This window comes from Amblyomma mixtum, chromosome 6 (assembly GCF_055824585.1).
Source record: "Amblyomma mixtum isolate Tamu chromosome 6, ASM5582458v1, whole genome shotgun sequence".
NCBI lineage: Eukaryota > Metazoa > Arthropoda > Arachnida > Ixodida > Ixodidae > Amblyomma > Amblyomma mixtum.
The window spans coordinates 44511066-44799423 of NC_143017.1; the positions used below are offsets into that span (position 1 = coordinate 44511066).

The 288358-nt window shown below is 49.3% G+C and overlaps 5 protein-coding genes and 2 pseudogenes across 7 annotated transcripts in view; 4 read left to right on the forward strand and 3 right to left on the reverse strand.

The window, feature by feature from the left end:
* Positions 1-17110: 17110 nt before the first annotated feature.
* Positions 17111-97215, reverse strand: LOC149338922 (uncharacterized). Of its 2 annotated transcripts, none has more exons than XM_089547819.1 (17): positions 97015-97215; positions 84076-84155; positions 82078-82148; positions 80616-80876; positions 78385-78521; positions 70985-71090; positions 67351-67450; positions 64553-64658; positions 60425-60760; positions 42708-45242; positions 37453-37625; positions 37224-37362; positions 35960-36155; positions 32233-32266; positions 26122-26180; positions 23679-23986; positions 17111-17930 (listed from the first exon to the last, which is right to left on the reverse strand). In XM_089547819.1, the coding sequence occupies exons 1-17, from the start codon at positions 97051-97053 to the stop codon at positions 17823-17825; spliced, it is 4788 nt and encodes a 1595-aa protein (XP_089403945.1). In that variant the 5' UTR covers positions 97054-97215; the 3' UTR covers positions 17111-17822. The 2 variants fall into 2 exon arrangements, with proteins under 2 accessions (XP_089403945.1, XP_089403944.1); XM_089547818.1 differs by having other exon boundaries at positions 70985-71105.
* Positions 97216-99901: 2686 nt separating this feature from the next.
* LOC149338923 (transmembrane protein 161B-like) lies at positions 99902-131343 on the forward strand (annotated as a pseudogene). The gene is made up of 11 exons (XR_016283463.1): positions 99902-100109; positions 100314-100418; positions 100673-100771; positions 102807-103076; positions 108674-108828; positions 111876-111936; positions 113359-113502; positions 115601-115714; positions 116887-117061; positions 123696-123792; positions 127408-131343. The product of XR_016283463.1 is annotated as a transmembrane protein 161B-like (transcript).
* A 60903-nt stretch (positions 131344-192246) lies between these two features.
* Positions 192247-193315, reverse strand: LOC149338924 (uncharacterized; annotated as a pseudogene).
* An 8454-nt stretch (positions 193316-201769) lies between these two features.
* LOC149338925 (uncharacterized) lies at positions 201770-202229 on the forward strand. Its single transcript, XM_089550830.1, has 2 exons — positions 201770-201796; positions 201939-202229. Exons 1-2 carry the CDS (start codon positions 201770-201772, stop codon positions 202227-202229), a joined length of 318 nt encoding a protein of 105 aa, XP_089406956.1.
* Positions 202230-223761: 21532 nt separating this feature from the next.
* On the forward strand, positions 223762-241788 carry LOC149338926 (uncharacterized). The gene is made up of 2 exons (XM_089550379.1): positions 223762-223953; positions 241498-241788. The coding sequence occupies exons 1-2, from the start codon at positions 223762-223764 to the stop codon at positions 241786-241788; spliced, it is 483 nt and encodes a 160-aa protein (XP_089406505.1).
* Positions 241789-275215: 33427 nt separating this feature from the next.
* LOC149338927 (uncharacterized) overlaps positions 275216-288358 on the forward strand; it is a 24011-nt gene continuing 10868 nt past the window's right edge. The window contains exon 1 of the mRNA XM_089547817.1: positions 275216-275407. Within this exon, the coding sequence (XP_089403943.1) occupies positions 275216-275407 (192 nt within the window). The remainder of the gene's footprint in view (positions 275408-288358) is intronic.
* Positions 285818-287151, reverse strand: LOC149338928 (uncharacterized). Its single transcript, XM_089547816.1, has one exon. The coding sequence runs from the start codon at positions 286866-286868 to the stop codon at positions 285843-285845; it is 1026 nt and encodes a 341-aa protein (XP_089403942.1). The 5' UTR covers positions 286869-287151; the 3' UTR covers positions 285818-285842.

Here is a 288358-nt window from a genome sequence, read left to right on the forward strand (position 1 = left end):
AGTAATTAAATTACATTTTTTGCGCCCGAACATAGATGCTGCATAGCCTTTTCAGGAAAAGAGGGTGACATGGTGTATACAAAATGATCGACGCAAAGCAATGCATCAGTCTGACTCATCCCTGCTTGCTCGAAAAATGCTTGCTTAGGCGCCTTTTAGCACGTTGAGGCTCATGTGCGTGTAAAAATTTGCTGGGGCTTAGCTTTGGTTAAACCTGGTTGGTTTCATAAGCACCCATAGCGTTCCATTCGGGATCATCACCGGATGTAGACGATTCGGTTTCGAGAGAGAGAGAGAGAAAACTTTATTACAACAGGAATTCGGGGCACGCCCCAGGGTCCCCGCACGACCCCACTCCACTCAAGTGTTTGTTCCTGAGGTCCATAACACTGACAGCCAAGGGCGTCCGCAGAATTTTTTGCAGGGGGGGGCCCCGTTGGTGCCCCGGGGGGGGGGGGGGGGGGGGGGTATGTTCGTAGCAGAAAGGCGCTATTTGCGGAGTAAATTTATTTATTTATATATAAATAAAAATTAAACGGTACTCACCTATGGGGCAGAAACGTGGAGGCTAACAAAGAGGGTTCAGCTTAAGTTAAGAACAACGCAGCGAGCTATGGAAAGGAAAATGATAGGTGTAACGTTAAGAGATCGGAAGAGGGCGGAATGGGTGAGGGAACAAACGCGGGTTAATGACATCTTAGTTGAAATCAAGAAGAAGAAATGGGCTTGGGCAGGGCATGTAATGCGAAGGCAAGATAACCGCTGGTCCTTAAGGGTAACGGAGTGGATTCCAAGAGAAAGCAAACGTAGCAGGGGACGGCAGAAAGTTAGGTGGGCGGATGAGATTAAGAAGTTTGCGGGGATACAGTGGCGGCAACTGACAAAGGACAGGGTTAATTGGAGAGACATGGGAGAGGCCTTTGCCCTGCAGTGGGTGTAGTCAGGCTGATGATGATGATGATGAAAAATTAAACAAAATGCACACATGAAAGAAAAATTACAAACAGCAAATTAAAGCGCGGCTAGGAGAGGTACATTGGAGTTTATCAACGAAGAAACAACTAAAATTAATAAAAATGCAAAAAGATGCTATATCACTTCGTGGAGAAGAGTGCTCAGTCTTGCTGCATACGGGTTCTCGACTCACCCGGATTGATGACCAGCACACAGCACAATATGTTCACAAACACGCAACTACAGTCACTCAGTCAGTCTTCCTTGAACAGCAACTGTAGGCGCCTCGGATTTTTCTGGGCGAATTGCGTAATTACACGTGTGATAAATTCACTTCTGTGCTTCATTACACGCTCTCGGTGCACACTCATCATACACATTGATTGGAAAAACTGTTGAACGCGTACGTTGAAAACAAAAGATGACTATATATACAACGAAAACTTATTTACAAGATAAATGCACGCTCGCAGCTTCATACACCTCGCTCCATCTTGCTTGCGCATCCGCACAGTCGAGCAACCGCACACACACTGCTCTCCGCTCGTCGTTTTCTCGTCCGCTGTCTTGGTTGTTCTCAGCTTCGCTGACAACCGGCCACTAAAAACACCCAAGCACAAACACAGAGGCGCGCACACGTGCAAGGGCTTACTTGCCGCAGTATCCCCGAATGCGCACTTTGGGGGTGAAAGGAACGCCGCGCAACTTCCGAGGGGAAGGGACACTCGCCACTCCAGTCGGAAAATTTGTTTTTGTGTTTTTATGGGGTTCAGAGCCCCAAAACGACTCAGGCTATGAGGGATGGAGTAGTACAGAGTTCCGGGTAATGTCGACCACCTGGGTCTCTTTACCATGCACTGACACGCACAGTACATGGGCGCTGTTGTGATTTGAGGCCCAGCCAGAGGTGACAGGCGAGCCAGGCAGGCGCCATCGGGCTGCGTTGACCAAAGGCGCTGGTTTTCGCAGAAGACGCAAAGAACGCTGGTGTGGGGGCGCCTCGGGAGACTGCGTCGCCGTGAACAAAAGCAGCTAATCCCCTTTGCCGGAGATTCTGAAAGCGGTGCTTCTACCGAACTGCGCTACCCGTGGATCGGAGGAGACAGCGAGCGGCGGCGGCGCCAACTCATCGCCCGCTTGCCCCTGAGCAGCCCGACAAAGCGGGGGTGGACACGGCTGATTTTACCTTCCCTCCTTAAGAATTCATCGGTGACCGGCGTAACGATAGGCGAAAACAAGATGCCCCGTGCACTGTCTGCCTCCGTGTCGCTATCTCTCTAGAGATCAAAGAAACACACCCATCTCAAGGCGGCTCGAAACACATGCTCGCCGGTGCCGCTGTATGTCTGGAACAGGTCGCCCTTCAGTAGAGCTAACGATGGCGTGGTTTGAAAACGGCGGAACGACGCACGCCCGGACGCGGCATTTCGCAGATGTGACCATGCGGGGCTGCTTTTATCCTTTTGACTGAGCGCACCACCGCCCCTGGCGTGCGGCCATCACTCACGGTTCGAGTGAGTGATTTTCCAGGGGGGTGCAGCCGCCCCCCCTTGCCCCCCCCTCCGGACGCCCATGCTGACAGCCCGGCCGGTGGCGATGGTCTGCACGGCCGGGTCCTCCGAGCGCAGCAGGGTCTCCCAGTCCTCCCAGGTCTTGAGGTTCTCTAGGTCCCGCGGGGGAGGGTCCGCCGGGCAGAGGGAAAGGATGTGGAGGGAAGAAGCGAAGGGTTCTGGGCATAGGGCGCATGCCGGAGTAGGGAAGGAGGGATGATAGTGGTCTAGGGTAAGGGGCGAGGGGAGAGTGTGTGTCTGTAATCTGCGCCAGAGTGTTGCGTGTCTGTTATCTAGGGAGGGGTGGGGCGTAGGGTAGAGCTGGCGTGAGGCTCTGTATACCTGGGTCAGCTCACTGAATGAGTGCATGCGCTCCTTCGTGAATCCCGCATCCGAGGCCACCTGAGCCCGGTTTAAAGAACCTCGGGCTAAAAGGTTGGCGGCCTCGTTTCCGGGATTCCCGGAGTGCGCAGGCACCCATATCAGCTCCACTCGATAGAGGCGCGGTGCGCCCGTCTAGCGGCGTCTTGAGCGCGCCGCTTAGCAAGGCGCTGTTCGCGTTCTTCATCAGTTGTCGTTTCCTCTTTCGTCATGCCCCGTTTCTGTTTATCAGGCGGCATAACGACGGAGCCGGCAAGCGAGCGAACGCATTTTATGACCCCCCCCCCCCCCCCCACACACACACACACACAAACACACGCATAAAAAAGGCAGGTGGCATGTTACGCTGCTAGCCAGCCTTCGGTATCTTCCCGTGACAGCTACCTTCCAAGTGGCGTTTCGCTCTGCTACTAGGACATCCGGTTACCAGACTATGGCGCAGGAACGAGAGCTGAACTCTAAAAGCTACTCACTAATTCCTCCCAAGTTTTGAAAAGCCACTCATTCTGAACAGGTCACTGCATTCTTTAACAGTTTATTTATTTATTTATTTATTTCAAATACCCTCATGGCCCTGAGGGCATTATTGAGGGGAGTGGAACAAGCACAGATAACAAAAAATTAATACAATCACGGGTTACAGGACCACATATTGTTCACTGCAGTGAGTTATTACAAATTTCAACAATTCATGGAAGCCTAGACGAAGAAGGAAAAAAAACGATAAAAGAGAACAAAACCCAACAAAAACAAAACTACAAATCAAGAACACAGAGTTCATGTCGCACTACTAACCTAAGGGCACACATGTCATGAGCAAGAAAAGCAGGCACTCAACTTTTTCTTAAAATGCTCGAGATCGTCGGTGAGTGCCACATCTGCTGGCAAGTGATTCCACTCGGATGATGTAGTTGGAATGAAAGAATTTTGGCGAGCAGTAGTGTGACAAGGTGGAACGCCCACTTTGCGTGGATGGTCAATGCGCGATGAAACATACGTGGGTGGAATGAGCAAAGCGTTTTTCAAAATATGATTGAAATTGTAGATCTTAAAAAAAAGACAGAGTCGTGAAATTTTTCGGCGCAGTGAAAGTAATGGTAGTGACAATGTGCTTTTCATTTGTGTGACACTTGATGTACGGCCATAGTCGTGAAGAATAAAACGAGCGGCACGGTTCTGAACAGCTTCCAAACCAGATATAAGTGACTTAGTATGAGGATCCCATATCGACGCGGCGTATTCATGCTTCGAACGAACCAGTGTTTTATACAGGAGTTTGACTGAAGTGGGTGCATTAGAAAAGTTTCTTTTTATGTAACCAAGCATGCGGTTAGCATTTCCAGTAATGTAGGTGATATGCTGGTTCCAGGATAAGTTTGATGTCAGATGTACACCGAGGTATTTATACGAGGTAACCGGGGCTAACGAAGCACTGTTGATACTGTAAGAGGCTGGTGGCGAGACGCCTTGACGTGAAAAGCGCATGGTTTTGCATTTTGATGTGTTTAAAACCATTTTCCATTTAATGCACCAGTCTGTAATACAGTTTAGATCAGCTTGCAATAAGTTGACATCATTAGTGTTTTTAATTTGACGGTACAGTATGCAATCATCTGCAAAAAGTTTGATCGAGGATTTTATATTGTTAGGCAGATCATTAATGTACACAAGGAATAAAGGGTCCGAGTACCGATCCTTGTGGTACCCCAGACGTAACCGGCATAGAAGAGGATTGAAGAACGTTAACGTAGACAAACTGCGAGCGATTAGTTAAAAAACAACGAATCCATGCTAGAACATTTGGGTCGATATGAAGATGAGCAAGCTTATACAACAGAAGACTATGGGACACTTTATCGAAAGCCCTGCAAAAATCTAAAAAAATGACGTCGGTGAATAATACAGGTCTTTGTGTCGACCGAGAACGAGAGAGAGAGAGAGAGAACTTTTATTTACAGAGGAATTCGGGGCACGCCCCATGGTCCCCGCACGACCCCACTGTTTATGTTCCTGAGGTCCATAGCACTGACAGCCCGGCCGGTGGCGATGGTCTGCACGGCCGGGTCCTCCGAGCGCAGCATGGTCTCCCAGTCCTCCCAGGTCTTGAGGTTCTCTAGGTCCCGCGGGGGACGGTCCGCCGGGCAGAGGGAAAGGATGTGGAGGGAAGAAGCGAAGTGTTCTGGGCATATAGAGTGCATGCCGGAGTGGGGAAGGAGGGATGATAATGGGCTAGGTTAAGGGGTGAGGGGAGTGTGTGTGTCTGTAGTCTGCGCCAGAGTGTTGCGTGTTTGCTATCTATAGGGAGGGGTGGGGCGGGGGGTAGAGCTGGCGTAAGGCTCTGTGCGCCTGGGTCAGCTCACTGAATGAGTGCATGAGCTCCTTCGTGAATCCCCGATCAGAGGCCACCTGAGCCCGGTTTAAAGAACCTCGGGCTAAAAGGTTGGCGGCTTCGTTTCCGGGATTCCCGGAGTGCGCGGGCACCCATATCAGCTCCACTTGGCGGGGCGTGGGGGCATCGGGCGAGTCCAGTATGCCAAAAGCAGGGACATGGACTCGGCCTCGAGCAAAATTTAGAATCGCAGTTTTAGAATCGCTTAAAATGTACCGGGCTTCCGTGCGGGTGATAGCAAGTGCACAGACTGCAGAAAATCGAGAGCCCGACTAGAATTTCACTAAAAACGAGTCGTCCATATTAAGCAGATTGAGCTTACTTTGCAAATATAGTGACAACTGTCTTTTCCACGTGCCTTGTTCCGAAATAGTAGTTCCAAAAGGCTTCTCAAGTATGTGGGTTTTCGGGCTGAAGAATGCAATAAGGAAGACTTTTTAGTCAGAAAAGCTCCTCGAGAGCCCACACTCCGAACAGAGAGGAGTAAACAAAGGGAGTAAGCTGTCCTCTCGCGTACTGCCATTTCATAAATGGGAGTGCACTAGAGGACAGCTTACTCCCTTTTTACTCCCATAGAGGTGTATTCTTGTTTATAGCGTGCACTGAAGCTAAGCTACCCGCATAATTTTTATGCGTAGCATATTGCAATCACTCAGTGCAGCCCTTGGGCGCGGCCGGGCAGCCACCAAACCACGTGACGTGACGTCACGACAGCCGGAGGAAAAACCGTAGGTAAATATGATGGCGATTCTTGGTGAGAATTGCAAACACAGTAAACAGCAAAAAAAGAAAAAAAAAAGAACGGCTGAGCATGGTGGTGGTTGCCACCGCCCCGTTTCAATGGGGGCGCTCCTATCCATCCATCCATACGTCACGGAGGAAAAGCTGGTGAGAAAATCGAGTGCCGCCAAGCAATACCTCGCGCAAAAAGACCGCGCAATATGCAACGCATTCTTGGCTTAACCAAGCTAAGCCAGGGCATCTTTTTTTTGCTACACACTTAACTTTACCTACCCTATAGTGCCTTCCTGGCAAGCGAACAGAGAAGAGACAGAGATCAAATTTAGCACTGTACAGTTCTGATGACAAAATAACAAAACCACCTTTACCTGCGGAAGGCACCACGAGATCATGCTTGAAAGTCTGGAGGGGTCTTGGTCAACTCACCTTTCTCAATTCATTAAAGCTTCAAAAATTAGAGTGCACTTAAGAATACTTGTGTGCTGTGAATGCGAAAGCAAATGTGTGTCATCATAGAGCTACTAATTAAAGGGGCCATGACATGGTTGTTCTTCGTATTGCAGTTATGTATTTCAGTAAATAATAGAAGAGACTGATCCAATTTTCTAAAATTAGCTGCCCTGGACGCGCTGTATAGTCCAAAAAACGTGATCGAAATTGAGACTAGGAAACTCCTCCCACCAGCAGCGACCACAATATTGAATGCTTCGGCGACGTCACAAGGGCATGCACGGAGCAGCGTCGTCTGCTACCATAACAGCAATGCGCGCAACAAGCAGGGTGTCGAACCGGAACCGAACCCGAACCCTAAACCGGAACCGAACCCGAATTTTCGCCCGGAACCGGAACCGAACCGAACCCATAATTTTTTAGCCATCTTGGAACTGAACCCGAACCGGAACGATTCAAAGGAACCGTTCCGAACCGGTTCGGTACCCGGTTCAGCCCCATTTTTTTTGCATCTCGGCATACTTCTTGTTTCCGGACAAAATGAGATGATCTGGCGCATAGATTTAACCACCCGTAGCTGTCTGCGCTGGGAAGTGCGATAATGGTACCCATTATATGCGACAGCAAACTTACAGGAAGTCTGGGGCCTGGGAAGATGCCTAATTGACGCTTTTGTAATGTACTACCGCCAATTCTTTGTACTTCAGGTTTATGTGAAATCTTGAGCTATTATTCCTCCCCTTTTACATATTTGCGTAAATCTTTAATCAAATTGTTAGCACTGCTCTAACTCAATATATAGACACCAAATTTTTGCTTGCGTGCTTTCTTCTTTCAAACGATGCGTTAGACATTGGTGTACACGGAGCACCGCGTGGTATTTCACCAACACATAATAATTTATATTTGAATTTCTTCATGATCCTGTTTCGGTTTCACCAACATAACGATGGCTGTGACGTGTAGAGGAAATTAGGTCGCGTGAGGTGCAATAAAATGGCAATACAACTGCTGATACGTCGTTCGTTGTGATTATAGGTCTTGAAGCCAGCTGATTGAAGTGATAGAGTGAGTCAAAACAACGCATCAGTGTTTGTATTAGTTTTCTCGTGTCTCACGTGACCTAATGTTGATTTATTTATTTATTTATTTATTTATTTATTTATTTATTTATTTATTTCAGAATACTGCAGGCCACTGCTTGGCCCAAGCAGGAGTGAACTTACATTGTTACATAACCAAAAGAATAAAATTATTCAATAATAGCAGCACACGGATACCAAAAGAATAAAACCAAAAGAATAAACTTATACAATGTTAGCAGCGCACGGATATCAAAAGAATAAAACCAAAAGAATAAACTTATACAATATTAGCAGCACACGGATACAAAACATACATATAAGCAATATTAGCAGGGAAGTGGACGATTTAACGCATCAGAAAAATTTTCCGAGGAAAAAACAGCTTCCGGTACCGAATTCCAATCTTGCACTGTTCTAGGGAAAAAACTGTATTTAAAACTGAGTTTTGGCGAAAAGGGGAATAAGTGAGTGTTCATGAACGTTTCGAGTCCTTCTCACTAGAGGACGCTTAATGCACTCCGGAAGCTTCAGTTTATTTTTACCTGTTAAACTATTAAACAAGAATACCAATCTATTAATATTTCGGCGGATTTGTAGTGTAGGAATGTTATTTGACATCATTAACTGCGAGGGAGAGTCTTCCCTTTTGTTTTTTCCGTATATAAACCTAACCGCGCTTTCCTATTGACTTTTTCAAGGACCATTATGTCCTTTTTCGTGTACGGGTCCCACACGACTGAAGCATATTCAAGTAAAGACCGCACACAAGTTTCGTAAGCCAATTTTTTCATGTGTGCTGGGGCAGTTTTTAGCCTTCTTCGTATCACAGCCTTTCTCAGCTTTATTCACAACACAGCCATCATTCGGTTGATGAAACCGGGCAGCATAGAAGAAAAAATTAGTTTCTAAATTATTTAGTGGCAGTAGGCGAATACCACACGGTGATCCATGTTTTCTAATATCTATGGCGTCATTTGAAAGGAGAAACACGCAATAAAACTGGGTGTATCCCGAGGCCCGCTAAGGGTCTCAGTAAATCAGAGGAATGTCACCTTCGCAGGCTACAAACTTTGTCTTTCAATATTCCAGCTACGCTTCACGCCATTGAGCCCGAGTCCTTTTTGGCACAGCGCAAATTTTGTGGCCAGAAGGCAAACTTGTACCACATGGTATGGGCTTGTCAGAAAAATGACAGCATTGACATCATAAATCAGCCAACGCGGGAGGGCTGGGAGGCGGCCCTGTCCAGCTCGGACCTCGAGGAACAACGAGCCCTCGCCGCCAGAGCACGGACAGCGGCTTTCACCAACGGCGTCCCGGACTAGGGACCAGATCAGCCTTCCCTTTAACTAAGGCATTGTGCTTTAATAAACGTTTTCATCACCATCATAGTCATTTAAGCACCGATTGAGAATGCCTTCCTTTTATTTGCGTCATTTCTCACAAATAGATGAAATATTAGCGCGAGGATCCAACAACGTTGTGATGGTGGTTTTTGAGGAAAGTAAATGGCGCAGTACCTGTCTCACTTCTTGGTGGACACCTCAACCGTGCCGTAAGAGAGGGAGGAAGGTGGGAGTGAAAGAAGAAAGAGAAACAGGTGCAGTAGGGGAGGCCTCCGGAATAATTTCTACCAGCTGGGGATCCTTAATAAAGAGCAACTGCATAGGTTTTAGAAATCGACGAGCTAAAAAGGGTCGAATGTGTGAAATTTCCAGGTGAAGTATGCGAAGTCCTTTTGGCCTAGCATTTGAAACGCTGACGTAATCACCAATTAAAATTGGGACGTCCTTCAAGCTTCTCCGCAGCGTACAACGCTAAGTGGGGGACATATGATGACGTCATCGAAGGTATCGGTACATTTCCAACTCATAAACGCCTGCTTTGAAGGAAAAAAACCAATGCCACCGAAGGCAAAACCCGCCGAACGTTGTTTGGCCGCGTCCAACCAGGCGCTGCAGGGCGTGGCTGACGGCAGCGGTAATTCGAAATCATACCTTCCATGACGTCACACTAAACTTCCCCGCGCTCCTCCATTGTTTTGAAAAGTGCAAAATTTAATCGTCGATTACGTCACTATTTTAAATGGTAGTGCAAAAAAACAGCATGTTTTACCTACAGGCTATATAGATTTGAATCCTTGAGTATCTCGATATTCTCAAAAAGTGGCGCAGTTGCCTTTAACGTGCACTTCCCGCGAACATAAACTGTGAAGACCATAATGGCCGGCGCCTGGCGCGGGCGGAAGCCCTGGCCCGCCACTGTGGATCTAAACCCGGCGTATTTTACGTGGATGCCTCCGGCCCCCACCATGGGGGATGGTACACGGCCGCAGTCGTCCACCAATCCAAAACAGTGAACGGCCTTACTTTCCGAGCCCGTGACATAACACATGCGGAGGAGGTCGCCATTGCGTTGACTGCATCTGATTCTAATTCAAAAACAATTGTTTCCGACTCGCGAGGGGCATGTCGGAACGTCGAGCAGGGCTGGGTGCCATATCTAGCCTACCGCATTCTCCAAAACAGCGTCTACACCGGGGACCCCGCGCACCGGCGTATCGTTTGGGCTCCTGCTCACATGGTCGAATTCTCTATTCGACTCCTTATCTCCACCTACGGAAACAAGAGGAGGACGCCCTTGAGGTCAGCCTTCGCAAAATTGTTAAACGTGCCCTTGACCTCCCCATCACTACTTCAAACAGCCGGCTTATGGCTCTTGGGGTGGTGAATACTTTCCGGGAGCTCCGGGAGGCGCACCTTACAAACCAGTACACGCGCTTGTCGCTAACGGAGTCGGGTCGCCGCCTTCTTGCTCGACTCCATGTCCAACACACCCCTCCAATAGAAGACAGGTTTCGCATCCCGGAACTGTGGAGACGTGCCCTCCACGTGCGGCCTCTTCCAGCAAACATGTCACATGAAGACCATAATGGTCGGCGCCTGGCACGAGCGGAAGCGCTAGCCCGATATTATGGCAACAAAACAGGTGTATACTACGTGGACGCCTCCGGCCCTCACCACGGGGGATGGTACACGGCCGCGGTAGTTCACAACAGCAACACAGTTAACGGCCTAACTTTCAGAGCCCGCAGTGCAACACAAGCAGAAGAGGTCGCGATTGCTCTCGCAGTCTCACATTCCAATTCAAAATACATAATCACCGACTCGCGAGGGGCCTGTCGGAATGTCGAACAAGGCTGCACTCCCTTCGTAGCCTATCGAATATACCAAAATTGCATTCGGGATACGGACCCCGCACACCGTTACCTCATATGGGCCCCTGCTCATCAGGGGTTGGCAGGAAACGAGGCAGCAGACGCAGCCGCCCGCGCGCTCTCTCACCGGGCTGTTTTCTCCTTCCCATCCGATCAGGAACCCAATTTTAATCCGGTCTATACATTCAAAGATATTACAACATATTATCAAAATTGTCATCGCCTTTACCCTAGCCCATGTAAAGGCCTGAAGAAGGCGGATGAGCGGCTCCTTCTCCGCCTTCTCACCAATACATTGCTGTGCCCGGCAGCGCTAAAACATTTTGACCCCTCCTTTAGCGGCAGCTGCCCACACTGTAGTGCAGTGTCTTCTGACACTTACCACATGGTGTGGGCCTGCCCCTCCAACCCCGCTATTCCCCCCATCCCCAACCCAACCCGGGTGGACTGGGAGGCGACCCTGCTCGGCTGCCACGACTTACAGGCCCAACAAGCCTTAGGCGCGCCCGGGCGGCGGCAACCGCCACTGGTGTCCCATACTAGGGACCTCCACCTAGTGTTTGTAAGGATCGGTCCCTTACGGGCTGATCCAAACATACCTCCTGCTCGTTCGTAATAAATGTTTTCACCACCACCACCATGGGCCTTGAGGGAAATGAGGCAGCTGACGCCGCCGCCCGCGCGCTCTCTCACCGGGCATTCCCATCCGACCCCGACGATCAGGAACTCGAATTCACTCCCTCTTACTCCTTTAAAGACATTGTTTTACTTTATCAATCTGGCCACGGTCTTTATCCCCGCCCGTGTAAAGGTCTCTCAAAGGCGGAGAAGCGGCTTCTACTTCGCCTGTATACCAATACTTTGCTGTGCCAGGCAGCTCTCAAACACTTCGACCCTTCTTTCTCGGGCAGCTGTCCGCACTGTGCGGAGAAGTCTTCGGACATTTACCACATGGTGTGGGCCTGCCCCTCCAACCCTGCTATCCCCCCTCACCCCAACCCAACTCGGGAGGACTGGGAGGCGACTCTGCTCGGCTGCTCTGACCTGCAGGCCCAACGGGCCTTGGTCGCGCGAGCCCGGGCGGCGGCCGACGCCACTGGGGTCCCGAACTAGGGACCTCCACCTAGTACTTGTAAGGGCTTGCCCCCTCTGGGTCAGCTCATGCAATACCTCCAGTAATGCATGTGTAAATAAATTTTTTCCACCACCATCGCCTCCGTCGAAACGTGTCCCCCGGGGCCGGGTTCGAACCCGGATACACCGAATAAGTAACCGAGCGCCGTAACCACTGAGCCACCGCAGTGGGTAGTGCAACATATACTTTTGTAGGCGCTCATTGTCTCAGACAGCAGGTTCTAAATAAAACCCCTCACGATGCAGGGCAACAAAGAAAAAAAATGGCTCAGTGGTACTGTGGAGCTTGGCTGCTGATTCTAAAAATACAAAAACCAGCGTGCTCTGTCTCACGCCGAAAATCCCCAGTTGATCTTCGTTAATTTGGAGCCCTGCACTACACCGTCTATCCTAAAGCCTCAATGTCTACTCAACACGTTAAACCTGCGATTATTACCAAAAGGAGGATGTATAAATTGGTGCAGCTTTTTTTTTTCTGGAATCCGCATATTCTTGTTTGCAGCGACGGAAATAAGCAACGAAAGGCGGGTTCTTGGCAACGGTGGAGATGCACTAATAAGAAAAAAAAATTAAATACCGGATAATCAAAAGGGCAATGCGGAAATATATGCGCTCGCTGGCATGCGTTAGTGATCACGCCCAGAAAGCATAGCTGCCAGAAAGGGGTTGTTTGTAGTTTTGAAAATAAATGCGTGAAACAAATTGGTGGACAAATGGTGCACGACAGATTAACCACTCTTTATCACTCTATCAAGGGCGCAAAAAATTCTGTTGACGCAAAGGTTCCCTTTGATAGCGCCCCAGGAAAAGTCTCAAACATTCAATGTAGTGCAAGTATATCTCCTTCCTCGCACAATGCTGCACTTGCAAGAATGTTGCAGCTCAAAGTCGCAACAAACATGTTGCCAATTTATTTGGTTTGGTTTGGTTTATTGGATTTTAACATCCAAAAGCGACTCAGGCTATGAGGGACGCCGTAGTGAAGGGCTGCGGGAATTTCGACCACCTGGGGTCCTTTAACGTGCACTGACATCGCACAGTACACAAGCCTCTAGAATTTCGCCTTCATCGAAATTCGTCCGCCGTGGCCGGGATCGAACCGTCTTTCGGGTCAGGAGCCGAGTGCCGTAACCACTGAGCCACCGCTGCGGGGCTGCTGACATTTTGTGTCCGTGCAAAAACGAAGCGTTCTCAACCCATCCAAGCATGCGTTTTTATGATACTGTTTTTATCAGAAGAGAGGAGGTTGACGTCATCATAATAAGTCAATGTCGTAATTTCTTATTGCATTATAGTGAGAAGCCACGATTAGCTGTGTTTTTGAAGATACTGAGCTATATGGGTTCGGGATATATAACGTGAGTCACAAAGGTGGTGTCGAATAGGTGATTTAAATAAAATATGTTTGGTAAGTTCTGCAAGTTAGGGAGAGCCTGTGCTCTCACGAGGCTCTCGTTGGGCGGCAGATGGGCGGTGGAGGGATTCTCGCACATTTTCTTACCATTTAGTAAAGGAGGGGTGACTGGCAAGTCGGTTTCGGGGCGACGGAAAGGTGTCCGTCTGTATGTAGGTACCGATACATGGCAGTTTCTGTTCTTAGTAGTGCGCGGGAACGTAGAGGGCGCGTGCGTCGGCAATCTTGGGGCCCCGTAATTACACTGCGTACAAGAAAGTCCCAACTGACTCAAGCTTCAAAAGAGACCTATTACTCGCGCAACTGGGTCTCCCAAATTGCTCACGCAGGAGGGTCTTGTAGATTGAAAATCCACCGGCTTTTCGCCTTACACCTCATAAGGTGGATTATAGCGTATACATAGCCGATTTTCACAATTTCGAGTTCATTTCATTTTGCGGCTCTTGCCGTAAATTCGTATTTGCTGCGGACAATAAGTAAAATGGGTAAAGTGAGAATATCTCGCATTAAACAATTTTTCATGCTTAATTAACGCAGTAAACACGACAAAAGAAAGACTGGAGACGACACGAGTGCTGACTAACAGCTGGTTATTTTATTCTGGGAAAAGTACATAAAGGCGCAGGACTCAAGGAACAACCCTAAAAACAGAACAAAGGTTAAAACTTAAAAACCATACTGCGCATGCACACCACAGTTGAGTAATGACGTTTTTTTCAACGAAATTCTAAGACTATCTTCCATATTAGACAGCAATCCGCTATCTCCTGGACCTCACACAGTTGACAAGAAAGCCTTACTCCTTATCTACCAAAGTGATAGATGGTGAGGCAACACACTCATCAGCTTCCTTCCTGGTCATATAGGCCTCGACCAACTCGCTACTTATGCAAACAGGGTTATTAACACGAAACTTGTCTTACCTACGGGGTAAGCAATCGTTGCACTCGCTGCAATGCAAAGCCAAGTTGTACGACACCGTTACTTTTTCACCCATCTGTGATGTTCGAACAAATTCTCATTGCTTACCCATTCAGAAAGACAAGTCTCCTGCTTATTCACCCAGATCGAATTTGTAGGGACATGGTGGAGGCCTTTATGATTAGTAAGGAAGCAGATGGGCGTGTTGCTTCACTATCCGTCAATTTGTATACAGGAGTCAGGCTTTCTTCCCAACTGTATGAGGTCCAGAATATAGGGAATTGCTGTCTACTATGGAATATAGTCTTCGTATTTCGTTGAAAAAGATGTCATGACTCGACTATGCTGGGCATGTGCAGTATGTTTTTTTTAGTTTTAATCTTTGTTGTTCTGTTTTTTGCATGGTTCACTGTGTCCTGCGCCTTCATGCACTTTTCCTAGAATGTAACAACAAGTTGTTAGTCAGCGTCTGTGTCGTCTCCAGTCTTCCTTTGTCTTGTTTATTGCGCTCTTACCAGCATGAACTCTCACCAGCTAGCCCAGTTTTATGTTCTTGTAAACAAATATTTGCATTTTTTATTATGTATACCGATGTGCCGGAAAAATGAAAACGCATAGCAGGGTTGACAAACTCATCTGCGTTAAATTTTTTTTTTGTCCTGAACCCGTTTGAACCGGTTCGAACCGGTTCGGGATGGTCCGAACCGGTTCGAACCGGAACGAAATGGCCCTCTGGAGCCGAACCCGGAACTGAACCCGAAAGGCGTGAACCCGAACCCGAACCGAACCCGAAAAAATGCCGGTTCGACACCCTGGCAACAAGGTCTCTTGTCCCCTGTACTTTCAAGGGCGATCGAAGTAGCAGTTGTCCCTCATATGTGAAGGACTAGTGCCACAAAAGTGATAACAGTAACGCAGGTTTTCTTCAGGTCACACTCGCTGCAGACTACTGATGCCACACCATCAACTACACGCAAAGGATTCAGAACTGCCTGCCCTCCCGTGACCCTAGTGCCTACTACTTCAGCCATGTCCGGGGAAGAAAATGCTGTTCAAGATAGTTCCACCATTTTTACAACTTCAGTAATGACACAAACTTAGGCAGTGAAAAAGAATTGAACACTTGAACACCTGCTTTCTGGCACACACTTCTGTTGATCTTGCCTCAAATTCTCTTCACCGAGCTAAGCACACTAGCTTGAAATGAAGCTCTTGTCTACCGAGAGGGAGTACCCGGGATTAAACCGACCGCGGCGGCAGAATTTCGATGTTAGCGGAACGCAAAAGGTGCCCATGTGCTGTGCGATGTCAGCGCACGTTAAAGATCCCCAGGTGGTCAAAATCGTTTCAGAGATCTACACTACAGAACCTCTTTTTCCCTTCATGCCCTCTTTTATCCCTTTATTACCCTAGTATTCTACATGTGAAAATATGGTATGCAGTTGCATTGCTTTGTTTGCCGGCAACTGCCGGCAAACAAAGCTAACGACTGTTCATCTTCTCACATTTCTGTAACATTGGGCATACCGCAGGGATCGGTACTGGGACCTCTTCTCTTCCTTATCTACATTAACGACCTACCTAAATGCATTTCCCATTCATCTATCAGGCTTTTCGCAGATGATTGCGTCATTTATCGCACAATAACTCACCACACTGACTCTATTAAGCTTCAAGAAGACCTTACAAGCATATCTAACTGGTGCAATAAATGGCTCATGCAACTAAATGCTAGCAAATGTAAAACAATGCATGTATCGCGTCGCACTAACATCACTGACAACACGCGCACTTACTTTCTTCGTGGCACTTCCCTTGAATCCGTCAAGTCATACAAATACCTAGGTGTTCATATTTCACGTAACCTATCATGGCATATGCACGTTGAGCATGTCACTAATAACGCTAACCGGGTTCTTGGATATTTACGTCGAAATTTCTCTGCTGCGCCTCTACCAATAAAACTAACACTTTACAAAACATTAGTGCGGCCGAAGCTAGAATATGCTTGCGCAGTATGGGATCCCAGTCAAATCACATTAATCAACACACTTGAATCCATTCAAAATCGCGCAGCACGTTTCATCTTATCTAACTATTCCCGTCACGCCAGCATTACTTCCATGAAAAACACCCTTACCCTGCCAGACCTTTCCTCACGCCGTAAATGTTTTCGACTCTGTCTTTTCCATAGAATGTATCATAACCCTGTATTAAAGGATCATCTTTTTGCTCGACCATCATACATATCGTCCCGTTCTGACCACATGTTTAAAGTTGCTGTTCCATTTTCCAGAACAAAAATGTGTCATAATTCATTCATTCCCAAAACGAGCGCAGACTGGAACGACCTTCCTCCCTCCATCGCTGCCATTTCTGACATCTGCAATTTCAAGACAACTGTATTTTCTGCCGTTTTGTAAATAATATTGTTTAACATGCACTGTTTTTTTATGTATCTTACCACTCCTTTCTGTAATGCCTTCGGGCCTGGAAAGTATCCGAAATAAATAAATAAATAAATAAATAAACTGAAGCAAGTGGGAAATGGGACACATGTATCGTGCTGCAGCACAAAGGGTTAAACTTAGGCCCAGTTATAACCAATGTGCATGCATTTTAAACTAGATTATTTGACAAGCAGCAGCTGCTGAATGTCCTGGAGGCTTGTGCCGAGGCAGCACAAAATTGGGAAGGTAATGCAGTTCCCATGCTACACTTGATACACATACTTAGCTCATTCACTTGATACACGTATGCAACTGAGTTCAGTGCACATTTCTCAAATGTAGTACCTGTAAAATATTTCTTGCCCAATTTAGAACAAATGCACAAACAGGAGTGATCACTTTTCAGGGTTTAAAACATTTATTAAAAAGTGTATAAAAAGGAGGACAACGTCTTTGTACAAGCAGCCCACTGAAATGAGCTGCACCTGCATAAAACATCACAGCTGATTGTTCCAGGTCAAATATGAGTATGCCACTAGTTGTCAAGTGGCTCGAATAATTAAAAGGTAATGCATTTGGAACCAATACAGCTAATAAATAAAACTGGGCATCTCACAGAATAGCACACGCGACCCAAGTGATAAGCCCATGCAAAGCAGCATTTTTCATGCCATGTCTGAAGAATTGTCTATATTCCATTTAGATAGAAATCATCATATTTAACCGTTCGGAGTGCCCACCAGCATATTTTTATCTCGTGCCCAATTTCATAATTACGCTAGATGCTAAACATCAAAAAGAAAAAAAAACAAGCATGGCACTGCAAAACTTTGCAGACTATACTGGTTGCGACATTCTCACAAAAAGTGTTGAGAAATCCTTTCATATTACTCACTCGGCATCACCTTCGTTAAAAATTTATACATACCATATGCACTCTTGTAAGGACGGCATTTTTAATATTACTTTTTTTTTACAAATTACTCTAAAACAGGGGGTGAGGCCCATACAGTGATGCAGTCCTTACACGAGGTTATACGGTATATTAAAAAGTTGTCGCCGAGTTACATTTTAAAAGTAAAGAGTTAAAATTTACATGCTGTGACACGATTTCAAAGAAATTCGTCTGGTGCCGTTCACTGCCTCCTGAATGTTGTTTTTAAAAACTTTTTCACACTTGACGGAGTGCGCGAACTCTTGTGCCCTTTCTTTGGCTTCGAGGGAGTCGTGCTGCCCGGTGTTCCCTGCAAGTGAAAGAAGCGAGGGCGTGGATTCAGTTGGGGCACAAGGACATATATGGCAGGTGCCAAAGTGGAGTGTGGGGAATCCCCTTTCCACTTCCAGAGGAGAGGGTGACGGGACAGGTTGTGGGTGGAAAAGTAGAGAGGGGAACCCACTTTCCTTTTCATGTGCTAGCACTACGCCGGTCACCACTGAAAATACCAGTTAGTTATGCGCCCTGGTGAAGGAGTAAAACCGACTTCATGCCAGCTGCCGCTTACACTGTCTAAAACTGTCATAACTGCTAAATGTAACCAAACTTTAAAAAGACTAAGTGTCCTAGTCCAGTGAAACCAACTCAGGGTTGTTCACAGTCGCATGGCCTAGTCTTGAGTATATTTTTCGCTCTTCAAAGTTGATTAATTAGTTAAGTTTAATTAGCTAACTTTTTAATTATTAACTTTAGGAAGAAAGTGTCAATGCAAAAGTTTATCAGCTCGAAAAACCGCAAGTAGTGCTGTTTCCGTCAAGTTACGATTCACGTAGCTTCATTTATTGGCCTTAAAAGAAAGTTGTCACGTGACCAGCTGCTCGCTCACTTCTCTGCCCCAATGTGCACCCAAAGTCTCATCAAGGAGAGGACTTCAGGAAAAACGGATTTTATTCTTTAAGGCGCGTCCTGGGACCTCGAAGTGGCACAGTTGTGATCTGGAAGCTTTTTCTTCTTGTGCGGGTTATGGTTAAAGGCCGGTTAAAAAGCTACTTTACGTAAATATTACTTTGCTGCAAATGTCTCAGTAAGCTGTTTCTCAAAGCGATCTACAACTAATTAGTGAACCTTGAAGAACGAAAAAAATACTGCAGACTAGGTCACGCGAATCTAAACAAACCTCATTTGGTTTGAGACGGCTAGGACACCCCGCGTTTTTTGAAAGCTTGGTTACATTTAGCTGGGACACCTGGTATAGTTGAACAAAGTAAAGAATCAGAGTTTAGACCCATTTGAAAGGCCACTGTTGGTTTAGTTGGTTCAAATAGACAGGTGGTATACAGGCTTATTTACTGCTTACCACATTTACACTCGCTTTATTGCTTACCACATTCACACTTGTTTCACCTTTATATACGGTGCCATGGTTTGGTTTCGATTGTAAGTCGACCCCCATTTCGGATTTTCACATTTAAAAAAACAGGTCGACCTAGAATGGTGTAAACACAGCACATGGGGGCATACAGGCTATGACCAGTTTCCTTCTGCTTTGTAATAGCGACCATGCTGTCAACACCTCGCCATGTAAACAAGGGTGATTGGTTGTAGGACAAGTTCCGACCAGAGCTTGGCTTGAGTTCAAGCTGCAGTAAAGAGGCTGCCAAGCTAACCTAAGTGAATTTTGTTACAATTGTTACAACGTTACAATTCAAACCATATTCTTCATATTCTTACACCCTGGACCAAGGTGTTTTGGTCAGTTGAACGCCTAGTCACCGAATGTCCATTCAACACATAACTGCGAGATTCCCAGGGTCACCATCACTACCGTTACCGTACAAGGGGTATTCAATATATATTTGCCTCCTCATCTGTAACTTAATAACTGATGAAAATGAAAAGAAAGTCTGAGGTTTCAGCTTTTGATGGATGTTTTCATTTTGCATGTGGCACCACTGATGCTAAAGCAGTCGCAAGCAAAATGTCTGCCTGTATGGACGTACGGTTAGAACAGTGCCGTAAACAAATTTGACGGTGGATTGTGTTTCCCCTGTTGGTACCCACCGTCGAATGAGTGCTGTGTATGGGAACGTGTGTAATTTTTGGAGTTGGGAGGTGGGCATGGACTGTACGCACAGAAGATCGAGCCACATCGAGTGTGAAAGACTAGAAGCGCAGTGGATGCTTGCTGTCTGCATTCCACTTGTGAGCTCGCCGCGCTTGTATGAACAGGTCTTGTGATGATCGTCGCACTCGACAGACTCATTGTGGGCAGTTTTGAATCAGCTGAAGACACTGCAGAACTTGCGTGCGCTTCTGCATAAATTTCGTCCGAAAAAAATTCGGTCATTCAACGTGACAACGTTCGGTCACACACAAGTCGGGGGACAACCACCACATTGAAGAAGCTGCAGTTCCGGAATGTTCGGCCTCACTCACCCTACAGACCTGACGTAGCACCAAGCGGCTTCTGGGCATTCCTGAAGCTGAAGGGACATTTGAAGGGCACGCGTTTTGCATCCGACGAAGAGGCTGCCAATGCTGTGCCTAGTTGGTAGTCGGCCTCACTGTTCCCTGACAGCAAGCAAACAGCAGTGCATCGATAGCAGAAGTGCACCAATGTTGGTGGGGACCATACCAAAAAATGAACTATGTTTGCGAAAGAAAAGACTTCTAGCTGTATTTTCACGGCAGCATCTCATTTTCATCAGTCAATAAATATCTTACAGACGAAGAGGCAAAACATATATTAAACACCCCTCATATTTACTCGAATGTAACACGAGTTTTCTTCAAGATTTGTCACTTAAAGTCTACCCTCATGTTATATTAGAATACCACGATTTGACTGCCCTAAAGCAATGCCATGGTGCAACCATTTTGAACCAGCCGTAACTCTGTCTCGGTTTCCGCAGTTTTGCGATGTTATGTTGGAAACACGAGTACCATGAAAGCCAAGTGCCAACCCATCCAAAGTTAGAACATTGTTCTTTGTATTCGCTGCGATCCCGTGCCTGTTGCATCACAGTATGCTCAGTATGGGGGTCGCTTTAAGGAAAGGAGCGGCAACAGCCGAAGGTGCCTTTTTAAATGCGAGACTGAACGCAACTGCATGGGCCTCATCCTGTCCGTCAAGTCAAACTGGAGGAAAAGGTAACAGACTTCGACTGATCTCGATGGCATTGAGGATGACATCATCTGGAAGGTTGACAGCAGTAAGGAGGACTATTTCTGAGAACACGGTAACCGCAAATATTTTCGACAAGAGGACAAGTGTCAAGATATCCGTTAAAGGTAGGTACTTATCTTGCATCTGGTGCTCCCCTGTTACATTCGCGGTGTTTTTTCCCCCCGCAAGGCAGCATGTAAAGTCACCCCTTGCGTTATACTAGTGTCGTGTTACATTCGAGTAAATACAGTAGCAATGTCCATTTATCCTGAATGAAAAATGTGTAGCAAAGCCTTATTAAAGTGGAACAACAACAGCAATCACTACACTTTTCTGCCAATTACCAAAGAAAATATTTAGCATGAAGGAAAACAGGAAATACTTACTTGGATCACATCTGAGGGTGACAAAAACATTGCATTTGTGTGAGAAAAATGATTAAGAAAGTGTAGTTTTTTGCAATGAATTCAATGACCCTAAAGCAACTATGACACAAGGCAACCTTCCAACAACAGTTGCAAGCATTGCATAAGCACTGCTCCTAGATGGCGATGTATAACACCCCAGTCAAAAGTTTACAGAACATAATTTCACTGCAACTTTTTGCATGCAGCCCGACACTTCTACACCTCGAGCAACGCATCTGCGCGGTCACACTGCACAGATGTCAAATCCAGGCACCCTCTCAAAAGCACCTGTTCCCTAAAGAGACCCCATCTGTCAATGCAGTTTACTAATGCGACCTTCCTGATTATTATGAAGTGCGGTCGACAGTGCATAATTGGCCTTGGCTGCACAATTACGGTCTCGTTATTGGTCCCTAATTGGTAAAATCGTGCTGCCATGAACAGAGACCACCGACTCAAGTGACTGAAAGGTAGTGGGCACAACGGCGCAATCTTAAAAGGAGTACAGGCACCAAACTTTTGTTTCGAGTTTTTGCTTTGAATGATGGACAAGACATCAGTAAACACGAATCATCACATGTAATCCACCCATTCCAGGTAAATAATTTATAATCAAACATCACCTCTTGTGCAGTGTCTTGTGATGTGGTAGCACTGCCATTATTGCAGCACATTCAGCTTTGGGAAGATACTACCAGAAGGTAACATTTAAAAAAAATTAACTTTTTTCTTTTATGCACAGAATCTTTTCACGTACAATTACCGGGCATTGTGAAAGATGATGTGCGGTGGTGCATACTTTTTCGCTGTCTTAAGTCACACCTTCGTATAAGATGCACTGACGAAAAATAAAAACCAAGACTCATACAATGGAAAATGTGGTAAGCTTTCGACGCTTATTCGAAACAGTGCCTTGTGCTGAATTTATGCTTTGCCATAAAAAAATTGCACCCACAAAATGCAGTTACTGACTGAGCTAGCCGAGCACAAACATGACAGACTGCTGTAGAATCAAAGTAGAGTATGACTGCATTATGATTACAACATGAAAGCAAGAAAAAATACCCTGCGTATGAACATACAGGTTTGACAGGCAACTGGGAAATGTCTTGCAAGACCTTAATGTAGTGAGACAGTGAATTAACTTTTGAATAGATGAAACGCTAGATGCAAGAAAGAAGCTGTACAGTTGGCCCTCAGAGTTCATTTTTTGACCTGCTTAAGCATGAAACTACACTTCACCACCCAATCTGCCAATTCCTTTGAGGCACGACTGCTTCGTTACAAAACTCAGTGCATTCTGTTTGCTTTCTGTGATGCTAGTCACATGCACGTGCAGGGGATGTTTACCTGCATTACAGCCACATCTGACACTGCATGCATTATGCTGCATATCTGACATATGTCATAAAACACTAAATGCATCAGTTCTGCACATTAAGTGACACTGAAAGTTGGAGACAATTTCCTGAGCTCCCATAAAGTCTCCTTTTCGAGAATTGTGCAGCCCTCCAAGGTGGTTGCTTCGTCTACACATCAGCTCCCCTAATCTCAGCAGCCAAATATTTGCCTCACGGTTGACTGTGACAGAGTTGACAATTTTGATTTGAAAAAGTACTCTGCTGCTTCTGTATTCAGCTAAACACGTTGTCATAAGACCCTGGATGTCTCTCAAGACATGGGGAGCAGCCTGACCCGACAGATATACAGTGTGTTCCACAAATAAACGCCCACCGTAGAATGCGCCTCACAGCTAAACCAGCGAATTGCTGGAGCTCACATTTCGCACAGAAATGGCATTTGGTCGGCAGAATCATTTTATACCGCATTCGTTCGGGGGTACTTGCCTGAATCAATAAGAAAAAGTCAGACATTCGCATCGTCTGCGGCGAAGACAAAACGAAACAAGCTGCCCTCTCAGCATTTGCACCAGTGGTGCCATCTCGTTGGTTGACCGTGGAGATTAGGCAGAAGAGGCGGGGGAGTGTTTTGCAGGAGGTATGACGATGCTGTACCACAAAAGTCTTCAAACTTAGTGCAGTTTCGACCAAGTTAAGCTTTTTGCCTTCCCTTCGCCTAATCTCCACCGTCGACCAACGAGATGGCACCACCGGTGCAAACACAGAGAGCGGATTGTTTTGTTTGTCGCTGCAGACAATGCGAATATCAGACTTTGTATTGATTCAGGCAAGAACCCCAAAAAAAAGTGGTATAAAACAACTCTGCCCACCAAATGCCATTTCTGTGCGAAATCTGAGCTCAAACAATTTATAGGTTTAGCTGTGAGACGCATTCTATGGCATGCACTTAATTGCGGAACAGTCTGTTTGACCGGCGCTGACAACTTTTGTGCAGGTCAGGTCCGAAGAGGACAAGCAAAACGCCGGCAATGCTCTGCCTGCCAAGTAGTCCCCGTTCTTGAACAATAATAGGAAGCATTCCCTTGACGACTCAAGTGTACAATAGGTTCAGTGGATATGCTCACCCAGATCGGCTTGGATGCACCTTCGTCACTGCTGCTGGACTGCGTCGGCCGCTTTCGCTTCGACGAGTCTTCGTCCTGGCCTAGTACCGGAGGGTAGACGAACTTGCCGTCCCCCTTGAGTGGAGTCGCCGGTATGGTACTTTGTTGCGTCTCGACCGGGTAGCAAGACTTCAGGTGCGAGGGCACCATGGAGTTTCGCCGGTACAGCTCGCTGTACCGGCCCATCGGGTCTTCTTCCCGGGACGTCAGGTCGGCCAGGGTGGTCTCCGAGAACAGGTCCTGCTCCTCGTCGCAAGAAAAGCGGCTCTCTGCAAGCAGAGATTTAGGTTGGCACATCGTAAGTTTCCCCTGAATGAGATCTCCCACGCTATTCACCACACACATTAACGCAATAGAGTTAAGGTTCCTGTTCAGCAGAGTCCGGCGGCATGCAAGAGAATGCGGCTTGGTCAAAAAGGTAGTGATGTCAGCCAAGGACTCAAGCGTCATTATGACATGCAAGAATGTAAAGTAAATTTCTGGCAGAGAAAAACTGGGGTGAGATGGCACTTGAATCTATGCCCCTCGGGTCGCGGATCAGACACTGTACCCCTAGGCCACCGAGGAACGTTCGTTTGACTTGACACACAAGGTCTCCCTTTAACAGTTCTGCGAAGTGAGATGCAAAGAGGACCCCAGGCCACTTAAGGGACCCATTAAGGCTATGGCTTTGGTTTGGTTTATTGAGGTTTAACGTCCCGAAGCAACTCAGGCTTTGAGAGACGCCGTAGTGGAGGGCTCCGGAAATTTCGACCACCTGGGGTTCTTTAACGTGCACTGACATCGCACAGCACACGGGCCTCTAGAATTTCTCCTCCAAAGAAATTCAGCCGCCGCGGCCGGGATCGAACCCGCGTCTTTCGGTTCAGCAGCCGAGCACCGTAACCACTGAGCTACCGCGGCGGGGCCATTAAGGCTATGGCATCACACCCTTAAGGCAGTGTCCGTCTATTCTCTGCACAACACATGTGTAGACTTGTTTAACCCTTTCACTGCCAGGTTTTTTTGCTCACAGCTGCACACACCCTGCCAGGTTTTTTTTGCAGTTATAGTTTCCTGAAAGTTTTTTGCTAGTAACGCGCTAAAATGCTCTGCAGGACATGTAGACAAGTTTATTGAGGATAATCTTATAGATATTAGTTGTACTGAATCAAATCTTGCAGCACCAATCGTGCCTGTCGGATTGCCTCTTACGCAGATTTTTGGTGGCAGGGGGACATCATCGCTGTCATCACTTGACAAGGCACTTAGGTGGGCTCCTTCCTCGTTCTTATTATCATTGGACTCCCAATTCACAAGCAGTTTTGAATTTATTTGTCCGTCAAAGCGCGGACGAGTGTGGCACATTTTCTGACATGGCAGCTGTGCGAAAACGAAAACGAAGCTACTCTGATGTGGAAACATGCGTGCCATCTGTGGTGTAAAATTCACCCTACAAGATTTATGAGTTTATAGCGTCTCTCTATAGATGGCACTGCATGTTTGCATCGTTTTTTTTTACACGAGTATTATCGGGAGCGGCAGGGGGTGAGTTAAAAAGCCAAAATGAGCAAACTCGGGAGAGGCAGGGGGTGTGCTTATGTGGTAGCCCGAGTTATCTCGGGAGTGGCAGGGAAAGGGTTAAGCATAATCTTTGCATTGTGTACATCACTCTCTTGCTCACTCAGAACAGCGAGCGCTAATAAAGAAATGTGCATTTCTACACTTCGCAACAAAATATTCAAGCTGCTGTCTGTCGAATTCAAAAATGAAATTCTAGTCCATTACACCATGCACCTGACGAGAATGACTCCTTTTAATTCTTTGTATCCCAGCATTCACATGTGGCCAAAAAGTAGCACTACTTTCCAAATCTTTTATGTGACACGACGCCCCTGAACCACAATAAAATATTTGCATCACATGGGTGTTTCATAAAAGCCTCTCTACATAGGAGCAGGTGCGGCGACAACAGCACCCGCAGAGAGTTGTCATGCGAGGTAAGTGTCTGCCTTTTTTTTTAGTGGATGTTTCCCTAATCTGCCATTCATTTGTTCATTTTTTTCTCTACTCTAGCAACAGCAATAGATGCTCTTGCTTATGCTCGAATTTCTGGACTTTTCGTCATGTGAATCTTCAAAACTCAAAATGATTCTACAGTCCGTATGGCATTGATTTCATGATCCTTCTGGATTAATATCACAGCTTGCAACTATTACTTTGGCACTTAGAAAATTTCGTATTATGTGCATGAAACAAATTAATTTTAAGTGCTTTTTGTTCATAAGCTACCAAATTGACATTCCTGAGCTATGGACAAGCTATTTAGGCAGACAGGTATTTGTTTTGAATGAAATGTTGAATGGTGCCTGAGGGGGTTATCCAGACCCAGCCCAATATCTAGTCAGTTGACGAAGGTACTTGCCAGAAAAGATGCTCGAGTCGAGAGCTGCGGCCTGCGCAAGTTGCCCGGACCTTGACTCCCTGAAACAGAGAATCCCACGGAAAGAGTGAGAAATGCAACTCAATTCAAGAGGAATGGCAAAGAGTGCAATCAACAGCAATCAATTACAATTAGGGGCAGCAGTACAAGAAATTACAACGCAGCAGGCTTTCAGTGTGCCATTAACTCCGCAGTTTTTTCAGAGACAGCACGACAAAATACATGCTCCTAGGCACACCTCTGTTCACCCTCAGCCCTCAACCGCCAGAGGCTGTGAAGCAATTGACCAAGGCGGCGGTCACACCTGTCATGCATGAGGGGGTGCCAAGAATCTCTGGCTCCGGACAAGCTGCTATTTGAAACTGAACGTGGCAGCATTTAACACAAACTCTACAGAGAGGCTAGCCTAGCAGTGGTTATTGAGAAACTAGCAGGTATTAAATGGGATGTCGGAGGGCTTAGTGAGGTTAGGAGGACAGATGAGGCGTATACAGTATTAAAGGGCAGGCACGTACTATGTTATCGTGAATTAGCAGACAAGACGAGATTTAGGAGCATGATCTGTAAGAATAGAGCTGGAATTCTACAGCATTAAAGGGACAGTGAAGAGAACTCCATTAATATTTTTTATAGCAAAATCTGATAGTTCGGCATTTCATGGCTTTGTTGCCACTTGGCCGGCAGCGAAAGATGACATAATGCAGACTCCATGATTTCTGGCTCGTAGCGGTGCAGCCTAGCAGCAGCCGAAATGAAAGCTACTGCTGGCCGCACGTTGAAGGCATCTATTGGCTATTGCGGCCGTCGCTACCGTCGCTTCGTTTATGTTTGCACCAGTGTTTTTTGCCAGCGTTACGATGGATCCCGTTCTTGAAGTAGTCAACGAAGTTCTCTCAGACACCTTTAGCATACCGTGTACCTTGTTACCGTTAGTGGAGTACTGGGAGCCCGCCTACCGCCGGTGAGCAGGCGGTGATTGGTCCCAATGCTACAGGCGCGCGCCTACCTGCTGGTTACGTGGCGCCATCTGGCGACGTCAAGGAGATTTGTGCATGCATTGGCTGCACGCGAGCTCCCACAACTCAGGTACCGGTAACGGGAACACGTTATGCGAAACGTGTCTAATAACGTCAGCCTGCACTTCAGCGACCTCAGCCCCGCAGAGCGTCAAGTAGTTAGAATTTGATTGGCACAACCGGAACGTTTCACCGGACAAGCATACGAAGAATCAAGGTGCTCTTTACACTGCAAACTGCCTTGTACGATTACCGAAAATCGTGCCATCATAGTTTTTCATCGACCGTGGCAATCATCTGACCAACCTTAACAGGCTCCTTCAAAAGTTAACTAGCATTTGGAGCGGCCCTTGGAGTTCCTCTGCTGTTCCGTGCTTGTAAATTGAGGCTAGTCAAAAATGAAACCACACGGGCATGCAGAGAAACTCATCTGGCCGCCTGTGGCGCCGCTAAGTACTGATTTTCTTCGCTTACAACATTCAGGTTGTCTTTTGTCGGTCTTCTGTAATAAAAGCGCACTATTGGTTTCAAAACAAAACTTACTTCAGTATTCAACCACGCACCCTTCGTTTGTCAGCCTCAGTGATTCATGCTTCTCGGTTCCTGGTGTTGCTAGAACCATTCGTTCTAGCAACACTGTTTTGTTATATGACGTCATGACGCTTGTACTTGAGAGTTTGGCCTGTGGCGGCGATACCTGTATTTTGGTTCTTGCTCTTTTCTACGTTACAAGAGCTTTGTTGTCAGTATGAGTGGCGTTTTTGTAATCAGGAGCTGGTATTCTGTCGATACAAGCCAACTTCAATTTCTCTTCAGTGTCCCTTTAAAGAGAGGATGGCAGCTATCCTAATTAAGCCTAATAACAGGTACACGTAAAAGACCTACGGGTCTATTCACGTACATCCAGTCATGATGATAATAGTCAAAAGGTTTCTTGAAGACGTCAAACCTGAAGTAAGTAGAGTATGCTGTACTGATGGCAACCTCAATGCCAAGGCAGGCAGACAAGAAAGCAGTGGGAATCTATGCCGCAGGCACCAGGAATAACAAAATGAGAGAGAGGACTGTGACTACGAAAGAACAACGTAAGAAATCACGATTTTCTTCAAAAAGGAACACTAGAAATGAAGGAGCCTTTGCAACAACTGCCCACCTTCTTCTAGTGCACAATGCAGACAATGTTGGGAGAGGCAAGGTGTAGCAATCAGTACAACAAGAATGTCATGTCTGCAATGGCCTAGCTATGGCATTGGCATTGACTATGGCATTGCTATGGCATTGACAAGAGAGCTGCACTGCTGTATGGAATACAAAGCAGGATTGCCAAATCTGAAATAAGCCTAGATTTAAAAAATAAATGAAGGAAAACAGCAGCAATGAGGCACATAAACGAGAGAGTGACAAGAGGGAAAGAAGACGAGGTGATGAACTCAGTAAGGTCAAAACATGGGCTCACTGGTAAATGTGTGTCAGTCTTGTCCACTGCCCATCTAGTTCACTGTCTTGTCTGTTGATGCGCCACAGCTCCAGATTCATGAACTCGCTTTAGAACAAAAACTGTGCTTTAAAGGGTCAGTCTACTGAATTTTATCGACCATATTTTCTTTGCGGCAACCGATAGCTCTTTACTCAAATTACCGTTTAGCCAGCTGTGGTGCCAAGGAGTGCGGTAAACATTTTAAAATAGAATTTATTAATGTGAGAACACATCTGTGTGAGATGGTAGTCTCATCTGGCAACCATCTGGATTTCCGCCGCGCGGCGACAAACATGGCGGCGCCCGTCGAAGCCGGACCTCTCGCTTCGGACTGAATTCTCGTTGTTGCTGCCTTTTTCAGTGCGTTCACTGGCCATAAATGGGGCGCCTGTCTTTCGCTTCGTCTCATCTCGCCTATAAGAAAGCATATAAGAGATAAATTTGCTTTATTTTAATAATTAGAGTGACGATTCTGCCGCTCCTAGGCTTAAATGGAGAGTCGGTTTGTTTACAGCAATGGTTCCCGTCCTGACGACCAGATGGCGCCACTATAGGCTGAGTTTATTTTTGCGTCTCTGCTAGCATACGCTGAACTAAAAGTGGGAATGTGCCTGCGTTTTGCGTACGTGTAACTATAAATATTCATGTGATTTACAGAAAAAGCGAGCGGTACGCCTTCTACAGTTTACTAGAACAAAACGTGCGTTTCTCTGACATTGGGGCATACAAATGGTACGTAGTATATTCACTTATGCTTCTACAAAAAAAGACTACCACTTTCTTGAACAAAATGAACGTTTGGGGTCGCCACCGTGCTTTTTACGCGACTTTTAACGCCAAAATAAAATATAAATTCCTGCCTAAACCGGGCGCAGATCCCTCGTTATTGATGTTATAGGGGGCCAACTACCAGAATATGCCATTTTTTATACACTCATCTCGGTGAGTAGACTGACCCTTTAAACGAGGAAGATGACCTTGGCACACAGGCAATAAATCAACTTGCCAAAATTAGGCGGCGAGGAATAAAAGCAGTAAATAGTATACACAGGGTTGCATTGGGAACAGCTAGACAAGGAGTTAATGGGGAACACCTCAGCAACCTGTGATTCGCTGAGGATATCACCCTGATAAGTAAGCCAGACGGGGCTGTTTGGGACATCACACAGCCTCTATGTACAAAGTATAAGGGTGGGGCTAAGAACTGATAGGGAGCAAATTGAAGGAATAGAGATCAGTGTGGAAAGGAAAGCAGTTTACAATACATGGCAAGGTGTGGTGGAGTTAGTAAGGGTTGTACAGGCAAGGCCAGAATAATATGGAGCATGCTTCAGCATACAAATTTTAAACACATTCTGCAAAAAAATACCAAGTTTTGTTGGGTTTACACATGAGCACACAGCGACACAGAGGCCACACACTCTCACAGGAGCTCCAAGGTGCTGCCCAAGGATGGCGCCCGAGGCCGCGCCTCATCATCATCATCGTCAACTTTTTCTCCTGCTGCAAGCTCCGCTATCCATATTGGCATCAGTATCGCCAGCACCAGCTTTCTGTGGCTGCCTAAGGCACGGGAGTTGTGGTAGCGTGTTAGTTCGCCGCAGTTGCACCTTTTGTGTGCTGCCATCGAGCGTTGCAATTTTAGAATGATGGGCAAGAACCTTAACAGCTACATGGCTGGGAGTTAGCTCTCGAACACGGCAAGCGTGCAGCGGGCAGGAAATTCGACGTGGCCAAGAAGTGCGTCCGATGATGATGCAACCAAAAAAGAATCAAGCTGAAAAAAGTGCGCTTTCCAAGGCAGGCCGTGCAAGTTTTCCGAACAGGAAGAAGACCTACTCTGCTGTGTGATGGAAGTGCGGAACAACGGCTACGCGTTGACAGCGGACATGCTGCGCGACTTCTTTTGGGATGAGCATGCATCAGAGCACAGCACCAGCTCAGAGTCTGAAGACTCCGCAAGTGACGACTGAACGTAGACTAAATGCTGCTCATTCATCGACTAGTGTGTTTTTACTCAAAAAAATTTTTGCACATTGCGTGTATGGGCCACACCCCGAAAATTGGCCCTCGAATCTGAAAAAAAAAAGTGCGACCCTTACATGCGTTTATACAGTATATACGCACAAGGAAAAAGCCCGATACTGCCATGTCACAAGCATTTGACTCATACTGCCCTGTCTAATTTTGCACAGAAAAAAATGAGTTCAAATTACCAAGACCCCCTAGCCTGTCTTTCTATTCTAACAAGGCTGAAATTTACTTCAGCGTAATGTAGAGGGCTATGAAAAGGGCACCAGGAATTGAAGAAAACAAATGCCACTGAAAGTACATTGGTTAAAGGGGCCCCCGGTGATTTCCTCAGTACCAGTTAATATCATTAAATAGATTTGTCATGCTTTCCAGAGACCAGAGCAAAAAGAATTATCGAAATCGGAGCATGCAAACGAAAGTTATTCCACTCTGAAAATTCGAAATGAAAAGCTCAGACTAAAACGCACTTCACTCGCCCATTTCACTCACCCAGTGCAGAGATTGGGCGCTACCAATCAGAACCGCACCTAGCACACACGCAGCGGAAGCGTGCATGCAGTTGTTTTGTCGGGGCTGTAGACAGCCGCGCATTTTGACGGCGTGTTCCCCCTGTGTACGCGACGCCGTAGTCAGGGCAGGGGTGACTAATGACAAAGGAAGCTCCCCGAAGTTTCTTTTTTAGTCGGACTGGAAGGCTGTGGGCAGTAGCCCCCCTCCCTCCCAAACTCGACTCCCGTCTCCTGTCCGGCCTTTCTCTTCCCAATTCTGGGCAAGGTGTGTCGACTGGCTTTTTTTTTTCGCTGCCATCTTGGTATGGTCACGGCCAGTCTCGATGCGCGCGCTTTCTGATCTGAGCCTCGTTTTTTGAACAGCGCTGGCCGCCACGAAGGTTTGAAGCGGAATGGAAAGTGTCACCCCTAGCTGTATTCTTGTTAGTTTTCGTTCGCTTTCCCTGCTTCTTTCCAGTTTTTGTGGCATGCGAAAAGCTTTCAGTGCTCAGAGACATAATATTTTGGATTCATTTCGCAAGTATAAAGGAACAATATGCAAACTGGACGCCCAACCAATGAGAAATGCAGCGCCCTATCTGGATGCCACCTCATTTCCGCTGCTTCAAATGGCCGCCGCGTTGCGACACCATCGGCTCGAAACAAGCATTTCTAGCGAAGATTAAAATATCAAATATTATGATTTCGGTGATCTCATTGCGCGTTCGGGACTCACAATGTCCCTTACTCTGCATACAAAGAATAAAGACCCCATGCTTTATCTACGTCGCAGGGTACCTTTAAGAGGAGAAAATCGATATGTGCAGGTTGCACGATGTAAAAAAAAAAAGGTAACCCATGCGTCTCAAGATAGATTGCAACCCAAAAAAAATTACACACTAGGTTAGAGTGCAAGCAAGCCAGGTAAGAGTGGGGAATTTGCTGAGACAGGATGGCTGTTACTGGAACAGCCCAGGGCTAACCGGGAGAGGCCTTCGCTTTGCAGGGGACACAATCGGGCAGGTGGGGATGCCAAGCATAGAAATATCCAAGAGCAGTCTTGCAATGCTAGACTCACCGACGAGGGTTTCCTCTCCAAGACGCCGTTGGCACTGGAAGACAAAAAAAGCAATGGCGCACATCAGAATATTGACAAAAGCAATGCAAAACGACACTCTGACCTAAACACTACAGGAGAAAAAAAGGACAAAGTACTGAAGAAAAAGATATGGGGCACCTAAGCAATTCTTATGATGGGTAAATGCGAGAGCAAGTGTAACTGGCTCAGTGGCCCGCAATCACGCTTAAGTAGGCGGTGGCGTCCACCTACAAATCGAGTCAGTTATGAACCTCTTCGTTGAATGAGGAAAGGAAAGGTGCATAAATGGCCCCCTGGGTCAGTGGGCACCTCAGTCTTGCATTGAGGTATGCGGGGGTGGGTATGCCGGAGCCCTATTGCTCAAGGAGGAGGATTGATGACATCATTTGCACGGAGAGTGGTGGCCACGGCTTGCCGATGACAGCGGGATTTTTGCACGATGAACCAAGTAATACTCTCACAATAAAATGGTTGAATAAATCATCCCACAGTGTAAATAAATGACTAGGCAATTCATGACAACCCTTTGTACATTTTTACACCACAGCCCAAGCAGCAGTACCAAGGGACAATCTCCAGCGGCTCCACTACAGAACTCTTCACGACCTCTGGAGCAACCGGTTTTCTGGGAGAAGCGTGGGAGAGCTTAATCCTCATTTGGTTTGGTTTGGTTCTTGCAGTTTGGCGTCCCAAAGCAATTCAGGCTACGAGAGACGTCTCAGTGAGGGGCTCAGGATACATTCAGCCAAGTGGGAGTTCTTCAGCATTGCACAGTATATTGGCCTCTAGCATTCTGCCACCATCAAAACGCTGCTGCTGCGGCCGGGATCAAACCCTCATCTTTCATATCAACGGCCAAGCTGAATCCTCACCTATTTAATGTTTTACAAGCACAGAGCCCTACGGCCAATAAGGCAGCACCCTTCAAACTCTTTTTAAAAGGTCTGTAGAACAGGGCTTCACAAACTGTGTTCCGTAGAAACCTATTCCTAATCATATTAAGACTGCTCGAAGCAAACTGCACTGCTTTAGAGACAGTATTAAATTTGTCCGTTTTTTTTTTACGTGGTGGTGCAGAGAGTCCGCTTCATCCTTTCTGCATGCATTTAAGGCATGAAAGAATAGAAAGAAGTCCACACACGTAGAGTTCCATGACACTTTGTGACAATGATGCCCTCTAAACAGAGAGAATTGAAGAGGGAGTAGGCTGTTCTCTAGCACACCTCCTTTTATAAAATGGCGTGCACAAGAGGATAGCTTACTCCCGTTTTACTACTGCGTAGGTTGTATTTGTGTTTAGAAGGTGGACAGCCCCTGCCATAGAAGCCATGGCACAAAGCAATCATTTCCAAGCGCCCTGCTCTCATGTGCTCATCAGCCAGTGAGACATCCCCACTATATGCTTATGCCCTTAGCTTCTACTGCACAGTGAAAGAAAGTTGTCCCCAGGTAGTACTGTGCTGGGCCCAGCAGGAACAAGTGCAGAGTAAGACAGTGTTCAGTGCACCACGAACAAGACATTTTGAGTGCAATAAAGTAGCAGAACTTGAAGATGGAACTTGCTCGAAATGCCTGTAAATGTTCCCACTGATCGGGCAAAAATGAATTCTCAAGAAATAGTTTGCTACTAATTCCAGGCCATCAGGCATTGGATTCCACACCAGAGGGTCGCGTAAACTACATGCGTAGCCTCCACAACATTGCGCATGAAGTGGACTATGGTGCTTGTGCTTCAAAAGAAAAAGCTCGCAACTGGAAACCAGTGTGACCGTCAGTACAGCCGACCAACTCTAAGCCATCTCCAATATACTTTTCAGCTGAAAATGTACTGAGCATAGGCAGAAACCCACAGCTGAGGACACTGGTCTTCGATGCAGTGAAAAGAGTGGGCTCTGCAGTGAGCCCTTTCCAGCAGGTATGCCTGCTGCCTGCACACCATTTCTTCTGTCTGAACACACCACCATTAAAACAACGCATTGCTGAACACACTGCATCTACTTTGCAAGCTGCTGGTCTCAAACCCCAACTCGTTTCAGAATGGCTTCAATGGCCCGGTACAGTCAAAAAGGACACATTTCAAGTTCTGCCAGGCTGTTTGGTTTGGTTTCATTGGCTTTGCTCCCAGAGATTGGCAGAGTGCCATCAGCAAGCACTGAATGCTTGAATACTTTCTCGGACTGCAGCGCTTACCAGGAATGGCTTCATTTGTAACAGATCGAGCGTGGCTTAAGAGTCTTTTACACACTGAAGGGCTCAATAGGAAACAACTTTTTTTGACAACCTAAGGAGATTCAAGGGTTAAAAATGTATCAAGGCTGTTGGGAAAGCATGCAAGTCTGCATATTTTTTTTGTGGTAACACTTGAGATAGCAGTGGGGCCACGAAATAAAGACACAGCAGCATTCAGACTACTCCACACAGCACTATGCCAGGTGGGAATGACGTTATCAGCTGGCGTGGCACACTTCCAGTGGAGGAAAGCTTCCTCGAATGAAGAAAAATGCCATCCACTGTAAAACCCAAGCTACACTGCCTGCTGAGGGGCAGCGGAAATAATCAAACTGCTGCAGGCGATGTCGTCACTCAGCTTCTCGGTAAGGCACTGCGCCATGTGAAGAAGTCTGAACACTGCTTCAATCGGCAATTACTACGTCCCCGTTTGAAATAGTAAACAGTTTACTTGCAAATGACATCCAGTGCATTTCTCAAAACTCATCTCAAAGTCTGAAAACTGTCAATCAGCTGCGCCTTTAAAGGACGCTGAGTACAAAGTGCAGTTGGCCCATATCTGTATGTGAAGTTGGCATTCTAACAACAGAGACCGGTCTCACTGAAAATTTAGTTTTTATAAGCAATATGAAAGGACGAAAACAATACAGGTGTCGCCATCACCGGCGAATTTCGGAAATAAAATATACGCGCTTCGACAACTGAACTTTTGGCGCAGTTCACAGAAGCTATGCTACACTGCCATTCATTTGAAAACTGTTGCAGCCAGGCACGAGTTTATAAATTTAATATTTTTTCCACCATTCGGTTCAGTTTCCCCAGCTATAAATGCGTATTCTGCTGCCGAACGAACCTTTCCAAGTGTACGCAGAAAAAGAAGCTAAATAATCAGTTTTTACTGAAAACAATAATTCGATGCAGTTATCCTCAGCTGCCCTTTAATACTTTGTAGATCAGCGGACTACATGTGTCCCTCTCATTTCAAGTGCCAACAAACTGAAAACTGTGGACCTACATATTATATATTTGCATACTGAATACTACCAAATTATCAAACAAAGCATTCAGCCTATTTTTACCTTTCGTTAAGAGGCTTTCTTCGTGTTATGCGTGTTTATACAAGCGTGGATGTACAGTTAGACGAGGCCCAGTTTGGCGAGAAAAAAAAAATGTTAAAAACTTATGCTCTTTAGTACCACTCAACTGCCTCATAACACTTCACGACGAAATTCTAATGCAAGTTGTCTCATACACCCAAAAGGCTGGATATGAATATGTACCACATTCGACGTCTTTTTACGAAGTCATTGGTACAACTGTACCCCCTTTTTCTACAAAACCAGTGGATGAAACTGCTTGGAAGTGATGTCATTTCATTCCTAGAGTCACTTTAACTGCAAATTCACCATTTGCATGCTTGTCTCACGTGCATACAGCTTGTGCCTTATAGTAAAGGGCTAAGAGTGCCAGGCCGCACCTTTGAACTGGTCCACGCTCGAGAGGGAGCTCCGCGACTGCCTGGTGGAGGGAGGCTGCCGCTGGGACCATAGGCTCTCGAGGCTTGGAGTCGAGTACATGGACTCGTTGGAAGCCCGGTCCGTCTTGGCCGAAGCCTTTGAGCGCTCACGCAGCTTGGCGTCGCAGAAGCTGACCTGGGCCTGGAGGGAGCGGTTCTGCGCAGAGGAGGTGCAACCGCACAATGGCATACAGAGGCGGCCAAGCTTCGGAAAAAATCCTAACTGCTAAGCGGTTTTCACTCAAAAGTGTCAATTAAAACTCTTATCTGGGCGAGTTGGTTCATAGCTTGAAAGGAGTACGTACTTGCGCGAAAGACGGGACGGAAACAACACAAACGACATGTACAAAGTGCATACATGTCGTTTTGTACATGTCGTTTGTGTTCCCTTGTTTCCACCCCGTCTTTTGCGCAAGTACGTACTCCTTTCAAACTCAAAAGCCGACTACCATTGTCCATCTTTTTTCATCAATTAAATTTGCTGCTGTACGACCACCATTTTATATCACATTTGTTTACAACAACGATTGCAGAGAAAAAAAAAAGGTCCCGAAGTACTATTTGTGCACTGAGATATATGGATAAAGCAAACCACATTTAAGTCTTGGATCATACTAAGGTGCACTTCTGACAACTCAAATTTCTCATAATTCGAAAAAAAATTGGTGGTGCCTCGAAGTTTAAGTTAATGAGAGTCTACTGTGACCATAAACAGTCATAGAATCAATTTTTACAGCGAACAAAAGCTGAATGGAGTGTGTCCTGGTTTGGTTTGGTTTATGGAGTTTAATGTCCCAAAGCGACTCAGGCTATGAGGGACGCCGTAGTGGAGGGCTCCGGAAATTTAGACCACCTGGGGTTCTTTAACGTGCACCATTGACATCGCAGAGTACACAGGCCTCTAGAATTTCGCCTCCATCGAAATTCTAGCCGCCGCGGCCGGGAGAGAGAAAAAACTATTATAAGAGGAATTCGGGGCACGCCCCAGGGTCCCCGCACGACCCCACTGCACTCAAGTGTTTATGTTCCTAAGGTCCATAACACTGGCAGCCCGGCCGGTGGTGATGGTCTGCACAGCCGGGTCCTCCGAGCGTGGCCGGGATCGAACCCGCGTCTTTCGGGTCAGCAGCCGAGCACCATAACCACTGAGCCACCGTGGCTGCGGAGTGTGTCCTCAGTGCCCCGTTAATTACCAGTGTGGATTAGCGAATTAGTTTCCACGCACCTCTGCGGCCAGCTTGTTCCGCTCCTGCTTCATGGTGGCCAACTGCTCACTCTGCTCGGTCAGCTGGGCCTTGAGCGCCGCTATGTCCCTGCTGGAGTGCTCAATGCCCTCCTTCATCTCACCGATGTGCCGCGTCAGGCTGGACAAAAGGAGGAAAGACTGTTTCAACTGCCTCTCCCCTCACGCTGCTACCGCCCGTGATGGAGTTGCTGTAAAGACCGGTACTTACGTCGCCTCGCGCCTCTCGCGCAGAGCCCGCTCGTGGTGGTACTTCTCCTTCCAGGCGGCAACCTCGTCCCTAAGCGCGGCCTCAGTCTTCCTAAGCTCGGCGATCTTCTCCTGGTCCGCGTTTGCAGCGACCACGGCAGCCTGGAGTCTCTTACTGTACCGTTCCGTGGTCGACTGTGAGAGGAGCGAAATGAAAGGAGTGAGCCTGAACATCGTACCACTTCCTCGCCAGCACGCCTTCGCCTACTTAAAAGAAAAAGAGGTTTCTCCTTTTACTGCGTATGATTACTGTCGGTAGTTACGGCATGTCGTGCAGCAACAAAGAATGCAGAACAAGAGGAACGTACGGTCGTCCACAAACTTGTCTAGAGCACTAAAACAGTGCACTCAGTTGTGGATTAACGACAACCGCCACCGCCTAAAGGGCCTGGTGCAGCTTTTGAAGACATCGAACTCAATGGAGATTGGCCAGTGCTACACAGCACTTTTCAGTGAACATCTCGATGGACATAGACCTAAAAGAGGTTCGAAATAGCCATTGGAATCTCAAGGGTGATTGAGAAAAGCCTTGCATTCACCATAGGTTGAAAAAACAACATATAAGAATTCGAAATACAAATACTTGTTTAATGCCAAAATATGAGACAACATTAGCCTGAAAGTTCCCGTCAATGTTTATTCGGTAGTCAAAATGAGAGTTCGCAGAACCTCTGGCAGTCAGATGTAAACAAATAGACGTTATTCTTGTTAGGTGTCGAAGCATTCCACTTCATTTCCATTTTTTTTGCCTCTTAGTGTGCTTTGCGACAACAGAGACCAAAAAATGCCCCACAAATGCTGTAAAGATAGTGGCTATGAACACAACAAAGACAGCCACTGATATGTGCGTGCTTCGCCGAATAAAAATAAAGGCTTCTGAAATGCAGCGTGCATCACTGCCTATCGTTGTAGCCCTGCCATCGCTATCTCTAGGTGGTGCCTAACTGAAGTATTTGAACAGCTTTTTCTGCAAAGGGTTTTAATTAAAATAGCACTTACTCCAACATTTGACTCGTTTTACTCAGCTTCACTTTGTGTTTTTTTTTTCATTGTTGCTACCCCTAGCACCATCTGTCGAATCACATGCTCACTACTCACTCAGTCCTCACTGAAATTTGCTATGTGGCAGTGGTGCATCTGGACGGCCCTCAAAAACTGTAATGGCTATTGACTCAACGGGCACTGAGATTGCCTGTGTAACAGGTGTATTAAATAGCCCATGAGAATGTGAATGCACAATCAGGTCTTGTTTCGAGCGTTCATTCGCTCGTATATGACGCAAGTGTACTGCCCAGTGCACTGTTCGAGTGCTCTAGGCACATGTGTGGACAACTACACAAACCACGCAGTCTGGTTGGTTTGGTTTGGTTTATTGGGGTTTAACGTCCCGAAGCGACTCAGGCCATCAGGGACGCCGTAGTGAAGGGCTCCGGAAATTTCGACCACCTGGGGTTAACGTGCACTGACATCGCACAGTACATGGGCCTCTAGAATTTCGCCTTCATCGAAATTCGGCCGCCGTGGCCGGGATCAAACCCGCGTCTTTCGAGTCAGCAGCCGAGTGCCGTAACCATTGAGCCACCGCGGCGGGTCGCAATCTGGTTGGACTGACTGTGGTAACCAGTCCTTGGTATAGGAGTCATGAGTTTAAATTCCAAGTTTTTTCCACCATTCGGTTCAATTTCCTCAGCTATAAATGCGGATTCTGCTGCTGAACAAACGTTTCCATGCGTACGCCGAAAAAGATAGCTAAATAATCAGTTTGTACTGAGCTGCATGTTACTGCTATACGCAGTAACATGCAGCTGGAGTGGTCTCACAATGTCTGAAATCCGTAATACAACACTCTCCATGCGTTCTATTACGCAGATTAAACGACTTTCAGGAAACTGTGGAACTGTCATATCTCCGTGTGTTACAAAATCTAAAATCTCGCTCAAGTGACGCATTCACTTAATAAAATTCACTTTCAAAAACTAAAGTTAGTTTCCCTGCGAGTTATAAAAACGTCTGTTTTCATTCTGCGAGAGTTAGTTCTGAGACCGTGCGCAGCCAGGCTTTTCGGCATTGAAGAGGCAGTTTTAGACTAGGCACACGAGCGGTCCTGTCCCTGCACGTTAAGTAGACGTCACATGTGCCTCGAAAACGATTCGCACCATAAAGAAAAAAAAAAATGATGTTCGCCTGCGACGCAAATGTGCTGGTGGCACGCTTTCTGCAGCGATGTGTGATCCGCTGGGTGACAACGCGCCGCTCGCTTCCGACTCGCTCGGTGTCACTAGGTCTAGCGTGCTCTGTACAGAAACCGCAGCGGAAAGCACTTTCAAACTAGCTGCCAATTATCTTAGAAATGTCTAACCTTGTTATGGCATCTACATAACTTCATGCTCGTAAGAAAGTACAGCTGATTTCCCCAATGCCTTGGTCAGCGAAGCACTCTGAAGAACAGGCCAGGCAAGCCGCCTTGCACCGACGGCCGCGGGTCGCACGCGCGAAGTAAGAGTCCCAGCCGTAGGTAGAACAGTCATTACAAGTCGTCGTGCTCTCGATCCCATCATTGCGCACATCTCCATCTTAATTCCGATCTGGAACCAGCTTGGTTGACGCACTTTATTGACAGACGTGACTTCGCCAGTCTCTCCCATTCTAGACGGTTCCCGCCAGCCGTAGCACGAAGCGGGGTGTACATATTTTTTCATCATAATCGAGGCTTGTAATGCATTATCCCTGTGGGAGATTCACCAGACCAGTGCCAATTCGTCACAAAATGTTTATCGTCGCTTAACGGGGGACGCATCATCGGGTTCCACTGCAGTCATTGTTAATCATTAGAGCATGAATAATGGAATTGAGTGGGCGAGTTGGTTTTCCATCTTGACTTTGCTGACATCTTGACTAAGCGCTTTGTATGTCTTTCCTTTTCTGTCGTCCTTGTCTTTTTGAGCGCTTTCACTGTCAACATTAGAGCATGAGCAGACTGGAACTTTCGCACCTAGAGAACAATGACAGGAAAGGCGCAACATGGTATGTGATGTTCTGCTTTGGGGGGTTAACCACCATAATAGAGGGCTCTTCTACTATTACTACTTCTACTACTACTAGCTGGTTGATTAGAGACCCTCTGCTCAACAAGCACAGTACAATCAGTAACATCACACATTCAGTGAAATACTGCCTTCTGCACATGCAAGAGAAAAACGTCTTACAAGCAATCTTCAAGGTAAACTGGAAAATGGTCAGTGTCAAACCGTATCAGCTGCATGCATGCTCATGTTATTGGATCTGCAAGTGATGTCCAGATAGTAACAATTTAGATGCTGATTGCAGTCAGGTTTAAAGGGGCACCTGTCAGAAATTTTGAATAGTGGTCTGTCTTGTTTTTTACAGACTTGCCCCTTCGAGGCATGTCCGATCAATATTTGTGGGTTTTATGGTTATGTTTACAATCTCCGGACTCTTATTTAGATATACATGTTTTCCTCGGAAAATGGGAGGGCGGCTTGCTAGAATGCAGTGACAATAGCACTTGTGAATTCTTTGAACAGAACTGCATGGAAGCACTATTTCAGCATGCGGTCTAGCCAAACCATTCCAAAGTACAGTAAAAGCTTCTTAATTCGAATTCCATGGGGACGGCGACGCAGTTTGAATAACAAGTTCGAACTAATGGAAGTGAACAGAATATGCAGTACACTGCAATCAGTAAGCAATCGGGTAACAAGATTACGCTGTTTTGTTCTAAAATGTTCAGTCATCACTTAGTTTTTTTCCGGAATGCAACGGCGAACACCTTAATTCTGTTCACCCATATTTATTATAAGACTTGCTGATGTAACGAATGGCAGAGTGGCAGCAGCAACAGCGCGAATGTTTTCTCCTGCGCGAGCCCAACGCTTCATCGTCCTAGTGCGAAGTTAGGTGGTGGTGCTACAGCCCGAGCTTATCAAAAGGACTCTTCTTCGCCTTCCAAGGTGAAGAGGCAGGCAGCATTTAGCGCATCCCAAATTTCGCATCAGAGTTGCAAATGGCGTGCGACCATCCCACGACTGCCCCTTTTCGGACGAAACGATAGCACAACCTCTGTGGCTTGCAGAATGTAAGGTCGGCGTCGCACGTACGTAGCCCGATTTTCCAGCTTTCCAATCACGAGTCAGACACTACCAAACCAATAAGCGTGCTTTTTGCTGATATCCTGTCTTGATAATGAACCAGCGTCGACCTCACGCATGGTTTCAACCTTCTCTCAAGGTGTTTTGGTGTGATAATTACCACACACGAAGGACATGTCTAAATCGCTACACTGCGTAGTTTAACTGCTACGGCTGCAAATAGTCACATGGAATGTGATGCAAGGGGCGTCAGAGAACCGAGCCAAAGACTCAAATATCACCGAAAGCCCCACTTCATTTCGCGCACGTCAAGTGGGTTTGGATTCAGAGTGCCAGAGACTGAAACATGCCTGATTTTATGCATCTCGCCGCAGGTTGTGCTATGCATCGCTCTACAACTAAAGCTATCACAGCAAGCTACTGCAGCCTTCAATATCAGCGCATATAAAGCACAACGCAAATTTCAGGTGAATAAAGATCTCCGAGGTCATGGAGGTAGTTTCAGATTAAATTGAGAAGCTGCAACGCACCTGTTTTTCTGTGTCTCGCCGCTGGTCGCGTCATTCACCACTCAACAACGAAAGCTATCAGAGCAAGCTAGCCTACTGAAGAGTTTCAAGATGAGCATTTACAAGCAACAGCCAGGTACAAATCTCCGAAATCATGCATAGTTGCTGCCACTAACCCAGAGAGCCTGTAGTCCTTGTTTATCCAGCCTCGTACCAATTTTACCCACTCCACATCTCCAAACAAGCAGCATAGCCTCGCGGGAGCTTTGCCACAAGCACAGGCCACCCCGATGCAGTGGCAAGTAGTTCAAATTATTGGTGGCGCAGCCGACTCATTTTTGAATCGACGGCTATATTTTACACAGATTCCAAGGGAATGTGGACAGACCAAGTTGTACAGTTCAAGTTATCCAGAAATTCGAATTAATAGGGTTTGAAGTAACGAGCTTTCACTGCACAGGCTCCAAACTGCTTCAAACTGCACTACAGACTGCAACCTGCTCAGAGAAAATGTGCCTGGACATCAATGACATAAAACGAATTGAGCAGTAAAAAATTAAAAAAAAAGGCAGTACATGCAAAGAAGCAGAGAGTCCTACCTTCAGTTCGTACTTTAGGCCTTCGTTCTTGTTCTCGAGTATCTTGCAAGTCATGTGCAGTTCGTTGGTCTTGTTCTCGAGCATCTTGCACTTTGTGCGCAGATCGTCGTTCTTGGCAGTGGCTTTCCGAACCTCATTGGTCTGGTTTGAGAGGACTGCCTCGAGCCGTTCTTTATCTGCTCCAAGTTGAGCGACTTCGGCAGCAGACTCTGCAGCTGCAATCGCGCTGGTGTCGTGCGCCTGTTTCAACTCATCCAATTCCTGTTGCAGCCGCGCATTCTCCGCGACCTCGGCGGTGAGCTCGTCGATCTGCTGCTTCAGCGACTCCTTGTTTGCGTCGCGCTCCTTGACGCACTCGTAGTAGTCATCCTCGGCTTTCTTCTGGAGCTGCAGCTGGCAGTTCAGCTTCACCTCGAGGTCGCCGATGCGGTCCTCCAGCGCCTGATTCTGGTGCTTGAGCACACCCTGTTTTTCCTCCAGTTCCCTGGCCATTGCCGCCAGCACCTCCATCTCAGCACGGGTGGACACAACCTCGCGTTCCCTGAGCGTCAGTTTTTCGCTCGTGTCGGAGAGCACGCTCTTCAAGCTGGCGCATTCCTGCTGCAGCTGCTCAACGACACCCGTCAGGTGGCTCCGGTCTTTCTCGCAGTGCTCCAATCTTTGCTTGAAATCATCCGCGGCACGCGTGGTGGCAATGCAGGCCTCGTTGAGGGACCTCGATGCGTTCTCCGCTGTGCCGAGTGATGAGTGCAAGAACTCTTTTTCGAGGTTGAGCCTCGTGATTGCCTGTTGAAGAACGGAGACCTCATGCCTCAAAGACTCCACTTGTGCGGCAGCCTTGCTGAGTTGAGCCTGCCCAGCTTGCAGCTGGTCCTTGCATGCAGCTGCGAAAGAGTCCAGGCTGGCATTGCTGGTCCTGAGAAGCTGTTCCCGCTCCTCAGAAGCAGCAAGTTTAGCACTGACAGCAGAAACCTCGTCCTGAAGGGCAGTAAAAGCAGCGGTCTTCTCCGACAACTCCAGCTCAGCTGCTCGCTTTTCTGCAACTGCAGCATCGAAGTTGCCCTTGGTCTCTTCAAGACGGCTGCGAAGCTCAGAGTTGCCACGAGTGATTTCCTGGATGTCTGTTTCGAGGCATCTTGTTTTGTTACTGGACTCCTGCAAAGCATCGTTCAGTGTCATATTTTTGGAAGAAAGCTCTTCAATAAAGGAAGCTTGCTCGGCACACTTCTCTTCAAGCTCACGTGCTGCTTTCTGTTCTTGTTCCAAGTGAGCCTCAAGTGCTTTCTTTTCTGCAGAGTGATTTTGAATGCACTGTTGAAGCCGGCCCGATTCCTCCGCCATCTTCTCACATTGTTCGTCCTTCGCACACAGTTCACTGTTCAGCTCTCTGTGAGACTGAGTGAGAGCAGTCAACTGGCTTCCAAGTTGATCATTTTCTTCGCTAAGGTTCAAGACACTGGCATGAAGCTGCTTCAGCTCGGACTCAAGAACAACGATCTTGTCAGCCAGAGCCTGCTTCTCTTCGCACAGCCTGCCAGCAGTGTTTTTGTGCTCCTCAGCCTGGTGCTGCAGAGAAGCTGTCATCGCCGTGTACTCCTGGCGCGCCAGATCGAACTTTGCGATAAGAGCTGAATGCGCTGCCTGCATATTTTCCGTGATCTTCACAGCTGCGTCCTTCCCTTCCATAGCTGCTTTCAGCTGGGCCTCCCGTTCGCTCAGCTGAAGGCGAAGCTGACAGCAGAGTTCTTCCAGGTGGCGCTGGGACGCCTCCAGCTCTTGCACGCGTGCCTGAAGTTCCTCCACAGTGAAGCTAGCATGCTCGAGTTTGTCCCGCGCTTCCGCGAGCTGTATCAGCTGGTCAGCTTTTTCGTGCTCTACTCTGCTCAACATTTCTTGCAACTCTGCGCAACGAGAAACACTCTCCGCCAGCTTCGAGCGTGTGGCTGCGGTGAGCTCTTCCAGCTTTGCATTCTCCTCTTGACTGGCCGCCAGCTGAGACTGAAGGGACTGCCCTTTCTGAACTTCTTCGCACAGCTTCGCTGTAAGCTGCTTCGCCGCCTCTTCCAAAGATTGCACCATTGCAAGCTCCTCGGACAGTGCTTTCTCGTGCCTCTCATTTTCGCCCGCCATCTTGTGCAGCCGGCTCAGGTGGTCCGCCTTCTCCGCCTCCGACGAGAGCAAGGCTGCGTTCAGCTGCTCGTTGGACTTGAGCAACTCTTTGTTCGCGGCCTCGTAGCTGGTGGACTTAGCATCGATTATGGTGATCTGTTGGTCTTTACCAGCAAGCTCCAGCCTCAGATCTTCCATATGGTTAACTTGGATGGAAAGCTCAGACTCTAGCTTTGCAGCTGCTGTCTTTGATGCCTGCAGCTCTGCCTCTAGACCGGCAACGTGACCGTCTAGTTGGGAGCAGTGCTGGCAGAGTTGAGACACCTCTGCGGTGAGGTTGACTTTCATCTGCTCCAGCTGCAAGATGGTGGTCTTCAGAGCATTGGTGTCTGTCTGGAACTTTGCGGTCACTGCTTGAAGCTCATTCTGTGAAATGTGAGCATATTCGAAAAACAACAGTATTGGTATTGGCATGAGGGGTGTAACATCCCAAAGCACAACAAGTCTGGAGGAGGTGCACCGTAGTGGAGGGCTCCGGATTAATTTAGACCACCTGGGGATCTTTAACGTGCATCGGCATCCCAGTGCTTGTGTTTGCCTCCATCAAAATGTGTCTGCCACAGCCTAAATTTACAGAGTGGGTGTGTTAAAAAAAAATTATCAGAAGGTGTACAGACCAATGTGCAGTCAAATATAAAACAGCCCCCACACAACTGCTCATCAGAGTTCTAAGAGACTTGTGCTTACACTTCACAAACCTTTCTTTTACCCTTCAAGTTATAGAAAGAAAGGAAAGCACATGCAAGAGCAGCCAAGCAATAAAACACACATTGAATAAAAAAAAGTTAAACCAGAAAATATAGCAGTGCGAACACTCAAACTCCAATGGGGACCAGTTTTTCATCACAAGAGAGCTGTGTTCCAAGAGCAAAAACATTGGCACAAGCTATTAAAGATGTAATAGAGAATTTTGAGTTCAACTTTTTATCATGGGAACTCGATCTACACGCTTTGAGCATTCTTACAAACTTCGAATTAATATCCTGTGTAGCCGATTTCCCTTAAAGGGGCCACGACAGGGTTTTTCTTCATATTGCAATTTTGCACTTCAGCCATTAATACAAGAGCCTCCGATTCAATTTCCGAAATTTGGGTGCCCAGGGCGCACTGTATATTCGAAACAATGCGATTGAAACTGAGACCAGGAAGTTCCTCCCACCGGCAGCGACCGCGATACTGAAGGCTCTCGTGACGTCACTAGGGAATACACGGAGCAACGTCGTCTGCTGTCGATGCAATGAGGCAGCGAGGTCTCTTTGTCCCATGTACTTTCACGGGCGATCGCAGTAGCAGCCGTCCCTCAAAAATGAGTGACCAGGGCCGCAAAAGCGATAACAGTAACAGTTTTCCGGGTAGGGTCGGTCACACTAGGCCGATGCGATGTCGATCGACGGTCGGTGGCTTGGTCTGTATGCAGATGCCGTCGCTGACGCACCGGTACATCACGCTGGAACCGACGACGACGCCAGCACGGCCAACGACCACGTATCGTAGTAGTGTAAACAGCGAGCTTCGGTGAACTTTTGCCAGATTCTTGAACTTCAGTGGACAAAAGACCGCCGGCCTTGCCCCTTTTGTGACGAGGCCTAGTGAGTCCGCAGGATTCGTATGTGTGATTTCGGTGATTGCAGAGCCTGAATTGACAGCTCTTAGCGCGTACTAATAGCCTTTGAGCGTAGTTTTGGCTACAGTGACTTCAAAGCGACGACTGCCTACATCGCAGGGCGCCCGTACAGTAAGGGAGAAGTGCCGATGTGACCCGGTCTGCAGAGCATGTGAGTTGAAGGTCGGCAGCCGGCGGCAGTGGTCGGTGTCGACTGTGGACAATTAATTTGGCTGTTTTCATTGATGCAAATGGTGTCCAAATGTAATTTCAGGTAAAGTGATTTAAAACTAGGTATTGGTGACATCGGAGGAAGCAGATACAATCAGCAATAAGCGCCGTACGTAGGCGAGGCGTTTCCCAAGCAGGCGATAGCAGCATCGGCTCTTGTTGCAGCGTTATCGTAGTGTGTAAATGAGTTAAACTACATTTTCTAAGCAAGAGTACATAATATTTAAGATATGGAGAGCCCACCTTGCATCATGCCAAGCAAACGATCACTACTCCATGCACAGCTATGTAAACAACCTCAGTGCGGGGCTGCAGTAATGGCAATCGTCGCATTCCTGGTGGACTTGGCGCAGGCAGGGTAAATGCTAAATGATGCACTATTATCTTGAAGCACTCATTTAGGAGCCGGCGACTATTCCTCGGTGCGGGCAGTGAAACATTTGAGTCACGTTGGCTTCTGTTAGCGGCTTGGTTCTGCAAAAGGGTTCTACGAGCCGAAAGAAATGCATATACGACTTGCACACATGCACACACACGTGCAGCGGGGAGGTAGTCGCATTTGGCACTTTTCTCTGCTCCTTTCGTGCTGCAAGCTTACTCTGGTGCCACCGTCTGATAATTTGAGTTTATTGAGCCAACGAATAGCGGGCAAGAACAGCCAGCGACAGATCGCCACGCCGCTCGCTGCACACATCGGCGAAAGCATGCATGTAACGTGCCGTTTTTCCCATACGGGAGCACTTCACTGCTTCCAAGTGTAAATAATAAAGCAGGAGTGGACCGATTTCTCTTTCCGCAATAATTAGAAAACAAGAACCACGAGCAAGTCCGTGTACCTAAGAGTCACTAAGCTTGCGCACTAAGCTGAAGGTTTCCGAAAAGAAAATGCGAAAAATGAATTTTATTTTGCTAAGCTAAAAGAAAAAAAACTTTTCGAGCAACTGCCATCCACGGTGTGCATGCAAAGCACCTTAACGCAGCGAACAGTGCGCAGCAGACGACGCGGGGCGAGATGCCCTTGTGACGTCGGCGACCAGAGGTTGCCAGACTAGCAAGTGCAAGTGTCTAGCATGACAAACTGAAAAAAAATTCGCTTTAAAAATATTGATGCGGGTAGCCGACGACAAAGAGCGATGGCACGAGTGCGAAGAGTAGAAGACGACAACGAAGTTCGGACTGTGTTCTCAGTGCCGCTCGCAGCTGTTCTTGTCTATTTGTAAATATCTGTAAATATATTCTTTTCCGCAACATATTTGGTGGAGGTGCGGATTTCCCCTACGTCTACCGACGACGGAGCTCCGCAGCGGCCGCCAGTTGCCTTCACTCATCATGACCCACGACGCCGCCCAGCAAACCTCAGCCCCGGCCATGACATCACTCATTCTTTCTCCCCCTCGTGACCCTGGGACATTTTCTGGTACCGACAACACTGACGTCGACGACTGGATCAACATGTACGAGCGAGTGAGTACCTACAACCGCTGGGATCCGACCCTTATGCTCGCAAATGTAATATTCTATCTAAAAGACACCGCCCGGGTATGGTATGAGACACACGAAGACCATCTGACCAGCTGGGACGTGTGCAAAGAGAAACTCCGCGAATTGTTTGGACGGCCGCTCGGCCGAACGCTTGCCGCTAAGAAGGACCTCGCCTCCCGAGCTCAAACATCTACGGAGTCTTATGTGTCGTACATTCAAGATGTGCTGGCCCTCTGTCACAAAGTTGACGCCAACATGCCCGAGTCTGACAAAGTCGGCCACGTGTTGAAGGGAATCGCCGACGATGCCTTCAACTTGCTCGTATACAAGAGCTGCACTACAGTCGACGGAATTATTAAGGAATGTCGACGCTTCGAGGAAGCCAAAAGCAGGCGTATTAGCCAGCCGTACACACGCCTCCCCAACACGGCTGCGACTTCTTCATGTGAAGACCTGCGACACCGGGCAACTCCAGCGCCCCCAGAAAATGTGACCAGCATCATCCGACGCGAGCTCGAAGCTATGTCCCCTGCCCCCCAGCATCTACGTGATGGCGACACCCACTTACCTACCATCTCTCTGGTACAAGCTGTCGTCCGCCAAGAGCTTGCCAACCTTGGTTTCCAGCCCGTCAGCCCTGTACGGTCTTCACCACCACCCGAAATCACTGCGATTGCTCCTGGACGACCATCGTACTTCACTCCACGTCGCCGAAACCCTAACGACTGGCGGACAACCGACGACAGGCCCATTTGTTTCCATTGCCACCGCATTGGCCACATCTCCCGCCACTGTCGAAATTATTGGTCCCGTCGCAGCACATACCGTCCTCTCAGCTCCCACCGCGACGACGAACAGCCCAGCCACTACACGCCCCCTCCAGCCCAGCACAGTGCTTCAGTCGACGGCCAGATTCCCCGCTCCAGCCGCTCCCCGTTCCCCCTGCGTCGCCAGTCTCGTTCGCCCCAACGCCGTCGCTCCTCTCCTGGCCCCTACGGACGCTCGCAAGCGGAAAACTAGACGCTGCAGTGTCTGGAGGTGATGCTGCAGTACAGCCCCAGTCCCAAAATCCTCGATTAGCCCTTCGCGCACACCATAATTTGCTCGCTATTCATGTCGATGGAGTGCCTGTGAGAGCCCTGATCGATACAGGCGCGCACGTATCCGTCATGAGTTCAGCCCTACGACGCCGCCTCCGAAAAGTACTGACCCCTGCACCCAAAGCCGTTCTCCGCGTTGCCGACGGCGGAACTGCTCATGTTGTTGGACTATGCACAGCCCGTGTGACCATATCCGGCCGCCATACATCCGTTCTGTTCTCTGTTCTGGACCAGTGCCCTCATGAAGTCATTCTTGGCCTCGACTTCCTGTCTGAGCATTCAGCCCTCATTGACTGCGCCACTAATGTTGTTCAGCTTGACCTTCCTCTTTCTGCTGAGTCGCCGTCCCCAGTTATACACCGTCTTTGTGCTGTCGACTTTGTCCGTCTATCGCCTCAAGCCGCAACTTACATTTCTTTCTCATCTGTTCCCCCTGTACCTGATGGTCACTACGTAGTCACTCCGGAACTTGACGTCGCCCTGACGCGCAGCATTGCGCTTCCACACATTGTATTTACAATGTCGGCCAACCGAGCGTGCCTTCCGGTCCTGAACTTCGGTTCATCCATCCAACCGCTCCCGCAAGGCATCTCACTCGCCACGCTGTGCCCTGCTGCCGAATGTGTGATATCAGTGGTGGACAGCTGCTTACCTTCCACTCAGCAATGCCGGTTGCCTGCGGCCCCATCAACAGCGAACCCAACGGACGACTACGCCGACATGATCGCTTCTGACCTACCGCCGATGCAAGCTCGCGATCTTAGGTGCCTCTTATCTTTCCGCGACATCTTCGACTTTGATAGCCGTGTTTTGGCTCGGACCTCTGTGGTGACGCATCACATAAACACCGGTGATTCCGCTCCTCTCCGCAGACGTCCGTACCGAGTGTCCAGCGCCGAACGCACCGTCATAAATCAAGAGGTGGACAAGATGCTCGCAAAAGACATCATCGAGCCCTCGTCAAGTCCTTGGGCTTCACCAGTTGTCCTGGTGAAAAAGAAGGATGGCAGCTGGCGCTTCTGCGTTGATTATCGGCACCTCAACCGCATCACAAAAAAAGACGTATATCCACTCCCAAGGATCGATGATGCCTTAGATTGCCTCCACGGCGCCAAATATTTCTCTTCAATTGATCTTCGATCGGGGTACTGGCAAATTGCCGTTGATGAAAAGGACCGCGAGAAGACCGCCTTCGTGACGCCTGATGGCTTATACCAGTTTAAAGTCATGCCGTTCGGCCTCTGTAACGCCCCGGCTACCTTCGAACGAATGATGGACTCCCTTCTTCGTGGCTTTAAATGGTCCACCTGCCTCTGTTACCTAGACGATGTTGTGGTTTTCTCGCCTACTTTTGCCACGCACCTCGAGCGCCTCTCTAATATTCTGACAGTGTTTCGTAACGCCGGACTTCAGCTGAACTCATCGAAATGCAAGTTCGGTCGTCGCCAACTCACTATTCTCGGACACCTCGTTGACGCTTCTGGTGTACGCCCAGATCCCATCAAAATTCAAGCTGTGAAGGACTTTCCTCTTCCAAGGTTGTCGAAAGATGTGCGCAGCTTTGTCTGCTTGTGCTCATATTTTCGCCGTTTTATCAAAGATTTCGCCGGCATCGCTCGTCCCCTCACCGATCTTCTGAAGAACGACACCCCCTTTACCTGGGGCCCTGCTCAAGAGAACTCATTTTCATCTCTCGTCCATTTGCTGACCACTCCGCCCATCTTAGCACATTTTGACCCGTCGTCTCCCACAGAGGTTCGCACCGACGCCTCCGGATATGGCATCGGCGCCGTCCTAGCCCAACGTCAACAGGGTCAAGATCGAGTCATCGCTTATGCCAGCCGCCTACTTTCAGCCGCAGAGCAAAATTACACCATTACTGAGCGCGAGTGTCTTGCCCTTGTCTGGGCAGTAGCTAAATTCAGACCCTACCTGTTCGGCCGTTCATTCGCTGTTGTCACTGATCACCACGCTCTCTGTTGGTTGTCTTCACTAAAAGATCCCACCGGTCGCCTTGGTCGCTGGGCATTGCGCCTCCAAGAATACTCATACTCCGTCGTGTACAAGTCAGGGCGCCATCACCAGGACGCTGACTGCTTATCCCGATACCCTGTGGAACCACCTGACCTAGAGGACGCTGAGACCCTCCCCTGCCTCTTAGCTATCTCCGATCTTGCTGATATTGCCAACGAACAGCGTCACGACTCATCTTTACGACCTATCTTTGATGGCATCCGTTCTGCAAACCGATCTCCGTCTCTGAACCTTTATGTGCTCCAGAACGGCATTTTGTATCGCCGAAACCTACGCTCCGATGGCCCTCCGCTCCTGCTCGTGATACCCAAACGTCTACGCTCTTCTGTCCTTGCAGAACTGCACGATCTGCCGACAGCCGGTCACCTTGGCGTGTCCCGCACGTACGCTCGGGTGCGGCATCGCTTCTTTTGGCCTGGTCTTTATCGTTCCGTCAAGCGTTACGTGGCCGCTTGCGACCTGTGTCAACGTCGGAAAAGGCCCTCCACTCTGCCTGCCGGTCTTCTGCAACCCATCGACATACCTCCTGAACCTTTTCACCGTGTTGGCCTCGACCTTCTTGGCCCTTTTCCGACGTCCCTCTCCGGCAACAAGTGGATCGCTGTCGCAACTGATTATACGACTCGGTACGCCATCACGCGTGCTTTGCCGTCCAGCTGCGCTACCGATGTTGCCAATTTTCTTCTGCAAGACGTCATCCTTCACCACGGCGCCCCTCGTCAACTGCTCACCGACCGCGGTCGTTATTTTCTATCCAGAGTAGTTCACGACATTCTTCGTTCGTGTGACACGCAGCACCAGCTCGCGACAGCTTACCACCCACAAACCAACGGGCTTACGGAAAGGTTCAACCGCACGCTCACCGACATGTTAGCCATGGAAACTTCGGGGATTGTAGTTTAACGTGTTGGGAATTATATGCAATCAGCAGGGTATGTGCGAAAATAGGTTGTCGTGGCCGCTTTAAAACGGATTAAACGTCCCAGCTCCAGCCTTTTATTTTTTTTAACCTCACTGCAGAGTGTAGCAGGGGTCAACCAACATTGTTGTCAAGGCAAAAAGCATGTTCAACAAATATGTAGAAATTTTAGCAATTATTGCTTACATTGCAGACAAAAAAAGTAATACAAATTACTTTGGGCGCTTTCATGGATTACATTATTTTCATTGGCAATCGCAGTTCATGCATAGTTTTATTTCAGAGGCCTTAATTTGCGGCTATGTTGTCTACGACGAGCTATTTATTCACAAAACTGCAAAAACCAATTTAAAAAAACTGCCGGTAGTTTAGCATTGGTAACCAAGAAATATTGCGTGGTTAAGTTTGAAAGTTCGTTTCTTTTCGTGAATTGCACACAGATGGAAGCTGATGAAGGCAACGACATGCACTACACAGCTCAAGAGTCCAGCAGTTTAACACGAGGCATGAACGGCTGTGGTGATACCTTAGTGCTTTCGTGCACTGGCCAGCATTGTGTGGTTAGGATTGAAAGTGCATTTCTTTTCGTGACTTGCACACAGATGGAAGCTGATGAAGGCAACGACATGCACTACACAGCTCAAGAGTGCAGCAGTTTAACACGAGGCATGAACGGCTGTGGTGATACCTTAGTGCTTTCGTGCACTGGCCAGCATTGTGTGGTTAGGATTGAAAGTTCGTTTCTTTTCGTGACTTGCACACAGATGGAAGCTGATGAAGGCAACGACATGCACTACACAGCGCAAGAGTGCAGCAGTTTAACACGAGGCATGAACGGCTGTGGTGATACCTTAGTGCTTTCGTGCACTGGCCAGCGTTGTGTGGTTAGGATTGAAAGTGCATTTCCTTTCGTGACTTGCACACAGATGGAAGCTGATGAAGGCAACGACATGCCCTACACAGCTCAAGAGTGCAGCAGTTTAACACGAGGCATGAACGGCTGTGGTGATACCTTAGTGCTTTCGTGCACTGGCCAGCGTTGTGTGGTTAGGATTGAAAGTGCATTTCCTTTCGTGACTTGCACACAGATGGAAGCTGATGAAGGCAATGACATGCCCTACACAGCTCAAGAGTGTGGTAGTTTAACACAAGGCGTGAAAGGCTGTGGTGATACCTTAGTGCTTTCGTGCACTGGCCAGCGTTGTGTGGTTAGGATTGAAAGTGCATTTCCTTTCGTGACTTGCACACAGATGGAAGCTGATGAAGGCAATGACATGCCCTACACAGCTCAAGAGTGCAGCAGTTTAACACGAGGCATGAATGGCTGCGGTGATACCTTAGTGCTTTCGTGCACTGGCCAGCATTGTGTGGTTAGGATTGAAAGTGCATTTCCTTTCGTGACTTGCACACAGATGGAAGCTGATGAAGGCAATGACATGCCCTACACAGCTCAAGAGTGCAGCAGTTTAACACGAGGCATGAACGGCTGTGGTGATACCTTAGTGCTTTCGTGCACTGGCCAGCATTGTGTGGTTAGGATTGAAAGTGCATTTCCTTTCGAGACTTGCACACAGATAGAAGCTGATGAAGGCAATGACATGCCCTACACAGCTCAAGACTGCAGCAGTTTAACACTAGGCATGAACGGCTGTGGTGATACCTTAGTGCTTTCGTACACTGGCCAGCATTGTGTGGTTAGGATTGAAAGTTCGTTTCCTTTCGTGACTTGCACACAGATGGAAGCTGATGAAGGCAATGACATGCCCTACACAGCTCAAGAGTGCAGCAGTTTAACACGAGGCATGAACGGCTGTGGTGATACCTTAGTGCTTTCGTGCACTGGCCAGCATTGTGTGGTTAGGATTGAAAGTGCATTTCCTTTTGTGACTTGCGCACAGATGGAAGCTGATGAAGGCAACAACATGCACTACACAGCGCAAGAGTGCAGCAGTTTAACCCGAGGCATGAACGGCTGTGGTGATACCTTAGTGCTTTCGTGCACTGGCCAGCATTGTGTGGTTAGGATTGAAAGTTCGTTTCCTTTCGTGACTTGCGCACAGATGGAAGCTGATGAAGGCAATGACATGCCCTACACAGCTCAAGAGTGCAGCAGTTTAACACGAGGCATGAACGGCTGTGGTGATACCTTAGTGCTTTCGTGCACTGGCCAGCATTGTGTGGTTAGGATTGAAAGTGCATTTCCTTTCGTGACTTGCGCACAGATGGAAGCTGATGAAGGCAACGATATGCACTACACAGCGCAAGAGTGCAGCAGTTTAACCCGAGGCATGAACGGCTGTGGTGATACCTTAGTGCTTTCGTGCACTGGCCAGCATTGTGTGGTTAGGATTGAAAGTTCGTTTCCTTTCGTGACTTGCGCACAGATGGAAGCTGATGAAGGCAACGACATGCACTACACAGCGCAAGAGTGCAGCAGTTTAACACGAGGCATGAATGGCTGTGGTGATACCTTAGTGCTTTCGTGCACTGGCCAGCATTGTGTGGTTAGGATTGAAAGTTCGTTTCCTTTCGTGACTTGCGCACAGATGGAAGCTGATGAAGGCAATGACATGCCCTACACAGCTCAAGAGTGCAGCAGTTTAACACGAGGCATGAACGGCTGTGGTGATACCTTAGTGCTTTCGTGCACTGCCCAGCGTTGTGTGGTTAGGATTGAAAGTTCGTTTCCTTTCGTGACTTGCGCACAGATGGAAGCTGATGAAGGCAATGACATGCCCTACACAGCTTAAGAGTGCAGCAGTTTAACACGAGGCATGAACGGCTGTGGTGATACCTTAGTGCTTTCGTGCACTGGCCAGCGTTGTGTGGTTAGGATTGAAAGTGCATTTCCTTTCGTGACTTGCACACAGATGGAAGCTGATGAAGGCAATGACATGCCCTACACAGCTCAAGAGTGTAGCAGTTTAACACGAGGCATGAACGGCTGTGGTGATACCTTAGTGCTTTCGTGCACTGGCCAGCGTTGTGTGGTTAGGATTGAAAGTGCATTTCCTTTCGTGACTTGCACACAGATGGAAGCTGATGAAGGCAATGACATGCCCTACACAGCTCAAGAGTGTAGCAGTTTAACACGAGGCATGAACGGCTGTGGTGATACCTTAGTGCTTTCGTGCACTGGCCAGCGTTGTGTGGTTAGGATTGAAAGTGCATTTCCTTTCGTGACTTGCACACAGATGGAAGCTGATGAATTAATGACATGCCCTACATAGCTCAAGAGTGCAGCAGTTTAACACGAGGCATGAATGGCTGTGGTGATACCTTAGTGCTTTCGTGCACTGGCCAGCATTGTGTGGTTAGGATTGAAAGTGCATTTCCTTTCGTGACTTGCACACAGATGGAAGCTGATGAAGGCAATGACATGCCCTACACAGCGCAAGAGTGCAGCAGTTTAACACGAGGCATGAACGGCTGTGGTGATACCTTAGTGCTTTCGTGCACTGGCCAGCATTGTGTGGTTAGGATTGAAAGTTCGTTTCCTTTTGTGACTTGCGCACAGATGGAAGCTGATGAAGGCAATGAGACGCCCTACACAGCGCAAGAGTGCAGCAGTTTAACACGAGGCATGAACGGCTGTGGTGATACCTTAGTGCTTTCGTGCACTGGCCAGCGTTGTGTGGTTAGGATTGAAAGTGCATTTCCTTTCGTGACTTGCACACAGATGGAAGCTGATGAAGGCAATGACATGCCCTACACAGCTCAAGAGTGTAGCAGTTTAACACGAGGCATGAACGGCTGTGGTGATACCTTAGTGCTTTCGTGCACTGGCCAGCGTTGTGTGGTTAGGATTGAAAGTGCATTTCCTTTCGTGACTTGCACACAGATGGAAGCTGATGAAGGCAATGACATGCCCTACACAGCTCAAGAGTGTAGCAGTTTAACACGAGGCATGAACGGCTGTGGTGATACCTTAGTGCTTTCGTGCACTGGCCAGCGTTGTGTGGTTAGGATTGAAAGTGCATTTCCTTTCGTGACTTGCACACAGATGGAAGCTGATGAATTAATGACATGCCCTACATAGCTCAAGAGTGCAGCAGTTTAACACGAGGCATGAATGGCTGTGGTGATACCTTAGTGCTTTCGTGCACTGGCCAGCATTGTGTGGTTAGGATTGAAAGTGCATTTCCTTTCGTGACTTGCGCACAGATGGAAGCTGATGAAGGCAACGACATGCACTACACAGCGCAAGAGTGCAGCAGTTTAACCCGAGGCATGAACGGCTGTGGTGATACCTTAGTGCTTTCGTGCACTGGCCAGCATTGTGTGGTTAGGATTGAAAGTTCGTTTCCTTTCGTGACTTGCGCACAGATGGAAGCTGATGAAGGCAACGACATGCACTACACAGCGCAAGAGTGCAGCAGTTTAACACGAGGCATGAATGGCTGTGGTGATACCTTAGTGCTTTCGTGCACTGGCCAGCATTGTGTGGTTAGGATTGAAAGTTCGTTTCCTTTCGTGACTTGCGCACAGATGGAAGCTGATGAAGGCAATGACATGCCCTACACAGCTCAAGAGTGCAGCAGTTTAACACGAGGCATGAACGGCTGTGGTGATACCTTAGTGCTTTCGTGCACTGCCCAGCGTTGTGTGGTTAGGATTGAAAGTTCGTTTCCTTTCGTGACTTGCGCACAGATGGAAGCTGATGAAGGCAATGACATGCCCTACACAGCTTAAGAGTGCAGCAGTTTAACACGAGGCATGAACGGCTGTGGTGATACCTTAGTGCTTTCGTGCACTGGCCAGCATTGTGTGGTTAGGATTGAAAGTTCGTTTCCTTTTGTGACTTGCGCACAGATGGAAGCTGATGAAGGCAATGAGACGCCCTACACAGCGCAAGAGTGCAGCAGTTTAACACGAGGCATGAATGGCTGTGGTGATACCTTAGTGCTTTCGTGCACTGGCCAGCATTGTGTGGTTAGGATTGAAAGTTCGTTTCCTTTCGTGACTTGCGCACAGATGGAAGCTGATGAAGGCAATGACATGCCCTACACAGCTCAAGAGTGCAGCAGTTTAACACGAGGCATGAACGGCTGTGGTGATACCTTAGTGCTTTCGTGCACTGCCCAGCGTTGTGTGGTTAGGATTGAAAGTTCGTTTCCTTTCGTGACTTGCGCACAGATGGAAGCTGATGAAGGCAATGACATGCCCTACACAGCTTAAGAGTGCAGCAGTTTAACACGAGGCATGAACGGCTGTGGTGATACCTTAGTGCTTTCGTGCACTGGCCAGCGTTGTGTGGTTAGGATTGAAAGTGCATTTCCTTTCGTGACTTGCACACAGATGGAAGCTGATGAAGGCAATGACATGCCCTACACAGCTCAAGAGTGTAGCAGTTTAACACGAGGCATGAACGGCTGTGGTGATACCTTAGTGCTTTCGTGCACTGGCCAGCGTTGTGTGGTTAGGATTGAAAGTGCATTTCCTTTCGTGACTTGCACACAGATGGAAGCTGATGAAGGCAATGACATGCCCTACACAGCTCAAGAGTGTAGCAGTTTAACACGAGGCATGAACGGCTGTGGTGATACCTTAGTGCTTTCGTGCACTGGCCAGCGTTGTGTGGTTAGGATTGAAAGTGCATTTCCTTTCGTGACTTGCACACAGATGGAAGCTGATGAATTAATGACATGCCCTACACAGCTTAAGAGTGCAGCAGTTTAACACGAGGCATGAACGGCTGTGGTGATACCTTAGTGCTTTCGTGCACTGGCCAGCGTTGTGTGGTTAGGATTGAAAGTGCATTTCCTTTCGTGACTTGCACACAGATGGAAGCTGATGAAGGCAATGACATGCCCTACACAGCTCAAGAGTGTAGCAGTTTAACACGAGGCATGAACGGCTGTGGTGATACCTTAGTGCTTTCGTGCACTGGCCAGCGTTGTGTGGTTAGGATTGAAAGTGCATTTCCTTTCGTGACTTGCGCACAGATGGAAGCTGATGAAGGCAATGACATGCCCTACACAGCTTAAGAGTGCAGCAGTTTAACACGAGGCATGAACGGCTGTGGTGATACCTTAGTGCTTTCGTGCACTGGCCAGCGTTGTGTGGTTAGGATTGAAAGTGCATTTCCTTTCGTGACTTGCACACAGATGGAAGCTGATGAAGGCAATGACATGCCCTACACAGCTCAAGAGTGTAGCAGTTTAACACGAGGCATGAACGGCTGTGGTGATACCTTAGTGCTTTCGTGCACTGGCCAGCGTTGTGTGGTTAGGATTGAAAGTGCATTTCCTTTCGTGACTTGCACACAGATGGAAGCTGATGAATTAATGACATGCCCTACATAGCTCAAGAGTGCAGCAGTTTAACACGAGGCATGAATGGCTGTGGTGATACCTTAGTGCTTTCGTGCACTGCCCAGCGTTGTGTGGTTAGGATTGAAAGTTCGTTTCCTTTCGTGACTTGCGCACAGATGGAAGCTGATGAAGGCAATGACATGCCCTACACAGCTTAAGAGTGCAGCAGTTTAACACGAGGCATGAACGGCTGTGGTGATACCTTAGTGCTTTCGTGCACTGGCCAGCGTTGTGTGGTTAGGATTGAAAGTGCATTTCCTTTCGTGACTTGCACACAGATGGAAGCTGATGAAGGCAATGACATGCCCTACACAGCTCAAGAGTGTAGCAGTTTAACACGAGGCATGAACGGCTGTGGTGATACCTTAGTGCTTTCGTGCACTGGCCAGCGTTGTGTGGTTAGGATTGAAAGTGCATTTCCTTTCGTGACTTGCACACAGATGGAAGCTGATGAAGGCAATGACATGCCCTACACAGCTCAAGAGTGTAGCAGTTTAACACGAGGCATGAACGGCTGTGGTGATACCTTAGTGCTTTCGTGCACTGGCCAGCGTTGTGTGGTTAGGATTGAAAGTGCATTTCCTTTCGTGACTTGCACACAGATGGAAGCTGATGAATTAATGACATGCCCTACATAGCTCAAGAGTGCAGCAGTTTAACCCGAGGCATGAACGGCTGTGGTGATACCTTAGTGCTTTCGTGCACTGGCCAGCATTGTGTGGTTAGGATTGAAAGTGCATTTCCTTTCGTGACTTGCGCACAGATGGAAGCTGATGAAGGCAACGACATGCACTACACAGCTCAAGAGTGCAGCAGTTTAACACGAGGCATGAACGGCTGTGGTGATACCTTAGTGCTTTCGTGCACTGGCCAGCATTGTGTGGTTAGGATTGAAAGTTCGTTTCCTTTTGTGACTTGCGCACAGATGGAAGCTGATGAAGGCAACGACATGCACTACACAGCTCAAGAGTGCAGCAGTTTAACACGAGGCATGAACGGCTGTGGTGATACCTTAGTGCTCTTGTGCACTGGCCAGCGAACTGAAAAGTTGATGCTGCTCCAGTCATGGCAGTATTTTATTTCTCCAAGTTGCCCAAGGTCACTCTTATTAGAAGCATCATTTATTTCGCGCCATTTCCTGCATCCCGTGACTAACCTCAAAGGCTTCACCACACACTGGAATTTTCCAGGTTAAGAGGCCAATACGTAGTGCTTTTGCACCAAAAACTAATTTTTCCAGAAACTTTTTTTAATGGCTCTTTCACAACGAATTTAAATGATCCACTACACCACTTCAGAGTAGACAAGCAAGGAGACATTCACCTTTGAAGAAGTGTGAAACAAGACCAAGGAAGGAACATGAAGCATGATGACAGGTCTATAAACTCCTGTACACTTCAAGTAAAGGTTCAGCTGAAAAAAACTCCGTGTTTTGCTGCTCGTCGTCCCAAGTTGTTATGTTTCGCGCTTCTTTCAAGATAAATAAAACTGATGCAGTAAAAACGCTCCTCAGCACACCAACAGGCACTTACAATCGTGCGGTTACCAGACAACCCAACAGCAACAATTTATGACTGGATTTTTATGGCACAGGAGCACCTCCAGCCAAACAGCACCAGACATGGTTACTGGTGAACTTAGGTCCATGACATATGCTGTGCGTTGCGTTTTCCAAGGGAGTTAATAAAGCCAACAGAGGTGCACAGGAAGTAAAAGTTGAGAGTACGATTCATGGCATAGAATGACTATGGTAAGCCTCACGAAATTATTAAAAGGACAATGTGTGCGGGGCTTAATTAACAGTAGCCAAGTCAAGCAACCTTCAGTAACAATCCAAACTAACGCGCACACGCAAGTACACATACCTTAAGCTCAGCCACTTCTTCCCGGAGCTTGGCGTTGGTGTCCTGCAGCTCGACCAAGAGGAGCTCCTGGTAGCAGCTAAGGCGGGGGGTCTCTGGCGACTTGAAGGAGGGAGTTCCGGGGCTGGCAAAGAATGATGGCTCTCTCCCTTGCATGGAGTACAAATTCACGGTTGCCTCCAACTCCCGCGTTTTTTCGGCCAGCTCTGCTGAGAGTTTTGCGTTCCTCTCCTCCTCCGCGGCCACCCTGGAGGCCAGCTGAGACATTTCCGCCGTGTTTGAAGCCAGGCTTTCTTTCAGGGCCTGGCACTCTTGCTGCAGGCTGGACAGCTGCTCATTCTGCAGCGACAGATCAGTCCAGTGGTGGATGAGAAAACGCTGATATTGCAGGGATGTCTCACCGAGGCATGAGCGATAATAATGCAACAGCACTGTCTCACAAAAGATTTCCCGCTTTTACATAATGACCGGCCCCGATTGGTTGAGAGGGTCGTGACGCCATTAACACCACGCGAGTGCCAGCGGACAAATTGTATGGCACTGCAAAATCGGAAAATCTGAGCACAGTCTTTGTTAATCTGTTTTGTTTGTTTCATGAGGTTTAATGTCTCGAAGCGACTCAGGCTATGAGGGATCCTGTAGTGAAGGGCTCTGGAAATTTCGACCACCTGGGGTTCTTTAACGTGCACTGACACCGCACAGCACACGGGCCTCCAGAATTTCGCCTCCATCGAAATGCAACCGCCATGGCTTGGATCGAACTCTCGTCTTTCGGGTCAGCAACCGAGCACCATAACCACTGAGACACCACAGTGGCTTCGACAGTCTTTCTGGCCAGTGGTGTCTCCTATACCAACACTGAATGGTAACTCAACTATTGAAAAAGAGGACATTGGAAAGGCTTTCTCGCCAGGAATGGCGTCGGGATATTCGTAGTGCAGTGGTGCAGAGGATTCCGTACAGAGTGGCACAAAGGAGAGAGCAACTTTTTGCCAGCGTGATGGCTTAGAGAGGAATTGCTCCTCGTAAAAAAATCATAGAAGGCTTCATATATCTGCTTGCTAGCCACAATTAAATACAGGCACTCGGATGTTTAGGGCACTTTTTTGCAAATATAACAGTCCTGTCATGAACTGAAAGAAGCGCCTTGCAAATTGCTGTAGTGGCACCCATCATCCACCATCTCCTTCCCTTGGCACCATTACCGGAGCATCAACGATTGCCCTTGCCCATTGCAACCTTCAGCCAGATGCCTGGACCTCAAGAGAATTCCCTATTTTAACCCCATCTCCAAGCAAAAATGCATCACCAGTGGCTCACCAAAGTTACTTTCAACTACAACTACTGTATAAACTTGTGTAAAGGCCGCACTTTTTTGGAATTAAAAAATTTGAGACAAATTTAAAAAGAATGTAACCATTTTCTTCTTTCTCAATCATCTAGTCCAAACCAGGGGGTGCGGCTCATACATGAGATTACACTAACTATCAAAAACCTGCCAGCTTCACATAAGCCTGACTGACAGAATAAAGCAGCTCACAGACAGTTCAGACATGCAGATCATATAACTTCAGACTCAGTGAGCAGACCATGATTCTGCACAAGATAGCAAAGTTAACGAGATAACAAGCCATGCAGAAAACTTCAGCCTCATCTCATAATTGCATTGCTTGGCCATGAGCTGATCTTAATTGTGCCATGCAGTCTGCCCCCTTAGTAAGAACAGCCTTACTCAAGGACAGGACTCCCACAAAGGGCAAAAAATTTCAGCGCAATAAAAAGGGTAGAACTGAAGTTGAGGGCAGCAACGCGGGCTACGGAAAGAAAAATTCCACGTGTAATCACAGGAGGAGAGCAGAGTGGATCAGGGAACTAATGAGAGTTGACATCAGAGCCGAAACAAAGACAAAGGAGTGGGCATGGAGAAGGCATTCAAGCAAGGCAAGCAAGGTTTGGTTTGGTTTATTGGGGTTCAACGTCCCAAAGCGACTCAGGCTATGAGGGACGCCATAGTGCAGGGCTCTGGAAAGGGCAAGACAATCGATGGTCGTGAAGGTTAAAGGACTGGATTCCAAGGGAATGCAAGCAAAGCAGGAGACGGCAGAGAGTCAGGTGGGTGGATGAGATTAGGACGGGATACGGTGGCCGCAGCTGCCAAAGGACAGGGTGGTTAATTGGAGAGACATGGGAGAGGCCTTTGCCCTGCAGTGGGCGTAGTCAGGCTGATGACTGTGATGATCGCAAGCCTTGTCTTGTGTTTGCAGCAGCTGAAAATCTGGCGTTTACAGCTTGTAAAGAGCTCATTCGGGAACCGCGAAAAAGCAACTACTACAGGAAATATCAGATTACTTCCAGTATACCATGGCAGTGGTAAATGAAGTTTGATAGTTGTTTGGCAGTTGAAAAATCGGTCAAGCACTTTTCCTACCAATGCCAGTGTTTTTTTTTTGCCAGACAACTGATATATTTGACAATTAAAAAAGCCAAACTTTTTAGCTGTTCCCCTCGAAATAAGTACTGCACTAAAGCAGTAAACTGCATGAGACAATTTTCTTTGTGACGCAATGCACGATAGTCGCAGACATCTCCTACCCCTGTCATTGGTATCTGGTGAAAAAGCAGTCCCGTTTCCAGTGTAGGTTGGTTGCTGTCTTGCTTCAACGTTGTCACCTCATGTTAGCGGGGAGGTACAACTCTGCTAGCACCCACTTTTAGAGCACAACTCTTTAAGATCCCATTCTCGGGTTGAGCGGCATCCCTTGCCATCTGCGTAACTGCGCATCACAGAAGGACCCAGATTGGAGAAACAACCCATTTACCCAGGAAGAGCGTGTGACCTTGAGTGTTGTGTGATGCCCTCCACAGTTCACGCGCGTGCGTAGTGCCAAGTTGTAGAAAAGAAACTGAAAACCTCTGGGAAAACCTCTGGGAAAACCTCTGGGAAAACCTCTGGGAAAACCTCTGGGAAAACCTCTGGGAAAACCTCTGGGAAAACCTCTGGGAAAACCTCTGGGAAAACCTCTGGGAAAACCTCTGGGAAAACCTCTGGGAAAACCTCTGGGAAAACCTCTGGAAAAACCTCTGGAAAAACCTCTGGAAAAACCTCTGGAAAAACCTCTGGAAAAACCTCTGGAAAAACCTCTGGAAAAACCTCTGGAAAAACCTCTGGAAAAACCTCTGGAAAAACCTCTGGAAAAACCTCTGGAAAAACCTCTGGAAAAACCTCTGGAAAAACCTCTGGAAAAACCTCTGGAAAAACCTCTGGAAGAACCTCTGGAAGACCTCTGGAAGACCTCTGGAAGACCTCTGGAAGACCTCTGGTCTTCTCTGGAAGACCTCTGGAAGACCTCACTCCTTGCCTGACCAATGGCAGCACAAGCCACAGCGGCAGGGTGAGAGAGATTGTATTGTGGACGCTATGTGGGTGCATGCGAGCCTGCTTTGGCGCGAAGTGACCAACAGACGCGGCGCGCCCTGTATATATGAAGGACGTTGACCACAGTAGGTCAGCCCACGCCGCAGTTCTAGCTTCAAAGAAGAGTGCACAAAATGAAAACACCTAAAGAGCTGCACTCTAATTTTGCAATAGAAAATACCGTAATCGTCAGTGAATTGTTGACACTAAGTGGCTCTAAGTACAACAGAAACAATGAAAATCTTCGGTGGACACTGCATTTCTAAAGGACACAGTGCAGAGCCGCTAAACTATATTTTGTGGTGTTTGAGAAGCGACACACATGCTACGTCATTTCTCGTAGCACTACTTCTACCAGGCTTTCATTTAACAGCTTTGAATCATGGCTCATGACAATGTCTCCTCTAGTCTGCTCTTGGAGAAGCTAGTGTCAGCAGCATGGACACTGTTGGCAACTTGTTTGCTGAAACCGCGCTAAAAACAACCTCACTCGAAAAACAGACATACTGAAAAGCCTTCTACAATTGGCTAGACTCACGAGCTACTTCCGAGTGATGGGCGAAATTTTCTGCAAATCCAGAACTCGAGAGAAACACTGAGCGACAGTGGTTTGTCAGCTGCCAGCCCACAGTGGAAAGGCTTCACATGTCAGCGTGTTGCTGCGAATTATTGCCTCTTGCGGTCAGCGCGTAATAAACTGCTTTAAAAAAGCTTGCCTCGCTCTGGAGCGAGATGTTCTGACGAATCACAGCGTCGTAGTCGTCCTGGACTCTCTCCAGGGAGGTGGCTTTGTCCTCCAGGAACTTGTTTTGAGCCTGTAGTCTACGGGAAAAAAAAAGTAAAAGGAACTTGTTTAACAAAAAGGAAGCTTGAGACCCCCCCCACTACTGCATCCAGAAGCAAGGCAGAGTATGCAAGCTGAACTCATGCATTGCATTTTTGTTTCAGACTACAGCTCGCCTGACCTGGTGCCTCCGATGCCAAAGCTACCCTGGCTGCTACCACCAAAGGCATCACTACTCTGCTATTTCCTACAAGTGCCATAGCCAAAAAAAGGTTATAAATAGGCAGCTTTGCCTTCACTGCCTGCTCAAGCACAGAAGGATTCAGGTATTGTACTCTACGACTGAGCAAAGTAACGCAACTGCTTTGCAGCGGACTTTTTTTTTTTCAAACAGTCAACAAAAATTTATTCACGAACAGCAATTTCAACAGTGTTTCTTAAAAAAACTGGCACATGTTTATGCCTTTGTAACAGCAGACATCCAAAAAATATCTGGTTGATTACCCTGCAATGCTCTGTTCTTAAGCAGACGACTCGCTTCACACACAGTTTTGCTCGGGAACCAGCGTCCACATTAAAGGTGCACTGAAGAGGAATCTGAACTTGTCTTTTTGCCGCGGGAACTCGATCTACACGTTCCGAGCTTTCTTGGAAACTGCTATTTACTGCCCTGTGTGGCCGATTTGCCCAATTAAATCGAATTAACGTCCGGCTCCCACCTTTTTTTTTTAAATTCTGCCTCGTACGATGGGCGGAGTCGACCAACGCGTGGAGATCCTTTCACCCAGTCCCGTGGCGGCTTACCGCTTTGCCATCGGCGGAGTAATACGTAGTAGTCCGTAGTAACAAATAGTCCGCGCGTATTTATTTCTTCGGGCTTATTTTGCGGCTATATTATCTGCGAATGAAACTATTTATTCATGGAAACCTAAAAAACAAACTAAAGCGAAAGCAAGGCCTCCACGGGACTGAGTGAAAGGCGCTCCACGCGTTGGTCGACTCCGCCCACCGTACAAGGCAGAATTAAAAAAAAAAGGCGGGAGCCGGACGTTAATTCGTTTTAATTGGGGAAATCGGCCACACAGGGCAATAAGTCATTGTTTCTAAGAATGCTAGGAACGTGTGGATCGAGTTCCTGCGGCAAAAAGACATGTTCAGAATCCTCTTCAGTGCACCTTTAAGGCATGACTGCACCGGGAAATGCCTAAGAATTGGGGGGTGTGTGAATACTCGAAAGTTTGGATATGAATATGTTTATGGGGTGTGACGTCCCAAAGCGACTCAGGCTATGAGGGACGCCGTAGTGGAGGGCTCCGGAAGTTTCCACCACCTGGGATTCTTTAACGTGCACTGATATTGCACAGTACATGGGCCACTGGAATTTCGCCTCCATCGAAATTCGACCACCGCAGCCGGGATCAAACCTGCGTCTTTTCGGTTAGCAGCCATAACCACTGAACCACCGTGGTGTAGTTGTGGTTTCTATGCTTTGCCACCAGCCCGCTGCAGCGGTGGCTGTCTGCCATGCATTTCTTCCTCAGACATTTCTTCTGGCCCCTTCAAATATGAATTAATGAGGTTTCATTACCAATAATGGTACTTTTAGTTGGCAGTCATGTGCCAATTTATCGATTTCATTTTGTTCCTACTTTTGCACGACCACACTACAGGTTTCATACTGTTCTAATCATAGTGTAATCACTAATCGAGGAGTGTACATTTCCGTGCTCATGTTTTCTTTTCACATATCGTGCCAAGTCAGTCTAGTTTCATTTATTTCAGTTGCAAAGACCATACAATATGAAAAAAATAATTAAAAATAGGGCAACAACGTCTGCCTCTATCTTAAGGGGGGACACTGGTCTTAGACCTCTTTTCCTTACTTTTAGTCGAATCCTAATGAAACTGTACCACCTTGCTCAGTTTTTTGTGCTGATTTCAACAATGAAAGTACCTTTATAAATTAGTCGGTTCCCAAGATAATAATTGCAATTAGTCATTCATTAGTACCTCTGTGCAAAAAAAGCTGCTCAATAAAAAATCACGTTTAATCCATGGCTACATAGTATGGTGAGTAAAGAGTGCAATAATCGAAACTATTTTTCCATTTTACCCTCATTAGTAATTTTACAGCACTTGGAATATCAATGTTCAAGGTGTGAATGTAACGCATCGATAAACTTTGCGAAGGTATAAAATTTTGAAGTGCGATTGAACAAGTCTGCTTCGATAATTGCAGACACTGTGCCTTCAGCTTCCCTTAGCAAACAATATGACGTCCCTATCTGTCCTCGATGTTGAGGTATCGACATACTAAGATAGCCAGAGGTCCCAGATTTTCATGCCATTAAATTGTCAGCTCCTGCACAAAGTCAACCCACACAATGACCTGAATCTAATATTATGGTCGAAATGATGATTTCTTGAAGGAACAATAGGTAAAGTTGGAAGATAATAGCTATAAATTTCATTAGTCATTTTTGAAAATCGATTTTTTGGTCATATTTTGGTCTCAAAGACCCTCGTCCCCGCTTAAGTGAAATGTTTCATACTGAACAGATATTAGCTATCTGAAAGACTTTTCCGCTTCGTATCCGGAGATTTCAATAGTCGCACACCCCTTACAAAGAATGAACTCATAACTCACTCATAAATGAAAAGGAAGTAAAAATAATTCATTGCACAAAAAGAATGCCCAGAAAGAAAGCCTGAAGCCAAAAAAATCCATACTGTGCAAGGCTGTCCTGCAGGGTGGCGATGGTGATGTTCTGCTGCGAGTTCTCTGCCTGAAGGCCTTGGATTCGCTCATTCAGGCTTTTGATCTGCTTGTCTACAACACATGGAAACAAAAGCACAAAGCGAGGACTTATTTTATTGATCCTTAGTTTCAATACCTTCTAGAAGGCACCATGGCGTTATAAGAGGAGCGCGAAAAAAAACAGGCAAACAAAAGTGGCAAAACTGGTTTGGTTTATGGGGTTTAACGTCCCAAAGCGACTAAGGCTATGAGGGACGCCGTAGTGGAGGGCTCCGGAAATTTCGACCACCTGGGGTTCTTTAACGTGCACTGACATCGCACAGTACACGGGCCTCTAGAATTTCGCCTCCAAAGAAATTCAACCGCCGCGGCCGGGATCGAACCCGCGTCTTTCGGGTCAGCAGCTGAGCACCATAACCACTGAGCCACCGCGGCGGCTCAAAAAGTGGCAAAACTACGCAGTCGAAAGTATACCACTTCAAATTAAAGCAAACCATCTCGTTCGAGTTTCATCTCAAAGGGTCATTTCACTTTTTTTTGACAACTGTCCTTCCAGAAGGGGCAACGTAATTCCGTTCTCTCAACGGTACATCGTGCAAAGGTAGTTAACCCTTTCAGGCGGCATTTTTTGTTTTCACTGAAATCAATTTTTGTTTTCACCTAAGCAGTCTATTCAGGCCTCAAAAAAGGGGAATTTGTATGTTTTCGAACGTGAAAGACCAGCAGGTCAGTTCTTACAACGATGTGGAGAATTCCGTACAAAGTGTCAGATTTGTTAGAAATAATAACATCGAAATGTTCTCGTGTGTAAGGTAAACACCCTAGGGATCGTGGAATCGCTTTGTGTTTCGAAGATGCACGTTACGCTTGAAATTTTGCAGAAACAATCGATGTTTACACTCGCGGCAAGATCTGTCTGCACAAAAACGGTGGACAAAGTGCTACCTAGCTCACTGTTGTGTGAAATATTATTTACTGCATTCGCTACATGCTACAAAAACGCAACTTCTTTGCAACAAGAAGGGTGCTCAATTTGACTGAAATAGTGAAATCACTGTTAAGTGCTCCAGTTTCTCAGAAAAAGCTGTAAGTTTGCCGCTTACACAATTGTGTACAAGGCGCCTGAAAGGGTTAAGCATCCCAGCTCGTCTGGATAGTTTCTTAAACTGAGATTTTCGATGAAAACAGGGTGTCCAACAAGTTGACGCTTCCAAATTCCCCGAGTTTTCTCAGGTTTTCCTAGAACATTTTTGTAAAATTTTTGTGACAGACACATTTTATGTCAAGACTGGCTGACACAATGCCACCTCATGCTGCCACTCACACTTAAGGATGTTAAAAAATGAAAATGACTTTCGTGCTAGAACGGCAGAACCAGTGAGAAAAATAGGCAGCAGAAACAAGGAAACCACTAACTATATAAGCCACCAAAAAAAATTGATAATGTTCTTCAATTCATACAGCACGAGATGCCAAAAGAGTGCATTAATCTCTTCCACATTAATCAGTTTGGGCATTAATGAAGAGTGAAAAATAATTTCACAGAGCAATCTGTCTCAGGGTGATGACTACGATTACAATTGCGAGGTGCAGATCTGCCGCAATTTCATTCACTTTCAATTGCGCATTTACTTTGAGGCATTGTTTATATAGGCATAAAGATTAATTCATGGCTCAACCAGTCAAAACATAAAATACCCACGTCACAATTGATACTGCCACCTTGAAGAACAACTATGCCTATCTGATGCTGCATTTTACAGTTCCTTACCATGTTACAGTAGAACCCCGCTGTTACGTTCCTCACTGCTGCGTTTTCCCGGCTGTTAAGTCGTTTTCATCGGGTCCCGGCATAGCTTCCATAGGATCCAATGTATTGGGAACCCCGCTGTTACGTCGTAGCCGAGGAAACGATCCCGCATGATACGTCGCAACCGGGCTCCCCGAACCCGCCCGGGCAATGCGCGCCAACCGGCATTTTGATTTTTGACAAGTCTTGGCCAGGCTTGGCTACGGAACTGGCTGCAAGAAGCCGCACGCGAGTTGGAGAGGCCGCCACTAGATGGCTATCTGCCTCGTGAACGCCGAATGCCGCGATCTTTATCGTGGGAGGTGGTGACAAGGAGGCGCGGGGCTCAGGTCGCTTATCTGTTTTTCTCAGCCAGCGTCCGCCGACGCGCGTCTTTTCTTTTCTTTTTCTCTTTCCTCTTATCTTCCACACCTCCTCTATCTGCAAGTGACAGCGGTGGTGGCTCGGCTGGAGCCAGTAGGCAGGCCCATGCAATTTCCTTTTCATCCTTCTCTCAGTCGCAACATCTTTATCGTGTTTTGATGGCGTGATAGCCTTGCGTAAGCGGAAGGCTCCTTGAGGAAAAGCTGGACGTACTAAACACAGTCGACAGGCAGTCAGGGCGGCCTACGCGGAGCAGCGCGGCGAGCAGCCTACGAACATTTCAGTGCTTGACGCTGAGCACAACGTCGCTTCAGCGTGGACTGCAGTGAGCGCGTGAACTGCACAGCACTGCTGCGTGCGGTGTGGCCGCACCGCAAAGCGACGCTGACAGCAATGTGGCCTTTGCTATTGAGAAACGCGTTCTTTCCAGCGAGCGAAAGAAACTGCAATCCACCGTTCTCGATTTTTTAAAGTCCAATTTGCGGAAATAAATTGTTTCAAGTCAAAGCTGCACTGTTTTCATTAATTTTCGGTGCTTTCCTCACTGCTGCGTTTTCCCGGCTGTTACGTTTTTTTTTCCTGGTCCGGTGAAAAACGTATGAACGGGGTTCTACTGTACAAGCACCAAATATACAGAAAAGGTAATGAATTGTGAAGCGGTAAAGCCACACCACACTGCATCGAGTCTTAACTGTCCTGACCGCCCGGCAATTGTTGACATGCACCAAAACCTCAGTCTGTGTTCCTCCATTAGGCTTGGAAAAAAAGAAAAAATTGATGGGCGATAGTGCAATGTGATTTAACAAATCTGCGACCGAGTATCCTCTGCTTGTGCATCAGATTTTCTATGCATTGCTTCATCCCTGAAGAATCTAGGATCTAGTCGATAACTCACTGCATACAAACCATGCTATTTCTCACAAAACACCGGTAGAAAAAAACTACTGTTGCGAGATAGTCCGATCACCCACTGCTACATTCTTCCTTGTGAGCCGAGCAAATCTGAGTAGGCTACGTCTTCCCCCTTAGGAGAGATGCACTCAACCATTATTCAGTCGAGCAAATAACTGCAACTTGGTGACATCGAAGAAAAAAAGGAAGCCCACAGTTCTGACTGCTTTCTGTACAATCGTTGCCCAGAGTACAAAGTAGTTTGGGTATACAGTGTACTGATGCCATTCCAAGCCAATTTGTTTGTCCCAACTGCCGCTGGCTCAAGGCTATTACAGGCCTATTTATCACTATCTTAGCAAACCCAGGCGCAGAATCGCCACCCGACCCAATGAAAAAAAAAAAAAGCGAATGAAATTCAAATGGAATTGTCATACACTTGCCTCTATACAAGCGAGCCAGTTTATGCCACATGACTTTTTGGTAATCCCACTTTTCTAGAACAAAAACAAAAAATAGAAAGAGGCAGAAGGGGGCCTTACCCTTGTTCTTGACCATTTTCTTGAGCTGCGACGCCTCTTGATGGAGCTCGGAGTTAGTCAGTTCCTCGTCACGCACATGCTCGCGAAGCATCTTGAGTTCTTGCATCTGATGGTGCGCAGGCTGCAATGATGGGGACAGAAGCCCACAAAGCCCGCCTCAGAACAAAAAAACACCAGAAGTGCACACCATGAACAGATCACCGGACACCTTCGCCGAATGCGGTGAGCGTTACTTTTTCAGCTACGTTACATATATTACGCGCTCATTTGGTTTTACGAGGTTTAACGCCCCGAAGTGGCTAAGAGGACTGTAATCGAAGGCTCTGGAAAACTTTGATCACCTGGGGTTTGTTAATCGCACTGCACACTGGCCTCCGGCATTTAGCCTCCACATGTGTGATCATGTAATGTAATGCAATATGCATTGTACAGGTGCCCACACAAATTTATGGAACATCACAAGTACAAAGAGTTGAATCTTCTGGCCGTCTAGACGCACAGCCAAGCATTGAAGGGTGCGCAGGGGAGACTGCACAGCGAAGTCCTAAGCACCCTTCTTTTCTTGGCATCCAGACCTGCACCTGGGAATCACCACCTAAAAGCAACACCCTCTCGCAATGATTCAATCGCAATTAAGACCAGCAATCGGAGGTCATACAGACGCAGGTTGGCTCTGCACCTAGTTTGACTTCCGCTATTTCAAATGGCCATTTTAGTAAAAGGTCGACATGCCTTCACTGAGTGCGATGAAGCTTCAATGCAATCTCTTATTTCAAGTAATGTAATGGCCATGTAATGACCTAAAATGGTTTCGGAATGGAACAAGCTGCCTGAGGAAGTAGTGTCCATATTATCAAATGATTCATTTTCTTCCATGCTGTGACATTTTCTGTGTATAATAATTCCGTGTTCTTTCTATCTCATTGTTATCTTTTTTTTGTAACCACCTGCATGAGGTAGCATTTGTGTACTTTTTGTTCAACCCCCCCACTGTAATGCCAGACAATGGCGCTGTGGGTATGATGACAAATAAATAAATAAAAAATAAATAGTGCGCTACAAAAATGTGCAATTCTGAAAATGCACGTGGTGCTGTTCTGAACCTCCCCTTTGTTTTTGTTAGCCAGAAGTACTCAAAAAAATACCTTCAGAATTACTGCAAGAAAATTACCATCCACTCCGAATTCACTTCAGAAAAAAAAAAGCGCTATTCGCACAAGCCTAATAATAATTATGCAGTTCTTGTCTCGTCCTAACAAGTCCACATCTCAACCCAATACAGATTTCAAGGCCTCGCATTTATTCTCCGATTCCTGCCACATGAAGTCATTACATAAAGGGATGAGCACACATCTTTTTGTCCATCTTCAATCGATCACGTTTGCATAAGGAACACATGAAATCACATGCTCACTGTAGCCACACCAGAGCTACCCATTTTAAAAATCATTTCCTACATTCACTTTGCAAGCGAGTCTGATGCGTTGGGACACATGAATTTCCACATATCAGAACATTTTACTGCATCCACTTCTGAGAACATTATGCAGTGTGCACGGGATATTTGATAGCGTTTACGTCACGTGCACAAATGCGGACACACAACATGAAATGCATCGTTTGAATCAGCTGCAGTTCTGCAAAATGCAACAAAATTGCCGGCACAATGACACTGTTGGATTGCACCTCTATCAAAACATAGCAGCTGTGGCTAGGAATCTATTACACGGACTCACACTGAGTAGCAGAATGCCACAGCCACTAAACCACCGCAGCGGCCCTTCGGGGTTCTCTTGAAATCATTCACCCCTATTTGGACACCGTAGTTATAAAGCACAGCAAATAGGCTTACAAAAATTCAGTTTGAAGACTAATCTCTTCAGGCTTTGCTGATCTTTAGGGCTTACAACGAGTAACGCCCGTCTTAAAATGTTGGTGAAAAAAACTGTATATTGTAAGGTGTTCGCAGCCGCTGCAAATAGTGAACAAGGCCAGGGGTAGAGGGTTGGCCTGGGATTTGAAGATGTTACAGAGCTGACACCACAGCCTAAAAAGGCACTATTTAAGGGGAGAGCCTGGTCTTAAAAAAAAATTCTATTCATGGAGTCACAGTAAAGGAATCTTCAGGGAATATGTATTTTTGTATGCCGATTCTAAATATGTCATTTAATTTCATGTAAAATAATTCCTTGAGCACTTATGTAATTTTTATGCATGTATTTTGGGAAGAGCTTTGAAAAATATTTATTGCACAAAACTTGCTGAAATGTATGCCATTGGGTTCTCTTGACACCAAGGAATGCAATAAGGGTAAAATTGTCTTCCTACCTATCATAGAACTTAAGTTATAGGGTTTTGAAGTTGTCGCTTCAGAAATGAGAAGAAAAATTTGTATTCTTGTTTCTGAAGTGGCAGATTCAGTACCCTATAACTCATGTTCTATGATAGCCAGGATGATAATTTTACCCTTATTGCATTCCTTGGTGTCAAGAGAACCCAATGGCATACATTTCAGCAAGTTTCGTGCAATAAATTTTTTCAAAGCTCTTCCCAAAATACATGCATAAAAATTACATAAGTGCTCAAGGAATTGTTTTACATGAAATTAAATGACATATTTAGAATCAGCACACAAAAATACATATTGCCTGAAGATTTCTTGACTGTGACTCCATTAATAAAATTTTCTTTTCAAGACCAGGCTCCCCCCTTAATGGGGGGGGGGGGGGGGGGAGACGCAGTTTTAAAATCCCGAGAAATGTAAAAAAAAAATTTTGAAAATTGTATCTGCTTGTATGCTTTGTTTTTCATGTCGTCCTGACCTGATGTTTCATTCCTGAAATTGACCAGAAAGTGCTCTAAAAAAAAATTGTGAACTGTGGCGGCCGTGCATTGTGGGGAAACGCTCAAACAATGGAAAATTTTTCTCAGTTACGATTTTCTGTCCATACAATCATCTTGCAGAGCAGATTTCTTAGACTGTTGTATCTATCTTGACCCCGTTTGTATTGCTACACTCCTGAAACCTGTTTATCAAATTTCTGAATTTTAAATTTAGTATGAATTTTTCATCTCTCTCTATAGACACTGTATTGCAAAACATTCAAAACTAAAATTTGTGGTTTGTGAAAGATTATTCCAAGAATGTCTTCTCGACCTGCAGCACACCAGTGGGAACGCCATGAATGTTCAACCAGTCTCAACTCTGCATCATTTTCAGAGAAAAAACATAAAAGCAATTTTACGGAGATACAACAGTGAAATTTTGTGAGTAGGCATAAAATTCTCTCCTAAAGCCACTCACAGCACAACTGCTTTTGGTTGGTTTGGTTTATGGGGTTTAACGTCCCAAAGCGACTAAGGCTATGAGAGACGCCGTAGTGGAGGGCTCCGGAAATTACGACCACCTGGGGTTCTTTAACGTGCACTGACATCGCACAGTACCCGGGCCTCGGGAATTTCTCCTCCAAAGAAATTGAACCGTCGCGGCCGGGATCGAACCCGCGTCTTTTGGGTCAGCAGCCGAGCACCATGACCACTGAGCCACCGCGGCGGCTAACTGCTTTTAGAGCAGAACCGGTTACAATACAGGTTTTCCTGGCCACCGGTAATCCAGTCGTAGGACTGGATGTACAGGCAGACCGCTTAATACGCAGGCGCGAACCAGAACACCGCATTTTCAAGGATGAATGACTCGACCATGAAATCCGTGCACGGAGCACAGCTTCGCTCCCCATTTTTCAGAAAGTACCGTAAAAACCCGCGTATAATACGAGGTTTTTTTCCCATAATTAGCGTCCTAAATTTCCAACTCGTACTATTTGCGGATCTGAACAAAATTTTCGAAGTTGCTCAAAGTGTTGGTTCCGTTTTCGCGGCCTGGCTACGGCTTGGCTTTGTTACTCTCGACAAACGACGTCACGGCGTCGTTGCTGTGTTGATCCGTTGGGTGCGCCGGGGGGTCGCGGTGTGCCGTGCGCCTGTTGACAACGCACGTGCTCGCATGTAAGGCACGCTTCGTGAAGTGGATATTGTTTTGGGGAGCACAATGTCAGGGTCTCGAAAACAGTACGCAGCTGCTTTCAAGCGAAAAGTGATTTTAGCTGCGGAGAACATCGGCAACGGTGCGGTCGGGAGGCAGTTTGGTGTCGTCAAAGGAAGCATTCGTGGATGGCCACGACAGAAAGAAGCCCCTTTCGCGTGCAGTGGAACGCGACAAAGCTTTTGCAGCCGCTTGATGGTTGTGTAAATAAACCGTTCAAGGACGCAGTCAAGTGGTGCTACGCAGAGTGAATGCGCTCAGGTGAGCCTGCAGTGACGCCAACCGGCGGCCGAAGCGGGCTTAAGAAGCGCTCATCTCGAACGCCCTCGATGGCACGGAAGATGAGTACATTTGGGATGATTTGTCGGACAAAGAAATGTCCGAAGAAAGTGCTACTGAAGAAGAAAGTGATCAAAGTGGAGTGCGGAATGCGATTTGAATAAATGTCTTCTATGAGCTTGCATCACTCGTATTATACGCGGGTAAAACTTTTTTTTCCCACTTCGCGTCTCTAAAACTTCACCTCGTATTATATTCGGGTTCGTATTATACGCGAGTTTTTACAGTGCGTATATACACGAAGGAGCAGACTGAGGAGGACGCGCACGCGTGACGAAAAGACCGGGAGCAACCATCAAACGGTAGTGCAGCAGTTTTTATTATTTTTTTTCCAGCAGTCACTTTAGTGTGTTTAGTGTGTATATGTTGTGCCATCCGGAGTCACATCAGGAGTGTGTGTGCGTGCATTAAATGTGCAATAAATTTTGTTTGAAAGGTGGGCTGGCCGTGTGGCATGCGTTAAGAGGCTAAAAATGCAGTTTTGGTTATAATGTGGTACGCACTGCTTATAGCGCAGATTTTTGCAACTCTTGTGAGTTACGGTACAAGCACTCTACAGTGCACGCTCAAAAAGTTTCATGTAAATATACGTCAGAAAGAAAAAAAAAATTTGCCGAAACCAATGTCTCCCTCAAAGCCATAGAGCAAGTCTGTCTTGTGGAGTCTCATATCGCCAGTTTTTTCTAGCTGTTTTTACAATGAAGCGAGCCTTGCATGAACAGGTACTAGAACATTGGTTGCATAGCAGACCGTTTCATGTACGAAGGTAAACAGGAGACAACCAGGAGTGCAGTTTCGTCTTATAGCCCACTTATAGCAATATTCAAGTGCCATGGAAATACCATTGTTATAACCAATAATTGTTCTAACAGGGTTGTGCCGAAAAAAAGAAGAGATGACAAACTTCAGAGCATTTATTGACAGTAAATACCCGGAGAGGTTCGATTGTTCTAATGCCTGTAAAAGCAGGTTAATTCGAACTTCAGGGAACCGGAACAATGTTCACCGATTACCGATGACCAAAGCACCGCCATCACTGTGCCACCGGGAGCTTCGCGCACCTCCGCGTCACAGGAATCAAGCCGGCTTTCCGGAAGTGATTCTTATGGGAAATTCAAGAAGCATGCAGAACTAAGTGTGCGGTGACAGCTGACAAGAGAAAAACCGCGCTGGCTGCATGCACGCACACTGCACTGACTGATTGGGGGTACACATGGCGCACATAGCCAATGCAGCAGCTCTCCTGACGCGATGATGCCTGCCTCTTTTGCTTTCGTGGCATTGCTGCGCCATCTTAGTCCATTCGTCGGCCCCACACGTGTGCGCTTTTGTGTTGTAAGCATGGTTTTGCTGGTGTGGTTGTATCATTTCCTTGGTTTTTTTTCTATTACGGTTGACACTCAATGAAAAGGTTTGATTGTTATAACCAATAATGTGCCTTGACAGCATAGCTATAAGCAGTTTATTTTACCATAGAACACATGGCAAAGCTGACGGTGCCATGGCTGACCATTGTTATATCCGATATATTGTTATAACCAGTTTTGTTATAAGGTTTGGTTTGGTTTGGTTTATGGGGTTTAACGTCCCAAAGTGACTAAGGCCATGAGAGACGCCTAGTGGAGGGCTCCGGAAATTTCGACCACCTGGGGTTCTTTAACGTGCACTGACATCGCACAGTACACGGGCCTCTAGAATTTCTCCTCCAAAGAAATTCCAGCCACCGCGGCCGGGATCGAACCCGCGTCTTTCGGGCCAGCAGCTGAGCACCGTAACCGCTGAGCCACCGCGGCGGCGCAGTTTTGTTATAAGTGGGCTTGACTGTATATATTGTTGTATACATTGACCGATATATTGTTATAACCAGTTTTGTTATAAGTGGGCTTGACTGTATATACCGGCTTACAAGCTGTCAAAAAACAGCAAGCATAGATGAACAAAATGGAATACTGGGAAAACTCCACAATGTTTTTAGGCACACAAGATGCTAACAGGACAAGTTGTAGTAAGGCAGTGTATTGAGACAGCTAGGATGCGAAATAGGTCGGTATAGATCGCTTTTCTTGACGCTAGGTGCAGTTTAACGTCCCAAAGGGGTCTTTATACGCTGACATCGCACAGCGCACTGGAGTTTTTGTACTACAGTTGAACCTCGTTATAATGAAGTTGAAGGGGCCAAGTCATTACTTCGTTATAGCTGTACAGCTTCATTATACTAGCCAGTGTTGATCGAGCTTCCAAGCGGCACTCATTTGTTTGCTATATCCATGATGTTTTTATAAATTGTTTCATTATAACGAGGTTCAACTGTAATGCGATATCATTTAGGCTGTCACTCCAAACTTTTCGGGCTTCTGTGCAATCAAGTTCCCCGATCAATCGAGGGGTCGTCATGAGCACCACCAAATTTGATAATCTGAGGACTAGAATGTTATAGTACCTTCCATTTCATTATCATATGGGAATACACTAACCAGACCCATTAATCCGCAATGATCCCCATTAATCCACCTTAGTCCATTTTCTGGGGTAAGACTACTTCCAAAATTCCAAACTGTTGCATTTTCTTAAAGACTGGTTAAGAATGCTCTCATGTTTTTTTTCCTGCCCTGAAATACTGATGCCAGCGCTCGTGCAGACGAAGGCGCCAATCAAGAAGAGGAGGAAGTGTGTGTTGTGGGAGTGTTCTGGAAGCGCACGTCCTGGGCTACGCTGGCTGTCGACCCTCGGTCGCTTATTACCAACGTGACAATACAACCACCGCATGGTTCGCTGGTACCCGAAACAAAAAGGAACACTTGTCGATCGTTCCAGAAACAGGCCTCCCAGTGGGCATTAAAACTCCCCTGGACATACTGCGGACGTTCGGGACATCCGCAAGACGTCCGAAGAAGTTCCAGTTCCCATTTCGGGGGGGATACCACTGTCTGCAAGGCCTGAGATGAGTACGACATGACTGGGCGACTCCACTGGCTTTCCAAAAAGGGGTGGGATGCCAGCACAGTGAGACAGGCCTCACCGGACGGAGGCGTTGCTGTGGGGATGGGCTCAGCCGCTTGAGCGGAGATCGCGCGCTCGGGGACAGCGTGAAGCTGGTGCTCTTGCGGCGCTTCACCCGCTGAGACGCGCTGGGGGGGCTCTCTTCCTCGTGGCCCGCTGCACCAGGTAGGGTCAAGAACAGTGTGAATTCAAGCAGCACAGGAAAACAGGGTAACAGTAGAACTGCACGATGCAATGAACAAAGTCGCTATGTTGAAACCCAGGGAATGCATTTGTGCAAATCTATTCACGACAATTGGAACTCATGTACAACACAAAGAACAAGAGAGCAAGGAGTCATTGGGTGCTTACCGACATTTCAACAAGAGGAACTGACTTCAAAGAGATGAAGACGAGTCCTCTTGTCGAAACGTCGCCAAAAACACTAAAGCTCCCCACTCCCTTGTTCACTCTGTAGTCAAGAAACCCAGCTACCTATTCTCTCTCTACCAGGTATAGATTTACGTTATTTTCACACTTAATCGCTGATGTGTGACAATGCTGTAAAATAGAGTTAACGCACACCTATGATAATTTGTTGGTTCAAGCCTCCCGCTGTTAGGAGCAATTTGCTGCATGCTCGTGGCCTCGCAGTATGGCGCTTCCAAGCACCTTTTGTTGTTGTCAGCAAAGTCGGCACATGTTCAAATTTCAGCTTGCATGTGCAAGTACCATCATGCTATTTTTGGATTGACTAGCGCACGGATGGAAGTTGCCCCTTGTGGCCATGTGCCGTGCCTGAATAGGCAAACAACAGCAGCGAGAGAGACTGGCAGTCCACAGAGGATGGTTGACTGCGGTGATGGCGCAGTAGTCTAATGCAGAGGCCAGTGAAGATGATCTGTTCACGCCACTACAGGTCCAAAATCCGCTTGTGGCCAGTTCTGTTTTGCTCCACACCTGGACTGAGAGTCACAAGCTCCTAGTGCTATTGCATAAAGTGAAACGGCAGACAACAGTGTACATTTCTTTCACATGTACCTCCTGGCTACTTCGTTTCCCGCCTGGTAAGTTTTCCAGCGACAGCCGTTACGTGCCTGTTCCTGGGTTTCGGCAGCTGTGCTTCGTCAAGCCTCAATTACTCTGCTGGTACCCATCATCCCCTTTTCTCCTTAGAAGCGGAAACTAAGTCCGATTTGATTTAATCGGCGTAACCTGAGAGTGGCTGCCACGGGAACCATCTGGAGGGTGGTTGCTGCGGAAGGAGAGAAAGTATGGCTAGAGCGGAGGAATGCAGCACGGTCCATCTGCGGCGGCTGCTGCTGCAAAACAAGCTTCCCAAGGAGAGGGTCATCGGTGGCACTGCCCGCTTAGAGCGACGGACTGGAGTAGAGGGCTAGTGGAAAAACGGGTATGTGTGGAATGCCCTGAAGCTATAGAGATATGAAGCTGCTCTCATATTCTATACCTCTACTTACCATAAAATATAAATACCTTAACAGATGTCACTGAACCTCCTGTACACAGTGGTAACCGTCCTGTCAGTTTTTTTTTCTGCAGTCTCTTGAAAAATCTTACAGCTCACTTCTACTGTATAAATACCCAATGGGCACTGAAACTCCCTTAGATGTCCTGTGGACATCTGTGGGACATCCAAGAGAGTTTCAGTACCCATTGGGTAAAAAAAATGGCTGAGGCTTAGCTAAGGTTAAGCCTAGTCAGATGCGAACCATATTGATGGCTAGGCTTGGTAATACATGGCTTTCCTTTTGTAGAACGTTGTCACCGAGCCGCATATTGAGCACGCCGCTTAGCCAGACATTCATCCCGCTCTTCATCGTCTCTGTGGCACGCTGAAGCTTTCGCTTCTCGTTCAAATCAGCCCTGCTTCTAGGCGGCATCCCAACACCTGGCCGCCTCGTAAGTGCCCGGAGAGCGAGGCAAGCTCAGCTTTATACCGCTGCTGTAGCGTCACGTGGTCAGCTGCAGCGCCTCTGATGTGGAGCCTCCACCGCCGAAGCCGACCGCGCGAGCCGGCAGCCCATCTCTCCTCTGCTGTGACGTCATGTTGTCACGTGGTCACGCTAAAGGTCAATGGTAGCTCCCCTGCTGCGCTCGACGGGCTGTAGTGTAGCTCTAGTAATATGCTTCGCATAAAATACAGAGCCTCGTGGCACCTGCGGCGACGCCATTTCAAAGGAGACTCTCCCGACATCCATCCATCCTGTGTGACTGTAGAGAGAATGACAACATGCCAGGAACAATGCATACCTTCCAGGTATCCCTGAAGGGCATCGAGCACGTCCTCCCCGCCGTCCACGATCTCAATCAGCTCCTTTATGTGGCACTGGTCGGCAGGGTCCAGCTGGAGCAGTGGTGCCACCTCGCTCGTGGGGCTGCAGCTAGCAACACGCAGGGCCAGGGCCGAAAGGGCCAGCACGGCGGCCACTGCCAGGGTGGCGTCACTGCTGCGCCCACCCTTGGCGCCATCTCCGTGCGTTAGAAAACGTGCCGGCAGGAACCCGTGCAGGTCTGAAGAGAACAGGGAAACCACTTTCAGTCTACACACCGGGAGCAGCTTAACCCTGTAACAACCCAACGCAGCGCAGAAGTGCAAACAACAGACGCGGGTTCGATCCCGGCCACGGCGGCGGAATTTCTTTGGAGGAGAAATTCTAGAGGCCCGTGTACTGTGCGATGTCAGCGCACGTTAAAGAACCCCAGGTGGCCGAAATTATTCCGGAGCCCTTCACTGCGGCTTCCCTCATAGCCTGAGCCGCTTTGGGACGTTGAACCCCACTAAACCAAACCAACCAAACAACTCGTGTTTTATTCTTGCAGAACTACATGAATTGTGAATGACTGCTTCTGCAAAAATGTTGACAATATATTTAGTAAATAAAAGTCAAAGCTGATGATGATGATGATGATGTGTTTTAATGGCGCGAGGGCACCTCAGGCCAAAGAGCGCCCAGTACAAGGCAAATGGTCAACTCAGGTAATTAAGATGTTAAGAAATACAGGAGGCTTGCTAAAAGATAAATTTATGCAAAAGCTGAGCATAACGATAAAACAGCCTCGAATTTCTGCAGTCATAATGCTGCTTCGGGAAGTGCAGTTTTGAATTTTAAACTCACTTTACCATGTGCTCCTAAGTATTCATCCACAGTTTTACCATCCTCTCAGATAGAGATCATAAAAGTTAGCTCTAATATCCAATCTGTTACTTAATGAACCTCAGATTCTTTGCACTTTTACAATAGAGGAACCATAAGTGATGAAATCCTGGAAGCTCACAACTTCTCACTGACGGTTTGAATGCCTGGACATCCCAACAGGATTTAAGCAGGATGAGAGGGCAATCATGGGAGATGATCATGGGTGATTGTGCCAGTAGCCACCAATCAATCAGCCAGTGATGTTATCGGTTACCTGAACTGAAAAACATAGCACCACAATATTCCGCACAACACCACAAGTAGAATTCTGGGATGACCTCCTACGCAAGTTAAGCATGAAAAACAACAAGACACTGCACGAACAGAAATAAAAGCTTGAGATGACACTTCAGCTCTGCCTGAAGGCTATGGTGAGAGTTAGAAATGAGCTTTGTGAAAACCAATGATCAGGCAAGTCTTCCAAACACGCGTGAGCGCTACCCAAGGCAGCCAGTGAAGCATTCCACAAAAGTGTTTTGGAGCATGCTGCAGCCAATGAACCATGCAGGACTTACCACAGAGGGTCTTCTCAATAACGTTGAACGTCTGGTTTGGGTCCACGTTCTCAGAATTGACCGACGGGTCCCTGAATGGCAACAGGAGAGAGGCTCGAGTAAGCAACCCTCCAGGCTGAACAGCCACTCAATGGCCTCACCTAGAACCTCTTCAGTCAGCAGCAATGAGTTTCCGCACCCATCTCCACAATGTGGAGAATGTCATTTGCCAAAACACCATACACACTCCAAAGCTTCCAAGAACTTAATATGTTAAGTGGCAGCAAACTTTGTGGGCTAGCTGGTATGCTTTCTCCCAACTACAAGTTCCGACAGCCCAAAGAATACCACCACAAAAGAGAATTGGCTTTTTTTGTTGCTTATGGGTTTAAAATGGTTTCTTCAGCGTTTGCACGTCCACAGCAAACGAGCATCGAAATGGCAAACGCAACCATAAAACAGCAGCACAAACCAGTGGGGCAGGCACATCGAGAGGCACCAGAATGGAGAGTTGTCACTAGCACACCATGTAATTATTAACTCAAGAGAAGAAACCCGAAGTGCCACAAAGAGGCAAACAAGTACCACTGAATGAGTTCACAAAGAAGTATGTAGCCGTGGCCTCATACAGAAAGCCCTTCCAGAAGGGGTGTGAGATTATTCAAAAGTTTCGAATAGTTGGTGAAATAGTGATGCCGTTTTTAATACTCGATTCAATCTGGATGTTTGGTATTCATCCCGAGCAAACAATATCTCTGAAATGTTTGCTTCGTGTGGGGTCAGTTCCCTTGACTTCCATGGGAGGACTCTAGAGCTGACTGCAGCTGGCATAGCTGGCCCCATGTGGCATTCGCTAATAAAGCATGACAGTAAGCATGAAGGGGAGCTAGCATGACACACATGGAGATGGGTGTCCCTTTCCAACACCTGAAGCAGGATGGTGTCTGGAGAGCGGTGTATATACGCCTAGCATGGTGTCCATGGAGTCACCATCAAAAAGCAACAGCTGCGCAACAATGCAACTGCAATTAAGAGCAGCAGTTGGAGGTCCCATAGAGTTTCTTACTATTACCTGGAGGGAAAGCTGGCAACCCGTCTATGGGAGTTCGCATGGAGGCCCCTCGAGACCACTTCAGCCACCATGGGCGCTCAAAGCATCATGGGGCGGTGAGCTACCGACTGCAGAACTACAACTTTTGGCCAAAAAATAATAGAAAAATAAAGCTGTTCAATAACTACAAATGTCCCTAACAATCAATATCCTGTCTGTAAATTGCAACAAGCAAGCAGAAAAGCATATAAATAGAAAGTTTGCCCAAAATAAGAGATGGCTAGCTTTCCTATTGGCCAAGTAATGAACACTACAAAAACTAATACTTCGTGATTAACAGGCACATTTTCAAAAGTAGATATGTATTTAAAAAAATGTTGCTTAGATACTTTAAGAGGTTTTTAATGGCACTGCGAAAAAGTGAAACGTTTTATTGGCGTCGTGTGTTGTTGCATTTTCACTACTATGGCTTTTGCAGACTGCGTTCACGCTAAAGTCGTCTGCGCACACACAAACGGCGTTTTCAGAATGAAATGTCTTAGTAGTGCCACTCCATGTTCCCGAAAAAACACGACTGTGCCGCAACAAGTAGCTCACCGCCCCATGATGCTTTGAGTGTCCACGGTGGCTGAAGTGCAGTGCCGCCAGCTTTCCCTCTAGGTAATAGCAAGAAACTCTATGGGAGGTCGCACAGATACGTCTCACCCCACAAATACACCGGCACCGAATGCAGGTCGACTACCCCAATTTACAATGGCCATTTTTGCACAGAACTTCCCAACCTCATCTGCCTACCACCTAAATTTCAGGCACTGCTGGGCTAGTCTGTTCATGCCATTCAAGGGCAAATAAGGTGAAGGAATGAACTGAATTACTACCCTTGAATGACATCAGCCGACTAGCCCAGGAAACCTTGTTTTTACCGAGGCTCATTAGGCAACAGTCAGGGCTAGTTGAGCACTACTCACAGGGACGAAAGCAGGCGGAGGAGCTGCAGGCCATCCTGCAAGTCTGAGACTGCCTGCACCTTGATCCGGTAGCAGGCCAGCTGCGGGGTGAAGAGGGAACAGGAAGGCTTCTTCAGGCACCAAAGATCAACAAGCACTCGAAAAAATTTTGGACAGTCAGGCGGGCTTAGAGAGAGAACTTTTCAACCACTTGCATAATTGCACTGAAACTGGAGGGGCTAGTTTATACTATCACTTCACTGCTGGGACCATCTCTTGCAAAATTGGTCAAAGCATAGCTAACCGCAAAAACGAGAGTACATGTGAGGAAAATCCTTCCTTGTCACTGTAACCGAGTGATTTCCAGATGTGCATCTCATGTTCTTGACAGCTGTGACCTTGTATCGCATGTAGCAATTCGGAGGAGGGGGCTTTCTTCATCTTTTTCTCTTCTTTTTCACGCTCTAAATTCATACGTTCCCACGCTAAAGCTCTCAGTTGACTGTAGTAGAGCATGTCATCCTTGCAATATTAACTTGCAAGTAATATTTCACAGAGATGTGGTCACGTGGTGGGTTACACTGAAAATGGCAAGGTTTCGCCATAAGATGTCGCATCAGCTTGTTTTACGAGATTTTCAATGCCCTGTTAAAATGATGGATATTTGTTCCTTCGATACTGCGGTGCTCAAATGATTCTTACAATACAAGACAATCTTTTCATTTCCACCACAATCTTAGGACTAACTCTAGTCAGTCCCTTTAACTCTTTCCCTACCGTGCCCATTGAGCATCGTGAGCCGCTAACAATCATTTCATACCCCGATTTCAGGACCGTCTGTGTTGCTAATAACCACGCTGCAGATATAGTTTGTAGGCAAGGAACCAAAGTTGTGTTTACGATGTAGTTTTCTTTCGTCCCGCGAGGGGGCACTTTCTAACGAGCTGCGAAGAAATTAAGACGCGGACCTGGCTCATTGCCTGCCATGTTGCCCGCAGATGACGCCTTTGCCACTCGACTTCGGAGCCTTCCGCGTTGCTTACAGGCACGGTGCGCATCTGGCTTGTAGTCCGAGAACTGAAGTTTTGTTTCAGATATATTTTTTTTTGTCCCTACAAAACGGCACTTTTTGAATGCGCTCCGAAGATGCGGTACCATCAAAGTCTCTTGGCAGCCTCCACATGCGTGCCATGCGCTCTAAAACAGCAAATCTCAGGACTGTTTCGTCTGCGAGTGATTTAATTGACGACTTGTGCAACAATGAGCCTTAAAATGTTGCAAGGCGCTGAAGATTCAGTTTTCACTTCGGTGATGATGGAAACCAGCCTGAAACACAGGCGGCCGCGCTCCAATGCACAACTATAGGGTTTCCAGTTATTGTTTTGCAGCAAGAATACTATTACAGATAGAAATGATTTTTTGTTGCAGATAGTGGTCAATACAGTAACAAACATTTTGCATATTTCAGAAAATTTTTAGCTTTTTTTCTTTTTAAATAAAAGCTTGTCTTTGCAAGTTTAGTTTAATTTCCTCCTAAAATCTCATTTTTAGCAAATTAAATTTTTGTTGCAACACGCAATTTGTTGTTTAAACTTATATGAATAGAAAGCACCCTTATTCAGCTCTGTTTTTGGGTGTTGCAATATCGCACGTATCCGCACGCACGTATCCGTCATGAGTTCAGCCCTACGACGCCGCCTCCGAAAAGTACTGACCCCTGCACCCAAAGCCGTTCTCCGCGTTGCCGACGGCGGAACGCCTCATGTTGTTGGACTATGCACAGCCCGTGTGACCATATCCGGCCGCCATACATCCGTTCTGTTCTCTGTTCTGGACCAGTGCCCTCATGAAGTCATTCTTGGCCTCGACTTCCTGTCTGAGCATTCAGCCCTCATTGACTGCGCCACTAATGTTGTTCAGCTTGACCTTCCTCTTTCTGCTGAGTCGCCGTCCCCAGTTATACACCGTCTTTGTGCTGTCGACTTTGTCCGTCTACCGCCTCAAGCCGCAACTTACATTTCTTTCTCATCTGTTCCCCCTGTACCTGATGGTCACTACGTAGTCACTCCGGAACTTGACGTCGCCCTGACGCGCAGCATTGCGCTTCCACACATTGTATTTACAATGTCGGCCAACCGAGCGTACCTTCCGGTCCTGAACTTTGGTTCATCCATCCAACCGCTCCCGCAAGGCATCTCACTCGCCACGCTGCGCCCTGCTGCCGAATGTGTGATATCAGTGGTGGACAGCTGCTCACCTTCCACTCAGCAATGCCGGCTGCCTGCGGCCCCCATCAACAGTGAACCCAACGGACGACTACGCCGCCATGATCGCTTCTGACCTACCGCCGCTGCAAGCTCGCGATCTTAGGTGCCTCTCATCATCTTTCCGCGACATCTTCGACTTTGATGGCAGTGTTTTGGCTCGGACCTCTGTGGTGACGCATCACATAAACACCGGTGATTCCGCTCCTCTCCGCAGACGTCTGTACCGAGTGTCCAGCGCCGAACGCACCGTCATAAATCAAGAGGTGGACAAGATGCTCACAAAAGACATCATCGAGCCCTCGTCAAGTCCTTGGGCTTCACCAGTCGTCCTGGTGAAAAAGAAGGACGGCAGCTGGCGCTTCTGCGTTGATTATCGGCACCTCAACCGCATCACAAAAAAAGACGTATATCCACTCCCAAGGATCGATGATGCATTAGACTGCCTCCACGGCGCCAAATATTTCTCTTCAATTGATCTTCGATCGGGGTACTGGCAAATTGCCGTTGATGAAAAGGACCGCGAGAAGACCGCCTTCGTGATGCCTGATGACTTATACCAGTTTAAAGTCATGCCGTTCGGCCTCTGTAATGCCCCGGCTACCTTCGAACGAATGATGGACTCCCTTCTTCTTGGCTTTAATTGGTCCACTTGCCTCTGTTACCTAGACGATGTTGTGGTTTTCTCGCCTACTTTTGCCACGCACCTCGAGCGCCTCTCCAATATTCTGACAGTGTTTCGTAACGCCGGCCTTCAGCTGAACTCATCGAAATGCAAGTTCGGTCGTCGCCAACTCACTATTCTCGGACACCTCGTTGACGCTTCTGGTGTACGCCCAGATCCCATCAAAATTCAAGCTGTGAAGGAGTTTCCTCTTCCAAGGTCGTCGAAAGATGTGCGCAGCTTTGTCGGCTTGTGCTCGTATTTTCGCCGTTTTATCAAAGATTTCGCCGGCATCGCTCGTCCCCTCACCGATCTTCTGAAGAACGACACCCCCTTTACCTGGGGCCCTGCTCAAGAGAACTCATTTTCATCCCTCGTCCATTTGCTGACCACTCCGCCCATCTTAGCACATTTTGACCCGTCGTCTCCCACAGAGGTTCGCACGGACGCCTCCGGATATGGCATCGGCGCCGTACTTGCCCAACGTCAACAGGGTCAAGATCGAGTCATCGCTTATGCCAGCCGCCTACTTTCAGCCGCAGAGCAAAATTACACCATTACTGAGCGCGAGTGTCTTGCCCTTGTCTGGGCAGTGGCTAAATTCAGACCCTACCTGTTCGGCCGTTCATTCGCTGTTGTCACGGATCACCACGCTCTCTGTTGGCTGTCTTCACTAAAAGATCCCACCGGTCGCCTTGGTCGCTGGGCATTGCGCCTCCAAGAATACTCATACTCCGTCGTGTACAAGTCAGGGCGCCATCACCAGGACGCTGACTGTTTATCCCGATACCCTGTGGAACCACCTGACCTAGAGGACTCTGAGACCCTGCCCTGCCTCTTAGCTATCTCCGATCTTGCCGATATTGCCAACGAACAGCGCCACGACTCATCTTTACGTCCTATCTTTGATGGCATCCGTTCTGCAAACCGATCTCCGTCTCTGAACCTTTATGTGCTCCAGAACGGCATTTTGTATCGCCGAAACCTACGCTCCGATGGCCCTCCGCTCCTGCTCGTGATACCCCAACATCTACGCTCTTCTGTCCTTGAAGAACTGCACGACCTGCCGACAGCCGGTCACCTTGGCGTGTCCCGCACGTACGCTCGGGTGCGGCATCGCTTCTTTTGGCCTGGTCTCTATCGTTCCGTCAAGCGTTACGTGGCCGCTTGCGACCTGTGTCAACATCGGAAAAGGCCCTCCACTTTGCCTGCCGGTCTTCTGCAACCCATCGACATACCTCCGGAACCTTTTCACCGTGTTGGCCTCGACCTTCTTGGCCCTTTTCCGACGTCCCTCTCCGGCAACAAGTGGATCGCTGTTGCAACTGATTATACGACTCGGTACGCCATCACGCGTGCTTTGCCGTCCAGCTGCGCTACCGATGTTGCCGATTTTCTTCTGCAAGACGTCATCCTTCACCACGGCGCCCCTCGTCAACTGCTCACCGACCGCGGTCGTTATTTTCTATCCAGAGTAGTTCACGACATTCTTCGTTCGTGTGACACGCAGCACCAGCTCGCGACAGCTTACCACCCACAAACCAATGGGCGTACGGAAAGGTTCAACCGCACGCTCACCGACATGTTAGCCATGTACGTATCGCCAGACCACCGAGATTGGGACGCAGCCTTGCCTTATGTGACATTTGCATAAACTCTTCCCTTCATGACAGAACAGGCTATTCTCCTTTCTACCTTTTGTTTGGTAGGCATCCCACCTTGCCTTTGGACACACTCTTGCCGCCTTCTTCAGCCCCCACCACTGCTTACGCTCGGGACGCCATCTCCCAGGCCACGCTGGCGCGCCAAGTAGCACGTAGTAGGCTCCAAGCCTCTCAAGTTTCCCAGAAGTCAGCCTACGACCGCCGTCACCAGGCCGTCGAATTTACCCCGGGATCACTCGTCCTTCTCTGGACGCCCTCTCGCAGCGTCGGTCTCTCCGAGAAGCTCCTTTCGCACTACCGTGGCCCTTACCGTGTCGTGCGCCGTGTTACCGACGTGAACTATGAGATTGCTCCCCTTGAAACCTCGCCATCGTCCTCTGGCGCCACCACCGACATCGTCCACGTCTGTCGCCTTAAACCTTATCACGACGCCCATACGTCGCCGCCCTAACGCCGAGACGGCGTTTCAGCAGCCGGGGGTCCTGATGCGGGTAGACGACGACGACAAAGAGCGATGGCACGAGTGGGAAGAGTAGAAGAGGACAACGAAGTTCGGACTGTGTTCTCGGTGCCGCTCGCAGCTGTTCTTGTCTCTTTGTAAATATCTGTAAATATATTCTTTCCCGCAACAATATTGAATGCAATAGTTCTTACAGAAAAAAAAATGTACTGAAACCTTCAGAAAATAGTCATTTTCCCCATGGTACGAAAAGAGTTAACCTTTTCACAGCCTGCAGGCACGCTAGGACAAGGATCACAGTTAAAAGCATTAAGATGGTTTTAACTACAATCTTCCGATGGCTTGCCACCCTAGCTGGAGGCTTACAGTACAAGAAAGACTTAGTTTAAATACTACAAAATGTTTAACTTCCATCAGATTGCGCTCAGTAAACTAGGTGAAATGAGATGTAGTGACGTTCAATCCCAGTTGATACACAGCATCTCAAAAGACTAAAAACCCAGTGCAAACAGCTGAATAAACATATGGCATGCAAACATGACAAAAAATTCTCTTTGTAACCTTGTCTTGCGGAACAGGAACAGTGTTAAGTGCTATGTATCAGCGTCAAATGAAACGTAAACACCACAACTAAACCTTGAACGCTAAAATAAGATCTCAACTGAGGGAGGCTGAATACTAGAGTGGATGATTTTTAGTTTTATGACTGCTGTTTTAAATTTATACCTTGCCTGTATTTCCTCTCCAGCCACTATTTTTTTGTTTGCGGTTCAATCTTATTGTACATACGACCAGCGCAAGTTTATGTAGTACACAAGCTGACTTGCAGAAACAAGGACAGTCTCATGCATCGCCAATGATAGCACGTCTCCATTATCAAGCCAATTCGCCAACGTCCCAAGTTCGTCAAAGCTAAGCATTCCAGGAACTAAACCAAGAGCTTCATAGAAACGGGCAGCAGCATTTGTACCCAAATTAAGACGCAAGACAAGTACAGGAGACAGCGGTCTTTTATGCTTCATCAGGCTAGCAGCACTGAGCAATGTGTATGCCATTCCTTACATTCTGTCAAGCACATGACTGGGCTTAGTGCTGAGAGTATGATTAGACGACCGTCACAAAATTGGTATGCCTGCAAGCCACATCAAAGGAATTTGCGGACTGCACTGAGCAGTTACACTTGACAGAGGCGGATGAAGCACAGCAACACACAGCCACAGTGGCAAGGCTCTCTCATATCCACCTACAACAAAAATTCAGCCAACTGCCATGTCAGTCTATGAATAGAATTGTTAGTCAACTATCCATGAGCATCCCATTAAAACACTTATTTAAATGTGAAGCAAGAATGCAGTGGAAAGAAAAAGGCACTGTTCAGGTTTGCATGCTGTGCTACTAAGCACTGAACCAGCCAATAAAATTTAGCTCTCTGATAAATATTTTCCAGTAGCCAACCTGCAACGATGCACGTAAAAGTAGACAAACGACCAGGATAGCTAATTTTGTGGAAAGCTCACCCCTTAAAAAAAAAAAGCAATCCTCCGCCCAGTGTGCAAGCGGGTACTACTGGAAAAATTGTATTTGGAAAAATTTAACATTTCAGATGCGATCCAACGTTACACAGGTGCTTGAGAAGCGTATCAATCAGTCAAAAAAAGAAAAAAACTGATACTGAGAGTGATTTTCAGCGAGCATGGATGAAATCTACAAATAAAAGAAAATCTAAGCTCATTTTTAACAGCTGCGAAAATGTACGCAGTCTCCCAGGTAGAAAGCTCAGAGAACAGCTTCATGGTGGCCAGGCAGCTTCTTTCTGAGCTGGTGGCAAACAACAGCATGAAAAATATGGTGGATAAAGAAGATAGGCAAGGAATGCTACAAAGAGAAGTGCCTATAACTACACGGTTTTTAGTAGAACACATCAGTTAAAAACAGGCCAGAGAATACCTATTGACTGACCACGTCCCAACCACCGGACTCAACGTACAGCCGCTTCTAGCATGCATTGTATGTCACGACTCTTCCTGGCACCTCTGTGCCATCTCTCTGTGGAGACGTTTGCCTGCCACCATCGCCCGGTCCTTCCCATACTGTGAAGGCTGCACAACGGCTATAAAAATCTTTCATCTCCCTCTCACTCCCCTGTACTACATCTTGGGCCCCAGGTCACGGTTAGCAAGCCTTTGTGGTATGGCCGGTATTGTTTTTTGCCATCTGTGCATGCTTAGGCCTTCTGCCAAGAATGCAAGATTTCGGGTTGGAGTTAGTTTCGTATATGGGGGTTTAACGTCCCAAACCGACTCAGGCTATGAGGGACGCCGTAGTGAAGGGCTCCGGAAATTTCGACCGCCTGGGGTTCTTTAACGTGCACTGGCATCGCACAGTACACGGGCCTCTAGAATTTCGCCTCCAGCGAAATTCGACCGCTGCAGCTGAGATCGAAGTCGCGTCTTTTGGGTCAGCAGCAGAGTGCCATAACCACTGAAGCCTCGTTTACACGAACCTGACAATCGCAGGTCGAGTTTAACAAGGCCAGCCCAACTCGACGGCTGCGTGTTTACAAGAATTGGATTTTAGAGAGTTGAGACTGGTTCAACTGAAGCAACACGAAATGTCGAGCAGCGCAGCAGGAAAGGGCAGTGGCAGCCTCCAAGATTGCGACACTGCACCGCTGTCTCGCAGGCGTGACAGCGCGAGCGAAAAACTGGTTCTCAATTATCACCTCCCCTCTGCAGGAGAGTTAACTACTGGCTCTGCGGCTTATTTTACTCGATCTGACAGAGTTTACACGAACCTGACAACTAGTTTTTCTACCCGACCAGCAAACTCGACTATCAAGTTTATGTAAACAGGCACAGAGCCATCACGGCAGTGGGGTGGAGTTAGTGTAGCTTGTTTAAAATCATGGGACCATTTTACAGAACCCCACTGTGGCACAGGCAGGGGCTTATTTTTCTATCTTTTTAGGTTGCCCCAACCGAATGTACGTTTATCGTTACGAAACTTCAGAGGAAATCTTGATAATGGAGCTTTGAGAAATTTAGCTGGCATCCGAAGACTGCAGTTAATGCTCTTTTCACTATGAATAAATCTGTTGGAAGTAACATCTGTTAATCTCGTCCTTTCAGTCCGGTCCCTGTTCCAAAAACAATTCTGCCGCCAGCAGCAAGCTTTACTGAAACATCTCTTGCGTATCACGTTGTTAGCAATCTACAAGTGACGAACCCATGCATCGTGCCAGGATCGGCAAAGTAACCCTACATGATGCGCCTCGATGTACACCGACCACACGTTGGTCAACGAAATACTCATTCGGAATCTGCCATTGCGGTGGGCGTCCAGGCTGGCTGTAGCGATTAACAGACTTCAAGGAAATATTTTTTTTTTATTGGTGTTGAAAGTCCCAAAGCGACTCAGGCTATGAGGGACACCGTAGTGAAGGGCTGCGGAAATTTCGGCCACCTGGGGTTCTTTAACATGAGCTGGCATTGCAGAGTACAGCCGGCCAAATCTTTAGCTGGCATGCGTGATGGCCGCTTTTTCTGTGCTCCTGTGCTTTGGGACGAAGCAAACTTGCGGAAAGCTCAGTATTAAGCCCGGACTTAGTCAGCCTGTGCTTAAATTGGATATTTTCGCAAGTTTGCTCCGTCATAAGCTACAGGAGCACTGAAAACGCTGCCGTCACGCACGCCAGCTAATGTTTTGGCCGGCTGTACATGGAACTTTAGAATTTCACCTCCATCAAAATTCGACCACCGCGGCCGGAACCGAACCCGCGTCTTTCGGGCCAGCAGTCGAGCGCCATAACCACTGAGCCACCGCGGCGGCTTTCAAGAAAATTTAGCTAACACGCGGTATAGACCTCCTCCATGTTTGCAAACAAGCGAGGTGGCGCTGCAGTCGCGAACGGGCTCGCGGTAGGCAAGAGGCCAGGGAGTGGCGTCGAGTTGAGGTGGTGCAGCGCCGGTTTTCAAGGCTTGTATGCGCGTTTTGAGTTTCTGAGAATCATAACAATGGTTGATGCTTTCAACTTAGTATTCCTCGAAGTACACGGGCTCACGTTGGCCATGTACGGCGTATTTCGACACGGTGTGTATTGTATTATGGCTAGAATGCGCTGCAGTTGGTTTCTACCCCAGGCATTCAATAAATTGATTACTTTTTGACACTGAACTAGCAAGAATGATTTTACCTCGGGACAGTGATGAGGGAAGCACTGGCGTTTTTTCGGCAGAGCCGACGTGCGCTCACCGTCTGTTGACACACGTGTCGCACAGTGTGAAAAGTGGGGACAGCGTCGATCGTGTCCCGATCTCATATGTCTCACGTAGCCGCTCTTTTTAGCCGTCAGATCAGGCACCACCAGGCTGACTTCTCCCCTTCTTAAACTGGTCGATTTGGTGAAAAGTTTGGATGCCTGAAATTATATTTCTTCCAGCCCTGGGTCTTCTGTTTGGTTACTAAAAATTATAGCAAAATATTCAGTAGAAATTCATAAAATTACGGTTTTTAGATCTGTGGTCGTCAAAAATTGTGAGGTAATGGCGTTTCTGATGGTCCTGGCACGTCGCGAATCCTGCGGGTTTCCGACGACGGAGCACCACAATGGTAGTATCACTACGCAGAAGAGGGATCAGAGGTTTCGTTGATTTCAGTGCGGCATTTCTTTGACCAAAGCGAAAGCGAAGAGGCCATAAACAAGGGAAAAAACTTAAAGGTTTGTTTTGTGATCTACCACATTTTCTGATTGGCATCACTCACCCCTTCGTAAATTTGTAACGAATGGAAATAGAATGATTCTATTTGTCGCGAACGATTCCAGAGACATTGAGGAGTGCAATAAATCTCTCGACTTTTTTTTTGCTACAGGATCAGTAGTATGGTAGTCATTTTTGATAAGAAAGGTACTGCGAATCTAAAAAAAAAAAGAAGTAATACCGCCATCATAGAGAATAGGGCGTTGGCAACGTGCTGGCATAAAAAAATTCCGCATTTTCTACTTAATTATTCAAGACCCGTGGTGACTTGACGAGGGTGTTAATTATAATTATCCAAGAACTTTACCAGGTATAGCTGAAAATAAAACGCATTGCCGAAATTAGCAGAGCAATTTCATATTTGCACCAAATTTGGTTACATATCTCAAGCATCAATAAAGAAAACACTTTTCATTGCCTCATCCCTTGTCAATCTCGCTACGTGCCTCTGTTGGTAGCCCGCCTGCGGTTGCTTCTTTCCAAACAGCCTTCGCGATCATGTACTACTTCATGAAGAAGCTTATGATGCAATGAAAGTGCGCTGTTCGAAGCATGCCAACGCGACCGCGCAAGATTGTCACAACTTATCAGACTTTTCTACTACAATCAAATAATTATGTCGGTTATGTTAAGAAATATTTTGAAGCATATATTAAATGCCCTAAAATGCGTCATTACATGTTCGTATAACTTCTACACACGTTAAAACATGCTGTGCTATCAACAAAATAACGCACTCCCCGGTGGAGAGTGACCCTGCCGGCGCCCGTGCACACCAGCTCAGGGTGATATATTCGCAGCTACATACATGCTTTTTTTTTCCTTGCGCAATTTTAAGCGTACCATGCGGTTGTTCAGGTGAATGAGCGCGGCAATTTCCGTGCAATGAAGTACGTTGACAGGCAGCGCCGGTCTACACTCAGAATTAGCGATTTTACTACCGCGGCTCATTTCCTAATGCGGCATTTATTTCCGAGAAACCTATTAAAGCTAATCTAATTTTCCGTTTTATGATGCTACGCGGATCCAACAGCGACGCAGCTGGTCAGTACATGCTGCTTCTGCAGTGCGCAGCCACGATATGCAGCCGCCGGTAGCTGCAGCAACTGCGGTACGCACGGCCAGGCGGAACCTGTTTTGCCTACCACGCGAAAGTCGCTACTGACATCAGCGCCACCGCATCTCCGTGACGTCGCGGGGTGAAGGAGGTCTATAGTGCATGGACATCAGGTATACGAGGGGCGTTCAATAAAGATTTCCCCTGACTCACTTCTGTTTGTTGCAGGATGCTAAAACTGCGCATGTGCAATGACTTAAGTCACTATAGCTCACGTGCCAATGTGCAACTCCGAACTAATAACGGTCTTTCTTTTACAGGTGCTGAAGAGGTGTCAGGTGTGATAATGGATGCAGTGGAATACAGAGCAGTCATCAAGTTCTTGTACTTGAAAGGCCACACTCCAATGGAGACGTTCGATGAGATAAGAGGTTTATGGGGAGGATTCCCCATCATATGACGTAGTGAAGAACTGACATCGTCAATTCAAATGCAGTCGGACATCAGTGGAAATGGCTCCCATTGCAGGGCGACCCCACTCCGCTATCGGTGAACACACAGTCCAGCAAGTGGAGGCCACCATTTCAGAAAATCGCCGCGTAACCGTTCGAGACCTAGCCCAAAATGTCAGGATTAGTGTTGGGTTCATGGAAAATATCATTCAGAACCATCTTCAAACGCGTAAGGTATCCGCTTGCTGGGTTCTCCGGCTGCTCACACCTTTCCAAAAGCAAGAACGAGTCGAATGCTCCCAGGATCTTTTGACCATGTGCCATGGAAACCAGGAGGACTTTTTCAACAGACTGATTACACAGGACAAAAGCTGGGTCTATCACTATGATCCGGAGACTAATGTCCAGTCGATGCAATGGAAGCACTTGGACTCACCACCTCCAAAGAAGGCAGACGCCCAGCCCTCGGCGGGCAAGGCCATTCTCACACTCTTTTGGGATTAGCACGGAGTAGTCTTGATGTTTTTCCTAGCATCCTAGCAAAGGGTGCCACGATTATTGGGGCATACTAAGCTTCATTGCTGCAGAAATTGCGGGAGGCCATCAAAAGCAAGAGACATGGCATGCCCACCAAAGGTGCCCGCCTTCTGCAAGAAAATGCTCCAGTTCACAATTCGCACATTGCCCAGATGGAAGCACGCTGCTGCGGCTTTGAAATTCTACCGCATCAACCTTATTCACCCGACCTCGCACCATCAGACTTCCACCTCTTTCCAACAATGAAGCCATATTTGAAGGGCAAGCATTTTCTAGATGACGAGACTGATTTCTGAAGTGACAACATGGTTTTTGGAGCAACCTGTCGACTTCGACAACCAAGTTGTTTACAGTTGCATAAAAAGATGGGAGAAGTGTGTGTCCCTGGGTGGCACCTATGTAGAGAAGGACTAATAAATCTGCAAAGTTTCGTTGCTCTCCGTCCACAGGAAGTGCGTCAGGGGAAATCTTTATTGAACACCCCTCGTATGTGATTGCGGAAGGAAGAGCCAGACCACTGCGCTGTCGACAGCGGGGTCAGTTTAGGATAGAAATGTCCCGAGGTTTCGCACTGCACAGCCCCGAAATGATTCCGGCAATGGCAGTGTCTTCCACACGCACTGAAACTCCGGAACACGAGCACTCTATGTGCGCCCTGTCTTCACAAAGTGTAGCCGGTGGGGGGCGGAACCTCGAGTTCGCAAGCAGGGCACCAAGCTTACAGAATCAGAGCGGGGAGCGGTACAACTCGTCGTTACAATATGCGACTGTCATTGCAAAAGCTTTCAGGAGAAGCCGTTATGCTCAACCTGCCATTAGTTTTGTTTTGCCTTTGGTTTTGCGGAGCCGCGAGGCTAGACACGGCACTGGAAAAAAAGCGAGCGGCCAGCATGAGCATGGCACGAGCTAATCTTTCTCTTTCCTCAGAGTCTAAACAGTGCCCGCGCTTACGTCCGAGTGTGCGGCCGTCGGTCATGCGGCGGATTATCTATGCATAAAACGAGCTAGGCCGTGAAATATGGACACATTCAAAAACGGCACGGCATCTCCGAACAAGGCAAGAAACATTGGTACGAGAAAAACGGTTGGCAAAGAAAGCACGCACCCATTGCACGATGGCTGCCTCCCTCTCTCGGTTGAGCATGGTGTGGTCAGCCGCCTCCGTCACGCTGACGAACCGCACCGACCCTCAACGTACCAGAACATTTGCAAGAACGGCAAGGTCAGGACGTCGGTTCGCAGCAGCCGTTCGCCGTTTTTTAAACACGCGCAGCACGCGCAGCGCGAGCACGAGGAGGGGGGGAGGGGGAGGGGAAGGCGCGTGAAGCACCTGATTGGTTGGATATAGTTGCTATCAATGGCGATGGGAATTTCTTAATTCTGCTGAGCAAGCCGAGTGCTTTAGTGGTGTTTCGGTTTCGGAAGTGTGTGTTATCCTCCTGAGACCCGAAGTGAATTTGAGAGCACAAAAACTTTGTAGGGTTTCAGAATAAGCTGGTAGGAGTACAAAGGTAAAAAGTGAGAGATATTTTCTCAATAGTACTAATAGTTTCAGCTCAGCACGATGTCCAATATATTGGACACTAGGACTCTAGCCGTATTTTCTCACCCAGTGGGCGTGCCAATAAATACTTCAGATAAAGCTGTGAAAGTTGTGCGAAAAAAATACTTTATTATGACAAAAGACAAAGTAGCAAAATATACGTCAACTGAATAAAAAAGTTTCGCTGTGCTCATTTGCTGTGTGCCTTTTCGAAGCATCTTCTGTCTTGTTATGCTGAACTGCTGACATTTTGTGCAAAAAAACTTTGTTTTCATGGTGAACCCCTCAAACCTGCAGCGCGCAGCGTTAGCTGCGTCAGACAGCTTTGGGAAATGGTGGGCACTTTTGTTGGTCTCTCCTCGTCGAGCTTGCTTTGATGGTGGGCTCCACTCAACTTCACTGTCACTCTCTGTTTCTTGCTGTTTTTTTTCTTTGCAGTTTCTTGGGTTTCTTGCTGTTTTTGGATCGACAATAGTGTCGTCGTCACTGCCCGATAGGTCAATGTCTGATGTGTTGGAGGCCACCGCGGTGGCTCAGTGGTTAAGGTGCTCGGCTGCTGACCCAAAAGACGCGGGTTCGATCCCGGCCGGGGCGGCTGGAATTTCTTTGGAGGAGAAATTCTAGAGGCCCATGTACTGTGCGATGTCAGTGCACGTTAAAGAACCCCAGGTGGTCGACATTTCCGGAGCCCTTCACTACGGCGTCTCTCATAGCCTTAGTTGCTTTGGGACGTTAAACCCCATAAACCAACTAAACCAACCAACTGATGTGTTGGCTTGTCCAATTCTTTGTAAAACTGCTTCGGCCGTCTCATCAGGAACGCGAGGCCTGTCTCTTACAACAAAAAAGACGTTATTTCGTCCCCAGCCGTTAAATACTAGCAATATTCGTTTACATTTATTGCGAAAGCCATCTCAAAAGCGCGGTCAAAACAACCGGGCTGAGTCCCAGCGTCCAACGTATTGGACACGTGAAATCAGATTGAAAGCACAGAAAAGTTAGCTCACGCAGAGATACAATTATAATATCTACATGTTTTCTGTTCTATTCTTGTTGATATCCAACAAAATTTACTAGTTCAAAGTCGGTAAAATCGCAGAAACAACACTTACTTCTCTGGCAGGTGCCATAGAACGCCGCGCCGCTGAACGCCGCCGTTTTCAAAGTGTTTTGGCGGGAAAGTGAGCAGTTTAATTTCAAAAAAGGTGCACAGATGGCGCCACCAGTTGTCCAATGTATTGGACAAGCGGGTTTTATGAAGATGAATCTTTCGGCGCGCGAGTACTGGCTTAAAAGCTAATGTCCAATATATTGGACAAATTGCCATACACGGGTCTCAGGAGGTTATACACACGAGAAAGAGAAAGACTGCGAGAAATAGCCACAAAAGTATAATGAACACGTGCCGTTTTATTAGGCAAATGAAAACAGTCCTTATAAACATTCAGTTGAACAAAAGAACTACGACACGATTAAAACCGCGGTGTTTAAGTCATGGTTAGGTAAGCTATCTAATGAGCTGCGGTTACCTCTGCATTTGTAGACAACGAGATCACGAACATACAATTATTTCGCTATCTGACGGCACATATCGTGGCCAGTATGGCAACGCTGCTGGCAAATACCAACGTACTGCGCATCCAGCAGCAGAGGACGTCCTCAAGTCAACGCTGACTCTTCGTTTCGTTGGTATTACAAGTGGCGTTGTCCTGCAGGTGATGCGGCTTCAGCTGCACCTCGTAGTTCCCTTTTTCATTCCTAACGGCCCTAATCACATCCGTCTGAAGGACTTTCTCGACATCTTTGGCCGTTTTCAGGAGCTCCTGGATTTTGCTTGAGTCCGTTTCCTTTAGGTTCTTGACGTACTCTTCTTTCACCCTGCTCCTCGCTGCCCGTATGGTGTCTGGGTCGCCTTGAAAGACTTGCAGGATGACGCGGTGGAGGCTTTTGTAGGAGTTAAGAACCAGCGACCTCGCGGAGCTGGTACTCATGTTGGATTGACGAAGATCGCAGGAGTGGTAGTTGTAAACGATTCCTCTGACCGTACAAGCAAACGTAGACACAGCGTTCGCGCTTCGATGTACGCTTATGTGTCCAGCTACATGACAGAGGATAAACAAACAGCGAAGATGTTACGTCCACAACACCACGATTTTGGTGCGCCGTATCCGCGTGCGTCGGCTGCTAAATACTTGGCTATTTACTTGGCTACGTTGGGCTGGTGCGGTGTCGTCTCTGTGCCATAATGCTCTGTGTAGCTAAAATGCAGCAATATTGAATTATATTTCATTTTTAAATTTGCTTTAAATGTGAAGCTCATTAATATAGACTGCAAATATTTATACATAGTTTTGTAAAAAAAAATGTGTTTTCAATAGTCGGACCTCAAAAGCCGCAGTTGCGAACCGCTCTGAAGCGGTCTGCTGCTAAAAGGAGGTTGTAGGTGCGTTCTCAACTTTCACACTTATTATTCGCCTTTTAATGCGTTTGCTGAAAGGTCCTTTTGAAGCAGCGCAAATTTTAATCGCGTAAAGAGAGTGGTATAACATCCACAGCCCACTGTTTCTCGCAGTTGAGCTGAGGATCCCCGTCGCAGCAAATGATCGGATAAAACGTGCGGTCAGCAGCGGCTTACCCAGGCTGCCAGGAGCACCATGGTAAGCGGTTGAATTGTTTCCAAACTGTGACTGCGTGCAGTTTTTACGAGGCAAAAGCATGTCTGCATGCCCAAGTGCAATGGTGGAGATGCTTGACATCTTGAAAGTAGACGGCTGTTCTATCGCAATATATGCCCATCTAATGCGTGCTTGGTACTAAAGCGGAATGCGACGCACTACTAAAAAAAAAAAAATTGTTTCCAGGCGCTTTTCGGCGTCCAGATTGTCATTACCATGATAATGGCCAGCGTTCTTCAGAAGCTGTCTCCGCAGTATTCAATATCCATGCAGGTGGATAATCTGCAGAAGGTAAGCGGCGTGTGTTTTTGCAGCCAGTTTCACTCGATCGAGAGGTCGAGCGGTGAATTTTCGTGTTCTTTCTTTAATTTTGTGTGCAGTCCCTAGCATGCTGTCAGTCTGAGATTAGGTTGAAACTAATCTCAATCTTCACTAATTATAATTTAATTCTCATTCACCTACCAATTGCCTCTTTTACGAGGTCAGAGTGTAAACGTAGCTGTTAAGAGCCGGTCATTCTTCATGCGTTAATTATTCTCCTTCAGATTGATACGATATCTCCATCCGTCTGATGAAGAACTCAAGTCTCTTGCTGGAATCACGGGAAAGTCTTTCAAAGGAAAAGGCAAAAGGGAGAAGTGGAGGTAAGCTCTCTTTCTCTGCTTTCAATGTGCGACAGCGTAAGGCTGGGCATGCAAGCGGGGTTAATGACCTCTAAAAGACAATACCTTAATTTGCTGTCAGTGTTTTAAGAAAAAAGACTTGTTTATATAGAGTCAAGTGAAGGCATAAAAGAAGGGCTCGTTATGACGTACAGTTGAAGGAAACCAACAGTCACCGAAGCCAAGAAAAGCAGGGAATGTTTCTATTTCTCTTTTAATTTGTGGTGTTGACAAATGGGAAATTAATAGTGTTGTTGTCTAATGGCTTAAAGATAATTTATTAGGAAAATTATAAGATAAAATTATAGAAACATTTCCCTGTGCTTTCCGTGGTTTCGTTGGTGACTGTTGGCTTCTTTCAGTTGTATTATGTGGCATGCATATGTCAGACAGGAATTACATGTTAATGGCCGTGCAATTCTGTTCATCAGAGCCTTTGTGTTCTTGGCTCTGAAACTGTCAGTCTTTTCTCAACATTGTTGAAGAGGCCAGCCGTGTTGACTGCAGTACTTCCACTGCTCAGCTAGTAATGTCATTGTGCTGTAACCTTTTGTGTCATAATTTCCGGCGACATGGTTGCGAAAGTGTCTTCTTTTCTTATCTTGTGTGAGGAGGCTATGCCGCGAAAGCATTTCGTCCAGGGTAGTTAGCCAAGAGTGGCCGTCTGTGTAGCAGGATGCAAAGAGTACAGTGAAGACTTGAGAAAAACTAGAAAAGATGGTAAGAGTGCCCTTTTAACGCTCTTCCATGCATGCGAAATCCAAGGAACAGCGACACTGTTTCGGGGAAGTCATCCAGTAGTGCAAGTGATTTGAAAGCACCCAGAACTAGCCTGGTGAAAATGGAGACTCAGCAGACTTTCAGCAGGGATACCCATTTTTGCTGAAAAAGCACTTTTCCAGGTGAAAATCCAACTGGGATGACATTTTCCAACTGGAAATGGAAGAGAATCCATCTGAAGCTATTCACAGTAATCTGCACCTCGGAGTCCCTCTAGTGTACACATCTTCGTACCACTCACATCCTGTGCCGTGTAATCAGAGTGCTGGTACTGTAGATTAAAGTGCCGTGCTGTCGGCATGGAGGTCACGAGTGAGATGCCTCAGAACTGCGGGAATGCCTGCACAGTGCACTTTGAGAGCATGTTAGTGTACGGCAGGCAACATGGTTTTACTGTTCTCACTGCACACTAGACATACTTCTTTTCATGACTGGCGATGGACAAGGATCGAGCACCTTTACTGTTATAGCAGTGTAGTGTCCTCCGGGAGCACTGTCCGATGGTTTCGTTTGGTTTGGTTTGTGGGGATTTAACTTTCTAAAGCATCTCAGACTATGAGAGACGCCACAGTGAAGGGCTGCGGAAATTTCGGCAGTTCTTTAACGTGCACTGACATCACTTAGTATATGGGCCTCCGGAATTTCGCCTCCGATGGGTGCACCTCAGGACATCCACTGGAAGAAATGCATCTCCAAACTACCTGCGCAGCACAGGAACCAAAAAGTGATGGCGAAATCAGATTCAAAACGGCATTGAAAAGGCAGTCAGTATAAGAGTGAAATGTACAGCCAGATTTGTCACATCACATCATATGATTGCCTGCGCATTTTGCTAACCCATGCACAAATATCATGGTCAGTACCGCCGCGGTGACTCAGTGGTTATGGTGCTCGGCTGCTGACCCGAAAGACGCGGGTTCGATCCCTGCCGCGGCGGTGAGAATTTCCATGGAGGCGAAATTCTAGAGGCCCGTGTGCTGTGCGATGTCAGTGCACGTTAAAGAACCCCAGGTGGTCGAAATTTCCGGAGCCCTCCACTATGGCGTCTCTCATAGCCTTAGTCGCTTTGGGATGTTAAACCCCATAAAACCAAACCAACCAGATATCATGGCAAGCACTGCGCTTCGTTGTTTACGTTGTGTTTTCTTTTTTTTTTGTTATCATTGTTTATGCGCTGGTTACCTTCCGCGGCGTTTGATAAGCAGCCGCCTTTATCTGTGTTCGGGAACCTCTGTAGGCATCGGAACGGTACCCTGGACCGTGACGGCAGAGACCATGAGGAGTTCCTGGTGCCCAAGAGCGTACCGGTGGTGTTGGAACCGGCGCCCATCACGGCGGGGGAGGCCCTGCAGCTGCGCTTCTACGCCGACTACCAGTGGCTGTTGGACTTTGCGGTTCATGCGGTCGCCGTGTACACCCTCACCGAGGTTTACACCCACTTCTTCCCAGGGCGCGAGGAGGTCAACCTCAGCCTCGTCTGGTGCCTCCTGGTGCTGGGCTTTGCCACGTATCCTTTGTCATGGCTCTGGTGAATGTCTTCATATGCACCACCGGCCAAACTGGAGAGGTGCTGGGAGGGTAACCCTGTAACTTTTTTGCACAATCACCACTGTAGAGCAAATGCACTGAAGCTCGATTGTATGGCAGTTCAGTACGTAGAAAGCATTACATATTAGGTTATACCCCTGTCAAGCGGGCAAGTTAAGTGCATTTATGGAGAGTGTCACTTGCTGTAAGCACACTTTGCCACATCTAAACAACGCAAGTGGAGTGTCACTCGCGGAAGAGTGCACTCCGCTAGGAGTGCGTTCACGGACCACACTTTGCTGGCTGAGTGTGCGTAGCCTCGCCAGCAGCGACTTCAAAGGCACAATATGTACAGTGCATAAAAAGTACTTACAGCTTTATTTTACATGCTGTAACACTGTTCTTGGAAAAAAATTTGTTCCTTATAGCTACAAGTGAAGCAACAGAACAAAGGGAACGAGATCAGATGCAACATCGCTGCCCGCCGCCATCTTGTTTTTTCCCGAAATTCTGGATGGTCTTGGTTGGTCTTGGCTTTTCTTCTATTTCTATTTTATTTTATTGTTAAAAACTGTTGAACCTCGTTTTATTTGCGCTATCACGTTCAGCAATCAAATATTATGAGTCCTTTTTCTTTTCCATTGTCCTCTTCAGAAATTCCGCTCATTTTCTGACGCCATTCTTTTTTACTACGAATCCACTTTGCTTTCCCGTTTAGCACCGCGTAACCCAAAGTGTCACTCAGGATGCCGAAGCGCACTCGCCGTAAGTGCACTTAACTTGTGCGCTTGACAGGGGTATTAGAGTGCATAACTGGGCAGAGTAAAGGAGTATGGACACCAAATTTACAATGGTGTATTTTCTTTGAACTGTGAACAGTCAAGGTAACAGACAACGGACGATTTCGCTCGAGGTTGGTACCCGTCGGATTAGTACTTACGCACTAAAAGTGCTCGGAAGCACATGGCAAAGCAGGGCCTATAATGAGACGTTCCCAGAAACCAGAAGAGATGTGTAGTTTTTGCTTGCAAACCCATGACATCATCACAATTGGTGGAAGACCTTGGTTGGAGGGTCTCCTTTGAGGGTAGCTGCCCTGTTTTTATACATACAAAATGAGCACACGCGGGTGGCATGGATAGCACCCATATTTTCTGCTCCGTAGATTGCAGTTTTTATTATTTTTAAAAATAAACTAGTCTAAGAAACTCTGTTCTGAAAGAGTAGGAACTCGGCGATGGCAAAATTTGCATTCAAGGTTACCATGCATTGCAACAGGACACACTCAGTGCTTTTGAAAACCACACATCTCACCCTTTTATTCAATTTTGATTTGTTTCGTTATGAAATTATAAGCAGTGAAGGAGAGATGAAAGAAGTACTTTGATTTGGGCTAGTTGGTTCATATCTTGAAAGTAGTTCGAACAGCGCGAAAACAGCAAAGACAAAGGAGACACGAACACAACAGGACGGGCGCCAACTTGCAACTGAAGTTTATTGCACCAGACCCCTACATTTTATGCATCACCCGAGCCATATCTCGCAAGCCTATCACACAACAAAACGAAATTGTCATCAAAAAGTCTGAACACCGGAAGTAGGCGCTACTATTACAGACAGATATGCGTTCTGCACTATACACATGATAACATTTTCCTTATTTTATAAGTCTCAAGATTATTAGAGCGCGCAACCCACATGAAAGCAATTCATTCTCAAAAGAAATACACACGCTTGAACAAGGCAACCAGAGCGCAAACTCAACAATCCTGATTTAACACAAATTGTGATAATGAAAGAATGACCAACAACAAACGCGGAAAATTTTTGGTGGACAAGAAAACTTAAACCTTCGAGGAAACCTCCCAGCGTCAATGAACTATTTCTGGCGTCAAAATTTACAACCATTGAGAAAACCTCCCAGCGTCAAAGATAAAATCTAAAGACAGCCTTCAAGAAAAGCCACCTCAGCGTCACTAATTGAAATTGAAGGCCTACTCACGCATGCGCTTCCCGCTTTCTTAATAAAAAATGCCTCCACTACTTCCCGCTCAAATCTGTCTTTACCGCTCTTCAAAAAAACTGTTTTGCTCAATTCCAGACTACACCCTTTGCAAGTCTTGCAGTGGTCTGCAAGGAAACTTCCATGTTGTTGGTGCACATTCCGCATGTGTTCACTGGCACGTTCATTAAAACACCGACCGGTTTGCCCTGTGTACACAAGACTGCAGCTTAGAGGAATCTGATATACCACTTGTGATCTGCATTTCGTGAACTGTTTTTGATGTTTAATAGGGCAAACCGGTCGTTTCTTCTCCGGTTTTGACATAGTGCAAATCTTTGACAACTTTGATGGGGCCGAGAACACAACCTGCACCTGATGTTTGCTTGCGACTTTTTTAATGCCATGGGAAACCTTATGCATGTAGGGAATCACAGGGAAACGTGCCAGTGAACACATGCGGAATGTGCGCCAACAACATGGAAGTTTCCTTGCAGACCACTGCAAGACTTGCAAAGGGTGTAGTCCGGAATTGAGCAAAACAGTTTTTTTGAAGAGCGGTAAAGACAGATTTGAGCGGGAAGTAGTGGAGGCATTTTTTATTAAGAAAGCGGGAAGCGCATGCGTGAGTAGGCCTTCAATTTCAATTAGTGACGCTGAGGTGGCTTTTCTCGAAGGCTGTCTTTAGATTTTATCTTTTACGCTGGGAGGTTTTCTCAATGGTTGTAAATTTTGACGCCAGAAATAGTTCATTGACGCTGGGAGGTTTCCTCGAAGGTTTAAGTTTTCTTGTCCACCAAAAATTTTCCGCGTTTGTTGTTGGTCATTCTTTCATTATCACAATTTGTGTTAAATCAGGATTGTTGAGTTTGCGCTCTGGTTGCCTTGTTCAAGCGTGTGTATTTCTTTTGAGAATGAATTGCTTTCATGTGGGTTGCGCGCTCTAATAATCTTGAGACTTATAAAATAAGGAAAATGTTATCATGTGTATAGTGCAGAACGCATATCTGTCTGTAATAGTTGCGCCTACTTCCGGTGTTAGGACTTTTGATGACAATTTCGTTTTGTTGTTTGATAGGCTTGCGAGATATGGCTCGGGTGATGCATAAGATGTAGGGGTCTGGTGCAATAAACTTCAGTTGCAAGTTGGCGCCCGTCCTGTTGTGTTCGTGTCTCCTTTGTCTTTGCTGTTTTCGCGCTGTTCGAACTACTTTCAAGAGAGATGAAAGGAAGCATGTCTGCTGCAGTTTATTTAAATATTGTCACGAGGTGCTGACAGTGCCATGAAAAAACAGACAAGCAGATTAGCATGGCACCGCATTGAAACTAACTCTTTATTGGGCTGACTTGCACCCATGAAGAAACCGAACAGCTCGGCAGCTGCAGTAGCAGCAAACGTGCTCGACTGTCATAGAAGAAGAACCTCTGAGATAAGGTGCTAAAGCAACTACGACAATCCAGAAGATGGTCGTAGTTGCTTTAGAACCTTATCTCGAAGGTTCTCCTGAGTAGTGGCACATGGCTGCAGTCATTTGTGATAACGCTGGTCGCATCTCGCCTAGCAAACTCGCATGCAGACAGTTTTGAACAGGAACAAGTGATACAAAAATTCCTTGGCATTACTCCCCTCTCTCAAAAAAGCATCAGCCGCATGTTTTGCCAAAAAGTAAGGTCAACAAGAACATGGGCAATGCAAAATAAACAGCAAGCGCCAACACATAGCGCCCATTAGCATGCATGATGGGGGTTCAGGCGCACTTCATAATAGCGACTTATATAACAACTTCATAGTTAAGTTCCCCAATTCTGCAAACAGTTTTCTACGGGCCCAAGTAGCCGTGCAAAAGTTTTTCACTGAGTACACGGGTTTGAATCTATGTCCACATTCATACACGGTCACCTGGCTTATATTCCACGTGTCGATGGCAGAATACGTGTCAGGTGCATCAACCTCAAGTGAGAAAACGCAGTTAGTTCATCATGATTTATGACATGAAGTGCCATGGGGAAGGTGTTCCCAAGGTGTGTCAAAAGATGGCTCACACGTGTCTGCTCTGGCTAGGCGAGGCCAGCACTGCTCTTAAGCACTGTGTGCAACGTAACCCCACCCTGCCATTATAAAGGGATTTTCGCAGAAGAGATGCCAGGGAGCTTAGGCGACCCAAACCGGAAATCTTACACTTCGCCTGGCATCAGGCCGAATGGTGCGCTACTGGAAAAAGGTTCATTCTCTGACCCCCCCGCCCCTTCTTTGCTTAATGGCTTGAGAGGGGTTGATTCTTTTGAAGTTCAGTCTCCCAGCTTTAACCGCATGTCCACAGAAAGTTCTCTGCTGTACTTTTTGTACACGGAAAAACTAATACTTTCGTGTCGCGTCGCAGTTTGCATGCCTTGGGGGGGGAATTGTACTTAAGTGCTGCCATCTGTTGATGTAAAAAGTTCAAATCTGAGTTGCCTTGGAGCTGGTGAGCCCTGTTAACTGTTGGCACTGCGTGGCCCTTGACAGGGTTGTTTGATCTCACTTCTGAAGTAGAATTTTTCTGCATGACAGGGGAGGGGGGGAAGAAGGGAAGAGGAGGGAGGAGAGGAGGAGGAAGGAAAGAGGGAGAGATTTTCATTTTTACGTGCTCCGAGTTGCTCTGAGAGTGCTGTCGGTTGTCATAGTTGGGGGAAAGAAGAAGCCACACTGTCCAGAAAGATTACAAATTCAGCCGCAGTTACTGAGCTGAGTGCTGCAATGATCGGCTCATCATCATCAGCCTGACTATGCCCACTGCAGGGCAAAGGCCTCTCCCATGTCTCTCCAATTAACCCTGTCCTTTGCCAGTTGCAGCTACTGTATCCCCGCAAATTTCTTAATCTCATCCGTCCACCTAACTTTCTGCTGCCCCCTGCTACGCTTGCCTTCTCTTCGAATCCACTCCGTTACCCTTAAGGACCAGCAGTTATCTTGCCTTCGCATTACATGCCCTGCTCAAGCCCACTTTTTCTTCTTGATTTCGACTAGGATGTCATTAACCTGCGTTTGTTCCCTCACCCACTCCGCCCACTTCCGAACACTTAACATTACACCTATCATTTTCCTTTTCATAGCTCGCTGCGTTGTCCTTAACTTAAGCTGAACCCTCTTTGTTATCCTCCACGTTTCCGCCCCATAGGTGAGTACCGGTAGAATACAGCTGTTGTACACTTTTCTCTTGAGGGATATTGGTAAACTGCTATTCATGATCTGAGAGAACCTGCCATATGTGCTCCATCCCATTCTTATTCTTCTAGTCATTTCCCTCTCGTGATCGGGATCAGCTGTGACTACCTGCCCTAAATAGACATATTCTTGTACTACTTATACCGCGCCATCAATAGTCTGGCTGTTGCTTATTCCTGCCATTGCATAATCCAGTGAGAGGGTAGGTGTGGCGAGTTTGGAAAAACAGTCTCTGATCCACTACAAATGTGCCATGCATAGAAGGAACCCAGTTGATGACAGCTCGGTGGATTATTAGGGCTGTCTTCAGGTTTGGGTCTGCGCGGAACAAAGCATGCTCAGAGTGCTAGAGTCCTTGACATGCGCCCAGCAAGGTGCTCTTCTCGCTTACCGCCCTCTACTTCCGCGGTGAAGAGCCGGTCGGAGAGCGCTCGCTCTGCCTTGTCTCGGGCTTCACCTTCTTTGTCTTCGCCATGGTGGTGCTCATCGCCGACGAGGAATTCCTCGAGTTTGGTCTCCGCGAGGGTGAGTGAGCGGTGCAAGCCCCTTTTCAACTCCCCGGGGAAAGCTTCTGCTCACAGAGCGAACTGGCTGCCTTGGGGAGCGAATGTGTCAACACCAGAGCAAATTGTGCTGCCAGACTTAGCAGAAATCTGGAGTGGCGGCATTAAGATGGCGGCTTGCAGAATGAATGCTCAGTGAGTTAGGCACAACCTGGCATGTAGTTATGTCAAGACGGTGTAGAACCTCACTGTTACAGTAGATAACCGGCTGTTATGGTTTTCATGGGACCGCAGAGAAAAAAATAAATATAGCAGCCCGGAAACACATGTAAAAAAAATGCAGATCTTTTCTTTTTCTATACTTCTAGCAAAAGCAACATGTTTCTCTGGAATTTGAAAGGGGTTCTCACAATTATCCCGCATGTGCGTAACATCCAAAATGCAGAGCTGCCATGTAGGAGGGAAGGCGCGCAGAGCAGGCGAAAATTGAGGCAGGCTACACTATCCTTGTCTAACGGAACCTAGAAATTGCGACTAGAAAAACGTAGATTACAGTGGCATGCCGTTACGCACACACGCTCTACACCTGGGCTGTCGAAACACTGGCACAGGTGAAAAACTATTGTGAGGTGAATATTTACAATGCACCATGCGGAAACTCTTTATCACATTGTGATGTAACAGTCGAGTTTATATTACGTGGTTTTCTGTGAGAGCTAGGGTGAGACTGGCTCGCGAAAGCGCAGCGCACCCAGGAACGTAACATTGGAATTGTACTGTATAATGCAGGTGTTTCTTTGCATACTTCTAAATGCAATCAACTCCCGGTGGTTTGAGCTTGAAGGAAACTGATATTTGTTTGAATTATGTGTAGATTGATTTAAAGGTAGCCCTGTCAATACACTGGATGTTGGTGAGGCATTTGAATAAACCGGCAGTTCAAGTTAAGTGGGTTCGAATTAACAAGAGTCTACTGTAACTGTAGGCTGCTCAGTGAGAAGCTATTCATATCTGTGTACCTTTTTGTAGTGACAATCTAGAGTGCAGACAGCACAATAATGACGGGGACATAGGAATAACACAAAGACAAGCGCTGCCTTGTTGAAAGTCAGCGCTCGTCTTTGTGTTATTCCTACGTCCCCATCTTTTTTGCATTCACTCCTCTCGTGGATTACCAACTTGCCCAAGCGGCTGTTTTAGACAATCTAGAGCAGCATTTCTACCCAATTTGAGTGTTTTTCTGCTGCGAAACTCATAAAGCTCATTCTGTAAGCTGGTGGCACAAAATTTTTGTCACCCAGTAATGTGGTTCCAGGCAGTACTGTGCCTTGCCATTGAGTCTCCCCACTTTTCAGGAAAGGATGGTAGCATGTAGCACTGGACTTAGTGTTCTTCCCTATCTTTCATTTATTTTTTATTTTGCTTTAGTCGCAGCTTGTAACGCTGGAATGAAAGCAAAATTTCATGCATGTGGGCATGTGTACGATATTGGAGTACATTGAGTTCTGGACCAGTGAAAAGCCGCAGCTTAATTTTTCTTCGCACACCCTGAAACAGTTGGAAGCCTTGCGATTACATCCACTGGTGCACATTTTATGTAGCTGAATAAAAAAATAATCTTTATTGTTTGAAGGGGCAGGTGCTGAAATACCAGAGCTGGTTGGGCATTACTTTTCTATTTCACTTTTTGCTCTTTCACTTATTTCTCTCATCTAGTAGAGTTCCATTACAGTTACAAACGCCTCACAGATTGATATTGTTCTAACCTAATTTCTAGTTTGGCCCGCTTAAGCTAGCTTGTGTAAGGGAACTGGCCCTATTGTTTTAAAGCCTGAGAACAAACTTCTTGCATCTCGGCCTAAGACAGATAATAAGTCGACCTGTTTAAAGGTAGCACATTGATAAGGGAAGCATATTTCATGTGCAACTTTCATATCATTTCATTTGTTTCACCTCTCAGGGCCAAAGGCATTTACAGAAGGGGAATGGGAAAAAAAAAAAAGAGGTGCACATCGAAAACATAGGAAACTAATTTCACTCTACAAAATATACATTAGAAATGACCTGAATATACAATGTTAGCTAAAGCAATGCGAAAAAGTTGGCTATCATTAATATTCACGAGTTCTGCAGGAAGCTGGTTCCATTCCCACACAGTACAGGGCATGAATGATTGAGCAAAAACTTCGGTTCTTGATGATTCAATCTCAACTTTATGAGGATGGTTGATACAGTTTGATATGCATGGAGAGTAATCTATAAAATTATAATGTTATGGTGAAGTGTGGTATGATAGTAAAATTTCTGAAAAAAGCTGAGCCGGAAAATTTTTTGATGCAATGATAAGCAATGATGCAATGATATCTAGTCCAGATTTCATGTTAGTTCTACTAGCTGCCCTGTCATATTTTGATAGAATAAAACGAACAGAATTATTTATAATAAGTTGAAGTGAATTGATCTGTTTCTAGTGATAGGGATCCCCAAGCAGCGCGTTTCGATCGAATTAGTGTCTTGTAAAGTAGTAGTTTCAGTAAGGGTGGGGCCTTGGAAAAGCTATGGCATAAATAACCTAACATGAGGTTAGCGTTGTTTATTATGTTTTGAATGTGAAGCGACCATGTCAGGTTAGTGGTGATATGTAACCCAAGATGTATGAATTTACTGATTTAAGGGGGCAGTTAGTCAAGTAATAGAAGTATGTGTATTAAATATCCTTAAGACTCACATAATTTTGCATTCTGTGAGTGTCTGTACTTTCTTCTATGAGTGACTGTACTTAAGTTTGCAGTCGACGTTTGTTGGCTTTCAACTCACTCGTATGGAAGTGGGCGTGTTATTACGGTTGCTTCACAAAATGAGCCTACTGCTGCATTTCCTATGAAAACAGTATAGTATAGGCTTTGGTAGTTTAAAAACAAAGATAATGGAAACTCACTGAGTCTTCATAGCTTAGCTGCAGTTTGGAAAATCTGTACGTGGCACCCACTTGCTATGCAAATTGTTTTGCGAGAACAGAAGCAGTCTGTTTCAGACCTCGAAGCTGGATGTTATTTTTTCTCTCGACAGCATACCAAAGCTTCAATGAGAGTTCACATCAGTTTCTACAAACACAAGGGCTGAGTTCAAGGTGAGGCTTTTTTTTTTTTCAGAGCTAAACTAGACATTGTGAATTTGTTGTCTTGTTTGTAGAACTTGATAGCCACTAATTCTTGTGAGCACTTTATTTTCATTGAGCTATTGGTCATCTTATGGTTTGAGTACATCATTGTTGTTAGTAGTATAGTAGTTATTATTATTGTTATCTGGCATACAGTACATGACAATTCTCCCGTCATGCCAAGCAGACTCTTGTGGCACTATGGTGACCTGTCTCTTCAATAGAAGCTGACAATGGTATGATTCCTGAGTGCTTAGATGTGTGCTTTTTGTTGCCTTGAGCTTAATACATGCTTCTTTATTAAAGGTCATCTTCTTAATCTGGGGCCAATTTTATGCATTGAATGACCTAACAGCTAATTGAGGACACTATATGCCTGTTTTCGGATGGTCCTTTGAGGGAAAGTAGTTGGAAAAAAAAAAAAGAGGCCAGTTATTGCGATATTCTAAAAACTTGTGTTCGTATGGAAAAAATTACAGACGATTATGGTACTCTCTAACATAAAATTTGGTTCATATTGATTTTGCGATATACTGAGGCTGAAAACTTGGATGAAGCTTAAGCTACCCTTAAGAGCTCAAGGGCTTGTGCTTTGTCACACAAGCCCTCTGAACTATTGCACTGAACAATCGCTCCTCAGTGGTGCACAGCGGTGCATGGCCCACATTCAGGGTAGCGTATGCCCGTTCCCATGATAATGGTGTATCCCATGATAAATTGTGTGCTGATTGACAGCTTGACTGCCAATTTGTGGCTGGCTCAAGTTGCGACTAGCAGTTTTGTGGTAGACCTTACGCTGATTCGAACATAATCAGCCATGCACCTGTGTGACAATTAAGGGGCCCCCAATCTTTGCACAAGGAAGAGGGGGTACCCGCCTGCTACTCCGTCCACTACACTCGCCTGTGCAGTGGTTGTTGTGGCGCACGTTTTTAGCATGAGAGCTATCTGCAAATGTGTTTAGGAAGTCACTACACAACGGCTGGTGCAAACTGAGCGCAATCCCTCCCACCTGCTCCTGCCACACCCTCATCCTCCACTTTCCACCTTACACTTCTGCCTTTCTCTCTTCCACCGCTACCCCTTGCTCTGCTCTTTCATTCTCACCCTCCCTTCATTATTGCCCTATTTACTCGCTGCTTTCAGTTCATTTCAAGGAGTTTTGCTTTAACCCCCCCCTCTTTCTGGGTGTCTCAGTTATTGGTCGGAAGGTAATGACATAATAGTGGACTAGTGGCACGTACTCTGCCCCTGCTTGTAATACTTATACTACTCCTACTACAAGTACCACTGTGATAATAGTGCTGTAGCCCTGCGGAACATACTTGAAGACGCAGCTGTCATTTTTTTTTTAAATGAATTGTCTTCCTTCATACTATATGCGTTTCCCAGTGGGCCCGCATCACAGCTGATGTTCAAGTTCTGCCTGGCCGTCTGGTGCGGACTGGTGGGGGCCTTCTTCACGTTCCCCGGCCTCCGCTATGCCCGCATGCACTGGGACTCCTTCAAGTACTGCGAGGGGCAGCACCTTCTCAGGTGCGTGCGTAGCTCCGTCCCCGGGGTCACTTCAGTTGAGCTTGGAGTGGACTCTGACTTCACAGAGTCACTTTCTAGGCCTGTCGTCGTCTGCGCATGCCAGTTCATGAAACTGCAGTCGGATCTCCATAATTTAAACTGGAAGGATACCACAAATTTGTTCCAGTTAGAGGGAGTTCGAAGTAAAGGTAGTCCATTTGAAACAGGGTGCTATGCATAGTGTTACATGGGTAACAGCATCAGATTTGCCAGTGTGCACGAGTAAAAAAAAAAAAAAGGCCGCCCTCGTCCGGAAGACGAAGTAACGAGCGTTAGCTGGCTGGTGGTTGTTTCTACAATGCTGTTTTAGATGGTACTACAAGTCTCAGTGCAAAGTGGTGTTTTCTAGTTTCTGCCACAGATGGCGCTGTGATCTCAGGGTGGTAGCAGACCCCATGAAATCTCGAAACGTGATGAGTTAGAGCTCACACTCTTAAAAAAAACCCTCAAGACGGTTTGACAGGGCTCAGATGATATCTGTGATGTCAGACAAGGGGAACGCATATGTTCTGGACGATAAAAACAAAACGTAATGAAGGCCCAGCAGGGTCATCGGGCGTCTCTTTCTTATCTCACTCATTCTGCAGCATATAACTGTTACCTACTCCACAAGCAAGCACACCATGTGTCTTTCTGTCCGCCGTGAGTAATGTGCACGGTGGTGATACCTGGCCATCTGAATGCCACGATTGCACACTGCAGTGCTGCCTCAGTTGAAAATGCTGCCCAGCAGTTTTTAAGCCCTAAGTCAACAAGCAGATGCACTTTGCACATAAGCTTTTAGTCCATGGGAGGCAATGTGCAGCAGGTGAGGCTCACACGATGTCGAGATCTGGTCATGTTAGATCTTTGCATCGACATTGGCGCAAAGATGCCTTGCTTTTTCTGTACCACCAAGAAAGCTTCCCCCCAAGAAAAAGAAAATGTGATTCCGCAAGACAGCTACTCCGCAGAGTCCGTCTTGTCCGTCTTAAAGGGAGTCTTCTGTTTTTGATTCATATTCAAAGCTTCAAGCAGTCACAAACCTCTAGAACCTCTAGTCACACACCTCTTTTTGGCTTGATAGCCAAAAAAAAAAAGGATGTTGACTAAAGTGGTGGCTGGAGTCTTCAATTAAGGACCCCAGTAGCCTTGGCCGACGAGTGCACCAGTTGGATGTGTTCTCATTGGCTCTCCTAGGTGACGCTGGTCAGTCCTCCCCACTGCTCAGGCGACATGTCTGGTGTCTGTAAATGTTGCGCTTTAGTGTGGCACCCTCATGATAATTGAAATATTATCGGACTAGTGCTGCACCAAGGGCAAGTGCTTTGGTATTGGGTGGTTTGGATCTTATGGTATCTTGAAAGGTTTGGAAAAGGTTTGGAAAAGCCAAGCGTAGGCTTCCTCTGAGGTGAGGCACCTGTGTGGTGATGGATAAATCCAGTGGTCGAGCTGCTGGGTCTCAAGGCACTCGTTCTGAATAGGAGGGAGGGGGGGGGGGGGGGGATGGATAGGCTCGGTTGCTAAGATGGTGAGCTAGAGCACTAACCCTCTCATTCCTCTGAAGCCCGAAGCGTTTATTTATGCGTCTAGCTTGTCTGTAGAACACGTCCTTGCTGGCCAAGTGTGTCAGTGCAGTAGCATTTAGGTTGTTGTCATGCAGTTTCCGGCTTCTCCGTAGCGAAATTCCCTGATTGGTCGAGAGAGGTCATGTGACCTTGTGACATCATCACAACCTGCCCTGGTGGGCCTTCCCGATTGGTGTAGAGAGATGTCACGTGACTTTGTGACGTCATGAAAACCTGCTCACCATGGCATATGGCAACCTGCCACCGGATTGTGGGCAGCATGCCCACCGTGGCAGGTAGACCCCCAAAATTTAGAAGTTGGCCCACCCCAAAAAATTCCAAATGATGCTGGAAATTTTGCAAGTAGGCTCACTGGAGAAAATGGACTAAGCACTCATTGTCGACACCATGGCAGGCAACCTAGGCTGTTAAGGATGGGGCTAAGAAGGCCCCGAATTTTTGCTGTGTATGCAAGTGTGTCTCCAAGTGTGTGTTGCTCCTTATTGTTGCAGGCTGCTGCTGCACCTGAGCTTTGTGTCGCCCCTGTTCGTGGTTTTGCTGTGGGTGAAGCCCCTGGCTCGCGAGTACTTCACCCAGAGGTCCTTCCCGGGCATGAGGGGAAACCTGTGAGTGCCTGCCACACGGTACTACTACACCTCTGCTGTGGTTCGCCATGCCCTTCGGAGCCCATTTGTCAAACACACAGTTCATTAGGTACCGGAGCAAAAGGATTGCACAGTTGTTGTGGTTATGAAAAGTACTGGCAACTTGTGTTAGTTCTCGCGATGCTTTTATTGCACATAAACTTGTCTCTTTTGCGGGCGAGCACTCTGCATTAGTTGTGATGGCTCCCAAAGTCGGACTTTTCTGCATGCTGTGCATGTGTGCGTATGTCTTGTGCACATCATCAATTGGCACCATCACCCCAACCCTCAGTGGTCACATCCCGAGTTGTCACACATGCTGTCCATCTCTGAGGAAACACTCCTCTCTACGATGCATAGCAAGGGGGGACAAAGGGGGGGGGGGGGTGTATTCCAGCATCTATTTAGGTAAGGATCCTGCTTCTTTGCTGTGAAAGAGAAATCTGCCATTCTTGCGTGTCTGATCTGATGGAGAAAGTTATCGGCAGGAGGCAGGGCAAGGACAGGTTGATCAGCTCAGAGTGGAGACAATAAGCAGAGCAACTCTGTTCACTGCTTGAAAAGATGAATCCGAGCGCATCCATCGAGAAGCACATGAGGACTTTGTAATTTTAGAAGGCTCCCCCGAAGGATAGCTTTTGTTTATAGTTTAAAGATGGTGCTTTAAGTTATGCCAGTGCGTGTGGATGTCACAACAGTTGTCAACCGCCTCTCGGACCTCCTTAGGAAAGCAGAAACAGTCAGTTCTCTATTGCAAACCAGGTTATGGAATGCACTCACGAAACAGATAGCGGGATTAGGGTTAAGTGGGTGGATTAGAGCATTTGCTAATTTTAGTAGAGCATGCAGAATGCAGTGATTAAAAAGGAAAAAAAATGGCAGTGGTTTAGCTGTGGTTAGATATGGTTGTGTTGTGAAAGGAACGGCTGCCTAGCTACGCTTAGGATTCGCTTGTGGTTAGGCATTTAGGCGTTTTGGCTGAGCTCTAGCGAAGTGCAGCGGCAGTAGCTGCTGCGGTTGCTAGGCGACGGCTCAAGGTCATTCGTAGAGTCACCGCCACGGCGAAAGTGCGGCCACGCTGAAGAGGCGAAGCGGTGGGTGTAGTGTTGCTTTCGCAACAAAAAGTTCGCTCTCTTCGCCCTGGGTGGTCGCAGGATGAGCGGAGAGGCGTTTGAGACGAGCCGCATTGTGCTGGTGCTGGCCGTGGTGGTGGTGCGGCTGTGCCTGATGCCCCGCTACCTGCAGTCCTACCTCAACCTGGCCCCCGAGAGGATGGCCGACATGCGCAGGGAGGCCGGGAACATCAGCAACGTTGATCTGCAGCGGAGGGTGAGGAATAGTTAGCTGTGTTCTTACTCTTCGAGTCTGCATAGTGGCAGCTCGGCATAGGGCTCACTTCCCGACTTATACCTGGTGCACCCTGTCAGCCACTTTCCTAGACCAAACAGCTGAAGTGTGTATACTGTATATTGATGTGTATTAGTATTAACATGCAGAAAACGAAAGTAATATTCAACAGTCCAGCTAGAGAACAGCAGTTCGCAGTTGATGGCGAGGTGCTGGAAGTAGTAAGAGAATGTGTCTACTTAGGGCAGGTAGTGACAGCTGATCCGGATCATGAGAGGGAAATAACTAGAAGAATAAGAATGGGGTGTAGCGCATGTGGCAGGTTCTCTCAGGTCATGAATGGCAGTTTACCAATATCCCTCAAGAGAAAAGTGTACAACGACTGTATCTTGCCGGTACTCACCTATGGGGCAGAAACGGGGAGGCTAACAAAGAGGGTTCAGCTTAATTCAAGGACAACGCAGCGAGCTATGAAAAGGAGAATGATAGGTGTAACATTAATTCAAGGACAACGCAGCGAGCTATGAAAAGGAGAATGATAGGTGTAACATTAAGAGATCGGAAGCGGGCGGAGTGGGTGAGGGAACAAAGGTGGGTTAATGACATCCTAGTCGAAATCAAGAGAAAGAGATGCGCTTGGGCAGGGCATGTAATGCGAAGGCACGATAACCGCTGGTCCTCAAGGGTAACGTAGTGGATTCCAAGAGAAGGCAAGCGTAGCAGGGGGTGGCAGAAAGTTAGGTGGGTGGATGAGATTAAGCAATTTGCAGGAATACGGTGTCGCAACTGGCAAATGACAGGGTTAATTGGAGAGACATGGGAGAGGCCTTTGCCCTGCAGTGGGTGTAGTCAGGCTGTTGATGATGATGATGAGTATACTGTGTATTGCTGTATATGAGGTGAGTGATTTTCCACAAAATTGACCATCTGAAATTGGACGGACCGATCTATATACGCAGAGCCGGCCTATTTGCGGGGTCTAGGGTAGTTTCGGCCTACCGCGAGAAGTGCACTCATCCTGTCAGTACATGTTCTCAGGATAAATATAATTGGTAATTCGTAGGCAAATGAGTTTCAGTGACAAAAACTTGAATTGTGTGCCGTTTACCTGGCTTGCTTGTGCTGGCAGTCATTTGCCCGGGCGAACAGTAGACACTGCAAAAGCAAACTTCTTGTGATCTCCAGGACATGCATCTTACAGAAATCTGAAATTACTGGACCATTTGGAATGTTGGGAAGTATACTATGCAATGGTGGAGAACGGTACCTTTCAGTGATGAAATCTCAGGATGGCACGAAAGGGTGCTGCATGTGTGTAAGAAGAGTACCATGAGTGCAGAGTATACACGTTGGCCAGCCGCCTCCGTCGCCGCTATTTCTGTGGAACCTCATCATGACGCAGTATTTGGCGTGGTTAGTGAAGTGGATAATTTGTAAATCTTGCTGCTTTAGCGATCATAAGTTTCACTTAATGCATTTGGCCATGCTGGCTCACACTTAATGGTCGTAGTTCTCTAGAGCAGTGATTGGTGCTCACGAAAGAACGAGTGCGCACTGGAAGACCACTATGGGAAGCGTAGTAAGTAGGGGTGTGCGAATATTCGAAATTTTCTAATATATTTCGAATATTATATTTTTAGTATTCGAATTCGATTCGAAATCCAAGTATTCGTGTTGTTTCGAATATTCGACCCGACGCGAATATTCGTATCTAGCCGAATATTCATTGTGAGCACCGGCCTGCATTTCGGTCCGCAAGCCCTATCAACAGATATATAACAACATGGCGGCGCCTACACGGTAGGAAAATTCTTTCTTCCTCCAAGGGCCATGCCGTAGCTGACTGCGCTGGTGAGCTTCTTTGTGGCTATACCTGAGAAAGCTGGTATAGTCAGAGCTGTGCACGAAGTACCTCGCAATATGTGCCAGGTCAGTGCCAAGTGAGAGGGCATCTTCTGTGGCTGGAGGAGTCGTTTCAGTTAGAAGGGAACTACTTCTGTCTGACCATGTGGTGCAGCTGGTTTTCCTTCGCGACAAACTTTTACGTCATCCCAGCAACGCGCTTTTGTGCTGATGGCAAGCTAGCCTTAATCAATGCTGTGTACTAGCCATCTTCTCTGATATTTCCACTCTTCTAAGAATAATGTTCGAGACTTTGATACTTTTTGTGCAGCCACACACACCTTTTGTGTTCATTTAATCATTGATAGTTGAACTGTGATGTTCTTGGGTGCCCAAATAAATGTTTAGTAGTGATTAAATGCGTCTGTCCTTGATTATTCGATATTCGATTCGATATTCAGAACTAAGTATTCGTATTTGATTCGTATTCGAAAAGTTTGATATTCGCGCACCCCTAGTAGTAATATATCAAATGAGGGTGAGCTGCCGGGCAATAGGATGCAATATTCTGAGCACGTTGTAGAAATCTGATTTCTCATATTTTAATGTATACTATCATTGTAATAATCACCCAGTTAGGTCTTCAGAATATCCTGTTTTGCAGACAGGGAACTGTGCTAGATGTGTTTGCGTAATTTATATTCTTTGCATGCATGCTGACAGAGCTATGCAGAGAGCATGTGAAGGAAGGAACTAAACCGAGGTTGTAGGACATTTTTTGATAAAGGTGATAATTTGGCGCATGTCAAATTGTGTTTAAACATACAGTGAAACCCCGTTAATACGTAGTTGGCAGGGACGTAGGAAAAGTATGCACTATCCAGTAGTACAGCTTAACCAACTGGTACAAATTTGCCGCTATTTATGATCTGAAGGAAAAATTCAGGCACAGTAAATTTCCCACAAGCACATGTACGTACGTGCACTATATTTGTTTGCTGTCGACCAGAAGTCGTCATTTTCAGTTGCCGTCGCGGCGGCCATGTGGTGACAACAGCAGTCTCAAAATCAGTGAGACTGGGGACAAGCTTTTCCATGAGGCCCATCTTGGCGAACGCCGTCATAACCTCCAATTTTTGAGGAGCTTCCACCGTAGGAGGGCTGAAATCTTATGTTGCTAAATCGTCGCCGCTGGCCTCATTCTCAGTGCACTCTTTGCCTTGGGTTGGCGCAACAGTGGCAAGAATCTCGCTGTTCACCTCACAGAACATTTCAAAGTCGACAGCGTCCGCACCGCCCTGTCGCTCCCAACACCTCTGTTAGTAGGGCGTCAGTCATCGGCGGGTTCGCTTGCGCGCTATCAGAATTCAGTTGTCAGTAGCGCGTCGTCCCGTCCTTCTGTCTCTTTTTTGTGTTGTGCTAACTTTCATCATATCCTGTCAGACTAGCAAATTTAATGTCATTCTCATCAAGTGACATTGGCTCCTAATGTCATTAGGTTTGAATGTCATTCGCCATCGAATGATTTTGGGGAAGTCATTCGCATTCGATCTCGAACCAATTGCTTACTCTGGACAGCAGATATGCAGCAGAAACAAGCGACACGAAAAAATAATGACCGCACTGCCAAAGTTATAAATTGTATTTATTTAGTTCTGCTACAGAAATGTTAATTTTGGTGTGAACCTGTTCACACTAGAGGATCTGGTGGATAGCTGTTACTCTCGGTCTCAGCAGCAGCCAACGCAAGCGGCGAGCGTGAAGCGGGGCCTTTCCCGCGACCGTCCATTATTTTGGGTTGCGTGTTTCTTGCCGGTTGGCGTTCCATGTTCGTGTAGATCGGAAGTACTTAAAGATGTAGCTGAGCAGTTCACCTTTTGGAAGTCATTTCCACACTCCACGCTCCTGTGCGCGTCGCTGTGTCAGCCATTTTGTTTGTTTACATTCATGGAACATGTGGTTGACTTTGTACTTGATGGCCGGAGTGCAGCAGAATGGCCGGAAATAATATTTTAAGCTTATAATATTGCACAGAAATGTTCTCACCCACTCTTGAAACACTACAAAACAATTTCAAAGATCTTCATGCATGCTAATGTCTTTCAATTGTACTATTATTTTTTCACTGATCGCCACTGCCATCATTTTCGAATGACATTATTTTTACCGTGTAGCACCGAAAGAGACTGAATGACATTCGACAGTTCGAATGCCATTCGGTTCGAATGACACTAAATCTGCTAGTCTGACAGGGGTATTATTTGTATTTTGCTGATCTTATTTCGTTAGCCAATTTTTCCTTTCATCGCTCGGCGTTCTTAACTGATGTCTTATCGGCTGCTTTTCTCGCTGCCCTAGCTCTGCTCAGTTTTCACCTCGATATTTCTCTTCATCCAGCACCTTGAGCGTAGGAGGCTTGAAATCGAACACACATTCGATCTTGGGCTGGCATATCCAAATGGCAGCTTGCTCTCGCATTTGGACTGTATCATGCACAGATGGAAGCTAATGAAGGCGACGATTTCCAAAGTACAGCATAAGAGTAGAGCACCGCACAGCAAAGCACAGCAGTTTAACATGCGGGAAGAAAGGGTGCAGCGATGGCAGAGTCTAACAGCAAACACCATCCTTGCACTTTCCAGACTTGGCCATCGCTGATGCCTTTCTCCCAGCATGTTAAATTCCAGTTTCTTGTGCCATGCTTTGGAAATCGGCATCTTCATACACTTCCATTCGTGCGCGATACAGTCTAAATGCAAGAGCACGATGCCGCTTGGACGTGCAAGCGCATGATCTGTAATGGGGGAGTAATTACTCATTGACGTCCACCCGAGCGCAGCCATACAGCTACAAAGGAAAGCTATACAGCTTTCTCAGAAACTTCGCAGTTAGTTAAATGTACTCCACCTTGGGGGATTCCCCTAAACATTCGACCAACACAGTTCCCACTTTGAGTTATTGATCAATTCGCTCTCGCCCTACCATAAGCTTGCCGTCCCGGTTAGCTCAGTTGGTAGAGCAACTGCTCCGGTGAAGCGGTGGTCCCGGGTTCGAACCCCGGACAAGGACGATTTTTTTTTTTTTCAATGAGTCGATGAGTAATTCCTCCCTCATTACAAATCTACTCCATCTTGGGGGATTCCCCTAAACATTCGACCAAGCCCATGATTAAGCACGTGTTCGGCTTGAAGCCTATGCTTGATATCACTTGATCAAATGCTTGATCAAACTTGGCATCTCATTTGAACAAATTGGACAGTATGGTTTGGTTTATGGGGGTTTAACGCGCCAAAGCAACTTAGGCTATGAGGGTCGCCATAGTGAAGGGTCTGGAAATTTCAACCTCCTGGGGTTCTTTAACGTGCACTGACATCAGACAGTACACGGTGTCCAGAATTTCGCCTCCATCAAAATTCGACCGCAGCGGCCGGGATCGAACCCAAGTCTTTCTGGTCAGCAGCCGAGCGCCATAACTACTGAGCCACTGCGGCGGCAAATTGGAGAATATCCCAGATGATTTCAAAGAATTCGAGAACGTGACAAGCAGCCTTCCTCCGTTGATGTTCAACTGCCAGGCCTCTTCCGCACTGTGGCAGTAGTGTGCACGGCTACGCACAGAGGGCGCCACAGACCTTTGGCACACGCGCTAGTTTACGTGGCTGTTCAAAGAGGGCGCCATGAGTCAGTACACTCACGAAACTGGAGTGGACTTCCTACCTCATTCCTCTCAGAATCGACTGCATTGATCGTCCGTGAATTTTTCAATCGCCCATGGATCAGCTGGAATAGTTTAAACTATCAGAGAAACTGATAGTAGTTGGGTGCTTTGTCTTGGACATTAAAGGGACGGTGAGGAGAGCTCTATTAATATTTTTTTAAAAGAAAAATCCGATAGTTCGGCATTTCATGGCTTTGTTGCCACTTGGCCAGCAGCGAAAGATGCATTTATTTCTAAGAAATTTGGATTCGAAGTTGAAAAAGTTTTTCCTGCCGCTCTGATTCAAACTTGGGATTCTCTTATGACGACACAGGACTAAGTGACGTGAAACATGACATGCACAGGACGTAACGCAGACTCCGTGATTTCTGGTGGCCAGCAGAGCGGCCTAGCAGCAGCCAAAAAGTAAGCTACCGCCGGCCGCACGTTGAAGGCATCTATCGGCTATTGCGGCCCTCACTACCATCGCTTCCTTTACGTTTGCACCGGCGTTTTGCCAGTGTTGTGATGGATCCCATTCTCAAAGTCGTCAATGAAGTTCTCGCAAATAGACACCTTTAGCATACTGTGTACTTTGTTACCGTTAGCGGAATACCGGGAGCCCGCCTACCGCCGGTGAGCAGACGCTGATTGATCCCAATGCTGCAGGCGCGCGTAGCTGCCGGGGACGTGGCGCCATCTGGCGACGTCAAGGAGATTTGCGCATGCATTGCCTGCACCTCAGTGATTCGTTGCTTCTCGTGTCCTAGTGTTGCTAGAACCATTGGTTCTAACAACACTGTTTTGTCCTATGACGTCATCACGCTTGTACTTGCGAGTTTGGCCTGTGGCGGCGATACCTGTATTTTGGTTCTTGCTCTTTTCTACATTGCAAGAGCGTTGTTGTCAGTATGAGTGGCGTTTTTGTAATCAGGAGCTGGTATTCTGTCGATAGAAGCCAACTTCAATTTCTCCTCAGTGTCCCTTTAAGGGAATGAGGCTAAAGTGCGAAGATTTAAAGTCTGCTTTTTTGTGTGCTGAGCTTTGTTTTTTTATCACCCCTGTGGCCTGTCTCAGGTGGTTCGGGTCTTCTACTACCTGTGTGTGGTGGCCCTGCAGTACATCACGCCCCTGCTTGCCTGCGCATTCACAGCTCTGCTGCTGAAAACGCTCGGTGAGTGAGGCAGTTGCGTGAATTGCTTCCAGTGTGCTCCAAGTGGAGCTAAAATTGCTACATTGTCACATCGTCACTGTCAGTCATTGCAAGCCTGCATGTAAAATAAGCCACTTTGTTATAGTTTTACTGCTAGGCCTCAGGGTTTCTTTTTTTTTTCCCCCTCTGCATATCCCTTTCAGGCGCCATTTTTTGTTTCCACTGAAATCAATTATTTTTTCACCTAAGTAGTATATTCTGGCCTCAAGAAAGGGAATTTGTTAGTTTTCGAACGTGAAAGACCAGCAGGTCAGTTCTTACAACGATGTGGAGAATTCCGCACAAAATGTCAGATTTGTTAGAAATAATAACATCAAAATGTTCTCGTGTGTCAGGTAAACACCCTAGGGATCGTGGAATCGCTTTGTGTTTGGAAGAGTCACGTTACGCTCGAAATTGAGCAAAAACAATCGATGTTTTCACTCGTGGCAAGATCTGTCTGCACGAAAACGGCGGACAAAGCGCTACCTAGCTCACTCTTATGTGAAATATTATTTACTGCATTCGCTAAATGGTACAAAAAAAGCAGCTTATTTGCAACAAGAAGGGTACTCAATTTCACTGAAATAATGAAATCACTGCTAACTGCTCCAGTTTCTCAGAAAAAGCTGTAAGTTTGCCGCTTGCACAATTGTGTACAAAGCGCCTGAAAGGGATAATATAAACATGAGCGCATAAATTTCACCTTGTTCATATCCCATTTTGCTAATTCCAGATCACCCTGTGAGGCAGCATCTACGTACTGCACTCACCCAAACGTAACGTGAGGGCCAAGTTTGCGGCTGCGAAGCATTAGAAAATAAAGCACTTGAAAATGTAACACGAAGGTCGCTCTTGTGGAAGCGAAGCAGGATTAAAGAAGAAAAAGCCCATGAGTGTAACATAACAAGTTCGTGAAGTAAATTACGTGCTTGAAAAATGATTTTCATGTGCTGCTCATCACTAGAATGCAAGGCTGCCATCAAAACACATCAGTTGCGATTACCTTTATGACTTGAAGGTTTTACGTGCCTCTTCTTTTTTTCACGAGAGCCGTGCAAAAGGTCCTTAGATAAGCCTGATTAAAAGTTATTCACCCGCTATGTCGGCATTGTGTCAGCCATGTGCTTTAGAGGCTGATAGATACTGGTATTGAGAAAGCAGCAAGAGCACGTTTTGACGCACAGTAGCGATGCTAAGCTGCCCATGTACTCAATGTGGATTGCTACCGTTAACCTGCAACATTGGTAGCAGTGCGGACTTTGAGGGCACATGTGAACTTGAATGAAACGAAATAAAGGCCTTTATGTCCTGCATGTTCTGTAATGCTTTCCTTAAAGGTGCACTGAAGAGGATTCTGAACATGTCTTTTTGCCGCGGGAACTCAATCTGCACGTTCCTAGCATTCTTAGAAACAGTGACTTCTTGCCCTGTGTGGCCGATTTCCCCAATTAAATCGAATTAACGTCCGGCTCCCGCCCTTTTTTTTTTAATTCTGCCTCGTACGGTGGGCGGAGTCGACCAACGCGTGGAGCGCCTTTCACCCAGTCCCGTGGAGGCTTTGCTTTCGCTTTATTTTGTTTTTTAGGTTTCCATGAATAAATAGTTTCATTCGCAGATAATATAGCCGCAAAATAAGCCCAAAGAAATAAAAATACGCGCAGACTATTTGCTACTACGGACTACTACGTATTACTCCGCCGATGGCAGAGCGGCAAGCCTCCACGGGACTGGGTGAAAGGCGCTCCACGCGTTGGTCGACTCCGCCCATCGTACGAGGCAGAATTCATAAAAAAAGGCGGGAGCCGGACGTTAATTCGATTTAATTAGGGAAATCGGCCACACAGGGCAGTAAATCGCCGTCTCTAAGAATGCTCGGAACGTGTAGATCGAGTTCCCGCGGCAAAAAGACAAGTTCAGATTCCTCTTCAGTGCACCTTTAAGGTGAAGTGTTGGATTTGTGATTGACGTGCAGATGCGCTGTCTTTGGTGATGAGTTTGGCACTGTATGAGCCGCTGCTTTGATATAATGTGCCATTCCAGTCACCTTGGTTAAATGTTAGCTACTCGGAATTTCTGTTGGTCGACCTATACTACATTTCAACTTTTTTTTTTACCCATTTGCCCCAGTTGGGGGCTGACCTGTACGATGCTTGAGCCAGTACAACTAAGTATTGTATAGTGTACATTTGTCTCTGTGTAGTATTAAGTTGTAACACAAGTGTTGACTTTTTACTTCCACTTTCGATAAAAAAACTTGCATTGCGTACGAGTTAACATGGTAGTTTTAAGTTGGTGCTCTTTGTGTCGTATTTGTGAACTTTGTGGTGTCTGTGGCTTTCACACCACACATCACTTTATTCGATAGCATCAAAGCCTTCGGTGATGAGTTCAGGAGGTTCACTATGCTCTGTCATACTGTGATTAATCTAGCTTGTTCACTTCATCTCTCACAGTGCAAGTGAAACACTGAGTCCTTTGCTCTTCAGCGGTACATTGCTATGTTTTGTTCAGGAGGGGAGCATGGAGTCTGAGGCTCCGGAGCTAAAATTCTGTCCATTGGCTTATGAGCTTTTTATTGGGCGATCAGCTAGCTGAACGTTACAGTAGACTGTCTAATGAACTTGAAGGGACCAGAAAACCTGTCTTGTCTTGTTTGTCTTGTCAGAAGTGTGAAGTGGCCCTAAAGAAGATACGTGAGCGTGACAGCTGTGTCTATAGTATGCACTACATTAAAACTTGTCTTGCATTAAAACATCTTCTCACTTCGGAAAATTACTGTTTACTAACTTATTCACATTGCCTTATTACCCCGCCGCGGTGGCTCAGTGGTTACGGCGCTCGGCTGCTGGCCCGAACGACGCGGCTTCGATCCCGGCCGCGGCGGCCGAATTTCGATGGAGGCGAAATTCCAGAGGCCCGTGTACTGTGCGATGTCAGTGCACGTTAAAGAACCCCAGGTGGTCGAAATTTCCAGAGCCCTTCACTACAGTGTCCCGCATAGCCTGAGTTGCTTCGGGACGTTGAACCCCAATAAACCAATGAACCTAAACCATCATTGCCTTATTAATTTGCAGTGCTTCACAATTATCCACAATGTTGTGAATTCCTTATTTTTATAAAAAATGTAAAGATACATTCCTCCTTATCCTTTCTTGGGTTTCACAGACTCTTTTTATTTATTTTATTTATTTATTCAAATACCTCACGGGCTCCGACTGGAGTATTATGTGAGGGGGGTTACATAACTGGGGTAGGAAAAAGAAGCAAGTAGAACATGGTTATTTGAACATCATTATATAAATAACAAGCAACCAACCAGAAAATGGAACTAAATTGAAAAACTAAATTGAAAAACTAAGTTGAAAAACACACTTCAGAGCAAAATGCTACTTATTTTTTCTTTGAAAATAACATAATCTGAGATGTGAACAATGTTGTCAGGAAGACTATTCCAATAAATGATTGCATGGGGCAGGGCTGATGAGTCGAATGCATGTTGGCTTCCTTTTTATGTGTTACTTGCAGCCCTGCCTGTTGCACCTTTGTTTCTGATTCTGCGTCATTGTGCTCTCCTTTTGACTGTCTCCCGTGTAGGCGGCCATAGCTGGGCTGCCTACCTGTGGTCCCCATCCGGCCCCAGCACGACGCCCATCCCACAGAGTGTTCCGACGAAGGGGAGTCCACCCTCCCCCGAGTCCATCCTGGCAACCAGCCAGCAGTTGTCGCTCACCCTCGCCGGACTGCGGGCCGTCTTCACCCCCGTGTTGTTCCGCGGCCTCCTCAGCTTCATGACCTGGTGGCTGTGTGCCACCTCCTTCGCCACCAGTGTTGTCGGACTGGTCTACCACTCCTATACCTCCACCTCCTAGGCGCAGAGGCCCAGTAGAGTAGTAATCCCAGTGTTGTGATACGACCGTTAGTGGGACCGAGACATTCTCTGGAAGCCGGCCTTGTGGACGTTCACAGCAGTCCCTCGTTTGACGACTGACTCGCTGCACGCGACTCGGGTCGGACAGTTTGTTGGTGTGGTAGTTTCTTGCCTCGGTGATTGTGGTACACTGCCCAGTCTTGAAATGCATGGCACTGAAGGCATTGAAGGCATTATAGGCTTGGCATTGCCTTCCAAGAGAAGGCAAACGTAGCAGGGGACGGCAGAAAGTTAGGTGGGCAGATGAGATTAAGAAGTTTGCAGGGATACGATGGCTGCAACTGGCAAAGGACAGGGTTAATTGGAGAGACATGGTAGAGGCCTTTGCCCTGCAGTGGGTGTAGTCAGGTTGATGATGATGATAATGAAGAAGGCGGCAGATGACCAGTGCTGCTGTGGCTGTTGATAGGAAGAAGGGAAAGTAAGTGCCCAAAACGGACGATCACGAGAGAAGAGACAGGACGGGATGAATGCAATCCCATCCTGTCTCTTCTCTCGTGATTGTCCGTTTTGGGCACTTACCTTCCCTTCGTCATGAACTAGCTCGCCCAACAACGTATCCTTCTGTTGATAAGAAAAGAGATTGGCTGGTTGGGTTTTGGAGAGCGAAACGTCGCATTGCTTAGCTTTTACGTTCACAGTGGATTGTGGGTAAACACAAATCACTGTCACGTCCTGTGTAGTCACGTGCCCTCAAGTAGGACTCGCAGAGAGAGAGAGGATATTGAACAGAGAGCACAACTTGCAAGCTTTTAAAATTTGTGTCGGAGTCTGTTAAATTGCCACTCCTCACACCATTTATGTCCTGTCATTGATGAACACTTTTCTGTGCGCGGCAGGTCACTGCAATAGCTATGTGAGGGAGCTTCTCCGGGTTTGGCAATGCTGTCCTGTGGCATAGACTGGCACTATCGGTAGTCCCTGAATTGGTAGTTTTTTAGAATCTGCAATTTCGTGCTCGGCAATTCACATGGGCATTGCTCTTGCGAGCCTGGAACGTGGGAAACGAGGAGAAAGTGGAAGTAGAACGTTCTTATGGGCTAGTTGGTTCATTGCAGAAAAGATTAATACTGCACGAATGGGACAGGACAGGGAAACGAGGAACACAGATGACAACACAGGCGCAGACTTCCAACTGTTTATTCGAGACCGAAAGGCAAACGCTATATAGGGGATGAACCTATGCGCATAACCATCACTGTCATTCACACGAGGCCTGATTAAAATCTAGACCACGTTATCAAAATTTGCGTTGCAGAAAGGCCGATAAACCAGAGAGCATTCAGTCAGGATGTCCCCAGAAACTCCTTGTCAAGAAAACGATTAGAAACTAGTAAGGAACCTAACAATCAGCCAGAGTGAAGAGCATGAGAAATACTCGAAGTGACATTGCAGTTGTCCCTTCAGACAACAAGAGTAAAAAAAAAGTATGAAAATGCGATAAAAAAAATTTACCGACGATTACGTTACTTCCTAATGCGAAATTTGAGCGCAGCAAATAAGCTGTTTCACATTTTCGATAGATTGAGGCAAAGAAATCGAGCAACACATGTATGCGCTATCACAGAATTTTTTATTTTTATTTTTCACACGTATTCCTTTAACAAAGACTCCACTAACAGTTCTTGACAGTCATGAAGGAAGCTTTGTGGTCGGAGAAATAGACTGATATATGTTCGACTTGGTACACCAATGCTTGATTCTCAAAGAAGAGATCTATACAAGTGCCTCGCGAGGTTGTCACAGCCGTGAGACGCGTTACGAGCAAGAGGAACGGGATGTTCTCCCGCATAAGTGTTAGGAAATTGCTGTTTGTCTTTATGTCAACATTAAAGTCCCCCACTACTAACATCGGTGTGGATCGATGGACGGTTAATGCGAGTTGCAGGAAGTGCACGACGTCTTTCGTGAGTGCGGTAGGGGCGAAGTAGGCAGCTACTACCAGCAAGCCGTTGGGCAACTTTGCGGCGCACAGTTCGCCAACTTCATGTGACGTGCCAAACATTTCGACTGGTATTGCAGAGAGACCTGTGCGCAAGTAGATAGCGACTCCCGCCGCTCTGTTGTGGTCTCTGCGAGCACCACAGCAGTATAGGAAATCTATGATTTCGAGAGGCTCTTCGGGATCCATCCAGGTTTCAGCAAAGCAAAGTACAGAGGAGTGGCGCAAAATGTGATCGTGGTGTACGTCCTTGGCATGTGCGGCAAGGGAGCGTACGTTAAGAATGTGGTTGTGAATGATGAATCAAGTGCTGCCAGCGAATGACGCGTCCATTGGCTGTCTGCGTGTGTTACTGATGTGTGGCTAACATGTTAAGCTTCACCTGTAAGAGTGGAATGCGACAGCGTCTTGCAACGCTGCCAGGGAGTCCACAGAACGCCATCGCCAATTCGGCTGTACGCCTTGCTGGACGGTAAATTTATTTTTTGAGGAAAGGAAATGTATCTCTCTCGCATATCTGGGTGGACACCTGCACCTCGCCGTAAGGGAAAGGGGGAAGATGGGAGTGAACGAAGACGCTGTATTAGCTAGACGCGCCTTTGTTCATTCCAAACCATTTAGCTGGCATTACGGAGTGGCTAGCGTGCTCGTATCGCACTCCGGAGACCCTGGTTCGATTCCCCAACTTGACCAATTTCGTTCTCGGTTTTATTGATTTATGCGGTCTAACTAGAAAGGTTAATTAGGCTATTTCATATTTATATTCTTGTCTTTCTATCCATCGTGTTCTGTCATTAACCTGTCAATTGTTGGAACTGTCTAGAATGTTCGACACAACGTATATGAAACGAGCAACGTCTTACTGAGTGGGGAAGTGCGTGGTGGTGGAGGGAACGTGGCTTCGTACTTATCTGTTTTTTTTTCAGCAGCGTCTCCTTCCGCGGACGCTGTTGTCGCTGCGGCGCGCGTCTTTCTTTTCTTTTCTTCTCTTCTGACCTCTTCATTCTCCTCTATATTAATTAGGCTAATTGATTAATTAAGCAATTAACTAAACTCAGTCCAACTTAGTTGCAGCATCACTATACGATCCCTTTGATTGGTTGCATGGTTACTAGCCAAAGTACAATTGGCCCCATTTGAAATTCGCGCACTGTGACGTCACGAGCATTTCGACCAATTGAAAAGCGTGACATTGGGGGCGGAGCTGGTTACGAGGCCGACGCCGACGCCGACGCGAAACCCAGGAACGGACGCCAAAGAGCTGCGCTCTAAAACATGGTGTGACATGTGGAAAAACCGGCATGAGAGCATGGAAACAACAAGAGTAAAGGTGAAAATTAAAACCAGGTAAAAGAATGGGGTATGGAAAAACAACCATGACATGGAAGGCTATGAAGAACAAGTGTCAAGGTGAACATGAAACCAGATAAAACAACATTTCTGGCCTTGAAGTACATCTTAGGGACACAAGTGAAACAATTATAGTAGGTGGCCTTCTGAAAATGTGATTCCGCTCAGTGAAAGTGAAATAGACAGAGTGCTGACACATTTTTCACCATTTTTTACAATGTGAAAAGCTTCGACGACCTCCCTTTCTGTCATGTCTCTTGACATAAACAAGCGTTTCCTTTTCGGTCTCGAATAAACAGTTGGAAGTGTGTGCCTGTGTTCCTCGTTCTCTTGTCCTGTCTCATTCATGCAGTACTAATCCTTTCCAGAAAGTGGAAGTGTGGCAGTGGAGTGATGGGAATGCATTTCAGCTGGCATAGTATTGGGCTACAGCCGTGAAACTTTTTTGTTGTTGCTTTAGTTTAGTTGGATCTTGTGTCTTCACTCTTTTGGATCTCTTGTTCAGGTTAAGTGTCACACTCACTCTTTCTGACTGGGGGTGAAAAGCTGCAGCCCCCCCCCCCCCCCACCTTCCATTGTGCTCTGTGTTCAGTTTCATATAGTTAGATATTCACCCAATTCTTCCATTAGGTCTCAATGCCATCATGTGTGTAGTCATAAACGTGAAACAATGGCTGCATATCGTCGCAGCGATGTGGATCTAACTGTGCTTAGGTGAGCAGTCATGGGCCACTAGTCCTCCCTCCTGCAGTGTTTTGTAGGGGATCTCGTAGTGGAACCCTGGAAGCGTTTTAAGCGTAAACTGTTTCCCGGACAAGTTTGCAGTGCTGGATTTTTTAAATTGTTCTCCGTACTTTGTAAACCGTGCTTTCCAAATGCTCGGACCAGGTGAACATTCGACTCTGCATCATGCAGTGGATGCTTCCTCCTCTGAAGTTCTGTGCCACATGTGTCGCAGCATTCTTTCTTACTACATATTGTGAAGCGTGTACTATAGTTCATTCTTAAGGTGGAATTTTCGAAATGGCGGATGTATTCTGGTGCTCTCGAAGTACAAACCTTTGTTTGTGCTGGGTAGCTCATGCAACGAGCTGTCAATTAGTGAAAGAAGCAAACATACAAATGCACTGTGACCTTTTGTAGGATGTTCGAAAATGCACTGTTCTTACATAAAGCGGATTTATCGCCAATGATTATTTGAAATGTGTCTGTTCTGCTAAATTGCATCACAAACTGTGTGTTTAAGCACGAATGCACTTGGAAACACTGATTACTCACACATGCAGTGTTGTAACATTGCATAGTCACTTGCAAGAACCATGAACACTGTAAGCTTGTCAGAAGTGAACACAGCAATGAGCTAAAGTGTTGTGTGTTCTGGTCCATTTCATTCCATTTGCGTGATATAATGCATCCTAGTGTGACAGGCAGTACTTGGTCAACATTCAGGAGCCTTGTTTTTTGTTACTTTCATGCGCACAATAAAAGAGTACTGCAAAAAACTACTTAGCAGCCATTGAAAGGTGATGGTTGAATGCACACCCATGCTGCAAGTGTTACTAATTAAATACCAAAGTTGTTCTCCTCCTATAAGACTGGACCACTTTCTTGTATGAAAACACTATTTTAATGCCACTGATTTGATACTGCTATCGCTTTCCTTCCAGAGGTATAATTTGGTCAAGGCTGTTTTAGGGTGTGTACCGCCATTGTCGTGCTGCTGGAAAATGTAAACTATGCAATGAGACCGTCGGTGTAGCATTTGCATGTTTGGTGTGTTGCTGACTGCATACCTTTCTATCCGCGATGGTGCCAATCACACACACACAATCATACACCAGAGCTGTTGCCTGTTTCTTGCTGACTTTGTTACTGTGAAATGTGCCTTGAAGAATCTAACGAGCATAGACAGAGTGCTGCATAACGAGATTGTAATGGCTGTAACTTGCAAATGTACCATTGCCCCCAGATAAACGAATCTGCCACGTCCAGGTTCCTTCTTCTCTGAGAACACCGCGATGTCAGTGCACATTAAAGAACCCCAGGTGGTCGAAATTTCCGGAGCCCTCCACTGCGGCGTCCCTCATAGCCCGAGTTGCTTCGGGACGTTAAACCCCAATAAACCAAACCTTATTGAAGGAGGGTTTGGGGTCGCGGCTCCACAGAACCGCGGTGAAGACGACGCCCGTTCCCACCAACAGGACAGGAGTGCCGCGGAGCGAAGGAGTTCATTGGTGGCGATGAAGACTGAGCTTATTGACATTTTTACAAGCGTGAAGATCAAAAGTGGGCGATTCGACATCGTTCATTGTCGTGTTTTTAGCGCACGTCCTTCCCTAAATTCCCTAGGTTGAGGATGCCCTTGCCGGGGTGGGAGTGGTCTGAAACTTTCAGTCGTGCGCACAAACTCATACCCCTGGACTTATGGACATGCGCCCATCACGTGTTGAGCCTGGAGGAGAGAAGGATGCCGTCGAGGTACCGTCGACTGCGGTAGGCGAAGTTCTCTGGCCAGCTGACGATTCCCACGTGCTGCTGACACCCGACACACAAGGTTAAAACGCGAGGTCGGGAAAAGCGCAGAAAGTGCTCCTTTCTCCTTAGAAATGTTCGCAATAGTTGGGGAAGATGCCCGCCAGCCAACCACGGTGCTCGGCACGATGAAGAGCCACCGGAAACAAGGCCCTTTGTCCCTCGCCGTGGTTGCAGCGATTGGGGAAGATTGCATCCGCTTGCTTGATGTCTCTGCACGTGAGCTGACACCGGAGGTTGGGCGCTGTTGTTTCCAAACTTCAGCCCGTCGTTCTTTTGGGTTCCTCACTAAGATGCAGCAAAGTGCATTGCACTCTCCTGGTGGTCTATTACGGCAGGCCTCGAAGCAATCGTCGTCGAGTGGACAGGAGGTGCTTCTAAGCGAGACCAGCTCACGGCGTTCTTAACAAACTACACCAATGTTGAAAGCCCGCTGTGCGAGCTCCTCGATAAGACTTGAACATTAGACAGTGCCCTTTGCAAGTATAGATGTTTGGTATGGGATGCTATTAAACTGAATGTGAAGACCATTTTTTAGGAAGCAAGTGCAAGTATGTTGATCATAGCTTTGAAGCAAATAAATTCAGGGGCACTTTGGCTGTCTAAAGTGCGTCTAGGTGAAAGCGTTTTCCGCACCACTTTGCCTATGGGACACCGGTGACGTTACTTACTACTGGATGACGTGACACGTAATTGATGACGAAATAATGACAAATTACTAATTAGTGACTAATTACTGATTAATGACTATATACTAATTAATGGCGCTTAAGCTTCGCCTTTAGGAGTGGAACGCGACAGCGTGTTGTAGCGCTGCCAGGCAGCCCACGGAACACCACCACCCGTTCGGCGCGATGCCTTGCCCACGGCCGCTCGATCGAGCGGCCGTGCCTTGCCCTTTGAACGCGACGCTTTTTGAGGAAAGGAAATTACGCAGTAATTCTCTGTCATCTCGATGTACCGAACCGTACAGAAAGGGAGGAACGCCACCACGCGTTCGGCGCGATGCCTTGCCCTTGAAAGGAAATGGCACAGTAATTCTCTGTCATCTCGGTGGACACCCGAACCGCACTGTACAGGAAGGGAGGAGCGCCACCACCCGTTCGGCGCGATGCCTTGCCCTTTGAACGCAACGCTTTTTGAGGAAAGGAAATTCTCTGTCATCTCGGTGGACACCCGAACCGCACCGTACAGGAAGGGGGAAGTGGGAGGAAAGAAGAAAGAGAAAGAGGGGCCGAAATGAAACTAAACTGCCTCGAATATCTCGGTGGACACCCGTGAAAATTCAGGGGCACTTTGGCTCTCTAAAGCGCTGCAAGGGGAAAGCGTTTCCTGGGGCACTGTTTGTTTTTATTCACTTCTTTATTTTCATAATTTGTTTTTTTTTTAACTTTTGCTCCTTTCCTTATTTTTATCGTTTTATTTTTATTTTCAAATCTTAATTTTATTTTGTTGTTATTTTTGTTTATTTCCTTATTTTTATTTTCCTTTTCCTGATTTTATTCCTTTTATTTTATTTATGAAAGCCATGCATTCACTAGACGCGCCTTTATACATGCTCGAACCTAGAGCCTTCGTGGCGGAGTGGTAGCGTCTCCGCTTCAAATGCCAAAGCCCTGGTGCGAGCCCTCGGCGCAGTTTTTTTTAAAGGGTCAGTCTACTCACCGAGATGAGTGTATAAATAATGGCATATTCTGGTAGTTGGCACACTATAACATCAATAACGAGGGGTCTGCGCCCGGTTTAAGCAGGAATTTATATTTTATTTCGGCGTTAAAAGTCGCGTAAAAAAGCATGGTGGCGACTCCAAACGTTCATTTTGTTCAAGAAAGTGGTAGTCTTTTTTTGTAGAAGCATAAGTGAATATACTACGTACCATTTGTGTGCCCCAATGTCAGAGAAACGCACGTTTTGTTCTAGTAAACTGTAGAAGGCGTACCGCTCGCTTTTTTTTAAATCACATGAATATTTATAGTTACACGTACGCAAAACGCAGGCACATTCCCACTTTTTAGTTCAGCGTATGCTAGCAGAGACGCAAAAATAAACTCAGCCTATAGTGGCGCCATCTGGTCGTCAGGACGGGAACCATTGCTGTAAACAAACCGACTCTCCACTTAAGCCTAGGAGCGGCAGAATCGTCACTCTAATTATTAAAATAAAGCAAATTTATCTCTTATATGTTTTCTTATAGGCGAGATGAGACGAAGCGAAAGACAGGCGCCCTATTTATGGCCAGTGAACGCACTGAAAAAGGCAGCAACAACGAGAATTCAGTCCGAAGCGAGAGGTCCGGCTTCGACGGGCGCCGCCATGTTTGTCGCCGCGCGGCGGAAATCCAGATGGTTGCCAGATGAGACTACCATTTCATACTGCTGTGTTCCCACATCAATAAATTCTATTTTAAAATGTTCTACCGCACTCCTTGGCACCACAGCTGGCTAAACGGTAATTTGAGTAAAGAGCTATCGGTTGCCGCAAAGAAAATATGGTCGATAAAATTCAGTAGACTGACCCTTTAAGCAGTGACGCCGAAAGGCGGACAAATCTGCGGACACGGCTGCCGACGCGTCTGCTAACGACAGTATGAGGCATTAAAGGCTTTCGCCTTAAGAGACCGAGACCGTTACCCTACGCTCTAAGGGTGTCTGGGAGTGCACATATAAGTGCGCGAAAAGTTGACGTCCGCGACCGCGACAGGACGTTTGGTGCTTTGTAAGTTAGAACGGAGAAAGAGTCGGAAGGAGTTTACGAAGCGGTCGTAAATGAATGTGTAACAGCAGAGCAATATTATGAGGTGACGCACTGAAGCGGTTACAGTGAGGTTCATCGAGTGAAGGTATACTTTGCCTTGAAGAGTTCGGTCTCTAAATATGAGCTTGAAGGAAGTGGTTGAGATTGGAATCAAGATGGGGATGTCAGGAAGTTATCAAGTTCGGCGCGCGATCAAGTTCGGCGCGCGCGCCTTTACTACGGTGACGTAATATAGTATGAACCTGACAGCATGATTTTGGAATGCTTCTAAATCGTGAATCACGTATGCTTGATGCGGGTCCTAAATCTCTGATGCGTACTCGGTTTCAGGCCGCATTAAGGTACTAGTTTTATGAAATGCGAAGAAGCTAGGTTGTTTAGGGCTACCATTTAAAAGACCAATGACCGGTTAGGAGCAGCCAAAATTCCGTTAATGCTGTAATTCTTTGTTAAATTAGACAAGATGAAGTCCGATATATTTGTAGGTAGTAGAATGTTCAACCGCGCTATTAAGGAGAGTGTCAGCTGTCGGGATGCAGTATGACTTGCGACTGAGACTAGTTTCATTACATTAAGAGTCAATAACCAAGCTGAACACCAGTGTTAATCGAATTCAGATCAGCTTGAAAAGTTGATTGATCTTTGAAATCAGACAAAGTTCAGGTGAAGTAATCGTAATATTAATCTGTTGCTTGTAGTCTGTAATGTGAGTTATAAAATTATACCTCGGGTAAGGACGACGAAGATCCGTGAGGTTGCTCGCGCACCTCGTTCGAGCTGAGCGGACGTCGCCCAAGCAGCGCTCGGCCCCTTGTCCTGCACCCCAGCTGCCCCGGACCCTGCGAACCCCGACCGGCAGAGACGATGGCCGCTCTAGACCCCGCGGCCGCGGCATGGCTCCCTCGGTGGCGGCGGCGGCGGCGGTCGTGCCCCCCGGCGCTATGAGACTAATGGTGTCTTCGACTGGTCGTTTCAGATCGCTCTAGAGCGCTCTGAGATGCAGCCGCACGTTCGGCTGGTCGAAATCAAGCGCTCTGACTACATTCGGCTGGTTCTTTCAGAGCGCCCGCCTCCAGCTCAGAGCGCTCTGAGGCGCTCCAAGAAAAAAGTCGGAGCGGCCCCGAGATGTGTTCACGTGACAGAGCCACTTCCGCCGTTTCGCGGAGACGGATGCGAAGCCAGGGTAGCCACGGCACACCACGACCGGTCTGGCGAGGCATTCTTACGCATCCGTAGAAGCAAGTTTTGGCGCTTTAAACGTCCCTGCTGTGTGGCTCTGTGAGGGTAAATGTCGGAAAGCAGACGAATCATTAAGCTGGGTACGCCGTCTGTGTTGCTGTCACATCTGGGGGCTGCCGCGGCATATCCAGAGTGGTACAACGGGACACTAATTTTTTTTTCGACGCGAGCCGGAGACGAAGAACTGCTGGGGCAGCGATACAGGTTCAGCGGCGACGGCGGCGTGGGCTTTGCAGACTGTGTGATTGCTGTCGTTGACACCAGCCGCAGCGGCAGCGCCACTGCGGTGTGGCGATTCCGGAAGTTAGGTCCTTTCCCTCCTTCTTGCGCTTTCGCTCTGAAAACTTGCTGACCATTCGGCTTGACCGGTCTCGCTGTGCGCTCGGAGCTAGAGCGGCTCTCACGTTGCCAAATCCGAACCGGATCGTGGGAGCGACCAGTCGAAGACACCATAAGGCTATGAGAGACGCCGTAGTGGAGGGCTCCGGAAATTTCGACCACCTGGGGTTCTTTAACGTGCACCGACATCGCACAGTACACGGGCCTCTAGAATTTCTCCTCCAAAAAAATTCAACCGCCGCGGCCGGGATCAAACCCGCGTCTTTCGGGTCAGCAGCCGAGCACCATAACCACTGAGCCACCGTGGCGGCAGACTTGTAGAGTTACGGCGTAAGCCTTACATGCCTCATGAAAACGCGTCTGCGTGTGTGTCAGACTTGTAGAGTTACGGTGTAAGCCTTACTTGCCTCATGAAAACGCATGTGTGCGTGTGTGTGTGTACGAGCGTGCGGGCGTGCGCGAACGTTAACGCTCAATGGTACCCATAAAAGATGGCATCATCATGCAACCTGGCAGATGGTGGTTAAATTAATGATTGGTCGCGAAAAGTTGCACGGGACAACCTGGATCGCACAAACCGCACGTCCGATGGCAGAACCTGCCATCCCAGGAGAGTGGCTCAGCGCTTAACCACTACACCACTGTACACCACTGTGCCGGCTGCGTTTCATCGGGTTACATCACGGGTGCAAGGCGACTGTGTTCACAAAGAGCGGGCGGGCGCATTCTCTCACGCAAGCAGTCTTACGTGTATGGCCAACTTTTTTAGAGGCTTTATTGCCATGTTATAGATATTGCCCTTCGTGTGTTCATAGTCTGAAGAACGTCTATAGATAAAAGGCCGCTAAAAGTGTGGCGTAAATCTATAGATTGTCTACAAACTTTCTATATGAATTGTGGTGCCTATACGCTAGTCTATGGGATTTTAAGGCGAACGCCTTTAATGCCTCGTCGTTGTGGACAGAAGGTTTTCAACAGAGGTGGCACGCTTTTCGGTTGGTCGAAATGGTTAAGACATCAGAGTGCGCGGATTCGAAGTAATGACGTCACCTACGGATGCCTACGCCCCCTTTTGAAGCACACGACAACTAATAAAACAGTTGTCTTCCGCTCCGACAGCGGGCGTAAGGCGTGCGTGGGTGACCACATTACATACATCATTACTGCGAACAGTCATGGATCCAACCGAACTCATCGAAGCAGAGAGAGAGTCGTGCTAAAGAAGCAGCCAAAGTCGGCAGTCTAAGTGAGTAGTTGTGATGTGTTGTCAAAGTGTGTAGTAAAATAAATCACTAGTACAGCACAGTCTCGCAGTCAATGCCAAACAGTGCGCCAGGAAAGGCCGTACTTGCAGCACTTTAGACAGCCAAAGTGCCCCATGAATTTTTTTATGCATATTTTACAGACTTTATTGACAAATTTCAGAGTCTATAAACTGTGTAAAGAAATTTTTGTAAGCGTGCGTATGTGGCTGGGCGCAGAAGTAACACAGCTTTAAGAAAGCGAGAGCTGGCAGCGTGCTGCGGGCCGGCTCTGGAAACATTTCCTCTATCTTGGTGCTACAGTTGCACTCTTGAAGCCCGAAGAAGATTGCTCTTTCCTCGCTGGCTGATGTAGACCGAAAATCGGGGCTCTAAATTTGAATATACTTCTCGGAGCCAGACTCGATAGCAGTGATGTTCCACAGTATACACAAAGAGATTAGAGTGCGCCAAGTATGCTAGTGTCAGAGACATTCGCCTAAGTGGACTCCAGGAGAACTTGGCAACGAAAATGATGTAGAAGAGAATGAAAGAGAAGAAATTCACTGCAATACACGTCGTCTGTTCTTCGTACTTTACCCTGAACGGTTTCTTTATATCGCCGTGAGAAGACTCAATACGCGATGCGAAAGGGAGGGAGCTGAAGCGCGTTGTGCACACGTCATTATAGAATAGTTGCGAGTGACAGCCCCTTCTAATGGAAGCTGCGGTTGTCTGCAGACAGCGGGGCGCACTCTCGTGACATTAAACTTGGTCGAGGCCAGAGCGACTATTTCCTGTTGATTTGCTCAGCACAGCGATGTAAAAGGAACGGAGTGAATTTTTTGCTCGATTTCAAAAGGAAGTATCGGCCCTGCATAGTAATGATTCTAGCAGAGTCCCTTTATATGAGGTATTTGTTTCAGCCAAAGCGGTTCATGATGACAGAAATATAAATTTAATGTCTGCACCGTATTTCTGAATAAATATTCATTAGGTTTTCAAGCTGCCTCCCTAAAGTGACACGCAACTCAGCTCGCAGAAACAGGTGTTTTGTGGTGTTTCGTAAGAAATCTCTAGTATTTTATGCGAAGCATACTAAAATAGCCCAACCCAGCTCCTCGAGCGCGGCGGTGTCGTTACCATTGACCTTTCGTGACCTCCATGTCATACCACGTGATGCGTGACGTCACAGCAGATGAAAAAAATTGCTGAGGCTCAGCTTGGCTAAGCCTGGGGAATGCGAAGCGTATTAGTGGCTAGGCTTGGTAATACATGGCTTTCCTTGGTTGAATACTTGGTCATTTTAATACAACCACTAGAAGCCTTCGTCGTGGGGGAAGACAACGGCATGGCTACAGCGGAACGCCGACTAACCCCGAGACGCGCGTTGGGTGAGCGCCTGGATTGCCACGGAAGCCGCGTCTGCCTGCCCGGTGGAGCGAGCGTTTCACCTACACCGAGTGTGAACGCGCGTTCGAAATGCGCGGGAATGCGCGGGTGTGACGGCTAGGGGTCCCACGGCGACGGCGCGAGGTGGAGGCCGGCTCTCTCATCCGATGTCACGTGGTGTGACGTCACGGTGTCACATGGCGTGACGGCTAGGGGTCCCACGGCGACGGCGCGAGGTGGAGGCCGGCTCTCTCATCCGATGTCACGGTGTCACGTGGTGTCACGGCTAGGGGTCCCACGGCGACGGCGTGAGTGGTAGCTCTAGCAATATGCTTCGCATAAAACGGGGGCCCAACTCGCGCCGGCGCGCGAGGCGTCGTGACCAAGGATGACCACGTGGTGCGTGACGTCACAGCAGATGAGAAACGGGGGCCCAGCTCGCGCCGTCGCGCGAGGCGTCGCGACCAAGGAGGACCACGTGATGCGTGACGTAACGACATAGGAGAAACGGGGCCCCAGCTCGCGCCGTCGCGCGAGGCGTCGCGACCAATGTGTTTCCTGCTTCTGCCGCTAGGTGCGCTGTAGTGAACACGTGATGCTGGAGCGGCGGTATAAAAGGGGGTGCGCCTGCCTCTGCTAGGCGTACACGGGATAGAGATGCCTCCTGGAGACAGGGCTGCTCGTTGGAATTAGAAGCAAAAGTTGCGGCGTGCTACAGAGACTGATGAAGAGCGTGAAGAACGTCTAGCCAAGCGGCGTGCTCGATATGCAACTCGGCGACAATATGCTTCGCATCTGACTAGGCTTAACCTAAGCTAAGCCTCAGCCATTTTTTTGAAGGCTAGCTCGATCACTTGTAATATCACCATTTGTACTCGCGTGTTTTCGAGTGAGACATTTACTTTTTATTTTAAACTTCACCGACGCCCTTGGCCTGGCTCTTTTACATACCAAAATAGGCCGAAATCACAAATGCAATTAGAGGGCAAAACGTGTTAAATGTTCTTAATCCGACACGCGCTATGCTTCGCTGCATGAGCTAGGATAAGGACGCCAGAGATCAAGCCAGTAGTCGGTGCACACGCGCTCATGATCCAAATGAGACAGGAAAGTGTTTATTTCGTTAGGTTTAACGCGCCGCGGTGGCTCAGTGGTTAAGCGCTCGTCTACCGAGCCGGAATGCCCGGGGCCCGGTTTGGAAAACGTACGACCGCGGCGGCCGCGTTTCAACGGAGGCGGAACGCAAAAGGCGCCCGTATGCTGTGCGATGTCAGTGCACGTTAAACATCCCCAGGTGGTCGAAATTATTCCGGAGGTTCAGGAGTCCACCGATATATGTGAGACAGATAGTGCACCATTTCCTTTCCTCAAAAACCAATTTACTAAAAACAATTTTAATTACGTAAAGGTGGTGAAAAATTAGGAGGACGCTTAAGCTTCGCCTTAAGAGTGGACGCGATAGCCCCTTCTCCTCCCTTTTCCCCTTCTCGTTCCTTTTCTTTCGCACTTCTCACCTAAACTCAATTCGTAGTTCGTCGTCACATCGTTCTCGACAAACCCGATGCCACGAACGCCAGCATAGCTTCCGCGCCGAACGAACGAACAGCAAGCCGCAAGCTTCCTGGTGAACGCGCCTTGGATGTGCGCTGAGTTGTTCGCCGCTCATCGCCTGATTCCTGCGTCCCCGCACGGCCCCACTGCGCCTGAACGAGACAAGCGGTAGGCGCTGCCGTCGCGCGCTGTTTGTGAGGAGCGTGGTGTACATTGCGAAGAGGAAATTTTAGTGGGATGATGATGATGAAAAGCCTTTATTTAATAAAAGAGGTGAGGCTTTCTTAAAGAGCCCCGCAATGGGTGGAGTCCCTATTCCGGGACCTCATTGGTCGAAGCCGCCAGCTTAGCCCTCTTGACCAAAGCCTTTTGGGCCTGAAGGTCCGAGCAGCCAAGCAGGGCCGCCTCCCATTCTTCTCTGGTAGGGTTGGGGTGGGGGGAGAGAGCTGAGTTGCGCTGGCAAGCCCAAACCATGTGGTAGGTGTCAGCCATCTCGCCACAGTGTTTGCACCTGCCAGTGAACGCGGGATCGAAGTGTTTTAATACTGCCGGGCACAGCATTGTATTAGTGAATAGTCTAAGTAGAACGCGTTCGTTTGCCTTCCCCAGTCCCTTTGCAGGGGCTGGGTACACGCGGTGCCTATCCTTATAATAAGATTTTATATCTTTGAACGAGAGTAAAGAGCCACCTTCAGGTTTCAGGTGCTCAGGAGCCAGTGGGAACGCCCGGTGAATGAGTGCTCGGGCCGCCGCGTCTGCAGCTTCGTTTCCTGCTAGGCCCTGATGGCCCGGAGTCCAAACTATGCAGCGGGGAGTAGGATCGGTGTCTCGGCTGCAGTTCCTTAGTATTCGTTCAGCTAGTGGAGTTATCCAGCCAGCCTCATTATTTTTACACGCCGAACGCGAATCTGTTATGATGTGTTTCGATTTGGTATCAGAAGCAGCTAGGGCGATAGCAACCTCTTCAGCTTGTGTTGTGCCTGGGGCTCGAAAGGAGAGCCCATCCACCTGTATTTCTTGGATGTATGACCGCGGCCGTGTACCACCCCCCGTGGGTCGGCCCGGCTACATCTACGTAGTAGACACCTTGCTTGTTGCTATAGTGGCGCTCTAAGGCTTCCGCCCTAGCCTGGCGACGACCACTATGGTCTTCCTTATCCATCTTAGTGGGGAGGGGTCGAACTCTGACGGCGCGTCTCCAGAGTTCGGGCACTCGGACCCGCTCCTGAATGTGGAAATCGTGTTGGATGTGAAGCCGGGCTAGCAAGTCCCGGCCCGACTTCGTTTGGGCTAGCTAGCCTCGTGTATTGATTTGTGAGATGGGCTTCCTTGAGCTCCTGAAAGGTGTTCACCACTCCCAATGCAAGAAGTCTCGCATTGGAGCTGGAGACAGCAAGGTCAAGTGCCCTCTTCATCATTTTACGGAGTATTACCTCAACTTTGTCTTCGTCGTGCTTCCGCAAGTGTAGATAGGGGACCGAATAGAGAATTCGGCTGATTACGAAAGCATGGGCCAGCCGAACTGCATCCTTGCTTCGCAAACCCCCTCTCTTATTGGAGACGCGACGGACCATACGGCCCACCTGGTCTCCAATTTTGCGGAGCTTGTGCAATGTTGTGTCTACTCTTCTTTGGTTATTGATGAAGAGTCCGAGTATTCGAATTTCTTTGGCCTCATGTATGGGGCCACTTGTTAAGGAGAGATGTATTTTGTTATTGTCCTTAGGTGATGCCCTAAGGTGTACAAATTCAGATTTGCTGGGTGCGCATTGGAGACCACAGTGCCCTGCGTAGCGATCCACTACGTGAGCGGCTGTTTGCAGGCATTCCTCCATGCGCCCTAAGTTTCCCTCTGTGGCCCAGATCGTGATATCAACGGCATACAGCGCATGCCGTATGCCTTCAATACCCTGCAACTGGTCCGGGAGATGGAGCATCGCCAAATTAAAGAGTAGGGGGGATAGCACCGCGCCTTGTGGTGTCCCCCGCGTACCCATTTGATACGGTCCGTATTCTGCCTCTTGGATTTTGATTAATGCTGTTCGATGGGTGAGAAAGTCTTTGATATAGTTGAAAGTGTTGCGGCCACAGTGGGTCTCACTGAGGTGTGTCAGTATGACGCTGTGTTTGCTATTGTCGAAGGCTCCTTTCAAGTCTAAGGCAAGGACGACCTTGTCATTATGTGGATGTTCAACTGGTTGTATTATGTCTCTGTTGAGTTGGAGGAGTATGTCCTGTGCCGACTTATGTGGGTGAAAGCCGAACATAGTGTCTGGAAACGTATTCCGTTGTTCCAAGTATTCGGAGGGCCTATCCCGCACCATTGTCTCCATTAGCTTGCCCACACACGAGTTGAGCGAGATAGGCCTCAAGTTGTCTGTGTTGATTTCCTTTCCCGCCTTGGGGATGAAGGTTACTAGAGATGTTTTCCAGTCTAGAGGGAGCGGGGTTTCGCCCTTCCATATAGTGTTGATGTATTCCAGAAGGGCCTCATACGCCTGGTCAGGGAGATTGGCCAGAAGCTTGACTGTGACCTTGTCCCGTGCAAGCGCAGTGCCCCTTCTCATTTTAGCCAGGGCTGCCTTGAGATGAAAGAGTTGGAACGGTTCGTCTAACTCAGGATTATCTTTGCCTGCGTAAAGATACTCCTGACCACAAGGGTCCTGTTTGCAGCAGAGATACTTGTCCCTGAGTGTGTCTGCGAGTTGTGTTGTGCTGCCCTTGAAATTATGAAGTGCTCGTTGTAAGTGGCGCTGTGTTTCGCCCCGGGTCTGCGCGGGGTCTATAAGGCTGCGGAAAAGGCTCCAAGTGTTCTTCCCGGACATCTGCCTGGCAGCCGTGTTACAGAGATCTATCCAGTTGGCGTCAGCAAGTTTTGAGGCATATTGAGCTGCTTTGTGAGTGAGATCTAGGATGCGCTTCTTGAGTGTTCTGTTATGTTTCTGTCTTTTCCAACGTTTCGTGAGACTGCGGCGGGCTTCCCAGATGTGGAGTAGATGGTTGTCCACCGCTGGACAGTCCTCCGTGGTTTGTATCTGTGTTTCGTGTTTCTTGAGTGTTGTCATAAGTGTTTGGGCCCACTGCTCGTATCCATCTTTAACCAGGCTGGTTGTGGGCAGGGACTTTCTGAAAGCCTGCCAGTCTGGGAGTCGAGCCTGTGTGAGCGGTCTTTTGAGAGGCCGCGTGTGAATTAGTGTGTTAATGATGCAGTGGTCACTGCCTAGTGGGCCTTCAAAACACGACCGGGGAACTGGTGGAGGCCCACCGACGGGCGCAATACATCAGGCTCACACAAGCCAACACATGCCGGTATATCCTGGACTCCCTCGGAAGTAGAATACCGGCCAACGACGCAACTCTCCTCGCCATCCCACGACCCCTTCACCGGGAGCTCCACGTCAAGCCGCTCCCGAGGAATATGCAGCCGTCCCACTATGAGCAACGCCGCAGAACCCGTGCGAAGGCACTCCATCCAGCGTACGGCTCCGCTACCCGGCCCCTTGTAAGGGTCTGGATCGCGCTGACGAGCGCCTCCTCATCAAAATTCTTACTAACACTGTACTGTGCCCGGCGGTGCTTAAACATTTCAATACATCCTTTGACGGCGCGTGCCAGTTCTGTGGGGAGGTGGCTGACAACTTCCACATGGTTTGGGCGTGTCAGTCAAACCCATCTATCCCCCCCAACCCCAACCCCACCAGAGAGGACTGGGAGGCGGCCCTGCTCGGCTGTCAGGACCTAAAGACCCAAAAGGCCTTGGTTCACCGGACGCGGGCGGCGTTGCTTGCCAATGGGGCCCCGGAATAGGGGCTCCACCTAGTATTGTTAGGGGAAAGGGCCAATAGGGCCTACCCCAATCACCTCTCTGTAAATATTTATTGCGTTATAAATGTTTTTCACCACCACCACCGAGCCGGACGCCGTATGGGTGGACGCTGCCTGCACGGGTGATGAAGTGACAGCAGCTGTGGTGGACTCCTCTTCATCCACCCTCCTCACACTACCTCTTCCCCCAGACACTCCCCAGAGGCTGCAGAGGAAGCCGCCATTGCACTTGCTATCACCCGCACGGAAGCCCGGTACATTTTAACTGACACTAAAACTGCTATTCTGAACTTAGCTCGAGGCAGAGTCCATGATGTCCCTGCTCTTGGCATACCGGATTCGCCCGAAGCACCCCCTACCCGCCAAGTGGAAGTGATAGGGGCGCCTGCGAACTCCGGGAATCCCGGAAACAAGGCCATCAACCCTTTAGCCCGAGGTTCTTTAAAACCGGGCTCAGGTGGCCTCGGATCCAGGTTTCAAGGAGGAGCGAATGGACTCATTCAGCGAGGTGACGCAGTCCTACAGAGCCTCACGCCAGCTCTATCCCCCGTTCCACCCCTCCCTAGATAATAAACACGCAACACTGGCGCAGACTACAGATACTCTCTCCTCACCCCTTAACCTAGCTCACTATCATCCCTCCTTGCCCACTCCTGCTTGCGCCCTATGTCCGGGGGAACGCGTGTTCGCCAAATGCGGCCGGTACAGCCAGCGATGACAGCGCCGCCCACCGGCAGGTAGCAGCCACATTAAGTCTGGTTATAAATATTCATTCAGAACGACGGCTTGACATCGCCGCCATGGCGCAGTGGATTAGAGGCACGTGTTGCGTATGGAAGGTCGGCCGTTCGACTCCGCTCTCTGTACTATAATTTTATTTTTATTAATTTCATTTTTTTTTCAATTTTTTCCCTTTTAGGTCGCAAATCGTGATGCTTAGTGGCATATAACGCCGTTTAAGAGGATTTATTATCCCTTTTAGGTAAGCCGTTGTGACAATCTTCAGTCACCGTGATCAATTCACCGTGGTTTCAAGCCTTGTGGCTGTACAGGCTGCAGTTGGCGAATACGCGTCCGGAACACTTCGCCTCTTCCTTCCACATCCTTTCCCTCTGCCCGGCGGACACTCCACCGCGGGACCTACAATAGAGAACTTCGAGACCTGGGAGGAGTGGGAGACCCTGCTGCGCTCGGAGGACCCGGCCGGGCAGACCATCGCCACCGGCCGGGCTGCCAATGTTATGGACCTTAGGAACATAAACGCTTGAGTGCAGTGTGGTCGTGCGGGGACGCTGGGGCGTACCCCGAATTACTCTTATGGTAAAATTTTTATGCGTAGCATATTGCAATCACTCAGTTCAGCCCTTGGGCGCGGCCGGGCAGCTACCAAACCACGTGACGTGACTTCACGCGGTTTGGTGACGTCACGTCACGAAACCAATTAAAAAAAGGAAAAAAAGGAAAAATGGAAAAAAAGAGGGCTGAGCATGGTGGCGGTTGCCACCGCCCCGTTTCAAAGGGGGCGCTCTCCATCCATCCATCCAATCCATCCAATCCATCCATCCATCCATCCATCCATCCATCCATCTATCCATCCATCCATCCATCCATCCATCCATCCATCCATCCATCCATCCATCCATCCATCCAATCCAATCCAATTCAATCCAATCCAATCCATCCATCCATCCAATCCAATCAAATCCAATCCAATCAATCAATCAATCAATCGGTCCGGTCCGGTCCGGTCCGGTCCAGTCCAGTCCAGTCCAATCCAATCCAATCCAATCCAATCCATCAGTCCGTCCAATCCAATCCAATCCAATCCAATCCCCATCCCCATCCAAATCCAAATCAAGTGCCGCCAAGCAATACCTCACGCAAAAAGACCGCGCAATATGCAATGCATTCTTCGCTTAATTAACCAAGCTAATCCTGGGCATCTTTTTTCTCTCTCTCACAAAGTAGTCGGGAGCCAGACAAGCGCAAAAATGGCATATAATGTATACTGTCTGCATTGCGGTCCTTAGAGAAGCGAGGCTACAACTACAACACGAAGAACTGGAAATAAAATAAATGCGTCACACTTTGCTGCACAAAATATGCCCGTCTTTAATGTAGCGGCAATTAGACGCAACGGGGGGAAAACAACTAAAGATAAACATTGGAAGTAGCAGGAGAGAATCCGAGGTAAACGGCAAGGAGTAATCAAGTTTAACAGCACTCTCGCTACGTACATCCTGGCCTATCTGAGCTAAGCCACTGCCATCTTTTTCTCATGTAGATTATAAAGAAATTGCGTGCTTACGAGCGTACCAGGCCCGCCAATATTTGGAGTATCTTATGAGTATCTTTCCAAGAGAATTTTATTGGACCCCATGGTTACACGATAAGGGACCACAGTCCCTCAAAAAATACAAGGGTACAGTTCACGACTAGTGTCACTCGATTACGGAAAAGCGATCACTCAAGACACGACGGCGACTCCTGACGCCCTGCAAACAAAAGTCATTCACTGCACGTAATAATGTCCACGGTGTCCATAATGTCCGGATGCCGCGGGGGAAGCACGCTCCCTAACTAAATAAGAAACGCGCAACAACACCGCGCACTGCACACACTCAGTAAGGCAGGAGCCGTACGGTCACGCGGCCCCTGTCGACGGCGATGAAGCGAGTGCTCCAACGCCGAAGGAACTCTTCCTAGGGGAGCATCTCTCGGTCCAGGCACGCCTGTTGGAAGAGGCGCGCCCGAACCCGCTGGAGCAGGGGGAACATGGCTCGCTGCGGTCGGCCCTGTAGAGACGCGACGCCACGCTGGCGCCACAACACAAAAGCGCCCACACAAAGGAGCAAGCGCACAAAAAAGTCGCGCGGCCTAGTGCGCGCGTCGAGAGTTAAAAAAAACATGCGGGACAAAAGTCTCCAAAAAGTGCGCGCCACGACGCACTCGAACATGGCGTGCTCTAGGGTCTCGGTCGCACCGCACTGGGGACACCGCGAAGAAGGAGCGATACCCCACGCGGCGATGCGGACCCCCGTCGGAAGGACACTCCAGCCTCGCAGCCAGCCGTAGTCGCGGACGTCTGGTGGTAACGTGTGTGACGTCAAGTCCCGCCACCGTACCCGCCTGCTCCGCTGTAGCTGGTCGGGTGTAGCCTCCTGAATTGCCAGGAGCTCGCAAACGCGGGAGGCCTGCGTCTCAGAGACGTCGACCTCGGGCAGGGTGGCGGTGAGGGACTCGGCCGTCCGGCAGACATACCGGAAGAACCCCGGCTGCTGTTCGGCTGAAGGACCTGTGCAATTACCAAAAAAAGAGGCGCCGCGAAGTCCCGAGAAGGTAGGCGAGGAGCCCTTTCCCCGGGTAGTCGGTGGCGTTGACTAGGTCGCGGACGCCTCGAACAGCAAGGACGCTGCACATAGTGCGCAGGTTGGGAAGGCTAAACCCGCCCATGCTCGTGGGAAGACGAAGGAGCGCGCGAGCGACGGACTCCGTCTTTCCCGCCAAGAAAAAACTGCCACAGAGTGTGGCCAAACGACGCGTAAAAGTGCGCGGTGGGCAAGCGACGCGGGCGATGTAAAAGAGCGACGCGCACACGGACGATCTTATCACGAACGCGCGCTCTGACAGCGAGAGATGGAAATTCGCTGCCACTGCCAGACGTCGCTCTGCGGTCGCTCTCAGCTCGGACCACGTTTCTCGGGCCACCTCCCCTGAGGAGAGGAACACGACACCTAACACCTTTACCGCCGATACCCACTCTATACGTCGCCCAGCAGGTCCGACGAAAAGGAGCCAAAGCGCAAAGCTTTGCTCTTGCTCCTGTTAAGCAGGGCACCAGACAGCTCGCTGTAACTCGAGAAAAGCCGTAAACACGCTATATACGTAGCTGTCCTCGTCCCGCAGAAAAAATTCAGGGGGCACTTTGACTGTCTAAAGTGGGTAGAGGCGGAAGCGTTTTCCGCACCACCTTCGCTGTTTCTGTGGCACCGGTGGCGTCACATATAATTGACTACTAATTACTAAGTGATGACAAATCACTAATTAATGGTTAATTACTGATTAATGCCTGAATACTAATTAATTGCTAATTAATTACGCTTAAGCTTCGCCTTTACGAGTGGAACGCGACAGCGCGTTGTAGCGCTGCCAGGGAGTCCACGGAACACCACCCGTTCAGCGCGATGCCTCTCCACAGCATGAACTGCGGACAGCGAGCCTACTCGTACATCTGCGATTTCCTTACGGACAGAACCGTCAACATCAGCACCGGCTCAAAACACACAACGCAAGTGAAGATCGGCACGAGAGGCACTCCGCAAGGGGCAGTACTATCCCCACTTCTCTTCAATATTGCACTCCTAAATCTCCCACCTCTTCTCAATCAGGTACAGGGCATACGCCACGCCCTGTACGCTGATGATATAACCATCTGGACAACCACGGGAAGTATGGGAATGATTGAAGAACAACTACAAACCGCGGCGACAACAGTTCAAAATTATGCCCGGGCGTGTGGACTAACGTGCTCACCCGAAAAATCCGAACTGATAGTCTTCCGTCAACGCAAGAATCAAGACACCATCAATATCCGCGTAGACAACTCACCCATCAAGGAAGTTCAGACCATGAAGATACTGGGTCTGTACATAAATAACAACGGCAACAACCTTCTTGCCCTCCAGAAACTACGGCTCGTGAGCGAGCAAGTCGCCAGGATGATCGCCAGGATAACGACGCGCAAATCGGGGATGCGAGAAGACGATACTCTGCGACTGGTGCAGGCTTTCGTTGTAAGCCGCGTCGTCTACGTAGCGCCCTACCTCCGCCTTAAGAAGCGTGACATCAAAAACCTCGACATCATATTCAGAACTGCCTACAAGAAGGCCCTGGGACTCCCTCTTGCGACATCGACGGACCGGCTCTTGCGACTGGGTGTGCACAACGCGATCGATGAGCTGATAGAGGCACACATTACTGCGCAGGTGGTACGGCTCTCCACAACTCGAACTGGCCGACAAGTCCTGAGTGATTTAAACATCAATTGCCCCCGACAGCTAGACACCAAAACCGACATCCCAGCCTCATGGAGAGGACAACTCAAGGCAGCTCCACTACCCAGGAATATGCACCCTGATTTTCACCAGTCAAGACGACGAGCAGGAGCCGAAGCCATGAAAAGACACTACGGCGGGCGCGAGGGCGTGTTCTATGTCGGTTTGGTTTGGTTTATGGGGTTTAACGTCCCAAAGCGACTAAGGCTATGAGAGACGCCGTAGTGGAGGGCTCCGGAAATTTCGGCCACCTGGGGTTCTTTAACGTGCACGCCCGTGTACTGTGCGATGTCAGTGTTCTATGTCGATGCTGCGGGTCCCGAGCAGGGAATGACGGCCGTCGCGGTAGTGTACCAAAATACAACAGTCGACGGACTAGTACTGGCTAGCCAGGGCATACTGGCTGCGGAAGAAGTGGCGATTGCTCTAGCTGCAACACACACTAGCTCAATATACATTCTCACAGATTCACAGACAGCGTATCGCAATTACCTCAGGGGCAGGGTCGCACCGCTAGCAGCTAAACTCCTGCAAGATAGCTACATCCGTGGCTACCAACCCACACACAAACACTTAATATGGGTACCAGGTCACCAGGGCATCCCAGTGAACGAGAGCGCACATGCCTCAGCCCGAGCATTTCTCCCCCGGGCACCCAGTGCGGATGCCGTGGAACCTCCTACCCTACTACTAACTTACAATGACATACTTCAGCACTTAAGATTATCCCGTCGGGTCTACCCTCCGCCGGCCAAGACACTAGATAAAGGGGAGGAACAACACCTCCGAAAGCTACAGACCAACACTTACAACAACCCACGAAGACTACATGCCATAGACCCGGAGTCATTTGACTCACAATGCAAATTCTGCGGGGAGAAGGCGGACCTGTACCATATGGTATGGGCCTGCCAACGAATTCAGGCGATCACTGTTAATAACCAGCCAACGCAGGAGGGGTGGGAGGCAGCTCTGTCCAGCTCGGACGGAAAAAGTCAAAAGCAACTCATCGAAAGAGCCCGGACAGCAGCCTACGCCAATGGGGTTCCGGACTGAGAGCTCCAACCACGGCTACAACCTCCTAAACCATTTCATTAAAATATTTTCACCACCACCAGCGCGATGTCTTGCCCTTGAACGCAACGCTTTTTGAGGAAAGGAAATGGCGCAGTAATTCTCTGTCATCTCGGTGGACACCTGAACCGCACCGTAGAGGAAGGGAGGAAGTGGGAGTGAAAGAAGATAGATAAAGAGGAGCTGTAATGAAGAAAATGAAAATTGTATTTGAGGAAAGGAAATTACACAGTAACTGTCTCACAAAATTCAGGGGGGGGGGCACTTTTTTGACCTAAAGTGTGGTCACTGATGCCCCTAAGAGTGGAACACGACAGCGTCTTGCAACGCTGCCAAGGAGTCCATAGAACGCCATCGCCCATTCGGTTCTACGCCTCGCTCGTCAGTAAATTGGTTTTTGAGGAAAGGAAATGTATCTGTCTCTCATTTGTTGGACACCTAAACCTCGCGGGAAGGGAATGGAGGAGGATGAGAGTGAGTGAAGACACCGTATTCACTAGACGCGCCTTCGTTCAGTCCAAGCCATCGAGCTGGCATGGCGGAGTGGATAGCATGCTCGTATCTCACGCCGAAGACCGGGGTTCGATTCCTGAGCTCGCCCAATTTCTTAATCGGTTTTATTTATTTATATGGCCTGACTAGTAAAGCTAATTAGGCTAATTGGGTAATTAAGCAATTAACTAAGCTCCGTCCCACTTAATTGGAGCATCACTATACGATTCCTTCAAGTGGTTGCATGGTTACTAGCCAAAGTACAATTGGCCCCGTTTGAAATTCGCGCACTGTGGCGTCACGACCGTTTCCACCAATTGAAAAGCGTGACATTTTCTGTCGACAACTGCTGCTTACAATGATGAGACATTAAAGGCTTCCGCCTTAATAGGGACACGTCGTCGGCGTATGCGGAAACCTTGACCTGACCTTCACCTGGTAGGGGGAATCCCCGCACCGATGGACTCGCTGCTATGCGGCGCAGGAATGGGTCCAAGCATAGGACGAACAACATTGGCGACAGGGGACAGCCCTGTCTAATGCCGCGTTCTATACTAAACGGGTCGCTTAACGAGCCGTTAAAAAGCAAACGGGCTGTGAGGCCCGAATACAGCTGCTCTAAACGCTCCACGAACTCTGGCGGAAAGCCGAAACCCCCAAGGACGCCGAATAGGTAGCGGTGCTCGACACGATCAAAGGCTTTAGCCTGATCGAGCGAGACGAAACAACCCGGGATTCTCGTTCTCGAGGTGAACGTGAACAAGTCACGCGTTAGTGCGAGAGACGAGAAAACCGAGCGTCCGGGCACACTGCAGGTCTGCGCAGGGCTAACAAGCACCGCTAAAACCTTGCTCAACCTTTCGGCCAGCAGTGACGCCACGATCTTGTAATCTGCGTTAAGCAGAGTGATCGGGCGCCACGCCTGCGGGTCAGATGGGCACCCGCCAGGCTTCAGGATGAGCACTACACGGCTCTCTCTAAAAGACTCCGGCCTCTTGCCGTCCCTGACAAAGGCATTCACCATCTGGAGAAGGTGGGACTCCAAGACGGTGTAGAACCTCGCATAGAAGCTGGTGGGTATGCCGTCAGGGCCTGGAGCTGAGGCGGTGTTCATGCCTTTCACCGTGGCGAACAGCTCGTCGGGGGTGACCGGGGCGCTAAGCTGCGCGCCTAAATCGTCGGGAACTTGTGGTAGAGTGGAGCAAAAGCTACGGAGGGCGTCCGTGAAAGGGCTGGTGGCTCGCCTTTCTGTCCCAGAAGCAAAGAGCAGCGAAAAGTGGCGCGTAAATGCGTCACGGATGACAGACGCGCTGCTGCTCCTGGTCCCGTCTGGCAAAACCACCTCGTCGACGCGAACCTGCCGCGATACATCGAGGTTACCTGCCCGTACCTGGCGTAGTACGGTGGGGTCGGACACGGGTCTGCCCTGTGCTAATGCTCGGGATGCCGCACGCGATGACTGGCGTAGCAGCGTGTGATAGCGCGCCTTTAGTAAGCTTAAGTAGTCGCGCATCGCGAAGGTGAGCGGCGCGCCTCGCTGGACGGCGCGTATACGGGCGAGGGTGGTGTTAATCTCGCCCGTGATGCATTTCCTTCGCTCCCTGCCTTCGCGAACTAAGAGCGCCTGCCACGATGCTTTTCTCTCGTCCCAAGAGATGGGACCCTCGTCGTCTCCGCCCGGGTTTCCCAGCGCGTGTTCAAGCGCTACCACGCTCGACCAATCTGTCAGCAGACATGGATCCATACGCCACGCGTCTACACGTGGGGCGCCCCCGCCGATGGCCATTACTGCTGACAGTGGTCGATGATCGCTGATGCGTGGGGTGCCCGGGGTTAACGCGAGCACATCACACGCTACTAAACAACACTCAAGTTCGCGCGGGAACAAAAATTTGTCAATTCGACTGCCAGACATGCCCCGCTCCCAGGTGCCACCAAAACTGTCTCGGTGTAACTTAACCCACGCGTCTGTTAAACAAAACTGAATACAAATATCCCGCAGATACCGGGCCCCGGCGTAGGGTCGCCCCTGGCCTGGACCGCGAACGTCTCGTACGGGATCCAAAACACAATTGAAATCGCCGACAAGAAAACAAGGGTAACTGTCTAACAGAAAAGTATCTAACAGATCGAAAAAACTAGAAGAATCAGAGCGGTGGTGGTGGTGAAAAACATTTGTAATGCAATAAATATTTACAGAGAGGTGATTGGGATAGGCCCTATTGGCCCTTTCCCCTAACAATACTAGGTGGAGCCCCTATTCCGGGGCCCCATTGGCAAGCAACGCCGCCCGCGTCCGGTGAACCAAGGCCTTTTGGGTCTTTAGGTCCTGACAGCCGAGCAGGGCCGCCTCCCAGTCCTCTCTGGTGGGGTTGGGGTTGGGGGGGAAAGATGGGTTCGATTGACACGCCCAAACCATGTGGAAGGTGTCAGCCACCTCCCCACAGAACTGGCACGTGCCATCAAAGGATGCGTTGAAATGTTTAAACACCGCCGGGCACAGTACAGTGTTAGTAAGAATTTTGATGAGGAGGCGCTCGTCAGCGCGATCCAGTCCCTTACAAGGGGCCGGGTAGCGCCGGTTCCCCTCCTTGTAGTAATCGGTGATGTGTTTGATTGTAAGGGCCAGATTGTCTGATTGGGAGTAGGCGCCCAAGGACAGGGAGATAGCCCGTGGAGAGAGTGCGCGGGCGGCCTGATCGGCCTGTTCGTTTCCCTGGAGGCCCTGGTGACCGGGGGCCCAAATCAGGTTGCGTGGAGTTGGATCTTCGCATCGGCAGCTATATTCCAATATGCGCCAGGCAAGCGGGGGAGCCCAGCCCAACTCATAGCGGCGGGCTGGCGCGTAAATCACCAACGCTCTGACGCGCATTCCACCCAGGAAGAAGTCGACCGCGATGGTGCGGCCGTCGACGCCGTAGGTGCAATGCGCGCCAGAGCGGAGGGAACTGTTGACAAATACGACGCCAACACCGCACGAAACAGAACAAGTCAACGAAAAAAAAGGCTTCATCACAAAACCGGGATTTAAAATCGGTCACCTCGCGTGGGTAGCGTAGGTTACATTCCTGTAAAAACAGGATGTCGACGCCCTGTGCGCTGGCGAAGTGCATAACCTCTCTCTGCTTATCCGGCGATCGAAATCCCTGAACATTCAGGGAGAGGAGGTGCACTAACGCCATGATGGTAAGACAGGGCGCCGACGTGATTCCTGTACAATTAAGAAGCCCCGTCATGAGCGGAGCTAGGCACCGGTTTCTTAGCCTGGGGCGGGGCAGTCCCGTCGGAACACTCCTCCGAATCCTGCCTAGCGTGCTTCCCCGCTAATTTGCCGGTGTCCATTTCCTCGACCGCCTGCGCTCGTAAATCGAGCGGCTGGCTCACTAAGGCGCTGTCGCTCGTTGCTCCCGTCGCCGTCTCTGGGGCACCGGGTGTCGTCGGGGCGGTTCGAGGCCCCTCCTCCTTCTCAGGTGGTGGGCGGCGGGAGGCACGACGGGGGAGGCCCTGGTCGGTCGGAGTAGTGAGGGCCTGGCGCTGCTCGGGGGTCAGGTCCCCCATCAGGCGCAGCACGGGGCCGCCCTCGAGTGAGGCGGCGTCCTCCGCGGAGGATGTGGAGGAGTCGGTGTCCCGGCTCGCGTCGTCCCCGGACCCGAACGGTGAAAGGGGGTCGGGGGAGAAGGCCCACGCTGTGCCGGAGACGGCCGGCGACGCAGCGGGATCGAAGCCATAGAGCTCCTTGCCCTCGGCTGCCGCGTCGACAGCCGTGGTGGTCTGGCTGCCTGCAGCGGACGATTCGGCGGGGTCCTCCTCGAGGGTCTCGGCCGGGTGGTGCTCGGCCTGGACGACCGGGGTGCTCTCGCCCTGGTTCGCCTGCAGGTTGTCGGCTGGGCGGGGCTCAGACGGCTCCTTCGTGTGGTCGCCTCCCGCTCCCTTGGGCGGCTCAAGTGGTGGGGGCGCGGGCTTCCTGGAGGCAGCGGCGTCCGCGTAGGAGCGCGGCCGCAGGCAGTCCGCCGCCGCGTGAGGTCCGCCGCAACGCCTCCAGGCCGCTTGGCACCCAGCCGTATCGTGGCCGAATGCCTCGCAGCGCGAGCAGCGCGGCGTGCGGCAGGTTGCGCCGACGTGGCCCTCCTGTGCGCAGCGGGAACAGATTTTGCGAACCCCGCGGTAGTCGCACATTGCGCGGTACCCCATTACTGAAATGAAGTTTGGTACCGCCTTGCGCATCCCCATCCGCACCAGCCGCTGACCGTTGTCGTCGTGACGCTGGCCTTTCAGGAGCGGGTGAGTTATCTCGAGCACCTTGCCGTAGGGGCTAAGCGCCGAGGCCAACGAAGCGTCACCGACGTAGAGGGGCAGCTGGAACACGGTGATGGTGACGGCGGCAGCTCCGACGCAGGTGACCGGGACCGGGGCGCCTTGCACTGCGAAGGCGCCCGCTGCAAGTAGCTTTTGCGCCGCCGCGGCCGAGGCCACGGCGATACAAAACTTGAAGCCCCCCTGGTGCTGGAGGGACTCCAGCATCTTGGGGCCAGCGACTTCCTCGATACCGTCGATTATATCGTCGGCCGAGGCTTCGGATTTCAACGCAAAGTTGAAACAATGCGCCTTTGGAGGAGGTGCTCGGAAGGAAGGTCCTCCGGGGGGACCGGTTGACGACATGCTGGAGCCGGGCCGGGGTCCGGGTTCAGCAGGCAGGTGGCTGGTGGGGGTGGGGGGCCGCGGGCAGCACCTCCACCGGGTTCCTGGGACGGCAGGGGGGCGGCAGGAATTCCCGGGCAGCCGGCCGTTAGCCGGGCGCCCGGGCGGCGGTCCTCCAGGAGGGCGACGCCTCCTGCTGGGGGCGGGCTGGCGGCGTCCAGGGGTCCGCTTCGCTTCGGGCTGGGTTGTGCGGCTTAACCTACAAGCACGCTACATGCCAGCGAGAACGCGTGCAGGCGAAAGATTGATACGTGACTGCGGAGAAGCCTGAGCGACATGTCCTAATCCATCGATACGAATATGGACTGTACTTTTTTAAAACAACAAAACTGTTAACAAACGGCGGACAGACCCAGGTTTCCTGGAATGGACCTGCTTGCTGTCAATTAAAGCGCAAATAGTTCGGCTGGTTTAACCCAAGAGTGCTGAAATTTTTTCGCTTGGTAATATGTTCTTGAGAGTCGAGAAAGAATGATGGCACTGCTTCTTAAACATTCCGTAAGTCTTTTAGTGGAACTCTAAAAAGGTTTTCATACAACTTAAATAAAGAAAATAGTCCCTTTCACTTAAACACAGTTCAAAAAATTCACGGGGGCACTTTGTTGACCTAAAGGGCGGTGAATCAAAAGCTTTAAGCGCAGTGTTGCTGCTTGTGTCACTGATGTGTGGTTAAGATGTTAAGCTTCGCCTCTAAGAGTGGAACGCGACAGCGTATTGCAACCCTGCCACGGAGTCCGCAGAACGCCATCACCCATTCGTCTCTACACCTTGCTCGACGGTAAATTGATTTTTGAGGAAAGGAAATGTATCTCTCTCTCTCTCTCGCATATCTCGGTGGACACCTGAACCTCGCCGTAAAGAAAGGGAGGAAGATGGGAGTGAACGAAGGCGCCGTATTAGCTAGACGCGCCTTTGTTCTTTCAAAACCATCGAGCTGGCGTGGCGGAGTGGTTAGCGTGCTCGTCTCGCACTCTGAAGGCCCTGGTTCGATTCCACAACTCGACCAATTTCCTACTCGGTTTCATTTATTAACGCTTCTGGGTTCTTTCGCTCACGGCCAACGCCAACGCCAACGCCGCCGACGACGACTTCGGCTTTTGTGTGATCAATACGACGGTTGCTTTGGATCCACATGCAGAGGATTGATCACACGATCAGACAGCTAGCAAATACCACAGCACAGATCACCAGGATTATTGCACGAATTTCCAACAGAAGAAGAGGTATGAAGGAGGAAGACACATGTAGGCAAGTACAGGCCCTCGTGGTTAGTAGGATCTTATACATTGTCCCCTACCAAACACCGCTTGATCAAGAAAAGGAGCAGTTAGAGGCAATTCTTAGAAAAGCATACAAATGGGCTCTCGGACTGCCGGTCAAAACTTCGACGCAGAAATTCCTTAAACTTGGCATAAACAACACAGTACAAGAACATATCGAGGCCCACCTTCTTGCGCAGAACACAAGACTGATGTTTTCCGAAACAGGCAGAAACACGCTGCGGTTGCTGGGCATGAGGGACGCTTTGAAAGAAATCGATACCACAGCGAGAGAGAGAGAGAGAGAAAACTTTATTTACAAAGGAATTCGGGGCACGCCCCAGGGTCCCCGCACGACCCCACTTCACTCAAGTGTTTATGTTCCTGAGGTCCACAACACTGGCAGCACGGCCGGTGGCGATGGTCTGCACGGCCGGGTCCTCCGAGTGCAGCAGGGTCTTCCAGTCCTCCCAGGTCTTGAGGTTCTCTAGGTCCCGCAGGGGAGGGTCCGCCGGGCAGAGGGAAAGGATGTGGAGGGAAGAAGCGAAGGGTTCTGGGCATAGGGCGCAAGCAGGAGTGGGGAAGGAGGGATGATAGTGGGTTAGGGTAAGGGGCGAGGGGAGAGTATGTGTTTGTAATCTGCGCCAGAGTGTTGCGTGTCTGTTATCTAGGGAGGGGTGGGGCGGGGGGTAGAGCTGGCGAGAGGCTCTGTATGCCTGGGTCAGCTCACTGAATGAGTGCATGCGATCCTTCGTGAATCCCCGATCTGAGGCCACCTGAGCCCGGTTTAAAGAACCTCGGGCTAAAAGGTTGGCGGCCTCGTTTCCGGGATTCCCGGAGTGCGCAGGCACCCATATCAGCTCCACTTGGCGGGGCGGGGGTGCATCGGGCGAGTCCAGTATGCCAAAAGCAGGGACATGAACTCGGCCTCGTGCAAAATTTAGAATCGCAGTTTTAGAGTCAGTTAAAATATACCGGGCTTCCGTGCGGGTTATAGCAAGTGCAATGGCGGCTTCCTCTGCAGCCTCTGGGGACGTATCTGGAGGGAGAGGTAGTGTGAGGAGGGTGGATGAAGAGGAGTCCACCGCAGCTGCTGTCGCTTCATCACCCGTGCAGGCAGCGTCCACCCATACGGCGTCCGGCTGGGGGCCGTACGCTCGATGGAGTGCCTTCGCACGGGCTCTGCGGCGCTGCTCATGGTGGGACGGGTGCATATTCCTCGGGAGCGGCCTGATGAGAAGCTCTCGGTGAAGGGATCGTGGGATGGCGAGAAGGGTTGGGTCGTTGGCCGGTATTTTGATTCCCAGGGAGTCCAGGATATACCGACCTGTGGAAGTTTTTGTGAGCCTGATGTATTGGGCCTGTCGGTGGGCCTCCACCAGTTCCCCGATCGTGTTGTGGAGGCCCAGGCCTAGTAATCTGTCTGTGGGTGTGTTGAGGGGAAGATGAAGTGCTACCTTGAATGCCTTGCGAATCAAAGCATCCAAAGCGTTTATGTCATGTTTGGATAGTTGTAAGTATGGGGTAGTGTACAGTACACGGCTGAGGACAAAGGCATGAATGAGGCGACATAGGTCGCGCTCCTTCATGCCTCTATGATGTCCCGAAACCCTGCGGATGAGGTGCGATATCGCGCCTGCAACCTGCTTGAGTTTCTTGAGGGTAGTGGTGTTTTTGCCATCGTTCTGGATGTGCAAGCCCAATACACGGAGGGTGCCAACCTCAGGTACCGGGTAACCATTCAATTCAATGGCAATGGGGGAGCGGGGACAGCGGTGGTTCTTAGGCCGGATGAGGAGCAGTTCGGACTTCTCTGGGGAGCAAGACAGTCCAATGGTCCGTGCGTAATTTTGGGTGAGGGTGGCTGCTTCCTGTAAGGTGTTCTCTATGTCGCCGTCACTGCCGTGGGTGGTCCACAGGGTGATATCGTCGGCATAAAGAGTGTGCTTGAGGTGGGGAATAGTTTCCAATTTCCGGGCGAGGGGTATGAGGATTATGTTAAAGAGAAAGGGGGAAAGGACGGACCCTTGATGGGTGCCGATACTCTGAAGTGTGTAGGAGGTGGAAGACAGAGGGCCGAAGTGTATCTCAGCCGTGCGGTCAGTCAGGAATGCTTGAATGTAGGCATACGTGCGCACACCCACATTCAATGGGGATAGAGCAGTCATGATCGCCTGATGTTCAATGCGATCAAAAGCTTTGGAGAGATCCAAAGCTAAGACTGCCTTGGTGTGACCTGGAAGAAGCGGGTCAAAAAGGTCGTGTGTGAGTTGCAGCATGGCATCCTGTGCGGATAGATGAGGGCGGAATCCCACCATGCTATGCGGGTAGAGATTGTTGTCCGCCATGTGACTTGTGAGTCTCGCTAACACAACATGCTCGAGGAGCTTCCCGAGGCATGAGGTTAGCGAAATCGGGCGAAGGTTTTGAATGGTGAGTGGTTTGTTGGGTTTTGATATAAATATTACCTTCGCGTGGCGCCAGGACTGCGGGAGGTTACCCTCCCTCCAGCCCTGGTTGAAGTATTTCGTAATGTGGGTGATCGATTGGTCATCCAGATTACGGAGCATGGAGTTTGTGATTTGGTCTGCACCAGGTGCGGAGTTGGCGCGGAGAGTCAGGAGGGCCGCTCTGACTTCCGTCTCCGTGATGTCGGTGTCGAGTGTTGGATTTGCTTGTCCTATGTAGTGCGGTAGAGGTATGGGGCCGCCTGGAGATGTGTACATGGTTTGAAGTGTGTCTAGAAGGGTGTCGGGATCGTCAATGTGTTCATGTGTGAGGCGTGTCACGTGGTGCTGTGCTGCTGATTTGGTGCGTGTGGGGTCAATGAGGTGTCGGAGGAGTTGCCATGCACGTTTGCTGGACAGGTTTCCGGCGATGCCGTCACATATCTGTCCCCAGTTGGATCGACAGAGCTCCTCAGAGTGCTGTTGGATTTGTGTCTGCAGCGCGGCCAGCCGCTTTTTAAGTGTTCTGTTGTGTTTGTTGCCTTTCCAGCGTTCCAGGATGCTATGATAAGCCTCCCAGAGGTGGGCTAGGCGTGTGTCAAGGGTCGGTGTTTCGGTTGTAGTTTCAATGTGTCGCGTGTTGTGGTGAACGTCATGCTTGAGTGATTGCACCCATGCATCGATGTGTGCGATGGGAGTGTCTGGGAGGGCGGTGCGTGCAGCGCGAAAGGCATCCCAGTTAATGAGTTCGTGTGTCATATTTGCGTGACGGGGTGGTTTGTATGGGACAGTGATTTGTATAATGTAATGATCACTGCCCAGTGTATGTTGTGTTCTGTTCCAGGTAACGCCGCGGATACAGCGGCTCAGCGTCAGGTCCGGACTGGTGTCCATGCTGACACTGTTGCCGATCCGCGTAGGCGTCTGAAACGTGTTGTGCACAGTGAGTTGGAGGTTCTGCAGAAGCAGCCAGAGCCTGCGACTATGTGTCGTGGTTGTGTATCCCCAGTCAGTATGCTGACTGTTGAAGTCCCCACCGATGAGTAGGGGATATTTCCCTGCTAGATGGTGTAGCTTTCGCAGAAGTGATTCAGCGGGGCCATCGGCAGGGACGGGGGGTGGTATATTCTAGAATTGTGTGATGAGAGGCTAGTTGATAAGACATACTGAAGACACAAAACTACGCAGGAAACAGGACACAGAAAAGAAGCAGACAGGACGAGCGTAGCTACGCTCGTCCTGTCTGCTTCTTTTCTGTGTCCTGTTTCCTGCGTAGTTTTGTGTCTTCAGGGTGGTATATGTTTGCTATAAATATAGAAGGAAGTGAATGTGTGTGATGTATAAGTTCCGTGATCACGCAGGGCGTCTCAGACGTAATGTGATGAGTTTTGTAGGTGAGGCTGCGGTGGATGAGTGCGGACGCCCTGGGTGTGTTAGTGGTATCCGAGTGTGTAGATGTGTAGCTGGGGAGGGTTGCTCGGTGTGCAGTCTCCCGGAGAAGAAGTATGTGGGGCGTGGGTGTGATGGTGGGAAGGAGAAGTTGCAGAGTTGCGCGCTTTGCCCGGAAGCCGCGGCAGTTCCAAGTTATAATGGGGAGATAATTAGTGTTCCCCCCCGTCATATTGGATGGTGGGGGGATTGAGGAGGGTATTAAGACGGGTGTAAATTGGTATGTGTGGCTCAGGAAAGGTGTTTTGTGCTTGCGGAGGTAGGATGGGGGGAGTGGAGGGGGTTTGAAGTTGGGTGAAGCGATGGGTAAGATTATGTTCCAAGAGCTCCATCATCTTAGTAAGCATAGCGTCCATGCGCTGCTCAAGTTTTTCGGTGAGGGTGGCGGCAAGGGGATTGAATCTGGCCTCGAGGCGGGCGTCTAGCTCTTTTAGTTTATGATCAAATTTTGCTTCGAGTGCTGCTAATTTAGCGTCTATTTCTGGGGGCACGGGAGGGGGTGTGGCGTCTGTGGTGCGCTGTTTCTTTTCAGGAGGGGTGCTCGAAGTGTCTGTGAATGATGAGCTCGAATTAATGACAGGGGGTGCGGGTTGAGGGGGCATGGAGGAGCGGGGGTGCTTAGGAGGGAAGAAAGGCGGCTTACCTCTTCACGCAAGGCCTTGAGCTCCTGGTCTCTCGGATCTGCCTGGGAGGACTGGGGTGGTGGGGGATGACGGGTAGCCTTGCCATAAACGCGGTCTGCCCAGATGAGACGCGTGGCGTTCTTGCTGCCATTCTGCTGGCTTGTAGAAGGCGACCGGGAAGCCGTCGAGCTGCGTCTGCTGGCTGTGCCTGGTTGATCGCAGCGGGAAAGCCGCGATATATCCGGAGGAGAGAGAGCGTTCTTCGGGGACGCTAGCTTGCGGCCCCGTCCCTTGAAGTTCCCGGTGCCGGTCATATGAGGGCCTCCGCAGAGAATGCAGCTGGGGGTGCCTGAGGGCACATCTTCCTTTGGGTGGGACTGCCCACAGCGGGGGTACTTATGGGATCTTGAGTGGACACACACATCTGCCCGGTGACCAGGGACGTGGCAGTTCGTGCAGGTGTCTATATGCCCTCGATAGGGTGTGCACCTGTGGAGGGCTCCTCCATAAAGCGCGGCGCGTGGGACAGGTCCAGCTCGGAAAGTGATTAGGATGGAACGCGTGGAGCCCATTCGGCGGGCGTCCACGATGAGGGCGTCTGGGTTGCCGGTGATCAGGTCTTGCAAGAGACTGTCGGGGTCTCATTCCAATAAGCATTGGAGATGACTCCGCGTACCGCTCCATCCGGCGGGGCTATGTAAGCTGCGACGGCGAAGTCCTTGCCTTTGTTTTTGATGCTGGTTACGCTAACCAGGGCAAGCGCGTCAGCTTTTATGGGCGTGCTTACGGTGCACGTATTGTTTACGGGGTGTACCCTGATTTGGGTACGCATTGGTTCGTGTAGCTGGGACGCCGCTTGAAGGATGGCTTCCCGTAGTTGTCGGGGTGGAAGCAGGTCCAGCTGCAGCCCGCCTCGTGATCTGAACACGACCTTGTAGTCTGCAGCAGGAAGCGGCGGCTGCTGCCGCGAACGCTGCGCAACTGTGCGCGTTGCTTGCAGGTGCGCTGACTTGTCAAGGCGCGCAGACTTGGGGGCAACGGTAGCAGAGGCTGCGGCCTCCTGGCTTCGGGATGGTGAAAGGACGTTCTTGGAGCGGGCAGGCACACTAAGAATGTGCGTCCAGTCTCTTGGGTCGTAGTCGTGGGGGTTAAGAACCTCTCCCTGCACCTACACCTCCATGATGGTGTTGGTGGCGGAAGCGTCCGACGCAATAGGCCTAGCTCCCAGCGCAGCGAGGCCTAGCTCAGGCGAAGAGGTCACAAAGAAAGGGCCGTGGGTGCCCGAAAAATGGCGTAGTCGGGCCAAAAATTGATGGCGTGCGGCACTCACATTCGTAGATCAGTGGATGGTGAAATTTGGGCCGATGATGCTGGCGATTGGCGAATTCCGCTGTCTTTGTGCGGAGCCGATGTGGGGTGCGTATGTACTACTCGGCCACCTACGAAATCACGCAGTAACATTCTCGCATATCTCGGTGAACATTCGTCCCACCTATTGGAAATAACAGACAATTTCAGGTTGGGGGACATGAAACATGTGGTGTACAAAATACGCTTGACATTCAGAAAAAAAAGGATGAAGGTAGAAAAAGAAACACCATCGCTGAAACTGTACACTTTACACGAAGCAGGCAGAGAGCCAACTATATTGCAATGTTCATTTTTGTTAGGCTACAGAAATGTACTGCGTAAATCAGAATGATTTATCAGTGAGATCTGTGCTATCGTGGTCGGACACTTTCAGGATACGTGTGAATAAGCGGAATATTAAGTTTAGTTTCCCGTAATTTCTGCGGAATATATCAACATTCTTTGTTTCCCGGGTTTTGTGTATAATATAAAGGATGATTTGTAAGCCCGGCTAGTTTAACTAATGAACTGCCGTGTTTATCAATTTGTGACTTTCAATACCGGGGCAACCTTTAAGAATATAAAAGCTGTATAGGGATAATTTAAAATTTTGTAAACAATTCAGCCGTGTTTAATAACAAGGGACTCTTCCAATTACTCGCATAACACATCTCTGTTTCGAGCGTTGTAGTTACTAACGCAAGCACGCCAAAACTCATAACTGAGAATTTTATTACAGCATATGGACTGAAATAGGAATTAAGAATTAGGAATTGAAAACTGGAATGGAAGACGGGAACTAAGATCCCTTTGAAAAGACAGCAATAATAAAAACTGTACGATAATTTTATAGATAATCTCTGCCTCCTTTGTAAAGATAATGGAAACTCTTGCGCATCACATGCCACAAGGGAACAAGCCTGACGGCAGGCAGACATTAGATATGTGGATTGGATACGGTTCTGCCATGTCAGCGGCGTATTTAACTGGTGTTAGTGTGCTGCGCAATGAACGACTGCAAGGCACAGCTGTCAACCACTAAATATGCATCCATGCTGCGCCACAGAAAAGGTGCGTGCTCACTGTGCCTGCTGCAGTGATGGAAGTGCTTTGGTAGGAGTTTCTGTAATATCGAAGGGCAGTAGAGAAGCTATTAGGATGCTGGGATGTTGTGTCTAGCTTTTTTACTCCTTCTGCTGCAGATGGGCGCCTCCGGCCCCAGCCTGGGCCTCATCTTCGGCGTGGCGCTGGTGGTCATCACGACCTCCGCGGTGGTCACCTTCTACGCGCTGGGCAAGGACAAGGAGAACACGTCGCCGAGCCTGCCCTCCAGCTCCCGCGCGCCGTTGCCGCCGTTCGTCCACGTCACCGGCGGCGATAATAATAAAAGCCTCGACGCCGAAGACCCAGACGCTGGCGTAGCCGAAGATGAAGGTCTGAGCAGCGGCGAGGGAGGCGACGACACCGCGTCGTCCACACCAGAGACGAGTTGAGCGCCGCCCCCTCTTCGTAGGGGGATGGCGCTTGTCCGGTCGAATTTTTTTTGCATGTTACCGTCTTTTTTTGTATTGTCGTTTTATGTCCATAAATTTCGTATGCATATGTTCTGACTTGTTAATTCAGGTTTGTTTTATTTACACGTGCCGAACTCCAGCTGAGTGCCTTGAAGCAATTATGTTGTTATTGTGGCTAGACCAAGGGCGTCCGCAGAATTTTTTGCAGGGGGGGGCCCCATTGGCTGTTGGCGCCGGAGGGGGGGGGGGTTATGTTCGTAGCAAAAAGGCACTATTTGCGGAGTAAATTTATTTATTTATAAATAAATAAAATAAATAAGTAAAATACACACATGAAAGAAAAATTACAAACAGCAAATTAAAGCGTGGCTATAGGAGAGATACATTGCAGTTTATCAACGAAGAAACAATTAAAATTAATAAAAATGCAAAAAGATACTATCACTTCGTGGAGAAGAGTGCTCAGTCTTGCTGCATACGGGTTCTCGACACACCCGGATTGATGACCAGCACACAGCACAATATGTTCACAAACACGCAACGACAGTCAGTCAGTAAACAGCAACTGTAGACGCCTCGGATTTTTCTGGGCGAATTGCGTGATGACACGGGTGATAAATTCATTCCTGTGCTTCATTACACGCTCTCGGTGGACACTCATCATACAAAGGCCGTCCAGTCTGTCGTTTGTCATCGTTGAGCGTAGCCACGTTTTCACTCTCCTCATTGTACTGAAGGAGCGTTCGACCGTACAGGTAGTAACTGGCAAAGCCAGAGCCACCTCAATGGCTTTTGCAACACCAGGGAAGAATGTCTTGGCCTGATGTAGAAGCTCGCAGTAAGTTATTTCTGATGGGTCCCCAGTTTTGTTGCACCACATCTCGTACCAAGAGATGGCCTCTTCCTTGAAGTTGTCGATGCCGTAAAAGCACTGGAGTTCTTCGGCGAGAACAGCGAACTCAACACGGCTCAAGTGCTTCATTTTTGATGGATGCAGCTGGAGAAGTTTGAAGCTCCTCTCATTGCTTTCAGAAAAGCGCCGAGCTAAAGAAGCAGTGAGGGAGTCCAAGTACGGCACATATATTGCCACACGGTAGTATTCCTCCGGCGACTGAATCCCGTAGTTGTCTCGGTGGGCCTGACGAGAGACTTGTCTTGGCACAGATATCACCACATTTAAGTGATTGGCTGCCTCCCTTGCTGCATTCATGATGTTAGAGAACTCCTCTACAGCGTTCGTCCGGTGGCCGCGAAAAATACGTTGCAGCTCAGTGATGTGGTCATGCACAGAATGGAAGTCCATGGATACACCTTGCAGAATGTTCGTAACTGGTTCGAGCCGAGCGCTGTACTTCGCTACAATATGCAAGCAGACGATGAAAGATGAGCTTGTTGTTGCGCAGTAGAGGATGTGAGCTCGTTGTCTAGTTGCAGCGTACGAGCATGATTCCGTGGACGCGAGCTCCTCGAGTGCTTCGACTATGGCCACGTAATGCTGAGAGAAGATCCTAATAGACTTATATTTTGCAGACCATCTTGTCTCACACAGCATCGGAATGTTCGGCACCAATTTTCTCCGGAGTACGCTCTCGCGGAAGAAGTTTATGGTTTGTTTGATTATGCCAATTGTGTTTCGAATTTCAGAGACGTCGTTCAGATCGTTGATGACGAGATTTAGTTTGTGACTTGCACAGTGGAAAAATAGTGCCTTCGGGAACTGTTTTTGTATAATTTTGTTCACTCCAGCTTCTTTTCCAGTCATTGTAGAGCATCCATCGTACCCCTGTCCAACGAGGTTCGAAAGAATCAGCCCGACATTCGTCAAAAACTTCAAGATTGCCGCGGCGATGCAAGCAGAGTTTAATTGCTCCAGCTCTACAAATCCCAAAAACTGCTCTCGAACGCACACTTCGGCTCCCGCCTTGTCAATAAAGCGAACGCCTATAGACATCTGCTCTTTTCCTGAAATATCTGCAGTTTCGTCAGCAAGAACGGAAAAAGCAAACGCTTTGTTAGCTTCGGTAACTATCTGCTCTTTCAGGATGTCGCCACAGATTGTGATGATCTCGTTCTGGACGCGGACAGAAGTGTACTTGGCATTGCCAGCAGAAGAAGCGAAGTGCTCCTGAAGTAGAGTATCTCCAGCTTCTACACGAAAGTCAAGCAGATCATTGAAGACTCCACTATCGGACTGCTTGCCGCGAATTGGCAAGTCATGCGTCGCGCAAAAGACAATGGTGGAAACTTTTGGAAATAGTTTCTCACGGTTCCTTTCAACTTGCGCGTGCAGTGCTCTGTTCAGCTGCTCTACAACGGGTAGCTGCTTGCCTTTCATCACATCCATAAAGTTCTGTGAGGCCGTCATTGCCTCCTGGTGCCATTGGGATTTTACGTGATCCCTGCACGCCTCGTGCATTTTTCTGTAGTTACTGAAAGCGCGCACGATAAAACTTCCTTGAGTACCCCGGTGAACACGTGGAGGAAAAAGGACGCAAAAACGACAAATAGCGCCTTTCGCTGTCGCTGAGTACGCAAGCCAGGGGGCGTAATCTCCCAGCCATTGATGTCGAAAAGGCCTCTTTCCAGGTGTTACATCCTTCTTAAAATCGTATGTAACATTTGGCGACCATGGCTTAGTAAGAAGACGTAACTTCAAAAAGTCCGGTATGCCAGTGAGTTTAGCTTTGCCTAGAAACTCTCCTAAGTCATATTCTTGAGGCAAGTTATTTGTTTTCTTGATGTTGTCTCCGGACTTCGATCCCAAGCAAGGAGAAAGGGAATCGTCTCGGCTTACTGCGTGACCGGAGCTCGCTAGTGAAGTTCCTTCCATGGAGACGACGACGTCGGCTACTGTCCGGTGATGAAAGGTTGCATCGCTCTGGTCAAATCCGGACTTGAATCCCAAGAAAGGAGAAATGGAATCATCTCGGCCTGCTGCATTACCTGAACTCACTGTTGACAGAGTCCCTTCCATGGAGTCGACGACATCAGCTACTGTCCGGTGATAAAAGCTTGCATCACTCTGTTCAAATGCTACACCGTTGTCACATATCACACCAGAATCTGCAGGGGCGCATTTGGATAACGCTTCGTCAGACAACCGCTGACGCTTGAAGAAGCGCCGAATGTCCATCATTCGGAACCGCGCGAGACAAAGCTGGCTATGGAGTTCTTCGGGGTTGGTAGTGTTAAAAATATATACACATTGATTGAAAAAACGGTTGAATGCGTACGTTGAAAACAAAAAATGACTATATATACAACGAAAACTTATTTACAAGATAAATGCACGCTCGCAGCTTCATACACCTCGCTCCATCTTGCTCGCGCAACCGCACAGTCGAGTATTTGCACACACACTACTCGCCGCTCGTCGTTTTCTCGTCCGCTGTCTTGATTGTTCTCAGCTTCGTTGACAACCGGCCACTAAAAATACCGAAGCACAAACACAGAGGCGCGCACACATGCAAGGGCCTACTTGCCGCAGTATCCCCGAATACGCACTTTGGGGGTGAAAGGAACGCCTCGTGACTTCCGAGGGGAAGGGACACTCGCCACTCCGGTCGGAAAATTTGTTTTGTGTGTTTTTATGGGGTTCAGAGCCCCAAAACGACTCAGGCTATGAGGGACGGAGTAGTACAGAGTTCCGGATAATGTCGACCACCTGGGTCTCTTTACCATGCACTGACATCGCACAGTACATGGGCGCTGTTGGGATTTGAGGCCCAGCCAGAGGTGACAGGCGAGCCAGGCGAGCCAGGCAGGCGCCATCGGGCTGCCTTGACCAAAGGCGCTGGTTTCCGGAGAAGATGCAAGGAACGCTGGTGTGGGGGCGCCTCTGGAGACTGCGTCGCCGTGAACAAAAGCAACTGCTAATCCCCTTTGCCAAAGATTCTGAAAGCGGCGCTTCTACCGAACTGCGCTCTCCCGTGGATCGGAGGAGACAGCGAGCGGCGGCGGCGCCAACTCATCGCCTGCTTGCCCTTGAGCAGCCCGACAAAGCGGGGGTGGACACGGCTGATTTGTCCCTCCCTCCTGAAGAATTCATCGGTGGCCGGAATGTGCACTGTCTGCCTCCGTGTGGCTATCTCTCTAGAGATCAAAGAAACAGGCACCCATCTCAAGACGCCTCGAAACACATGCTCGCCGGTGCCGCTGTATGTCTGCAACGACGCGTCCCCGGACGCGGCACTTCGCAGATGTGACCCAAAGCTGGAAGCGGGGCCGCTTTTACTCTTTTTGCTGAGCGCACCGCCGCCCCTGGTGTGCGGCCATCACTCACGGTTAGAGTGAGTGATTTTCCAGGGGGGTGCAGCCGCCCCCCCTTGCCCCCCCCCTCCGGACGCCCATGGGCTAGACATTAGCAGTCGACGTTGATTTCTCTTAACCGCCCCCGCATTGCATGTCGGCGGAACGTATGGTACAATAAACGTGATTTAATCAGTCGGCGAAAATACTGTTGGATCATCGGATAATACCCGCCACGGTGGCTCAGTGGTTAAGGAATTCGTCTACTCAGCCGGAGTCATCACCATCATCATCAGTCGGACTACGGCCACTGCAGGGCAAAGGCCTCTCTGACGTCTCTGCAATTAACCCTCTCTTTTGCCAGTAGCGGCCGTCGTATCCCTGCAAACTTCTTAATTTCATCCGCCTACCTTTCTGCCGACACTGCTACGCTTGACGTCTCTTGGAATCCACTCTGATTAAAGGGCAACGGTTATCAGGCTTCGCATTACATGCCCCGCCCAAGCCCATTTCTTCCTCTTGATTTCAGCTAGGATGTCGTTAACCCACGTTTACTCCCTCACCCACTCCGCCTGCTTCCGATCTTTTAACGTTTCACCTATTATTTTTCTTTCCATAGCTCGCTTCGTTGTCCTTGAATTAAGCTGAACCCTCTTTGTTAGCCTCCACGTTTCTGCCCCATCGGTGAGCGCCGGTAAGATACAGCTGCTGTAGATTTTTCTCTTGAGGGATATGAGCCAATTGCCATTCATGATCTCAGAGAAACTGCCATATGCGCTCCACCCCATTCTTTTCCTTCTGGCTATTTCCGTCTCATGATCCGGATCAGATATCAGTATGTGTACTAAGTAGAGACATTCCCTTACTCCTTCCACCTCCTCGCTACCAACTGCGAACTCTTCCCTTGCTATACTGTTGAACATTACTTTTGTTTTCTGCATGGTAATTTTTAGACTCACCGTTCTGCTCTGCTTGCCTAACTCATTAATCATGCTTTGCAGTTCATGTCCTGAGCTACTTAGCAAGACAATCATCAGCGAATCGCAGATTGCTTAAGTATCCTCTATGAACTCTCGTAATCAATTAAGGCTATTATAGGGGTTGGTTTTATTCTCTGCATTTCTCTATCATCTGATTGACATTGTGAATATGGTCTATTGTCGAGTATTCTTTACGAAAGCCTGCCTGATTATCTTGTTGATTAAAGCCTAAGGTTGTCCTGACTATGATTACCTTAGCAAATACTTTGCAGGTAACGGACAGTAAGCTGATCGGTTTGTAATTCAAGTCCTTGATGTTTCCTTTCTTATGAATCAAGATATGAGCATTCTTCCAAGCTTTTGGTACGTTCGAGGTTATAAGGCATTGCGTATACAGGGTGGCTAGTTTTGCTAGCACAATCCTTCCTCTGTCCTTCAACAAATCTTCGTTTACCTTATCCTCACCAGGTGCGTTCGCACCCGCCGCGGTGGCTCAGTGGTTAAGGCGCCCGTCTACCGAGCCACACCCCGACCACGCGGCCGAGTTTCAATGGAGGCGAAACACAAACGTCACCCGTGTGCTACGCGATGTCAGTGACCGTGAGAAGACGTCCGGGTGGTCCGGAAATTATTCCGGAGACCTTCACTACGGCGCCTTTGTTTCTTCGTTCTTTCACTCCCTTCTTTATCCGTTCCATTACGGCGTGGTTCGAGTGTTCACCGAGGATATGTCATTTCCTTTCCTTAAAACCAGTTTTCGTTTTTTTATCCACTACTATAGGTATTTGATGTCACCGTGGTCGAGGCATGAACGATCAACTTCATCGATGCCGGGGGCAATGCGTTAGCAATTAGGCTCCGATTTCGTGACCGCAATGACTCGTGGCTCCCTCTCCATGCATTCACTCTAACTGGCCCTTGTGCCAGGTGTTCGTGACTTCCTGTTTGAGAAACCGCGGCATATAGTGTTACTGCATGAGGGGTTGATAGTTGCATATGCGGGGAGGAAGTTCACCTTCCCCTCAACACACCCACAGACAGATTAATAGGCCTGGGCCTCCACAATACGATCGGGGAACTGGTGGAGGCCCACCGACAGGCCCAATACATCAGGCTCACACAAACCTCCACAGGTCGGTATATCCTGGACACCCTCGGAATCAAAATACCGGCCAACGACCCAACCCTCCACGCCATCCCACGAACCCTTCACCGAGAGCTCCTCATCAGGCCGCTCCCGAGCAATATGCACCCGTCCCACCATGAGCACCGCCGCAGAGCCCGTGAGAAGGCACTCCATCGAGTGTACGGCTCCGAGCTGGACGTCGTATCGGTGGACGCTGCCTGCACGGGGGATGAAGCTACAGCAGCTGTGGTGGACTCCTCTTTATCCGCCCTCCTCACACTACCTCTCCCTCCAGACACGTCCCCAGAGGCTGCAGAGGAAGCCGCCATTGCCCTTGCTATAACCCGCACGGAAGCCCGGTATATTTTAACTGACTCTAAAACTGCGATTCTAAATTTTGCACGAGGCCGAGTTCATGTCCCTGCTTTTGGCATACTGGACTCGCCCGATGCACCCCCGCCCCGCCAAGTGGAGCTGATAAGGGTGCCTGCGCACTCCGGGAATCCCGGAAACGAGGCCGCCAACCTTTTAGCCCGAGGTTCTTTAAACCGGGCTCAGGTGGCCTCTGATCGGGGATTCACGAAGGAGCGCATGCACTCATTCAGTGAGCTGACCCAGGCATGCAGAGCCTCTCGCCAGCTCTACCACCCGTCCCACCCCTCCCTAGATAACAAACACGCAACACTCTGGTGCAGACTACAGACACACACACTCCCTTCACCCCTTACCCTAGCCCATTATCATCCCTCCTTCCCCACTCCGGCATGCACTCTATGCCCAGAACCCTTCGCCTCTTCCCTCCACATCATTTCCCTCTGCCCGCCGGACCCTCCCCCGCGGGACCTAGAGAACCTCAAGACCTGGGAGGACTGGGAGACCCTGCTGCGCTGGGAGGACCCGGCCGTGCAGACCATCGCCACCGGCCGTGCTGTCAGTGTTATGGACCTTCGGAACAAACACTTGAGTGCAGTGGGGTCGTGCGGGGATTCTGGGGCATGCCCCGAATTCCTCTGTAACTAAAGTTTTCTCTCTCTCTCTCTCTCTGTCATATTTTTCAGTTCTTGAAGCTAAAAGCTTCACTACGCTAGTCAGCACGGCGCTTCGCGTGAGCCGGCGTACGTCGGAGCACGAGTGACGTCACGCACAGCGCAGGCTACTGCGCATGTGCGCCGCCGCTTCTTCTCCTCGCCACCGTTTGACCTGTCGCCGCAGTCGTGCGCAGTGCGCGTTTGAAAGGAGGGGTATATAAGGCGCGCTTGCCCATAGGCTCCGCGCGCTGTGCGTCATCGCTTGACGTTCGCCGCAAGCGCGTGTTTATCGCAGATTACAGCAGCTTTTTGCTTCGAGATATCCAGGCTTAACCTTAGCTAAGCCCCAGCCAATTTTTATGCGAAGCATATTACTAGAGCTACGCTACAGCCCGTCGAGCACGGCGGTGGAGCTAGCACCGTGACCAACGTTAATGGAACTAAACTACGTGACACCGCGTGACCACGTGACACCACGTGACAACATGACGTCACAGCAGAGGAGATGGGCTGCCGGCTCGTGCGGTCGGCCGCGGCGGTGGAGGCTCCACATCAGAGGCGCGGCGGCTGACCACGTGACAACATGACGTCACAGCAGAGGAGAGATGGGCTGCCGGCTCGCGCGGTCGGCCGCGGCGGTGGAGGCTCCACATCAGAGGCGCTGCCTGCTGCTGGGGGTACATCAATACAGTCTATAGGGAATGGTGGCGGTGGTGGAATAACTAAGGGTGTTTCCAATGTACTTTCCATGGGTGCCAAGAATGCTGTTGTAGCCGGTGCTGGGGCAGCGGTTGTACACTCTGCATTGAATTCACCGATGATCCCGTATATAGCTGCCACGGCAATCCTTGCTACACTTCTAGCGGTTGTATTAAAATGACCAAGTATTCAACCAAGGAAAGCCATGTATTACCAAGCCTAGCCATCAATATGCTTCGCATCTGATTAGGCTTAACCTTAGCTAAGCCTCAGCCATTTTTTTTATTATGCGGTTGCATAGGGAGGCCGTTGAAGCGTCTTCCCGGCGTTGTGCCACTGTAACACTCGACAAAGCGGCGGTTTCTAAGGCAAATGTTGTTGGCCCCCATATTGTCACACAAGTATGGGACTGACTGCGTTCGAATCTGCGAAACATCTAGTACAGGAACGCTGGTCGCAACTAGCGGCAACCATCAGTCGGGAGTCGAATAGTGAAAACACATGAATGGGCGTTGGTGGGTGTGGGTCACACTATAGCTGCCTATGGCATGACTGTCTATGGGCTTCGGCTACGAAATTGGATTGACACACGTAATGCGCGATTAGATGTCCCGCTTTGAGAGTAATTTTTAATTTGTTGAATTTTGATCTGAAGTTGTATGAAGCGTTTCGCCAAATGCAATCATGCGTAGGTTTCATCAACCCGCACCCCCTCTCACTAATCCGACCTCATCATCCACAGACACTTCGAACACCCTCCCCTGCAAACAAGCAGCGCACCTCAGACACCCCACCCCTTCTCGTGCCCACAGAAATAGATGCTAAATTAGCAGCACTCGAAGCAAAAACTAAAAAGACCTGGACGCCCGGCTCGAGGCCAGATTCAATCACCTCTCCGGCCCCCTGATCGAAAAACTTGAGCAGCGCATGAACGCTATGCCACGGCCGCTAGATGCAAAGCGCAAAGCGAGGTGCGGCCCGCCACGTCGCACAGAAACGGCGTCTTGGGCCTAGTTCTCCGTGCGCCCGCCGCGGCGCCACTGGTCGGGGACAACTGCTCGCAGGGAAACGCCGCGACAGCTGCGTCGGTACGCCCGTTGCTCACTCCTTGAGGCGTAAACAGTGCGCTTTCTAGTTGCTCATTAAAGACTGCATTTTTAAGTAGTCATTGAAAACGCCGATTATGTCACAATCACCGCAGCAGGTAGGAAGTGTATGCCTGAACGCTGTCCATAACGGCCGCCTATACGATGAACGACCGGGCGAGCGGCTGTACCTCAGGATGTCGCATTAATGCGCCTGAAGCTTTCGATCTACTTTTAAGGCGTAAGCCTTCTATGGCTCATGACTCGCCAGCGTGTCCGTCCGTCCATGCGTCCGCGGCAGCTGTCAATAATGGTTACTTGAAAAGTCAGTAATGATAGTTAATGGTGTAGTAGTAGATGTACGAACAGTAATGATGATTAGTTAATGATACCCACTAAACGCGCACACTGCGCATGCACAGTGCCCCATGCGCAATCCTCAGGTGGTTTAACAACGGCGCATGTACACTCACGTCAAAAGTTTGCACAATGGTCTTATCACCCAGAGCTCTCGCAGGTGCTCTCTGAACGTTGATCGAGGAAGGATGCAGACCGCGCGCGCTCCAATGTCGCCCGCTACGAAACGCGCTCGCAATGCCGTAAGGAAGCGTTCAAGAGTCGCCAAACGATCTTCAATAGTCGCCAAGCAGAGGGCAGCGACAGAGGCGGTTGAAGGCTTTCGCCTCTTCGCGCTTTAGATCGTCAAAGTGATCCCTGATTTTTATTCCCTTCTCGCTACCCCATGTAGACGGTGAATGAGACGGACACGCACAGCTGGTCACACGCAGTAAATTTCCGCTTCGTGTCACGTCGAATTTTAGCTCTTATATACACAAGTTATTGCAATTTATGAAAAAGAAAAAAAAAACTATCATTATAGCTGAAGTTGTGGAACTTCATAAGCCCTGCAGCCGAAAAAACCACAAAGTACTTGGCACTTTTATTGCATGGTCATACAAGAAAGGAAGGAACCATTCACAGACGAAGAACCTTCCTTGACCTTACTTTTTGTAGTCATTCTCTGTAAAATGCAAGGAACATGCCAGAGACCTGTCGCTTGGCACCCACTTGCTTCCTTTCTCTGACAGTCCTTGGCAAGCGATATTTTCAGCCACGCTTCTCGACGCTGTAGTTCAGAGGGAAACTCATGATATCTCACAGTTGGCTGTTTTCTGGAGTTTGTGACGGACAGTGGCACACAGCAGATGCGCGGCATCGTGCCCAATACACGTCCCTGACCTCCACACACGCATGCACGAAAAGCCCAAAGAGTGCACGGCAGACACGAGGCAAACATTCATTCACGCGCACACGAAAAGTCTAAATCGAGCACCGCAGACGCGAGGCAAACGTGCTCACTCACGCGCACAGCAGAAAATCCAAAGAAAGCACTGCAGACATGAGGAACGTGAGTAGTAGTGGTTTTTATTTTGCATTGAATATGGAAGGCAAACGCGGTTTTACACGACGCAAACGCGGTTTTACACGAGGCAAACGCGCTCGAACACGACGAAGCAAGGAGCGCTTCGGGAGTCCACTCCCGGGACCTGTCCCCGAACAGTGGCGCCCCCACCGAAAACAGCGGCCGCGACTGTAAACTCCGCCAGGACATGCTCACCCATTGCGGGCGGCGCGACGTGGCTGGCCGCACCTCGCTTTGCGCTTTGCATCGAGCGGCCGTGGCTATGCTTACCAAGACGCTGGAGCTCATGAAACCTAATCTTACCCATCGCTTCACCCAACTTCAAATCCCCTCTACTAAAATAAAAGTGGTAAATTGGTTTTTGAAGAAAGGAAATGGCGCAGTATCTGTCTCACATATCTCGGCAGACACCTAAACCGCGCCGTAAGAAAGGGAGGAAGGTAGCAGTGAAAGAAGAAAGAGAAGGAGGTGCCGTAGTGGAGGTCTCCGGATTAGTTTCGACCACCTGGGGATCTTTAACGTGCACTGACACCGCACAGTACACGGGCCCCCATCCCCCCTCCGCAAGCACAAACCACCTTTCCTGAGCAACACATACCAATCGACACCCGTTTTGCTACCCTCCTCAATCTCCTCACTATCCAATATGGCGGGGTGGAGCACTCTCTCCCCATCTTAACTTGAAGCTGCCGCGGCTTCCGAGCCAAGCGTGCACCTCTGTAACTTCTTCCCACCATCACACCCACGCCCCCCATACTTCTCCCCGAGACTGCACATCGAGCAAACCTCCCCAGCTACACACACTCAGATGCCACTAACACACCCAGGGCGTCCACACTCATTTACCGCAGCCTCAACTACAAAACTCATCACATCACGTCTGAGACGCCCTGCGTGATCACTGAACTATACATCACACACATGCACTTCCTTCAATCTTTATTGCAAACCTTTCCACCCCCCGTCCCAGCTGATCGCCCCGCTAGAATCACTACTGCGAAAACTACATCTACCAGGGAAACATCTCCTACTCATCGACGGGGACATTCAGCATACTTACTGACTGGGGATACACAACCACAACACATCGATGTCGCAAGCGCTGGCTACTCGTGCAGAACCTACAACTCACTGTTCGCAAGAAGTTTCATGCGCCTACGCGGATTGGCAACAGTGTGAGCATGGACACCAGTCCGGACCGACGCTGAGCTGCTACATCCGCGGCTTTATCTGAAACAGAACACAACATACACTGGGCAGTGGTCATTACATTATACAAATCACTCTCCCGTACAAACCACCCCGTCACGTAAATACAACACACAAACTCATTAATTGGGATGCCCTTCGCTCTGCACGCACCGCCTTCCCAGACATTCCCATCGCAGACATCGACTCATGGGTGCAATCACTCAAGAATGACGTTCACCACAACACGGGACACATCGAACGTACCACCGAAACCCCTGCTCTGGACACACGCCTAGCACACCTCTGGGGGGGCTTATCACAGCCCCCTGAACACTGGAAAGGTAACAAACAGAACAGGACACTTAAAAGCGGCTGGCCGCACTGCAGACACATATTTCCAACAACACTCTGAGGAGCTGTACCGATCCAACTGGGGACAGATATGTGACGGCATCGCCGGAAACCTGTCCAGCAAACGCGCATTGCAACTACTCCGACACTTCATTGACCCCACACATCAAATCAGCAACACAACACCACGTGACACGCATCACACACGAACACAATGACGATCCCGACACCCCCTAGATACACCTCAAACCATGTACATCTCTCCAGGTGCCCCCACACCTCTACCCCACTACACAGGACAAGCCAATCCCACACTCGACGCCGACAACACGGAGAGGGAAGTCAGAGCGGCCCTCCTGATTCTCCGCGCCAACTCCGCATCTGGTGCAGACCAAATCACAAACTCCATTCTCCGTAATCTGGACGACCAATCGATAACCCAGATTACGAAATACTTCAAACAGTGCTGGTGGGAGGGTGACCTCCCGTTGTCCTGGCGCCACGCGAAGTTAATATATAAATACCAAACCCAACAAACGACTTACACTCCAAAACCTTCGCCCGATTTCACTAACCTCATGCCTCGGGAAGGTCCTTGAGCATGTTCTGTTAGCGAGACTCACAAGTCACATGGCGGACAATCTATACTCGCATAGCATGGTGGGATTTCGCCCCCATCTATCTGCACAGGACGCCATGCTGCAACTCACGCACGACATTTTCGACCCGCTTCTTTCTGGTCACACCAAGGCAGTCTTAGCTTTGGATCTCTCCAAAGCTTTTGATCGCATTGAACATCATGCGATCATGACTGCTCTACCCCCTTGAGCGTGGGTATGCGCATGTACACCTACATTCAAGCATTCCTCACTGACCGCACGGCTGAGATGCGCTTAGGCCCTCTGTCTTCCCTCTCCCACACGCTTCAGAGTATCGGCACCCCTCAAGGGTCTGTCCTTTCGCCCTTCCTGTTCAACATTACCCTCATCCCCCTCGCCCGAAAATTTGCCACTATTCCCCACCTGAAGCACACACACTATGCCGACAATATCACTCGGTGGACCACCCATGGCAGTGACGGCGGCATAGAGGACACTTTACAGGAAGTATCCACCCTCACCCAAAATTACGCACGGACCACCTGACGGTCTTGCTCCCCAGAAAAGTCGGAACTGCCCCTCATCCGGCCTAAGAACCGCCGCTACCCCCACTCCTCCATTGCCATTGAACTGAACGGTGACCCGGTATCGGAGGTTGACATTCTCCGTGTTGGGCCTGCACATCCAGAACTATAGCAAAAACACCACCACCCTCAAGAAACTCAAGCAGGTTCTAGGCGCGATATCGCACTTTATCCGCAGGGTTTCGGGACATCACACAGGCATGAAGGAGCGCGACCTATGTAGCCTCATTCATGCCTTTGTCTTCAGCCGTGTGCTGTACACTACCAGATACTTACCAGTATCCAAACACGACATAAACGTTTTGGATGTCTTGATCCGCAAGGCATTCAAGGTAGCACTTCACCTTCCCCTCAACGCACCCACAGACAGTGTGCTTGGCCTGGGCTTCCACAACACGGTCGGGGAACTGGCAGAGGCCCACCGACAGGCCCAATACATCGGGCTCACACAAACCTCCACAGGTCGGTATATCCTGGACTCCCTGGGAATCAGAATACCGGCCAATGACCCAACCCTCTTCGCCATCCCACGACCCCTTCACCGGCAGCTCCTCATCAGGCCGCTCCTGAGGAATATGCACTGTCCCACCATTAGCCGCGCCGCAGAGCCCGTGAGAAGGCACTCCATCGAGTGTAAGGCTCCGAGCTGGACGTCGTATGGGTAGGCGCTGCCTGCTGGGGTGATGAAGCGACAGCAGCTGTGGTGGACTCTTCTTTATCCTCCCTCCAGACACCTCCCCAGAGGCTGCAGAGGAAACCGCTATTTCACTTGATATCACCCGCATGGAAGTCCGGTACATTTTAACCGACTCTAAAAGCGCGATTCTAAATTTTGCTCGAGGCTGAGTCCATATCCCTGCTTTTGGCATACTGGATTCGCCCGATACACCCACCGTGCCATGTGCAGCTGATGTGAGTTCCTGCGCACTCCGGGAGTCCCGGAAACGAGGCCGCCAAACTTTGAGCCCGAGGTTCGTTATACTGGGCTCGGGTGACCTCAGATCGGGGTTTCGCGAAGGAGCGCATGAACTCATTCAGCGAGCTGACGCAGGCATGAAGCCTCACGCCAGTTCTAACCCCCACCCCACCCCTCCCTAGGTAACAAACACGCAATACTCTGGCGCAGACTACACACACTCTCCCCATCAACCCTTACCCTAGCCCACTGTCATGCCTCCTTCCCCACACCTGATTTCGCCTTATGCCCAGAACCCTTCGCCTCTTCCCTCCACACCCTCTCCTTCTGGTCGGCGGACCCTCCCCCTCGAGGCCTAGAGAAGCTCAAGAGCTGGGAGGACTGGGAGACCGTGCTGCGCTCACAGGTCCTGCCGTGTACACCACCGCCACCGGCCAGGCTGCCAGTGTGATGGACCTTAGGAACATAAACACTTGAGTGGAATGCGACGTACGGGGACCCTGTGGCGGGCCCTAAATTCGTCTTATCTAGTCTTTTCTCTCTCTCTCCTAGGTTTCAAACCGGACACTTGTTCGGACTTTGGCTGGTATGTTCAAGTGGTGGTGATGGTGGTGGGAAACAGCTATTGACTATGTACAAAAGGAGGTTTTTTGGTCCAGGCCTTATTGGCCCAGGTCCTCACAAATCTAGATGGCTCCTATTCTGGATCCCTAATGGCGTCTAACGCCGGTAGCGCCATGGCGACTAAGGTCCGTTGGGACTGCAGGTCATGGCAGCTGAGGAGCGCCGCCTCCCAGGTCTCCCTAAAAGGATGGGAGATGAATGATTGGGATGGGTGGAGATTGGAAGGGTAGGCCCACGTGGAAAACGCCCGAGAACGTTGCTCCACACAGGTTGCAGCCTCCATCAAATTCGGCGTTGAAGTGTTTCAATACTGCAGGGCACAGCATTGTATTTGTAAAAATCTTGAGAAGGAGCCGTCACGTGCTGTTTCGTTTGGAAGGTATTGCCCACGAATGAAAGCTGATGGTAATTTCCATACCAGAGCGCGCGAGGTGTTTGGACGGTATCGCGGATAGATTAAAGGGAATGGAGACGACGGTCTCCTAAGCATTGCGCTAGAGGCTGCCATTTTAATGAATTTTAACACGCGAAGGAAAATGGTATTGTGATGGCTAAAATTATAGGTAAAGTATAAACAAAGCTAAATATAGTCGAAAGAAAGAAAACTGCGATGGCGGAGTGTCCTAGAGCAGAGACAAGCGAAGCTGGTCTCTTGTCGGTTGGCTGGTGCGACTTAAGGAATGATGAAAAGGAAAGGGCACGGGCCTGATCACTGGCTCGAGCTGAGCCGCAATCTCTGCCAAGTGCAGACAGAGGAGAGTTGAAATATGCATTCATGCCGCGGCAGATACGAATTCCTCTCGAGGCTAAATGTATGGCAAGTTTTTTTAAAGCGAAATATTAACTGCCCTAGTCAAGCCAAGTCATCAGCGTCCTGTATTTGCACATGCTAGTGTATATTGCCGTCCTACCCCTATCCTTTGTTACCATCGCTCCCCCCCATTTCTTTCTCTCTCTCTTTCTTCTCCCTGTCCCGTTATTCTTGCGAGCCACAGCTCAGGTTCTTCAGGTTTCGATGGCATATGCCAACGCTAGCAACATCTTTTCCTTGCATTTTTTAAAATAATAAATAACCACCAACAACAACGGCGCCGCAATTTGACCTTCAAGTAGAGGAAAGGTAGTAGTGTGGCAGCCACGTTACATATCTTCTTCCCCTAAGGCATGGTTCAGGTGTCCATCGAGATGTGACATATAGTGCGCTATTTCTCTCAAAAATCAATTTTGAATTTTCTCTTATTTCACCCCCTTCTTATCTGTTAAGTTAAGAGTAAGGCGAAAAAAATAATTCGGCGAGCTTAACCTCGGTCCACACTGAACAAGAATACACCTATATGGAAGTAAAAACTGAGTGAGATGACCCTAGTGCACTCCCGTTTATGAAATGGCAGTACGCGAGAGGACAGCTTACTCCCTTTGTTTACTCCTCTCTGTTCGGAGTGTGGGCTCTCGAGCAGCTTTTCTGACTCTAAAAAAAGGCTTCCTTATTGCATTCTCCAGCCCGAAAGCCCACATACTTGAGAAGCCTTTTGGAACTATTATTTTGAAACAAGGCACGTGGAAAAGGCAGTTGTCACTATATTTCCAAAGTAAGCTCAATCTGCTAATACAGACGACCCGTTTTTAATTACAAATTCGTCAGGTTTTAGATTTTGTGCAGTCTGGCAACATTGATAACCTACGCGCTTTTGCGGTTGACATAAGAAGACCTGTATTGTTCACCACCTCATGATATGTTACTACACTGTGTCGAGGAATGCAATGACCTGTTCGGAATGAGTGGCTTTTCAAAACTCAAACGGAACTACAGCCAGTATCTTTTGGAGTTGAGCTCTTAGGTGAGCGTTCCTGAGTAGTAGCCGTCGGCGTAACCGGATGTCCAAGTAGCAGAGCGAAGGTAGCTGTCACGGGAAGATACTGGAGGCTGGCTAGCAGCGTAACACGCCACCTGCTACTACGTGTTAGCGTAGTCCGCTAACACCCCACGTGACAGGTGACATGTAGTAGCAGAGCGAAATGTCACCTGCCAAGACGAAAGCAGAGGAATGGACAGGCGGAAGTTGGCTGCTACGGGAGGATCCCGAAAGGTGGCGAAACTAAAATACCTCAAGAGCCACGCTCAAAGTTCGCATTACCGACCACCGTAATTTCCTGTCATTTTTTTAGAGCTTTTATCATTTTACTGGGGGTCCACCACCTATCTTTCATGGAATAAGCCCTACTTTAAAAATGAGGGAACATGTATTGGATCCTGTATAGCCCCGATGCAAAGTAACCTCTCTTTTTACTCAGGGTTGACAAGCCCGCAAAAGAAAAATCGGACAATTCCAGAATCATACGTAACTGGCACGTTTAGCGTTAGCGCGGTAGTGTTAAGAAGCTCGTGTTGCAGAGAAGCCAGTACTGGCATTGTAACACGAAAATCTCCATATAAAAAATCTTGTGGACATACGAGGAATCGAACTAATTTCGTTCAGATTGAGAAGTGAGCACGTGGAGAACACGCTACGAAGGCTCCCTTTTGTTTCTTATTGCATGGAAGTACACGCACACTGACAGGCTTAAGTGTGAGTTAACCAAGTTGCATCACGGAACTCGTCATACACAATCGCACGAGCATCCACTCTCACTTTGTCCACGCATCGAAATTCCGGGAGACACACACATGCATCGATGAAAGGGAGCCAGACAGGAGGTTGATCCTGCGCAGCATATCCCCACCGCAACATAGCACACTGCTCTCTGAAAAGCGACTTCGATGAACGTGGCGGCTCTGCATGACGATCTGTCATGCGTCTCTGCCACAGGCCTATGAGCAATAAAAGATCGCGTGGAACCTTTGAACCTTCCATGTAGGCAAAAATCTACTAGTACAGGGTGTAATCTCAATGTCCTTTTTGACAGTCTGTTGATTGTCCCAAAAAAACGCGGCATCACATCAAAACACAAAGAAATAATCAATAGTTTATGGCTGCTTACACAAGCGGCAGCTCACAGGCCATGGCACAAAAGTTCCTTTTTCACGAAGGCAAGTTTTGGCAGGCAAAGATGACTTGTGAAGTTCAAAAAAGTCTTCGCGGTCGCTTGAACGAACATTCATTGCACCATCTTTAATACACTGTTGTCTAGAAAGGAGAGGTAAGGTTGCCAATACATCGGTACAGGGAACAATGCCTCAGTCAGAATTTTTGCCATCTGTTTTCTGAATACACTGTATAGGAATTTTGAGGAAAACCGTACAGAGAGGAAATGGAATAGGCGACTTCTTAAGAAAAACCCACGAAGGCCCCTCATTCCTGTGACCAGTGGGCGCAAACAGCACTTAATCAGCACTTAATGAGCACTTAATCGTCTGCTAAACACAGCTAGGAGGAAAGGACGGTTTACAGTTCCAAAAGAAAAACCCTGAAACAGGCTGATAAACAAACAAGTACTGCAGACCAGCTCCAGTGGCCTCCCGGGGAAGAAACAAATTTCCTCTACGCATAAGCTCCCATTGAGAGCGCCACACAAAAGTTTCAAAAATTGTATGATTTGCCACTACTTTTTTTCTTGCATAATGCAACACCTGCATGACATATACAAGCTTTAAAACCAAGAAGATAATTCGAACTTGTGCTCGTACAAATAGGGACAGCTCCCTGCCTATCCAAGCCTGTGTTTGTCGCCCAACTAAGGAGATCTGAGAATCCCAACGAGGCCCACTGTTACGATACCGATGCAAGGGAACCCCCATGTATTGTAAATCTTTGGAGTCCCACTTGATCCCTCAAAAAAGCTTGGTTTCGTACCCCAGTGTCCTACCCAGAACAACTCTTATTTATCAAGGTTAAGAGACGCACCAGAACAATCGTAAAACTGCTTAGTTACGCGTTAGACCTCGAGCACACTTTTTTATCAGAGCAGAAACGGCAACGTTATCAGCATAAGCTAAAATCTTAGTTTCACATTGTGATAGTGAGAAGCCACACATTGCGGTGTTCTAGTTGGTACTGCGATATTAGGGGCTCAAGATATAAAGCAAATAACAAGGGTGATAGCGGGAAGCCCTGTCGATCATATCTTTTAAGTGGAACAGGTTTGATAAACTTTTCTTTAACAATCAGTCTTGTAGTGGCTGCTTTTTAACATAGTTGTATGCCTTTAAGTAAGACATCACCGAATATTTGCACCCTCTAATACAGCAAATAAAAAATCATGACTGACATTATCAAAAGCTTTTACCAGATCAATCTGAATAAGAGCCACTTGACTGACCTCATCTGGCACTGTGTCTAACATGGAACGGAACGAGCGATATGGATATGGTTTTGAATACTACTGCTTTTAATTCCGCGCACTTGGTGCGGCCGTAATAAATCTAATGCCACAAGCTGCATACAAGAAGAAAGAACCTTCGTAAATATCTTATAATCCATGTTGCATAAGGATATCGGACAGTACCCTTCAACAGTGTTCAACCGATATGCATCTGTACTCTTTCGGGATTAGTATGGTGTGACCAGGGTAGAACGTAGGAGGCGAAACGCCAGATGTCATAAGCTGCACTGAAAACTTCTCACAATACCGGTACTAAGCTAGGCATAAAATGTTTATAGAACTCGCTACTTAGACTGTTCAGAACGTCCTACTGGGGTCTTAGGGCTCTCTTTAACTTCTATGTGCGGCTGTTTGGTGGTAATGGTAACCCAATCAGTGGTTCCGTTTTCAGTCACTTAAGAGAAGCATTTCCTCGTCTTGAAGATGAGCAGCTTGCAGTCACTGAGCGATTTATTACTTTAGATGAGGTGAAATCGGCCATATCTTCTCTACAGGTTCAGAAGTTCCCTGGCCTGGATGGTCGAAGTAGCACGCTAGGAAGGCTCGTTGGTTCGAACTGCAAAAAAAGTGGACCTAGTATAGGCATTGTGGTCTTTGACTACGTGAAGTGTCTTTTTGCACTGAAGCTTGCATGAGTAATTATGAGTATGCAAATTTTGAAACGGGACCCGTTAAAAATCCCATTCCACCCTACAAAGCATTTCATTCGACTGCTATGAGCTGTGGAACGCAGCGCCATGTATTTTGTAGAGATGAATGTAAATGCGAGTAGCTTGCGCTGAGGTACAGCCTTTGTGAAAAGTTTGGAGCCCAGGGGGTTTGCTTCTGAGCCACACTGTGTGGTTCGTAATGTATCTCCAGCGCTCCAAATTTCTTGAAGGTAAAAAGATTTATGGTCCTGTCTTCTCCAATGGGTAGGGCTGCCACGAATGCTTCAGGAGTCCCACTACAAGGCTTAGAGGCAAACCACCTGGGCTCTAAACTTTTGACAAAGACTGTACGATAGGTGTGTTATGACCATGTTCCGTTTGAGTTTGGGTTTCGGCGTTCTTCATTCCAAAGCGGCTGAGGCTATGAGTTACGCCGCAGTGAAGGGCTTCAGTAATTTCGGCGACCTTTTATTGACAGTGAACAGGATTCGTTAGAATGCAGTGTTTTTAATATACATTGCTTAAACAAAGCTCTAAGCCGCTTGTTTTAACATTGGAGCTACCGTATAACAACAAAATTTACTTTTTGGATGTCACAAAATTCGGCGCATATTGCGAAAACTGGCGCAGTGCGTATGCAATCTAGCCAGTACGCGCCGTTAGTACAGTGGAGAAAGAAACCCCCGGAGAGCGACTAACCTTGGGTGTGTTGCTGCCCCTCCACTTCGCTAGCCGGCGCGGCCCGAAAGGAAATGTCCGCGGGCGCCGTCGAAGGATCGAGAAAATTTGAGTAAATTCTCCTCATTTCCGACGGAGAGGGCGTTGCCTTGAGCGTGCTGAGTGATGCCTTCTCCCCTTTGCTAGCGCGCCGGTGACGGCGCATCGTAAGAAGGAACTGGAAGGTTCTGGAAGCTGGTCTCCGCACCTAACGAGGCCCTAACCACCGAAGTGGAAAAGCGTAGTGTCTTGTAGATAATTCATCTCGTTCGGAGTTATGTGGTATGGCAACCCGGAAAACGCGGCGCGCTCCATTTTTCTCGTGCGGGGGCTCGCGCGTCGGCTGCAACGCGGCCGTTCGCAGCGCGTCGTGTTTTTCGCTCGCGAAAAATGCTCCATGCGGTTCCGGCTTAAGGGTGTCTGTGAGTGCACATGTAAGTGCGCGAAAAGTTGACGTCCGCGTCCGCGACAGGATGTTTGGTGCTTTGTAAGCTCAGAGAACGGAAAGAGATGGAAGGAGTTTACAAAGCGGTCGCAAATGAATGTGTATACCAGCAGAGTGATATTTTTTATATGATATATTTTGAGCGAAACTAGAACATTATGGTTTTCGGGGAGTATCAATAAGTCTCCTGAAATCTTATCTAACAAACAGGCAGCAATCCGTCGTAATAAATGAGAACTGTTCTACTCCGGAATTCCTGAAAGCCGGTGTTCCACATGGTAGTCTCCTAGGACCTTTGTTATTCAATTTATATATAAATGATATTGTAAACATCACATACCGTGCTTCCTTCATTATCTATGCAGACGACAAGAGCGTGTTTATAATGTCTGACAGCCTTCATGATATTCATGATGCAGCCAATACCACTCTTGAGAAGTTACACCATTGGAGCCAAGCAAACTCACTGTATATTAATACGAAAAGACTAAGGCAACCCTTTATACTGTGGCCCAAAAACACATAAGTTGCAGATTTGACCTCTATATCGGGTCAGACAAGATTGCACTTGTACCACAGACTAAGGTGCTAGGTGTCATACTTAATGAAGATTTGGTATGGAACTCGCATGTTAACTTTGTCCTTGCTAATTTGGCGAAAGTAGTTGGAGTACTGTGTAACTGCCGTCATGTCTTACCTGCAAGGCTTAAACTTCAGATATATAATTGCCGTTTTTTCATCCCAAATAGACTACGGTTCTTTAGTTTGGAGTATAACATCAAAGGCAAATATTAATAGAATCCGCATATTATAGAAAAAAGCCCTCCGGCAAGTTGCGGGAGCTTCTTGGGACGCACCATCAATGCCTCTTTTTCAAGTGTACAACGTTATACCGTTCATTAAATTGTATAGCTACCGATTGATAACGCGATATAAGACATGCCTGCAATTCAATAATAAGGCATATCTATCACTGTTTAATCTGAAACAGCCCCCTGACGTGCAATATTCTCTTCGGAACCAAGAACCATGGTTGGTTCTGTTTTCTAGGACGAGTCAGGGGTGGAGCAGCATTGAAACTCGTATGAGCAGTCTTCTAATTGAGTTAATCTCAAAAGATATAAATGTGTACAGCATGATTCCGGCCGAACTTAAGGCGTATCTGCTAAATTTTGCATTAATGTGTCTGCAACCGATCACTCCTCAAGGTCAAAACAACTAAATCTTTTTAGCAGTTCTTTTGTGCACCTAATTTCGTTTTGATTGTGGTCATTATGTCATGTTGTTTCAGTCCTTAGCGATGCTTTTTGCTGCACTGTACGCCAGCAATTTGTAAGAGCACAGGGGCCCTGTCAAGCTGTCTTCTGACAAGCTTTTTGTCCTGTGCCCTGCATTTCTTTGTATGGAGTGCAAAAATAAACATTTGATTTTATTTGATTTGATTTGATTTGATTATGATCTAGGTGCCGCACTGAAGTGGTTAGTGAGGTTCATCGAGTGAAGGTATACTTTGCCTTGAAGAGTTCGGTCTCTAAATATGAGCTTGAAGGAGGTGGTTGAGGTTGGAATCAAGATGGGGATGTCCGGAAGTTATCAAGTTCGGCACGCGCCTGTTGTGCGGTGGCACCAGTATGACGGGAATAGATAAACCTGACAGCACGATTTGGCAATGCTTCTAAATTGTGAATAATGTATGCTTGATCCGGGTCCTAGATCTCTGATGCGTGCTCGATATTAGGCTGCATTAAGGTAATGCATGCTAGTTTTCTGAAATGCGAAGAAGGTTGTTAAAGGTTACCATCTAAAAGACCAAAAGAGTGGCCAGGAGCAGCCATAATTACGTTGATGCTGTAATTCTATGTTAATTTAGATTGAAGATGATGTCCGAGATATTTGTATGTAGTAGAAAGTTAAACCGGGCTATTAAGGAGAGTGTCAGCTGTCGGGATGCGGTATGACATGCGATTGAAAGACTAGTTTCGTTTTTGAGGTGTTTAGAGTCAATTACGAAGTTGAACAGTAGTGTTAATCGAATTCAAATCAGCTTGAAAAGTTGACTGACCTCTGAAATTAGACGAAGTTCAGGTGAAGTAATCCTAATATTAATCTGCTACCTGTACTCTGTAACGTGCACGGGTACTTATCCTTGCAGACTGCCTTTCAGTTTTAATCTCTCTCCAAACTTCCGGCTCCTCTCTATTGATGCGTTCCCTTAAGTTTTTTGTTCCGCGCACAGTAAAGGAGGTCCGCTTTGTCTGGGTATCTATTTCAACGAGGTGGCTGATTTATTGGCAAGGTCAGCTCTCACTGCCCCTGTAATATATCCCGCACCGCACCTTATTATGTTGGAGCCCTCCCGTTTCCAGCGATTCCAGCATATATCAGCCAGCTTGGGTGATCCGTTGCTGAATACCGCGGACTTTCAACATTTAAAGTTCCCATGGAATGTCCGTTCATGTAGGACAAGGCGGTGTGAAGTGTCCATGACGGTTTTGCGATGCAGAATCCCCCACCTCAACTTGTACTTATGCAGATGCGGGTTCGCTACGACAAACCTTTGTAGCACATGCAGAGAAGTTGAAACAATTGACCATTATCTCCTCTCTTGCCGGCGGTTCGCATTTCAGAGAAAACAGTATTTGGAAATCCCTCTTTCGAGGTTAGGTCTCCCTTTGTCTCTACCCGTTCTGCTCTCGTTTGGTGCGAGCGCCACGGGTTTCTCGTTAAGCTCTATTTGCGGCTACCTTCATGATTACATCATTGCAACTGGTCGTTTACCCTGCTAAATCCATATAAAATTCCACCGAATGTCCAAAAAGCGTATTTTATTTGATTCCTGGAATATCTAATTTGTTTATTAATTAATTTTTAACAATTCATACATATTTTCTAATTTCAAACATTCACTATTTTACTTTGCCTTTTTCCCACTTTTCCCCCCCTCCCCTTGGCATTCACCACCGTACCTTGGCCAATCCCCCCGCGTGGGTATGTGCCATTTTTATATGGTGAAGAAGAAGAAGAAGAAGAAGAAGAAGACATCATGAGACCGAAGGGCGCGCAGATGCAGCAGGTGAGCCGACGCGTGCTTGTCTGTGCTTCAGCTGTGCACGCCTTACGAACACCCCATTGGCAGGTGGCTGTTTCTAACTCAGCCACCGGTAGGGATTGTGCGACACATGTTGCTCTCCCCTAGCAACCTCTCGCGCAACTGGCGCGACGCTGCTCCGAACTTGACCGTACTTAACCGAGCTCACCCGGGTAAGCTCGGGTAGTAACTCGGGTTAGAGCGCAGCTGAAGCGGTTGCTAGGCAACGGCGACTCAAGGCCGTTTGGTAGCCGCACCGCCACGAGCAAACGCAACGAGCCGAGCTGGGCTCCAGTAGTGTTGCTTTCGCAAAAAAATGGTTTCGAGACTTGTAGAGTTAAGGCGTAAGCCTTACTTGCCTCATTTATGAAAGCGCGACTGTGTGTGTGTGTGTGTGTGTGTGTGTGTGTGTACGTGCGTTCGCGCGCGTTAACACTGAGTGGTACTCATAAAAGATGGCATCCTCATGCAACCTGGCACGTGGAGGTTAAATTAATGACTGGTCGTGCAAGGTTCCTCGGGACAACCTGGACCACACAAGAGTCACCGGTGGCAGCACCTGCCACCGCTTAACCGCTGCACCACTGCGCCAGGAGCGGTATGTGGACTCCCGGGGATCTATCAGTATTAGTTAGAGAAAGACAAGTTCTGCAATATGGGCATTAACCTGTTAGCTACCACGTGATACCCTTAAGGCGCAGCGCGGGCCGCGATACGGCGGCGACTGCTTTCAGAGTTAGAGCTGAGATCAGAAGGAGTGCCGCGGCGTCCCGGCAGCGGCTACGCAGAGCCATGCAGAGGCAGAATTGCCAGCGGCGTGGCATCGGGTTGCATCACGCCGCAGTGCAAGGCGACTGTGTTCACAAATAGAGCGGGCGGGCGCATTCTCTCACGCAAGCAGTCTTATGTGTATGGCCGACTTTTTTAGAGGCTTTATTGCCTTCTTATAGATATTGCCCTCCGTGTGTTCATAGTCTGAAGAACGTCTATAGATAAAAGGCCGCTAAAGGTGTGGCGTAAATCTATAGATTGTCTACCAACTTTCTATAGGAATTGTGGTGCCTATACGCTAGTCTATAGGATTTTAAGGCGAAAACCTTTAATGCCTCGTCGTTGTCGACAGAAGGTTGTCAGCAGAGGTGGCACGCTTTTCGGTTGGTCCAAATGGTTAAGACAACAGAGTGCGCGGATTCGAAGTAATGACGTCACCCACGGATGCCTACGCCCCCTTTTGAAGCACACGACAACTAATAAAATAGTTGTCGTTCGCTCCGACAGGGGGCGTAAAGGCGTGTGTGGGTGACCACATTACATACATCATTACAGCGAACAGAGCCCTGGATACAACCGAACTCATCGAAGCAGAGAGAGAGTCGTGCTAAAGAAGCAGTCAAAGTCGGCAATCAAAGTGTGTAGTTGTGATGTGTAGTCAAAGTGTGTAGTCAAATAAAGCACTAGTACAGCACAAACAGTCTCGCAGTCGATGCCAAACAGCGCGCCAGGAAAGGCTTTCGCCTTGCAGCACTTTAGAGAACCAAAGTGCCCCTTAAATTTTTTTACGAAGATTTTACAGATTTTATTGACAAATTTCAAAGAACAGTCTATAAACTGTCTAAAGAAATTTTTGTAAGAGTGTGTACTGTGCCAGGCGCAGAAGCAACGCAGCTTTAAAAAAGAGACAGCTGGCAGCGGGCTGCGGGACGGCTCTGGAAACATTTCCTCTATCTTGGTGCTGCACTTGCACGCTTGAAGCCCGGAGAAGATTGCTCTTTCCTCGCTGGCTGATGTAGACCGAAAATCGAGGCTCTAAATTTGAATCTATTTCCCGGAGCCAGGCTCGATATCAGTGAGGCGCCACAGTATACACAAAGAGAGGAGAGTGCGCCAAGTATGATAGTGCCAGAGACATTCGCTTAAGTGGAATCGAGGCGAGCTTGGCAACGAAAATGATGTAGAAGACACTTAAAGACAGGGAGTGAGTGAGTGAGTAGAAACTTTATTGATTTCTTAAGTTGCGCTTGCGGTGGAGGTCGTCTTCAGGTCTTGAGGTCGCCTCCTTAGCCTTGGGTGGGCGCCTAGTCCAGGGCTCCACTGAGTCTGGCAACCTCGCTTGCGTATGCTATGAGTGCCCTTTGGGCCTCTAGCTCGCAGCTGGTGAGCCGGCTTTCCCATTGCTCCGCACTTGGTGTGTCTTGTTTGTGAAACGATATGTTTCTATCGCATTCCCGTGTTATGTGGTGGTATAGTGTTGGCCTCGCTTCGCACCAAGGGCATGTGGCGCGGTATTGCGTTTGGGAACATCTTGCTTAGTATGCATAAATTTGGGAAGCAGCCTGTTTGTAATTTCCGCCATTTTGCGGCTTCTTCCTTGCTTAGCTCTTTGTGTGGTGGGGGATATTTGTATCTCAGACCCCTGTATAGACTTAGTGTTTCAGAATACCCAGCCCCCCGGTCGGTCCAGAGTTCCTCCGGGGCTTGTGACTCCCCTGCTCGGATGGTAAATCCTCGAGCTAGTTCGTCCACCCTTTCGTTGCCCCAGACCCCCGCGTGGCCCGGTATCCAAATTATATTGTGCTTTTCTCTCCTCCCCGAGGGTACCCCCTCGTTGAGGATCCTGAGCGCCGTTTTGCCTATCCTACCCTTTGTGTAGTTTCGGCACGCTTCCTGTTAGTCTGTTAGGATATTCAGAGATCTTCCCCTCCTGTCCCCTTCCTTCACTGCAAGGGCTATCGTTATCTCCTCCGCCTCTGTTACCCTTGATGCCCTGGCTGTGAGGCTCGTTACGTGTTCTCCCAGGTGGTTGACGACTACTGCCGCCATCCTGTTACTATGTTTGCCGTAGCACGGGGAGGCATCGGTATATACCGTGCTGTCTCGATGTCCTATCGTTTTCTCGTAGTGCTCTGCCCTAGCTTTCCTTCTGCTGGCATGGAGATTTGGGTCCATGTTGCGGGGTATGGGTTGTATGCTTATGTTACTTCTTAATGTATCTGGTATGTCTTCCCTGTTACTCTGATCGTTCTCCGTCTCCCGACCCAACCTCGTCAGAAGTGCTCTTCCGGTTTTTGTGTCGCTGAGTCTCCGGACTTGCGCTTTAACTTTGCATTCACTCAGCTCCTCGAATGTGTTGCTGTGCCCCAACTGCATTAGTTTCTCGTTGGGCGTGTTCCTTGGTAGATGTAGTGCTGTCTTGTATGCTTTGCGGAGGATTGTTTCTCCTTGCTCCCTTTCGGCTTTGGTTGTTGCGTGGTATGGTAGTGAGTATGTCACCCGGCTGACTATCAGGCTGTTCACCAGTCTGATTGTGTCTTCCTCCTTCATGCCGTGTCTTCTGCTGGCTACTCTGCTTATCATTCCGCCTACTTGCTCCGCCGCTTTGCTTAGCAGGCTGAGTGTGTGGCTGCATTTCCTGGTACTTAGCAGCCACATGCCGAGTATTCGTATCATTCATTGTTCCGGTATATTCTGCCCTTCCAATTTCACCTCGAGGTGGGCTTCCGTGGGGTGCCTTCCTACTCTGAGGAGTTCGAACTTCTCCGTAGAGAATTTTAGTCCCCTTTTCTTCGTGTATTCTTCGATGCAGGTGGCTGCCGCTTGTAGCGCCTCCTGCTTACTTCCCAGCGAGCCTTCGTTGGTCCATATGGTTATGTCGTCCGCATACATTGCGTGTCTAATCCCTTGTATCTGGCTAAGTTCTCTGGCTAGGATGATCATTGTTATATTGAAGAGCACTGGTGATATCACCGAGCCTTGCGGGGTTCCTTTGCATGGTGTTTGGAAGACTTCGCTTTTTACTGCAACACACGTCGCCTGTTCTTCTTCGTACTTTACCTTCGACGGTTTCCTTATATCGCCGTGAGAGCACTCAATACGCGATGCAAAAGGGAGGGAGCTGAAGCGCGTTGTGCACAGGTCATTATAGAATAGTTGCGAGTGACAGCCCCTTCTAATGGAAGCTGCGGTTGTCTGCAGACAGCGGGGCGCACTCTCGTGACATTAAACTTGGTCGAGGCCAGAGCGACTATTTCCTGTTGATTTGCTCAGCACAGCGGTGTAAAAGGAACGGAGTGAATTTTTTGCTCGATTTCAAAAGAAAGGTCGATCGGTCCTGCATGGTAATGATTCTAGCAGAGTCCCTTTATATGAGGTGTTTGTTTTAGCCGAAGGGCTTCATGATGTTAGAAATATAAATTAAAATTCTGCACTGTATTTCTGAACAACTATTTATTAGATTGTCAATTTGCCTCCCTAAAGTGACACGCCGCTCAGCTCGCAGAAACAGGTGTTTTGTGGTGTTTCGTAAAAAACCTTTGTATTTTTTGAAAGCTAGCTCGATCACTCGTAATATCACCATTTGTACTCGCGAAATATTAGTGGGCGCCGCCTGATGGTGGCGCCCATCTTACACTCCTCCTTCCATCTTACACCACTGAACACTCTAAAACCTTCCCCCGATTTCGCTAACGTCATGCCTCGGGAAGCTCCTTGAGCATGTCCTGTTAGCGAGATCACAAGTCACATGGCGGAAAATTTATACCCGCATAGCGTGGTGGGATTTCGCCCCCATCTATCCGCGCAGGATGCCGTGCTGTAACTCTCACACGACACTTTCGACCCGCTTCTTCCATGTCACACCAAGGCAGTCTTAGCTTTCGATCTCTCCAAAGCTTTTGATCGCATTGAACATCAGGCGGTCATGACTGCCTTATCCCCATTGAATGTGGGTGTGCGCACGTACGCCTACATTCAAGCATTGCTGACTGACCACAGGGCTGCGATACACTTCGGACCTCTGTCATCTCCCTCCTACACGCTTCAGAGTATTGGCACCCCTCGAGACTCCTTCCTCTCCTCCTTCCTTTTTAACATAACCCTTATCCCCCCCGCCCGAATATTGGCAACTATTCCCCACCTGAAGCACACTATTTATGGAGACGATATCACCCGGCAGCTGTGGACCACCCACGGCAGAGACGGTGGCATAGAGAGCACCTTACAGGAAGCAGCCACCATCACCCAAAATTACGCACGTACCCAGACAAGTCCGAACTTCTCCTCATCCGGCCTAAGAACCGCCGCTCCCCCATTGCCGTTAAACTGAATGGTGACCCGATACCTGACGTTGACAGCCTTGCGTGTATTGGGCCTGCACATCCAGAACGATGGTAAAAACACCACCATCCTCAAGAAACTCAAGCAGGTTGTAGGTGCTATATCGCACCTCATCCGCAGGATTTCGCGACATTATAGAGGCATGAAGGAGCGCTACCTATGTCACCTCATTAATGCCTTTGTCCTCAGCCATCTGCTGTACGCTACCCCATACCTACAACTATCCAAACACGACATAAACGCTTTGGATGCCTTGATCCGCAAGGAATCAAGGTAGTACTTCATCTTCCCTTCAACACACCCACAGACAGATTACTAGGCCTGGGCCTCCACTACACGATTGGGGAACTGGCGGAGGCCCACCGGAGGCCCACCGAAGGGCGCAATACATCAGGCTGACACAAGCCTCTACAGGCCGGTATATCCTGGACTCCGTCGGAAGTAGAATACCGGCCAACGACGCAACTCCTCGCCATCCCACGACTCCTTCACCGGGAGCTCCTTATCAAGCCGCTTCCAAGGAATATGCAGCCGTCCCACCATGAGCAGCGCCGCCGAGCCGATGCGAAGGCACTCCATCGAGCGTACGGCTCCCAGCCGGACGCCGTATGGGTAGAAGCTGCCTGCACGGGTGATGAAGTGACAGAAGCTGTGGCGGGCTCCTCTTCATCCACCCTCATCACACTACCTCTTCCCCGAGACACCTCCCCAGAGGCTGCAGAGGAAGTCGCCATTGCCCTTGCTTTCACCCGCACGGAAGCCTGGAAGTGACTCTAAAACTGCGATTCTAAACTATGCTCGAGGCCGAGTCCGTGTCCCTGCTTTTGGCATATTGGATTCGCCCGGTGCACCAACGCCCCGCCAAGTGGAGGTGATAGGAGTGCCTGCGCACTCCGGGAATCCCGGAAGCGAGGTGGTGGTGGTCAAGAACTTTAATTTGCAAAGAGAGTTTGAGGGTCAAAAAACCTGCTACATGGTCGGTATCCTTAGTCCGGGACACCGCACGACGAGGCCCCGTCTCGCGCCCGCTTTACTAGAGCCCTTTGAGACTCCAGTGTGGAGCAGTTGAGGAGGGCAGTCTCGCATGCCTCTCGGGTGGGGGTGGGGGAAGGGGGAAGGTGAGGATTCTGAGTACATGCCCACACCATGTGAAAGATATCGCAGATCTTTCCACAGTGCGGGCAGCGCCCATCTGTGTTCGGATCGAAGTGTTTTGCTATGGCAGGACAGAGAAGAGTTCCTGTCTGCAGGCGCCGCAGAGTTCGCTCCTCCGCCTTACTCAGCCCCTTGGCAGGCCACCAACCCTTTAGCCCGAGGTTCTTTAAAACCGGACTCAGGTGGCCTCGGATCCAGGTTTCAAGAAGGAGCGAATGGACTCATTCAGCGAGGTGACGCAGGCATACAGAGCCTCACGCCAGCTCTACCCCCCGTTCTACCGCTCCCTAGAAAATAAACACGCAACACTCTGGCGCAGACTACAGACACACACTCTCTCCTCACCCCTTAACCTAGCTCATTATCATCCCTACTTCCCTACTTTTGCTTGCGCCCTATGTCCAGAACACTTCGCCTCTTCCCTCCACATCCTTTTCTTCTGCTCGGCGGACCCTCCACCGCGGGATCTAGAGAACCTCAAGACCTAGGAGGAGTGGGAGACCCTGCTGCGCTCGGAGGACCCGGCCGAGCAGACCACCGGCACCGGCCGGGCGGCCAGTGTTATGGACATTAGGAACAGAAACGCTTGTGTACAGTGGGGTCGTGCGGAGAACCTGCGGCGGGCCCAGAATTCCTCTTAAAGTAAAGTTTTTCTCCCTCTCTCTCACAAAGCAGTCGGGAGCCAGACAAGCGCAAAAATGGCATCTAAAGTACACTGCCTGCATTGTGGGCCTGAAAGAAGCCAGGCTACAACTGTAAGACGAAGAACTGGAAATAAAATAAATGCGTCACACTTTTCTGCATAACAAATGCCGGTCTTTAATGTAGATGCAATTAGACGCAACGGGGGGAAAACAGCCAAAACTAAACATTGGACGTAGCAGGAGAGAAGCCAAGCTGAACGGCAAGCTGTAATGAATTTTAACCGCACTCCTGCTATGTATAACCCGTCCTAGCTGAGCTAAGCCACTGCCATTTTTTTCTCATATAGATTTTATAGGAAAAATGAGGGGGAGAGACAGAAAAACTTTACTATAACAGGAATTCGGGGCACGCCCCAGGGTCCCCGCACGACCCCACTGCACTTAAGTGTTTATATTCCTAAGGTCTATAACACTGGCAGCCCAGCCGGTGGAGATGGCCTGCACGGCCGGGTCCTCCGAGCGCAGCAGGGTCTCCCAGTCCTCCCAGGTCTTGAGGTTCTCTAGGTCCCGCGGGGGAGGGTCCGCCGGGCAGAGGGAAAGTATGTGGAGGGAAGAGGCGAAGGGTTCTGGGCATAGGGCGCATGCCGGAGTGGGGAAGGAGGGATGATAGTGGGCTAGCGTAAGGGGTGAGGGGAGAGAGTATGTCTGTAGTCTGCGCCAGTGTTGCTTGTTTGTTATCTATGGAGGGGTGCGGCGGGGGCTAGAGCTGGCGTGTGGCTCTGTAGGCCTGCGTCAGCTCTCTGAATGAGTGCATGCGCTCCTTCGTTAATCCCCGATCCGAGGCCACCTGAGCCCGGTTTAAAGAACCTCGGGCTAAGAGGTTGGCGGCCTCGTTTCCGGGATTCCCGGAGTGCGCGGGCACCCATATCAGTTCCACTTGGCGGGGCGGGGGTGCATCGGGCGAGTCCAGTATGCCAAAAGCAGGGATATAGACTCGGCCTCGAGCAAAGTTTAGTATCGCAGTTTTAGAATCACTTAAAATGTACCGGCCTTCCGTGCGGGTGATAGCAAGTGCAATGGCGGCTTCCTCTGCAGCCTCTGGGGAGGTGTCTGGAGGGAGAGGTAGTGTGAGGAAGGTGGATAAATAAGAGTCCATCACAGCTGCTGTGGCTTCATCACAAGTGCAGGCAGCGTCCACCCATACGGCGTCCGGCTCCGGGGCTGTACGCTCGATGGAGTGCCTTCGCAGATGCTCTGCGGCGCTGCTCATGGTGGGACGGTTGCACATTCCTCGGGAGCGGCCTGATTAGGAGCTCCCGGTGAAGGGGTCGTGGCATGGCGATGAGGGTTGGGTGGTTGGCCGGTATTTTGATTCCTAGGGAGTCCAGGATATACCGACCTGTGGAGGTTTGTGTGAGCCCGATGTATTAGGCCTGTCGGTGGGCCTCTGCCAGTTCCCCGACCGTGTTGTGGAAGCTCAGGCCAAGCACACTGTCTGTGGGTGCGTTGAGGGGAAGGTGAAGTGCTACCTTGAATTGCCTTGCGAATCAAAGCATCAAAAGCGTTTGTCATGTTTGGATAGTTGTAAATATCGGGTAGTGTATAGCACACGACTGAGGACAAAGGCATGAATGAGGCGACATAGGTCGTGCTCCTTCATGCTGCTATGACGTCCCGAAACCCTGCGGATGAGGTGCGATATCGCGCCTAGAACATGCTCGAGTTTCTTGAGGGTGGTGCATTTTGTCTGTCTAGAGTGCGTTGAGGTGAAAGCGTTTTCCGCACCACGTTGCCTATGTCACACTGGTGACGTCACCACTGGATGATGTCACGCATAATTGATGACGAAGTAATTACAAATTACTAATCAATGACTAATTACTGATTAATCACTCAGCACTAATTGACTGCTAATTAATGGCGCCTAAGCTTGGCCTTTAGGAGTGGAACGCGACAGCGTGTTGTAGCGCTGCCAGGGAGTCCAGGGAACACCACCATCTGTTCGGCGCGATGCCTTGACCTTTGAACGCAACGCTTTTTGAGGAAAGTAAATGGCGCTGTAATTCTCAGGCATCTCGGTGGACACCTTAACCGCACCGTAGAGGAAGGGAGGAAGTGGCAGTGAAAGATGAAAGAGGGGCCGTAATGAAGAAACTGAAAATTGTATTTGAGGAAAGGAAATTACGCAGTAACTGTCTCGCATATCTCGGCGGACAACCGTCAAAACGCGGAAAACGGACACACTTGTCGACACGGCTGCCGACACAGACGCAGACACGGCTGCCGGCACGGACGCGGACACGGCTGCCGACAAGGATTGCTAACGACAGCATGAGGTATTAAAGGTTTTCGCCTTAAAATTCAGGGGGGGCACTTTGTTTACCTAAAGTGCGGTGAGGCGAAAGCCTTATGCTCAGTGTTGCTGCTTGTGTCACTGATGTGTGTTTCTTGCAACGCTGCCAGAGAGTCCACAGAACGCCATCGCTCATTCGGCTGTACACCTTGCTCGACGGTAAATTGGTTTTTGAGGAAAGGAAATGTATCTCTCGCGCATATCTCGGTGGACACCTGAACCTCGCTGTAAAAGAAGGGAGGAAGATGGGAGTGAACGAAGGCGCCGTATTAGCTAGACGTGCCTTTGTTCATTCCAAACCATCGAGTTGGCATAGCGGACTAGTTAGCGTGCTCCTCTCGCTCTCCGGAGACCCTGGTTCGATCCCCCAACTCGGCCAATATCCTACTCGGTTTTATTTATTTATGTGTCTGACTAGAAAGGTCAATTAGGCTAATTGGTCTTTACCATTGTTCTAATATCATCCATCACGTCCTGTCGTCCACCTGTCATGTGATGGAACTGTCTAGAACATTCGACACAATGTCTACGAAACATCTAGAAACATCTAACTATTAACGATGGTTAATGATAGTTAAGCGTGACTTGCACAATTCCTGATACTAGTTAATGTGTGGTTAGTGATGGCTAACGTGACCTCAACTAGTAAACTGATTAATTACTGTTAAGGTACAGGCTCAGTGCAGTCCCATGTGCCACTTCTTAACTACTACTAATTACCAAAAACTTCCGCTGTCATGTTCGATCGGCATATGCCCATATAAGGCATGTATCCGAAAGGCGGACACATTTCCTAACATGGTAACAACAGCATAAAGATTAAAGGCTTTCGCCAATACATGCCTCCTAGTGCATGAGGCCCTCCAGGATATGGAGTACAAAGAGAAATTTATTGTGTACGAACGGAACCTAAGAATACATAATCAGTACATATATGCACAAGGGAGCCGGCTCCGTACAAAATTCACAAAATGCACCTATTTAGTACAAAAAGCCCGTGGCTTACGGGTCAATACAATTGCCACTGATGGGCGGGAGCATATCCCACAGTAAATAAGGAGCAATTAATGGCACAGTTGGTGGCATGACAATAGCCACCATGTGTAGTACCACACATACAGGCAAAAAGGAGCACTAAAGGCACACAAAGGAGCCTTACACAAAAAAAGGAAACAAACCAATACATCAAAACACACTGAAAGGGAGGCTAATACAGCAAGGCTGGCACTCTAAGCCTGCCTCCCCGCACTACAAAGAAGCGCGTGTGCCAGCGCTGCAGAAAGAGCGCTTCTCCGACTGTTAACAAACGGCGAACAGACTCAGCCTTTTCGGGAACGTACCTGCTTGCTGTCAATTAAAGCGCAAAAAGTTCCACTGGTCTAGCCCATGAGTGCTGAAATTTTTTTGCTTGGTAATAAGTTCTTGCGAGTCGAGAAAGAAAGCTGGCGCTGCTTTTTAAACATTCCGTAAGTCTTTTAGCGGAACATCTAAAAAGGTTTTCATACCATTTAAATAAAGAAAATACTCTCTTTCACTTAAACACAGTTTAAAATTTTGAGGTAGGAGCAGCTGACATTGTTCAATGCTCAGGAAGAAGACATCCCTGCCGCCGTGCCAACCGCCACATCCTAGTGGTTACCGACCTCGGTAGCTATGCCTTAGGGATGCCCGCTGCGAGCTGTGGAACATTTAAAAAAATTTCATACAACTTAATTAAGGAAAATAGTCCCTTTCACAAAAAATAGGATGAAGGTAGAAAAAACAAACACCATTGCTGAAACTGTGCACTTTACACGAAGCAGGCAGAGAGCCAACTATATTGCCATGTTCATTTTTGTTAGGTTACAGAGTGTACTGCATAAATCAGAATGATTTATCAGTGGAATCTGTGCTATCGTGGTCGGACACTTCGTTCAGGATAGGTGTCAATAAGCGGAATTTTAAGTTTAGTTTCCCGTAATTTGTGCGGAATATATCAACATTCTGTGTTTCCAGGGTTTTGTGTATAATATAAAGGATGGTTTGTAAGCCCGGCTAGTTTAACTAATGAACTGCCGTGTTTATCAATTTGTAACTTGCAGTACCGGGGCAACCTTTCAGAATATAAAAGCTGTATAGGGATAATTTAAAATTTTGGAAACAATTCAGCTGTGTTTAAACAAGGTACTCTTCCAATTACTCGCATGACACAGCTCTGTTCCGAGCGTTGTAGTTACCAATGCATGCACGCCAAAGCTCATGACTGAGGATTTTATTACAGCATATGGACTGAAATAGGAACTAAGAATTAGGAATTGAGAACTGGAATGGAAGACGGGAACTAAGATCCCTTTGAAAAGACGGCAATATAACAAACTGTACGATAATTTTATAGACAATCTCTGCCTCCTTTGTAAAGATAACGGAAACTCTTGCGAATCACATGCCAAATGGGAACAAGCCAGACGGCAGGCAGACATTAGATATGTGGATTGGATACGGTTCTGTCATGTCAGCGGTGCATTTATCTGGTGTGAGTGTGCTGCGCTATGAACGACTGCAAGGCACAGCTGTCAACCACTAAATATGCATCCATACTGCGCCACAAAACAGGTGCGTGCTCACTGTGCCGGCTGCAGTGATGGAGTGCTTTGGTAGGAGTTTCTGTAATACTGAAGGGCAGTAGAGAAGCTATTAGGATGCTGGGATGTTGTGGAGTCTGTGGTGTCTAGCTTTTTTACTCCTTCTGCTGCAGATGGGCGCCTCCGGCCCCAGCCTGGGCCTCATCTTCGGCGTGGCGCTGGTGGTCATCACGACCTCCGCGGTGGTCACCTTCTACGCGCTGGGCAAGGACAAGGAGAACACGTCGCCGAGCCTGCCCTCCAGCTCCCGCGCGCCGTTACCGCCGTTCGTCCACGTCACCGGCGGCGATAATAATAAAAGCCTCGACGCCGAAGACCCAGACGCTGGCGTAGCCGAAGATGAAGGTCTGAGCAGCGGCGAGGGAGGCGACGACACCGCGTCGTCCACACCAGAGACGAGTTGAGCGCCGCCCCCTCTTCGTAGGGGGATGGCGCTTGTCCGGTCGAATTTTTTTTTGCATGTTACCGTCTTTTTTTGTATTGTCGTTTTATGTCCATAAATTTCGTATGCATATGTTCTGACTTGTTAATTCAGGTTTGTTTTATTTACACGTGCGGAAATCCAGCTGAGTGCCTTGAGGCAATTATGTTGTTATTGTGGCTAGACATTAGCAGTCGACGTTGATTTCTTTTAACCGCCCCCGCATTTCATGTCGGCGGAACGTATAGTACAATAAACGTGATTTAATCAGTCGGCGAAAATACTGTTTGATCATCGTCTAATACCCGCCGCGCTGGCTCAGTGGTTAAGGCGCTCGTCTACCCAGCCGGAGTCATCATCATCAGCCTGACTACGCTCACTGTCGGGCAAAGACCTCTCCCACGTCCCTGTAATTAACCCTCTCCTTTGCCAGTCGCGGCCTTCGTATCCCTGCAAACTACTTAATCTCATCCGCCCACCTAACTCTCTGCCGGTCCCTGCTACGCTTGACGTCTCTTGGAATCCACTCTGATTAAAGGGCAACGGCTATCAGGCTTCGCATTACACGCCCTGCCCAAGCCCATTTCTTCCCCTTGATTTCAAATAGGATTTCATTAACCCACGTTTACTCCCTCACCCACTCCGCCCGCTTCCAATCTCTTAACGTTTCTCCTAACATTTTTCTTTCCATAGCCCGCTGCGTTGTCCTTGAATTAAGCTGAACCCTCTTTGTTAGCCTCCACGTTTCTGCCCCATAGGTGAGTACCGGTAAGATATAGCTGCTGTAGATTTTTCTCTTGAGGGATATGAGCCAATTGCCATTCATGACCTCAGAGAAACTTCCATATGCGCTCTGCCCCATTCTTATCCTTCTGGCTATTTTCATCTCATGATCCGGATCAGATATCACTATCTGTACTAAGTAGACATATTCCCTTACTCCTTCCAACCCCTCGCTACCAACTGCGAACTCTTCCCTTGCTATACTGCTGAACATTACTTTGGTTTTCTGCGTGGTAATTTTTAGGCTCACCGTTCTGCTCTGCTTGTCTAACTCATTACTCATGCTTTGTAGTTCATGTCCTGAGCGACTTAGCAAGACAAGTCATCAACGAATTGAAGATTGCTTAAGTATCCTCTAACTCTCGTAATCAATTAAGGCTACTATAGGGGTTGGTTTTATTCTGTGCATTTCTCTATCACCTGATTGACAGTGTGAATATGGCCTATTGTCGAGTATCCTTTACGAAAGCCTGCCTGATTATCTGGTTAATTAAAGCCTAAGGTTGTCCTGACTATTAGCGATTACCTTAGTGAATACTTTGTAGGCAACGGACAGTAAGCTGATCGGTTTGTAATTCAAGTCCTTGATGTTTCTTTTCTTATGAATTAGGATATGAGCATTCTTCCAAACTTTTGATTCTTTCGAGGTTATAAGGCATTGCGTATACAGGGTCGCTAGATTTGCTAGCACAATCTTTCCTCTGTGGTTCAACAAATCTTCCTTTGCCTTATCCTCACCAGCTGCGTTCGCTCCCGCCGCGGTGGCTCAGTGGTTAAGGCGCCCGTCTACCGAGCCAGACCCGACCACGCGGCCGAGTTCAGATGGAGGCGAAACACAAACGTCACCCGCGTGCTGCACGATGTCAGTGAACGTGAGAAGATCCCCAGGTGGTCCGCAAATTATTCCGGAGACCTTCACTACGGCGCATTTCTTCCTTCCTTCTTTCACTCCCTTCCATTACGGCGCGGTTCGGGTGTTCACTGAGGATATGTCACTTCCTTTCCTTAAAACCAATTTTCGTTTTCTTATCCACTACTATAGGTTTTTGATGTCGCCGTGGTCGAGGCATGAACGATCAACTTCATCGATGCCGGGGGCAATGCGTTAGCAATTCGGCTCCGATTTCGTGAGCGCAATGACTCGAGGCTCCCTCTCCATGCATTCATTCTAATTGGCCCTTGTGCCAGGTGTTCGTGACTTCTTGTTTGAGCAACCGCGGCATATAGTGTTACTGCATGAGGGGTTGATAGTTGCATATCCGGGGAGGAAGTCTGTCATATTTTTCAGTTTTTGAAGCTAAAAGCTTCACTACGCTAGTCAACACGGCGCTTCGCGTGAGCCGGCGTACGTCGAAGCACGAGTGACGTCACGCACGGCGCAGGCTACTGCGCATGTGCGCCGCCGCTTCTCCTGCTCGCCACCGTTTGACCTGTCGCCGCAGTCGTGCGCAGTGCGCGTTTGAAAGGAGGGGTATATAAGGCGCACTTGCCCATAGGCTCCGCGCGCTGTGCGTCATCGTTTGACGTTCGTCTCAAGCGCGTGTTTATCGCAGATTACAGCAGATTTTCGCATCGAGATATCCAGGCTTAACCTTAGCTAAGCCCCAGCCAATTTTTATGCGAAGCATATTACTAGAGCTACACTACAGCCCGTCGAGCGCGGCGGTGGAGCTAGCACCGTGACCAACGTTAATGGAACTAAACTACGTGACACCACGTGACCACGTGACAACATGACGTCACAGCAGAGGAGATGGGCTGCTGGCTCGCGCGGTCGGCCGCGGCGGTGGAGGCTCCACATCAGAGGCGCGGCGGCTGACCACGGGACAACATGACGTCACAGCAGAGGAGAGATGGGCTGCCTGCTCGCGCGGTCGGCCGCGGCGGTGGAGACTCCACATCAGAGGCGCTGCCTGCTGCTGCTGGTGGTACATCAATACAGTCTATAGGGAATGGTGGCGGTGGTGGAATAACTAAGAGTGTTTCCAATGTACTTTGCATGGATGCCAAGAATGCTGTTGTAGCCGGTGCTGGGGCAGCGGTTGTACACTCTGCATTGAATTCACCGATGATACCGTATATAGCTGCCACGGCAATCCTTGCTACACTTCTAGTGGTTGTATTAAAATGACCAAGTATTCAACCAAGGAAAGCCATGTATTACCAAGCCTAGCCATCAATACGCTTCGCATCTGACTAGGCTTAACATTAGCTAAGCCTCTGACATTTTTTTTTATTATGCGGTACCATAGGGAGGCCGTTGAAGCGTCTTCCCGGCGTTGTGCCACTGTAACACTCGACGAGGCGGCGGTTTCTATGGCAAATGTTGTTGGCCTCCATATTGTTACACAAGTATGGGACTGATTGCGTTCGAATCTGCGAAACACCTAGTACAGGAACGCTGGTCGCAACTAGCGGCAACCATCAGTCGGGAGTCGAATAGTGAAAACACATGAATGGGCGTTGGTGGGTGTGGGTCACACTATAGCTGCCTATGGCATGACTGTCTATGGGCTTCGGCTACGAAATTGGATTGACACACGTAATGCGCGATTAGATGTCCCGCTTTGAGAGTAATTTTTAATTTGTTGAATTTTGATCTGAAGTTGTATGAAGCGTTTCACCAAATGCAATCATGCGTAGGTTTCATCAACCCGCACCCCCTCTCACTAATCCGACCTCATCATCCACAGACACTTCGAACACCCTCCCCTGCAAAGAAGCAGCGCACCTCAGACACCCCACCCCCTCTCGTGCCCACAGAAATAGACGTTAAATTAGCAGCACTCGAAGCAAAATTTGACCACAAACTAAAATGACCTGGACGCCCGCCTCGAGGCCACATTCAATCTCCTCTCCGCCCCCCTGATCGAAAAACTTGAGCAGCGCATGAACGCTATGCTTACCAAGACGCTGGAGCTCATGAAACCTAATCTTACCCATCGCTTCACCCAACTTCAAATCCCCTCTACTAAAATAAAATTGGTAAATTGGTTTTTGAAGAAAGGAAATGGCGTAGTATCTGTCTCACATATCTCGGCGGACGCCTAAACCGCGCCGTAAGAAAGGGAGGAAGGTAGCAGTGAAAGAACAAAGAGAAAGAGGTGCCGTAGTGGAGGTCTCCGGATTAATTTCGACCACCTGGGGATCTTTAACGTGCACTGACATCGCACAGTGGACGGGCCCCCATCCGCCTTCCGCAAGCACAAAGCACCATTCCTGAGCAACACATAGCAATCGACACCCGTTTTGCTACCCTCCTCAATTTCCTCACTATCCAATATGGCGGGGTGGAGCACTCTCTCCCCATCTTAACTTGAAGCTGCCGCGGCTTCCGAGCCAAGCGTTCACCTCTGTAACGTCTTCCCACCATCACACCCACGCACCCCATACTTCTCCCCGAGACTGCACATCGAGCAAACCTCCCCAGCTACACACACTCAGATGCCACTAACACACCCAGGGCGTCCACACTCATTTACCGAAGCCTCAACTACAAAACTCATCACATCACGTCTGAGACGCCCTGCGTGATCACTGAACTATACATCACACACATGCACTTCCTTCAGTCTTTATAGCAAACCTTTCCACCCCCCGTCCCAGCTGATCGCCCCGCTAGAATCACTACTGCGAAAACTACATCTACCAGGGAAACATCTCCTACTCATCGACGGGGACATTCAGCATACTTACTGAATGGGGATACACATCCACAACACATCGATGTCGGAAGCGCTGGCTACTCGTGCAAAACCTACAACTCACTGCTCACACGAAGTTTCTGACGCCTACGCGGATCGGCAACAGTCCTGACCTGACGCTGAGCCCCTACATCCGCGGCTTCATCTGAAACAGAACACAACATACACTGGGCAGTGGTCATTACATTATACAAATCACTCCCGTACAAACCACCCCGTCACGTAAATACAACACACAAACTCATTAACTGGGATGCCCTTCGCGCTGCACGCACCGCCTTCCCAGACATTCCCATCGCAGGCATCGACGCATGGGTGCAATCACTCAAGAATGACGTTCACCACAACACGGGACACATTGAACGTACCACCGAAACCCTTGCTCTGGACACACGCCTAGCCCACCTCTGGGGGGCTTATCACAGCCCCCTGAACACTGGAAAGGCAACAAACACAACAGGACACTTAAAAGCGGCTGGCCGCACTGCAGACACATATTTCCAACAACACTCTGAGGAGCTCTACCGATCCAACTGGGGACAGATATGTGACGGCATCGCCGGAAACCTGTCCAGCAAACGCGCATTGCAACTACTCCGACACTTCATTGACCCCACACACATCAAATCAGCAACTAAACACCACGTGACACGCATCACACACGAACACAATGACGATCCCGACACCCCCCTAGATACACCTCAAACCATGTACATCTCTCCAGGTGCCCCCACACATCTAGATGCTGCGCTTTGAGCGCGCGGAGCGAGTGGACGTACAGCGCATCGTCTCCGCCAACTTTTGGCTGGAGCCATGGTTCCTCGGCCGGAACCCCGCCAACGCAGCCGCGTCTGTCTTCGCGAAGTCGACAGCTACCTGTGGACACCACTCACACACAGGTGGGGCAACATTTACGCATTTTAGGGCCGATCCTCACTTGCGTTTCGTGGCGACGGCGCTAGGCCTAACGCCTACGCCGACGCTCGGCCGTGAGTGAGTCGCCCACCCGTGTCAAGATGGCTCGCCAAAAAGTACAACGCGGCTACGACCCGGACGCCATGGCCTGGTCCGAGGTTCCTTCAGATCCAACGCCTGAGAGTCCGGATTCTGCGCCCATCGAGTACCCGAGGCTCTTCAAACTAGCGGAACGCCGCTCCCGCAAGCGGGACGCCGCCTCCAAGAAAGCGGACGCCACGTCGGCAGGCCGCTCAACACGGGACAACGCTGCTGCGCGCGCTGCAGCGCTTCACGGAGGGGGCGAGTCTAAGACGGGACTCTCTTGGAAACCAAAGCCACTGCCGCGTCTTCATCCAGAAGACATCGTGATCATCCTGAAGCCCCGGGTGACCGTCGCTCTGAGGGATGTCTACCAACATGGCCAGCTGGGAGCAGCGTTCGCGGCCTACCTGGGCGCCAAGGCCGCAGCATCCCTCAGCCTGCTCCCCACATGGGAGCAAAACCTCATTGTCGCAGGCACCAGAGAGCCGCACGTCGCGGACAAGCTTCTGCGGGATTTTCAACTAACATCACCGAAGGGCCAGCTCTCTATGTACGGCCAGTTGAAACTCACTGGAGACGTGTGCCGCAGCGTCATCACCGTGCCAAACACGAGACCAGTGAGTCCCTCCAAAACAAGATCCAGTGGCGTGCTGGAGAGCTTGCCGATATCCGCAAGCTTGGCAAATCCGACGTCGCGTCGCTCACCTTCGTGGGAAAAGTGGTGCCGCGATATGTGCATTATAACTCTGAGGTGACCCTTGTGCGTGCGTACAAGAGAACCATTCCGGCCTGCGTGCGGTGCGGCACTGTGGGCCACCGAGCAGACACCTGCCCCTGCCCGGATGAAAAGTGCGGCCTGTGTGGCCAAACGGCGCCGACCGTCGACGGAGTCAAGGCGCCGCACGAATGTACTCTGTCCTGTGCAGTCTGTGGGCAAGCCCACGCTACCAACTCCCGCGACTGCACGGGAAAATTCCGGCAGCTCAAGGTGTATGGCCCCAAGGCTAAACGCCCAGAGGTGCCAAAAAACCAGACCTGGCAAGCAGCCAAGTCATTCAAAACCAGGTGTCGGTGGCGGAACGCCGCGTGATGCTCACGGCCGGCACCGACCACAAGACATCGTCACCTTCTTCACCGTCGGTGAAGCCAGCGCCCGGGAAGAAGACGGCGCCTCCACCGCCCAGCGGCAGAGACACTAGACACTTCCCGGCCCTCAAGACAATTGGCGCTGCCGACGCCCGGGCATCAGCGCCTCAACACGACAAACAGGTGAGCAGCTGGGCTGAGATCGCCTCCTCTTCCTCCCATCCCTCACCCTCCCCCGTAACCGTCTCCGCACTCGACGCGGAGTACAAAAAAACAGATAGACGTGCTCCGGGCACAGAATGAGCTTTTGCTCAACAAAATTCAAAATTTAGAGTCAAAATTGGCGTCCGCCGCACCGAGCCCGCAGAACTCGGACGCAATGGAGAGCGACGCGGAGATCTCGCCTGCCCTCGTGACAGCCATCTCTGCGATGGAGGAGCGCTTAACCTCTAAATTGCGATATATGATCGATACCGCCATGGACCAGATCTTGACAAAGGTCAAATCTGCCGTCCCCGCGGTGGTCTCAAAACACATCTCGGACAACCCCCGCCTCCTCCGTCGGATGGGACCCATTAGGGACGTATCCCGCCCTTCAAAATTCAACCGTCTGATTATTGATTCGGACAATGAGGACAGCTGCCCCGCTCCTTCCGTCATCGCCCCCTTGATGGCGCAAGTAGCTGGCTCTGAGGCAGCCAATCCCTCCTCCTCCCCCCCAAGAATTTTAAATCATGACGAGACACCTTAATCAAAGGAGTTCCGCCATATCCAATTCGGCCATGTCAACTTCAATAACGCAGTGGAACTGTAGAGGCTTTAAGGACCGCACTAAGCGGGCCAATTTCCGCCTCTACCTTGAAACTTTCGAGTCCTTACCAGCCGTGGTTGCCCTCGAAGAGCCAGGCCTGGGCGCCACAATTTCAAATTACACGACGTTCCAACAGGATCCCGCGTCTTGTCTTCTCGTTCACAAAGACTACACAGCCAACCTAGTGGATCTCGACCTCCAACTAGAGTACTCTTATGTAATGGTGACCCTCCTACCAGTCCGCCGCAGGGACCCACCGTTGCATATACTCAACGTGTACTGCTCTCCCAAATTAAAGCGAGTGACTTTTGCGGACCTCTTTAGCCGCGCGCTAAGAGTAGCGGGCCGCGATCCCCTGCTGATTGTGGGCGACTTTAACGCTCCCAGTCAGCAGTGGGGGTATCGCAAGGAGGAGTGGCGCGGGCGTAAGCTGGCGGAGCTTGCGTCCACGTTGGGCCTCACCCTCCACACGGACCCTGTCCACCCAACCCGGCTAGGAAATTCCGTGACACGGGATACGTGTCCGGACTTAACCTTCACTCGCAACATACGACACGCAGACTGGCTCAACACCGAGGAGACCCTCGGTAGCGACCACTGCATCATTAACACTACACTACGCACACGCCCCTCAAGCGTCCCAGAACACAAGCCCATATCCCAGATTGGACGAAATTCAGGCAAAATTTTAACTCACTTGATAATACACCCATTTCCGCGCAAGGCTACACAGCATGGTCCCAACAGCTGCTGGCACACCTTTCCTCGCATGAAACACACATCCAGCTCTCAGAGGCGGTCACGGACGTGGATAACCACCTTCTACACCTCTGGGAAGCCGCGGTAGTTCACAACAGCAACACAGTTAACGGCCTAACTTTCAGAGCCCGCAGTGCAACACAAGCAGAAGAGGTCGCGATTGCTCTCGCGGCCTCACATTCCAATTCAAAATACATAATCACCGACTCGCGAGGGGCCTGTCGGAACGTTGAACAAGGCTGCACTCCCTTCCTAGCCTATCGAATATACCAAAATTGCATACGGGATACGGACCCCGCACACCGTTACCTCATATGGGCCCCTGCTCATCAGGGGTTGGCAGGAAACGAGGCAGCAGACGCAGCCGCCCGCGCGCTCTCTCACCGGGCTGTTTTCTCCTCCCCGTCCGATCAGGAACCCGATTTTAATCCGGTCTATACATTCAAAGATATTACAACATATTATCAAAATTGTCATCGCCTTTACCCTGGCCCATGTGAAGGCCTGAAGAAGGCGGATGAGCGGCTCCTTCTCCGCCTTCTCACCAATACATTGCTGTGCCCGGCAGCGCTAAAACATTTTGACGCCTCCTTTAGCGGCAGCTGCCCACACTGTAGTGCAGTGTCTTCTGACACTTATCACATGGTGTGGGCCCGCCCCTCCAACCCCGCTATTCCCCCCATCCCCAACCCAACCCGGGAGGACTGGGAGGCGACCCTGCTCAGCTGCCACGACTTACAGGCCCAACAAGCTTTAGTCGGGCGCGCCCGGGCGGCGGCAACCGCCACTGGGGTCCCATACTAGGGACCTCCACCTAGTGTTTGTAAGGATCGGTCCCTAACGGGCTGATCCAAACATACCTCCTCCTCATTCGTAATAAATGCTTTCACCACCACCCACACATCTACCCCACTACACAGGCCAAGCCATTCCCACACTCGACGCCGACAACACGGAGAGGGAATTCAGAGCGGCCCTCCTGATTCTCCGCGCCAACTCCGCATCTGGTGCACACCAAATCAGAAACTCCATTCTCCTTTAGCTGGACGACCAATCGATCACCCAGATTACGAAATACTTCAACCACTGCTGGTGGGAAGGTGACCTGCCGCTGTCCTGGCGCCACGCAAAGTTAATATATTCATACCAAACCCAACAAACCACTTACACTCCAAAACCTTCGCCCGATTTCGCTAACCTCATGCCTCGGGAAGCTCCTTGAGCATGTTCTGTTAGCGAGACTCACAAGTCACATGGCGGACAATCTATACCCGCATAGCATGGTGGGATTTCGCCCCCATCTATCCGCACAGGACGCCATGCTGCAACTCACACACGACATTTTCGACCCGCTTCTTTCTGGTCACACCAAGACAGTCTTAGCTTTCGATCTCTCCAAAGCTTTTGATCGCATTTAACAACAGGCGATCATGACTGCTCTATCCCCATTGAGAGTGGGTATGCGCATGTACACCTACATTCAAGCATTCCTCACTGACCGCACGGCTGAGTTGCACTTAGGCCCTCTGTCTTGCCTCTCCCACACACTTCAGAGTATCGGCACCCCTCAAGGGTCTGTCTTTTCCCCCTTCCTGTTTAACATTACCCTCATCCCCCTCGTCCGAAAATTTGCCACTATTCCCCACCTGAAGCACACACACTATGCCGACAATATCACTCTGTGGACCACCCATGGCAGTGACGGCGGCATAGAGGACCCTTTGCAGGAAGTATCCACCCTCACCCAAAATTACGCACGGACAACCTGACGGTCTTGCTCCCAGAGAAGTCGGAACTGGTCCTCATCCGGCCTAAGAACCGCCGCTACCCCCGTTCCTCCATTGCCATTGAACTGAACGGCGACCCGGTATCGGAGGTTGACATTCTCCGAGTATTGGGCCTGCACATCCAGAACTATGGCAAAAACGCCACCACCCTCAAGAAACTCAAGCAGGTTCTAAGCGCGATATCGCACTTTATCCGCAGGGTTTCGGGACATCACACAGGCATGAAGGAGCGCGACCTATGTAGCCTCATTGATGCCTTTGTCTTCAGCCGTGTGCTGTACACCACCACATACCTACCAGTATCCAAACACGACATAAACGTTTTGGCTGTCTTGATCCGCAAGGCATTCAAGGTAGCACTTCATCTTCCCCTCAACACACCCACAGACATGTGCTTGGCCTGGGCTTCCACAACACGGTCGGGGAACTCGTAGAGGCCCACCGACAGGCCCAGTACAGCGGGCTCACAGAAACCTCCACAGGTCGGCATACCCTGGACTCCCTCGGAATCAGAATACCGGCCAACGACCGAACACTCCTCGTCATCCCACGACCCCTTCACCGGCAGGTGCTCATCAAGCCGCTCCTGACCAATATGCACTGTCCCACCATTAGCCGCACCGCAGTGCCCGTGAGAAGGCCCTCCATCGAGTGTACGACTCCGAGCTGGACGCCGTATGGGTAGGCGCTGCCTGCACGGGTGATGAAGCGACAGCAGCTGTGGTGGACTCTTCTTTATCCTCCCTCCGGACACCTCCCCAGAGGCTGCAGAGGAAACCGCTATTGCACTTGATATCACCCGAACGGAAGCCCGGTACATTTTAACCGACTCTAAAAGCACGATTCTAAATTTTGCTCGAGGCTGAGTCCATATCCATGCTTTTGGCATACTGGACTGGCCCTATACACCCACCCCGCCAGGTGTGGCTGATATAAATTGCTGCGCACTCCGGGAGTCCCGGAAACGAGGCCGCCGAACTTTGAGCCCGAGGTTCGTTAAACTGGGCTCGGGTGACCTCGGATAGGGGTTTCGCGAAGGAGCGCATGAACTCATTCAGCGAGCTGACGCAGGCATAAAGCCTCACGCCAGTTCTAACCCCCACCCCACCCCTCCCTAGGTAACAAACACGCAACACTCCGGCGCAGACTACACACACACTCTCCCCTCAACCCTTACCCTAGCCCACTGTCATGCCTCCTTCCCCACACCTGCTTTCGCCCTGTGCCCAGAACCCTTCGCCTCATCCCTCCACACCCTCTCCTTCTGGTCGGCGGACCCTCCCCCTCGAGGCCTAGACCACCTCAAGAGCTGGGAGGACTGGGAGACCATGCAGCGCTCACAGGTCCTGCCGTGTACACCATCGCCACCGGCCAGGCTGCCAGTGTGATGGACCTTAGGAACATAAGCACTTGAGTGGAATGCGACGTGCGGGGACCCTGTGGCGGGCCCTGAATTCGTCTTATCAAGTCTTTTCTCTCTCTTTTCTAGATTTCAAACCGGACACTTGTTCGGACTTTGGCTGGTACGTTCAAGTGGTGGTGATGGTGGTGGGAAACAGCTATTGACTATGTACAAAAGGAGGTGTTTGGGTCCAGGCCTTATTGGCCCAGGTCCTCACAAATCTAGGTGGCTCCTATTCCGGATTCCGAATGGCGTCTAACACCGGTAGCGCCATGGCGACCAAGGTTCGTTGGGACTGCAGGTCATGGCAGCTGAGCAGCGCCGCCTGCCAGGTCTCCCTAAAAGGATGGGAGATGAATGATTGGGATGGGTGGAGATTGGAAGGGTAGGCCCACGTGGAAAACGCCCGAGAACGTTGCTCCACACAGGTTGCAGCCTCCATCAAATTCGGCGTTGAAGTGTTTCAATACTGCAGGGCACAGCATTGTATTTGTAAAAATCTTGAGAAGGAGCCGTCACGTGCTGTTTCGTTTGGAAGGTATTGCCCACGAATGAAAGCTGATGGTAATTTCCATATCAGAGCGCGCGAGGTGTTTGGACGGTATCGCGGACAGATTAAAGGGAATGGAGACGACGATCTCCTAAGCATTGCGCTAGAGGCTGCCATTTTAATGAATTTTAACACGCGAAGGAAAATGGTATTGTGATGGCTAAAATTATAGGTAAAGTATAAACAAAGCTAAATATAGTCGAAAGAAAGAAAACTGCGATGGCGGAGTGTCCTAGAGCAGAGACAAGCGAAGCTGGTCTCTTGTCGGTTGGCTGGTGCGACTTAAGGAATGATGAAAAGGAAAGGGCACGGGCCTGATCACTGGCTCGAGCTGAGCCGCAATCTCTGCCATGTGCAGACAGAGGAGAGTTGAAATATGCGTTCATGCCGCGGCAGATACGAATTCCTCTCGAGGCTAAATGTATGGCAAGTTTTTTTAAAGCGAAAGATTAACTTCCCTAGTCAAGCCAAGTCATCAGCGTCCTGTATTTGCACATGGTAGTGTATATTGCCATCCTACCCCTATCCTTTGTTACCATCGCTCCCCCCCATTTCTTTCTCTCTGTCTTTCCTCTCCCTGTCCCGTTATTCTTGCGAGCCACAGCTCAGGTTCTTCAGGTTTCGATGGCATATGCCAACGCTAGCAACATCTTTTCCTTGCATTTTTTAAAATAAGAAATAACCACCAACAACAACGGCGCCGCAATTTGACCTTCAAGTAGAGGAAAGGTAGTAGTGTGGCAGCCACGTGACATATCTTCTTCCCCTAAGGCATGGTTCAGGTGTCCATCGAGATGTGACATATAGTGCGCTATTTCTCTCAAAAATTAATTTTGAATTTTCTCCTATTTCACCCCCTTCTTATCCGTTAAGTTAAGATTAAGGCGAAAAAAATAATGCGGCGAGCTTAACCTCGGTCCACACTAAACAAGAATACACCTATATGGAAGTAAAAACTGAGTGAGATGACCCAAGTGCACTCCCGTTTATGAAATGGCAGTACGCGAGAGGACAGCTTACTCCCTTTGTTTACTCCTCTCTGTTCGGAGTGTGGGCTCTCGAGCAGCTTTTCTGACTCTAAAAAAGGCTTCCTTATTGCATTCTTCAGCCCGAAAGCCCACATACTTTAGAAGCCTTTTGGAACTATTATTTTGAAACAAACACGTGGAAAAGGCAGTTGTCACTATATTTCCAAAGTAAGCTCAATCTGCTAATACAGACGACCCGTTCTTAATTAAAAATTCGTCAGATTTTAGATTTTGTGCAGTCTGGCAACATTGATAACCTACGCGCTTTTGCGGTTGACATAAGAAGATCTGTATTGTTCACCACCTCATGATATGTTACTACACTGTGTCGAGGAATGCAATGACCTGTTCGGAATGAGTGGCTTTTCAAAACTCAAACGGAACTACAGCCAGTATCTTTTGGAGTTGAGCTCTTAGGCGAGCGTTCCTGAGTAGTAGCCGTCGGCGTAACCGGATGTCCAAGTAGCAGAGCGAAGGTAGCTGTCACGGGAAGATACTGGAGGCTGGCTAGCAGTGTAACACGCCATCTGCCACTACATGTCGGCCTAGTCTGCTATCACCCTACTTGACAGGTGAGAAATAGTAGCAGGGCAAAATGCCACCTGCCGAGACGAAAGCGGAGGAATGGACAGATGAAGGTGGCTGCTACGGGAGGATCCGGAAAGGTGGCGAAACTAAAATACATCAAAAGCCACGATGAAAGTTCGCATTACCGACTACCGTAATTGTCTGTCATTTTTTTAGAGCTTTTATCATTTTACTTGGGGTCCACCACCTATCTTTCATGGAATAAGCCCTACCTTAAAAATGAGGGAACATGTATTGGCTCCCGTATAGCCCCGATGCAATGTAACCTCTCTTTTTACTCAAGCTTGAGAAGCCCGCAAAAGAAAAATCGGACAATTCCAGAATCATACGTAACTGGCACGTTTAGCGTTAGCGCGGTACTGTTAAGAAGCTCGTGTTGCAGAAAAGCCAGTACTGGCATTGTAACACGAAAATCTCCATGTGTAATATCTTGTGCAGATCCGGGGAATCGAAGCAATGTCGTTTAGATTCAGAGGTGAGCATGCGCAGAACACGCTACGAAGGCTGCTCTTTTCCTTATTGCATGGAAGTACACCCACACTCACAGGCTTAAGTCTGACTTAACCGAGCTGCATCACGGAACTCGTCATACAAAATTGCACCAGCATCCACTCTCACTTTGTCAGCGCATCGAAATTCCGGGAGACACACGCATGCATTGACGAAAGGGAGCCAGGCAGGAGGCTGATCCTGCGCGGCATATACCCACCGCACCATAGCACACTGCTCTCTGAACAGAGACTTCGATGAACGTAGCACACTGCGTAGCGATCTGTCATGCGGCTCTTCCACAGGCTAAGCAGTCCTTTGAGCCCTAAAAGATCGAATGGAACCTTAGAACCTTCCACGTGGGTAAAAATCTAATAGTATAGGGCATAATCTCAATGTCCTTTTTGTCAGTCTGTTGAAGAATGTCCCAAAAAATGCTGCATCACGTCAAAACACAAAGAAATGACGAATAGTTTATGGCTGCTGACACAAGCGGAAGCTCACAGGCCATGACAAAAAAGTCCCTTTTTTCACGAAGCGAAGTTTTGGCAGGCAAAGCGGACATGTGAAGTTCAAACAAGAAAGTCTTTGCGGTCGCTTGAACGCACATTCATTGCACCCGCTTTAATACACTGTTGTCTAGAAAGCAGTGGTAAGGCTGCCAATACATCGGTACAGGAAACAACGCCTCAATCAGAATTTTTGTCATCTGTTTTCTGAATAGACTGTATAGGAATTTTGAGGAAAACCGTACAGAGAGGAAATGGAATGTGTCGGCGACTTGTTAAGAAAACCCCACGAAGGCCCCTCATTCCTGTGACCAGTGGGTGCAAACAGCACTTAATGAGCACTTAATCGTCTGTTAAACACAGCTAGGAGGAAGGGACGGTTAACTGATCTAAAAGGAAAACTTTGAAACAGGCTGATGAACAAACAAGTACTGCAGACCAGCTCCAGCGGCCTCCCGAGGGAGAAATTAATAGCCTTTACACGTCGGCTCCCATTCAGAGCGCCACACAAAAGTTTCAAAAATTGTATGAACTGCCTCTACTTTTCTCTTGCGTAATGCAACACCTCCATGACATATATAACCTTTGAAACCAAGAAGATATTGCAAACTTGCGCTTGTACAAATAGATACAGTTCCCTGCCCTTCCAAGCCTGGGTTTGTCGCCCACGTAATGAGATCTGAGAATCCCAACGAGGTCCACTCTTGCGATACTGATGCAATGGAGCCCCCAAGAATTGTAAATCTTTGGAGTCCCACTTGATGCCACGAAAAAATCTCGGTTTCGTACCCAAGTGTCCTACCCAGAACACACCAGATTTATCGAGGTTAAGAGACGCACCAGAACAATCGTAAAACTGCTTAGTTACACTCAAAACTTCGAGCACACTCTTTTTTATCAGAGCAGAAACGGCAATGTCATCAGCATAAGCTTAAGTTTTAATTTCACATTGTGATAGTGAGAAGCCACGAACGGCTGTGTTCTGGTAGGTACTGCGACATAGGGGCCCAATGTATAAAGCAAATAACAAAGTGATAGCGGGCAGCCCTGTCCATCAGATGTTTTAAGTGGAATAGGTTTCGTAATCATGACTGACCTTATCGAAAGCTTTTACCAGATCAATCTGAATACGAGCCACTTGACTGACCTCATCTGGCACTGTCTCTTAACACGGAAGAGAACGTGCCATATGGTTATGGTTTCGAATACGATGGCCTTTGATTCCGCGCACTTGGTACAGCCCTAATAAATCTAATGCCACAAGCTGCAGACAAGAAGAAAGAATCTTCGCAAATATCTTATAATCCACGTTGCATAAGGATATCAGACGGTACCGTTTAACAGTTTTCAACCGATCTGCGTCTATATGCTTTTTTGGGATTAGTACGGTGTGACCAGTGTAGAACGTGGGAGGCAAAATGCCCATGTCATGAGCTGCACTGAAAACTACCAAAAAGTAAAGGGCTACGCTAGGCATAAAAGCTTTACAGAACTCACTACTTAGACTGTTCAGAACGTCCGACAGGGCGGGGGGGGGGGGATGTATTCCAGGGGCTTTCTTTAACTTTTATATGCGGCTGTTTGGTGATAATAGTAACCCGATCAGAGGGTCCAATTTGAATCACTTAGGAGAAGCGTTTCCTTGTCTTGAATATGAGCAGTGTGCAGTCATTGAGGGATCTTTTACTTTAGATGAGGTGAAATCGGCCATTTCTTTTCTGCAGGTTCAGAAGTTCCCAGGCCCGGACGGTCTAAGTAGCATGCTAGGAAGGCTCGTTGGTTCGAACTGCAAAAAAAGTGGACCTAGTAAAGACGTTATGGTCTTTGACTTCGTGAAGTATCTTTGTGCAGTGAAGCGTCCGTGAGTATTATGAGTAAGCAAATTTTGAAACGGGACCCGTTAAAAATCCCATTCCACCCTACAAAGCATTTCATTCGACTGCTATGAGCTGTGGAACGCAGCGCCATGTATTTTGTAGTGATGAATGTAAATGCGAGTTGCTTGCGCTGAGGTACAGCCTTTGTGAAAAGTTTTGAGCCCAGGGGGTTTGCTTCTGAGCCACACTGTGTGGTTCGTAATGCATCTCCAGCGCTCCAAATTTCTTGAAGGTAAAAAGATTTCTGGTCCTGTCTTCTCCAATGGGTAGGGCTGCCACGAATGCTTCAGGAGTCCCACTACAAGGCTTAGGGGCAAACCCCCTGGGCTCTAAACTTTTGACAAAGACTGTACGATAAGTGTGTTATGACCATGTTCCGTTTGAGTTTGGGTTTCGGCGTTCTTCATTCAAAAGCGGCTGAGGCTATGAGTTACGCCGCAGTGAAGGGCTTCAGTAATTTCGGCGACCTTTTATTGACAGTGACCAGGATTCGTCAGAATGCAGTGCTTTTAATATACCTTGCTCGAACAAAGCTCTGAGCCGCTTGTTTTAACATTGGAGCTACCGTCTAACAACAAAATTTACTTTCTGGATGTCACAAAATTCGGCGCATATTCCGAAACCTGGCGCAGCGCGTAAGCAATCTAGCCAGTACGTGCCGTTAGAACAGTCGAGAAAGAAACCCCCGGAGAGCGCCTAACCTTGGGTGTGTTGCTACCCCGCCACTTCGCTAGCCGGCGCGGCGCGAAAGGAAACGTCCGCGTGCGCCGTCAAAGGATCGAGAAAATTTGAGTAAATTCTGCTTATTTCCGACGGAGAGGGCGTTGCCTTGAGCGTGCTGAGTGATGCCTTCTCCCCTTCGCTAGCGCGATGGTGACGGCGCATCGTAAGAAGGAACTGGAAGGTTCTGGAAGCTGGTCTCCGCACCTACCGAGGCCCTAACCACCGAAGTGGAAAAGCGTCGTGTTTTGTAGATAATTCATCTCGTTCGGAGTTACGTGGTATGGCAACCCGGAAAACGCAGCGCGCTCCATTTTTCTCGTGCCGTTCGCAGCGCGTCGTGTTTTTCGCTCGCGAAAAATGCTCCATGCGGTTCCGGCTTAAGGGTGTCTGTGAGTGCACATGTAAGTGCACGAAAAGTTGACGTCCGCGTCCGCAACAGGATGTTTGGTGCTTTGTAAGCTCAGAGAACGGAGAGAGTTGGAAGGAGTTTACAAAGCGGTCGCAAATGAATGTGTATACCAGCAGAGTAACATTTTTTGTATGATATATTTTGAGCGAAACTCGAACATTATGGTTTTCGGGGAGTGTCAATAAGTCTCCTGAAATCTTATCTAACAAACAGGCAGCAATCCGTCGTAATAAATGAGAACTGTTCTACTCCGGAATTCCTGAAAGCCGGTGTTCCACATGGTAGTCTCCTAGGACCTTTGTTATTCAATTTATATATAAATGATATTGTAAACATCACAGACCGTGATTCCTTCATTATCTATGCAGACGACAAGAGCGTGTTTATAATGTCTGACAGCCTTCATGATATTCATGATGCAGCCAATACCACTCTTGAGAAGTTACACCATTGGAGCCAAGCAAACTCACTGTATATTAATACTGTCACGTTGTAGTGACGGCAGTCCAGCGGTCAGGAAGACACCAGAAATACTTGCAAACGAAGCTCTTTATTTGGGCTGACTTGCGCCCGCAAAAGAACTGACTCACTCGCTGGCGGCGTAAGCAACAAGCGTGCTCGTCAATCGTCGAACTATGAATGTCCGCTGCTCGCGGAATCGCTCACTTTAAAGCCGGCAAGGAAACTTCCAGATAGCAGGACAAGATCATCTACAGTAATCTGGAAAAACCTAGATGCAGCCTTTCATGGCTGCGATCAATCGAGATTAGACTCGTCGCTTCTCGCCTCACGAACAAAAATGATAACAAGCCTTTCCTGCAGCCTTGAGCGTGAATGAACAAACACTACAATGATACGTGGCATTACCCCCCTTCCAAAGAAGCATCGTCTCGATGCTTTAAAATGAAATTAAACACGGAGAATGCTTCGAGAACTTAGTGTCCTTTAGCGTTCCTAATAAGGTGTAAGGGCAGCGGTAAAAGCTTCAAGTCTGGCCGTGTCGTCGTCGTCGGTGTTGTCGTAGTTTTTGTCGTCGTATTTGTGGTCGTAGTAGTCGTCGTCGTCGTAGGGATAGTCGCCGTCGTAGGGGTCGTCGCCGTCGTAGGGGTCGTCGTCGTCGTAGGGGTCGTCGTCGTCGTAGGGGTCGTCGTCGTCGTAGGGGTCGTCGTCGTCGTAGGGGTCGTCGTTTTCGTAGGGGTCGTCGTTGTCGTAGGGGTCGTCGTTGTCGTAGGGGTCGTCGTCGTCGTAGGGGGCATGGTCTTCTGTTTTCGTCGATGGAGGATCTTAGTTCTTGCGCTCAGAAGCAACCTCACCTCCAGAGGCTGCTTTATTCAGTTTAACCTTCGGGGGCTGGGGAAGCTTCCACGCACTGCGTAGCCTCGGCTAGGAGATACTTAGCGCGGTGACGATGGCGACGGAGAACGCGATAGGCGGCTCGGCGATGGGTATCCTTCCCGACGCAAAAAATCCTCGATTTCGGCTGGTCGCTGGCCGGGTCGGGGTCGTGGGGCGTCGTAAGGGAACCCTCGGATGCCCATTCTCCTGTATGGGCAGTACCGGAGAATGTGACCGGCTTCTCCGCAGTGGAAGCATTGTGGTCGGCGCTGGTCGGGTGTTCTCCACTCGACGCATTTCCTCGGCCGTGTACGACGCTCGTAGGACGGGCGAGTTGGGACGAGAGGGCGGCGCTCCAGCGCAGCTCTAAGGGCGATAGGGACTTGGGTCCCGTCGTCGAGGTACAGGACGGCGCACTGCTGCGGCGTAAGTCATGGCTGGAGGCTCCAGAGGCTGCGTGGTAGACTGGAGTCAGGTCTTCCGGCGAATAACTCAAAGGGCTTGCGTCACGACTTGCAGGGGTTGTCCGGTACCTGGAAGGCTACCCAGCACCTCCACCAGATGTCACGTTGTAGTGACGGCAGTCCAGCGGTCAGGAAGACACCAGAAATACTTGCAAACGAAGCTCTTTATTTGGGCTGACTTGCGCCCGCAAAAGAACTGACTCACTCGCTGGCGGCGTAAGCAACAAGCGTGCTCGTCAATCGTCGAACTATGAATGTCCGCTGCTCGCGGAATCGCTCACTTTAAAGCCGGCAAGGAAACTTCCAGATAGCAGGACAAGATCATCTACAGTAATCTGGAAAAACCTAGATGCAGCCTTTCATGGCTGCGATCAATCGAGATTAGACTCGTCGCTTCTCGCCTCACGAACAAAAATGATAACAAGCCTTTCCTGCAGCCTTGAGCGTGAATGAACAAACACTACAATGATACGTGGCAATACGAAAAGACTAAGGCAACCCTTTATACTGTGGCCCAAAAACACATAAGTTGCAGATTTGACCTCTATATCGGGTCAGACAAGATTGCACTTGTACCAGACTAAGGTGCTAGGTGTCATATTTAATGAACATTTGGTATGGAACTGGCATGTGAACTTTGTCCTTACTAATTTGGCGAAAGTAGTTGGAGTACTGTGTAACTGCCGTCATGTCTTACCTGCAAGGCTTAAACTTCAGATATATAATTGTCGTTTTTTCATCCCAAATAGACTACGGTTCTTTAGTTTGGAGTATAACATCAATGGCAAATATTAATAGAATCCGCATATTACAGAAAAAAGCCCTCCGGCAAGTTGCGGGAGTTTCTTGGGACGCACCATCAATGCCTCTTTTTCAAGTGTACAATGTTATACCGTTCATTAAATTGTATAGCTACCGATTGATAACGCGATATAAGACATGCCTGCAATTCAATAATAAGGCATATCTATCACTGTTTAATCTGAAACAGCCTCCTGACGTGCAATATTCTCTTCGGAACCAAGAACCATGGTTGGTTCTGTTTTCTAGGACGAGTCAGGGGTGGAGCAGCATTGAAACTCGTATAAGCAGGCTTCTAAATGAGTTAATCTCAAAAGATATAAATGTATACAGCATGATACCGGCCGAACTTAAGGCGTATCTGCTAAATTTTCCATTAATGTGTCTGCAACCGATCACTCCTCAAGGTCAAAACAACTAAATCTTTTTAGCAGTTCTTTTGTGCACCTAATTTCGTTTTGATTGTGGTAATTATGTCATGTTGTTTCAGTCCTTAGCGATGCTTTTTGCTGCACTGTACGCCAGCAATTTGTAAGAGCGCAGGGGCCCTGTCAAGCTGTCTTCTGACAAGCTTTTTGTCCTGTGCCCTGCATTTCTTTGTATGGAGTGCAAAAATAAACATTTGATTTGATTTTATTTGATTTGATTATGATCTTGAAGGAGCTTGAAGGAGGTGGTTGAGGTTGGAATCAAGATGGGGATGTCCGGAAGTTATCAAGTTCGGCACGCGCCTGTAGTGCGGTGGCACCAGTATGACGGGAATAGATAAACCTGACAGCACGATTTGGTAATGCCTCTAAATTGTGAATAATGTATGCTTGATCCGGGTCCTAGACCTCTGATGCGTACTAGATATTAGGCTGCATTAAGGTAATGCATGCTAGTTTTCTGAAATGCGAAGAAGGTTGTTAAAGGTTACCATCTAAAAGACCAAAAGAGTGGCCAGGAGCAGCCATAATTACGTTGATGCTGTAATTCTATGTTAATTTAGATTGAAGATGATGTCCGAGATATTTGTATGTAGTAGAAAGTTAAACCGGGCTATTAAGGAGAGTGTCAGCTGTCGGGATGCGGTATGACATGTGATTGAAAGACTAGTTTCGTTTTTGAGGCATTTAGAGTCAATTACGAAGTTGACCAGTAGTGTTAATCGAATTCAAATCAGCTTGAAAAGTTGACTGACCTCTGAAATTAGACGAAGTTCAGGTGAAGTAATCCTAATATTAATCTGCTACCTGTACTCTGTAACGTGCACAAGATAGAAAATTATACCTCGAGTAAGGACGACGAAGATCCGTGAGGTTGCTCGCGCAGCTCGTTCCAGGAGAGCGGACGTCGCCCAAGCAGCGCTCGGCCCCTTGTCCTGCACCCCAGCTGCCCCGGACCCTGCGAACCCCGACCGGCAGAGACGATGGCCGCTGCAGACCCCGTGGCCGCGGCGAGGAGGCCCTCCATGGCTCCTTCAGTGGCGGCGGCGGCGGCGGTCGTGCCCACCGGCGCTGCGCCCGTGGTGCCGGCCTTTGTGCCTCGGGCGCAAGACTACGAGGACGATGAGGACGAGGTGGAGGACATCATGAGACCGAAGGGCGCGCAGATGCAGCAGGTGAGCCGTCGCGTGCTTGTCTGTGCTTCAGCTGTGCACACCTTACGAACACCCCATTGGCAGGTGGCTGTTTCTAACACAGCCACCGGTAGGGATTGTGCGACACATGTTGCTCTCCCCTAGCAACCTCTCGCGCAACTGGCGCGACGCTGCTCCGAACTTGACCGTACTTAACCGAGCTCACCCGGGTAAGCTCGGGTAGTAACTCGGGTTAGAGCGCAGCTGAAGCGGTTGCTAGGCAACGGCGACTCAAGGTCGTTTGGTAGCCTCACCGCCACGAGCAAACCCAACGAGCCGAGCCGGGCTCCAGTAGTGTTGCTTTCGCAAAAAAAATGGTCTGGAGACCTGTAGAGTGAAGGCGTAAGCCTTACTTGCCTCATTTATGAAAACGCGTCTCTCTCTGTGTGTGTGTGTGTGTGTGTGTGTGTGTGTGTGTGTGTGTGTGTGTGTGTGTGTGTGTGTGTGTGTGCGCGCGCGCGTTCGCGCGCGTTAACACTCAGTGGTACTCATAAAAGATGGCATCCTCATGCAACCTGGCACGTGGTGGTTAAATTAATGATTGGTCGTGCAAGGTTCCTCGGGACAACCTGGATCACACAAGAGCCACCGGTGGCATCACCTGCCACCGCAGGGCAGTGGCGCACAGCTTCACCGCTGCGCCAGGAGCGGTATGTGGACTCCCGGGGATCTATCAGTATTAGTTAAAGAAAGACAAGTTCTGCAATATGGGCATTAACCTGTTAGCTACCACGTGATACCCTTAAGGCGCAGCGCGGGCCGCGATACGGCGGCGACTGCCTTCAGAGTTAGAGCGCAGATCAGAAGGGGTGCGGCGGCGTCTCCGCGGCAGCAACGCAGAGCCATGCAGAGGCAGAATTGCCGGCTTCGTGGCATCGGGTTGCATCACGCCGGAGTGCAAGGCGACTGTGTTCACAAAGAGAGCGGGCGGGCGCATTCTCTCACGCAAGCAGTCTTACGTGTATGGCAGACTTTTTTAGAGGCTTTATTGCCTTGTTACAGATATTGCCCTGCGTGTGTTCACAGTCTGAAGAACGTCTATAGATAAAAGGCCGCTAAAGGTGTGGCGTAAATCTATAAAATCTCTACAAACTTTCTATAGGAATTGTGGTGCCTATACGCTAGTCTATAGGATTTTAAGCCGGAAACCTTTAATGCCTCGTCGTTGTCGACAGAAGGTTGTCAGCAGAGGTGGCACGCTTTTCGGTTGGTCGAAATGGTTAAGACAACAGAGTGCGCGGATTCGAAGTAATGACGTCACCCACGGATGTCTACGCCCCCTTTTGAAGCACACGACAACTAATAAAACAGTTGTCTTCCGCTCCGACAGGGGGTTAAGGCGTGCGTGGGTGACCACATTACATACATCATTACTGCGAACAGAGTCATGGATACAACCGAACTCATCGCAGCAGAGAGAGAGTCGTGCTAAAGAAGCAGCCAAAGTCGGCAATCAAAGTGTGTAGTTGTGATGTGTTGTCAAAGTGTGTAGTCAAATAAATCACTAGTACAGCACAAACAGTCTCGCAGTAAATGCCAAACAGTGCGCCAGGAAAGGCTTTCGCCTTGGAACACTTTAGAGAGCCAATGTGCCCCTGAATTTTTTTATGCATATTTTACAGACTTTATTGACAAATTTCAAAGAGTCTATAAACTGTGTAAAGAAATTTTTGTAAGCTTGCGTATTTGGCTGGGCGCAGAAGTAACACAGCTTTAAGAAAGCGTAAGCTGGCAGCGTGCTGCGGGCCGGCTCTGGAAACATTTGCTCTTTCTTGGTGCTACAGTTGCACTCTTGACGCCCGAAGAAGATTGCTCTTTACTCGCTGGCTGATGTAGACCGAAAATCGGGGCTCTAAATTTGAATATACTTCTCGGAGCCAGACTCGATAGCTGTGAGGTTCCACAGTATACACAAAGAGAGCAGACTGCGCCAAGTATGATAGTGCCAGAGACATTCGCCTAAGTGGACTCCAGGAGCACTTGGCAACGAAAATGATGTAGAAGAGACTTAAAGACAAGGAAGAAATTTACTGCAATACACGTCGCCTGTTCTTCGTACTTTACCCTTAACGGTTTACTTATATCGCCGTGAGAGGACTCAATATACTATGCGAAAAGGACGGAGCTGCACCGCGTTGTGCACACGTCATTATAGAATAGTTGCGAGTGACAGCCCCTTCTAATGGAAGCTGCTGTTGTCTGCAGACTGCATGGCACACTCGCTTGACATTAAACTTTGTCAAGGCCAGAGCGACTATTTCCTGTTGATTTGCTCAGCACAACGATGTAAAAGGAACGGCGTGAATTTTTTGCTCCATTTCAAAAGAAAGGTCGATCGGTGCTGCATGGTAATGGTTCTAGCAGAGTCCCTTTATATGAGGTGTTTGCTTCAGCCGAAGGGGTTCATGATGACCGAAAATAAATTTAAAGTCTGCACTGTATTTCTGAAAAACTATTTATTAGATTGTCAAGCTGCCTCCCTAAAGTGACACGCAGCTCAGCTCGCAGAAACAGGTGTTTTGTGGTGTTTCGTAAGAAACCTTTGTATTTTTTGAAAGCTAGCTCGATCACTCGTAATATCACCATTTCACTCGTAAAATATTAGTGGGCGCTGCCATCAGGCGGCGCCCATCTTACACTTCTCTTTCCATCTTACACCACTTACACTCTAAAACCTTCGCCCGATTTCGCTACCCTCATGCCTCGGGAAGCTCCTTGAGCATGTTCTGTTAGCGAGACTCACAAGTCGCATGGCAGACAACGATCTTTACCCGCATAGCATGGTGGGATTTCGCCCCCATCTATCCGCGCAGGATACCTTGCTGTAACTCTCACAAGACATTTTCGACCCGCTTCTTCCAGGTCACACCAAGGCAGTCTTAGCTTTCGATCTCTCCAAAGCTTTTGATCGCATTGAAGATCAGGCGATCATGACTCCCTTATCTCCATTGAATGTAAGTGTGCGCACGTACGCCTACATTCAAGCATTCCTCACTGACCACAGGGCTGCGATACACTTCGGCCCTCCGTCATCCCCCTCTTACGCGCTTCGGAGTATTGGCACCCCTCGAGACTCCTTCCTCTCCTCCTTCCTTTTTAACATCACCCTTATCCCCCCCCCCCCCCCCCCCCCCCGCCGGAATATTGGCAACTATTCCCCACCTGAAGCACTCTATTTATGGAGACGATATCACCCTGCAGCTGTGGACCACCCACGGCCGTGACGGTGGCATAGAGAGCACCTTACAGGAAGCAGCCACCCTCACCCAAAATTACGCACGTACCACCGGACTGTCTTGCTCCCCACACAAGTCCGAACTTCTCCTCATCCGGCCTAGGAACCGCCGCTTCCCCATTGCCATTAAACTGAATGGTGACCCGATACCTGAGGTTGACAGCCTGCGTGTATTGGGCCTGCACATCCAGAACGATGGTAAAAACACCACCATCCTCAAGAAACACAAGCAGGTTGTAGGCGCTATATCGCACCTCATCCGCAGGATTTCCGGACATCATAGAGGCATGAAGGAGCTCTACCTCTGACCCCTCATACATGCCTTTGTCCTCAGCCGTGTGCTGTACACTACCCCATACCTACAACTATCCAAACACGACATAAACGCTTTGGATGCCTTGATCCGCAAGGAAATCAAGGTAGTACTTCATCTTCCCTTCAACACACCCATAAAGAGACTACTAGGCCTGGGCCTCCACAACACGATAGGGGAACTGGTGGAGGCCCACCGGAGGCCCACCGACGGGCGCAATACATCAGGCTGACACAAGCCTCCACAGGCCGGTATATCCTGGACTCCCTCGGAAGTAGAATTCCGGCCAACGACGCAACTCCTCGCCATCCCACGACTCCTTCATCGGGAGCTCCTCATCAAGCCGCGCCCAAGGAAGTGGAGCACAAGCAGAAGAGGTCGCGATTGCTCTCGCGGCCTCACATTCCAATTCAAAATACATAATCACCGACTCGGGAGGGGCCTGTCGGAACGTCGAACAAGGCTGCACTCCCTTCCTAGCCTATCGAATATGCCAAAATTGCATACGAGATACGGACCTCGCACAACGTTACCTCATATGGGCCCCTGCTCATCAGGGGTTGGCAGGAAACGAGGCAGCAGACGCAGCCGCCCGCGCGCTCTCTCACCGGGCTGTTTTCTCCTCCCCGTCCGATCAGGAACCCGATTTTAATCCGGTCTATACATTCAAAGATATTACAACATATTATCAAAATTGTCATCGCCTTTACCCTAGCCCATGTAAAGGCCTGAAGAAGGCGGATGAGCGGCTCCTTCTCCGCCTTCTCACCATTACATTGCTGTGCCCGGCAGCGCTAAAACATTTTGACCCCTCCTTTAGCGGCAGCTGCCCACACTGTAGTGCAATGTCTTCTGACATCACATGGTGTGGGCCTGCCCCTGCAACCCCGCTATTCCCCCCATCCCCAACCCAACCCGGGAGGACTGGGAGGCGACCCTGCTCGGCTGCCACGACTTACAGGCCCAACAAGCCTTAGTCGGGGGCGCCCGGGCGGCGGCAACCGCCACTGGGGTCCCATACTAGGGACCTCCACCTAGTGTTTGTAAGGATCGGTCCCTAACGGGCTGATCCAAACATACCTCCTGCTCATTCGTAATGTTTTCACCACCACCGCCCAAGGATTATGCAGCCGTCCCAACATGAGCAGCGCCGCTGAGCCCATGCGAAGGCACTCCATCGAGCGTACGGCTCCGAGCCGGACGCAATATGGGTGGAAGCTGCCTGCACGGGTGATGAAGTGACAGAAGCTGTGGTGGGCTTCTCTTCATCCACCGTCCTCACACTACCTCTTCCCCCAGACACCTTCCCAGAGGCTGCAGAGGTAGCCGCCATTGCCCTTGCTTTCACCCGCACGGAAGCCCGGTACATTTTAAGTGACTCTAAAACTGCGATTCTAAACTTTGCTCGAGGCCGAGTCCGTGTGCCTGCTTTTGGCATATTGGATTCGCCCGGTGCACCACCACCCCGCCAAGTGGAGGTGATAGGGGTTCCTGCGCACTCCGGGAATCCCGGAAGCGATGCCGCAACCCTTTAGCCCGAGGTTCTTTAAACCGGGCTTAGGTGGCCTCGGATAAAGGATTGAAGAAGGAGCGAATGCACTAGTTCAGCGATGTGACGCAGGCATACAGAGCCTCACGCCAGCTCTGCCCCCCGTTCCACCCCTCCCTAGAAAATAAACACGCAACACTCTTTCGCAGACTACAGACACACAATCTCTCCTCACCCCTTAACCGAGCTCACTATCATCCCTCCTTGCCCACTCCTGCTTGCGCCCTATATCCAGAACACTTCGCCTCTTCCCTCCACATCCTTTTCTTCTGCCCGGCGAACTCTCACCGCTTGATCTAGAGAACATCAAGACCTGGAAGGAGTGGGAGGCTCTGCTGCGCTTGGAGGACCCGGCCGAGCAGACCACCGGCACCGGCCGGGCGGCCAGTGTTATGGACCTTAGGAACATAAACGCTTGTGTACAGTGGGGTCGTGCGGAGAATCTGGGGCGTGCCCCGAATTCCTCTTAAAGTTTTTCTCTCTCTCTCACAAAGCAGTCGGGAGCCAGACAAGCGCAAAAATGACATCTAAAGTATACTGCCTGCTTTGTGGGCCTGAAAGAAGCCAGGCTACAAATATAAGACGAAGAACTGGAAATAAAATAAATGCGTCACACTTTTCTGCATAACAAATGCCCGTCTTTAATGTAGCTGCAATTAGGCGCCACGGGGGGAAAACAGCCAAAACTAAACATTTGACGTAGCAGGAGAGAAGCCAAGTTGAACGGCAAGGTGTAATGAATTTTAACCGCACTCTTACTATGTATAACCTGTCCTAGCTGAGCTAAGCCACTGCCATTTTTTCTCATATAGATTATAAAGGAAAAATGAGGGGGAGAGAGTCGCACGACCCCACTGCACTCTAGTGTTTATGTTTCTAAGGTCCATAACACTGGCAGCCCGGCCGGTGGCGATGGCCTGCACGGTCGGGTCCTCCGAGCGCAGCAGGGTCTCCCAGTCCTCCCAGGTCTTGAGGTTCTCTAGGTCCCGCGGGGGAGGGTCCGCCGGGCAGAGGGAAAGTATGTGGAGGGAAGAGGCGAAGGGTTCTGGGCATAGGGCGCATGCCGGAGTGGGGAAGGAGGGATGATAGTGGTCTAGGGTAAGGGGTGAGGGGAGAGAGTGTGTCTGTAGTCTGCGCCAGAGTGTTGCTTGTTTGTTATCTAGGGAGGGGAGCGGCGGGGGTAGAGCTGGCGTGTTGCTCTGCAGGCCTGCGTCAGCTCGCTGAATGAGTGCATGGGCTCCTTCGTGAATCCCCGATCCGAGGCCACCTGAGCCCGGTTTAAAGATCCTCGGGCTAAGAGGTTGGTGGCCGCGTTTCCGGGATTCCCGGAGTGCGCAGGCACCCATATCAGCTCCACTTGGCGAAGTGGGGGTGCATCGCACGAGTCCAGTATGCCAAAAGCAGGGACAAGGACTCGGCATCGAGCAAAATTTAGAATCGCAGTTTTAGAATCACTTAAAATGTACCGGGCTTCCGTGCGGGTGATAGCAAGTGCAATGGCGGCTTCCTCTGCAGCCTCTGGGGAGGTGTCTGGAGGGAGAGGTAGTGTGAGGAGGGCGAATAAAGGAGTCGACCACAGCTGCTGTGGCTTCATCACCCGTGCAGGCAGCGTCCACCGATACGGCGTCCGGCTCGGGTCGTACGCTCGATGGAGTGCCTTCGCACGTGCTCTGCGGCGCTGCTCATGGTGGGACGGGTGCATATTCCTCGGAAGCGGCCTGATGAGGAGCTTCCGGTGAAGGGGTCGTGGGATGGCGATGAGGGTTGGGTTTGGCCGGTATTTTGATTCCTAGGGAGTCCAGGATATACCGACCTGTGGAGGTTTGTATGAGCCTGATGTATTGGGCCTGTCGGTGGGCCTCCACCAGTTCCCCGATCGTGTTGTGGAGGCCCAGGCCTAGTAATCTGTCTGTGGGTGTGTTGAGGGGAAGATGAAGTACTACCTTGAATGCCTTGCGAATCAAAGCATCCAAAGCGTTTGTCATGTTTTTATAGTTGTAAATATGGTGTAGTGTACAACACACGACTGAGGACAAAAGCACGAATGAGGCGACATAGGTCGCGCTCCTTCATGCCTCTATGACGTCCCGAAACCCTGCGGATGAGGTGCGATATCGCACCTACAACCTGCTTGAGTTTCTTGAGGGTGGTGCATTTTGTCTCTCTAGAGTGCGATGAGGTGAAAGCGTTTTCCGCACCAATTTGCCTATGTAACTCTGGTGACGTCACCACTGGATGATGACGTCACGCATAATTAATGAAGAAGTAATGACAAATTACTAATTAATGACTAATTACTGATTAATCACTAAGCACTAATTGACTGCTAATTAATGGCGCCTAAGCTTCGCCTTCAGGAGTGGAACGCGAAAGCGTGTTGTAGCGCAGACAGGGAGTCCACGGAACACCACCATCCGTTCGGCGCGATGCCTTGCCCTTTGAACGCAATGCTGTTTGAGGAAAGGAAATGGCGCTGTAATTCTCAGTCATCTCGGTGGACACCTTAACCGCACCTTACAAGAAGGGAGGAAGTGGCAGTGAAAGAAGAGGGGCCGTAATGAGGAAACTGAAAATTGTATTTGAGTGAAGGGAATTACGCAGTAACTGTCTCACATATCTCGGTGGACACCCGTGAAAACGCGGACACACTTGTCGACATGGCTGCCAACACGGCTGTCGACACGGCTGCCGACACAGACGCAGACACAGCTGCCGACACGGACGGGGACACGGCTGCCGACAAGGATTGCTAACGACAGCATGAGGTATTAATGGTTTCCGCCTTAAAATTCAGGGGGGCACTTTGTTGAGCTAAAGTGCGGTGAGGCGAAAGCCTTATGCTCAGTGTTGCTGCTTGTGTCATTGATGTGTGGTTCTTGCAACGCTGCCAGGGAGTCCACAGAACGCCATCGCCCATTTGGCATTACACCTTGCTCGATGGTAAATTGGTTTTTGAGGAAAGGAAATGTATCTCTCGCGCATATCTCGGTGGACACCTGAACCTCGCTTTCAAAGGAAGGGAGGAAGATGGGAGTGAACGAAGACTCCGTACTAGGTAGACGCGCCTTTGTTCATTCAAAACCATCGAGTTCGCATAGCGGACTGGTTAGCGTGCTCGTCTCGCGCTCCGGAAACCCTGGTTCGGTCCCCCAACTCGGCCAATTTCCTTCTCGGTTTTATTTATTTATGTGGTCGGACTAGAAAGGTCAATTAGGCTAATTGGTCTTTACCATTGTTCTAATATCATCCATCACGTCCTGTCATTCACCTGTCAAGTGATGAAACTGTCTAGAATATTCGACACAATGTCTATGAAACATCTGGAAACATCTAACTATTAACGATGGTTAATGATAGTTAAGCGTGACGCACATTTCCTGATGCTAGTTAATGTGTGGTTAGTGATAGTTAACGTGACCTTAACTAGTAAACTGATTAATTAGTGTTAAGGTACAGGCTCAGTGCAGAGTCCCACGTGGCACTTCTGAACTACTACTAATTACCAAAAATTTCCGCTGTCGTGTTCGATTGGCTATTGATTGGCATATGCCCATATAAGGCATGTATCCGAAAGGCGGACACATTTGCTAGCATGGTAACAAAAGCATGAGGATTGAAGGCTTTCGCCAATAATACGTGCTTCCTTGTGCATGAGGCCCTCCAGGAACAGGACTAGACTGTTAACAAACGGCGAACAGACCCGGCCTTTTCAGGAACGTACCTGCTTGCTGTCAATTAAAGCGGAAATAGTTTCGCTGGTTTAGCCCATGAGTGCTGACATTTTTTTGCTTGGTAATAAGTTCTTGCGAGTCGAGAAAGAAAGCTGGCGCTGCTTTTTAAACATTCCGTAAGTCTTTTAGTGGAACATCTAAAAAGGTTTTCATACCATTTAAATAATGAAAATAGTCACTTTCACTTAAACACAGTTTAAAATTTTGAGGTAGGTGGTGGTGAAAAACATTTATGGGAAATTAAGTTCTTTACAGAAAGGTGATTGAGGTAGGACCCTATTGGCCCTTTCCCCTTACAATACTGGGTGGAGCCCCTATTCCGCTGCCCCATTGGCAAGCAACGCCGCCCGCGTCCGGTGAACCAAGGCCTTTTGGGTCTTTAGGTCCTGACAGCCGAGCAGGGCCGCCTCCCAGTCCTCTCTGGTGGGGTTGGGGTTGGGGGGGATAGATGGGTTTAACTGACACGCCCAAACCATGTGGAAGGTGTCAGCCACCTCCCCACAGAACTGGCACGCGCCATCAAAGGATGTATTGAAATGTTTAAGCACCGCCGGGCACAGCACAGTGTTAGTAAGAATTTTGATGAGGAGGCGCTCGTCAGCGCGATGCAGACCCTTACAAGGGACCGGGTAGCGCCGGTGCTCCTCCTTGTAGTAATCGGTGATTTGTTTGAATGTAAGGGCCAGATTGTCTGATTGGGAGTACCCTTCCAAGGACAGGGAGATAGCCCGGGGAGAGAGTGCGCGGGCGGCCTGATCGGCCTTTTCGTTTCCCTGGAGTCCCTGGTGACCGGGGGCCCAAATCAGGTTTCGTGGAGTTGGATCTTCGCATCGACAGCTATATTCCAGTATGCGCCAGGCAAGCGGGGGAGCCCAGCCCAACTCGTAGTTCTAACAGGCCCCTCGCGAGTCGGTGATGATGTGTTTTGACTTGGGATTCGTGACAGCCAGAGCAATGGTAATCTCCTCCGCGTGTGTTGCGTTGTAGGCTTTGAAAGTGAGCCCGTTAACTGTGTTTGTGTTGTGTACGACTGTGGCCGTGTACCACACCCCGTGGTGTGGGCCGGCAACGTCTACGTAATACACGTGTTCTTGGTTACCATAGTATCGCGCCAACGCTTCCGCGCGCGCCTGGCGACGACCGCTATGATCTTCTCGGGACATGTTGCGGGGAAGGGGTCGGACCCGGAGGGCGCGTCTCCAGGGTTCTGGCACTCTCTCCCTTTCCTCAATATGGTAGTTATGTTTGATGTGTAGCCGGTCCAAGAGGCGGCGACCGGACGTGTCCTGTGCAAGACGCGTGTATTGGTTGACTAAGTGGGCTTCTCGAAGCTCCCGAAATGTGTTCACCACGCCCAAGGCCAGAAGCCTCTGGTTGGACGTGGTGACCGGGAGATCGAGAGCCCGCTTGATGACTTTCTGCAGGATGACCTCCAGTTGGTCATCATCGTGTTTGCGCAGGTGCAAGTAGGGAGTTGAGTAGAGCATTCTACTCGTTACGAAAGTATGGGCAAGCCGCAGTGCATCCTTGCTTCGTAATCCGCCCCGCTTAATGGAGACCCGGCGGACCATGCGACCTACCTGGTCTCCCACCGTGCGAAGTTAGGCTAGGGTGGTGTCGACCCTGCGTTGGTGGTGTATGAAGAGGCCAAGGACGCGGATCTCCTTGGCCTCCCGGATCGGCGCCGAGGGGAGACTGATGCGAAGCGGTGTTGTGTCCCGAGGGGAGGGACGTAAGTGCACAAATTCTGATTTAGCTGGGGCGCACTGGAGTCCGCAGTAGGCCGCGTAGTCGTCGACGAGGTAGGAGCAGCTGACATTGTCCAATGCTCAGGAAGAAGACATCCCTGCCGTCGTGCAAACCGCCACATCCTAGTGGTTACCGACCTCGGTAGCTATGCCTTAGGGATGCCCGCTGCGAGCTGTGGAAGATTTAAAAAATTTTTCATACAACTTAAATAAGGAAAATAGTCCCTTTCACTTAAACACAGATTAAAAATCTCTGCCTCTCCCGTAACCGAGAGTAGAGTAAGCATGAAATGTTTACGGGCCCAATGTCATCTCGGTGGACACCCGAACCGCACCGTACAGGAAGGGAGGAACGCCACCACCCGTTCAGCGCGATGCCTTGCCATTTGGTTTTTTGAGGAGAGGAAATGGCGCAGTAATTCCCTGCCATCTCGGTGGACACCCGAACCGCACCGTAAAGCAAGGGAGGAACGCCACCACCCGTTCGGCGCGATGCCTTGCCCTTTGAACGCAGCGCTTCTCCCCCGGGCCCCTGTGCACCTGCGCAGCTTTGCTTCGATGCGCGAAGCCCCTAAGAGATCACGTACGACAACGAAGTGTACGTGGCATTTATGTGCTTTTTGCAGGCGTTATTAGAAATCGGAAATTATAATTCCGTGCATTATCAAACGCACAGCGCGACTGATATCTTGATAAACATTGAGAAGGCACTGGCAGCAGTTATTTTTTGTGACTCGTTTGGAGACCAACCGTTGCTTGCATGCCGGTCGCGTAGGAGGGCTTAGAGAGTCTCGTTAAATCTCGTTAAGTCTCGTACGGTGCCCGGATGTTCTCGTTTCAGAGCCCGGATGACTGGAATTCAGTGCCCGGATGACTCGATTTCAGTGCCCGGATGACTCGATTTCAGTGCCCGGATGACTCGATTTCAGTGCCCGGATGATGGCTCTCGGTCTCGGCGTGACGTCACCACACTGCCGACAACGGGGGCTAAAAGCATTTCATGCTTAAAAAAAATCTCTGCCTCTCCCGTAAACGAGAGTAGAGTAAGCATGAAATGTTTACGGGCCTAATGTCATCTCGGTGGACACCCGAACCGCACCGTACAGGAAGGGAGGAACGCCACCACCCGTTCAGCGCGATGCCTTGCCATTTGAACGCAAGGTTTTTTGAGGAAAGGAAATGGCGCAGTAATTCTCTGCCATCTCGGTGGACACCCTAACCGCACCGTAAAGGAAGGGAGGAACGCCACCACCCGTTCGGCGCGATGCCTTGCCCTTTGAACGCTGCGCTTCTCCCCCGGGCCCCTGTGCGCCTGCGCGGCTTTGCTTTGATACGCGAAGCCCCTAAGAGATCACGTATGACAACGAAGTGTAACGTGGCATTTATGTGCTTTTTGCACGAGTTATTAGAAATCGGAAATTATAATTCCGTGCATTATCAAACGCACAGCGCGACTGATATCTTGATAAACATTGAGAAGGCACTGGCAGCAGTTATTTTTTGTGACTCGTTTGGAGACCAACCGTTGCTTGCATGCCGGTCGCGTAGGAGGGCTTAGAGAGTCTCGTTAAATCTCGTTAAGTCTCGTACGGTGCCCGGATGTTCTCGTTTCAGAGCCCGGATGACTGGAATTCAGTGCCCGGATGACTCGATTTCAGTGCCCGGATGACTCGATTTCAGTGCCCGGATGACTCGATTTCAGTGCCCGGATGACTCGATTTCAGTGCCCGGATGACTCGATTTCAGTGCCCGGATGACTCGATTTCAGTGCCCGGATGACTCGATTTCAGTGCCCGGATGACTCGATTTCAGTGCCCGGATGACTCGATTTCAGTGCCCGGATGACTCGATTTCAGTGCCCGGATGACTCGATTTCAGTGCCCGGATGACTCGATTTCAGTGCCCGGATGACTCGATTTCAGTGCCCGGATGACTCGATTTCAGTGCCCGGATGACTCGATTTCAGTGCCCGGATGACTCGATTTCAGTGCCCGGATGACTCGATTTCAGTGCCCGGATGACTCCATTTCAGTGCCCGGATGACTCCATTTCAGTGCCCGGATGACTCGATTTCAGTGCCCGGATGACTCGATTTCAGTGCCCGGATGACTCGATTTCAGTGCCCGGATGACTCGATTTCAGTGCCCGGATGACTCGATTTCAGTGCCCGGATGACTCGATTTCAGTGCCCGGATGACTCGATTTCAGTGCCCGGATGACTCGATTTCAGTGCCCGGATGACTCGATTTCAGTGCCCGGATGACTCCATTTCAGTGCCCGGATGACTCGATTTCAGTGCCCGGATGACTCGATTTCAGTGCCCGGATGACTCGATTTCAGTGCCCGGATGACTCCATTTCAGTGCCCGGATGACTCCATTTCAGTGCCCGGATGACTCGATTTCAGTGCCCGGATGACTCGATTTCAGTGCCCGGATGACTCGATTTCAGTGCCCGGATGACTCGATTTCAGTGCCCGGATGACTCGATTTCAGTGCCCGGATGACTCGATTTCAGTGCCCGGATGACTCGATTTCAGTGCCCGGATGACTCGATTTCAGTGCCCGGATGACTCGATTTCAGTGCCCGGATGACTCGATTTCAGTGCCCGGATGACTCGATTTCAGTGCCCGGATGACTCGATTTCAGTGCCCGGATGACTCGATTTCAGTGCCCGGATGACTCGATTTCAGTGCCCGGATGACTCGATTTCAGTGCCCGGATGACTCGATTTCAGTGCCCGGATGACTCCATTTCAGTGCCCGGATGACTCGATTTCAGTGCCCGGATGACTCGATTTCAGTGCCCGGATGAGTGGATTTCAATGCCCGGATGAGTGGATTTCAATGCCCGGATGAGTGGATCTCGGTCTCGGCGTGACGTCACCACACTTCCGACAACAGGGGCTAAAAGCATTTCATGCTTAAAAAATCAGGGGGGCACTTTGTTGACCTAAGGTGCGGTGAGGCAAAAGCCTTAAGCGCAGTCTTGCTGCTTGTGTCACTGATGTGTGGTTAAGATGTTAAGGTTTGCCTCTAAGAGTCATGTTCGATTGGCTATTGATCGGCATATGCCCATATAAGGCATGTATCCGAAAGGCGGACACATTTGCTTCCGCCAATAATACATGCCTCCTAGTGCATGATGTCCTCCAGGATATGGAACAGGACTAGACTTTTAACAAAGGCGAACAGACTCAGCCTTTTCGGGACCGTACCTGCTTGCTGCCAATTAAAGCGCAAATAGTTCCACTGGTTTAGCCCATGAGTGCTGAAATTTTTTTGCTTGGTAATAAGTTCTTGCGAGTCGAGAAAGAAAGCTGGCGCTGCTTTTTAAACATTCCGTAAGTCTTTTAGTGGAACATCTAAAAAGGTTTTCATACCATTTAAATAAAGAAAATAGTCTCTTTCACTTAAACACAGTTTAAAATTTTGAGGTACGAGCAGCTGACATTGTCCAATGCTCAGGAAGAAGACATCCCTGCCGCCGTGCCAACCGCCACATCCTGGTGGTTACCGACCTCGGTAGCTATGCCTTAGGGATGCCCGCTGCGAGCTGTGGAACATTAAAAAAAATTTCATACAACTTAAGATTGGAAACACGCCGAAGTAATAATGATATCTAAACCTGGTAAAAAGCTACAAATTGAAAACCTCAGGCCCATATCACTCACGTCGTGCCTTGGCAAACTTTACGAACGGGTGGTAACTTTAAGACTGCAAAATTACATGGAAGATAACGGCTGTGTACCACATACCATGTTCGACTTCAGAGCAAAGCTCTCGACGCAGGACGTTCTCCTCCAAATACAAGAAGATGTGCTGAGAAACGTACCTCGGACGGGAGAAAATGTCATAATGGCCCTGGACATCAAGGGGGCATTCGATAACGTCAGCCACGAAGCGATCCATACGGGCCTAGACAAGCTGGATTGCGGGCGCAGAATCCACGGCTTCGTCAAAGCCTTCCTGTCCGACAGAACTGCCACCATCGGCATAGGAGATCTTCGATCGGACAAAATTCGCACTCCAAATAAGGGAACACCCCAAGGGTCAGTTGTCTCCCCCTTACTTGTCAACATAGCTATGATAGGCCTATCTCGAAAACTAGAGAACATCGAAGGCATCAGGCATGCAATGTATGCTGACGATATAACAGTCTGGACAAACACGGGTTGTCTCGGAGAGAAGGAAGAAAGGCTACAGCAAGCGGCCTCTTGTGTAGAGCAATACCTCGCAGAAAGGACTCGCATGCTCGACCGAGAAATCGGAACTGCTGAGAGTCTGGAGAGGCAAGCAAAACCGGACCGTCCCAACCAACGAGGACCTAAAACTCAACGTCTACCTAGACGGGACACCCATACCCGAAAAGACAACAATAAGAATTTTAGGCATGTGGGTTCTATCCAACCAGCGCAGTACTCACACTTTTACCCTGCTCAAAGCAACAACACTACAAGTCTCACGCATGATCACCCGCATCACCAACAGGCGACATACCAACAGGCGACATGGCATGCGTGAAGAGGACACACTCAAACTAGTCAGAAGCCTTGTAGTTAGTAGAATCACGTACAGCCTACCCTACCAGTGCCTCAACAAAAACGAAATACAACAAGCGGATGCCCTGCTACGCAAAGCGTATAAGACAGCGCTCCGACTTCCGCGCAACACGTCAACCGAAAAACTCATGGCCCTGGGATTACATAACACCTTTGAGGAGCTACGAGAGGCGCAGCTTGAGTCGCGAAAACTCAGGCTGTTGCAGACAACGACTGGAAGAGCGCTCCTGCAGAGGCTCGGATACCGCGAGCAGATGCGAGAAATGACGAGGACGGCAACGATCCCCGACGAGCTTCGCAAGACCCTCAAGGTAGCGCCAATACCAAAAAACATGGATCCCAACCTCCATCGAGGCAGAAGAGAAGCGAGGGCCGATTTCATCGAAAAAAACATACGCTCCTCAAGCCACGACCGTGTATGCAGACGCGTCTTGGAGAGGAGGAGACACCAAAATCGCTGTGGCGTCGGTGGTCGATTCGTCTTTACGCGAAATGACCAGCGCGTCTCTCCGAGGCTGCACAGCTGCAGAGTCCGAGGAAGTAGCCGTTGCTCTAGCGGTGGCGGAGGGCTATAGAACCGGGCGGTCGCTAACAATACTCACCGACTCTCAAACAGCCTGCCGAAATTACATGAATGGCAGGATAGGTCGTCACGCGCTCCGTATACTCCTCGCAGCGAGCGACAGAATTAAAAACCAGGAAGAACAAAGTGACAAGATCCCACACAAAATTGTGTGGATACCGGGGCACACGGGGGTGGCAGGGAACCAAGAGGCCGACAGGATAGCTCGAGGATACATTACTTTCCGAGCATCCGATGAGCCCGCGGAACTGGCGCCAGCACCCAGGGATTACTCGGCCATACTACAAAACTACAGAGGCAGAAGATTGCGGTATCCCCCACCGCACAAATCTCTCAGCAGAGAGGAAGCTGTCACTTGGAGACAATTACAAACAGGCTCTTTCCCAAACCTACATATACTAAACAAAATGCACCCTACCATATACGCGGACAAATGTCCCTGGTGCGACGGCAAACCTACTCTCTATCGCATCACATGGGCCTGCCAAAAGATAGACGTGGTCCCCAAAATAGAAAACCCGAGTGCGGAGCAGTGGGAGACTCTGCTGTCCAGCGACCGCTGTGAAGACCAAGAAGGTCTGGTACAGCGAGCTCAACGGGCGGCAGTGGCCAGCGGAGCCCTGGACTGAGGGCAACCGACCACTGATTAGAGGCGGACGACTTCGACAGAGAAGACTCCTGGGGGTAAAATCAAGGAGAAAACGTCTCTGAAGATGCCGCCAAACCGCAGGAAAAAGGACTAGAGTAAAATAAAGTTTTTCCTTCCTTCCTTACAACTTAATTAAGGAAAATAGTCCCTTTCACAAAAAAAATAGGATGAAGGTAGAAAAAAACAAACACCATCGCTGAAACTGTACACTTTACACGAAGCAGGCAGAGAGCCAACTATATTGCCGTGTTAATTTTTGTTAGGTTACAGAAGTGTACTGCATAAATCAGAATGATTTATCAGTGAAATCTGTGCTATCGTGGTCGGACACTTCGTTCAGGATAGGTGTCAATAAGCGGAATTTTAAGTTTAGTTTCCCGTAATTTGTGCGGAATATATCAACATTCTGTGTTTCCCGGGTTTTGTGTATAATATAAAGGATGGTTTGTAAGCCCGGCTAGTTTAACTAATGAAATGCCGTGTTTATCAATTTGTAACTTGCAGTACCGGGGCAACCTTTCAGAATATAAAAGCTGTTTAGGAATAATTTAAAATTTTGGAAACAATTCAGCTGTGTTTAAACAAGGTACTCATCCAATTACTCGCATGACACAGCTCTGTTCCGAGCGTTGTAGTTACCAATGCAAGCACGCCAAAGCTCATGACTGAGGATTTTATTACAGCATATGGACTGAAATATGAACTAAGAATTAGGAATTGAGAACTGGAATGGAAGACGGGAACTAAGATCCCTTTGAAAAGACGGCAATATAACAAACTGTACGATAATTTTATAGATAATCTCTGCCTCCTTTGTAAAGATAACGGAAAGTCTTGCGAATCACATGCCAGATGGGAACAAGCCTGACGGCAGGCAGACATTAGATATGTGGATTGGATACGGTTCTGTCATGTCAGCGGTGCATTTAACTGGTGTGAGTGTGCTGCGCTATGAACGACTGCAAGGCACAGCTGTCAACCACTAAATATGCATCCATACTGCGCCACAAAACAGGTGCGTGCTGACTGTGCCGGCTGCAGTGATGGAAGTGCTTTGGTAGGAGTTTCTGTAATACTGAAGGGCAGTAGAGAAGCTATTAGGATGCTGTGATGTTGTGGAGTCTGTTGTGTCCAGCTTTTTCACTCCTTCTGCTGCAGATGGGCGCCTCCGGCCCCAGCCTGGGCCTCATCTTCGGCGTGGCGCTGGTGGTCATCACGACCTCCGCGGTGGTCACCTTCTACGCGCTGGGCAAGGACAAGGAGAACACGTCGCCGAGCCTGCCCTCCAGCTCCCGCGCGCCGTTGCCGCCTTTCGTCCACGTCCCCGACGGCGATAATAATAAAAGCCTCGACGCCGAAGACCCAGACGCTGGCGTAGCCGAAGATGAAGGTCTGAGCAGCGGCGAGGGAGGCGACGACACCGCGTCGTCCACACCAGAGACGAGTTGAGCGCCGCCCCCTCTTCGTAGGGGGATGGCGCTTGTGTGGTCGAATTTTTTTGCATGTTACCGTCTTTTTTTGTATTGTCGTTTTATGTCCATAAATTTCGTATGCATATGTTCTGACTTGTTAATTCAGGTTTGTTTTATTTACACATGCGGAACTCCAGCTGAGTGCCTTGAGGCAATTATGTTGTTATTGTGGCTAGACATTAGCAGTCGACGTTGATTTCTCTTAACCGCCCCCGCATTGCATGTCGGCGGAACGTATAGTACAATAAACGTGATTTAATCAGTCGGCGAAAATACTGTTTGATAATGGCTAATACCCGCCGCGCTGGCTCAGTGGTTAAGGCGCTCGTCTACCCAGCCGGAGTCATCATCATCAGCCTGACTACGCTCACTGTCGGGCAAAGACCTCTACCACGTCCCTGTAATTAACCCTCTCCTTTGCCAGTTGCGGCCTTCGTATCCCTGCAAAGTACTTAATCTCATCCGCCCACCTAACTCTCTGCCGGTCCCTGCTACGCTTGACGTCTCTTGGAATCCACTCTGATGAAAGGGCAACGGCTATCAGGCTTCGCATTACACGCCCCGCCCAAGCCCATTTCTTCCTCTTGATTTCAAATAGGATGTCATTAACCCACGTTTACTCCCTCACCCACTCCGCCCGCTTCCAATCTCCTAACGTTTCCCCTATCATTTTTCTTTCCATAGCTCGCTGCGTTGTCCTTGAATTAAGCTCAACCCTCTTTGTTAGCCTCCACGTTTCTGCCCCATACGTGAGTACCGGTAAGATACAGCTGCTGTAGATTTTTCTCTTGAGGGATATGAGCCAATTGCCATTCATGACCTCAGAGAAACTTCCATATGCGCTCTGCCCCATTCTTATCCTTCTGGCTATTTTCGTCTCATGATCCGGATCAGATATCACTATCTGTACTAAGTAGACATATTCCCTTACTCCTTCCAACCCCTCGCTACCAACTGCGAACTCTTCCCTTGCTATACTGTTGAACATTACTTTGGTTTTCTGCGTGGTAATTTTTAGACTCACCGTTCTGCTCTGCTTGTCTAACTCATTAATCATGCTTTGCAGTTCATGTCCTGAGCGACTTAGCAAGACAAGTCATCAACGAATTGCAGATTGCTTAAGTATCCTCTATTAACTCTCGTAATCAATTAAGGCTATTATAGGGGTTGGTTTTATTCTGTGCATTTCTCTATCACCTGATTGACAGTGTGAATATGGGCTATTGTCGAGTATCCTTTACGAAAGCCTGCCTGATTATCTGGTTGATGAAAGCCTAAGGTTGTCCTGACTATTAGCGATTACGTTAGTGAATACTTTGTAGGCAACGGACAGTAAGCTGATCGGTTTGTAATTCAAGTCCTTGATGTTTCCTTTCTTATGAATTAAGATATGAGCATTCTTCCAAACTTTTGATACTTTCGAGGTTATAAGGCATTGCGTATACAGGGTCGCTAGATTTGCTAGCACAATCTTTCCTCTGTGGTTCAACAAATCTTCCTTTGCCTTATCCTCACCAGCTGCGTTCGCACCCGCCGCGGTGGCTCAGTGGTTAAGGCGCTCGTCTACCGAGCCAGACCCGACCACGCGGCCGAGTTTCGATGGAGGCGAAACACAAACGTCACCCGCGTGCTGCACGATGTCAGTGACCATGAGAAGATCCCCAGGTGGTCCGGAAATTATTCCGGAGACCTTCACTACGGCGCCTTTGTTCCTTCCTTCTTTCACTCCCTTCCATTACGGCGCGGTTCGAGTGTTCACCGAGCATATGTCACTTCCTTTCCTTAAAACCAATTTTCGTTTTTTTATCCCGTACTATAGGTTTTTGATGTCACCGTTGTCGAGGCATGAACGATCAACTTCATCGATGCCGGGGGCAATGCGTTAGCAATTCGGCTCGGATTTCGTGAGCGCAATGACTCGTGGCTCCCTCTCCATGCATTTACTCTCATTGGCCCTTGTGCCAGGTGTTCGTGACTTCCTGTTTGAGCAACCGCGGCATATAGTGTTACTGCATGAGGGGTTGATAGTTGCATATGCGGGGAGGAAGTCTGTCATATTTTTCAGTTTTTGAAGCTAAAAGCTTCACTACGCTAGTCAACACGGCGCTTCGCGTGAGCAGGCGTACGTCGAAGCACGAGTGACGTCACGCACGGCGCAGGCTACTGCGCATGTGCGCCGCCGCTTCTTCTCCTCGCCACCGTTTGACCATTCGCCGCAGACGTGCGCAAAGCGCGTTTGAAAGGAGGGGTATATAAGGCGCGCTTGCCCATAGGCTCCGCGCGCTGTGCGTCATCGTTTGACGTTCGTCTCAAGCGCGTGTTTATCGCAGATTACAGCAGCTTTTCGCATCGAGATATCCAGGCTTAACCTTAGCTAAGCCCCAGCCAATTTTTATGCGAAGCATATTAATAGAGCTACACTACAGCCCGTCGAGCACGGCGGTGGAGCTAGCACCGTGACCAACGTTAATGGAACTAAACTACGTGACACCACGTGACCACGTGACAACATGACGTCACAGCAGAGGAGATGGGCTGCTGGCTCGCGCGGTCGGCCGCGGCGGTGGAGGCTCCACATCAGAGGCGCTGCCTGCTGCTGCTGGTGGTACATCAATACAGTATATAGGGAATGGTGGCGGTGGTGGAATAACTAAGGGTGTTTCCAATGTACTTTGCATGGATGCCAAGAATGCTGTTGTAGCCGGTGCTGGGACAGCGGTTGTACACTCTGCATTGAATTCACCGATGATCCCGTATATAGCTGCCACGGCAATCCTTGCTACACTTCTAGTGGTTGTACTAAAATGACCAAGTATTCAACCAAGGAAAGCCATGTATTACCAAGCCTAGCCATCAATATGCTTCGCATCTGACTAGGCTTAACCTTAGCTAAGTCTCAGCCATTTTTTTTTATTATGCGGTAGCATAGGGAGGCCGTTGAAGCGTCTTCCCAGCGTTGTGCCACTGTAACACTCGACGAGGCGGCGGTTTCTATGGCAAATGTTGTTGGCCCCCATATTGTCACACAAGTATGGGACTGATTGCGTTCGAATCTGCGAAACATCTAGTACAGGAACGCTGGTCGCAACTAGCGGCAACCATCAGTCGGGAGTCGAATAGTGAAAACACATGAATGGGCGTTGGTGGGTGTAAGTCACACTATAGCTGCCTATGGCATGACTGTCTATGGGCTTCGGCTACGCAATGGGATTGACACACGTAATGCGCGATTAGATGTCCCGCTTTGAGAGTAATTTTTAATTTGTTGAATTTCGATCTGAAGTTGTATGAAGCGTTTCGCCAAATGCAATCATGCGTAGGTTTCATCAACCCGCACCCCCTCTCACTAATCCGACCTCATCATAAATAGACACTTCGAACACCCTCCCCTGCAAACAAGCAGCGCACCTCAGACACCCCACCCCCTCTCGTGCCCACAGAACTAGACGCTAAATTAGCAGCACTTGAAGCAAAATTTGACCACAAACTAAAAAGACCTGGACGCCCGCCTCGAGGCCAGATTCAATCACCTCTCCGCCCCCCTGATCGAAAAACTTCAGCAGCGCATGAACGCTATGCTTACCAAGACGCTGGAGGTCATGAAACCTAATCTTACCCATCGCTTCAGCCAACTTCAAATCCCCTCTACTAAAATAAAAGTGGTAAATTGGTTTTTGAAGAAAGGAAATGGCGCAGTATCTGTCTCACATATCTCGGCGGACACCTAAACCGCGCCGTAAGAAAGAGAGGAAGGTAGCAGTGAAAAAGAAAGAGAAAGAGGTGCCGTAGTAGAGGTCTCCGGATTAATTTCGACCACCTGGGGATCTTTAACGTGCACTGACATCGCACAGTACACGGGCCCCCATCCCCCCTCCGCAAGCACAAAGCACCATTCCTGAGCAACACATACCAATCGACACCCGTTTTACTACCCTCCTCAATCTCCTCACTATCCAATATGGCGGGGTGGAGCAGTCTCTCCCCATCTTAACTTGAAGCTGCCGCGGCTTCCGAGCCAAGCGTGCACCTTTGTAACTTCTCCTTCCCACCATCACACCCACGCCCCCCATACTTCTCCCCGAGACTGCACATCGAGCAAACCTCCCCAGCTACACACACTCAGATGCCACTAACACACACAGGGCGTCCACACTCATTTACCGCAGCCTCAACTACAAAACTCATCACATCACGTCTGAGACGCCCTGCGTGATCACTGAACTATACATCACACACATGCACTTCCTTCAATCTTTATAGCAAACCTTTCCACCCCCCGTCCCAGCTGATCGCCCCGCTAGAATCACTACTGCGAAAACTACATCTACCAGGGAAACATCTCCTACTCATCGACGGGGACATTCAGCATACTTACTGACTGGGGATACACAACCACAACACATCGATGCCGCAAGTGCTGGCTACTCGTGCAGAACCTACAACTCACTGTTCGCAAGAAGTTTCAGGCGCCTACGCGGATCGGCAACAGTCCTGACCTGACGCTGAGCCGCTACATCCGCAGCTTTATCTGAAACAGAACACAACATACACTGGGCAGTGGTCATTACATTATACAAATCACTCTCCCGTACAAACCGCCCCGTCACGTAAATACAACACGCAAACTCATTAATTGGGATGCCCCTTCGCGCTGCACGCACCGCCTTCCCAGACATTCCCATCGCAGACATCGACGCATGGGTGCAATAACTCAAGCATGACGTTCACCACAACACGGGACACATTGAACGTACCACCGAAACCCCTGCTCTGGACACACGCCTAGCCCACCTCTGGGGGGCTTATCACAGCCCCCTGAACACTGGAAAGGCAACAAACACAACCGGACACTTAAAAGCGGCTGCCCGTACTGCAGACACATATTTCCAACAACACTCTGAGGAGCTCTACCGATCCAACTGGGGACAGATATGTGACGGCATCGCCGGACACCTGTCCAGCAAACGCGCATTGCAACTCCTCCGACACTTCATTGACCCCACACACATCAAATCAGCAACACAACACCACGTGACACGCATCACACAGGAACACAATGACGATCCCGACACCCCCCTAGATACACCTCAAACCATGTACATCCCACCAGGTGCCCCGACACCTCTACCCCACTACACAGGACAAGCCATTCCCACACTCGACGTCGACAACACGGAGAGGGAAGTCAGAGCGGCCCTCCTGATTCTCTGCGCCGACTCCACATCTGGTGCAGACCAAATCACAAACTCCTTTCTCCGTAATCTAGACGACCAATCGATCATCCAGATTACGAAATACTTCAACCAGTGCTGGTGGGAGGGTGACCTCCCGCTGTCCTGGCGGCACGCAAAGTTAACATATTCATACCAAACCCAACAAACCACTTACACTCCAAAACCGTCGCCCGATTTCGCTAACCTCATGCCTCGGGAAGCTCCTTGAGCATGTTCTGTTAGCGAGACTCACAAGTCACATGGCGGACAACTTATACCCGCATAGCATGGTGGGATTTCACCCCCATCTATCCGCACAGGACGCCATGCTGCAACTCACACACGACATTTTCGACCCGCCTCTTTCTGGTCACACCAAGGCAGTCTTAGCTTTGGATCTCTCCAAAGCTTTTGATCGCATTGAACATCAGGCGATCATGACTGCCTTATCCCCATTGAATGTGGGTGTGCGCACGTACGCCTGCATTCAAGCATTCCTGACTGACCACAGGGCTGCGATACACTTCGGCCCTCTGTCATCCCCCTCCTACACGCTTCAGAGTATTGGCACCCCTCGAGACTCCTTCCTCTCCTCCTTCCTTTTTAACATAACCCTTATCCCCCCGCCCGAATATTGGCAACTATTCCCCACCTGAAGCACACTATTTATGGAGACGATATCACCCTGCAGCTGTGGACCACCCACGGCAGAGACGGTGGCATAGAGAGCACCTTACAGGAAGCAGCCACCCTCACCAAAAATTACGCACGTACCACAGGACTGTCTTGCTCCCCAGACAAGTCCGAACTTCTCCTCATCCGGTCTAAGAACCGCCGCTCCCCCATTGCCGTTAAACTGAATGGTGACCCGATACCTGACGTTGACAGCCTTGCGTGTATTGGGCCTGCACATCCAGAACGATGGTAAAAACACCACCATCCTCAAGAAACTCAAGCAGGTTGTAGGTGCTATATCGCACCTCATCCGCAGGATTTCGGGACATAATAGAGGCATGAAGGAGCGTGACCTATGTCGCCTCATTTATGCCTTTGTCCTCAGCCGTGTGCTGTACGCCACCCCATACCTACAACTATCCAAACACGACATAAACGCTTTGGATGCCTTGATCCGCAAGGAATCCAAGGTAGTACTTCATCTTCCCTTCAACACACCCACAGACAGATTACTAGGCCTGGGCCTCCACAACACGATCGGGGAACTGGTGGAGACCCACCGGAGGCCCATCGAAGGGCGCAATACATCAGGCTGACACAAGCCTCTACAGGCCGGTATATCCTGGACTCCGTCGGAAGTAGAATACCGGCCAACGACGCAACTCCTCGCCATCCCACGACTCCTTCACCGGGAGTTCCTTATCAAGCCGCTTCCAAGGAATATGCAGCCGTCCCACCATGAGCAGCGCCGCCTAGCCCATGCGAAGGCACTCCATCGAGCGTACGGCTCCCAGCCGGACGCCATATGGGTGGAAGCTGCCTGCACGGGTGTTGAAGTGACAGAAGCTGTGGTGGGCTCCTCTTCATCCACCCTCAACACACTACCTCTTCCCCAAGACACCTCCCCAGAGGCTGCAGAGGAAGTAGCCATTGCCCTTGCTTTCACCCGCACGGAAGCCCGGTACATTTTAAGTGACTCTAAAACTGCGATTCTAAAGTATGCTCGAGGCCGAGTCCGTGTCCCTGCTTTTGGCATATTGGATTCGCCCGGTGCACCAACACCCCGCCAAGTGGAGGTGATAGGGGTGTCTGCGCACTCCGGGAATCCCGGAAGCGAGGTGGTGGTGGCCAAAAACTTTAATTTGCAAAGAGAGTTTGAGGGTCAAAAAACCTGCTACATGGTCGGTATCCTTAGTCCGGGAGACCGCACGACGAGGCCCCGTCTCGCGCCCGCTTTACTAGAGCCCTTTGAGACTTCAGTGTGGAGCAGTTGAGGAGGGCAGTCTCCCATGCCTCTCGGGTGGGGGTGGGGGAAGGGGGAAGGTGAGGATTCTGAGTACATGCCCACACCATGTGAAAGATATCGCAGATCTCTCCACAGTGCGGGCAGCGCCCATCTGTGTTCGGATCGAAGTGTTTTGCTATGGCAGGACAGAGAAGAGTTCCTGTCTGCAGGCACCGCAGAGTTCGCTCCTCCGCCTTACTCAGCCCCTTGGCAGGCCACCAACCCTTTAGCCCGAGGTTCTTTAAAACCGGGCTCAGGTGGCCTCGGATCCAGGTTTCAAGAAGAAGCGAATGGACCCATTCAGCGAGGTGACACAGGCATACAGAGCCTCACGCCAGCTCTACCCCCCGTTCTACCGCTCACTAGAAAATAAACACGCAACACTCTGGCGCAGACTACAGACACACACTCTCTCCTCACCCCTTAACCTTGCTCACTATCATCCCTACTTCCCTACTTTTGCTTGCGCCCTATGTCCAGAACACTTCGCCTCTTCCCTCCACATCCTTTTCTTCTGCTCGGCGGACCCTCCACCACGGGATCTAGAGAACCTCAAGACCTAGGAGGAGTGGGAGACCCTGCTGCGCTCGGAGGACCCGGCCGTGCAGACCACCGGCACCGGCCGGGCGGCCAGTGTTATGGACATTAGGAACATAAACGCTTGTGTACAGTGGGGTCGTGCGGAGAACCTGCGGCGTGCCCAGAATTCCTCTTAAAGTAAAGTTTTTCTCCCTCTCTCTCACAAAGCAGTCGGGAGCCAGACAAGCGCAAAAATGGCATCTAAAGTACACTGCGTGCATTGTGGGCCTGAAAGAAGCCAGGCTACAACTGTAAGACGAAGAACTGAAAATAAAATAAATGCGTCACACTTTTCTGCATAACAAATGCCGGTCTTTAATGTAGATGCAATTAGACGCAACGGGGGGGAAAACAGCCAAAACTAAACATTGGACGTAGCAGGAGAGAAGCCAAGCTGAACGGCAAGGTGTAATGAATTTTAACCGCACTCCTGCTATGTATAACCCGTCCTAGCTGAGCTAAGCCACTGCCATTTTTTGTAAATATTGTAAATATTTACAAAATATTTTACAAAATACAACCGTCAAAACGCGGAAAACGGACACACTTGTCGACACGGCTGCCGACACAGACGCACACACGGCTGCCGGCACTGACGCGGACACGGTTGTCGACAAGGATTGCTAACGACAGCATGAGGTATTAAAGGTGTTCGCCTTAAAATTCAGGGGGGCACTTTACCTAAAGTGCGGTGAGGCGAAAGCCTTATGCTCAGTGTTGGTGCTTGTGTCACTGATGTGTGTTTCTTGCAACGCTGCCAGGGAGTCCACAGAACGCCATCGCTCATTCGGCTGTACACCTTGCTCGACGGTAAATTGGTTTTTGAGGAAAGGAAATGTATCTTTCGCGCATATCTCGGTGGACACCTGAACCTCGCTGTAAAAGAAGGGAGGAAGATGGGAGTGAACGAAGACGCCGTATTAGCTAGACGCGCCTTTGTTCATTCCAAACCATCGAGTTGGGATAGCGTACTAGTTAGCGTGCTCCTCTCGCACTCCGGAGACCCTGGTTCGATCCCCCAACTCGGCCAATATCCTACTCGGTTTTATTTATTTATGTGTCTGACTAGAAAGGTCAATTAGGCTAATTGGTCTTTACCATTGTTCTAATATCATCCATCACGTCCGTTCGTCCACCTGTCATGTGATGGAACTGTCTAGAACATTCGACACAATGTCTATGAAACATCTAGAAACATCTAACTATTAACGATGGTTAATGATAGTTAAGCGTGACTTGCACAATTCCTGATACTAGTTAATGTGTGGTTAGTGATGGCTAACGTGACCTCAACTAGTAAACTGATTAATTACTGTTAAGGTACAGGCTCAGTGCAGTCCCATGTGGCACTTCTTTACTACTAATTACCAAAAATTTCCGCTGTCATGTTCGATCGGCATATGCCCGTATAACGCATATATCCGAAAGGCGGACACATTTGCTAACATGGTAACAACAGCATAATGATTAAAGGCGTTCGCAAATAATACATGCCTCCTAGTGCATGAGGCCCTCCAGGATATGGAGCACAGGACTAGACTGTTAACAAACGGCGAACAGACTCAGCCTTTTCGGGAACGTACCTGCTTGCTGTCAATTAAAGCGCAAAAAGTTCCACTGGTTTAGCCCATGAGTGCTGAAATTTTTTTGCTTGGTAATAAGTTCTTGCGAGTCGAGAAAGAAAGCTGGCGCTGCTTTTTAAACATTCCGTCAGTCTTTTAGCGGAACATCTAAAAAGGTTTTCATACCATTTAAATAAAGAAAATACTCTCTTGCACTTAAACACAGTTTAAAATTTTGAGGTAGGAGCAGCTGACATTGTCCAATGCTCAGGAAGAAGACATCCCTGCCGCCGTGCCAACCGCCACATCCTAGTGGTTACCGACCTCGGTAGCTATGCCTTAGGGATGCCCGCTGCGAGCTGTGGAACATTTGAAAAAATTTCATACAACTTAATTAAGGAAAATAGTCCCTTTCACAAAAAAATAGGATGAAGGTAGAAAAAACAAACAACATCGCTGAAACTGTGCACTTTACACGAAGCAGGCAGAGAGCCAACTATATTGCCATGTTCATTTTTGTTAGGTTACAGAAGTGTACTGCATGAATCAGAATGATTTATCAGTGAAATCTGTGCTATCGTGGTCGGACACTTCGTTCAGGATAGGTGTCAATAAGCGGAATTTTAAGTTTAGTTTCCCGTAATTTGTGCGGAATATATCAACATTCTATGTTTCCCGGGTTTTATGTATAATATAAAGGATGGTTTGTAAGCCCGGCTAGTTTAACTAATGAAATGCCGTGTTTATCAATTTGTAACTTGAAGTACCGGGGCAACCTTTCAGAATATAAAAGCTGTTTAGGGATAATTTAAAATTTTGGAAACAATTCAGCTGTGTTTAAACAAGGTACTCTTCCAATTACTCGCAGGACACAGCTCTGTTCCGAGGGTTGTAGTTACCAATGCAAGCACGCCAAAGCTCATGACTGAGGATTTTATTACAGCATATGGACTGAAATAGGAACTAAGAATTAGGAATTGAGAACTGGAATGGAAGACGGGAACTAAGATCCCTTTGAAAAGACGGCAATATAACAAACTGTACGATAATTTTATAGACAATCTCTGCCTCCTTTGTAAAGATAACGGAAACTCTTGCGAATCACATGCCAAATGGGAACAAGCCAGACGGCAGGCAGACATTAGATATGTGGATTGGATACGGTTCTGTCATGTCAGCGGTGCATTTATCTGGTGTGAGTGTGCTGCGCTATGAACGACTGCAAGGCACAGCTGTCAACCACTAAATATGCATCCATACTGCGCCACAAAACAGGTGCGTGCTCACTGTGCCGGCTGCAGTGATGGAGTGCTTTGGTAGGAGTTTCTGTAATACTGAAGGGCAGTAGAGAAGCTATTAGGATGCTGGGATGTTGTGGAGTCTGTGGTGTCTAGCTTTTTTACTCCTTCTGCTGCAGATGGGCGCCTCCGGCCCCAGCCTGGGCCTCATCTTTGGCGTGGCGCTGGTGGTCATCACGACCTCCGCGGTGGTCACCTTCTACGCGCTGGGCAAGGACAAGGAGAACACGTCACCGGTCCTGCCCTCCAGCTCCCGCGCGCCGTTGCCGCCTTTCGTCCACGTCCCCGACGGCGATAATAATAAAAGCCTCGACGCCGAAGACCCAGACGCTGGCGTAGCCGAAGATGAAGGTCTGAGCAGCGGCGAGGGAGGCGACGACACCGCGTCGTCCACACCAGAGACGAGTTGAGCGCCGCCCCCTCTTCGTAGGGGGATGGCGCTTGTGTGGTCGAATTTTTTTGCATGTTACCGTCTTTTTTTTGTATTGTCGTTTTATGTCCATAAATTTCGTATTCATATGTTCTGACTTGTTAATTCAGGTTTGTTTTATTTACACGTGCGGAACTCCAGCTGAGTGCCTTGAGGCAATTATGTTGTTATTGTGGCTAGACATTAGCAGTCGACGTTGATTTCTCTTAACCGCCCCCGCATTGCATGTCGGCGGAACGTATAGTACAATAAACGTGACTTAATCAGTCGGCGAAAATACTGTTTGATCATCGTCTAATACCCGCCGCGCTGGCTCAGTGGTTAAGGCGCTCGTCTACCCAGCCGGAGTCATCATCAGCCTGACTACGCTCACTGTCGGGCAAAGACCTCTCCCACGTCCCTGTAATTAACCCTCTCCTTTGCCAGTTGCGGCCTTCGTATCCCTGCAAACTACTTAATCTCATCCGCCCACCTAACTCTCTGCCGGTCCCTGCTACGCTGGACGTCTCTTGGAATCCACTCTGATTAAAGGGCAACGGCTATCAGGCTTCGCATTACACGCCCCGCCCAAGCCCATTTCTTCCTCTTGATTTCAAATAGGATGTAATTAACCCACGTTTACTCCCTCACCCACTCCGCCCGCCTCCAATCTCTTAACGTTTCACCTATCATTTTTCTTTCCATAGCTCGCTGCGTTGTCCTTGAATTAAGCTGAACCCTCTTTGTTAGCCTCCACGTTTCTGCCCCATAGGTGAGTACCGGTAAGATATAGCTGCTGTAGATTTTTCTCTTGAGGGATATGAGCCAATTGCCATTCATGACCTCAGAAAAACTTCCATATGCGCTCCGCCCCATTCTTATCCTTCTGGCTATTTTCGTCTCATGATCCGGATCAGATATCACTATCTGTACTAAGTAGACATATTCTCTTACTCCTTCCAACCCCTCGCTACCAACTGCGATCTAACACGAATGCATTCCAGAGCAGGCGGAGCGGTCCCAGTACTATGGCGCCATATGCTCTGGGTCTCCCCGCTCCCCCGTAACATGGACACCGACATGCATGAAAACAGACGACAAGCGCGGGCTCGGGCTCTTGAGAGACAACACGGCTCCCGACCCGGTGTATATTATGTAGACGTAGCAGGGCCATCGCCCACGGGATTTTACTCGGCCGCTGTCGTTCACCAGGAAATGCACGTTGATGGACTCTCCTTTCGAGCCCCGAATTCAATGCGGGCCGAGGAAGTAGCGATAGCGCTTGCTGCCGCCCACGCCAATTCGAGAATAATCATCACGGACTCCCGAAAAGCATGTGAACATTACTTGGCAGGGGAGATCTCCCCCTTAGCTGCTTGTATTCTACGACGGACTGCCACTGATCCAACACCCAAACGAATCATTTGGGCTCCTGGCCACCAGGGCTTACGAGGTAATGAGGCCGCTGACGCGACTGCCCGAGCGCTTACTCACCGGGCTCCTCATCCCAGCTCTTCTGGCTCGGAGACTAACCAGCCGCTGCTGCGATTCAAGGAAATTATACCGCATTATAGCGACATCCACCGCCTTTTCCCGGCCCCTGCAAAGGGGCTGAGTAAGACGGAGGAGTGAACTTTAAGGCGCCTGCAGACAGGTACTCTACTCTGTCCTGCAATAATAAAACATTACGATCCTAACACGGATGGGCGATGCCCGCACTGTGGGGAGACCTGTGATATCTTCCACATGGTGTGGGCATGTACTCAAAATCCCCACCTCCCACCTCCCCCCTTCCCCTACCCCTTCCAGAGAGGCATGGGAGACTGCCCTCCTCAACTGCTCCTCGCTTGAGTCCCAAAGGGCTCTGGTGAAACGGGCGAGAGACGGGCCTCGTCGTGCGGTGTCCCGGACTAGGGACGCCGACCATGTAGCGGGGCCACTCTGTGGCTCCCAAACTCTTTTTTACAATATAAAAGTTTTCACCACCACCACCAACTGCGAACTCTTCCCTTGCTATACTGCTGAACATTACTTTGGTTTTCTGCGTGGTAATTTTTAGACTCACCGTTCTGCTCTGCTTGTCTAACTCATTACTCATGCTTTGTAGTTCATGTCCTGAGCGACTTAGCAAGACAAGTCATCAACGAATTGGAGATTGCTTAAGTATCCTCTAACTCTCGTAATCAATTAAGGCTACTATAGGGGTTGGTTTTATTCTGTGCATTTCTCTATCACCTGATTGACAGTGTGAATATGGTCTATTGTCGAGTATCCTTTACGAAAGCCTGCCTGATTATCTGGTTGATTAAAGCCTAAGGTTGTCCTGACTATTAGCGATTACCTTAGTGAATACTTTGTAGGCAACGGACAGTAAGCTGATCGGTTTGTAATTCAAGTCCTTGATGTTTCCTTTCTTATGAATTAAGATATGAGCATTCTTCCAAACTTTTGATTCCTTCGAGGTTATACGGCATTGCGTATACAGGGTCGCTAGATTTGCTAGCACAATCTTTCCTCTGTGGTTCAACAAATCTTCCTTTGCCTTATCCTCACCAGCTGCGTTCGCACCCGCCGCGGTGGCTCAGTGGTTAAGGCGCCCGTCTACCGAGCCAGACCCGACCACGCGGCCGAGTTTCGATGGAGGCGAAACACAAACGTCACCCGCGTGCTGCACGATGTCAGTGACCGTGAGAAGATCCCCAGGTGGTCCGGAAATTATTCCGGAGACCTTCACTACGGCGCCTTTGTTCCTTCCTTCTTTCACTCCCTTCCATTACGGCGCGGTTCGAGTGTTCACCGAGGATATGTCACTTCCTTTCCTTAAAACCAATTTTCGTTTTTTTATCCACTACTATAGGTTTTTGATGTCACCGTGGTCGAGGCATGAACGATCAACTTCATCGATGCCGGAGGCAATGCGTTAGCAATTCGGCTCCGATTTCGTGAGCGCAATGACTCGTGGCTCCCTCTCCGTGCATTCACTCTAATTGGCCCTTGTGCCAGGTGTTCGTGACTTCTTGTTTGAGCAACCGCGGCATATAGTGTTACTGCATGAGGGGTTGATAGTTGCATATGCGGGGAGGAAGTCTGTCATATTTTTCAGTTTTTGAAGCTAAAAGCTTCACTACACTAGTCAACACGGCGCTTCGCGTGAGCCGGCGTACGTCGAAGCACGAGTGACGTCACGCACGGCGCAGGCTACTGCGCATGTGCGCCGCCGCTTCTCCTCCTCGCCACCGTTTGACCTGTCGCCGCAGTCGTGCGCAGTGCGCGTTTGAAAGGAGGGGTATATAAGGCGCGCTGGCCCATAGGCTCCGCGCGCTGTGCGTCATCGTTTGACGTTCGTCTCAAGCGCGTGTTTATCGCAGATTACAGCAGCTTTTCGCATCGAGATATCCAGGCTTAACCTTAGCTAAGCCCCAGCCAATTTTTATGCGAAGCATATTACTAGAGCTACACTATAGCCCGTCGAGCGCGGCGGTAATGGAACTAAACTACGTGACACCACGTGACCACGTGACAACATGACGTCACAGCAGAGGAGAGATGGGCTGCCGGATCGCGCGGTCGGCCGCGGCGGTGGAGGCTCCACATCAGAGGCGCTGCCTGCTGCTGCTGGTAGTACATCAATACAGTCTATAGGGAATGGTGGCGGTGGTGGAATAACTAAGGGTGTTTCCAATGTACTTTGCATGGATGCCAAGAATGCTGTTGTAGCCGGTGCTGGGACAGCGGTTGTACACTCTGCATTGAATTCACCGATGATCCCGTATATAGCTGCCACGGCAATCCTTGCTACACTTCTAGTGGTTGTACTAAAATGACCAAGTATTCAACCAAGGAAAGCCATGTATTACCAAGCCTAGCCATCAATATGCTTCGCATCTGACTAGGCTTAACCTTAGCTAAGTCTCAGCCATTTTTTTTTATTATGCGGTAGCATAGGGAGGCCGTTGAAGCGTCTTCCCGGCGTTGTGGCACTGTAACACTCGACGAGGCGGCGGTTTCTATGGCAAATGTTGTTGGCCCCCATATTGTTACACAAGTATGGGACTGATTGCGTTCGAATCTGCGAAAAATCTAGTACAGGAACGCTGGTCGCAACTAGCGGCAACCATCAGTCGGGAGTCGAATAGTGAAAACACATGAATGGGCGTTGGTGGGTGTGGGTCACACTATAGCTGCCTATGGCATGACTGTCTATGGGCTTCGGCTACGAAATTGGATTGACACACGTAATGCGCGATTAGATGTCCCGCTTTGAGAGTAATTTTTAATTTGTTGAATTTTGATCTGAAGTTGTATGAAGCGTTTCGCCAAATGCAATCATGCGTAGGTTTCATCAACCCGCACCCCCTCTCACTAATCCGACCTCATCATCCACGGACACTTCGAACACCCTCCCCTGCAAACAAGCAGCGCACCTCAGACACCCCACCCCCTCTCGTGCCCACAGAAATAGACGCTAAATCAGCAGCACTCGAAGCAAAATTTGACCACAAACTAAAAAGACCTGGACGCCCGCCTCGAGGCCACATTCAATCTCCTCTCCGCCCCCCTGATCGAAAAACTTGAGCAGCGCATGAACGCTATGCTTACCAAGACGCTGGAGCTCATGAAACCTAATCTTACCCATCGCTTCACCCAACTTCAAATCCCCTCTACTAAAATAAAATTGGTAAATTGGTTTTTGAAGAAAGGAAATGGCGCAGCATCTGTCTCACATATCTCGGCGGACACCTAAACCACGCCGTAAGAAAGGGAGGAAGGTAGCAGTGAAAGAAGAAAGAGAAAGAGGTGCCGTAGTGGAGGTCTCCGGATTAATTTCGACCACCTGGGGATCTTTAACGTGCACTGACATCGCACAGTACAGGGGCCCCCATCCCCCTTCCGCAAGCACAAAGCACCATTCCTGAGCAACACATACCAATCGACACCCGTTTTGCTACCCTCCTCAATCTCCTCACTATCCAATATGGCGGGGTAATAATAATAATAATAATAATAATAAATACTTTATTCACACCAAAGAAACAATACAAGACGCGGACGCGCCAAAGCCTCAATTGGGCTTGTAGGGCGCCGTCCGGCAGCAGCAACAACCTGTGTTACCAAATCAATTCATTGTTTTGTGTACTACATTAAAACATATGCACTAGAGCTGTTCAAGCTCGGCAATAGCATCACGTAACTGTCTGCGAGTGTTCAAGTTGAAAACATTATCAGGCATCTCATTGAATATACATGGGATATAATATGACCTCATAGACATACCAAAATGAGTTCGCACTGCAGGGACAATATATCGAGAAACTTTTCTTAATGGGATTGGTTTAACGTTGTGGAACCGAAATTCAGAGTTCCAGAAATATCTGAGTACAGTGACTTGTTTGAACACAATGTCAAAGGAAGGCAGACCTGAAGAAAGGAATACACTTTGCTGTTTATGGGGTATTGAATAGATGACACTCTTAGCCATATTCTTGAGAATACGGTTTATCCTATTTTTCCATGTTGCAGAACAGTTGAAGAAACAGCACATGCCATATCTCAGCAGAGAATACCCCAAAGACTGTGCAATTAAACGTCTTATGGCAAATGGCAGGTAGGCCCTTAGAGCATAGAGCAAGCATGCGACGCCTCTAAGCTTCTTACTGAGGTGTGCCATGTGCGTGTTCCAGGATAAATCACTGTCAAAGTAAATGCCAAGGTATTTCACGGACGGAACACGGACGGACGGAGCACTCTCTCCCCATCTTAACTTGAAGCTGGCGCGGCTTCCGAGCCAAGCGTGCACCTCTGTAACTTCTCCTTCCCACCATCACACCCACGCCCCCAATACTTCTCCCCGAGACTGCACATCGAGCAAACCTCCCCAGCTACACACACTCAGATGCCACTAACACACCCAGGGCGTCCACACTCATTTACCGAAGCCTCAACTACAAAACTCATCACATCACGTCTGAGACGCCCTGCGTGATCACTGAACTATACAGCACACACATGCACTTCCTTCAGTCTTTATAGCAAACCTTTCCACCCCCCGTCCCAGCTGATCGTCCCGCTAGAATCACTACTGCGAAAACTACATCTACCAGGGAAACATCTCCTACTCATCGACGGGACATTCAGCATACTTACTGAATGGGGATACACAACCACAACACATCGATGTCGCAAGCGCTGGCTACTCGTGCAAAACCTACAACTCACTGCTCACAAGAAGTTTCTGACGCCTACGCGGATCGGCAACAGTCCTGACCTGACGCTGAGCCGCTACATCCGCGGCTTCATCTGAAACAGAACACAACATACACTGGGCAGTGGTCATTACATTATACAAATCACTCCCGTACAAACCACCCCGTCACGTAAATACAACACACAAACTCATTAACTGGGATGCCCTTCGCGCTGCACGCACCGCCTTCCCAGACATTCCCATCGCAGGCATCGACGCATGGGTGCAATCACTCAAGAATGACGTTCACCACAGCACGGGACACATTGAACGTACCACCGAAACCCCTGCTCTGGACACACGCCTAGCCCACCTCTGGGGGGCTTATCACAGCCCCCTGAACACTGGAAAGGCAACAAACACAACCGGACACTTAAAAGCGGCTGGCCGTACTGCAGACACATATTTCCAACAACACTCTGAGGAGCTCTACCGATCCAACTGGGGACAGATATGTGACGGCATCGCCGGAAACCTGTCCAGCAAACGCGCATTGCAACTACTCCGACACTTCATTGACCCCACACACATCAAATCAGCAACTAAACACCACGTGACACGCATCACACACGAACACAATGACGATCCCGACACCCCCTTAGATACACCTCAAACCATGTACATTTCTCCAGGTGCCCCCACACCTCTAGGTGCTGCGCTGTGAGCGCGCGGAGCGAGTGGACGTACAGCGCATCGTCTCCGCCAACTTTTGGCTGGAGCCACGGTTCCTCGGCCGGAACCCCGTCAACGCAGCCGCGTCTGTCTTCGCGAAGTCGACAGCTACCTGTGGACACCACTCACACAGAGGTGGGGCAACATTTTCGCAATTTAGGGCCGATCCTCACTTGCGTTTCGTGGCGACGGCGCTAGGCCTAACGCCTGCGCCGACGCTCGGCCGTGAGTGAGTCGCCCACCCAATCAGACAATCTGGCCATTACATTCAAACAAATCACCGATTACTACAAGGAGGAGCACCGGCGCTACCCGGTCCCTTGTAAGGGTCTGTATCGCGCTGACGAGCGCCTCCTCATCAAAATTCTCACTAACACTGTACTATGCCCGGCGGTGCTTAAACATTTCAATACATCCTTTGATGGCACGTGCCAGTTCTGTGGGGAGGTGTCTGACACCTTCCACATGGTTTGGGCGTGTCAATCTAACCCATCTATCCCCCCCAACCCCAACCCCACCAGAGAGGACTGGGCGGCGGCCCTGCTCGGCTGTCAAGATCTAAAGAGCCAAAAGGCCTTGGTTCAACGGACGCGGGCGGCGTTGCTTGCCAATGGGGCCCCGGAATAGGGGCTCCACCTAGTACTGTGAAGGGAAAGGGCCAATAGGGTCCTACCCCAATCACCTTTCTGTAAAAATTTAATTGCCCATAAATGTTTTTAACCACCACCCACCCGTGTCAAGATGGCTGCCGAAAAAGTACAACGCGGCTACGACCCGGACGCCATGGCCTGGTCCGAGGTTCCTTCAGCTCCAACACCTGAGAGTCCGGATTCTGCGCCCATCAAGAACCCGAGGCTCTTCAAACTAGTGGAACGCCGCTCCCGCAAGCGGGACGCCGCCTCCAAGAAAGCGGACGCCACGTCGGCAGGCCGCTCAACACGGGACAACGCTGCTGCGCGCTCTGCAGCGCTTCACGGAGGGGGCCAGTCTAAGACGGGACCCTCTTGGAAACCAAAGCCACTGCCGCGTCTTCATCCAGAAGACATCGTGATCATCCTGAAGCCCCGGGTGACCGTCGCTCTGAGGGATGTCTACCAACATGGCCAGCTGGGAGCAGCGTTCGCGGCCTACCTGGGCGCCAAGGCCGCAGCATCCCTCAGCCTGCTCCCCACATGGGAGCAAAACCTCATTGTCGCAGGCACCAGAGAGCCGCACGTCGCGGACAAGCTTCTGCGGGATTTTCAACTAACATCACCGAAGGGCCAGCTCTCTATGTACGGCCAGTTGAAACTCACTGGAGACGTGTGCCGCAGCGTCATCACCGTGCCAAACACGAGACCAGTGAGTCCCTCCAAAACAAGATCCAGTGGCGTGCTGGAGAGCTTGCCGATATCCGCAAGCTTGGCAAATCCGACGTCGCGTCGCTCACCTTCGTGGGAAAAGTGGTGCCGCGATATGTGCATTATAACTCTGAGGTGACCCTTGTGCGTGCGTACAAGAGAACCATTCCGGCCTGCGTGCGGTGCGGCACTGTGGGCCACCGAGCAGACACCTGCCCCTGCCCGGATGAAAAGTGCGGCCTGTGTGGCCAAACGGCGCCGACCGTCGACGGAGTCAAGGCGCCGCACGAATGTACTCTGTCCTGTGCAGTCTGTGGGCAAGCCCACGCTACCAACTCCCGCGACTGCACGGGAAAATTCCGGCAGCTCAAGGTGTATGGCCCCAAGGCTAAACGCCCAGAGGTGCCAAAAAACCAGACCTGGCAAGCAGCCAAGTCATTCAAAACCAGGTGTCGGTGGCGGAACGCCGCGTGATGCTCACGGCCGGCACCGACCACAAGACATCGTCACCTTCTTCACCGTCGGTGAAGCCAGCGCCCGGGAAGAAGACGGCGCCTCCACCGCCCAGCGGCAGAGACACTAGACACTTCCCGGCCCTCAAGACAATTGGCGCTGCCGACGCCCGGGCATCAGCGCCTCAACACGACAAACAGGTGAGCAGCTGGGCTGAGATCGCCTCCTCTTCCTCCCATCCCTCACCCTCCCCCGTAACCGTCTCCGCACTCGACGCGGAGTACAAAAAAACAGATAGACGTGCTCCGGGCACAGAATGAGCTTTTGCTCAACAAAATTCAAAATTTAGAGTCAAAATTGGCGTCCGCCGCACCGAGCCCGCAGAACTCGGACGCAATGGAGAGCGACGCGGAGATCTCGCCTGCCCTCGTGACAGCCATCTCTGCGATGGAGGAGCGCTTAACCTCTAAATTGCGATATATGATCGAGACCGCCATGGACCAGATCTTGACAAAGGTCAAATCTGCCGTCCCCGCGGTGGTCTCAAAACACATCTCGGACAACCCCCGCCTCCTCCGTCGGATGGGACCCATTAGGGACGTATCCCGCCCTTCAAAATTCAACCGTCTGATTATTGATTCGGACAATGAGGACAGCTGCCCCCCTCCTTCCGTCATCACCCCCTTGATGGCGCAAGTAGCTGGCTCTGAGGCAGCCAATCCCTCCTCCTCCCCCCCAAGAATTTTAAATCATGGTGAGACACCTTAATCAAAGGAGTTCCGCCATATCCAATTCGGCCATGTCAACTTCAATAACACAGTGGAACTGTAGAGGCTTTGAGGACCGCACTAAGCGGGCCAATTTCCGCCTCTACCTTGAAACTTTCGAGTCCTTACCAGCCGTGGTTGCCCTCCAAGAGCCAGGCCTGGGCGCCACAATTTCAAATTACACGACGTTCCAACAGGATCCCGCGTCTTGTCTTCTCGTTCACAAAGACTACACAGCCAACCTAGTGGATCTCGACCTTCAACTAGAGTACTCTTATGTAATGGTGACCCTCCTACCAGTCCGCCGCAGGGACCCACCGTCGCATATACTCAACGTGTACTGCTCTCCCAAATTAAAGCGAGTGACTTTTGCGGACCTCTTTAGCCGCGCGCTAAGAGTAGCGGGCCGCGATCCCCTGCTGATTGTGGGCGACTTTAACGCTCCCAGTCAGCAGTGGGGGTATCGCAAGGAGGAGTGGCGCGGGCGTAAGCTGGCGGAGCTTGCGTCCACGTTGGGCCTCACCCTCCACACGGACCCTGTCCACCCAACCCGGCTAGGAAATTCCGTGACACGGGATACGTGTCCGGACTTAACCTTCACTCGCAACATACGACACGCAGACTGGCTCAACACCGAGGAGACCCTCGGTAGCGACCACTGCATCATTAACACTACACTACGCACACGCCCCTCAAGCGTCCCAGAACACAAGCCCATATCCCAGATTGGACGAAATTCAGGCAAAATTTTAACTCACTTGATAATACACCCATTTCCGCGCAAGGCTACACAGCATGGTCCCAACAGCTGCTGGCACACCTTTCCTCGCATGAAACACACATCCAGCTCTCAGAGGCGGTCACGGACGTGGATAACCACCTTCTACACCTCTGGGAAGCCCGTCGCAGCATCGACCGCCGTTGGCGACGCCAGAAACACAATAGAAAGCTTAAAGCTCGAATTGCCGAGCTTACCCAGAAAGCGGCAGAGTACGCGGCCCAACTCGCCGACTCCAACTGGGTAGATAGATGCAACACGGCCGCGCAACAAATGTCCAGCCGAAACACGTGGCGTCTCTTTCGAGCCCTAATCGACCCAACACAAACACGAACCGAAACACAAAAACATTTGCACCGAGCCCTGCACGCTTTTTCTGGCAACACGACTCAACTGGCACAGAACCTTCGGGACCAGTATCTGTGTACAGCCCAAGACCCCCGTGGATCTGCGTACTCTTATGCAGGCAGAGAGAACACGGAGCTGGATCAACCTTTCCAGCTCCATGATCTGCGGGCGGCTCTCGCCAAAATGAAACGGGGCACTGCGCCAGGACGGGATAAGGTCACCGTCAAGCTTTTGACGAACCTGCCCGACTTGGCATACCAGTCCCTCCTGGAATACGTCAATGCGATTTGGCGCGGGGACACCCCCCTGCCAATCGAATGGAAAACGGCTTTGGTCACTTTTATTCCTAAAGCTGGCAAAACAATTGACACAGATAACCTCCGCGCCATCTCTCTCACCTCATGTGTGGGCAAACTAATGGAGACGATGGTGCGGGATCGGTTATCTACATATCTTGAAAACAAACAAGTCTTTGCGAGCACCATGTTCGGATTCCGCCCACACAGATCCGCACAGGATGTCCTCCTGCAACTCAATCGGGAAGTCCTTGACCCCCTCGAATGCCCCCATAATGACCGGGTAGTACTCGCCTTGGATCTTAAAGGGGCATTTGACAATGTAACACATGAGACCATACTCACTAACCTAAGTCACACCGACTGTGGCCTCAATACATTCCAATACATAAGACAATTTTTAATAGATCGTCAATCCTACATTCGAATTCAAGATAGAGACCATGGTCCTTACCTACTCGGCACGCGGGGAACACCTCAAGGCGCGGTACTTTCCCCGCTGCTCTTCAATCTGGCCATGATGCACCTGCCGGCCCAGCTGAGTGCTGTCGCCGGCGTGCAGCACGCCCTGTACGCCGATGACATCACCCTGTGGGCCACGCAGGGCAGCACAGGAGACATTGAAACCAGCCTGCGAACAGCGGCGACGATAGTAGACCGCTACGCCCGCCGCTGCGGTCTTCAATGTTCCCCTCAAAAATCGGGATTTGTGCACCTCCGCCCCTCACAGAAGTGCACAACTAAAATATCTCTCTCTCTTGAGAGTGGTCCCATACGCGAAAGTGATGAGATACGGGTACTCGGACTCTACATCCACAAACACAGGCGGCCAGACACTACATTGGCCAAACTCCGTAAGGTGGGGGACCAGGTGGGCCGCATGGTCCGCCGGGTTTCCAACAAACGCGGAGGGTTACGAAGTAAGGATGCCTTGCGGCTGGCAAACGCCTTCGTAACTAGTCGAATTCTCTATTCGACTCCTTATCTCCACCTACGGAAACAAGAGGAGGACGCCCTTGAGGTCATCCTTCGCAAAATTGTTAAACGTGCCCTTGACCTCCCCATCACTACTTCAAACAGCCGGCTTATGGCTCTTGGGGTGGTGAATACTTTCCGGGAACTCCGGGAAGCGCACCTTACAAACCAGTACACGCGCTTGTCGCTAACGGAGTCGGGTCGCCGCCTTCTTGCTCGACTCCATATCCAACACACCCCTCCAATGGAAGACAGGTTTCGCATCCCGGAACTGTGGAGACGTGCCCTCCACGTGCGGCCTCTTCTAGCAAACATGTCACATGAAGACCATAATGGTCGGCGCCTGGCACGAGCGGAAGCGCTAGCCCGATATTATGGCAACAAAACAGGTGTATACTACGTGGACGCCTCCGGCCCTCACCACGGGGGATGGTACACGGCCGCGGTAGTTCACAACAGCAACACAGTTAACGGCCTAACTTTCAGAGCCCGCAGTGCAACACAAGCAGAAGAGGTCGCGATTGCTCTCGCGGCCTCACATTCCAATTCAAATTACATAATCACCGACTCGCGAGGGGCCTGTCGGAACGTCGAACAAGGCTGCACTCCCTTCCTAGCCTATCGAATATGCCAAAATTGCATACGGGATACGGACCCCGCACACCGTTACCTCATATGGGCCCCTGCTCATCAGGGGTTGGCAGGAAACGAGGCAGCAGACGCAGCCGCCCGCGCGCTCTCTCACCGGGCTGTTTTCTCCTCCCCGTCCGATCAGGAACCCGATTTTTATTCGGTGTATACATTCAAAGATATTACAACATATTTATCAAAATTGTCATCGCCTTTACCCTAGCCCATGTAAAGGCCTGAAGAAGGCGGATGAGCGGCTCCTTCTCCGCCTTCTCACCAATACATTGCTGTGCCCGGCAGCGCTAAAACATTTTGACCCCTCCTTTAGCGGCAGCTGCCCACACTGTAGTGCAGTGTCTTCTGACACTTATCACATGGTGTGGGCCTGCCCCTGCAACCCCGCTATTCCCCCCATCCCCAACCCAACCCGGGAGGACTGGGAGGCGACCCTGCTCGGCTGCCACGACTTACAGGCCCAACAAGCCTTAGTCGGGCGCGCCCGGGCGGCGGCAACCGCCACTAGGGTCCCATACTAGGGACCTCCACCTAGTGTTTGTAAGGATCGGTCCCTAACGGGCTGATCCAAACATACCTCCTGCTCATTCGTAATAAATGTTTTCACCGCCACCCACACATCTACCCCACTATACAGGCCAAGCCATTCCCACACTCGACGCCGACAACACGGAGAGGGAATTCAGAGCGGCCCTCCTGATTCTCCGCGCCAAGTCTGCATCTGGTGCACACCAAATCAGAAACTCCATTCTCCGAAATCTGGACGCCCAATCGATCACCCAGATTACGAAATAATTCAACCAGTGCTGGTGGGAAGGTGACCTCCCGCTGTCCTGGCGCCACGCAAAGTTAATATATTCATACCAAACCCAACAAACCACTTACACTCCAAAACCTTCGCCCGATTTCGCTAACCTCATGCCTCGGGAAGCTCCTTGAGCATGTTCTGTTAGCGAGACTCACAAGTCACATGGCGGACAACCTATACCCGCATAGCATGGTGGGATTTCGCCCCCATCTATCCGCACAGGACGCCATGCTGCAACTCACACACGACATTTTCGACCCGCTTCTTTCTGGTCACACCAAGACAGTCTTAGCTTTGGATCTCTCCAAAGCTTTTGATCGCATTTAACATCAGGCGATCATGACTGCTCTATACCCATTGAGAGTGGGTATGCGCATGTACACCTACATTCAAGCATTCCTCACTGACCGCACGGCTGAGTTGCACTTAGGCCCTCTGTCTTGCCTCTCCCACACGCTTCAGAGTATCGGCACCCCTCAAGGGTCTGTCCTTTCCCCCTTCCTGTTTAACATTACCCTCATCCCCCTCGCCCGAAAATTTGCCACTATTCCCCACCTGAAGCACACACACTATGCCGACAATATCAATCTGTGGACCACCCATGGCAGTGACGGCGGCATAGAGGACACTTTGCAGGAAGTATCCACCCTCACCCAAAATTACGCACGGACAACCTGACGGTCTTGCTCCCAGAGAATTCGGAACTGCTCCTCATCCGGGCTAAGAACCGCCGCTACCCCCGCTCCTCCATTGCCATTGAACTGAACGGCGACCCGGTATCGGAGGTTGACATTCTCCGAGTACTGGGCCTGCACATCCAGAACTATGGCAAAAACACCACCACTCTCAAGAAACTCAAGCAGGTTCTAGGCGCGATATCGCACCTTATCCGCAGAGTTTCGGGACATCACACAGGCAAGAAGGAGCGCGACCTATGTAGCCTCATTGATGCCTTTGTCTTCAGCCGTGTGCTGTACACTACCACATACCTACCAGTATCCAAACACAACATAAACGTTTTGGCTGTCTTGATCCGCAAGGCATTCAAGGTAGCACTTCATCTTCCCCTCAACACACCCACAGACATGTGCTTGGCCTGGGTTTCCACAACACGGTCGGGGAACTCGTAGAGGCCCACCGACAGGCCCAGTACAGCGGGCTCACACAAACCTCCACAGGTCGGTATATCCTGGACTCCCTCGGAATCAGAATACCGGCCAACGACCGAACCCTCCTCGTCATCCGACGACCCCTTCACTGGCAGCTCCTCAAGCCGCTCCTGACCAATATGCACTGTCCCACCATTAGCCGCGCCGCAGTGCCCATGAGAAGGCCCTCCATCGAGTGTACTGCTCCGAGCTGGACGCCTTATGGGTAGGCGCTGCCTGCAAGGGTGATGAAGCGACAGCAGCTGTGGTGGACTCTTCTTTATCCTCCCTCCGGACACCTCCCCAGAGGCTGCAGAGGAAACCGCTATTGCACTTGATATCACCCGCACGGAAGCCCGGTACATTCTAACCGACTCTAAAAGCACGATTCTAAATTTTCCTCGAGGCTGAGTCCATATCCATGCTTTTGGCATACTGGACTGGCCGGATACACCCACCCCGCCAGGTGTTGCTGATATGAGTTGCTGCGCACTCCGGGAGTCCCGGAAACGAGGGCGCCGAGCTTTGAGCCCGAGGTTTGTTAAACTGGGCTCGGGTGACCTCGGATCGGGGTTTCGCGAAGGAGCGCATGAACTCATTCAGCGAGCTGATGCAGGCATAAAGCCTCACGCCAGTTCTAACCCCCACCCCACCCCTCCCTAGGTAACAAACACGCAACACTCCGGCGCAGACTACACACACTCTCCCCTCAACCCTTACCCTAGCCCACTGTCATGCCTCCTTCCCCACACCTGCTTTCGCCCTGTGCCCAGAACCCTTCGCCTCTTCCCTCCACACCCTCTCCTTCTGGTCGGCGGACCCTCCTTCTCGAGGCCTAGAGAACCTCAAGAGCTGGGAGGACTGGGAGACCATGCTGCGCTCACAGGTCCTGCCGTGTACACCATCGCCACCGGCCAGGCTGCCAGTGTGATGGACCTTAGGAACATAAGCACTTGAGTGGAATGCGACGTGCGGGGACCCTGTGGCGGGCCCTGAATTCGTCGTATCAAGTCTTTTCTCTCTCTCTCTCCTAGGTTTCAAACCGGACACTTGTTCGGACTTCGGCTGGTACGTTCAAGTGGTGGTGATGGTGGTGGGAAACAGCTATTGACTATGTACAAAAGGAGGTGTTTGGGTCCAGGCCTTATTGGCCCAGGTCCTCACAAATCTAGGTGGCTCCTATTCCGGATCCCGAATGGCGTGTAACGCCGGTAGCGCCATGGCGACCAAGGTCCCTTGGGACTGCAGGTAATGGCAGCTGAGGAGCGCCGCCTCCCAGGTCTCCCTAAAAGGATGGGAGATGAATGATTGGGATGGGTGGAGATTGGAAGGGTAGGCCCACGTGGAAAACGCCCGAGAACGTTGCTCCACACAGGTTGCAGCCTCCATCAAATTCGGCGTTGAAGTGTTTCAATACTGCAGGGCACAGCATTGTATTTGTAAAAATCTTGAGAAGGAGCCGTCACGTGCTGTTTCGTTTGGAAGGTATTGCCCACGAATGAAAGCTGATGGTAATTTCCATACCAGAGCGCGCGAGGTGTTTGGACGGTATCGCGGACAGATTAAAGGGAATGGAGACGACGATCTCCTAAGCATTGCGCTAGAGGCTGCCATTTTAATGAATTTTAACACGCGAAAGAAAATGCTATTGTGATGGCTAAAATTATAGGTAAAGTATAAACAAAGCTAAATATAGTCGAAAGAAAGAAAACTGCGATGGCGGAGTGTCCTAGAGCAGAGACAAGCGAAGCTGGTCACTTGTCGGTTGGCTGGTGCGACTTAAGGAATGATGAAAAGGAAAGGGCACGGGCCTGATCACTGGCTCGAGCTGAGCCGCAATCTCTGCCACGTGCAGACAGAGGAGAGTTGAAATATGCGTTCATGCCGCGGCAGATACGAATTCCTCTCGAGGCTAAATGTATGGCAAGTTTTTTTAAAGCGAAAGATTAACTGCCCTAGTCAAGCCAAGTCATCAGCGTCCTGTATTTGCATATGCTAGTGTATATTGCCGTCCTACCCCTATCCTTTGTTACCATCGCTACCCCCCATTTCTTCCTCTCTGTCTTTCCTCTCCCTGCACCGTTATTCTTGCGAGCCACAGCTCAGGTTCTTCATGTTACGATGGCATATGCCAAGGCTAGCAACATCTTTTCCTTGCATTTTTTAAAACAATAAATATCCACTAACAACATCGGCGCCGCAATTTGACATTCAAGTAGAGGAACGGTAGTAGTGCGGCAGCCACGTGACATATCTTCTTCCCCCAAGGTATGGTTCAGGTGTCTATCGAGATGTACAGATAGTGCGCCATTTCCCTCAAAAACCAATTTTCAATTTTCTCTTATTTTTCTCGCTCCTTATCGCTTAAGTTAAGAGTGAAGCGAAAAAAATAATGCGGCGAGCTTAACCTCGGTCCACACTAAACAAGAATACACCTATATGGGAGTAAAAACGGAAGTAAGCTGTCCTCTAGCGCACTACCATTTATGAAATGGGAGTACGCGAGAGGACTGCTTACTCCCTTTGTTAACTCCTATCTGTTTGGAGTGTGTGCTCTCGAGGAGCTTTTCTGACTCTAAAAAAGGCTTCCTTATTGCATTCTTCAGCCCGAAAGCCGACATACTTGAGAAGCCTTTTGGAACTATTATTTTAGAACAAGGCACGTGGAAAAGGCAGTTGTCACTATATTTCCAAAGTAAGCTCAATCTGCTAATACAGACGACCCGTTTTTAATGAAAAATTCGTCAGGTTTTAGATTTCGTGCAGTCTGGCAACATTGATAACCTACGCGCGTTTGCGGCTGACATAACAAGACCTGTATTGTTCACCACCTCATGATATGTTACTACACTGTGTCGAGGAATGCAATGACCTGTTCGGAAGGAGGGGCTTTTCAAAACTCAAACGGAACTACAGCCAGTATCTTTTGGAGTTGAGCTCTTAGGTGAGCGTTCCTGAGTAGTAGCCGTCGGCGTAACCGGATGTCCAAGTAGCAGAGCGAAGGTAGCTGTCACGGGAAGATACTGGAGGCTGGCTAGCAGCGTAACACGCCACCTGCCACTACGTGTTAGCGTAGTCCGCTAACACCCCACGTGACAGGTGACATGTAGTAGCAGAGCGAAATGTCACCTGCCAAGACGAAAGCAGAGGAATGGACAGGCGGAAGTTGGCTGCTACGGGAGGATCCCGAAAGGTGGCGAAACTAAAATACCTCAAGAGCCACGCTCAAAGTTCGCATTACCGACCACCGTAATTTCCTGTCATTTTTTTAGAGCTTTTATCATTTTACTGGGGGTCCACCACCTATCCCTCATGGAATATGCCCTACATTCAAAATGAGGGAACATGTATTGGATCCTGTATAGCCCCGATGCAAAGTAACCTCTCTTTTTACTCAGGGTTGACAAGCCCGCAAAAGAAAAATTGAACAATTCCAGATTCATAGGTAGCTGGAACGTTTAGCGTTAGCGCGGTAGCGTTAAGAAGCTCATGTTGCAGAGAAGCCAGTACTGGCATTGTAACACGAAAATCTCCATATAAAAAATCTTGTGGACATACGAGGAATCGAACTAATTTCGTTCAGATTGAGAAGTGAGCACGTGGAGAACACGCTACGAAGGCTCCCTTTTGTTTCTTATTGCATGGAAGTACACGCACACTGACAGGCTTAAGTGTGACTTAACCAAGTTGCATCACGGAACTCGTCATACACAATCGCACCAGCATCCACTCTCACTTTGTCCACGCATCGAAATTCCGGGAGACACACACATGCATCGATGAAAGGGAGCCAGACAGGAGGTTGATCCTGCGCAGCATATCCCCACCGCAACATAGCACACTGCTCTCTGAAAAGAGACTTCGATGAACGTGGCGGCTCTGCATGACGATCTGTCATGCGTCTCTGCCACAGGCCTATGAGCAATAAAAGATCGCGTGGAACCTTTGAACCTTCCATGTAGGCAAAAATCTACTAGTACAGGGTGTAATCTCAATGTCCTTTTTGACAGTCTGTTGATTGTCCCAAAAAAACGCGGCATCACATCAAAACACAAAGAAATAATCAATAGTTTATGGCTGCTTACACAAGCGGCAGCTCACAGGCCATGGCACAAAAGTTCCTTTTTCACGAAGCCAAGTTTTGGCAGGCAAAGATGACTTGTGAAGTTCAAAAAAGTCTTTGCGGTCGCTTGAACGAACATTCATTGCACCATCTTTAATACACTATTGTCTAGAAAGGAGAGGTAAGGTTGCCAATACATCGGTACAGGGAACAATGCCTCAGTCAGAATTTTTGCCATCTGTTTTCTGAATACACTGTATAGGAATTTTGAGGAAAACCGTACAGAGAGGAAATGGAATAGGCGACTTCTTAAGAAGGCCCTTCATTCCTGTGACGAGTGGGCGCAAACAGCACTTAATGAGCACTTAATCGTCTGCTAAACACGGCGAGGAGGAAGGGATGGTTTGCTGTTCTAAAAAAAACAACTTTGAAACAGGCTGATGGACAAATAAGTTCTGCAGACCAGCTCCACCAGCCTCCCGAAGGAGAAACAAATTGCCTCTACACATAGGCTCCCATTGAGAGCGCCACACAAAAGTTTCAATAATTGTATGAATTGCCTGTACTTTTTTTATTGCATAATGCAACACCTGGATGACATATATAAGCTTTCAAACGAAGAAGATATTGCAAACTAGTGCTCGTACAAATAGATACAGCTCCCTGACTATTCTAGCCTGGGTTTTTCGCCCAACTAACGAGATCTCAGAATCCCAATGAGGCCCACTGTTACGATACCGATGCAATGGAACCTCCAAGTATTGTAAATCTTTGAAGTCCCACTTGATGCCGTGAAAAAAGCTTGGTTTTGTACCTCAGTGTCCTACCCAGAACACCTCTTATCAAGGTTTATCAAGGTTAAGAGACGTACCAGAACAATCGTAAAACTGCTTAGTTACGCGTTAGACCTTGAGACTCTTTTTTATCAGAGCAGAAACGGCAACGGGATCAGCATAAGCTAAAATCTTAATTTCACAATGTGACAGCGAAAAGCCACGAATTGCTGTGTTCTTCTTGCTACCGCGCCATAGCGGCTCAAGATATAGAGCAAATAAGGGTGTAGCGGGCAGCGCTGTCGATCAGATGTTTTAAGTGGAATAGGTTCGGTAAACTTTTAATTAACGATCAGTATTGTAGTGGCTGCTTTATAACATAGTTTTATGCCTTCAAATTAGACATCACCAATATTTGCACTCTCTAATACAGCAAATAAAAAATCATGCAGTCAAAAAGAACCATTGAAACCAATAGGATTTCCAATGGGTTCCAATTGGTTCCAAATGGACGAGTTCACTTTGCAACTGGTTACAATTGGAATGCTGTCCCAATTGGATGGTTCAAATGGACTATCCAATTGGACCATTTGGGTTTCCAGTTGGTCAGCCCAATTGGTCTTACCCATTGCATCCAATCGGTCCGCCCAATTATCGAATGAATGTTTGCATATTTCACAATAAAGGTAGAACTGATATGGTTCTTATATTAAGAGCTATGAGCAGCTTAACATACTAAATTGTACTCATCATCTACACGACCACTGGAGCTGAAATTAGATTAAATAACTGCACTCAGTGGGCAAGCCTCACTGCCCCAGCATGAGAGCCTCAGAAATTGGGTATATAAATTGGAGCAGAAGTGTGTTCTCTGGATGCACTACATATTGAGGTAATATATGCTACTAGTGCCTGAATGTGCAGTGTTACTTGTGTGATGTGTGTGTTCCTGTTGGCATTGGTTTCCATAAAACCATGGTAATTTCAATTCTGTAGAAAAATGTTGATTGGCACTAGGCAGAGTGTCTCTCTCCAGTCCTCATAAATCAGTTTTCCTTTTGCACTTTTCAATATGTTAAATTGTAGAAATATTTATCCAAGATCCTAGAGCATATCATTCACAAACATTTAGCTACCTTTCTCAATGAACGTAACATATTTTGTGAATATTTTCTGGGTGAAATAACTACCTAGCCTAATGGGTCCAATTGGCTAGTCCAGTTGGATCCAATTGGTCGGGTGGCTAAAACACAACTGGAATCAATTGGAAGCAATGGGAATGTCCAATTAGTTCCAACTGGAATGTTCAATATGTTCCAATGTTTTTTTTTTGACTGGGATGCCTTCTCCCCTTTGCTGGAGCGCCGGTGACGGCGTATCGTAAGAAGGAACTGGAAGGTTCTGGAAGCTGGTCTCCGCGCCTAGCCAGTAGGGACGCACGCCCGGCGCTAGAGTGAGATAGAAATTGTACAGTTATTACTTTGTGTATGTGCTTGCCGGCCTTGGCACGAAGAACGAACAGACGCGGAGCGCGCCTATATTTGAACTGCGTTGACCGCGACCGCTGTCGGTCAGCCAGAGCCGCCGTTCAAGCTTCAGAGAAGCGCGCCCGCTCTTCTCTCGGGTCAACACCACTCGCCCAGCCACGCAGCAGCGAGGCAGCGTGCGCTAGACTGTGGGACGGCTTCGCTGTGACCCTCTGGCGGCCGCACTATCGCAGTGCGCGGTGACAAATTGTGCTTTTTTAGTTTGACTCTATTCTGTGTTAAAGCACTTTAGGTGCAAGCCTTTTGTCTTATTGTAGCCTCTCTCGAGTGTTACTTTGCACGAGTTGCATTGTATGTAAATCACTTTGTATGTGCCCATAAGAGTGATTGTGAAATCCACTGTATTGTATCTTTGCTTTATAAAGTTTGTTTTGCTTGTGAAACTTTGGCTCCGACCCATTCTCCGGCTTCCGACCGGCGAAAGCTGGGCGCTAAACGACCAGCCCCCTTGTCACTTGGTAGCTGGTGTTTGGCTGAGCTTGCCAGTCGGGGGCATCTCCTTTGTGACTGACACCGCTACCCCCATACGCTCTAAGGGTGTCTGGGAGTGCACATATAAGTGCGCGAAAAGTTGACGTCCGCGTCCGCGACAGGACGTTTGGTGCTTTGTAAGCTCAGAGAACGGAGAAAGTGTAGGAAGGAGTTTAGGAAGCGGTCGTAAGTGAATGTGTAGCAGCAGAGCGATATTATGAGGTGCCGCACTGAAGCGGTTATAGTGAGGTTCATCGAGTGAAGGTATACTTTGCCTTGCAGAGTTCAGTCCCCAAATATGAGCTTGAGGGTGGTGGTGGAGGATGGAATCAAGATGGGGATGTCTGGAAGTTATCAAGTTCGGCGCGCGCCTTCAGTGCGGTGACGCTGACGGGAATAATCCTATGAGATGCACCTGACAACACGATGTTGCAATGCTTCTAAATCTTGAATAATGTATGCTTGATCGGGATCCTAAATCTCTGATGCGTACTCGATTTTAGGCCGCATTAAGGTAATACATGCTAGTTTTCTGAAATGCGAAGAAGGTTGTTAAAGGTTACCATCTAAAAGACCAAAAGATTGGTTAGGAGCAGCCAAAATTACGTTAATGCTATAATTCTATGTTAATTTAGACTGAAGATGATGTCCGAGATATTTGTATGTAGGAGAAAGTTAAACCGGGCTATTAAGGAGAGTGTCAGCTGTCGGGATACGGTATGACATGTGATTGAAAGACTAGTTTCGTTTTTGAGACATTAAGAGTCAATAACCAAGTTGAGCACCAGTGTTAATCGAATTCAGATCAGCTTGAAAAGTTGATGACCTCTGAAATCAGACAAAGTTGAGGAGAAGTAATCTTAATATTAATCTACTAGCTGTATTCTGTAGCGTATACAAGATAAAAAATTATACATCGGAACAAGGACGACGAAGATCCGTGAGATTGCTCGCGCAGCTCGTTCCAGCCGAGCAGACGTCGCCCAAGCAGCGCTCGGCCCCTTGTCCTGCACCCCAGCGGCCCCGGACCCTGCGAACCCCGACCGGCAGAGACGATGGCCGCTCCAGACCCCGTGGCCGCGGCGAGGAGGCCCTCCATGGCTCCTTCAATGGCGGCGGCGGCGGCGGTCGTGCCCACCGGCGCTGCGCCCGTGGTGCCGGCCTTTGTGCCTCGGGCGCAGGACTACGAGGACGACGAGGACGAGGTGGAGGACATCATGAGACCGAAGGCCGCGCAGATGCAGCAGGTGAGCCGACGCGTGCTTGTCTGCGCTTCAGCTGTGCACACCTTATCAAAATGGTCTCGAGACTTGTAGAGTTAAGGCATAAGCCTTAGTTGCCTCATTCATGAAAACCCGTCTGTGTGTGTGTGGGTGCGTTAACACTCAATGGTACCCATAAGAGATGGCATCCTTGCGCAACCTGGTAGGTGGTGGTTAAATTAATGATTGGTCGCGCAAAGTTGCACGCGACAACCTGGATCGCAAAAATTCCACGTCCGATGGCAAAACCTGCCATCCGAGGACAGTGGTGCCCCGCTTAAACGCTGGACCGCTGCGCCAGGAGTGGTATGTAGACTCCCGGGGATCCACGAATGTTAGGTAGACAAAGTCCAATCTTGCATATAAGGGCATTAACCTGTTAGCTACCGCGTGATACCCTTAAGGCACAGCGCGGGCCGTGATACGGCGGCGACTGCCTTCAGAGTTAGAGCGCAGATCAGAAGGGGTGCGGCGGCGTCCCGGCGGCGGCTACGCAGAGCCATGCAGAGGTAGAATTGCCAGCTGCGTGGCATCGGGTTACTTCACACCGCAGTGCGCGGCGACTGCGTTCACAAAGCCAGCGGGCGGTGGGCGCGTTCTCTCAAGCAAGCAGTCATAAGTGTATCGCCGACTTTTTTAGAGGCTTTATTGCCTTGTTATATATTGCGCCCTTCGTATATCCAAGTCTGAAGAGCGTCTATAGGTAAAAGGCCGCTAAATGTGTGGCGTAAATCTATAGATTGTCTACAAACTTTCTATAAGATTTGTGTTGCCTACAAACTAGTCTATAGGATTTTTATGGAAATTTTATAAACTTTATTGACAAATTTCAAAGAACAGTCTATAAACTGTGTAAAGAAATTTTTGTAAGAGTGCGCACTCTGCCAGGCGCAAAAGCAACGCAGCTTTAAAAACGAGACAGCTGGCAGCGTGCTGCGGGCCGGCTGTGGAAACAGTTCCTCTATTTTGGTGCTCCACTTGCACTCATGAAGCCCGGGGAAGATTGCTCTTTGCTCGCTGGCTGATGTAGACCGAAAATCGTGGCTCTAAATTTTAATCTATTTTCCGGAGCCAGGCTCGCTATCAGTGAGGCGCCACAGCAGACACAAAGAGAGGAGAGTGCGCCGAGTATGATGGTGCAAGAGAAGATTGCCTAAGTGGACTCCGGGCGAACTTGGCAACGAAAATGATGTAGAAGACTTAAAGATAAGGAAGAAATGTACTGCAATACACGTCGCCTGTTCTTCTTCGTACTTTACCTTCAACGGTTTCCATATATCGCCGTGAGAGGTCTCAATATGCGTTGCGAAAAGGAGGGAGCTGAAGCCCGTTGTGCACAGGTCATTATAAAATAGTTGCGAGTGACAGCCCCTTTTAATTTAAGCTGTTGTTGTCTGCAGATCGCATGACAATCGCAAGTTCTGGAAATACGGAAATCATTTATGCACTAAAACTACTACACAGCTTGATTAGCACGCTTAGGTGATATTAAGTTGTCCAATTTTGCTTATTGAGTTAAATTATTTGTTCATTAATAAATTCTAATGTTTGTTCTCCCAGCCTAGCACTAATTTGCTGCTTCTAATTTTTGTTTCATGTGCGCGGTTTAGACCACAGAAATTCAAGGGGCACTTTGTTGACCTAAATTGCGGTGAGGCGAAAGCCTTAAACGCGGTGTTGCTGCTTGAGTCATGTGTAAGGTTAAGATGTTAAGCTTCGCCTGTGAATGTAGAACGCGACTGCGTCTTGCAACGCTGCCAGGGAGTCCACAGAATGCAACCGCCCGTTCGGTTCTACGCCTTGCTCGTCCGTAAATTGGTTTTTGAGGAAATGAAATGTATCTGCCTCGCATATCTCGGTGGACACCTGAACACCGCATTCACTAGACGCGTTCATTCCAAACCATCGAGCTGGCATGGCGGAGTGGGTCGTATGCTCGTCTCGTACTCCGGAGACCGAGGTTCGATACCCCAACTCGACCGATTTTCTACTCGGTCTTATTTATCTGGTCTGACTAGAAAAGTTAATTAGGCTAATTGGTTAATTAACTGATTAACTAACCTCAGTCCCACTTACTTGGAGTATTACTATACCGTGCCTTTAATTGGTTGCATGCTTACTAACAAAGTACAATTGGCCCTGTTTGAAATTCGCGCACTGTGACGTCAGGACCATTTCGACCAATTGAAAAGCGTGACAGTTTTGTCGACAACTCCTGCTTACAACGATGAGGGATTAAAGGCTTCCGCCTTAATGGTTCCTTTTTGGTGCTAACCTACCGCCTCCTTCATACCCGGCCATCGGTTGCACCCCGCTGGAAAAAGTTCTGCGGACGCCCTTGCCCGGGTTCGAACACGACCGCGGCGGCCGCGTTTCGACGGAGGCGGAACGCAATAGGCGCCGGTGTGCTGTGCGATGTCAGAGCACGTTAAAAGATCCCCGGGTGTTCTAAATTATTCCGGAGGTTCAGGTGTCCACCGAGATATGTGAGACAGATACTGCACCATTTCCTTTCCTCAAAAACCAATTTACCAAAAAAATATTTTAATTACGTAAAGGTGTTGAAAAATTAGGAAGACGCTTAAGCTTCGCCTTAAGAGTATAGACGCGATAGCGCCTTTTCTTCCCTTTTCCTCTTCTCGTTACTTTTCTTTGTCACCTCTCAATTAAACTCAATTTGTAGTCCTAGTTCGTCGTCACATCGTTCTCGACAAACCCGATGCCACGAACGCCAGCATAGCTTCCGCGCCGAACGAACGAACAGAAAACCGCAAGCTTCCTGGTGAACGCGCCTTGGATGTGCGCTGCGTTGTTCGCCGCTCACTGCCTGATTCCTGCATCCGCGTACGGCCCCCACTGCGCCCGAACGAGACAAGCGGTAGGCGCTGCCGTCGCGCGCTATTTGTGAGGACCGTGGTGTACATTGCGAAGAGGAAATTTTAGTGGGCGCCGTCTGATGACACTCTTTCTTCCATCTTACACCGCTTACACTCTAAAACCTTCGCCCGATTTCGCTAACCTCATGCCTCGGGAAGCTCCTCGAGCATGTTCTGTTAGCGAGACTCACAAGTCACATGGCGGACGACAATTTTTACCCGCATAGCATGGTAGAATTTCGCCCCCATCTATCCGCACAGGATGCCTTGCTGCAACTCTCACACGACATTTTCGACCAGCTTCTTCCAGGTCACACCAAGGCAATCTTAGCTTTGGATCTCTCCAAAGCTTTTGATCGCATTGAACATCAGGCGATGATGACTGCCCTATCCCCATTGAATGTGAGTGTGCGCACGTACGCCTACATTCAAGCATTCCTCACTGGCCGCACGGCTGCGATACATTTCGGCCCTCCGTCATCCCCCTCCTACGCGCTTCGGAGTATTGGCACCCCTCGAGACTCCTTCCTTTCCTCCTTCCTTTTTAACATCACCCTCATCCCCCCCCCCCCCCCCCGCCCGAATATTGGCAACTATTTTCCACCTGAAGCACTCTATTTATGCTGACGATATCACCCTGTGGACCACCCGCGGCAGTGACGGCGGCACAGAGAGCACCTTACAGGAAGCAGCCACCCTCACCAAGAATTACGCGCGGACCATCGGACTGTCTTGCTCCCCGGAGAAGTCCGAACTGCTCTTCACCCGCCCTAGGAACCGCCGCTCCCTCATTGCCATTAAACTGAATGGTGACCCTGTACCTGAGGTTGACAGCCTCCGTGTGTTGGGCCTGCACATCCAGAACGATGGTAAAAACACCACCATCCTCAAAAAACTCAAGCAAGTTGTAGGCGCGATATCGCACCTCATCCGCAGGATTTCGGGACATCATAGAGGCGTGAAGGAGACCTACCTATGTCACCTCATTCATGCCTTTGTCTTCAGCCGTGTGCTGTACACTACCCCATACCTACAACTATCCAAACACGACATAAACGCTTTGGATGCCTTGATCCGCAAGGAATTCAAGGTAGTACTTCATCTTCCCTTCAACACACCCACAGAGAGATTACTAAGCCTGGGAATCCACAACACGATCGGGGAACTGGTAGAGGCCCACCGGAGGCCCACCGACGGGCGCAATACATCGGGCTCACACAAGTGTCCACAGACCGGTATATCCTGGACTCCCTCGGAAGTAGAATACAGGCCAACGACGCAACTCTCCTCGCCATCCCACGACCCCTTCTCCGGGAGCTCCTCATCAAGCCGCTCCCGAGGTATATGCAGCCGTCCCACCATGAGCAGCGCCGCTGAGCCCATGCGAAGGCACTCCATCGAGCGTACGGCTCCGAGCCGGGAGGCCGTATGGGTGGACGCAGCCTGCATGGGTGAAGTGACAGCAGCTGTGGTGGACTCCTCTTCATTCACCCTCCTCACTAACTCTTCCCCCAGACACCTCCCCAAAGGCTGCAGTGGAAGCCGGCGTTGCCCTTGCTTTCACCCGCACGGAAGACCGGTAAATTTTAACTTACTCTAAAACGGCGATTAAACTTTGCTCGAGGCCGAGTCCATGTCCCTGCTTTTGGCATATTGGATTCGCCCGATGCACCACTAATCCGCCAAGTGGAGGTGACAGGGGTGCCTGCACACTCCGGGAATCCCGGGAACGAGGCCGCCAACCCTTTAGCCCGAGGTTCTTTAAACCGGGCTCAGGTGGCCTCGGATAAAGAATTCAAGAAGGAGCAAATGCACTAGTTCAGCGATGTGACGCAGGCATACAGAGCCTCACGCCAGCTCTACCCCCCCGTTCCACCCCTCCCTAGGAAGGGAAAACTTTATTTACACTAACGGTTTTTCGTGCGGTTTGGGGGCATCTTCAGAGACGTCTTGGTTCTACCCCCAGGAGCCTTCTCTGTCGAAGTCGTTCGCCTCTAATCAGTGGTCGGTTGCCCTCAGTCCAGGGCTCCGCTGGCCACTGCCGCCCGTTGAGCTCGCTGTACCAGACCTTGTTGGTCTTCAAAGCGGTCGCTGGACAGCAGAGTCTCCCACTGCTCCGCACTCGGGTTTTGTATTTTGGGGACCACGTCTATGTTTTGGCAGGCCCATGTGATGTGGTATAGAGTAGGTTTTTCGTCGCACCAGGGACATTTGTTCGTGTATATCGTAGGGTGCATTTTGTTTAGTATATGTAGGTTTGGGAAAGAGCCTGTTTGTAATTGTCTCCAAGTGACAGCTTCCTCTCTGCTGAGAGATTTGTGCGGTGGGGGATATCGCATTCTTCTGCCTCTATAGTTTTGAAGTATGGCCGAGTATTCCCTGGGTGCTGGCGCGAGTTCCGCGGTCTCGTCGGATGCTCGGAAAGTAATGTATCCTCGAGCTATCCTGTCGGCCTCTCGGTTCCCTGCCACACCCGTGTGCCCCCGTAACCCACACAATTTTGTGTCGGATCTTGTCGTTTTGTTCTTCCTGCTTTTTAATTCTGTCGCTCGCTGCGATGAGTATACGGAGCGCGTGACGACCTATCCTGCCATTCATGTAATTTTCAGGCTGTTTGAGAGTCCGTGAGTATTGTTAGTGACCGCTCGGTTCTATAGCCCTCCGCCACCGCTAGAGCAACGGCTACTTCCTCGGACTCTGCAGCTGTGCAGCCTCGGAGAGACGCGCTGGTCATTTCGCGTAAAGACGAATCGACCACCGCCGCTACACCGATTTTGGTATCTCCTCCTCTCCAAGACGCGTCTGTATACACGGTCGTGGCTTGAGGAGCGTATGTTTTCTCGATGAATTCGGCCCTCGCTTCTCTTCTGCCTCGATGGAGGTTGGGATCCATGTTTTTTTGGTATTGGCGCTACCTTGAGGGTCTTGCGAAGCTCGTCGGGGATCGTTGCCGTCCTCGACATTTCTCGCATCTGCTCGCGGTATCCGAGCCTCTGCAGGAGCGCTCTTCCTGTCGTTGTTTGCAACAGCCTGAGTTTTTGCGACTCAAGCTGCGCCTCTCGTAGCTCCTCAAAGGTGTTATGTAATCCCAGGGCCATGAGGTTTTCTCTAGACGTGTTGCGTGGTAGTCGGAGCGCTGTCTTATACGCTTTGCGTTGCAGGGCATCCGCTTGTTGTATTTAATTTTTGTTGAGGCACTGGTAGGGTAGGCTGTACGTGATTCGACTAACTACTAGGCTTCTGACTAGTTTTAGTGTGTCCTCTTCAAGCATGCCATGTCGCCTGTTGGTGATGCGGGTGATCATGCGTGCGACCTGTAGCGTTGTTGCTTTCAGTAGGGTAAAAGTGTGAGTACTGCGCTGGTTGGATTGAACGCACATGCCCAAAATTCTTATTGTTGTCTTTTCGGGTATGGGCGTCCCTTCTAGATAGACGTTGAGTTTTAGGTCCTCGTTGGTTGGGACGGACCGGTTTTGCTTGCCTCTCCAGACTCTCAGCAGTTCCGATTTCTCGGTGGAGCCTGCGAGTCCTCTTTCTGCGAGGTATTGCTCTACACAAGAGGCCGCTTGCTGTAGCCTTTCTTCCTTCTCTCCGAGACAGCCCGTGTTTGTCCAGACTGTTATATCGTCAGCATACATTGCATGCCTGATGCCTTCGATGTTCTCTAGTTTACGAGCTAGGCCTATCATAGCTATGTTGAAGAGTAGGGGTGAGATAACTGACCCTTGGGGTGTTCCCTTATTTGGAGTGCGAATTTTGTCAGATCGAAGGTCTCCTATGCCGATGGTGGCAGTTCTATCGGACAGGAAGGCTTTGATGAAGCCGTGGATTCTGCGTCCGCAATCCAGGTTGTCTAGGCCCGTAAGGATCGCTTCGTGGCGGACGTTATCGAATGCCCCCTTGATGTCCAGGGCCATTATGACATTTTCTCCCGTCCGAGGTACGTTTCGCAGGACATCTTCTTGTATTTGGAGGAGAACGTCCTGCGTCGAGAGCTTCGCTCTGAAGCCGAACATGGTATGTGGTACACAGTCGTCGTCTTCCATGTAATTTTGCAGTCTTAAAGTTACAACCCGTTCGTAAAGCTTGCCAAGGCACGACGTGAGGGATATGGGCCTGAGGTTTCCAATTTGTAGCTTTTTACCAGGCTTAGGTATCATTATTACTTCGGCGTGTTTCCAATCTACGGGAACCGTCTCCGCCTCCCTAGAAAATAAACACGCAACACTCTGGCGCAGACTACAGACACGCACTCTCTCCTCACCCCTTAACCTAGCTCACTATCAACCCTCCTTCCCCACTCCGGCATGCGCCATATGTCCAGAACATTTCGCCTCTTCCCTCCACATCCTTTCCTTCTGCCCGGCGGACCCTCCACCGCGGGACCTAGAGAACCTCGAGACCTGGGAGGACTGGGAAACCTTGCTGCGCTCGGAGGACCCGGCCGAGCAGACCATCGGCACCAGCCGGGCTGCCAGTGTTATGGACCTTAGGAACATAAACGCTTGAGTGCAGTGGGCTTGTGCGGAGACCCTGGGGCGTGTCCCGAATTCCTCTTGTAGTAAAGATTTTTTTCTCTGTCTCTCACAAAGTAGTCGGGAGCTAGACAAGCGCAGAAATGGCATCTGAAGTATACTGCCTGCATTGCGGGCCTTAAAGAAGCCAGGCTACAACTATAAGACGAAGAACTGGAAATAAAATAAATGCGCCACACTTTGCTGCATAACAAATGCCCGTCTTTAATGTAGCCGCAATTAGACGCAATGGGGGGAAACAACCAAAACTAAACATTGGACGTAGCAGGAGAGAAATTAAGCTGAGCGGCAAGGTGTAATCAATTTTAACCGCAAGCTTACTAAGTATAACCTGTCCTACCTGAGCTAAGCCACTGCCATTTTTTTTCTCATATAGATTATAAAGAAAAAAACGAAGGTGCACTTTGTCTGTCTAGAGTGCGTTGAGGTGAAAGCGTTTTCCGCACCACTTTGCCTATGTAACACTGGTGACGTTACCACTGGATCGCGCCACACATAACTGATGACGAAGTAATGACAAATTACTGATTAATCACTCAGCACTAATTTACTGCTAATTAATGGCGCCTAAGCTTCATCCTTTACGAATGGAACGCGACAGCGTGTTGTAGCGCTGCCAGGGAGTCCACGGAACGCCACCCTCCGTTCGGCGCGATGCCTTGCCCTTTGAACGCAACGCTTTTTGAGGAAAGGAGATGGCGCTGTAATTCTCAGTCATCTCGGTGGACACCTTAACCGCACCGTACAGGAAGGAAGGAAGTGGCAGTGAAAGAAGAGGGGCCGTAATGAAGAAACTGAAAATTGTATGAAAGGAAATTACGCAGTAACTGTCTCACATGTCTCGGTGGACACCCTTCAAAACGCGGACACACTTGTCGACACGGCTGCCGACACGGACGCGGACACGGCTGCCGACAAGGATTGCTAACGACAGCATGAGGCATTAAAGGTTTTCGCCTTAAAATTCAGGGGTGCACTTTGTTGACCTAAAGTGCGGTGAGGCGAAAGCCTCTCCGTCTCACAAGATGTTTGCAGCACTACGAAAGGTACAGCTCTCTCGTCCAATCAGGATGGCGCGCACTACATTAGTGTGTTCCTACGCGCCTGTGGCTCGATCCACCTGATGTCCAGGTGGCTTCTTTCTACCTCTAGCAGGTGGCGCTTGATGTCTTTTTATTCTTTTTTTGTTTGTTTTTGGACAGGCGGACGGCCGTTCCAAAGGGACTAGCCCCACTTTTTTTTTTTGTCGCAACCTGTTCTCATCAGTTCCTCTGTTGTCGCGTCGCAGTAAATTTCAGTAATCGTGTCATGTGCATATAAATTTATTTACTCCAGCGTGCCGAGGCAGCCGAGTGTCTATGGTGGCGAAATGCAAAACAAGCCCATGTGCTGCGCGAGAGGCAACGCACGTTAAACGGGCTCGATCATCTCGTCCTCATAACAACTGAATTCAGCACTGCTGGTTGCGTCGTCCTCCAGGTTGACAACAATGGCGGGTCCCTGGTCAACAACATCGGCCCGCGTTCAACGTCTCCGTTGTCCACTTGTAAAGCGTTCGCTCGCTCACCTGCGTGAGTTTTGCCGTCCTCTTGATGCGCGCATTTGTACTCCAACTGCCCCCGCACTCGACGCGAAGCGCTTCAAGAACATTTAAAGGTGCAGTAATTCTCGTCATCTCGGTAGACACCTGAACCACACCGTAACGGAAGGGAGGAACGCCACCGCCCGTTCGGCGCGATGCCTTGCCCTTTGAGCACAACGCTCTTTGAGGAAATTAAATGGCAAAGTAATTCTCTGTCCTCTCGGTGGACACTCTCTGGAAAAAGGTGTGTACCACCCTTCGCAACACGCTCAGGTCAAAATCGTCCAGCTTCGTCCGCTCGCGGCCTCTTCCGCCAGCACGCTTCTTCGGTGACAACACTCGGCCCGCGTTCAACGTCTCCGTTGTCCACTTGTAAAGCGTTCGCTCGCTCATCTGCGTGAGTTTTGCCGTCCTCTTGATGAGCGCATTTGTACTCCAACTGCCCCCGCACTCGACGCGAAGCCCCGTGATGTGGGCCGGCAACGTCCACATAATACACATGTCGTTGATTACCAGAGTATCGCGCCAACGCTTCCGCGCGCGCCTGGCGACGACCGCTACGGTCTTCTCTGGACATGTTGCGGGGAAGGGGTCGGACCCGGAGGGCGCGTCTCCAGGGTTCTGGCACTCTCTCTCTTTCCTCAATATGGTAGTCATGTTTGATGTGTAGCCGGTCCAAGAGGCGGTGACCGGACGTGGTCTGTGCAGAGGAGATTGCCATTGCTCTGGCTCTCACTACTCCCAAGTCGAAACACATCATCACCGACTCGCGAGGGGCCTGTCGGAACTATGAGTTGGGCTGGGCTCCCCCGCTTGCCTGGCGCATATTGGAATATAGCTGCCGATGCGAAGATCCAACTCCACGCAACCTGATTTGTGCCCCCGGTCACCAGGGCCTACAGAGAAACGAACAGGCCGATCAGGCCGCCCGCGCACTCTCTCCCCGGGCTATCTCCCTGTCCTTGGAAGCCTACTCCCAATCAGACAATCTGGCCCTTACATTCAAACACATCACCGATTACTACAAGGAGGAGCACCGGCGCTACCCGGCCCCTTGTAAGGGACTGGATCGCGCTGACGAGCGCCTCCTCATCAAAATTCTTACTAACACTGTACTGTGCCCGGCGGTACTTAAACATTTCAACGCTTCCTTTGATGGCACGTGCCAGTTCTGTGGGGAGGTGGCTGACGCCTTCCACATGGTTTGGGCGTGTCAATCCAACCCATCTATCCCCCCCAACCCCAACCGCACCAGTGAGGACTGGGAGGCGGCCCTGCTCGGCTGTCAGGACCTAAAGACCCAAAAGGCCTTGGATCACCGGATGCGGGCGGCGTTGCTTGCCAATGGGGCCCCGGAATAGGGCCTCCACCTAGTATTGTTAGGGGAAAGGGCCAGTAGGGCCTACGCCAATCACCTGTCTAAAAATTCATTGCACTTGTAAGAGCCGTGCGACGTGGCCCGGCAAGCCACAGGCATAACATATGGGGCGGTTGTCGTGCGTGCGCCATGGGTTCATGACGACGCGGCGTGGTGGCAGACGACGACGAATAGGGGCCGGCGGAGGTGGCAGCGGCGCGACAGGTGGATGGGAAACATAGGCGTCGTGGCGTCGTGGTCGGGCGGCAACCTCGGCATATGTGAGAGGGGCAGACACAGGTGGGAGCCGAGGGCTGGAGGGCAAAGCGTCGGCGACCTGCTCTTGGATGACGCGTCGAAATGTGGGATCAAGGGATGGCGCAGAGTCGCCAGACACAGGTAGGAGGGACAGTTGGCGGGCCACCTCTTCCCGTATAAAGGCCTTGATCTCGGGAAGCAGCGAGGCCGGGTCAGAATCTAAACTGCAGACAGCCGGCGCAGGAAGTGACGCGTCGTGCACGCCGGAACGACGAGTAGAAGTTCTCTGCTTCCTGAGGACGTCATAGCTCTGGCATAGCTGTATGACATCCACCACTGTTTGTGGATTCCTTGCCAGCAACATCTGGAACGCGTCGTCGGAGATACCCTTCATGATGTTATTAATTTTGTCGGACTCCGGCATGGATGGGTTGACGCGCTTGCACAGGTCGAGGACGTCTTCTATATAACTTGTGAAGGTTTCGGTGGTGGACTGAGCGCGGGAGCGGAGCCGTTGCTCGGCGCGCAATTTGCGCACAGCCGGGCGGCCAAATACCTCCGAGAAACTGGTCTTGAAGGACGACCAGGTCGGCAAGTCGGCCTCATGATTTCTGAACCACAAATTGGCTACGTCGGTGAGATAGAACAGGACGTTACGAAGTTTGGTGGCATCGTCCCACTTGTTGTGGGCGCTGACGCGCTCGTAGGACGACAACCAGTCGTCGACATCCTGGTCGTCGGCACCGGTGAAGACGTTGGGATCGCGCTGCCGGAGCCCGCCAGAACAGAAGATGGTAGGCGAAGGGATGGGGGTTGTCTGGCTGGTGACTTCGGGCATAACGGACGGCGAAGGTAAGGTGCGGCTACGGAGCTCCAGGATGTGAGGGGGAACGTACAGCAGCCTCCACCAAATGTAAGAGGGGGTTGTGGCTCAGCAGTACCTTGGTCGACTTCCAACGTCCAGCAAATGTCCAGGTAAACGTTCGGGCTGCGAGCGAGCTTCACGCCTCTGAATCGTCGTCGTCTTTCACTCACACAGCTCCCCACAGTGAGCGAGCGCGGCTGCTACACTACACACTATAAATGTTTTTCACCGCCACCACCGCGTGTGTTGCGCTGTAGGCTTTGAAAGTGAGCCCGTTAACTGTTTGTGTTGTGTACGACTGCGGCCGTGCACTGGGCCGGTTGTTGGTTACCATAGTATCGCGCCAACGCTTCCGCGCGCGCCTGGCGACGACCGCTATGGTCTTCTCTGGACATGTTGCGGGGAAGGGGTCGGACCCGGAGGGCGCGTCTCCAGGGTTCTGGCACTCTCTACCTTTCCTCAATGTGGTAGTTATGTTTGATGTGTAGCCGGTCCAAGAGGCGGCGACCGGACGTGGTCTGTGCAAGACGCGTGTATTGGTTGAGTAAGTGGGCTTGTCGAAGCTCCCGGAATGTGTTTACCACGCCCAAGGCCAGCAGTCGCTGGTTGGACGTGGTGACCGGGAGGTCGAGAGCCCGCTTGATGACTTTCCGGTGGATGACCTCCAGTTGGTCATCATCATGTTTGCGCAGGTGCAAGTAGGGGGTTGAGTAGAGGATTCTAATCGTCACGAAAGCATGGGCAGGCCGCAGTGCATCCTTGCTTCGTAATCCGCCCCGCTTGTTGGAGACCCGGCGGACCATGCGGCCCACCTGGTCTCCCACTGTGCGATGTTTGGCTAGGGTAGTGTCGACCCTGCGTTCATCGTGTATGAAGAGACCAAGGACGCGGGTCTCCTTGGACTCCCGGATCGGTCCCGAGGGGAGACTGATGCAAAGCGGAGTTGTGTCCCGAGGGGAGGGACGTATGTGCACAAATTCTGATTTAGATGGGGCGCACTGGAGTCCGCAGTAGGCCGCGTAGTCGTCGACTAGGGTCGCCGCTGCTTGCAGGCAGGATTCCATGTGGCCCCAGGTTACCTTGCGTGGCCCAGATTGTAATGTCATCCGCATAAAGAGCGTGATGTATCCCGGGCAAAGAAGACAATTTGGAGGGAAGATGAAGCATTGCCAAATTGAAGAGGAGGGGAGACAGGACAGCGCCTTGAGGTGTTCCCCTCGAGCCGATGGTATATGGCCCGTGTTCCGCATCTTGTATGCGTATGTAGGCTTGACGGTCTGTAAGAAATTGTTTTATGTAGTAGAATGTTTTGTGGCCACAGTTGGTGTTACTGAGGTGGTCCAGGATTACTTCGCGTTTGACGTTGTCGAATGCGCCTTTAAGATCCAAGGCCAGGACCACCTTCTCGTTGTGGGGACATTGGACAGGATCTAAGATGTCGGGGTGAAGCTGCAGAAGTATAT

Excerpts from the sequence above, each read along its gene's own strand:
- LOC149338926 (XM_089550379.1), top strand. The coding sequence starts at position 223,762 with ATGGCCGCTGCAGACCCCGTGGCCGCGGCGAGGAGGCCCTCCATGGCT. Across the intron at positions 223,954-241,497 it reads AGGGCGCGCAGATGCAGCAG|ATGGGCGCCTCCGGCCCCAG; the intron begins GTGAGCCGTCGC and ends CTTCTGCTGCAG.
- LOC149338922 (XM_089547818.1), bottom strand. The coding sequence starts at position 97,053 with ATGCTCAACCGAGAGAGGGAGGCAGCCATCGTGCAATGG. Across the intron at positions 45,243-60,424 it reads AAGAAGTGGCTGAGCTTAAG|AATGAGCTTCAAGCAGTGAC; the intron begins GTATGTGTACTT and ends CACATTTCACAG. Across the intron at positions 26,181-32,232 it reads TGGAGAGGAAACCCTCGTCG|GGAGTCAAGGTCCGGGCAAC; the intron begins GTGAGTCTAGCA and ends TCTCTGTTTCAG.
- LOC149338925 (XM_089550830.1), top strand. The coding sequence starts at position 201,770 with ATGCATCCATACTGCGCCACAAAACAG. Across the intron at positions 201,797-201,938 it reads CATACTGCGCCACAAAACAG|ATGGGCGCCTCCGGCCCCAG; the intron begins GTGCGTGCTCAC and ends CTTCTGCTGCAG.
- LOC149338928 (XM_089547816.1), bottom strand. The coding sequence starts at position 286,868 with ATGCCCGAAGTCACCAGCCAGACAACCCCCATCCCTTCGCCTACCATC.